Source organism: Meleagris gallopavo, chromosome 15 (assembly GCF_905368555.1).
Source record: "Meleagris gallopavo chromosome 15, MGAL_WU_HG_1.1, whole genome shotgun sequence".
NCBI lineage: Eukaryota > Metazoa > Chordata > Aves > Galliformes > Phasianidae > Meleagris > Meleagris gallopavo.
In genome coordinates this window covers 2,050,460-2,302,686 of record NC_139418.1, presented here as the reverse complement: position 1 = coordinate 2,302,686, position 252,227 = coordinate 2,050,460, and the positions used below count along the sequence as shown (strand labels likewise).

The 252,227-nt window shown below is 47.5% G+C and overlaps 3 protein-coding genes across 6 annotated transcripts; 1 reads left to right on the top strand and 2 right to left on the bottom strand.

Moving 5' to 3' along the window:
• Positions 1-43,573: 43,573 nt before the first annotated feature.
• Positions 43,574-150,258, top strand: CTNNA1 (catenin alpha 1). Its single transcript, XM_085236865.1, has 18 exons — positions 43,574-43,715; positions 57,528-57,634; positions 59,849-60,044; positions 66,991-67,157; positions 67,892-68,011; positions 70,075-70,341; positions 72,966-73,169; positions 107,930-108,010; positions 108,794-108,946; positions 121,968-122,060; positions 131,375-131,531; positions 136,723-136,923; positions 137,966-138,117; positions 140,729-140,839; positions 142,575-142,756; positions 143,519-143,624; positions 147,209-147,343; positions 149,312-150,258. The coding sequence occupies exons 2-18, from the start codon at positions 57,530-57,532 to the stop codon at positions 149,597-149,599; spliced, it is 2,718 nt and encodes a 905-aa protein (XP_085092991.1). The 5' UTR covers positions 43,574-43,715; positions 57,528-57,529; the 3' UTR covers positions 149,600-150,258.
• Positions 96,808-100,669, bottom strand: LRRTM2 (leucine rich repeat transmembrane neuronal 2). Its single transcript, XM_085236866.1, has one exon. It carries the CDS (start codon positions 99,655-99,657, stop codon positions 98,146-98,148), a length of 1,512 nt encoding a protein of 503 aa, XP_085092992.1. The 5' UTR covers positions 99,658-100,669; the 3' UTR covers positions 96,808-98,145.
• Positions 150,259-153,027: 2,769 nt separating the features above from the next.
• On the bottom strand, positions 153,028-243,063 carry SIL1 (SIL1 nucleotide exchange factor). 4 transcript variants are annotated; one of them, XM_085236867.1, is made up of 11 exons: positions 242,931-243,063; positions 239,929-240,048; positions 221,269-221,383; positions 217,911-218,046; positions 193,335-193,455; positions 191,640-191,736; positions 189,256-189,447; positions 184,674-184,795; positions 157,205-157,301; positions 155,034-155,198; positions 153,028-153,472 (listed from the first exon to the last, which is right to left on the bottom strand). In XM_085236867.1, the coding sequence occupies exons 3-11, from the start codon at positions 221,371-221,373 to the stop codon at positions 153,122-153,124; spliced, it is 1,386 nt and encodes a 461-aa protein (XP_085092993.1). In that variant the 5' UTR covers positions 221,374-221,383; positions 239,929-240,048; positions 242,931-243,063; the 3' UTR covers positions 153,028-153,121. The 4 variants fall into 4 exon arrangements, with proteins under 4 accessions (XP_085092993.1, XP_085092994.1, XP_085092995.1 ...); XM_085236868.1 differs by lacking the exon at positions 242,931-243,063 and adding an exon at positions 241,049-241,334; XM_085236869.1 differs by lacking the exon at positions 239,929-240,048 and having other exon boundaries at positions 242,931-242,953.
• Between the last annotated feature and the right edge of the window lie 9,164 nt (positions 243,064-252,227).

Below are 252,227 nucleotides of genomic sequence, written 5' to 3'. Positions count from 1 at the left end.
GAGCATCCATAACCATGGCATGGGCAATACTGCCCCAGCCCTCTGCTCCCATTCCTTGCCACCCCAACATGCTGGAGAGGAGCAGTCCCTTCCCCCCTGACACAGCGGATGGATCTTCAGGTCTGATCTAACTCTTCCCGCATGACTTGAGGGATCCTGAGCATCTGGAGCAGATCTGGACCCTCAGCCCTTCATAACTGAATAACATAAGCCCCAAAGGCTGGCTGTTCAGTAGGGCTGAGGGCGTGCCAGCCTGGGGCAGTGTGATCCCAATGGCAAAAGGAGAGCTCCAGCACACTCCTGGGCAGGGGACTCCTCAGAAAGGGATTTTCCATCTCCATTTCCACGTGAGACAACCAGATGGAAGCTGTTCCTGATCCAGCAGCAAATCGCCACCAATCACTTCCTGGCACCACCAGCACACTTCAGCCTCCAACATCTCCTTGCTGGGCTCTGTTCAGGCATCTTCAGGGCTCCCAGATGCCACCCTGGTCTCCAAGTACCCCTTGCTCTGCCTCCAGCCCCTTCAAAACCCTCCAAAACCCATCATTAGAAGCCCCTCTCCCTTCTCTGCCACAGTGCGAGGAGTCACTTTCCCTCCAGATGGCTCTAAAGGTTAACAAGGAATTTATTCAGAGTTACATACAAATCAGATTGTCTTTTTTTCTATGAGGGAACAAAAACAACCACATAATTTCAAACCCACACAGGCAGCGCAGCCTTCCAAGGTGGCTCAGTTGCCATAGACGACCACAGGCAGCCGAGCTGTCACGCCAAGCCTGGTGCACGGTGGTGCTTGGCGTGACACGGGGGTGAGCTGTGCTTCCGTCCCCCGGCCCGGCAACGCACGGCAGGGATGAGCTGGCTGCACTGCCTGGGTGGGAGCCAGTCCTGCTGGGCCGTGGCCAGTGGAGACACGTGGCCCAACTGGATTCTGATTCATGGAACAGGATGGATTTTTCTGTGGGATGCTGATAAGGGGTGGTGGCCAACCCTAATGGGCCACGATCACTGGAGACACGTGGCCCAACTGGCTTCTGATTCATGGTACAGGATGGATTCTTTTGTGAGATGCTGATAAATGGAGGAAGTAAGAATTTGGGGCAGAACCTCAGAGCTGGCCCAAACATCACCAGCTCTACTACATAGCATGATGTTTGTGCCTGAGCTCCTTGGGACCAGGGCCACCAATCACTTTCAGTTGAGTCTACAAATCACCCAGCCCATCCCTAGGCTCCAAGAGGGAGTGAAGGGGTAAAAGCAAAGGAGCGCAGTATATGTTGTTCTTCAAGGCTGACACTAACAGAGTACTTGCTGATGTGCAGTCCATTTCAGATACAAGTGTGGTGGGAACAGAGATGTTGGTGTTGAAAGCTGCCAGAAGAAACACTGCACAAGAGCTACAAAAACAGCCTGCACTGAAACCTTGGGCACACAGCCAACAGCAATAATATGAGTAGCCCTCAGGAGCAGTTTGCAGCAAGACCAGCCCGGGGAGGAGTGCTTCAGGAGGTCTGGAAGCACAGCCCTCAGTGGCAATGGGACCAACTAGGGCTTTCCCAGCTGTGATGCACGACCTGCCCATCAGGCAGCACTTCCCAGGTACCTGGATGCTGTGTCATGAATTGTACCTAGGCATGGAGCCAGCTGAGCAACCTGCCATGAGATTTCCAGAGCCTGGAGGCACCAGCCCTTGGGGTCATCCCTGTGTAGCAGTAGTTCAGCCCTCACCTCACAGCTCCTACCTCCAGCCTCATAACCCTCCCCCAAAACTGCAGTTAAATAAATTCACCACCAGGTTCCTAGCAATTCCTCTGGGCTTATTGTGGGGATAAAGTATCATAGAAGTGAAAAGTATTATAGAATTGCTCAAGCTGGAAAAGACCCTGGAGATCATAGAGTCCAACCGCAACTGCAACCTAACCATACTACCCTATAAAAGGTGAACAGAGAAGGCTTGATTCGGGTTTACAGAAAAATCATGCTCTCAGCTCTGCAAGGGCACCTGGTACACTTAAGAGAAGCCCTTCTAGAAATAATGAGCACTGCCACTCCTGACACGCAGCCTTATTGATCAAGAGAAGCTGATGCCTAGGCTGCTTCAACAGAAGACCCTTCTCCAGCCCTACCACACAGATGCCAGTCTGAGAGATGGATGCTCCCCAGTGTCAGACCCAAGTGAACCCTCTGAACAGCTGCTGTGCTCACCGGGACATTTTAATGCTGTTTGATGGAATCTGGATCATGCTTTTGGGTATCATCACTGTACTGTTAAATCCTGCAGTAGAATGGGGGAGAACAGGAGGGAGAGCTGAAGCAGAAGCTATAGTTAGTTATTATCAATAATAAGAGAAAGCGACACACATGCCACATTAGGAATATGCTCATAAAATGTGTTCCTGGGCTATACATCCACAACATGTGTGGCTTCTTTTTTAGCACTGATGTGCAGCATAATCCAAAATCTGGCACCGTGTTTTTTTTTCCCCCAAGCCTGTCCTGTTACCCAAATTGCTTTGGCTTAAAACATTAGTTCCTTTGGGCGTCTGTTATTCGCAGACCTCACGATGCCAACTGAACAGCTTCCAGGAGCTCTGATGTCTCTCTTTTTATTTTATTTTATTTTTTTTTTCAATGCTGTGAATCACTTTATTCCATCCACCTTCTGGAACAATTCCCCAGGGAGCATTGATTTTGTGTAGCATCTGCTTGAGCAGGAAAACCACGGCTGCTCCTCTGGGGAACACACTCAGCCTGATGGGCAGCATGGACCGTCCATCCCATTCCCCAATAAACCACAGGGGCACGACGAGTCAGTCCATGGGTTGTGCCCATCCCAGGGGTTGGATGAGGGCCATTGGTCCTATGGTAATGCTGTGCCTCAATCCTGTCTTACTGCTGGGCATCCTCAGCAGAGCACGCCAGCTTTGTGTCTGCAATGGCCAAGGACACGATGGTAACCGTGCCCGTGACTGGGGGTTGGAGCTCAATGATCTTTAAGATCCCTTCCAACCTAAGTGATTCAATGATAAAACATGGCCTGAGGATATCTGCCAACTTTCACAGCTCTGCTCAGCCCCAGCCCATCACGAACATCCCCTCCATTCCCAGTGCTAACAGTCCCCCATCACTGGGACTTCCCCGAGCCCATCCCTGCCTTGCCCACAGGAAGCACAGCAGAGCAGCCTCCCTTGCCCCTCTTCTATGGGTCACATACCAGCCCCATCTCCCCAAAACGTCTCCACGTGCAGTCTCAGGAGCAGGAGAGAGAGTGAAATGACAGCTTTGTTGATGGTTCCAAATTATTTAGGATATTAAGGACAGGGGCTGACTGTGAGGGATTGCAGGAGGACCTTATGCTGAGTGAGCGGCCAAGAAAGTGACAGGAGAAATTCAGTGTGGATAAATAGTGATGCACATGGGAAGAAACATTCCCAAGTTCAGAAAGAAAATGATGGGCTCTGAGCTGACTATTAACTCTCAGGAACAAGATCTTGGGGTTATAATAGATAGTTTTTGGAAAAAAACATTGGCTCATTTCTCAGCAGAGATAGAAAAAAAAAATAATAAAAGCTTTTGAATGTTAGGGATTACTCAGAGAAGAACAGAGAGCAAAACAAAAAAAAAAAATACATATATAAAAAAAAATCACGATACCACTGTACAAATCCCCCGTGCACCTACACTGCACAGGGGAAAAGGATGAGCAGAGCTGGGGATGCTTCCATGGAGTGGGAGGGATGGAGGGGATGCTGGATGGGGCTCGGGCAGTGGGTGCAGGCAAGGGCAATCCGCTCCCCCCAGGGTTTCTGCCACCCCCTCCCTGTGCTGGGATGGAGCTGATGGCACCCATGGGTGGTGCATGGCCCTGCAGCGTGGGTGCTGGCGGCGGGCGGGAGCGGCTTGGCAGAGCGGCAAGGGGTGGGTGCCAAAAAACAAGAAATAAAAATAAAGGAGGAAGATCTATCTTCACCTTCTGTTCTTGTAATTCTTCTGCGCTGGCAAATGGGGTGGGAGGAGGAAAGGGAGAGAAGGCAGAGAATCCTGCCCACTGGTGATGGCTGTGCCTCTGGGAGGGAAAAATGAGTGCTCTTGGAGCCCTGCTCCTACACCTGCTGCTCCGATGGCCCACGCAGCCCCTGCCCTCTGCTTGCTGTGCTCTCATTGAACACAGATCCCTTTTGCAGAGGGAGCAACAAATGGACCTTGCACGTCGGTATGGACAAACAGGCCTCTGCAGGTCCTGGCTCGTCTCCTGTCGGGTTGGGCTGTTCCAATAGGAGCTGAGTGAACGAGAGCACCATCCCCTCGCATAGACATCAGTGCCCGAAGTCAGCACTCTTTGCTCCCTTTCTCCTTCTGCCTTTTGTTTGTTTCTCTGCTGTGATGGAGATGGGATCACGAATGAGGCGCTGTGAGCTGAGCTGAATGTGTTACTTAATGAACAGTATGAAATATTAAACTGCACCCGACACGAAGCATGGTGAATGCTGTATGAAATAATATATTGCACTTGGGTAGGGCCGCAGATAATCAAAAATAATGAATGAATTTAGAGTCGGGACACACAAAGCTTAGAGAAGTTAAGTTTGGTTCATCATGAACCTGAATTATATGTGACTGCTGTTCAGGGCAGGTTTTTCTACTGCATTTTCTCCTGTTGTGAATGACATTATTGTATTTTTCCATTTAACATAAATCCATTTTTCGGAAGGCTGCTCCCACCCGAATGGCATTGGCAGATCCCATTAATCACGGTGCTCTCAATCACTCAGAATTATTTAGAGTCTCTTCTGCATGTCTCTGGCTCTTTCCCCATTTCTGATTAATCTTAAACTAAACCAACTAAATAAATAAAGCTGCAAGGATCCGAAAAGCATCCTTCTGAAGATCTTATTTAAGAGGGAAACATCTTGACAGCCTGGGAACCGATCCCAAGCAGGGAAATTCCTTCTCCTGGGGGATTTCGGGAGAAGGAAGGTGTTCTGGGTGTAAAGCAGGGGGCCATATGGCCCCGTGGACAGGAGTGCTCTGCATCTCAGCCTTCTCCTTTTGAGGACACTTCCTCTCAGACATGGCCCATCTGGTTTGGCCCTGGACCTCTCCGGTGCCCACAGGAGCCGGGCTGTATCCCCATGGGGCGCAGAGGGTCCATGCTGGGGCTGCACCGTGGGGCTGCATGCCAGGGATGGGTGCCAAACTGGGGTGAACCACTTCCTGGACTGCCTGAACAGCAGCGATGGCAAAAAGATGATGGATATAAGAGCCCGTGTTTTGGCACATTCTGGGCACTAAGCAGACAGATGCAGAGCCAGAGTCAGCCTGATGCCTCCTGGCACAAGCCTGCCTGGAAACAGGGGTTCTGTTCCCAGCACTGTGGCCAGGGGACAATGCTGAAGATGAGCACAGTGTTCCCTTTGTCCCCAATCACTGACAGGGTTCCCAGGATGCTCAATGCAGCACCCCATGGAAATGGACCTCCCATATTTGGGACATCAGGGCTAAAACAAAGGAATGGTGTCTGGCAGGATTGCAAACCCTGCTGCAAACACACGTAGGATGAATCCCCCCCTGCTGCATGCCCTGTCCAAGGATGCAGTATCCCTTTGTTATTATTGTCCTGATTTTGGGCTTGGACAGATGATGTTCTTCATGGTGCTGGTATGATGCAGTATTTTGGCTTTGGGAGAAAAACAGTGTTGATAACACAGCGATGTCTGGGACGCAGGGGTGCCCCATCCACTCCAAACCATGTCTGCAACCTGGGGAAGGGGGTGACAGCATCACGCTGAGCTCCCAGCCAAGCTGGGGAGGAAGGGAATTTTTTTGCTGGGAGAAATAAAGGCTGCTAATAAATAATAGAGGGCAGCGTTATTACTTTTTTATCTCACAAAGTCAGACCAGCTTATGAAACCGAGAGCAGAGCAGCATGCTAATAGGTGAGGCTGAGTGGGATCAAGTTCTGTCTGCTGGAGGCAGCATGGAGGTGGAGGCCCAGCGTGGGTGCTCTGCTCTGTGTCCTGAGATGGAGCGATGCAGCTGCAGGGAGCCCTGCTGCCCCATTCCAGGAGGGATTGCAGGCATTGGAGCACTGTCAGCCTCAGAGTGATTTCGCCTCCTTCCTTTATGAGCATTAATGCACACAGTCACTGTTTTTCCAATTATGAGATTTTACCAGAGATCAATAAGCAAGATGATTTCTCGATCCTAACACCTCCATCACTCTGCTGCACAGCCCACCTGGAGGCTCTCCTTCAACCCCCAGTGGATGGCTCCCATCTCAGCTCCGCTCAGCTGTTTGCTGATAGGTAGGGCTGCATTGACTCCTGAGCAAGAGATGGGGATAACCATGACGTGTAGTTGGATTTTGAGGTGATTTTCTACGAAGTTCTGCAGGAATTTGTTATGTTGGACTCCTTACAAGCTCCTCATGTGCACAGAATCACAGAAGCATTAAGGTTGGAGAAGACCACTAAGATCACCAAGTCCAACCATCAGCCCATCTCCACCATGGCCACTAAGCACATCCCTACAGACAGCAGTGCTGCAGGTGGGCTCTCTGTGAAAGCCAGGCTTCGCCCCTTGCTCAGTCAGAAGCAAACAGTACGGTGGAATGATGAGGGCAGGGGCAAACCATGAGCATGGCAAAGTCTATACATAGTGCTGGCACTGCTGCCAGGGTCTGGAGGTGCTGAGCTCACCCCAGCACATGGGGAGTGCTGTGTATGCGGGCTGGGATTGGGGCTTGCAGAGAGAGAAGAGGTTGGGCTGATTGCAACCAACCCGGAGTGAATCAATGAGTGGAGGAGTGGAAACAAGGAGATGGAATTACACGGCAGTGCTGCATAAAGGCTCTGATGTGGACTCCAGCAATTAATTCACGTGGGGCTGAGCCTGGGCTCAAGGAAGAGTGGCAGGTGGGGGCAGGAGGGGGCAGCAGCAGTGGGTGGGGGTGGCATGGAGCCGTGTTTAGGACTGGGTTATGAGAACAGGCTCATCGGGGTGTGGGAGAGCACATGGGAGGAAGTCCCCAGCTGGAAGTCTGTTGAAGGCAAGGGAGAACTGAGTGAGGAGCTTGCACCCAGCTGAACTTCCTGCACATCTAGGTCACAATGGGCTTGGCTGGCAGGGACCTGGGAATCAGCAGCTCTATGTCCCATAGCATGGCAGTGGGATGGTGAACCTTCAGGCTCTGCAGGTTCGTCATCTTCTGCAGCAGACCTGTAGCAACTGATCCCATTTGCTCCTCCTCACCTTGCTCCCCTAATCCTGATCTCCGGTTCTTCAAGTGCTCTGACTCTGGGTGGCTCCTGCTCCACATGGCACAGGAATGAAGCCTGCCTGCTTCTGGGAGCTGAGACAGGAACAGCACAGATCGTGCTGGTGGCCGAGATGTGTGAGCTTTGCACACACAAAGCTGTCATGGTGACAGTGAACCTGGGGCAAACCCAGAGCTGATGGAGAGCCCCGTGGAACCAGGCAGCCTTTGTGCTCTAGTCCGGCTCTGAGCACAGGGGTGTGCTCCCGGGACCCAGTAAGCTGAAGCAATCTTCTCCTGCAGCTTTTCTATTTGATCATCTGAGATCTGTGGGAGTCTTCACTTCATAATCCATCTATCTTGTGACCCTCTGGAAGCCTGACAACTATTTCATGCTCGGATGGCTCCTTGCTCATCTTTGGCCGTGCACGAAGAGCGTGTCCTGACTGGCACAGGAGCAGCTCGTATTTCCATCACACCGAGACAGTGATTAAGTGCCCTCGGCTGAGTGCAAGGCGACCTGGGCTGGCGTTGTTCTGCAGGCACTGGGAGAACTGGGAGCACGGCCAGGGGAGCAGCGGCGGGGATTGGAGGGGATGGCCATGCAATGGCTGGGATGCAACGAGCAGGAGCATCCCCATCCCATCCCGTCTCATCTCCGTCCCATCTTATCCTCACCCCTATCCCATCCCCATCCCATCGCTGTCTCTGTCCCATCCCCACCCGTTCCAGCGCAGCACACAGAGCTGCAGTAGTGCTCCAGGGGCTCAGCTGAGCTCGGCAAGCACAGAGCGTTGGCACGCAGCATGGCCCTGCCTCCTGGCCACAAATAAAAAGCACTAATAGAAAAGTGGTACAAAGGGAGCCGGGCTCTCGGGACTGGGCTTGAAGTGAGAGCAGTAAATCGGAGGATAAAACGGCTGCAGCAGCTGCTGGCCGGCCCATATTTCACTGGTTAGAGTTGCAGTAAAGAGGAAATGTGGTTTTTTTTCACATTTCAAGCTATCATCGCTAAACCTTGCATATGTAAAGAGCAAACACCTTTTAAATCCTCATGGGCTCCTCAGGAGATTGAATGCTTTTAGTATTCTCCCCTCCTCCCAAGCACAGTGGAAATTAAGAGCAGAAATAAAACGCTCAAAAATAAACCGTATTTCAGCATTGCCACAGATTTCAAGCCAGTCTGTTGGTTGCTGGGAACAGAGTTAGAGTTTCTGAGCCCTTTCTGTGCTGCCCTTGTCCAGCCTGGATAACCCTTGCAGCAGTGGCTGCAGATGGAGCCCTGCCAGAGAAAATATACCAGGGGTTGTAAGGAGGATGGATGCACAGCTGCTGCATGGGGTGCTGGGAGGGGTTAGCTGTATTGCCAGCACATACTGCTAATAGCCCCAGCCTGGGCTCTCCAACGAGAGCAGCGAGCAGGTGTAGCCGAAGTTGCCAGGGAGGCACCCACTGGCCTCCAGCCTCTGGTTTCATGGCACCAGGAGAACAGCAGCATCACTCCGCCTGTTGGGTACCATTAGGAGCAGTGGTTCTCATTGGGTGCTACAGGGAACAGGACCCCGGTGAGCCCCCACTCCTGGGCACCGCAGCCCCAGGGACCCCATGAGTGGCTTCTCCAACAGCAGGGCTTCCATGCTGCCTGGTGCCCATGTGCAGCCGGGAGCTCTTCCACTAGAGATGTCCTGGTGCAGAGGACAGAGAGGTGACCTCGAGGCTCCTCCCAGCTCACACCCGACCTTGCCCCGCTCCCTCCCGACGCAGCAGCTCGCCCAAGGACGCCGGTGCTGCCCCAGAGGAGCCGTTTCCCCAGGACGCCGCAGCATCACGTTGGCTTCCCACCGCCGTCTGGTAGGGCTATGAAATATGATACAAGATTTAGATTTATCAGCGCGGACAGATTGGCCTCTTTCACTGTGCCTATAAAAGCTCTGAATGATGCCATCCATCAGCGGGTGGACGGGGCCGGCTCTGACCAAGGACCGGGCAATTCTGCATCGCTGGGGCCAAGTGCCAATTCCTTAAGTAATCCCAGGTTTCATTAAGGAGGCAGCCGGGGGAGGGAGCTGCTTTGCATTTTTTTTCTTGAAGTCAGCGGCAGGACACTTACAAATGACTGTAGAATTGATGACGGGTGAGTCGTTAAAATTAATAATGGCCATAATTAGGAATATTCCAGAAGAAAACCACGGGAAAAATGGTCCATGGAAGGATATTTTCTATAGCCATATTTTAAAAATGAAGTAAAAATTTGCAGCTGCTTTATTAATTTAAATAATAAGATATGGCTTTCTCTAGCATAGCTTGAGAGGGTTTCTAATGGAGAGGGGCTGCTAGATGAGGCATCGCAAGGAAATCAAACAGCCTCATAAATAAATGAGTTTTCTCTTTTGCAGGGCATAACCGAGCTCATTCTCACAGCGCCCACAGAGCGTCACATCACGGGGAGGGAGCTGCCGAGGGCTGCGGTGGCTGCTGCTGCATCCCGAGGACAGCGGGCACCCTGCATGCCCTGTGCCCTCCGGTTCTTCCTCCCCTCTCCCTGCTGCTCCTCCTCCTCGGTGTGCATGCATTGGGTGACGTCTGTGTTTCTGGCAGCCCTGTGCCGGGAGCCCTCCGTGCTCGGCCTCTTGGCCCCAATGGGCTGGGCGCACGCTCGTTAGCGCAGCGTTAATTTTAGGTTTGGTGGCAATTAAGAAGCATTGTGTTATCCTTCCTGTGCTAAAGCAGGCTGTCAAAATCTTTGGGTAAAACAGCAGTTAAATGAGGTGCTGACAGAGAGTTACAATAAGGAAAGACAATGGCATCATTATACTGGGATTTATCTTCCCGAGACAGGATTGTCCTCATTATTCAGGAGCGTGTACCCAAAAGCCACTAATAAGGCTCCCTCCCAGGACGGAGATAAATCCTCAACCTCTGGCAGAGCTGTGAATGTAAATGTTCTGCTCTTCTCTGAGAGCCCTTTGGTGTTCTGCACTGCCAGGTGGCCTTGCTTGGCCATGCAGGTGGTCCTGGGGACCACTACAGATGGAGAAGAAAACATGAGGGCAGAGGGGTCCTGGCACTGTGGGTGCCCAAAGCCATGGGCAGCCTGAGCTGGGAGTTACATCCCTGCCCCACAGGGACAAGGGAAGAGGGGCCTGTGGGGCAGCGATGGTACAGGCAGGTCCTGTCCTCAGCAGAGGACTGCAGGGAGCAGGGGGTTCAACTCTGCTCCTTAATTCTTTGTGGTTTAATTAAATGGCATCGACTGGAGAAACGCCTTCCCATTCTTCACGTAGAAAAATCCATGCTTCCAAAATAAGCAGGACACATTATTTTCTGTTATAAAATAAGAAGGTAGTTACTACATCCAATCCATATTTGGGAGGTGCTGTGCTGTTTTAACTTCTGCTTTTCCCTTCATGCTGCTCCAAAAGAAGCCAACAAATCCAGGCATAAGCGTTGGGATTTGACACGGATTTGCAAGGAGGAGAGAGCTGCGAGTCAGGGCCATCCCGACACTGGGAGCCAAACACAGAGAACAGAATCATGGAATCATTGAGGTTGGAAACGACCTTCTGCCTACCAGGTCCATCAGCATCCGACCACCTGGGCAGAGGGCTGACACATCACCGTGCATGGAAAGCAGCCGCCATCTCTGTTTCCTCTGCCCAAGGATGGGGCAGTTTTTAAAAGGAGAAAAAAAAAAAAAGATGTATTTCCTGGCACCTTTGCGATGAGTGCTGTGAAGGATTCGTGGGAAGCACGAAGGGCAGCATGAAGAGATGGACTGGGGGCTGGCGTTCAGGAGATTGCTCTCATTGACTGAGCCCACAGCACCCGGCACTGATGGAGGAGCTTCCTTGGATCTCCTGCACGGAGCCATTTTTCTGTGCTTTGCAGACACGGTGCATGCAGTGATGTGGTCCCCAGGCCATGTCCCCACTGTGTCCTCCGGGCTGACTGCAGCAGGGGCTGAGCAAATCCTCGCCTCTTTGGCCTACATGAGATTTCAACTCTGAGCTTTGCATAGCCCAGAACTCCCCCAGTCACACAAACCCGAGGTTAATTTATCCAAAATCAGGAGCACACAGCCTCCAGATGCCAGCGGTTTTTGGCACAATGCACTCCTCCACACCGCTCCTATTTAACCAAACCATTTCATCTCTGCTGGTTTCTGTTTCACCACTCAGCAGCAAAACACCTTTAAATGTTGTGTGATTCCTATTTGGAGCTGGGAGAGGAGGGTGGGCACTGGGAGTGTTGCACCCACAAGACCAAACTCAGCAAAACGAGGTCTCGTTCCATTGTCACACATCTTACCAAGATTGACTCCGCTATTTGGGATTCCTGGAGGATTTACTGGGGATAAAATCCCCTACTAGCAGAATGCTGACAGTTAACAATGAAAAACAATGTCAAGCAGGTGCAGCTCTCCAGCACCAGCACTGGGGGGGTCACAGCCCCTCGCATCTTCTGCCAGGAGGATGCTTTGTGCTGGGGCAGCTCCAAATGCACAGGACAGCCCCACAGCAGAGAGACAAATTGCAGCTCAGTGCCACACAGCTGCTGTGCGTGCGTTGTGCTGTGCCCTGGGCAGCTCTGCCACAGCTCCAGCTGCACCCAGCACAGTGCTGGGCACAGATGAGCACCACAGGGCTCGGGGATGCTGCCCCAGCTGGGACATGCCCGGGAGCCACACTCGGGGTCCCACGTTTCACTGCACTGCTCTGAGCCATGGCAGCATCAGGAGATGAATTACACGGAATTATAATTGCATTACCCTCGCCTGCTCCGGGCAAAATGCAAAAGGTCATCTTCCCTCCCCTCGCCGCTGATCTCCAATATGTTAGGGCACTTACAGACACTGGCGTGACATTTCCAGCAGGGCCGGGCGCCATGCCGTGCAGGCACTGGCACAGCAGTGCTCCCTGCATGGACACAGAGTGCACCGCATCCCAGTCAGAGCTGGAGGGGCCCGGCTGGGAGCAGAGCACGGACCCGGAGCCGCATGGGATGGCTGCTCACCCCTCCATCCCTCAGACATCCTGTGGGCTTCTCAGCTCTCCCAAGTTGAGGGCCCATTTCTCTCTTTTGCAGCAATTCTCTCCAACTCCAACAGCTCTGGGTACAGGTAAATAAACACAGGGGGCTTCTGCACAGAAGGGAAAGCAGAGAAACCTCCCCAGGTTCATGCCCCTTGAGAGGGAAGCAGGGCAGGGACAAGAGGGGCTGATGGGATGGAGGCCTCGGGAGCCCCAGTGGTCCATGATCCCTCATTCAGAGAGGAATGTGGATGCCTGGGAGAAGGTCTCCCTGTTGAGCACTGCTATTTACTCAGAGGCTGCCCAAGGAGCCGGAAAGCAAAGCGTGTGACTGCTGTGGACGAGGACAGCTGATCCCCTGCCTGGAGGCTCAGAGATGTTCCCAGCTCCTGGGAGCTCGGTGTGGGCATGGGACAGCCCCCCCATGGCATGCAGCGCTTCGCTGGAACCTTGTGTCTTGAGGGGTGAGGGACTCAGGCATCCCCAGGGCTGCCACCAGTGGGGAGCTGACAGATGGGCATTCCTGCCTGGAGTGGCAAACGCAAGCTACAGTGATCCCCCTGCACAGCTGGGCTCTGGGCTGGGCTCTTACATTGGGGGTGTCCATAACGTTCCATGAGTGGCATCGCAAGAGCATCCCACCACCACCATACCCTGTGATCCACTACGTAAGAGCATCCTATCACCATGATGCTCCATGCACATCTCCATAAGACCATCCTACCACCATAACGCTCAACGCACACCTTCCCAAGAACATCCCACCACAATGCTCCATGCACAGCTCCATAAGACCATCCTACCACCATAATGCTCAATCCACAGCTTCATGAAAGCATCCCACCGCCACGCACAGCTCCACAGGAGCACCTTGCCAGCCTCCTCTTGCCTTTGGTGCTCATCACGTCCTGGGAAGCACACTTTGACCCCATGGCCGTGCTGCAGTCCTGAGCAGCTTGGTGGCCTCATCATCCTGGGACCAGGAGGCTGCTGTGCTGATCGATTTTTATCTGTTTGTCTCCTCCAGCAGCTCACGGTTCGCTGTTGCAGCTCTCTTTAATAATCAGTAATAGGTTTTTCTCCTCTAAAAGCTCTTGGTTTTCTATGCACTAACAGTATCAGGTGTTCTCCGCTGTAGGTACACCGAGATAAAGATTTCAGGGTCCTCTGAGCCATGGTGCAGACCTTCCCACAACGGTAATGGTGATATTTCCATTCAGTAATGTATTTATATCTTCCCAGTGAGGTCAATAACAGAGTATCCCTTGAGCTGAGAAAAACGATGAGCGATGTCTGGTAATTACAGAGACCATAAGGCAACAGTGAATCTAATTTTGACATTAAAAATCACGACAAGCACCTCCATTTCCTCTTTTATTTGCTGGTTTGGGTGGCGAGGTCCTCGGCAACGCGAGGTGGGGATGTCTGTACGCAGGGCACGTTTGGGGGCTGCTGGAATCTAAAGCAATTAACCGCTTTTGCCTCTATCAGTTTCCTGGCATAGAGCCTGACCTTGAATACGATTCATCTTCCTCATTTGTGTTAGATGTTTGCAAGTCATCTTGCTTTGGGCAATGTAGGCTGCAGTGGGGATTGAAACGTCTGATATTAGCATCCTTCGCTCTTCCTTAGCTCCGAGCCAGCCGGAGCGCTTTCACAAAGCATGGTTTACCGCCGCGCACCGCAAACAAGCGGCGGAAGATGAATGGCATCAAACAACTCTCCAATGAGGTACATTTTGCATTTCAAACACCGCCACTCCAAGTGCCCAGCTGTCTTTGCCAGAGGAATGGATGGAATTTTTTTTATTTATTTATTCTCATTTCATACCAATAACATCGCTCAGACTTCGTGTGTTTAGAAACCCCATGTTTTTCGGTGGCAGTCAGGCTGCTCAAACCCGAGTCTGCTCTGGCTGAGTTTGCAGGCTCCCCCCTTCCTGCCCCGTGTTGGGAGAGCTGGGTTAATGCCTCCTGAAGCATTTGAGATGAAGGCACCGGGATTTGCTTCCAAGGTTATAAGATACTTTTCCCTAGATGTCAGAGGAGATGAAATGCGGCTTTTGGAACAACGCAGACTTACAGAAGTTGAGGATGGAAGAACCTGAGGGTCGGCCCTGCCTCAGTAACTGAGTTCCATCCCTCCAGAGAGATTTCTCCAAACTCTTCGTATACCCTTTCAATGGTCATGCACCAGCACGGGCTGCCCAGCAGTGGAGTCACCATCCCCAGCAGTATTCAAGAAGTGCATCCACATGGCACTGAGGGACATGCCCAGTGGGCACGGTGGGGATGGTCTGGAGGTTGAACTCACTGGTCTTAGAGGTCTTTCCAACATTTATGATTCTGTGACTCAATGGCAGAGCCCCCACAGCAGAGCACCCAGCCCAAGCTGTCCTTCCTGCCAGGCCATGAGAAGTCTCCTTCTCTACAACTGCAGCACTTATTCCCATCTCAACCCTCTGCAGACATAGCAGTGAATATTCCATCATTCGGATCGTTAGGGAAAACACTGACTCCTATTAGACCAAGGGCAGATTCCTGCAGAAAGTCGCTCAATCCATCCTTTCGCTTGACAGCAAATCATTGATCCCTCCTCTGGTTTCCAGCTGTGTGCTGCTCCATCCTACTCCTGTTCAGCTCCCCACAGCCTGGCTGGAGTGCCAGGATCGTATACCGCAGCTGGCAATGCTGCAAACAGCTAAAGGATGATTGTCCTGACATTTTTTATGGCAAATATAGTTCTTTTTAATAGGCATTTTTTTCATAATTGCATCTCTTCCCCCACAGGATTTACTGCGAATCAGGAATCCCATGTAAACAGAGAAGCAAACGGTGATTAATTGCACTTGGGCTGTTTAAAGGTGTGATGCGGGTAAAGCAGCAGCAGCTAAACATAGAAAAGAAAAAAAAAAGGAAGGACAACAAGATACCCAGGCTGCTTTCCAAAGAGAAGACCATGAGAGCTGCAGCCCCGGATGTAGGGCATATCATGGATGTGGGTTCTCACACCCCCAGCTCTGAGCAGAAGGCTCAGGTTCCATGCAGCAGCTGTCTGCATTGCACCAAGCACTGACAGTGCTCTGCTGGAGCCTGGCCGGGGTGGAAGGAGTGCAGAGGACTCTGCTGGGGGGTGATTGCAGCAGAGCGGGACTGGCTGCATCTCTTCCTTCACGTCCCCAGTGCTGCTGAGAGCAGCGGGCACAGCAGGCACCATCTCACCCACACTTCCGCTTACAAATCAATAACCCATTTTTCTACTCAGCAGAGCCATTTGTCACCGACACGATGACAAATGCCCTGCTCCTCCAGCAGCACTGCACCAACCACCACCACATGGGCAGAGCAGGCTGGGACCCTGCTCAGTGCCAGCTCACCCTTTGGGTCAACACGGGGTTCCCCTTGGATTTTCAGCACAGCTCATGCCAAAGGTGCTTTGGGTTTGGTTGATGAGCTCTGCTTCTTTCTGTTTTCCGGCAGCTGCTTTGCCTTTCTGCCTTTACCCATTGAGATGCTCCATCCCGCAGGGCATGGGAAGCATGCTGAGCACAGGGCTGGAGCTTCAGAACTCCGGATTTCAGCCACTCAATCCAAGCAAGAGCATTATGCTAGGATGGGGAATTTCTCCCTCCAATAAATAAATACATGAAGGAAAAACTGCTGCCAGTAGAACTGCTCATGATGTTATAAATGAAAATGGATTTGGGGACGCTGGGTTTTCTGCACAAGACAGACTTTTAGACCATTAAGCTGGAGACATCCATTACTTTCCTTTCAACGCACTGTGCTAAACAGGACCTGTGCATCTCAGAGCCCCAGAAGGCTGCACAGTGGTGTTTGCAAGTTATAAGGACACAGGTCTAACCCCAAAGCAGCTCTGGTGAATGCATGAGGGTGTCTGGATGGGGATGAGCCAGCAGTGGGCTCAGGGCAGGGCTGAGAGATGCCGTCCACATTGCATAGAGGTGTGATAGCTGCCATCATCAATAACGAGCAGTGCTGGTAATAGCAGCTGGATGCTGATTGCATTTTGTGCATGGAAAAGTGGCATTCATTGCTGCCAGCCTGGGGCCACCACCTTCAGTACCAGCTGCCACTGCCTGGGGACACGCACAGCGCTGCTGAGCTGAAACACTCCATGCAGGGCTGATGCACTGGTATTCATGGGGGAAGAGTTGGCATTGCTGCTGGCAAATGTACCTAGCAAAAAGAGAGGGATCAGTGAGAGGGAGTGAGGAGGAGAGCCATCCGTCATCCAGAGCCCAGGAGGGATGTGGGGACGGAGCTCAGTGGGTGGGAACAGGAGAGTGCTGAGCCACTTGTATTTCCGATGATTAACATTTCAGGAACAAGACCACATCATGTAAAAAAGCATCCAATCTTAAAATCTCTTAATTGCACAGAGAGTGGTTTGAGATGCCCTCCCCTTCATCCCCCAGGCCCTACACCAAAGGCACCTCTCCACCCCAAACCCGCTGAGAGGACCTGCATGGATGCAGGCATTTCCCCAGTCCATACTGAAGCTGAAGATGACCCAGGGGCTGGGTTTTGGTTGAATTGTATGGGGAAATTGCTATACCATTCTCTCACTACACACAGACTCTGCTGGTGAACACTGCAGCCCAAATTACTCCAAGTTCCTTTCCCAGCATGATCCCAGGCTGGATGCAGTGGGAAGCAACAAGGTGATCCCCAATCTCTACCCAGGAGCCATGCAGGGTTCCAGCAGGGTGGGCTGCTTGTGCTCTCTCCATCCCTGCACTCCTCAGTGCATTGAGCTCAGCACCATTTCGTGTCAAGCACCAGCATCACCTTGACTCATCTCCCAGCACAGCCATGGCAGGCTGCTTTTTGGGATGCTTCCTGTTGCTTACCACCAGCTCCTCGTTTCCATGACAATGGCTCAGGTAGCAGATGACAGCACTAGTGCATCCCAACCCCTGGTGGTGCTGAGCATTCCCACTGCAGGGATACTGTGGTACTGAGTATAGAAAGCCCCCCACTGCCATGGGCTCCCCCCCAACCACTGCCACCCACACCCTGAGCCAGGTGTTCTCCACAGAGCAGCAATCTGGAGTTGGCACAGAGGGCTCTGTCCCCAGAAGTCATCCCTACATGTGGCTGAGGTCCTGTTGGTGGTGTATGGATGGGAAGCATTACCACAGTGCCAGTACAAACACCCCAGCCCATAGCTGTGCTTCAGACCTGCACTGAGCCGTGGCTGGCAGCAGACCCTCAGACAGTGAAGGAGAGGGGACTTCAAGCAGATATCAGGGGAAATTTTTTCCACTTGAAAAGGTGCTGAGATCCCAACACAGACTGCCCAGAGAAGCTGTAGGCTTCCCATCCCTGAAAGTACTCAAGGATAGGCTGGATGGGACCTTGGACAACCTAATCTGGTGCCTAATTTAATGGTTAGAACCCCTCTCCACCCCTGTGGCAAGGGGATGAAAATAGATCACCTTTGATATCCCCCCCAGCCCATGCCATTCTGTGATTCTACAATGCCAGATCTGCAGGGCAGGGAGCTGAGCAGGAATGGACACAGCAGATCCCCCAGTCCGTGCTACCCCTGCATACATGCATAAAACATGCTGCTGAGCGTGACATCCCCACGACCAGCATGAAGACGTTGTAGTATTTTGTGTTCCTTCCTACCCCAGCCTGGATCCAGAGGTGGCACCCAGCAAACGTGTCCAACGCTGCAATCACGTACCCAGCACCCTCCAGAGTACTGCAGGATGGAACCAGATGGACCCACATACACACCTATTGCAATGATGGGATTGAATGCAATGGGAAAAAGCAAAGGCTGTACCAGAGGATACATTTCAGCATATTGCCTGCTGCTGTACACCCCAGGAAGGTCCGTGCAAACACTGGCATAGTATTTTCCAGGCTGATCTCAGCCTGATCACTGCTGTGAGCAACACCTTGTAGGATCCCTACATTTGCATCCCAACGAGGCATCTATTTCATCTCCAGACATTGTGGGTTTTCCGGCATATTTATGAGTCCTCTGTCTCATTAATCAGATGAGTATTCATGGGACTTCCCTTTCATGCTGGAATATCTGAGGACAAAGCCTTTCTTTATATATCCTATGCCAAAGAACCTTCCTCAGGAGTCCACTGGATGAAGGGTTTTCACCTTTAAAAATTCTTAATAGAGTTTTCCCAGCAATATGTCATATTTTAGAAAAAAGCCAACTTCTCCATGGCACGCCTAAGGTTCATCTCTTTTATTACCTTGACAAGATAACATTCAGTGCCTCTCAATGCCTCCTTTCTTCCACAGCCCACGTCACACTCACGCCGCTGAGCAGCGATCTGTCATGGTAACAGCCTTACAGGAGAACCCTTTTACAAAAAATAAAAAATAAAAAATCAGAACACAGCACAAAAGGTTGCCCTGTGGCATCCAGCAGGGGAAAGCAGAGCAAGGAGCACGGCTTGGTGCCACCAGGGCTGTGCTGATGGGGTGGGCAGTAGGGTGCCTCGCATCACCCCAGTACTCAGGCTGAGCAAGGTTTGGGCACCTGCACATGGTTTGCCAGGAGATTTAGGCACAACTTCCCCTCCCCACTGCCTTATGGAGGGCAGAGCCTTGCCACATGTAAGCCCACGTGCCCTTCCTGGGGCCCACCTGCACCAATAGCCACAAGGACCAGGCTGGCTCCCACACTGCTCCTTTCCATTAGAGCACTCCTTGGTAATTGCTTTTCATTAATTTTTTTCAGGGGTCTTTTTAGCACTGTATCTAAATCAATATTGTAATTAAAACAAAAAATATTTCAAGGAAAGCTGCAGAGCAGTAAAAACAGGGAAGCAATTACAAGAAACCTTCGAGCATCAGCACCGAAAAGGAAATAAAGGAATAAAAGCTTTCAAGCCCCCATCTGGACCATTTACAGAAAAATCTCTGTGCAGCAAATGGCCTTTCAAAGCATTCCCCCCGGCCGGCCCGCAGCCTGTGCTCCGTGCTGTTTTGTTGTGAGCCGGGCTGAAGCGCAGTGGAATTATTCCTCCTGGGCCCCTGCCCTCGGTTTCTCTTCCAGCTGGAAGGGGCCCGGCGGCAGCGCCGTGTGCAGGGATGGGCACGTAGCATCTACACTGCTCCATCACCACCCGTGCGGGGTTTGGCTGCTCCCCACTGGGTGTGGGGCAGCCTCACTTCTCCTTGCACCGTGCCCATGCGAGGGGTGAGGAACGCAGCGCGGCTCTGCCCAATTATCCGTCAGGCAAAGGGAGAGCAAGCACACAGGAAACAGATGGGGTTGGTGATGGCTCGAGAAGTCAATCTGTTTGTCTACTAATTATTTAATGTACGAGACAATTTCAATACTTAACCCTCTTGATCCCAAGAGTTGCCTCTCTGCTCTGTATGGGCGGCAGGCAGCACGCTCCTCATTAGCATTTAGCACGGCAGCGCCGGATTAGCTGGCATTGAGGTTCTGAATAAAAAATGTACGGGAGTCAGACAGCTTATTCATCATCCACGAGGAAGATGTCAGGTTTGGGTATCCTGGCCATTATCATAATTGCCAGCAATATTCATCCGCAAATGCACATCCAGCAATGCTAGCCTCTGCCCTCCTGCCCTGCATCCCTGCCCCACTGCTCACCTACCAACATCCCCGTGCCGCTGGCTCAGACCCCATCCCACTCTGCAAGGTGCATTCAGTGCCAGCTTCACTCTGCACAAGTGCTGAGAAGTCCCGGCTCATTCTGGGACTTCTGGAACACCCAACCCCCTCAGCCCCTCCTCCAGTAGCAAAACTCACCTAGAAAGGGAATTTCCGGGGCACGAATCCACCATTCCCTGCCTCTCCTCCAGTGACTTGCACTGATGCAACTGAAGCAATAGAAAGGTTCTTTTCTGTCCTCTCCCCACACCTCCTGCTGTTACATCCCTCCCCCCTCCCCATCTCGCTGCTCTGGAGGGCTGCAGTTGGCCATGGGGACAGCCAGCTCAGCCAGGCCCCTTCCCTTTGCCCCCTTCCCTCTGGTCCAACAGAGCACATCACAAAGATACATCAGAGCACTGATTTGCAGCAAGCAAGTGTCCTGCCATACCTGATTCATGCGCTCACATTACTTCCATCCCCTGCTGCTCACACAGAGCTGAGCACAGGGCTACAGCAGGCTGTGAGCCAACACCAGCACAACGCCTGGCCCCACCAAACCCCTCAGTGCCACATCTCCACAGCTCTTGAACACCTCCAGGGATGGTGAACCCACCATCTCCCTGAGCAGCTGTGTCACTGCATCTCCACTTTCAGAGAAGAAAAGTTTCCTAATACCCAACCTGAACCTCCCTGACACCCCTTGAGGCCATCACCTCTCATTCTATCTCTGTTACTTGGGAGCAGAGGCAGACCCCCCTCACCACAACCTCCTTCCAGGCAGTGATAAGATCTCCCCTGAGCTCCTCTCCTCCAAGCTGATCAATCCCTCTTCCAGAGGAGCAAAGCACAGAGATTGCACCATGAACACCTCCAGCACTTCCTGAGCCCAGTTCTCAGCGTCGAGACTTTCAGTACTTGGCCAGGGAATATTTCTCAGTGTCCCCAAGAGCCTCCCGTGGTGCCAAGACACAGCAGTGCCTTGGAAGCCAGAGATGGGAGCCAACAGCTTTGGTACATCTCCCAAAGGCTGGAGCTCCACGTCCTTGCAGCCCATACTCCTCAGGGCACAGAGCTGCTGTGTTCCACGTCTTTCTTCACTGTGAGAGAGGTGAGGTGCTGGAACAGCTGCCCAGAGAGGCTGTGGATGCCTCTTCCCTGGAGGTGTTCAAGGCCAGGTTGGATGAGGCCCTGGGCAGCCTGGGCTGGTATTAAATGTGGAGGTTGGTGGCCCTGCCTGTGGGGTTGGAGATTCATCATCCTTGAGGTCCCTTCCAACCTGGGCCATTCTGTGATCTTCAGATAACCAAAGCCAAATAACAAAGTGAAATCCAAAGAGTTAATGAGCCCAGCGCTGCACTGCAAAAAGAAAAAAGCAGTCCCTCAACAGGCCTGTTCCAAATAATAATTCAAGTTCTTTAGAAAGCAGGTCAGCAGCGCTGAGTAATAAGTTCATTATAATCTAATAAAGTTCATTAGTCCTTGAAAAGTCTAAAATGCAAAAGCAATATTACCGACGGAATCGCCCTCTGGCGGGATCATTTCTGGGTGGGAAAAAAAGGATTTGAGATAAAAGGAAATAAAAATAGGCAGCAAAAATTGGAAATAGGAGAAGGCATCACTGGGAGAACTGCAGATACCTCCAGCACACCAGGAGCTGGCAATGAAAGCACCAGGCTGCAAGTAGAGGGAAACAGTGTTAATTGTGGGACAGCAGTGCAAGGGAGAGCAAGCCAGAATGTTTGGAGAAGGAAAACCTCTGCACAGGGGATAAGAGAATCCTTTAACATAGTGCCAGCAAGCACTGGGTTGAGACAGGGGAGGCAGCAGCATGCTGTGCTGTGTGGGATCTGCAGGGCAGTGAGGGGATAGCAGGGCCAGCAGCTGCCCCAGTGCTGCACAGGTTCTTGTCTTCAGCCTCAGGAAATGGCATCAGGCCCCAAGAAGAACAGCAGCAGTTTCTGTAGCATATATTGACTCATTTTTTTCCCTTTCTGCCCCTCAAAAGACAGTTTCTGCTATCCTTACTGCCATCCAGACGGCAGCCAAACAAGGCTGTAAAAGCTCTTTGCCTAAGAGGAGCAGGGATAAGGAGTAGTGTTAAAGTAAACACTTCACTTGATACTTCATTCTTAAGGTTTCTAAATTGGTTTTCCTTCTTTCCCTGTACCTCCAATAAGAGGCCACATGCCACACAAGCTTCTCATCAGTGTGACTGTGGTCTCATTCCCACCTACAGCACAGAGGATGCTCTGTGGGACAAAGCAAAGCAGGAGATAACACCCAGAGCTGTCAGTGCATTGCTCAAATACACACAGAGCCCCATGCAGCCAGTGAGAAGTGTGCTGTAATTAGAGTCTGCAGTGATCAATGCTTTTGGGGCATGTTTTTGCTCTGTGCCCTGCGGAGCCAGGAGTGCTCAGCCATGGGGGTGGTTCCTCACCCAAGGGTCATTTGTCTCCAGCAGCCACAGAGGGCAAAAACATAGATCTGAAGGAAGAGCACAACCATTTGGTCAAACTACAGGAGAACATATTGGGAAAAAGCTCAAGATAACGACCTTAAAGATTGATTCTTCTAACCAGCATTGTGATGGGTTGCAAATTAAAGCCAGAGGGATGGGAGTGAGGCTGCAATTATCAGAATATTGTGAAGCTGGGAGAAAATTTGAAATATCAGAGCAACACTTAATTAGAAATAGCATTCCAGATTCTGATTCTGGTGACATTATGTGAATTCTGGATCATTCCAGTACAAAAGGTTGTATCCACTCAGCGGCAGCCCAATGCCCCCAGACAAAGGGCCAGGCCCAGGTGCTGCCCTCACAGCCAGGGTCCCACAGCCATGGGACACCAGCAGCCCACAGCAAAAGGGGTTTCTCTAAGCTGGGTACTCTGACTTCATATCTCCTCTCCAAACTGGAGAGCTGTGGCCAAGCCTACCCTGGGATCACTGCTGGTCCTGTCACCGCAGGTATGGGTGCAGGAGCAGATATCACGTGCCATCACAAGAGGCATTTACTACCTTGTTCAGTAATTCAGGACACAAGAAAACTCACACCAAAATGCTCATTCTGCCTCACCTCCTGCAGAGATGCCGCGCAGATGACTGCCACACAAAGGCTCAGCACTGGGTCAGCCACGGCTGTGGGTTTGGGACACCAATCAGCGGCTCTCAGAGCAGCAAGGAGTCACCGTCTGAGCACAGACAGTGCCTGAATCATTCTCCCCAAAGTTTGTTATGAGGTCAGAATCATGCTTTGGACCTGCTTCCACACAGTGTTTTATGTTTCGCAAGCGCTGCATAGGATTAGCTGGTTAATTAATACTTAGCATTATCCTCACAGATGGAGAGAGCTTCGAAGAACTTAAGGTAAAATATTTTAGCAATACAGATTTGTGCCAACCTAAATTTACACTCCTAAGTATAATGAGATTAGTAACAGGAAGAAAAACAAAATGGGAGTAATAAAACAGAGATGGTTTTATGCACACACCGGTAACTGCCTTTAAAGGTGCCTCTTCCACACTCAGTGCTCTGAAGTTTCAGCTCAGCCTTTCGTGCTCATGGCAGCAGCTCTGCAAGGGACAGGGGCAAAGCACAGCCCATGCAGGGCATACCCAGGTTGGACAGGTGTCCCTAAAAAGGGATCCAGGACAGGCCAGCAAATGTTCGACATTGAAGTACTTCCTCATCCATCTTTTCAACTGTTTGCCATATTTAAACTTTTAAAACTTTTTTTTTTTTTTTGATAGAGATCAGATTTTGGGGGTTGCTTCAAATAGAAAATAATCAGGTTTGCACACAGAGTAGTAAAAAAAAAAAAAACCAGCATAAATTCAGAGACAAATCCAACTCAGGCTGGCTTTGCTTTGGGGTAGGATAGGGATCTCCAGTGCTCCTTCCAGTCTGAGCCTTCCAGTGTTCCCGGTGGATTATTTTAAGACATTTAGGTAGTTGGTAAAAAATGCCATCTCCAAAATGTCTTTTTTGACTACAGTTGGACATTCAGAGTGAGACAGCATTTCAACTGAAAAATGGCACTCAGCTCAGATGAGCTCTAACTCCACACGCTCCAGCTCAGCTGGGACTGAGAAGGGATCCAATCAATCCTTATCAAGAGACAGGGGTCAAGTGGTTGGCACCAGGCTCTTTCCAGCGGTACCAAGTGACAGGACAGGATTAGGGTCTGGCCAAGCTCTGAGACTTTTTTCCAGGCATACATGGGCTGCTCTGGTTTCAGGGCACTTCCAGCCCTCATGGCTCTGTCTCCCAGCCCCAATCACCTATACCTGCAGAGCAGTATGGAGCTCCAGCACCAAGCCTCCCACCCGCAGCAGCATTGTTCCCCAGCTGCACAAGTCATCACTGCTTCCACACTGCACCTGGCTCCCAACTTTACATCAGGATTTATCAATATCTCTTACATTGTCTTCCCCAAAGCTACCCCCATTCTCCAGTGGGCAAGGCAATGCCACAATGACAGTACCACAGCCCAGCTGCTGCCCTCCCATGAGGAGTTATGCTCAGGTGGGCATGGAGCTAGAGTGGCTTACAGGGTAAGCTCTGTAGTTTACTCTGGATGGAGGAAGGGATACACTTTTATTGGTTGAGACACGGCTCCAAGTATAGCCTGCAAGGATCTCACCTGGAGTTTGGGTGGCTGAGTTTGCATTACTACTGCATAATGTTATTATGGGAGGCTTTGAGTGCTGGCAATCTGGCAAGAGCAAAAAGATCTCTGGGGAAAAATACTGTACTGGGAAGTTAGGATAACCAGGGCAGCACAAGGCTGGAATCCCACTCTGCAGCCTGGGAGAGGAGTGACCAGCCCCTCTCCGCACAGCCTCTGGGCAGCATGCAGGTCCTGGCTTTATCCCAGACCCCAGGGAAAAGCAGCTCCTTTAAGCCTAATCCAGGGAGACAGCTCCATGTCAGGTGGGCACCACTTTCCCAGGGGCTTTCCAGCAAAAAGCTGCTCATGCTTTCATCCTGGAGGAGGGAAGATGCTGCTTTGAGTCAACACTCCCCACAGCCTCCCCAGCTGTGCAGGGTTATCATCTCCCTTACACCTTAAAATAGACCACAGAACTTGCCTCACTCACTTTGTGTGGAGAGAGCAATAATTAGAACAAAGCAGGGCCTGAACTTAGCACTGATGGGAACTTCATTGGGGGAGAGCACATTGGCAGGAAAATCAATCTGCCATGAAAAGGGAAAAGAAAATCAAGCCATGAGGCTGGAGCACCTTCGATCAGCCTTCCAGCACACCTCTTCAAATGAAGGGCACCAAGCAGCTCAGACTGAGCCTCAGTCTGCTTTGTAAAACAAAATCTGCTCTAAATAAGACATTTTCAGGAATGGCATCAGCATGGAGAACAGCTGCAGCCCATGTGGGAGGAGCTCAGCACCATCCCCAGCCAATGGGCCCATCCTGCTCCAGGTGTCCCCATGTCCCCACGCTTGCTCACAGCCCCAGCGCAGACAGGCACATGTGGAAAGTGCCCCCAGGGTACAGAAACAAAGTACAGCAAGCTCTATATTTAGCCTTCTGCTTATGGAAATACAGCACTTGGTTTCATAATGGACCACATAGGCTGGAATGTATTTGGAGAAGGCAGGAGCCACCCCAGCTCTCCAACCCTCCTCAACAGCAGCGCTCCTGGACCTCGCTCCTTCCAACCAGCCCTCAGCATCCTCAGGGAATTACACAGTGTTATTAAACAACCTTGTTCCGACCTGGCTTCTCTGCTCCAAGTCAGCAGCACCCACACACAGATGTCATTTTAACAACTTATCACGCTCTGGCTCAACAGTGCCTCCATCACAGCTCCCACACCCCCCACTCCACCCCGCATCCCAGCCCCACAGGCTGCAAACTGTGCTCCCCATCTAAAATTCAATTAAAGTAAGCATCCTTTTGCTGTTACCTGGCCAGAAAGTGTTACAATGCATTACACACCACACGCAGGCAGAGGCACAGCAATCCCCATCAAGAGGGAGAGTCTCCCTGGACATTTGCTCTAAGTGATACCAGTTTACAGGAGCTTTCAAGTCAGCATTTAGCTTAAACCCAGAGTATTACTTAAGCCATGGCTAAGCAGTACTGCTTGGCCCTGAGGCCCAAAGAGGTCCCCAGGAGACAGAGCTGATGGGCACAGCATCCTCCAAGCTCAGCCCCAGGGAACAGGCAGCACCAGCTCCTGCCCCCAGCACACAGCGCTGCTCTGGGCTCCTGCTTCCACAAAAACAATAAGTTTAATTTGAAGGGGCATAATTCTTAATTTATGTGTTGTCATGAGCAAAGACAGCAGAAGTAGGTCATTTCATTATCTGCTGCCAGAGCGTTTCGCCAAGGAGCCAACGCATAAAGCTAAACAAAATCATCACCCAAGGTTCTGGAATTGTTTGGAAAAAAATATTACAGTTATTTTTCTCCTTGCTTGATTTGCACATCTTGGATTGCAGAGCATATTTAGCTAGGCTTTATAGCGTGCATTTATTGTGACTGCCATATTCGATAATGCTGCCTATAGTCAAAGAGCAATCTTTCATGGATACAGTGTCTCAATTTATAATTCAGTATCACAGCTTTGAGAACTCACACGATAAGTCAGCCAACAACAAAAAGCCCCAAATGCCTCCATGCAAATAAAGGTGTCAGGATGAGCAAACACCTCCCCAGGACGGTGCCACCTCCTGCCTCTCTCCATGCAGCTGCAGAAAGACTCAAGGACAGAGCCCAGCGTGTAGGGGATGCACCTATTAAGGTCTGGGGAGGTGCTGCTGGGGACGTTAGGTTGGCACCTCCTACAGTGAGCCCTCACAGGGGCTCAGTGCAATACAAGACATCTCCTCACCTCTGAGAGCACCCAGCAGAACCCGGCCAGCCGAAGTCCCCACCAGCACTCAGGTTTTCCTCAACGCAGGAGAAGGTGGGAGATGAAGCAAGAAAGCTTCCCATGAGCTTTGGGGCAGACACAGCTCTGTCCGAGACAGCAACAAGGAACCCAAAGCCACCCATCACCTCCCAGTCCCCTACCCAAAAGCAGGAGCACCTCTGAAAACCAACCACCCGCTGCAGCCAGTGTTTACCTGCCCCCAGAGCTGCTTTCTGCTCTCCTGGCTCACTGACTGCTGCCCAGGCACAACAGGAGGCATTAACTCCTTCTCCTTCTGGGTGCTGTCAGCAAGCCCTGACATTATCACAGTACTAGGGGCTGTTAGCACTGTTACAGAGCTCAGCCTTATGGTTTGGTGCCCAGGACAGAGACAACACTAATGGAACTACCCTGCAGGGCAGCCCAGACCCTACTGACCAGCCCTCAGCAATCAGCTCAAATTGAAAAGGGTGGGAAAGGATGAGCTGGAGCTTATATAGAGCTGGGGGTCCCAGGTGAGGCTGCTCAGGGCAATTAGAATCAACAGCACAGCCATGATATGGCACCTGTTTTCTGGTTTAGAGCAATCTTTACGATGCGTGTGTCCTATCTCTGCGGGCGCTGCTGGGTGGGAAGGGGGCTGAGGGCTTCTGCGTGGGGTGGAGGAGCTTTGGGTGCAGCTATGATCCTAACTCAGGCAGCCTGCTGCCAGGTCCCAAGCCACGCTGAGCACTGCACTTTTTTTCTGGCAGACAGACCCACTGTAGAAGGTAAGGCTGAACAGATTTCCTTTTGCTTGCTGACTTATGCAATGGATTTGCTGAAGAGTGAGGGAGCAAAGGTGGGGAATGTCTTTATCTGCTAATGATTCTGTGAATTATACATGCTTAGTATTCATGCATTTGAAGAAGAGGCAAACACAGCCGTTTTCTGTGGGATGACCTTTACCAGCAGCCAATACATTTACATTTAATTTAGAATTACAATTATTAGGTCAACTTGGGAGCAAGTGGAACTTACATTTATTGAGAGGAGAAGAAAAATTGGTCTTTCTGCTTTCATCCAGTTAAATGCTGCTTTTTTCTTGAAACACACTCAAAGTCAACCTCTAGCAGTGTCCCACATGCATTTTGACTGGCTGAAGCCCTGCCCAGTGGAGCTGCCAGCTCTATGCAGCATCACTGGAACCAACAGCTGGCTTTGGCACCACCAGGAGCCCATCGGAACGCTTTCTGTCCTGTGTGCTGCACGGAGCCACAGCAAGGACTGTATGGCCATACTTATAATGAGGGTGGGATCACCCAGGAATGGGCAGGTGTGAGCGAATGAGGGAAGGGGAAGATTGCTTGGTGTCCCTTCTGCAAAAGTCCCTTCTTTTTTTTCCCACCCTCCTTTCCCACTCCTGGCCTACTAACATTGAGAAGCTGGGGATTTTCTAACTCTGGCCCTGGAGTGATCCCGTGGGATGAGGAAGGAGCTTGGGTTGGACTGAACACCTAACCCATCCCATAATACTCAACGAGGACCGGTGGCATCAGCCCAAGTTGGTGATGCCCATCAGGGGACACCTATCTCAGGAGAAGCCCTCATCCTTCCCATCTCTATCACTCTCAAGCAGAAGGGCACCGCTTGTCCTGGGATGCCCCTCACTGGGGGCCTTTTGATCCAAAACAGCTTCTTATGGAATGATAGGATTGTTTGAGCTGGAAGGGACCTTTAAGAGTCACCCATTCCAACTCACCTGCAATGGACAGGGACACCTACAGCTCAGTCAGGATACTCAGAGCCCCATCCAGCCTGACCCTGAGAGTCTCCAGGTGACCTTGAACATCTCCAGGACTCAGGTCGGCATGGGTGAAGCCACTGGAGTCTTCCCACCACCCCAGTATTCCCAGAAGCCCTATCGGAGCACCCAGCCAGCCTCATCCCTTTTGTAGTTGCAAGGAAGTTCATCTGGAGTTCATCAGGGCAACCTCTGTGCTGGGTTTTGGCTGTAATAATTCATGAATGCTGCTTCTTGACCGGGTTATGGCAATGGCTGCTGTGCATTGAGCAGTGCCAGTAGTGGGGCAGCACAATGGGAGGTGGTACCATCCCAGGGGGCTCATGGCCACACGTCCCACCTGATGGCTTCAGCTGGGGCAAGCCATCCAGCCATCCGCCTGCAAAACATCAGGACCCTGGGGTGGGCTCATGACAAGAGCCCATCAATATTGCAGCACCCTGCAATCCCCAGCATGCAGGTGGAAGAATTAATTGCGTTTCAGCTGATGTTTAACGCATATAAAAGATGCAAAGCCTGCCTCTTGTATTCACTCCCAAGCTCTGCATCGTGCCGGTGGGATCTGTTGCACTGTAGTTGGGTAATCACAAAGCAGCATGTGCGTCAACAAGCAATTTCTCATTGAAAGCACCACGGGTGGGAGTGCAGGAGCTTCGCCTCCTGATGTGCTGCGTAGCACAGCTCAGCCCAGCACTCGGGGGCTTTCCCAAACCCTGCAGATGTTTATGGAGTTCAACAGGCTGAAAGCAATGTCCTATCCTGGTGGGGTGAGGCAGCCAGCCCCAAAACACACAGCACAGCCTTACAGGAGTGTGGTACTGCTCTGCTCCTTGTGCTGTCAGAAGTGCAGTGTGGAAATTAAGTCTGTGGTGTGGTTGAAATGGTAAAGAGCTCTTCTCTTAAGAAAAAAAAAAATATATATATATATATATATATTTATATTCCTATGGATGGGTACTCAGCTATCCCATTCCATCCTATGCTATATGTATGGATTTGGATGGATGGATGAGATTGGTACCCAGTTATCACGCTCTGTCCTACCCTACGTGCATGTGGATGGATGGCAGTAGTACCCTGCTACCGTGTTCTGTCCTATTCTATGTGTGGATGGCTGGATGGGATTGGTACCCAGCTGCTCTCTGGTTGCACAGAAGCCCCCAGCCGTGGGGATGTGCTGAAGTACAGGCTGGGGCTGGCCAAGGATCACCCAGAGGGCCATATCCCCCCGTGGGGCCATCTCCTTTCACCCTGGCACAGTGGAAACAGCCACGGCTGTGTGAGAGGTGATCAAAGCCCCATCAGGAGAAGGGGTAAGGGGCTGCTGTTTAACCAGCCTGCCTGGAAAAGATTATTCCTTTACTTTGGAATTTTGTCTTAAAACCCATCACTGTGCTGGGAAGGTTACTGAAGATATTTGACAATAATAAATGCATTAAAAATCCGGCTTTACTCCTGAGATTGTCTCATAAGTTCTGAGCATCCCCAGCATGACGAATGTTGCCCCGCAGACCCCACATTGCTAGCAGAAGAAGCCTATTTTCATATTTAGAGAGCAACCCAGTTGCATTAACCCTTGTGCACCATGGTGCTCCCAGTGTCCCTCCATCCTCGTGGGTGCTCGGTGCACAGTGCCAGTGTAGCCCAAGGATGTCCCCAAGGGGTTCATCCCAGACCCAGGGGGTTTCTACATAATTGAGTGGCCCTGGCCAGGATCACCTTGTTTTGGGAGCTCTCTGGGGGAAGTGATGTCCTCCACATGGAGCCTACACGCAGCAGAACAGGGGGCAGCAGGGGCTGTTGCACTGGGATTGGTCACAGTGTCATACAATAACGTTGTTTTTTGGGGGCTGGAGGAGAGCAGGAGGCCATTTCCACGCCTTGGGACCCATGAGGTATCACTGCTCCCAGTGTGGGCGCATCTTCCAGCAGGGATGCCAAAAGCTTGGGCTTTGCTTTGGTCTCAGGCCAGCCCTTCACGGCTGCTTGCCTCACAGTGCCTCAGCTGAGCGGGGCGAAGGAACAGAGCTGCCCCGGCCCCTGGTAACTCTCAGAGGTCGGGTGCTGGCCCAGGTGGGCAGTGATGTGAATACATTTATTTTCCTGAGTTTGCAGTGGAATTTTTCAGCCCTTTCCCAGAAGAGACCTCATCTCTGCTTCAAAAAGACAATTTACAGCCAAGAAACAATTCACCTCACCTTTGGGCTTGACTTTTCCCTCCTGCTCAGTCCGGCGAGCATCCTGGGTGACTTCATGGCATCTCCATGACTAATGCACTGCTGAGGATACAGCACGTAGCACTGCGAGGGCAGCGGCTGCATGAGCTCTTCCCTCTTAGCCCAATGGATTTCCCCTTCCTACCTGGAGACCATGAGCTTGCTGGCAATCTACGTTAATGCTTTTGTCCTGCCTTTAGTCTGATAGCTGCACAGCAGATTAAGCAAAGCCAATCAAATTCCAGTTACTAAGGGTAGAGTGAGGATGTGTTCTTACTCCTTCACTGTAAGCACAGGGCTCTTGGTAGAGGTTGAGAATCATGGAATCATCAAGGTTGGAAACAACCTTCCACATCCCCAAGGCCAGCCACCACCTCCCTGCTGGGTCCTGTCACCACTCTTCAGTGCCACAGCCCTGAAACAGCCCAGGGATGGGGGCCCTATTCCCAAGCTGCCATGCAAGGCCATCTTTTCAAAGGTATTTCCCAAAAATACCCACTGTAAGCACATGGAGGGGCTTACTGGGGCAGTGTTGGGGATCCCCATGGCTTTGGGACCCAAAGGGGCCGAGGTGCAGACAGAGAGGCCAGGGGCTCTGGGGCTGCCATGGTGTTTGCTTTCCTTTGGATCCCTTACTGAGTTGTCTCTTGCAATGCTTGCAGCAGTGAAATCTGCCACAGGCGCGTTAAGGATTCTCCATGCAAAACTGCTAAGCTGAAGCCTCATTACTATCCTGCACAGTGATTATCTCTACTTGATGAAGTCTCGTATTTGTCCAATTTCAGATTGAAACCTTCCTCTTTTCAATTTGAGCTTAATTCATTTCTTGACTCCTGGTTACAGTGCAAGATATCACAAATGCTCCCGGCCTCTGCTGGCTCTGATTTATATCGTTAAGAATCATTTACTCGCAATTAAAACGAGCCTTCGGGGCTTTCACAAACAAGCTGGATTAGCTAACAGCAAAACATTTGCTTTTCATAAACAGTGACTGAGGGCTATGAAACGGGCTGTGAGGGGAGGGACCGGAGGGGAAAATCTAGCTTTCCCCATCCCTCATATCCTGAGCACGGGGACACACTGCGGTCAGGGAAGGAGCATCTCTGGGCATCCCTGCTCCCTCCCCTTCCTCCTGCATAGAGAGGAAGGAACTAGGGGGATATGGGGTGCTCCCTGCATGTTCCCACTCCACTGTCCCATCACTCAGCCCTCAGACTGCTCCAGACATATCCACAGGTGCAGCTCTGGGGATGTGGGACCCAACCACCGTGGAGATGTCACCCAGTGGCATGTTCTTAATGAAGATAATTAACAGTAGGATCGTGTAATTGGCAAAGCCTCCTGCTCTTGGCTGCTCTGCTGCAGCTGCTACTGACAAAACTCCATACCCAGAGCATCACTACGGTCCTCTGAACATGTGAACTTAGCCAAACACTGAAGATTTAGGATTCAGTGCCCCAAATCCCAGCATCAGTAGACAGCAGAGTTGGCGTTTCAGTGAACACAGCTGCTCCCAGAGCAGGGTCTGCAACAGGCTCCAAAAATAGTGGAGTGTAAACATACACAGAAACAATGCTGACCTGTTTGCAGAAGGTTCTGTCTGTGCTGAAAACTGCAGAGAATCTGCAATGGGATGCATTTCTGGAGGGAAATGCTTCTGCTTTGGCCAAAGCCAGTGGTGCAGTGCTGCTCCCCGTACCCTCCCTGCTGCTGCTCCTGTGAGTCCTTTGAGCATTTTTAGCAAAAAGCGTGGTCCTGTGCTTCCCAAAGGTCTGTTCGGGGAGCTGCTCCCTGACACACGTGGGAGCGGCATTTCCCTGGTGCATGAACACACCAAAACGTGCAGCTGCACTAAGGGACATTGCCCACAGACTACTGGGCAAAGCTCACCTGTGCCACCAGCACAGTGCCTCCACGTCTCATTACAAAAGCAATTAAGCTCATTCTCTCCCTTGGCTACTGAAGCTGGGAGACACTGTGAGGTTTTTACCTATGGTGTGCTGTTGGGAGACCTTTGTTGTTTCTAAATACATTGCTTCCATAATTTCTTTAAATGCAAAAATGGATTGCTGTTGGCACAGAGGTTGTGATGCTCAGCCATGAGTGCAGGTGCCCTGTGATGAGGGCAGACCCAGCAATGCCCTGTTGCCAGCACTGCCCAGCAGCAGGAGCACCGGGATCAGATCCACACCTGGAGGCCACCAGGTTGCAGCTCAAGCCTCTTCCGGGCTTTGGTACAGAAGCCTCAAAACCTGTGTCACAGGCAGTCATGTCTTCTTTAATTAAGAAGATGGAGGGTGCTGAGAAGCTGCTGGGAGCACAACAGTGCTGCTCTCCCTCCGAACTGCAGAGCTGCAGGGGAGCACAGCAGGGAAGGACCACTGCCTGCCCTCCTGCTATAGGGATGAGCCACGTGAGCCTGCTGCTGTGGTGCCACAGGGTGCAGGGCAGGGACACAAGGGGCCCTGAGGTTCTCTTGCTTGGGGACCTGAGTGCTGTGGCTTCTCGTGCAATTGATTTGTGGCTTCTCACAGAGCCTGGGGCTTTGCTGGTGTGGTTTAGCAGTGTTTTCCCAAGGGCTGCAGCCCAAGCAGTGAAATGCTAGATTTGCAATGATATTTTATGTTGTAAACAGTAATAAATCATAAAAGGCTTTTTTTTTCCCCTGGGAAAATGCTTCAGCTGCTGGTACAGAGGGCTCCTGAGTGAATATCTGTGGCTGTGCCTCCCTCCATCTGCCAGGAGGGATGGGAGGTCCTCCAGCCAGACCCTGACTGCCAGTTTGCCCCCAAAGCCTGGATTAGGCAGCCTGCACTTGCAGGCCGTATGCAAAATTTGTGTAGTTTTCTATAAATTTGGGTGCCCCAGTGCGGCAGCCCATCCCTCGCTGCACCCAGAGGTGGGAGGTGGTTTAGGGCGTGATTAAGGGTCATTGCCACTGCAAGAGAGGAGCTGAAGGTTTGGGAACTGGGGCTGCAATAAAGCCCTGTTCTCAGTACTGACAAAACTTTTCTTCTCCTCTGTGAGTCAAATCCTTTCTGGGAGGTTTGTGCTGGGTGAGATGGGGCTGAAGGCAGCCAAGGTGTGAGGGAAAGTCCTTGGGGTACTGGGGATGTGCACAGGTCTCCTCCTTGCCCACAGGCAACCACAGCTAACAGCTCCTGATATCACGGGTGGCTCAGTGATGACTTAAAAAGGCTCAAAGCATTAAAAATTCCCCAAAGGAGAATGGCTGCACGAGAAGAGGATGTAATCTCTGCTAATAGAGCTCCTGCATTGGTTACTGGGACAGGGGACCCAGGGGTCCCCACCCACCTGCAGTCCATGTGATTTCCACACCCTGGAGCCCTACAAGTGGGGTCTCCTTGGAAGTGAAGCCGCTGTGAGCTTCACTGCAGCGAGCTGCATTCAGAGATAGCTGCTGCCTCGGCAGGAGCTCTGAGCAGGACACCCCTACCCTCCAGTCATCTGCTGTGTCTTCCTCCGCTGACATGCAGTATTTATTTGGTGACTGGATAATTTGAACCTATGGAGTTATTAATTATGACCTTAATCTGATCATTGCTTTGTTCCATTTTTAATTAGCTTAGTCAAACCAAAGTCATTTCGCTTGGTAATATACTTGCTTAAGTGCACGTCTGATTGCATATCCTTTTTATATCCATTTGAAGCGTGCGGGACTGGCTCGCTCCATCAGACTGCAGCCTGGGGCACGAACTCCCAGCAAACCTTAGGGAACGGAGAGCAGAATTTTGCAGGCAGTGTTCTGCTCCTGAGCAGCTCACAGTGCCTGGATAACAGGGGAGAAAGTGGGAATTTGGATCTCTGTGCCATCGGGAGCTGGCCTCTATATTCAGCATGAACCAAGTGCAAGAAAAGCACTGCTTCATCTGAATGTGAGGTTTGGGGGAGCACAAACCCAGATGTTTCAGCAGGAGCTACGTTGCTGCTGCTGGGCACAGAGAACTCTGCTTATGCCTATTCCCGGTTCTCAGTTGGTGGAGCATTGCAAGCAGATGGAGGAATTGAAGTTATCTTCTCTCAAGGACTTTAGTGATGCTCATGGGTAGTTTTATCTCAGTATTTTGGAAGGAGAATGAAGCTGTGAGCAGAGAGCATGGGCTGGGCAGCCTTAACTGCTTCAGATCTGCCAGCATGGATGTCCCCAGCTGCACAGGACAGCTGGGTTGGAGGTTTATGGCTTTGATGCTGACATCTGATGGCTCATTTATGATCCTGAGGATGAGATTTCCTTAATCAGGGATCTTTCTGCATTCCCAGCTTTTCTGGGCTACATGAGGCAATCCAGTGCCCTTGGTTCCCCTGGAAGAAGTGGATGCTGCTGCTGCGTGGAAGTGCTGGTGCTGGAAGGCTGTTTTGCCCCATTTCTTCTACCCAAGTGCATCAGCAGCCCTTATACATCCTTTTGTGACTGGCTTGGCAGCCAAGTATCGCAGTGCGAGACCGGCACCTGCACAGGTTTGCTGGAATCATGCTATAATTGTGCCTTCTGCCTTTTTCTGACAGCAGAGGTGCTGGGATCGTTAGGCACGAGAACACTAATGAAACAGAACCAGTCCCTGCCATGTTTTCCACTTTCTCCCACTTTATTGCCTAATTCACAGCAGGGCAGTTCCACGTCCATTCTCTTGGGATTGAATTTAAGCAGAACTGCACTTAATCACCTGTCTCATTAATCCCTAATATTCTGTGTGCAGACCTTGCTAACAGAGCTGTGCAGGAAGGCGGTGCTGAACTGGTAAGGAATTAAACAGCTTTACCCTAATTAGAGCCAAACCAGCAGTTCCACGGCTGCCAAGGGCTGAAACCCAGGCTGTGCTGGAAGATGTGGCCCAGCATCTCCCAGTGGCCCAAGTGTCAGAAGAATGGACCAACATGGAGCTGGAGCAAGGCAGTGCTCCCTGCAGATGGAGACCACGTTCATGCCAATGTTTGCAGTGGGCAGTTCTCATCCTGAACGTGGGTGTCTCCACAAGGTGGTCACAACCATTTCCATACTATCTGAAGTGAGATTTCCCCTGGAGTTGCACTTCTTTCCCTGGAAGATGCAGTGGTGGGGCCAATCCCTACTCACTGCTGCACATCTCCATCTTCCCCATGCCTGCCAGCCCCAGGATGCAGCAGGAGGGATGTGGCTGCAGAGGGAGCTGGGAGCATCGCCATGGTTACAGGCACTCTACTCCTCTTTGATTCTTATTTTTTTTTTAACCACTGCTCAGATTGAAGCACTGCAAAGCAACTGAGTAAAAGGTGCTGAGGTTTCAGATTCCTCCCCCCAAGAAGTCCACATAGCTCAAGATGGAGACTGGTGGGAGAGGAGCTCTGGTTGGTAGTTCATTTCTTCTGTCCTAAATCAGTCAAGCAGAAGTGCACTGTTTGGCTCGAAACCATGTTGTTCTCCCCATATTCCTTGGAGGAACCTCCCACATACTCCCTCCTGAAATCTCCAAACCATCCCTTTGATACAATGTCTGTGTGGCTACAAAACTTGTCACCCCTCCCTGATTTACCCAATTAAACCTGCATTTAAGGAATCACCCTTCCCCCCCACTTGATCTCAGTTAGGAGGCACACCTCAGGTGGTGATGGTTGGGGTTGGACTGTGAGTGAACTGCTCTGCTTTGGATGCCCTGCACTGGAGCATTGCTCCTTACTCCTCACTCCCACTGAGACCCCACTGCTCTGCTCTGGCAGAACGAATGCGGCTGGCTGGGGTTTCCCCCAGGGTTTCAGCTATAAATGGTTGAGCACTCTACAACTCCATTTCTGCCACGAGGCTCTAGAATGGCTTTGGATGTGATGCATAGATGCCTTACCAAGCAACAAGAGGTGGGTTTGTGCTGCTCCAGCTTCTCCTGCAGAGAGGAGAAATGTCCCTGAGCTTGAGGACACACGAAGTCCCAAAGCCTGGCAGTGGCACCTGGGGATTTGCTGCTCCAGATACAACGTGGCACCATTCTGACATCAGCAGAAATATGCTAACATTGCCAATGCTTTCCTGGAAAGACCCAGAAGTAAGCAGTGCTGGGGGCATACACTGTCCTCCTTTGCTTTAGTGATGTACGTTTCTGGAGAGCTGGAAATGGTTGTGCAGAGGTAAGGGGATGCCCCCACAAGACACCAGCGAATCCAGCAGGATGCTTCCCAAGTCAGTGCTACTTCTTTCTCTTCTGCATTAGAGGAAAGCAGATGAGCAGATAAATGTACTGAGCGTGATGCTCATTCTCTTTCTACAATACCCCAGCAGGTGGGAACCCCACCAGCATTTTCTCTGGTTAAGAACTATCCTGGTGATATTATGAAATATTTATTCCTTTCTTAGGAAACTAGGAAGACAACAGGACAAAGCTGCCCCATCCTTTCTGTACCCCAGGGCACAGACACAGAGCACGGCCAGCTGCCCACGCAGAGATGAGAGATGAGAGGAGATGCGATTTTTTTTCCCCGATGACTTCCCTCCTGTGATCTTAGCCTCTATTTGTAACAGCAGCAGATCCATGTCCTCAGACAAAATCTGCTTTTCAAGCGATGATGTCCCTTTTCATAACAAATGCTGCCAGCTCCTAGAAGTGATAGCTCACCGTCGGCGAGAGGACACTGGGATGCTCTCCGAGATGCCGTGTCGAATAGATCTTCCACTGTACTGCAACAAATCAAATTTAGGGAGAAAGAATTTGAAAACAAATTACCAGTGAGATATTTCAAGCTGACAGCAATTTGGAGCAACTTAGGTCTGTCTGGTAAGGACTGTATTCCTTTTATTTTTCTGTCAATAGCATCTACCTTACAGGATTGTTTTCTCAATGATAATTCTCTTCTCTGAAACAGAAATGCCTCAGTACACTTAAGTTGATAACTCCCCGTTTGATCACATTTTGGTGGCAATACCTGTCACTGATGACAGCATATCTCCCTTTGGAGGAAGATCTGATGTGTGGCAGCGGGATTTCCAGCTCAGGGAGGAGAGAGACCTTTGGATTCCCTCCGGAGATTTTCAAGACCCATCTGGATAAATTCCCCTGCAGCCTACATAGTGGACCTGTTTGGCAAGGAGCTTGCTAGGTAACTTCCAGATGTCCCTTCCAACCCCTATGGTTCTGTGATTCTGTAATTCAGGCATTAGGAATGGCTGGACACAAGCTTGGGCTTTGCCCACCTCATGGTCAGCAGTTGGCATGATGATCTTCAAGGTCTTTCCCAATCTAAACAACTCCGTGATTCTTCGTGTTTGAGAATAGCACTAATCTGCTCTGTTCCCTGCAACACCATAAAGGCAATTTGTACCTATTTCTGTCTGCACCAACAACCCACTGCCACCGTGTGCAGCCCCGTGTGAGTGAGCAGGGTGCTTTAATCACGGAGGGAGGCACGTCAGCAGCTCCATCAGCAAGCAGAGAGGACGGGTGGTGAGGAATGTGGCGGGGTGGAAGGGAATGCGGCAGTGCTGACATGCCCCGAGCAGCACAGACATAAAAGGAGTGCACTACTCTGTAATTTGCCTGCAATTTCTCCTCGGGAAGCAATGAAATTTTACGACTAGCCCTGTCCATGCCCGTGTATTTCTTGCAGAAAGAGGCAGATAAAAATAGGCTGGAACTGCAGCGAGAAAAAGAGAATGTTGACATCCCTTTGAAATCTCTTTGTAGCCAACAGATGCCAGCTCACTTTGGCCAAGCACTTAGCTGGGGGGTGTTGGGGGGGGGGCTGAGCAAGGGTTAGGTCAGCCTGTGCAAGGCTGGCTCATTGGCACAAACCTCTCTGCCTGGAGAAGTGGGCCAAGAAGAACGGAGCGTTCAGCCTTGCGTCCAGCATGTGGGAATAAGGTGCTCATCGGGAAGGAGGGAAGACTTGAGCCAACAGTGTTGGTTATCTTGGGGTCCTCTCACACTCTAAATGAAAATCACACAGTACTCGTATTGCCCTGCTTCCCACCAGGATAAAGAAAGCAGTCTACAATGCTTATTTATTCAAGTGGTGCCTTAGAAGCTAAAATCTTCTATTCTCCATGGATATGAAATGCTCAGTGATATAACAGAGGCTCTATTTGAAATTAAGAATTCTCTCCCCATGCCCTTGGCTGAGCTTTGCTGCCCTGCACAGTCCCACCTCTCTGGGAACCACATTTCCGCGGTGCTGCGTGCTCTCTTAAGTCCTCACACCGTTTTAGGATCTTCCCAGACGGAAAGTGCTATAGAAATGTAAAACTTTATTAATTAAAGGCTGAAATAGATGCAGTGTGTGGAGGTCAGTGACTCATACAGTAGGATTCTCAGGCTTCTGCTATGCATTGCCTCGGGGCATTTTTTTGAATGTTCCCTTCTCTGGGGCTACAGCAGTTTATTACACAAAGGCTGTGTGAACGGGAGGTGAATGCAAACTGCTCGGGCTGCACTGCTGGCAAAGCAGCAGCAGTTGAGCCCAGTTCATGCTGAGCCTTTTGGGACAGCACGGTCTCTCTCTATTGTTTTCTGCCTGTTCCAGGATTCCCGTACCATAGGAGAGGGCATAGGGGCTGCTGGCCCCGTGCTGGCGGTCATGTTGGCATTATGGATTGCTTTCTCTTTCCACAGGCCCCGGGAGCACTTGGCAGCGAGGAGGAGGCAATGCTGCCATTCAGATCCAGCCACTTGCTAAGAATGAATCCCAGCATGTTTCAAGTAGAACGCTTCTCTCAGAGAGTGGGCAGTGATGGTGAATGAAATGGTTGTGAGCCCTGGAGCAGTGAGGGGAAAACGGGCACAGTGACTGTAGCCCCAACTGATGCACACTGTGCCAACCCTGGGGCACAGCAGAGCCCAGCGGGGCAGCAGTCCCATTCCTGGGCAGAAAGCAGTGCCAGTGTGGGAAGCAGAGCAGAGCCCTGTGTGGGGGCAGATGGGCTGGCAAATCCATTCTCCTCCTGACTCAGCTCTGTTTAATTGAGGCCGCTGCTTTACCACGCACAGCTTGAATGGTGTGGCAGCTATCCCACCAAAAGCAGCACCTCCCAGTGCTTCCACTCTGCTAACACAGTCCTGAGGCATCCATGGCCCCAGGACATTGAGATGAGCTTCCTGGCTGTGCAGATTCCTAACTGGATCCTGTGAGCTTCCTATGCAGTTCTGTGTCAGAGCCCTGAGGAGGATCAGTGATGTCTCCCAGCAGCATGGAAACGCTGAGACTGATTCTGGGGTCCCTCAGGACCTGGTGCCATGACATGCATGAGATGGCATTTGTGCCAGACCTTCAGTTCGGTCTCACAGTACTGTGTTGCTGGCTTCATTAGAGCCACCCAAGAGGATGTTGCTCATCCAGGCATGAGGTCCCTGCCCTGCCCCATGCTGTTAGACCAAGGATAGGCAGACATGACAAGGCTCTGCATTACAAGGCTTCTCTGTGGCTGTCCTTGTTGGGCTGTAACGTCACCCTGCTGCACCAAGCCTATATCCCCAGCTGTGTGGACCTTGAGATTCTTTTACACTTGTCTTTTATTTTTACTCTTGCCACTGACCGTTCAGTCTCTTCTGCAACACCTTCCACTCAATGCTTCTTTATATCTTCCCATCTTTTCTTCCTTGCTGCCTTCATCTCCTGCCCTCTCCCATTCTCTCGATTCCCCTGTTACCACCTCTGGCCCCTGCAGTCCCATTTCCACATCCTTTGCTTTTGCTTCAATGCTGACTTCTCAGAAATAACAAAACTGAAATGCTCCTATCAAAACCCACAAAGATCAAACGTACACTTCGAAGCAGGCATGAATGTATGCATGGAGCAACTATTTTACTTTCAGCAATGTTGTCACAGAAACAGAAAATCCGATTCCAGCTAAAGCACGTCACTTGGCCCCCTGTCAGCTGTGACTAGCAGGCAGCACAGGTACACCAGGTGCCGTGTAAACAAGATCCTTGCTTAGCACGCAAATCCACCCCAGGATACAGCAGGGAAAGGGCAGCTGCTGCTGTGGCTACACCCACACGGGTATCCTTAGGCAGCAGTAGGCAGCGACTGCCTCGTGCACACCTCTGACTAACGCAGGTACTCTGCCAGCAGTGCGCAATCTCCAGCCACAGTTTGCTGTGACGTGCTGCACCCTGAGTTTCCCTAATAGAGGCAAGATCGAAAGCAGTTGATTGTTTTGTGCTGAGCAACCTACCAGCAATACTGCTGCTGCACCCTCTCCCCTGTGCCTGCTTCTCCCCCTGGTTTACGTTTGCTTTTTAGCTGGTGAAAAGGGTTGAAAACAAAACAAAACACTACAAGAAAATGGAATTACAAAACCATAAACACTGTTAAAAGGGAGATTCAGGGGCAAGCAGAAAACTTCTGACTCATTTCAGAAAATGGATTGGATTTCAACTGCTGGCACAGCCTGATGCTGTCTCAGTGACATGTGCTGGATGGGAAGTGCTAGCTATAGTTCCTGGGTGCCTGTCCAAACAACACCCTGCGTTTTAGTCTTGCTGACAGAGCCTGCCACCGTGTTCCGAGAGAGCTGTTAATTAAGAGGCAAAGTCCAATCTCAACCTGGCTGGCTCTATTTTTACATGATTTTGTTTTTGTTTCCTGCGTCTTTTCACTTGATTCACAAGCCATCAGAGCTGCCAGCTGATTGCTTGCATTTTTGCTTTGCTTTTCAGCAGCGTGGCACAGAACGTGTGATTCTCTACCATGCCAGGCCTTCTACCCTTGGGTTTGTAGTTTTAAAAGAGGTTGTTTTTTTTTTTTTTAATCTGACATTTTGTCCTGAAAGGATGTGAGACGTGCAAAACCAGTGAATGTGGAAGCCACCACAGGAGGCCAAGACACAATATTAAAAGGAGTAATGAAAGAAAGCAAGCTATTGAAGTGTAAACTCAATTTTACTGTGAGTACGCTGCAGATCAGAAATGAGTAGTTTGGATCCCTGTTGCAACCGACACCAAAATATAATGGCTTGGTACAAACAGGAAACAGAGAGAGCTTAGAAATCTGCTTTCTCTGTCTTTCTAGAGGAGACAATTTGTTAAGACATCAAACATCCTGCGTCATCTTAATAAATAGCATCTCTATAATAATAGGTCTTGCTTTCTTTCGATTAACTTTGCTCACAAGGTTGGACTCTTGATCTCTGTTTTCTTCCCGGTTTGGAAAACAATGGCGTTGTTTTTATTTCCCTGCCTTGGATCCCTTTCTTGGGTTAAATCCGCAGGAAGGAAAAATGCAATTTGAATCGCTGCAGGACACCGCCTGCCTTCCTGTAGCAGCGGCCGGTAGGAGCATGGTGAAAATAGGAAGTGCGGTCCTGGTAATGTCTGGGCCCAGAGAAAAAACAGAGTTGGGAGCCATGGTGTGAACCACAGCATGCTCTGCAGTGACATGGGCTGGAGGTTGGCACCCCAGGAATCTGCATGGGCTGAATTGCACTGCTTGGATGTAAGTTCCCTGAGGGCTGCCCTTTTGATTAGTATCAAAGGATGGAGCAAATAGATTCAGGTATCTCGGAAATGCTGGCAAATGAGTCATGAAATGTATTAAATTGATTCATTTGTTTTTACAATCCAGTACGAGCGCAAGTTCTGTAGAGATATTTGAATTAAAAGTCATGTCAAAACAAACTATGAAAAATACCAGTGATTTGGTGCAGGGTAAACGTGGTCACTGGCACTCTCCAAAGACTTTGAAATACATTTCTCCTTGGAGACATTTCTCCTCATCAACAAATCTACCTCCATTGACTAACGCTCAGCTCCTAAAAGCTCCCTAAGAGCAGGGGCTGCTGCCACCAAGCAGCAAGCACGGCTTAGGAAATCCCATCTGCAGCATCACAGCTCACACAGCTCCATTCCCTTCTCTGGACACTCTCCAGGGCGTCAGTGTCTTTCCTGCAGCGAGGGGCCCAAACCTGAACACAGTGCTCAAGGTGCAGCCTCACCAGTGCTATGTACAGTGGGAGCGTTGAGGTACAGCATTAAGTTTCCAAATGAAAACAACTCCCAGGAGGAATGGAGCTGTTTTCTTTGAGATCATCCACTGGTTTTCCAACAAGCTTGCTACCTCTGCATCCTGCAGTAGCCCAGGAAGTTGAAGGCTGCTTCAGACTCCTGCAGACTCTCACAGCCAAGCATATGATGTGTGTTTTCACTTGTTAAAATTAGACATCAAAAGACTAACTACGAATCCATAATGTCTCAGTCAGGAGCCACAGCACCAACATGGGGCATCCCAGGTTTGACTTTGGGGGCCTACAAAAACTCTTCTAACAGAAGTGAGGAGCAGCTGAGGGCTCTGGGCTGTCCAGCCTGGAGCAGAGGAGGCTCTGGAGAAGCTCTGTAGGAGCACTCAGAGTTGTAAGTGACAGGATGCAGGGAGATAGCAGCACATTGCACAAGGGGGAGTTTAATTCAGGTATCAGGAAGGAATTCTTCATAGAAAGAATGATAAAGCAGCCGAGCAGGCTGATGGGGACGAGGCCGCATCCCGCAGGCACTGAGATGCGGATGTGGTGCTTGGGGACTGCAGTAGTGCTGCTGGGGCTGGGCTGGGTGCTCCTGAAGGTTTTTCCCAAGTGAAAGCACGCTGCGATCTCACTCTGTTCGGTCAGTAACCGGACAATTTTTTGCTCCCGCGAGAGGTTCTGACTGGAAATGTCGGTCCTGCCCCAAGCGTGAGGTGTGAGGGGCGACGCCCGGGCGCTGCAGCACGGCCCGGCCGGCCTGCAGGGCCGAGGCGAGACGGGCGGCACCCCCAGGCCGGGCCATCACCTGGCCGCGGGGCGGCGCGGCGGGCGGTGCCGGGAACAGCGGCCGGGCGGGGCGGGAGCGGCGGCGGGAGGCGGCCGGAAGAGCCCACTTCCTCCGCGGGACGGGAGCGGGTGCGGCTGAGACAAAGCGGCCGGGGGTCGGAGCGGATCGTGCGGCGCGGCGGGGCTCCCTCTGCCCTTCTCCGGTAACTCTCGGCGCTCTTCCCTCGCGGTTCTCCCGCACGGAAACTTTTGGCGGCGGGACGGGACGGGCGCGGCGGCCGGAGCTGAGGCCCCGGGTCGGGAGCGGGGCCGTGGGGCTGCGGGCGGGGCCGAGGCAGCGCGGCTTCTGGGAGCGGCCGTGGGCCGGGGTCGGTCGGTCGGTCCGTCCGTCGCGTTTCGGTGATCTCGGAGGAGAGCGGGCGGGGCCCGGCGAAGTCCGGGCAAGTTTCGGTGTCTGTACGGAGTTCGCCGAGAGACTTCGCCCGGCGCGGGGCGGTCCCCGAAGGCTCGGGCTGCCCGCGTGGCTCCTCGGGGCCGCTCCGCTTCTGTCCCTCCGCTTCGGGAGCGGCCGGCCTCTCTCCGGGCGCGGTGCCGCCCCGCCGCTCCGCTTCGCCCTGCCGCCGTTGGGCGCCGCCCCCGCGTGCGGGCGGACGAGCCGGCGGTGCGGCCCGCTGCTCTGCGCTCGCCCTCAGCCGGACGGCGATGTCTGCTTCTGCCTGAGCTGTCGATCCGTGACCCCCGTGCCCCGCCGCGGTTCGCGCTCCTTGTTTGCCTTAGGAGTGCCCGCGGCCTCGTTCCAGCGCCCGGCCTGCCCGCCCGTGGCATGGCTGCGGTGATTGGGTTCAGCTGCTCTTTCCCCTCATCCCCGCTTTCTTTTTTTTCTCTCTTTTTTTTTTTTTTTCCCCCCCTTTTATTTTCTTGGGACGGGGCTGAACGACCAGAGCCGTTCCTGGAGCTGCAGTTGCTTCCTGCGTTTTTCCTGCATGGGGGGAGGAGGAGGTGGGAAGGCCCTGCTGGCTGCGCCCATTCCCGTGCACAGCACTGGGTGAGGCTTCACTTCACAGGCTGCCCAGCTCAGCCCTTGGGCCGGGCCGATGGGAGGTCGTTTTGTGTTTAAATGGTGTGAAAGCCAGCTTGCCTCATGGAACGCCTGGTCTTCGGGTTTGGTTTGGTTTGTCTTTGGGTGCTGAGCGCTTGGTAGCACTTGTTTCTCCTTCCTGACCTGAAACTTCTCCTTTGGAAAGGGTGTTATTTTATGTTGAGTCATTAACTGTTTTTTATTCAGAGGAACAGTTTTTAAAGGAAATGTCTTAGTCTGTTCCTCCTCTGAAAAGTCGATGATTTAGTTCGTGTTTTTTTTGTTTTTTTTTTTTTTCTTTTTGAAGGCTTTGCCCTAACCTTTTCTGTAATAAACAACAAGCCTTTAGCTTTTTTCAGCCAGCTCTAATAATAGGCCTCTGCACTGGAGATTAAAAGTTTACCCAAGGTGGCAGGGCTGAGCGCAGCGGGCGGAGATTAGAAATCCTGCACCCAAACCGATGACTTAAAATACTGTAGCAAATATTTATGCCTCCATAAATTCTCAAGCTTTGTGTAACATCAGCATTTCCAGTGTCTGACATGTGTAATGGCAAACACTAATATACAGCTGCTTCACAGGGTGTCCGTGGGTCTGATAAAGTTAACTGAAAGATGTAATAGAAAAACAATTTGTGTGTTTTCAGCGGCATGAATATCTTCCTCCCGCAGCTGTGAGATGGAGAAACTGATCTTGCAAAAGAATCTTCATAAATATAAGTGTTTATGAGCTGGAAATAGACTTCAGTAGGATGTCAGACTTGCATTGAAGTTGCACCTACTGTTAGGACTTGATTTCTAAATTTCTTTTCTTACGAAGAGAGTTTGTTAGGCTCATGGAAATACTTAATGGCATGGCCGATGGACTCGTCATGGATGGTTATTAAGGTTGGTATTGTGTGAGAAGGTACAAGGCCATGGGCCTCTCTGAAAAGACTCAATGTATGGTATCTGGTTTGGTTTTACTGGCATCTTTTGTCTTTGGACACCAGAGGAAACATGGCGAATAAAAGAGGACTGATTATTATGTTGCCCGCACAATGCCATATTGAGACAAAGTCATCTGACACAAAGCTGAGTGCCCATTGTTGTTCTCTTCTGAAGTGCCTTAACTGGAAATCACTCAAAGTCTTGCATTGTAGAACATAAATGTGTATAACCTTGAGGATTTGAGTTCTTTATTACTTCTGGGAATCCACCCCAACTTAGCTGTATAGCTAATCTGGAGTAGCTCTGCTCAGTATGTAGCTCGTGCATTGGTTAAACAGAGTTACAGCTTTACAGGAAGTGCAGATATTGATGATTACTACTTTTAGCTTCATTTGACTTTAATCCAGCTGTGAGACTGGAAAGAAAAACTGCAACAGCACCTTTGTTGGAGGAACCCAACTGAGAAGAGAAGCACTGGGAGTGACCTGTGGTGCCACAAGGCAGCAGTGCAGGCAGAGCCCAGTGCAGTGATGTTGTGCCTCGTGGAAGTAAAGGAACTGCAGGAGGAATGCAGCTGTAAGTTGGGTCCTTGTCCTGAGTAACTGAGACTCTTCATCTCCCATTCAGGGTGAGAATGGGTGTTGACTCTGTTTTTATGTGTGTAATGGGTTACTATAGACTCTCCTATTAGCAAATCTGATATTTGAATGTGATTCATGATTCTACCTTGACTGTTCTATTTAAAGAGCCAGCTACCTTTTATCTGGCATGATTACATATTTTTGTTAGTCAATCTCAGCTGTACAACATAAAACATCTGCTAGTCCTTTCATGGATGTTTATAAACAGCTCTGGTAGAATCAGAGAGGAGTAACCTTTTTTTCTACACTTCATGAAGCAGTAGAAATTATTCAGTGTGCCAACCTAAGCTACCACAGTTTGCAAATAGAAATTCTCTGCAGTCTCTTGACATTCCCTTACTTCTGTTAGAATTCTGGTTTGTAAGGCAGCTACGTGAATAGTCATATTTGCTCATCCACATATCTCTTGAAAGGCTTTCTTTGCATTCAGGCATCTAGGAATGGGGAAAGCAAGCGTGGGGTCAGGTACAGCTAAGGGGAATGGTTTACCAAGGCAGAGTGCAACAGTAGCAAGAGCACAAACCAAACTGGATGCCAAACAGTGCCCTAGTACATCTGTTTCAGTACAGTAAATGACAAGAAGTGCACATACATTATAATCAAAGAGTGAGGTAAAATCCTTTATGTTCCCAAGGGATGAGCAAACAAACTGGAGCCCAGCAGTGGTGTGCCAGGTAGGATTTCAGCGCCCACAGCAAGATACAACCCTCAATGTGTACTTCTTTCCTAACAGCTTCCAGTTTTCAAAGCTATGTGCTGTTGCAGAACAGAGCTGTGCGTCACATGTGTGCTTCAGAAGGCTTTCTGGCCAGTGTGGGGCTGATGGCAGGGAGTGGATGGGATGTTGGTGTAAGCTGGGATAGGAGATGCTGTGAGCACATTGGTGCACTCTGGTCTGGAGTGGCCTTGAGCAGTTATTTTGGGAAAAGGAGACTGAAATTACAGGGCTTGTGGAGAGCTGATGAAGCCTCAGGAAAATAAGATTCGACTTTTTTTTTTTTTTTTCTGGATATTGTCTGAAGGAAATGAGGAGAGTTTGGGTCAGGCGCTTCTGATGCGCTTCTGTCCTTGCTGCTGTGCAGCACAAGATCAACAGGACATTTAGGGAAATACCTAACTTGCATCTTTTAATTGATAAAGAAGTCAATAAGAAGTAATGCTGCCATGAACTTGACCTTGATGGCTTTTTTTTTTTTTTTTTTTTAATCCCTCAACTTTCCTTGGCCTTTCACACCCACTCAAAGATTCAGAGAGTTTTCATTTATTCACTGCTTTGTTCTGGGCCCTTTCATGGGTGATATCTCCACAGCTCTCAGGGAGGATTCTTTGAGCGTTATCTTTCTAGATAATATAACCTCAGCCCAGGAGATCCACTTAAATAAAATGGTCTGCACTAAACTTTACTTAATCAAAAGGGTCAGTTTAATGTTTTATGTAAACAGGACTGAGCTGTATGCTTATAAAATAATATTTAACCTGAGTAACACCAGGCGAGTTAGTATTCATCTTTGCAAAGTGCTCTTGAGATGAAGCTATAGAGAGGCTTTTTATTATTATTATTGACTAGAATGATAATTATATTAAGAGACAGCTTTGAAATATCAGGGAGCAGAATTGGTTGTGTGCTGGTGGAGGTGCAGGATGGTGCGAGCAGGTATTTCTTCTACATGAATGTAGCTGATGGATGCATACAGGCTGTCCATTCTGTACCCACTTTAAAGTGTGTCCATGGAGTGCCTTGTAAAACTAAGTTCCTTTGGCATGACTTGGAGGCCTAAGGGGAATTGTGGCTCAGTGTCAAAGAGTTGCCAAAGATGTTGGATAATTCATGGAATAACACTTGGTGATGGTGGTGGAAATGTCCGTACGTACAAGTTCTGTGCAGGCTTTGCATGCAGTTTGTGTTGTGAAATGGAGTTCGTGTCAACAATGCCTGATGCCCGGGTGCTGGAGTCTAAGCATATTAAAGCTTAAATTATTTTATTTAAAGGATGAGAAGCCAGAGTAATGGACTGGAAGTGGTGAGTGGGGAGTTTGATGGGGTTTTCTTGGGATAGCTGGGAAGTCATTGACCTGCAGTCCTGTCTCCAAGCCCCTTGTTGGGGGAGGGCCTGGGTCCTGCTGCTGCCATCAGCTTCGTGCTGATTGCCTGGTCCTTGTCTGATGTCCAGCATTAAGATCCTCTTCCTGGCCTTCACCAAGCTGCCTCGTAGCAGTAGGAGAAGAGGATAAGGCAGGAGCTCAAGGGCCGTTGCCTCTGCTTGTCACTCCATGAGCAGTACTGCTCTGGTTTTATCAGTATTCCATCACTTGCACCAGTTGATGCATTTATGGAGCAATAGATGCTCTTGGGTAGTGGCTGGTATCTTCTGGTTTCCTATTTATAATTCTGGACTCTGACCTATTTTTATTGTCCCCACAATCACTTGGCTCCCTTCTGTCTTTTTTCTCCCCCCTCCCCCAAAGTCTATAAAATTATCCCCAAAGGGAAAGAAAGCAACAGGCAAGCAATAAAAGAAGGAAAAAAAGAAAATAGCAGTATTTTCAATAAGCTCAATTTGATGACTTATTTTCCTTTAAATTCCCAAACCCGACTGGGAGTTCAGAAGGCTTCATACAAAGGAAGAACATGACTTTTTTCTTTTTCCAAGGCAGTAAAAAGCCACGATGTGGTTTGGGTCTATGAAAATGGGTTGATTTCTATATGAAGCTGGGCTTCGTGTAAAAATCATGTAGAAAGTGGAAGTGCTACTTCCACTTTTTGTGATGTGTTTATTTCCAACCAAAAGAATTTCCTAACTAGCCTTAAGTGTCCTGAAAGCAGGCATGCAGGGCTCCTAGGAAAATGGCTCAGGTGTTATTTGTCGCTCCATGGCACTTGCACTGCTGTCAGGAGTGCTTCAAATACTCCAGTTTTGTACTGAAACAGAGAAGAGTGTGGTGTGACTCTTTTTGCCCTCCTTCTCTAGCTGGGGTTAGTCTGTCCTCGATCAGATTCTGAGGTGGGTTTTTTTTTTTGTTTTTTTTTTTTTTTTTTACTCAGTAAATCACTGTCACCAATTTGTTTTGTTCCTCTCTGCGCCCTTCAGGAGAAGCCGTGCAGCTCCCACTGGTTGGTCCCTCCTGCGTGCTGACCTCAGCTTTGTTCCCCATTGGTGCACAGAGGAGAAGGTGTTTGTTTGAGCATCCTCCCTTACCTATTCCTCCGGGTAATTGCAGTCATTTAAGACACTTAACTCATCCAAACAACACTTGTGCGTTACCTTCCTGCTCAGTCTTCATCGTGGGCTTTGCTCTCGTGTTGTTTTTTGATTCCTTAGCTAGTGTGTGTTGGTGGGGCTGCAGGCTGAGTTGTGTGGAGGCGCGTGGTGATGGTGCAGCTCTTCCTCTTAGCAGCGCCTGGTTTGTAGTGAAGAGATCTCGTGATGCACGTGGCACTTCTCAGTGCTGCTCTGAGCCCTATCACCTATGGTTTGTTATTCCTTTTTGTTTTTTTAACTTACTGCTTTGTCATACTTCTTAGATGAGTGTTCCTGAATGAAAGTGAAAGGCTAGAAAAGGAAATCTAAGTGACTTTTTTTTTTTTTTTTTTTTGAAACTCCAGAAAACACCTTCCTTTTGGGGACTCATCGAGCTCTTGTTATTCATTGCTGTAGTGGATGCTATTCTTCCGCTGCTTTTTAGTTTGTGCAAACTACCGAAAAAACCTTTTTCTCACTCTTGTAATACCATAGTGAGGGTTTTTTTTTTTTGCTGTTTAGTCTTTAGTTGCTTCTACACTGCTCGTGCAATTGAGAAGGAGTATCACATTTAGTTTCTCGATACATGCTGACCATTTTGTCCATGTTCAAGCAAATCCTTGTCTACCAAACCTCTAATTAGAGAAGCCTCATTTCTCATTTTTCAGAATATGTCAGCTCAAACAGCTCCAATATTTGTGTACTTCTCCTTTCTACTGTTAATGAGGGTCTGGCTTTGGAGGCTGGGGTCAGCAGAAAGCATCAAGGGGAGTCGCATAACAGCCTATCACTTTGGGAACGAGATGCTGGTTTGAGTGGGGTCAGGTTCTGCTTATTTCCAACCCCGTAGCTTAAACTGCACTTTCTATTGCAGATTGAGTGCTGAAGATCAGGGGGGAAAAAAAAAAAAAAAAAACAGGTTTTCTTTGCTTTTTATTACCAGCAATCAGTTTTTTGGTTTTTTTTTTTTTTTGCAAGCTGCACAATAATTGATTTTGCAGAACTGGCAAATTTTTGTGCCAGTTGATAAAGTAGGCTGATTTATTACAAGCCCTTTTTGAAAAAGACTTGTGAGAATTAATTTGTTGAAAGGTTACCCTCCTTTTTGTTTATATGCACTCATTGTAACATCAGTTGGTGGCTGGATCCTGGGAGGGGTTTGCAGAGCCAGGCTCAGTAGCCACAGCCCAGCTGTTGCCTCTCCAGTTAGTGCGAGTCCCAAGGCTCTGACACGTGCTTTGGGGTGCTGTGAGTGGCAGGAAGATCTCCTGTGTGTTCCTGATGGTTCTGGAGAAGAGATGTGAGCCTTGAGGGTGGGAAGAAGTGGTGATAGCTTCCTGCTCAGGACATGCTGTCTGACTTTGAAAGTCTGCATCTAGAATGTTAAAATTATTCTTAGCAAAAGGATTTCCTGTGTAACTAAGGAAAAGTGTATGTATGTTGTAAAGCAGCGTCTGATACATCATCGGTTTTCTTTCTATGTAGTTAGAATCCTGTGTGAGTTTTGGAAATGAGAAGCCATGCAGAAATAAATGGGAAGCTCGTTGGGCCATACGATGATATCCATCTGGACAGTTAAACAGGCGTAAGCACAAGTTTGGTTCTTGCATCCTTTTAGGATCTCATCCATGACTTGAAGCCTTAATGTGGCATGAATAAAGCAGTAATTGCCCATGCTTGCTGTGATCTGGCTTCCCGTACACCTCCCTTCCAGCTCCTTTGAGGCAAAATAGTCATGCCAAAATAGAACAACCAAAGTCTGCTGATGCAACCGAAGGCAAGACGCTGTTGTTAACAGTGGCTTCTCCCAAATAATGGCTCCTATAGAGCTGTTGCTGTGGTCCCATGAACACTGCGGTGAAGCTGCTTGCAGAGTGTGAGCCTTATGTCCTTAATGACAGCTAGACCAAAACTTTTAAATGGAAGTGGATTACTTCAGTCCATGGTGCAGCAGCAGTTCTGAAGCTGCTGGGAACAAGCACTCATTGCTTGGGCAAGTTTGTTGTGTGTGAGCCTGGTGACGTATAGGGAAGTGTGTGCTTTCCTGTGTCAGTGCATGGCGTAGGAAGAGCTCTGCAACTTGTGAGGGGCTCGTGGGGGTCGATGCTGGCTTGGCTAACAAGGCAGGAGATAGCTCTTAGTTCTCTTCGTTGGGGTGTTACGAGAGTTGTTACTTTGCCTAGAGATGCTGGCTTAGATTGCACTTGTTAAGGTATAAAGGTTTATTAAACAAATAGCTGAGTTAGAGAAGTGTTTATCTGTCAGTGGCTGTGCAGTGCCCTCTGATTGGCAGCTCCAGGTCCTTCTGCATAACCTCTTCCACAGCAGCAATAGGAATATACACAAGCAGGTGGGAGCTGGGTCTGAGTGGTGCTGCTGAGCAGTAGGCTTATCCCAAGCTGCATTTGTCCTCTCACTTGGCTGGTTACCGTGGCCTGTGCTGAAACTTGTAGTGAAGTTGAATACACTCAAGTGATGGGAATATTTTAGGGATTAAAGAATATAGTCAGTGCAACATCTGTAGTTTGTATTTGAAATCCTAGTTCTAGGACTTTGTGTGGAGATTAAAACTTCATTGCTTTTACGGTGGAGAATGAGATTTGGTAGCTGAGGAGAAGGAATTTAATGTTGAAGGTTATGTTAGATGATGTGTGTATACTTGGCTTTCAGTGAAAACAGTTTAAATCAAAACCACTCAAATCCTCCTTGAAAAGAATCGTGTATGCCAAATGTCCCTGACCAGCACCATTCTTCCATGGAGAGGAGCACCGTGGTTGTGGCAGGAGGCTGGGAAGGGAAAGAGGAAAGAATGGAATCGCTTTTTCTGAATACTTAAACTACATTAAAAACAGTTCATAAAAACAGTTCCTGAAGCCCCTTCATGGGAGCTGGGCTCAGCATGTAGCATGCCTTAACCTCCTTCATACCAAGATGTTTACAAGGCCGACATTTACAGTGGATGTTAGGTACCGGAGTTCTACAGGTCTGTGTCTGTTGTGTTTTGTGTCCTCCAGCAGGGGTAGAAGATTCCTGCTTATTGTCAGCTGGGTTAGGTACTCAGATAACAAAGCAAACAGACAAAAACCAGAATTTCTTTGAGGGTAGAGAAATGTGGTTTGCTGTCTGGCTGGAAGATGCAGTAGGATCATTGTCACGAATCCCCTCCTTATTCCATGCTCATGCTTGGATGATGGAATAAGGGATATTCTCTTTACACTGCACAGAATAAGCAAGGGCAGCCTGCAAGCGCAGGAGAAGACAGGGTTGTAATTCAGCATGACTGACTACATAGCAAAATATGAAAGGAAGAAATAAATTGCAAAATACTGTTCTCGTGTATTACTGCGCCTGGGCAAAGTGTGTTGCACAAAATGGGAACGAGTGGCTGGGTAGCACAGACAGCTAAAATGGAGAATGTCCTCCCAGGTATAAACCAAGGATTGTGTTTTAAATGGTCTTGTATAATGTTCTTTTGCTTTTTTGTACAGCGTAGGGCACAAATCCAGCATGTGGTGCTGCTTGGCCTGGCTGTGCCCCCTGCTGTGTTCCTGGGGCCACGCTTTGAACATCGCCTTCCTTAAGAGAACAGTGAGGATCCTTCAGGAAAGTCTTGTGTTGGGGTGATTAAAATTTGAAAATGTGGAGAAGAAAAATCCTCGCTTGGTGTAGGAAGCACGAAGTGCTGGGGCTTACGTTGTAGGAGAGGAGGCCAGCGGTTAGATCTGCTGCTTCACAGCCAAAAGGTTGGCTCTGGTGCACAGCTCAGGAAGCTGAGATTGAGTACAGAGCAGGTCGGGCGTGCTCGCTTAGTGCTGTGTGGGATGGAGCCAGCATTGCCATCAGGTGTGTGTGGGAGCAGAGCCTGGGAAAACAGGACTGGGAGCACTGGGCCCTGTTTGCTGCTGTAGGGCTGCCAGTGCACAGAGCTCGCTGTGGGAACGCTGATCTGTGGGCTGCAGAGCCCTGGGTGCCTTTGGGACAATGCTGCAAGGAAGCCACAGGGCTGCATTCTCTCCCTTGCCTGAGTTTAGAAGTTGTTTGCATGCCGAGATGCTAGAATTAAGCATCTGAAGGTATTCTTAAAACCTGGAATTACCAGTTTTTCAAAAACTGAAAGCCACAACTAAAGATCATACAAAAGAGCACCGTATGCTTATTGCCTGCAGCACGTTCGTGGCCTGCCAGCTTTTTTAGTGTGAGGTGCAGACGCAGCCTCACAGCTTGAGCAGCAACCTTCTGCCAGGGCATCCATGCTTCTGCAGGGCATAGCACACTCCTATCCCTGCTGCCACAATCCTGTCCTCTGCCCAGCACCGTAGCAGCCCCTCCGGCTGGAACAGCAAGCAGGTGAGGCGACTCTGGAGGTGCCAGGTTACCCTGAGACTTTGGGCTCACTGCATCAAGTGGGTGCAAGAGTTGGTGCCAGTTGGAGGCAGATTGGTGGCAGGGAAAGGAGCAGTAGTACTGCAGTAAGCTTGCTTAAAGTAGTTGGAAGTGTAGTGGGAAGCTGTTCTTAAGCTTCAACTGTTGATTGATTTGAGGAAGCAGGGGGTAAGGCATCCAGGGAGGGCTCCAGCCAAGGTACTTGTTAGCTGGAAGCTAAAGCTTCTGGAAGCAACGTGAAGCTTTGGAAATGGCTTCTTTAGACTTATCATCTTCTTCTACCCATTGTGGCCTTGCACACCTGCTCAAACCGCATAAGATACATCACTCTAGCAGGCGTGCAACTGAAGTGAGCACCATGCTGGCCATGTAACAACCTGAAGAGCTGACACTTACCCTGCTGGGCTGTGAGTGTGGAAAATATTGTGACTTCATTTATCTGGAGGTGGGATCTGCTGGAAAGGCATTCCTGCTCTCTGCTTCTCTTGGAGCTCTGTCTTCAGTGTCCCCCGGCACAACTCAGCAGCAACATCCAGCCTTGCTGTGCCCACTGTACATCGGTGCCAGGGTGCCAGCCATGTGCCTTGCTGCTCTGCTTGCAGCAGTACTTGTGGCAGCACAGTGAGCCAGATGGGCAGCACATCCCGCCCTGCAGAAATGAGTTTCTTTCCCTCCAGCCAAATCAGCTCTTCCCCATCTGGTTAATCGCTCAGCCGTGGGAAAAGCTGTGCCAGCACCAAGGGAGTGGGATGTGAAGATGGGAGTGAGCTCCTGGAGGGGTGTGGGAGGATGAATGCTGGTTCCCAAGCAGATTCCCTGCTGCTTTTGGAACCACGGGCTGGGTGAACGCAGCTTCTTGTGCGCCGGTGTCTTCCTATATATTCCAACGCTTCAGATTCAGTGTTGCTTCCTCTCTTTTGCTGCATGCTGCTCTGTCCTTGAGCCCTGCAGTATGAGCTGATCAGGGTAAGCACGTGGTGTGCCATCCCTTCCTGTAGCCCCTGGGCTGTCCCAGCCCTGCAGCAGCTATGCTGGCTGTGGGGGGATCCGTCTGCATTAAATGCTACAGTTTCTGCAGTCGTCATGGGAATCATTGAGTGTGCTCACAGAGCAGTTAAGCACTCTGCTATGCTATGCTTTGTTGACAAGATATTAACGTAGTTGAATCCGTGAGGTAAAAGGTTGTGCAGTCACAGGAGGAAGCGCTGAGCATCAAATCTTTCTGCTCGTGGGTGCAGCCCTCCTTTCACCTGGCCTGGCAGTTGTACCTTTGTGCCCTAAAACTACCCCGCTCACATGTGCATTTGGAAGCCTTTATTGTATTCTTCATGAGTATTAAAGATACTGTATTTACTGCAGTGTACAAATGATATCCAAGCTGTTGCTGCCAAACAATGTATTTGGTATCAAGCCATGTTTTAAAGATAAACTCCAATAAAGTTCATACTAAGTGGTTTTATGGACCATTACTTTGGGCCAATTCGTGAGCCGTCATACTAACGTATTTGCAGATGAATTGCCTTCATTACCCTACTAATACAATTAATGTATCTTCTTGCTGTTACCTCCTGTACTGTGCTTTGTTTCTGTAAGAGGCATAGCAGCATTAAATATATAGAAACGACTTTTACCTGGAAACCTAATGGGCTTTCCAGAGACCTGGGCATGTATCTCAGGAACCATAAAGGCTTTCAGCGTATTTTTCTTGGCTAGGCAGCATTCACATTCACCTAATTGGGGGGAATAAAACAGCGCAGTTCCTTGTTTGGGGCAAGAGGATGCATGGTGGGGAGGCAAAGAGGAGCTTCTGTGCCCACTTTCACAGCATATCAGCTGACAATTTATGTTTGTGGAGGGCAGAGCGTGTGTTCTTGCTGAGCCTGGGGAGCAGGGTGCCTACATGGCACTGGGCTCTTGGGCTCTAGCCTGGCAGCTCACCGCTCACCCAATGCCAGCATCAGCACAGCAGGGCTCTGCCATAGTCCAGGGCAGAGCTGGGCCAGCAGAATGGGCAGTGCAGGGAGGACAGGAGGTACTTGTGAGGTACTGCCTGCTGCTGAGCGTTGGGGTGAGGAGAGGAGGCAGCCACCCTCCTGCAGCTCGATGTGCCCCCGCTGCTGTGCTTGGAGCCCTTCATCTGCCCCTCTCAGTGCTTTGATTTAAAGCTAGCAGAAATATTACGTGTGCTCTCTGTTCCCTTTTTCTAAGCTTTCAACCTATAAAGCTTTCTTTCCAGCAGTGTAGGCACTTGGAGCATGGGAGGGGATGGAGATATCTGTGTAGGTTAGGTGACCATTCCTGCTCTGCACCTTGCAGAGTTGTACTCCAGCACGTCCTTACGTGGAGGTGTTTCAGTCTTGCATCGGGTATTTAGTTGCTCGTACTGCTGTGGTGTAAGGCAGCCTGTGGCAGGGGAGCAGGCCAGTGCTGGGGCTGCAGCCAGGTGCTGCTTAGCCCAACTTCCCCACCTGCTTTCTGAGCTTCTCAAGTGCTAGGGAATTTATTTGGTAATGAGAAATAACCATTTGTGTCTGCTGTTTCTGCGTGTGTAACTGTCAGCATTGCTACGAAGCTGTTAGTTCTTGGTGTGTGTTGTAAACATCGCTGGGTACCAAAATTAGTGCTTTGCCTCCTGCTTCTTAAACATAGTAGGACATCGTGCTTGCCTGGCAGCCCAGGGACATCTGGTGCTGTCAGAGCAGTCTGTCTTCTGAGATGCTGTGCAGACGATGTCCTGTCCAGGGTGAGATTTAAAAATATCGGCTAACAAGCGTTTAAAACAACTCCAACAGCAAGTGCTTGGGAGGAGAGGGGAGAGGAGGCTTTGTAAATTACTTATTCTTCCCAACCTCCCTAAAGTTACGAAACTACATTAAGCCCAATTTTGTATTTCGAGGACTGAAAATCTTTTAAATGAAATTCGGTGTGTGATTTTCAGGATGGCTTGCAGTGCTGTCTCGTGGCGTTAACCCAGCGATTCGTTTGGAGTTGCTATTCCAGCAACTTCACTGAACTCCTGTAATCATTTCTGCTGTTCCATTGGGATGTTGGTTTAGAAGAGTAATGGAAAGGAAAGGCTTTGAAGAGCTCTCTTCATGCAAATCTGTTTTTTTCCCCTCCTATGTAAATGTGAAGGGAAAGTGCAGTAGATCTCTAAGCTGTTAAATATGAACCAACTGAGTTCTCTGGCTCTGTAAGGTTCTTTTGCTTTTGTACTTGAGAAGCTGTGTTGGATGAGCGGGTTGAGCTGGCCCAGCTCCGTGCTACCTGAGGTGCTCAGGGTTTCTGCTGGGTGAGCTGCAGCTGTTCTGCAGCTGGAATGCTTCCATCTGTTGTCCCACTGCCTGGGCTGGGTGTGCAAGGCAGCAGACCTGGGGCAGAAGCTATCGGTGTGGCCTCGTGCCAGTGCCCCTCATACCTGTGAGGCTCTTTGCACTGCTTGGAGACCACACAGCCGTACTTGTCTTGTCATCGTTCTGTTGAAATATTGGGACTTTGGGGTGCTTTGTTGTTGTTCTCAGTTTCTTTCTAACCAAAGCATAAGGGTGTAAGGCCAACGTGCTTCATAATCAGCCATTTAAAAAAAAAAAAGTTGAACCAAACTAATATTTCCATACACAATGTAAACTTATTTACACAGGATGGCTGTGCTGCGCATTTAATAGTCTGCTTTTATTCTGTTTTTCAAATAAATTCTGATGGAATTAATGAGAACCAACTTATTCATAGAGCACTTTTCTTCTAGAAATGACGGCTGTTACTGCAGGCAACGTGAACTTCAGATGGGACCCCAAAAGCCTGGAGATCAGAACGCTGGCGGTCGAGAGGCTGCTGGAGCCTCTTGTTACACAGGTAAAGGAGAAAAAAGGTGTGGGGAGCTGCCTTCCTGGGGATGATTACCTGTTTTGATGTGCCACTTCAATCAAGTAACTCAGAGCTTCTAGAAGAACACTGCAAACCCAGGGAAGGGGTAGAAGGCAGAAATCATTGCTTTGTTTTATTCGAGCAGTTACTGTGCTCAGCTCTGTGCGTGATCAGATGCAGCATTTCAATTGGCAGAAGCTGATATGCTGTTTCTCACCTCTATTTTGAGTGGTACGTTGCTAATTTGTTGTGTGTTTATGAAGCTGTGTTGCTGAGGAATGACAAAAGCCCCTTACAGTGAAGCCCTTAGTGCTTGCTAAAAGGAAGATCTCCTACGTTTTCTTTGAGATTCTGAAGGGAGCCCTAAATATAGGTAGAGAGAATCAGATAAATGCTGAAATTCCTGATGGATTAGTTTATTAATTTCAAAGCAATGAGGCGACACTTTCCTACTCTGTGTGAAGGGGTGCTTGCAAACTGTCTGTAGCAGCCTCCTGTTGTGTATCAGTTACCAGCCCCTCCTAACGGGGTCCCACTTAAGAAATGTGCTTTCATGGCATTTGTTACTGTTTCAGTGTATCAGTTACAATATATGCTTTTTTTTTTTAATTTCTGCCTACGCTTCACACTGGGTTTGTGAATTAAAGCTTATGCATGGTGTATGCTGCTCAGTAAAATGCATGGGAAAATATAGGAAGACTACAGTGAGTCTTGTGAATGTGATCTGCATCTGTTGGGCGTTTTAGAAGTTCTTAGGAAATAATCTTTCTCTTCCAGACCTAGTAGGGTACACTGGAGAGATTTCACTTACGTTTCTAGTATTATTTTCCTGAGCAGTAGGATTTTTCAAGCAACAGTATGAATTTGACACAACTTGAGCAAAGCATGAACTGAAGGGATGAAGTTATGTTTCCCATGTGTATGTCCCTTTATTTGCCGTGCTGCAGTCCTTGCTTTTGAAAGAATTTGCCATTCATTCCCTCTGGGTGCACATCTGGGCTGTAGGGTGTTTGCTGTATAGCTCTGAAGCTGGAGTTACTGATGGAGTCTTTCCTTATCAGAAGTAGTCCTGATTTGGAAAACTTCACCCAGCAAAGGACCTTTTTGGCCAACTTCATTGTCTGTAAGTTATTCCTAAAGTGGCTCAGCAGGCAGTACTGACAATTCCAAATTTTGTGAATGATGAGACTGGCAAAACATGGAGAAGAAAGTTGAGGAAATTGCCTTGCTGCAACTAGCTTTTTATTTGTAGTACATGATGAATTGAGACTACCAGATCCGAATGCTTTCCATTAAAAAGAGCAGCAATGCTCCCAGCAGATGGCTTTACCTCTCTGAATCAACGCGAACCAACCTACTGAGAAGATGGATTCAGCTCAGAGGACCTTCGTGTCAGCAGTCCTTGGGCTTTCCAGAACATTAATTTTTTTAGCATTGTAATTTAATGTCCTTTTGAAATAGCTTTATGTGAATTTTGCTAGACTTTAGAAGGGGAGGGGAAGAAGTGAGGGGAAGAAAAAAATGAAAAATGTACGTGGGTTTTGTGTGGGTTTTGTGACATTTATATGTATGGGGTTGAAGGGGATAAATCTTGATCCTAAGCTAATGGAGAACCTGGTCATCTGACCAGAGAGGACTCTTGATACTAAAGCCTTACTGAGAGAAACTTGAAACATTCATTGATTACAGGAGGATTGTGAACATCTGATTTGAGTACTTTTGCTTTGCACCCAATTGTTTGGCCGTAGTATTCTCTGGTTTTGATTGAAAAGCTACTGCATTGCTAGATTTCTGAAGATCATGGCTTCAGCCTTGTTTTGAGTCTTTTTATGTCTGGAAAGCTATCCCAATCTATCCTCTAGTTGCTTCCTTTGTGTGTGATGCCAAATAGCTCTGGTCTGTTTTTGAGATTGCAGTTTATCAAAGATACAAATAGAAATCAATTCTTAAAATTTTCAGGTCTGCTGATGCTTCTGAAAAATCTCTGAGCAGTTTAGCTGAATTTATAAAGCTCATCTAATGAACCAAAAAGCCTGGTAATGTTTAAAGAGAAGTGAAAAACGCTTGTTTGCAAATCTACCCTTTGGAGCTGACAGTAGAGCAAGTATTACAAATACGGTGTTTAAAAAAGTTACACGTGCATGACCTTGCTGTCAGGCTGATAAACTTCTAATTTTTTTTCCCTTTCATTCATACCTTCAGGTTACAACATTGGTTAACACCAGTAACAAGGGCCCCTCTAATAAAAAGCGAGGGCGCTCTAAGAAGGCCCATGTTTTGGCTGCCTCAGTTGAACAAGCAACAGAGAATTTCTTGGACAAAGGAGACAAAATTGCGAAAGAGAGCCAGTTCCTCAAGGAGGAGCTGGTGGCAGCTGTGGAAGATGTTCGCAAACAAGGTAAGAGCTTCTGGAGGTAGATTTTTTCATAGCAAATAGAACTGTTTCCATTTCTCTTTGCTGTTGTTTCTAATGATTTTACTTCTCTACTTGTGGATTATCAACTTGTCTAGCTGACTTCCTCTGGTAAAAACATTAACTGGGCAGATCTGGAAATCAAATGTACCAAGTAGAGATTCAGAGGAGAGATGAAGGCTGAGGCTTTGAAGAATGTAAAAGAAACAAACAAAACAAACAGACAAACAAAAAAAACCCACTTCAACTTAGGCAGAAAAGTAACCTTCCTCCTTGTAAACCACCGCCTATAAATGTTATGAAATCACATCTCAAATACTTGTCAATAACTTCTGCAAAATTTGGATGTGCTTAAAACAGCACTGGAGGAGGAAGAACTGAATATTGACTTAGAACTGGATGTCTTGAATATGCAAAAGGTAAACAGTGACAAACAGAATGCAAGGACCTTGATTAAATATTCCAGACTTCCTCCCCCACATCTAGTGTTGATTTTTATCATTTTCCTTGTTGCTTTTCTTGCAGGTCTTTTCAAAGAAAGCCTATGGAGCTGCTTACTCTAAAATATGCACTCGTAAATGTTGCTGCTCATAAATCATTTATTGTTCTTCCAGTCATGAGCCTTTTCTATGCTTCAGTGAAACCCAGTCAACTGGTATTAATGGTGGTTGCTGCTGCTGCTGCAAAAAAAACCTCATTGGCATTAATTACTTGTTTGTAGCTGAAATTGCACAGTGATGAAATATTAGTTGAAAATGGTTTCAGTTCTGGATGTGTCTGGTTGACAGACCAAAGAAAGATCCATGTAAGAAGGCTGCAGTGTAAGGGGCTAATTGAGTTGGTTTAACTTAACAACAACAAACAGCAAAAGAGATCCTTTTGTCCTGAAAGCTTTTAATTCTTTGGTGCTTGCTTGATTGCTGCTCCATCTGGGGAGTTGGAGTTCATCTGTAATGTCTTCACATCACTCATAGTGATGTTGGTGTGCAAGGGGGTTGTACTTAGTTCTTGGGAATGTGAGATTGCATTATCTGAATTTGTGCTTGGATATTGCCGTGAGAAGCTGGTAGGAAAAACTGATGCAAGAGGCTTCAGTATGAGTCTTTTGCTCCTTTCTTGTTTGAGATGAGGCAAACCTGATGCCCAAACTTCCCTGCTCTACTGCTGTTCGGCAGAGGAGGTAGAGTTCAGAGCTGAGAGATGCTGGAGAAAAAAATACTTCTACCATAGTGTCGTTTTGCTTCTTCATTTCATGCTACCTGTGGCTTGCATGAAGCTTGATGCACAGGGAAAACATTTTGAGAAGCTGTGTGGATGATGAGCATTAGACCTAAAGATGCAACTGAATACAACTGCTGCCCACAGCAGTTCGTGGGGATGCAGTCATCGCGTGGCTGAGCTGGGGCACACTGTGGGGCTGAGGCCTGTGTCCCTGGCGTGGGGCAGTGCCTGGGCAGCCAGAGCAGAGCAACTCGTCAGAAGGAAATAGAACCTTAGAGGTAATCAGAAGCAAACGGTGGAAAATGAGATGCGACAGAGTGTGGAAGTGAGGGTTATTTTATGGGTTATTGTTGCCCTGCCCGGGGGTCTGTGTTGGGAGGGTTGCGCTTTGGTAGTGCTAATGAGAGGAGATACAAACTTGCAGAGCACAATTATATACAGTCTCTGCACTTCAGAAGAGCTGCCAGTGGTGTGGTGGGCCGGTGGAGTTCAGAACTGGAGAAATGAGAGAGGAGCAAATAGCCCAGGCCTGCCGGTGCTCAAGGCAGTTGGCTAATGCCTGTAGTGAGAGGCTCCAGCTTGTGGGCAACCCTGAAGCAGTCAGGAAGCTGGGCTTGCTGATCTTTGTAGGTGCTTCCCAATTGAGCTAACCTGTTCTAAAACATCTGCTTAGCAAACCTTTCGGGTGCTGGTGCATTTGTGTGCCATTTGCAATGGGAGGCAAAAAGCAGAGAGGACAGTCTGGATGCCTGGGTCAGCAGCGGGGCGATAGCAAAGCGGCTGTGTCTGTGGAGGCAGCAGTAGGATTATAGATGTGTAGCCCATATATCTTCAGCAGAAGACAGGAAAATAGAATTAATAGTGCCTCTATTTGGAATAGGGAGAGGTTTAGATACCATAATTAAAAGAGATGAATGAATCTGGACAGAGGTTATGAAGATGATTAGAACAATAGATAACTTGTCTCATCAGAGAAAATTAAAATTTTTTTTTTAGCCTAGCAAGAAGATTGAGGGGGTACATGATTTTAGTGAGCAGACTTGTTCACAGAATCTATTTGTTGGGGGTAAAAACAAAGAAGTGGAAAGAGCTATTTAGAATGAAGGATAGCATGGCTACATACTAAATCAATATAAGTGGATCACTTCAAAGTCTTCCTGATTTTAGAATGGAAGAATGAATTACAACTTGCTTAAAATATTAAACAGCTTCACAGAATATCCCAAAGTGAGATTTCTGACCATGTAAGGCTATGGACTTCTGACTTCTTTTAAAGCAGTGAAACTTCTTAAAGGAAAAATGCTAGTGGAAACAAAACTGCAGTGTTTTTTCCTGCTGTGGCTTTAGAAAAACTGTAGCAGTGAGAAAATGTCTGATGTGAACTCTGATTTCAGCACCCCTGTGGTATGTGTGACTCTGATTTTTGCCATTACAACTTTGCTGGGTAATAGAAGGGGTCATAACTGCCTTGCCTGTTCTCATTTCCCCTTCTGCAAGCTCCTGCTCTGTGCTTCTTGTTGTTACAGGGGTTTGCCCTCTTTGGAGAACCGAGGGCTGGTGCAGGTTGAAGTGGCAGCTGTTGGAGCTGTTATGAAACCAACAGGGATTTATCCAGATGCGTGGTGCTAAGGCGGGCTGTGAGCTCCGAGGTCAAGAAGGGAGCTTCTCTTGGGTTGTGCTGACCAGGCTATTCCTGTTCTCCTCCCGTGCTGGCCGTGGTTTGCTGCCTCTGTGTATCAGTGTGTTAGCCTACACTGCGGAGCCTCGCGCTATGTTCTTACTGTTGCATGTCTTCCAGTGGTGGTTTTACATTAAAGACCAGATATTAAAGCTTAAAATTAGAAAGCGTAAAGCTGTGTGTAGGGTTTGAGGTAAGAGAATGGATAATCTTTGTAATCCTGGGGGGTTTTGATTGTTCCATGGTTGCACCGCAGAGCAGTGGACAGACTGTTCAACGTGGTTACTCTCAGCCCTGTGCTTGAGTGAAGCTTTCTTCAAAACTGAATGGGGGGGTTGAGGAATTATGAAAGCGTAAGAAAGGTGTTTTTTTTAATCTGTACTTCGCATGAGATGCATAGCTTAAGGGTTTCAAAAGAACAGAAGGAAGCCAGCTGCACAAATAGCATCGTTAAACACTGAATTCTTCTTGGAAAACTCAACTTTACAAGTCTGTTGTGACCAATTAGCTTAATTTCTTGAAAGACTGTGGAGTTCTTGCTTGTTCTCCTGCAAGAAAAACATTTTTGGAGAGTGCCTCTTGTATTGAAGTAATTCCCCAGCCCAAGACTGGAGACCCTTGAAAAGCTGTAAGTGAAGGGAGCTCTGAGACAGCTCTTGGCAGGCTGCAGGTGAGTGTTACATGTGGCATATGGATTTAACTGAAGATACAATTTGAGGAATTAACAATTTTTTGTTTCTCTAAGCATCAATTCCCCATATTCATGTGGCAAAAGGAAATAATCTGAAATCTGGGCTGTAATAAGGAATCAATGAGTGTCTGCTGGAGTGCATTTGAGACCGTGTCCTTCATAGCAGGAAGCCAGGGCAGCCCACTGCGCCCCTGTGGAGGACAGTGAAGGCAGCAGCAGTGGAAGGGAGGACTCACTACACAGAGTAACGTGGCGTTCAGGCTCTGGCTTTATCTTCACCGTCATTTGGCAGGGAATTTGGCTCTGCAGAGATGAATTGGTGCTGTGCATAGACAGAGGTATGGCATGGGTGAGAGCATTGAGCAGCAGAATCACAGGATGGGAGCACCAATGGCTATCCAGGCAAAAGCACACCGGTGTCTGCCAGGTGTGTGGGATGACTGAAATGCTGGGGAAGAGTATGCAGGAAAGGACACGCTGATGGCATGCCTTGTATTTCTGGTACTGAGAGGGAAGCAGCCTGGAGACAGGCTTTAATCTGCAGGGTGCTGAAGGGCACAAGGTGATGAGCGTGAATTTGTAGCTTGAAGGGAAAAAAAAAGTCAATGCCTGTGTGTCCCCTAAATGCACATAGGTCTCCCTTGCCTCAGCCCTGCCTGCCTCCTCTGCTCTGCTCAGCCAGGGCTCGCACAGACCGAGCCTCTTCTGTCATGGTCATCTGCAGCATGCTGCTGGGAGGATTAATAGTGCTGTCTGAAAGTGCTGTCAGAGCCTGTGGGCATGGTGGGAATGAGAGTAGAAAATGGGTAATTTTCTTTTGATGGACTAAAATCTTAATATTTCTGAAATGGGCTTTGTTCCATTAGATTTAATTGAATTCTTAGTATTTTATTGACAAGATCATATGTGGCTACCATTGCCTCTTCTTTCCTTGGTTCTTTTATTATCTTTCCCTTATAGTATCTAGTGAAAAATCTGAGGTGATATTGGAAAAACAGATTACTCCTATATCAGCTGTATAATCTGAGTTGCAGTCTGACACTTCTGTGGTGTATATCTTTAACTCTTAAATCCCATTTTCAAGCTTGCATTCTTACCTCTGGCTCAGATTTGATGCAATAGAATCTTCTGATTTTCAAACTTGAACTCCTGATGTACACCACGTGCAGCAGCAGTGCAGAGGCCGGGGCAGGGTTCCTTCCTGTGCTTTGGATCTGGTTCCAGTAACCACACCTCCTGAGGCTTCTGTAGCAGAAGTCTGGAAGTTAGCTTTCTTTAATTTGCAGGGAAAAAAAAATAAAAATGCAATGGTTTTTAAATTTAATCTTCCATTAATTTGGTGAAGCCAGTTATCTTCTGACACTCTGACAAGCTGTTTGAAACTTACTAAATCTTTAAAATCTCTCATTAAAGTAAAAAGGGAGAACGTTTCATTTCAGGACTAGCATGTAAGGTGATGATTTAAGCGACGGATGGAAGATTATCTTATTTTTAGCCTCATTTAGTGAGTTCTGAGGTTTGAGTGAACTGAGTGGCCACCTCCAAGTTGTTTTGAATAAGAAATTGGTAAAAACAATGTTTTCTTTCTTTGGAGGGACTGGGGAGAGGAAGAAAGTGAGAATTTTACATACAATTGAGGGAGGGAATATGCCAGAACCAAACTCATGACAAATATATCTTAAATCCTGAGGTTGTTCATACATGTTATTTTTTTTTTTTACTTGTGGTAAAATGAATTTCACTATTATTTGTCTCTTCTAGGATAAATAGTAATGTCAGCTACATAATTTCATAATCTCATGGCTCGTTGTTTTCTAGCGCTGGAGGAATATTGTCCTTCACCCGTGTGAAAAACTATGGCTCTTAATGCTTGTTAAAGTAATGACTCAGCCCTCAAAAAGTTGGGTAGGAGATAGTTGTAGATTGATGCTTATAGCTGGTCTGTACATGCACAGCAGGTTTGTCATATGTCACAGTGCTGAAGTAGTGCATTTTTTATCTTAAAATGTTGTATGCCATTCTTGGAAGTAGTGTTTAAGATGATGGAAGGATGTTGCACAGGAGGGAGCATCTGAACAGAACGGAGTGTCTGCGTGTGGTTGCTCGGACAGGCTGGCGGCTGTGCTGGAAACTCTTCCAGGGCAAGTGTGTGATGGTTTACTTCAAGTTCTCTGCTCGTAGGTGATTTTTGAGTTGTTAAAGTGTGCCTCCCATCAGGACGGTGCCCCCTGACTGCTTGGCCATGGGAGTAGGTTATGGGCAGGGTCATGCCACAGCATCACCATGGGATTTGGGTGCAGATCTCTCCCAGTGCTGTTTGGTGGTGGGGACGCTGGGAAGCTCTCCCTTCTGAAGCATTATTTGAAGTTCTTCTCTCATCTGCGAGAAATGTGCTGTTTGTGTTCTGGCACTTGGCCAGACAGACATTTCTCAAACAGGTTTGGGAAGCCTCTGGCACAGCAGTCAGCCACTAAACAGTTAGTATGCTTTTCTGGTCATCTCTGATTGCCCACGAATCTTTGGCCTTGAGCACCCAGTGTTTTCTAAACTCTAACCTAGCTGTTCTCCGAATGTTTCCAAAATGCAAGGAGGTCAAATAGCAATAATGTGGATTCCAAACCTGATTGCTGTGCAGGAATTGAGCTGGTAGGAACAAAATGCTACCCTTGAAAGTAGGGGGGAAAAAAAAGGCTGGTTTTATTCCTCTGAATATATGCAGCAATTACTGTTCTGGCTTCTGGATGAATTTTTCTAGCTGTTTAAAGCAGCTTTTGCTTTCATAGTTATCCTGTTGCACTGTTACTATCTGAAATCCAAATTCTCTCCTGCAGCAGATGCAGCCCCACAGGCTATGAAATGCTGGAGCGTGTCAGGAAGCAGAGCCTTGCCCTGCCTGCAGACTGTGGCGCAGCCGGCCAGGTCCTGGCTCCCAGTTGTTTACAGCCCCACGAGCTGTGGCACTTCTCTCTGTGCTCACAGGGTGTTCTGCTACCTTCTGCTTGAAAGCAGAGTTTCCTCTTAACGAAGGTGCTGTCATCTGTGGAGTAACCATACACTGCGGTTCTGCATGTAACGGCAGTGCCACTTGTATTTGCCTCTCCTGAGGACTCCGGTACACCGAAGCACCTGCATAATTTGAAAGAGGGATCAAAGTGTGACTTCCAAACCCTTCCTCCCTCCTGCACCACTCCTTCAGTTCTATGATGACCATGCTTGGAGACAGCAGAAATACTGGCTGTACTTAAGCAAATGCTTTTTGTTGCCACAGCCCAGGCTGTCTCTCCCAGGAACGCCCTGAAAGAAATGCTGTGACAGTAATGTGAGGCCTTCTCCTCTTGCAGGTGACCTGATGAAGAGTGCCTCGGGGGAGTTTGCTGATGACCCCTGCTCCTCGGTGAAGCGCGGCAACATGGTGCGAGCGGCGCGTGCCCTGCTCTCTGCAGTGACTCGGCTGCTCATTCTGGCAGACATGGCAGATGTCTACAAGCTGTTGGTTCAACTGAAAGTAGTAAGTGCAGGCCTGAGCTGTGCCTGGTGTGCCACGCTGAGCCTGGATGTCTCATTCGCAGTGACTTGCCTCTGGAGCACTGAGGGTTGGGAGACTTTTTCTCGTAGCGTGCAACTGATGAGTGTAAAAACAACCAGCAGACATTGTCAGTAGCTTTTGATGCTGTGTCGCACTTCGTTCTCAACTTTTAGTGTTGAGACTAATGCACCGTGGTCTGTGAATTGCTGAGGATTTGATAATCCAATCTTTTAATCATAAAGAAATAACTTGGTTTTCTTATTGACTTCTACTCTCTTGTAGCTAGCAGGTATAACTAGCTATTAGTACAGAAAAGTAGCTTCAGTGGATTAAGTAAAAATGAATATGATTAAATGTATTTGCAAGTAGGAGGTGGGTGGTTTGTGTGGAAGTTGAGATGCAGTGAGCCTCAATATTGGGTTGACTTCATCTGGGGTTTGAGGTTCTGTCCTTGGCAGCCACAGCTCCAATGGGGCCCTGGTCTCTTCCAGTTATGCGTTCTTGGCTGTCCTGGTAGCTAATGACTATGAAAGAGTACCTGAGCTTGAGGTGTAGTTAGCCTTGACATGTCTCTCTTCTAAAAAAAAAAAAAAAAAAAAAAAAAAAAAAAAAAGAGAGGAAAATCACTTTGTCTGCTTTGAAACATATTCTAAATAGTCTTGTAAACTGTGAACTGTATTACTTGGGGAAAAAATGAAATATATGTATTCTTTTAGGTAGAAGAAGGTATCTTGAAATTAAGGAATGCTGGCACCGAGCAGGATCTGGGTATCCAATACAAAGCCCTCAAGCCAGAAGTGGACAAACTTAACATAATGGCAGCCAAAAGACAGCAGGTATAGTGATGGCAGTTCTTACTTCTGTATGCTGTTTCTTATTCTTTATCAAAATAAGAAAATGAGGCAGCCTTGCTGCTCTGAGAGGCTACCTATTGCTTCTACTAATTTTTTTACTTTTTGTTTGTTTTGGAATACTTTGTCTTGCACTCGGTGACGTTTAGGAAACCGAATGGCACTTGCCTGGTAAGCAGAAAATCTGCTCAGCTGTAAAACACCGCTTCTGACTGAAGTGCCCATGCTAGCATTTGTTTATGTTAATGCTTTAGTATCTTTGTGAAATGCTGCTTCTATAGAATTGCACTGGTGCATGTCAGGGCATCCCATTTTGAAGCAGTGCAGGTAGGGGAAGGAAAGAGGGTTGGGATGTGACTTAGTGCTTGGTGCTCTCACCACAAGACCACGCTGTCTTTGTGGCTCACATCGACGCACTGTCATGGCTAGGGGTAGAATTACAACTCTTTTCAAGGCAGTGATGCACCACACCAAGGCTAGTCTTGAAGTCCCCATTTGAGAAAGGTTTTAAGGTCCCGTGCTTTGTGTATGTTCTGTATCTGCATAGCTAGCGCTGAGCCTCAATTGCATGCAGAACATGTTTTTGTACAACGTGACTGTTGTGACTCATTCCTATGTAAGGTAAGTCTTAAGAGAAAGGTGTAGGCACTGATTTATCTGAAATAGCGTAGTTTTTGTAGACTGTATTTTCTTGTTCTGCTGATCTATACAAACCCAGACTGTTTATGACTTCTAACGCTACTTGTTTTCTTGCATGGATTTATCTTTGAAAATAAACTGGGAACAGTTTTAAATGGATTGCTGGTTGCTTATGTATCTGGAATCTGATTGTGGTAAATGGGGATGGGGTTGTGATGGCAATACAATAAATGTCCTTAAACTGCTTTGTGATGGATTGTTTTACACTATGGGAAGTGGTTGTGTTAAATCTGTAAATCTGAAAGCCTGTTGGAGTGCCCTCGCTGCTTAGTGTGTGTCTTACAGAGGTCGTGTATTACTCATTCATTTTTAAGAGTCTGTCAGATTATTTATTTTTTTCTGCTGGTAAAGCAGCCCACTTCTTCATTTTCATCACCTCTCTGTAAGACTTAAGAGGTAACTTTAAAGTGTTTGTGCTGCTAATAATTGCGTTACTTCTTCCTTTTTATAAACTCTGCTGCTTGTGCAGGACTCAGAAGCTCTCTCCATTCATAGTACTTAGATTCCAAAGCAGAGATGATGATGCTTTAAAGAATTGCAGCATTGAGTATTTGTGAAAGGACCTATGGGTTTGCTCAATCCTCAATCTTAAATTAGTAATAATTGTAGTCATTGGCTTAATTTTCTCCATTTGGAGATGAACAAGACGTTGAGTGATATTCTTGTTCTTCTGAAATGAAGTGTGTGAGTCTCTTGAGGGGAGAGAACTCCATCCTCTAGGTGTGATTAAAGGAAACACACTGGTTCTGAATATTGGAGTTAAATTTAAGATCTGACTTCTTAGATGCAAAATTCATGACGTGGTTCCTGTGGTTGAACTGCTCCATGCAGAGCAACCACGTAAATTTCTCACAGAATCTCTCTGTGCTAGTTGCACACACTCATTGGATTAATTACTCCTGAAACAGAGCCAGAAGACTAATGTCAGTGATTGTCAGAGATTACCTCTCTTTTTTCTTCCTCTAGTTAAATGATGCTTCTCACTTACCTCTTGGCATCTTAAAGCACGTATGGAAAAGTGAGGTCACAGCTTCTGAGTTCCCTGATGTAGCAGTGTTGTCTGCGTTCGGAGTGCTGGTCCTTTTCTGTGGCAAGGAGCAAACGTGTCTTGGATTTTGAAATGTGGAACTGTGAATTGCCCTATAATACTACTTTTATTTGAGTTTTTATGGAGCTCTTGTGTTCTAAGATTAGTTGAGCTATTAATAATAGGAAATGGGGAAAGGTTGAATTAGACTTGAACATGCCAAGCAAAGAATCTGCCCGTCTCTTGAAGATGCAGGAAGGCAGTATATGGATTATGTGCGGGGACTGTTTTCAATTGCTTCTTTCTTCAATTTTCCTAACAGGAATTGAAAGATGTGGGTCACCGTGATCAGATGGCGGCAGCCAGAGGAATCCTGCAGAAGAACGTTCCTATTCTCTACACTGCATCTCAGGCCTGCCTGCAGCACCCTGATGTGGCTGCGTACAAAGCGAACCGGGACTTGATCTACAAACAACTTCAGCAGGCAGTCACGGGCATCTCAAACGCAGCTCAAGCAACTGCATCAGATGATGCTGCCCAGCAGCAGGGTGGAGGTGGAGAGCTGGCTTATGCTCTGAACAATTTTGATGTAAGTTCTGAACCTGTACGTAAAAAGTGGCAACTCCAAGTATTGTGTTTGCTTACGTCATTTATAAGCAACATCTTTTGTTTGTTACCCGAAAAAATAGTTTTCTACTGAAATACTGCAAGTCCCAGGTGAAGCAGGCTTTTATTTTTTCAAAATTGGCTCTTTCAAAACTAGGATTGATAAAATATAGAAAGGAGAAATGCAGTTCTTGATGATTGAAGGCTGTCAAGTTAAACTAGCTCAGAAATAGCTGTTAGCCTACTGCTATGTTAGATGTAAGCCCTTGGTTTATTTGAAATTGATTGTTTCATAATATATTTATGTAAGTTATTCTTGTGGGTGACAAAAATGACTTATTAGAAGTGAATAATGTATTTGGAATTGCCCAAAACTACCTATTGAGAAGAACATAGAGTGGGAAGTTTAATGTGATATCTAGTTGGGAACGAAGTCACTTTAAACCAGTGTGTTGTACTGATCTGTCATTTTCTTTATCTTGTGTTGTGTAAGTTACCAAGGATAGCCATATGCTTTTACTGAGAATACTTTCCTTCTGAAGCCAGTATTTTGTGTCTACTGCTGATCCAGTCTGAGAATTTTAAACACCTTCGAAGTAGCTTCCCTCTAAAACTTTTTTTAATATCACAAGACTGTCAGTCACAAAATTCTTAGTACATTTTTGCCAAATATTGTTCACCTTTTCCTCTTTTGCTCTTGCCACCCCGCTTCTCTATGTTACTTTCTTCCATATTTCTTAACCTCTTTTAACATCTCCCTAAAGGATGAAATACTATTTGAGGTTTTCCCTGTACTGAATATGAAGCCTTTCTCTGTCATCTCTTGGGTTACAAGAGGACATCGTGGTTATCTTGATCTTTGTGACAGATTTCAGTTTTAAATCTATCTCAAATTCTGTCAGTTGTACGTTCAGTTACATATGTTTGAAGAACGTGCATTGGGTTAACACCCAAAGGATCACAGGTTTGATCAGATCTGTAGGATGGAAAGGCAGTTCTAGTACCAGCACACAATGCTGAGGACTTGCTCTGGTACATAGAATTGAAAAACATGTCAGTTCCAATTTGTATATTGGCTAATCTCGCTCCAGCCATTTAATATGATTTGTGCTGCGTGCTCATATTTTCCTAGGAGCTCTCTAATATATGGTCAGAGACTTATTGAGTGCTTCAGCTTGCATTGAGCTTCTGAACTTTAGTTTCACGTATTGCAGCTCACTAACAGCACCAGGGCTTGCTCAGCAGGCCAGCCTGAATAGGCATTGTGTGCAATGGCTTTGTCTGCTCGGCCTTGCCAAAAGAGACAGACAAAACAAATGTGCCCAGGTTCTCTGCAGATGTTATCCCTGCACTTCATTTCCTGTTAACATGTCAGTGTTATTGTGCTTTTGTTACAGAGGTTTTGCACGTCCCTCCCAAATGCTTCAGTGTTTCTGCTGTGATGGTAAAATATTAAATGACTACCAGAAGATAACAAGATAGTGATTATCTCTCGTTCATGTGGTGTAATTTTGGGGTCGTAGCATACCAGCACTGTATTACCTGAATAGCTAGAATTTTCAGGAAAAATGGGAATATTAGAAGAACGTGTGCTGTGTCTAAACCTGCTGTGAATTCTGTGGTTACTCAGCTGGGAGACTAATTGTGCTGACATTAATGTTGAAATTAGCTGGCATACAAACTGACTGTAGAAAACCCCCATTGCAAAAAGCTTTAGGGCTTCTTTCGTGATGAGTTAGCAACAGCTTTCCATCCTGCCCCTTAACTAGGAGAAAACCTATGCAAACCCTAAACAAATCAGTAAATCTTGAAATGGTCATAGTATTTTCCTTAAACTGCAGAACCTGTTTCAGTAAGCCACCTGGAAGTAATCACAAGGTGGTGTATGCTACACTACTTCTTCCTGGTGAGCACTGGATCACGATGTTGGCCCTTGAAAAGCAGATACATCTGCTTATTTAAGTATTGCTTATTTAGCCTCAGGTTTCTCAATACGAGCTGTGCTTACTAATCATCCTTCAAAATGAAGCTGTGATAGACTTCTGCCATGAAGAAATCAATTTATATGCTATTCTAGTCATTTGTTGTTTTACATGAATTTGAAAACACTGTTGTTTACCTGTTATAATTGCATACTAGTAAAGGAAGGAGGACTTGATAAACTAGGACAGCAGAGTACTGTACATAGGGCTAATTTTGGACATTTGTTTTTCTTGGGGATTTTTTTGTTCATGATGAGGTAATTATATCTGACAAGTTTAAATAGTGAAGGCATGTCCGGATTGACACGTAGTTAAGAAGAGTTCTGTGCTTTGAACTTTATTAATGCTGGCACACTTGATTTTTGCCATTCATATAATGAGACTTCTTGTGGCTGAGTTGGGTTTAGCTGTCAGAGCAGCACAAGAAATGACTAGCAATCTAATGTGCTGGGGAACCTGTTAGTAATTTTACTAAACTACTCAAGGAAATCACTCTCAGTGCCAAAATTCTGTTTGCTTTTTATGCCCGATCAGGGAGTTGCTGTAAACGTTCGTCTTTTTGATGAGCTAACAGTAACTTACTGCTCAGTCTGACTGCTAAGTTCTGAAACCTTTATTTTACCAGAAACAAATTATTGTGGATCCATCGACCTTCAGTGAGGAACGTTTTAGGCCTTCTCTGGAAGAACGCCTGGAGAGCATCATTAGTGGAGCAGCCCTGATGGCTGATTCATCCTGCACACGTGATGACCGACGGGAACGTATAGTTGCAGAGTGTAATGCGGTGCGACAGGCCTTGCAGGATCTACTTTCAGAATACATGGGGAATGTGAGTATCTTCTGTTCTGTTTGTTTATTTAGTTTCTGTGTTTTTTAACTCCGTGTGATTATCCAAAAGGGGGGATGAAAGCTGCAGGTCTGAAAGCTGGTCTACTCCGTCCTCAAATAGGACAGGAACATTAACCAGGAGTCCTGAAAGGTTTGTCAGAAGGCCAGCCTGGAGGCTGAATCAAGTGCATTTAAATCATCTGTGATACTTACCTTAAGATTGATCTCTGCTCTTCGGAAATGGTTATCATAGCATTAACCCTCAGTACTGTTTTTGGTTATAACTCTTACATATTGGTTTGTATAGAAATCCTGTGGAATTAGCCTGTCTTCCCCACCATATCAGTTTGCATAAGGTAACTCAGCCTATGGAAAATAGGCTAAGTTTGAAGCTTCCAAATTTTAAATGTGTGAACTGAAGTAATAGATTTTTCATGATCAAGTTAATTTGCTGTTGCTACTCCATTTAATCAGAAAGGATGTACAAAGATAAAACTGAATACTTAGTAAGAAATCCTGGGAACAGTTTGGTATGAATGTTGGAGTGAGCATCTAGCATTTATACATTACACTGTGTGTAAGCACAAAGTATTTGAAGCTTGAGTGTTTCTGCAGTTAGAAGTGTTATGTCATGAAGATGAGCTGCTGAGTTTGAAGGCAACATGATATAATATCAGATGCTGCCTCTTTCTTGGCTTGAGGGATTTTAATCTGAGCAGCTTTAGCAGTGTTGAGGGTTGAGCTTGAGATATCATAAGATTTAAACAATGTCAAGTGTCTAAACTTAAATACTCTTAAAAGAGAATTGGTTTCAGATGAAAAGTTGTGGAAAATACAGCGATGAAATGGCTTGTAATGTCGTGGCAAGTAAAATTGGCTGAAGTAGCCATAATGGGCTGAGGTGAAGCCTGATTTACACTTCAGGTAAAATCGTTCAAAGGTATTTTCTTTTGATAGTAGAATTCATTTAGCAGTGCTGCAGAGTTGTGTGTTGCCTTTGAGTCTGCTGTTTCTTGGTGGAAGGTACGTCAGCATGAGGTAGTGGTGCTCTGAAGCCTGCATGTACAAGTGAGGGTGCTTGGAGAGCAGAGGCATGCAGTGAGTTGTAGAGAGGGAAAGTAAAGTGAGTTTCTGTTTGCCAGTGGAAAACAAGGGCAAAGTAATTGAACAAAACTAAAAGACAAGTCCTGTATAGCTGGCAGGCTGAGCTAGGTACTTCATGTAGTCTGTCTTAATTGCTTGTGAAAGTAACTTGTGCTCAGCACTGGCATTGTATGGAGCTTGAGACTGCAGCAGGGAAGCCAACCACTATGTTGTGCCATTTAAAACTCCTTTTGGAGCAGGGTGTTTTATTAGTACATGATGCATCTGGAACAATCCCTCGAACAAATGTGCTGCTGGATTGGATGCAGGCCTATCAGCACAACAGAATGAAGCATTCACCAAATGCAAATGAAAAATATGGAGGAGGTAATGCTCAGTCTTGTGCAAAGAAGATTCTGTGCATCTCTCTCATTGATAGTTGGTCAATACCTGTGTCAGATTCTAGAGCTTTGACTTCCTTGAGCCCAAAAGCCTATCTTGCTCCTCTGGCTGTGTACTGCTGTCTCCGATATGCAAGTTAAAGTAATCATGCCGAGTTTGAAAGACTGTATTCCCTATGTTATCTCTTTTAACACATTGTGAAATTAGTGGAGCATACTGAATTTTTTCAAAGTCACTGCTATGTTATGATTGTAGACAGTGTAGTTGGGAAAATGAGATTAGAAATTCAGTGAAATGGAGTGGAAAAAGCAATAGATAAATTATGGTGAAAATGTGGGATGATGTGTAAAAATCCATACTGAGGGCAGGAAAAAAAATCAGAATGATGAAGCTGAAGAATGAATAGTACTGGGGAGCTAAACAGTGAAAAAGCCATGGCTCATCTACAGAAAGAGCAGGGATGTGCTACTTGCAGTCACGGCAGAGCATGTGTGTTGGAGGTACCCACAGCACAGTACCCAGCCATCTCCTGTTGTGCTTTTCTCCCATCTCCCTTTGAAGATGGGGATGAATCAGGAATTAAATCTGTTAATTGCACTACTTGCAGTGCATCGTAAATCTCGTTTGAGTGGAAGAATAAGAACTATTTATTGGCCAAGTGTAAAAATTCAAAGACAGGATTGAATGAGGAATATGCTGAAAAGGTTGAAGCACAAGAATGTCTTCAGGCAGATTCCCTTTTAGTTTTAATGCCTTCTGTTTTAGTGGCTTCTTCTAGCTTCTGGGTTTTCTTTCAGATCTTTGGTAATAAAAAGGCTTTTTCCATAGGTAGTTTATAACTCAGGGTTTAGTGTTTTTGGACCCTTGGTTTAACTGTCTCCTTGGGCCTGTCCCCAAGGGTCTGTAAGTCTGCAAGCATTGCTGGCTGTGCTATGATGTGCGGCAGAAGCTTCTGTTCAAATACAATTTTCAGTAATAAAGAAACTGAATCATAGAAGCCCTTGACCCCTGCATTTGCTGGCATGGTGATGAAACCTGTGATTACATCATTAAAAGAAGGGCAAGAGTTGCTTGTTCAGTAGTTCATTATAAAAGTTATATCTTCTTTACTTGGATTGGTGTGCATTTTATTCCCTTTTCCATCTGACTGTTTTCAAAACAGAATAGCCCAAACTGGTCCAACTGAATTTACATCAAGGCCAGTCTCCTTTCTTGACAGCAGTCAATAGCAGATACCTACAAGAAAGATGACAGTAACAAGGGAGGTATGTAGTTTTCCTTGCCCAAAATAGCTCCCAGATAGTAGCGGGCTGTAGCTCAGGTAGTTCCAGAGCTAGCATTGCTGGCTGTGATTAATAGCTCTTGATGGACTGTCCTCCAATGAATGTGCTTGTTTTTCTGAACCTTTATAAACTTTCAGCATCCAGAAGCTGAGAACTCCTCGGTAAAGAAAATGATTTTGCATTAAGAGACATCTTTTTGTTTGAAGCAGAGAAACTGTTTCATTTCAGAGAAGGCCATGAGCAGCTATCCCTCCCTCACCCTTCTCTGTGCCGCGTGGTTCAGAGCTGTGCCATCTCTGCCGGGATGAAGTGTCCTACTTTCATTAGTTGCTTCCCAAGTCAAAGGCTTTGACACCACCTCTCAGCTTGGGCTGTCCTCATTACTAACCAGCGTGGTGCAGGAGAATGGGATTTGAAGGGGGAATGAGGACTTGATGCCCTTCCTTATGCATTTTGCAGAACTTCCATCAGCTGGCTGTAGCCAAGTCCTGGGGGCGAGGTGCTGCTCTGCAGTTGGTGTCTCCTTGCTGAACCATTCAGAGGTTCTGAGAGAAGAACTACAGTGTGACAATGATCAGGAGATGTTTCAAGAGCATACTTTTGAGTGAAAATGTTAGTGTAGGTGCGTTTCTCAATATCCTATTGTGGCTGGTCTGGGTCTTCAGTTCTCTTTAGGATTTGGAGACCAGAACTGCATCTGGTCCATTTGGTATGTTGGAGATTCAGACATGCTGTTGATTTGCAGAGTCATAAACACTCTAGTACAGTGTTGTAATGTTTTTGGTTTTTTTTCTGTTTTAGTCCTGTCCTAATAATGTCTAATATTTGATCTGCTTTTGATAGCTTACTGAACACTGAGTTGATATCATGATGAAACTGCTACATGAAAATCTAGCTTCTGAGTCATAGGGACTGTCTGTTTTTGTGAATGTAAAGTCAGATGGTCTTGTGCATCACTTAATGCCTCTTGTCTCTTGAACTTCATCTGCAGTTTTATTAGCTGATTTCTTGATTTATATCCTAAAAATGCCAACTGTTCATCCCTTAATTGTAGCATTCAATTTTTCAGTGATTTTTTTTTTTTTTCTCTTCGTCTTCCATTTTCCCCCAAGGAGATCTGACTTCCATTATGGCTTTTGCTTATTTCAGCCTCATGACTCCTAATAGGAAATAGTTTCCTTTTTTAAACTAGCACTGCAGATCCCTCCTGGATTCAAATAGCAAACATGAATATCTGAGTGTGATTTTTTTTTTCTTTTTTCTTTTTTTCTTTTTTAACTTTGAGTAAGCTTTATTCTTATTGCTAATGCTGAATGGCACAGCAAAAGTGAGAAGGCTTAACAAAATTCGTTATTGATTCTGACTAGCGCTGAAAAGCAGAGTAGTCCAAGGTCTTGGATGGGAGTTCAACTGCCTTGAATGCAATAAATTACCCACCTTAGTCATGGCTGAACTTGTAATATAAATATCGATGGCAGGAGTCAGATCTGTGTGTGATGTTGCATTTAGGCATTCATAGTGTGTATTTTATTAATTAAATGGGGAAAAAAGTTCAAAGCATATATGAGTTTAGTTGGATGATGATACCAGTCTTTGAGAGAGGAGGACAGAACAAAGCACCTACCTGAATGTTGTTCAACATCAGCGTTACACCAATGAAGAAGATAATAAGAAAGCTAGGATTTAGGTTCAGGAGTGAGCACAAAAGACTTTTTTTTAATTGTATCTGAAGTTGTTGTTATAACTTCATAATTTTATGTGGATAAATGTTGACTGACTCTGGTTTACTCCCCGAAGAAAAAATACATGAAGCTGGATATTTCTGGACAGTACCACCAATTTATCCTTTGCACTAGCAGATGGTGTGGTACCTTCCCTAAATTGCAGAGAGCAGGTACAATGCTTGTTTCTGCTTTACTGTACTGTACAGGTTATTCTCCCTTATATTTATATGCGTGGCTTTCATTGCAAGCTATATTATCTAGAGTAGTTGAAGTGAATTCATTAGAAAAGAACAGGGAGCTAATTAGAGCTGAAATATTTCTGCATCTTTAAGAAGCAGGTACACAGAGTGGAGAAGTAGCAATATCCAGAAACATCCACAGACTCAAAGTTGTGATACTATGCTCAGTGCTGGAACTCTCCCTGGGCATTATTAGTGTAGAGCATGGACAGCTTGACTTCATCTTAGTGACTGTGTTAAATACAAGAGATGTAGGAGGTCATGGCTTCTGAGGTTGGGGTTTCACAGGTTAGAACAGAGTGCAGGATGTCAGCTGGAAGCTGAACCAGAAGCTTTCAGTCTGAGCTGTTTGACTACTATGCTGAACTTGCAAAAGATCCAATCTGCTGTACTTGGCTGGTTGACATGGAAGACTGAAAATAAGGACTTCCTTCAGCTTTAGATGTTCCATTTTTCTTGTTTGGCTTTATGGAATGTGGACAGTTGGGTTTCTTTCCATGAACACTGCTTTTGAGCCATTAGGCAGTAGTGATTGGAAGTGTCCAGAACTGTGCAGAGAAGTCTCATTTTTGAAACATATTCTGTACCCCACTGATTTCTCATGCTTCTAACTACCCTTTCAGATGCACACAAGTAACAGACTTGTACTCACATAAACTTTGTCAGAAGCTCTAGTTTGGCTAGCATGGAATGTAAACCCAGAGCCCCATTGTGTACAACATGCTCTTGTACAATAAAATCCCTTGTTACTACATTTGGAAACGATAAATCGTGTTACATAAAGTAGCTTGACAGGTCCTATTTCAATGGGAATTTTAATGCTTTCATATTATCATTCTGACTGTGTCCTTGGCTGTCTGGATTGCATTAGAGGTGCTTGGCAGCAAATGGAGAAAAACCATTTGGGGCCAGCTTCAGAGCATGCATTCCAGGCACAGATTATTTCAGCTGATTTTTCCAGTTTCCGTGCTCTGCTTGGCCTCAAGACCCATAGCAGGGTGTGATGGAGGGGGAGAAGTGGGGAGGTGTTGTATTTCTTTAATAATACATTTCCAACAGTTGCAAAGCACATCTTGAAGGTAAGCGAAGCAGTTGATCTGCAGACTGCGTGCTGCCTAGAGTGCCTTGGCTCTCAGGATACCTGACGTAGATATCACCGCTTCTGGTTTTAGACTTGGTGGTCTCATGTCTTGCTGAATGCTTGTTTTGGACTTCGTGTTTAGTGTGCTTAGGGAAATGTGCTGCTCCAAACAAGTATGCTTGTTCTCCTGATTGTCATTCCATCGGTTTGCTTTTCTTTCCTAAGGCTTCTTTGAACACCTCTGGTGCTTGAAAGTGAATGGGCAAGAGATATCTAGCTCATATCTTCAGTGTGTTTGGGGAGAAGTGATTTTGTCTTCAGAACTACCTGTGAAGGATATTTCTACCACTGACACATGAGACTTTTAGAATGGAGATGCTTTTATTATGAGTTTGCCCATTAATAATATTGACATGTCTATTTCCCGTTTGGAAAGGAGTACACGTGTATTTGCACGTGACTGTTAAACTTAGGTTCAGTTTACTTGTGTATTTGGAAGGGCTCTTGCACAGCCCTTTTAATGAAAGCAGCTGTATCTGTGGAAATGTGTATGTGAATGAAAATGGCAGACTGATCCATATTCATGATAGATGCTGATAAAAAAAAAAAAATCTGCCTTGAGATAATCTACCCTTTCTTTTTAATATTGTTTCTGTCAGTTTAAGATGGTTGAATGCTGAAGTGATGGACAAGGCTTGAAAGCCTCTGGATTTTCCCTTCACGGACTTTGCTGTTCAGCAGAGATGTGTGCTATTCTCTGGGCACTAATTTTCATAGATGTTATCAGATTGACAACCGTGCCGCTTTAAGAAAATAAATACATTTCTGAAGTGATACTGTTTTTAAGTTGGCAATGCTTACAGGGTGATATAAAGTAAATCAGTGAGCACGATGAGTCTGGTGAGAATTTCAGGTGGTGTTCATTAGCTCGTTGTTTCTGAGCCCCAAAAAAGAGCTTCCAGGTTGCTTCCCCTTTGTCCTGGCTTGGGACTTGGCGCAGACTGTGCCATCAGGGGAGGTTCTGGGAGCTCTCCTGAGGTGGCAATATCAGGGCTGTTGAAAGAAAAGGAAGAATTTACGAGTTCTGAATGCTTTTTTAAGGCCCAAGGCAGCCTTTGCACTGAGCAGTGAAAATGTGTTTCTTAAAGAAGAGCACGGTTGTCATAATTACCTTCAGGGAAGTACACCCCTAGGGAAGCTCAGCAAAGCTCAAGTGGCACCTGAGGCCTTGTTCCAGAACGGGCTCAGCAGCCTGTTGGCATCACTGCTCTCCTCCACGTACTGTGTGCAGTCTCTGCTACAAGACATCTGGTGCCAACAAGCAGCAAAACCTTTCAAACTGGAATGTTTTGACAGCATTTGGGATTCAGTCGAAATTGCATTACGTAGCTGCAATCCACTTGCAGTCCTCATGCACTTTTCAGTGTTTTTATTGTAGATCCTTAACACACATTAAAAAAAAAAAAAAAAAGGCTGCTGCCCTTCAAGAGAAGCAAAATCCTGAAGCAGAACTGAAGTGCTGTCTGGAGTCGTGCACGTACTCGTGTGGCTGTGATGGCTCTGTCTTACCTGCTCCCTGCTGTCCTGCCCAGCCCTCACCTTTCCTGCTAGGCATGCTTTCTCCAGTGTTAACAAGTCTAATATTTTCTAATACTGTACAATACAGTTCCTTCTTAATTATTGTGATAGCCTTGAGAATGGGTGGAAAGAAGACTTGAAATGAGGGGTGCCTGCTTGTTTGTGATGTGGCACTCGGCAGTGTTTTGCCTCTACTGAGGCATAAATGTGCATGAATTCTACTTCAAAGTTTTGTTTTTAGTCTGTTTCAGAATTCTGCTTAGTATAAAAATATTTGAACTTTATCTATGTCAGATAATGTATTTAGTCAGTTTGTTCAGTACTACTTGAGTACTCCCTCAAAATCGGAGAGAACAGATAGAGCAGAGCATGTAAGATTGTGCGGTGACTGCTGATCTGTGGATAAACAGCCTCCTAGCCTCCAGCAGGATCATGCTCTCAGTGAGCAGAAGTATTACACACACAACTGGGCTTTTTAATTTCCCTCTTGCTGGATGAAAGGGGCGATGGAATTATTGCAAAGCTGGGATACTCTGGTATTTTGTGCACTGGAACAAAATACTTGTCTCAATTCCTTGATTTCCTCGATTTCCCTTGATCTGAATAAAACTCTGCATTAAGTTCTGTCTTTCTCCCACCTTCTGAATCTCATCATGTAGAAGAGGGCAGTCGCTGTGTATACACATGGTGCTCTGCTGTCTGCTATCCAGTGGTATGAATAATGAGTTAAGCTCTCTTTCCTTTTTTTCTCCTATCTCTTTACTTTCTTACAGACAGCTATAGAAGCAGAATAGATCTTCACTGGAGTTGCTCTTCTAGGTGTAGGGTTTAACACCTAGACCACGCTCTTTGCTTAGCGTGTTTTATCCTGTTCAAACAAGCTGATGTTCTGTAATGCTCATAATGTCTCCCGGAGCTTTACAGCTACTTTGTCCCGGAAAGTCAACTGAATCAATACAGAATAATTAGCATTTGTGGCTTATCCAAGTAGTGGCAACCCTCTTGAATGTAAATAGAGGCAGAAGAGTGACTTAATCCTCCTCTAGTGTGAGGAAAGGATGAGGGTTAAGCTGTATCTTGAAATAGAGGAGAAAAACTCATCTTGCCTTTGGTTTGCCCAGGGCCGTGTTCCTTCAGCAGGAGAAACAGGAGTTAGAGGCAGATGGGAAGAGGAGCAGCAAAGGAGGGACAGCTCGTATGTGCCAAGGGTTCAAACCTTTCTGCTCAACTCTGGTGGTTATTCACTCAGAAAGCCAGGCAGACAGGTTTATCATTGCTGAATTGCTAGTCTGAAAGTGTAGTCTGAAAGGGAGGTTTCTTCAGCATAGCAGTAGCAAAGCCGTGGGCTGTCAGGCCAAGAACTTTCTTGCAGAGGTGTGCTAAAAGTACATTTTTCTCATTGCCGATTAGAAAACAAAACCAGCAGACGTTTCCCTAGGGATCAAGCCGTAAGGGGCAAAGTAGGACGTCTGCAGAATTTGCATTGGTCAGTGGAAAGGCAGTGCCATCCACTGCAGCTCGTTTCACAAGTAGCTGTGCCTTTAATGGTCTGAGCGTGTTTTTCTTTATCCTCTGTGTTTCGGGCTGAGCTTAAATGTTGCGTGAGGTGCAGCCATTTGTGGATTATTGACTCATCCTGCATATATGTTAACCTTTCACTGTCAAGAAAAATGCTTTTGCCATTCATAGGGTGCTCTGCTGCTTCCATATGTGGCCAGAAAAAATAAAATAGCTTCTCAGCTCCAACTCTTTTCTGCATGCCTGAGGTGCTGTCATCTGTGTTTAACTGAATATGCTAACTTGAATTGACATTATCAGTTACTTTATAAAACCTGTGGAAAGAGCTTGAAAAATGAAACCTGATAGTACTTAGACAAATAAAAAGGTTTCTGAAAGCAGAAGGTTCTCTTCTGTGTCTCTGACTCTGTACGTGTGATGTCTCAAGAGCTCAGCATCTCTGGAGCAAAGGAAGCTCAGGAGACATGGGGGTGTGCAGTGCAGTAATTTGGAGAGCTGGGCTGCGGTTCCTGTGGATGCAGACAAGTTTGTCTTTGCTGTTTGCAGACTGGCTTATTAGTTCGGGCAGGAAAGGTGTTCTGGCAACAGGCAGGTGTCCCTGGAGGGACTTTCTTTGTCCTTTCTGCTTTCTGCTTGCTCCAGATTTTCATTCGTGCTTACCTTTCATCTGCCAGGCTTCTGTAGAATGCATTTTGGTCTCCTATTTAAAAGATGGGCTCCTTGAAAAATAAAATAGATGTACTTTTTATTGCCTTTGTGCTAAATTGATTGAATTTTGGGCTACAATTTCCACCTACAAGTGGGGCAGGCACCTTCTTTCAATGCCAAATTTAAGATTTTACAATGCAGAGCAGCTGTACGTAGAAGAAGCTTAGGGGAGGCAAAGCATTTAATATCTTGATGTGCAAAACTTGGAATAATTCTGGTTAATGCATGTTAAATACATTGGTGTTCTATTGATGCATGGCTATTGTTGTGTCATATTTACATTTCTTTGAGAGGAATATGAAAGAATGCTGGTGATCCTGAAGCATTTTGTGTGACTTCCTGGGGACATGCCTCATTTATGTGCCTGAGCCTTATCTATATTTCAAAGCTGATTTTCATACCATTTCTGTTGATGGGTTTCAGGTTTACTCCAGAAGATGTTCATTAGCAACACTGGTTTACGATGCTTTAAAAAAATATGTATATATCCTTTTTTTTTTTTATTTTCCACTAGCAAGAAAACCCAGAGCTTGTTCATAGCACATTCACAGTCCTCTGTCTAATAGCAGGAGGTCATGACAGATGGTTCTCTTCTCAGAGCTTCCCAGCAGTGAGTGTCAGTGATGGCCCAAGCCTTAATATCTCCATTTACTTGGTAGTTTTCAACTTTATACCATGCATTGCTTCCAAGGGTATGTTAATTTTATTCAAAACATCTTCAGTAGGAGTCACCACGTGCTGCCAGACCCCAGCCATTGCCTCTGCTGCTGTGGAGGCTGAGCAGCTGATTGTGTTAAATTGCCCAGATGGCTTCTGTGTCTGGTTTGAATTCCTTCATTTCTGTTTTTAAAAGATTTGCCTGTCGACCTTCTCCACTGTATTGAAACATGTAGGGAGAGAGTTCCTGAGCCTCTGGCCAGACCCGGAATGCTTCTGTTCCTCTGGTAACCTTAAGGCTTATTTGCTCATCCCCACAGCAACTTTGAACCTTTACTTTGAGGACAACTTTAGAAGAATTGTCATTATTGAGTCATTTCAGGGGAAGAAGGTGACAGGAGAGCTCTGATGTCAAGTAAAAAATAAGGCTGCAGCTCTATCATTTGATACTGTTCCCCTTAAATGCCAAATTGTGAATTTCCTTAGAGGCAGAATGAGTTTTTGGGCACTTCTCCAGGAGTCAAGGAATCCCAATTCTAGAGGTCAGTGGACTGCAAAAAGCAAGAAAATGAGAAGTTAATGCAGAAATAAGTGGAATGAGGTTTAGGTTGGGAAGAGAAAAGTTGAAAGCTTTTCTGTCTTGCACCTGAGCAGTTGACCCTTTTGGAGCTAATGGCTTGCGAGTTGGTCACATTTCTTCTTCTGCGATGATATTTTAAATCGGGTCTGTAATTAAGATTTGTGAAGACCCTGCCTTCCTCAAAGTGGATGTTCTTGTGCTGCTGAGTTGTAAGAGCCAGTCCAAGGCAAGGTAGTAATGAAGCAGCCAATCTTCATGTCCTGGTATTCCTGCATGCTGAAATCTCCTCTAAACTTTTATCTCCAGCCCGTTCTGTGGAGCTGTGAGAACATCTACTGTTATTAGGGAACATATTCACTTACCTGCTCCCCAAAACTAAGAGTACTCTCAGCTGGAATTTTGGAAACCTTTTTGAGAGGACAAGGCAGGCAGCTTGTATTGCTTCAGAGCATTTCTGGTGTCATTTCTAGTAGATGGATTAAATTTTTTTAATGCACTCTAGAGCCTTCCTCTATGGCTTTTGGTTATATGCACTGCATCAGAAGTGAGTAATACCTATAGGAAAGCAGCCGTTTCAGTGCCAGGCTGTAGTGAACTGTATATTCAGTTAAAGCTTTTTTCTCAGTGTAAAAGATTGATCTTTTACACTGATCTGTTTTTTCAGATCATTATCTACTGAAGCACATTCAGTTTTCCTGTTTTTCTGCACCAGATTGTACACTTGTATACATGAGTTCTGTTTGTTTTGAATAGTTGCTTCTTTATCATCTATCTCATGCTAATTTAAATCGTGTCTAGTGGTTTCTTTGCAAGTAGCAGTTGGTAAAATAAGCATGCAAGGTACCTCCTCATCCCATGTTTCTCTGCCTTGCTTCCTGCCCTTTTTCTGAGCTCCTCCTTAGATGATGCCACAGTACCGCCTCAGCTTGCTGCCTTTCCTGACTGGTTTATTTCCTTTGACATCTGCTTTCTTTTGAAGAAGGGCAGCTACTTTGTATGTGTCAGCCTAGTGCTGGAATTTTAAATACTTTAATGCATTCTCATTATCTGCAAGGGTGGCTGTCTAATTAGTTAGCTTAGTAAATAATGGCTTGATAGTGTCTCTGGAAAGTTATGCATGCCACAGTTTTAATGCCTTTCTAATCCTGGCCAGTTCCTTGGTGAGTCACTTGCATGGGGTAAGAGGGGGAGGTAGAAGTAAGGGTGCTGGCTTTCTTGAACTCAAACCAGTATTGTCAACCCGTGGTCAGTAAGGTTGTTCTCGCTTCCAGCAATTTTGTCTTCTGTGGGGGGAAGTGAAGTTATCAAGATCTGTGTGTGGGAGGGAGAGGAGATGCTAGGCTCCGGCGTGTTGGTGCTGGGAAGGCTGGAGGTGCTTGTTAGCTCGTCCCTCTGCAGTTAGTCAGCTTTGATGCTATTTCCAGTGATTTTAATGCCTTTTGCTTCCTGTCGAAGGCAACTTCAGATTTAGTATTTCACTGCTATATTGCAGGGTAGATTTGCTGAATCCTTTTCTACAGGAAATACTTAAAAATCTGTCACAAACTAAAGCTATTTATATTTCTAATAATGAATAAAGGTTACATTAATTCTAGCTTTGAATGTCTTATGACTTTATGGGCAGGATTGTTTCATTATCTATTTCTCTGAGCTGTCTTGCCAGGAGTTAGGTGGCTTTATTCCCAGATTTATAATGCATTCTCTTCCTCTTGGAAAGGGCATATGCTGTCTTGGCTCACTCTTTTTAATTTGAGTCTTGCAGGGGTCTGTGTTGTTCCAATTTTAGTTGTTCTATTTCTAAAGCCTTTCACATGCATGTAAAATATGATAAAAACTAAAATATTTCAAGGCTTTTACAATGACTTTGGGTGTAAGCTTCAGACTGCTTTTCATCTTTTCGGATATATCTATTAGTTCATTTAATCTACAAAGGAAAAACTTGAGATATTTTTTAGATTAGGTTAGTAATTAACATAAAAATGAAAGGTTTAGCCAGTAAGAAGAGACTCTGGTAGCATCTTACTTGCCAGCCCCAGCAGTTGTCTCGTGGCTCCCACAGAAGGTTTGTTACTCGAGGCATTCTCCCCTCCATCCTTCCACGCTGGTCTAACCAGCAAAGTGGTGAGTGAGATGAATTGACCCACGTCCAAGCTGAACTAGTTGTCATTCAACAAAACAGCATTAGAGGAAACAGCTCTAAGTACTGGCAAAATCCCACGCTGCCCTCCTGGGGCTGGGCTGCTGTCATTGTGGAGTGACTTAGGCTAGGCCAGGTGGGGAGATGTGTGGAGCCGTGCCAGGCTGCAAACACTGGAGGTCTGGCAGGATGCTGGGCCTGCTGTGAAATCACCTCCGTGCACCTGGAGTCATGGAGAGTGGAGCTTAGGCACTCCTCCCTCCTGAGGGCTGCGTGTGAACTGGTGGGGCAGTGCAGGGACAGGGCTGGGGAGGGGTTCCCTGTGTGAAGGTTGGGGAGGAACCTGCCAGATTGCACCAGTTCTGAGTGAGATCCTTTTGGCATGGCTGTCAGAGCTCACCTAGGTAACGTATTTGAGGCCATGAATCCCAACCTTGCAATCTCATTAAACATTCCAGGTGTGTTTGCCTTGTTAATGCTGGGTCTCTTGCTTTTGAGGTTTTCCAAACTCTGCCCCTGTCTCAGTTCTGCTTCTGAATCACAACTTCATCTAAACTAGGAGAACTTGGTTTTAGAGTGTGGCATGTTGCCAAGCTTGATTTTCCTGTTGAGCTTTTATGGAAGCAAAGTTCTATGTTGTAGCAGGTTGATTTTCTTGGTATCCTGTGTGACTAAATATTTTTGTCTTGCTGGTGGAAATGTGTTGCGGAGATACAGAGCCTGTATGTACCTGACTGTGAAACCCAGGCTGCTAACTTCTTTAGATGTAGGAATAAGTCTCAAGAGAAGGCTGGGATCTCCATTACCTGGTAGAGCTCTCTCACAAAGGTTTCATACCAGTTTAATTTCTCCTCTTTCCCAGGCCAGACATCTCTCTTCCATCCATCCCCTCACCAAGATCACTGGTGAAAGCAATGGTAAAAAAATTACTTTGAGCACCCTCAATATCATTTATTCCCTCGAGAAATAAATGCATCAGTAGCACTGCACAGCGATTCTAAAGCTTTGATTTCACCTTTGCTTATAAGAGCACTTCCTCTTATTACTCTCCTGTGAAGGTATTTGAATGAAGATGGTAGTTACCACTGCATCTGGAGGACAGGCAGGGTTTGCATGTGTGTATGTATACAGGTTAGTTATTTACTGACTGGATTCCTGCGTGAGCTGGCGATGAAACTTCCCACTCCATGTGAAGTGATGGACTGCTAACAGAGTCCGGTGTTCCCAGCATTGCCCTGGATTGACAGCTCTGCAGTGAGGTGAGGCTCATGCATTACAAATGGATTTTGGCCTGGAGTGATCTTGAAGGTCTTGGTCAGCTGCCATTAAAGATAAAAGATGGGAAATTTGGAAGCTGAGTTAACTTGTGAGTTCTCCTGATTTTCCCTTTCCTCTTAGGGAACAGACTATGTAAGACTATGTAAAATCACAAATTACAGCTCTCAGATGAGGAAGTAAAATTTTTCAGAGTATTTTGTATTAATGAAAAGCCTACAAATATGTTACTAATTTGAATTATGTTTCAAAGTCAAGAGGAATGCTTTTGATAAAAGATAATGAATGGTAAAATAGGCCTTTCCCAAAGTATTTCATTAATTTCTTTTAACTTGTCAAAGCAGAAATCAATCTGTGTAATGTCCTTACACGAAGCTGTTTCAATAATCACAAAAGTCCTATTTTCTGCTCAGAATGCTTTTTTGAGTCAGATCACAGAAACCTATTGTTGTTCTTTATCACATTGTGCCTTGTCTCTGAGCAACCTTTGTCGACTATGTGGTCTTGTTACCAAGTCCTAATTCTTTCAGTAGTTTAAAATATGTTTTGCATAAGCAAGTGTAGGAAACTCTATATAAAAATAACTCAAAAAAAAAAAAAAAAAAAAAAGAAAGCATAGTTTAATAGTTTATTCACTGAAAACAGTGTACAGCAACTCAGCCACACTTAGCCTGCAGCTGGTAATAGATAGAAAGCTTAGAGAAATGTGACTGTGAAGTAAGCACACGATTTTACAGCCACTGGTTAGGGTAACATGGTATGGCTGAATCTGAGAGATAATTTTAAATGATTATTTAATACGGTAGAGGAGACTGGTAACATAGCATCTGTGCTTTGTGCCCTCTTGAAAGTGAACTGCCGTGTTTCTGCCCTTAGAGATTTAAATTTTGATATCTAAATCTGATGTCCAGTGAGTAACCTCGGGGCACTTGTATGTGCTTGTATCAGGTGGGCCTGCTTTGTCATATCTCTGTCACACTTTGCATACATGTACGGAATTTTAGAGGCATGAGTGGTTGGGTTGTTTTGTTACCTACATAAACTCGTCTGTTGTGCATGGCTTCCTTGTTTCACTGATGTCTAGTGGTCAGGAAACACGGACCCACGTTGTGGTCTCGTGGTTACAGTGCAGGCTGCGCTCGGTGGCATTACAGTGAGCAGAAGAAATGTGCCACATTGTAGTTCAGTTTGCATAGACAACTGAAACGGTGCTTTGCTGATGATCTCTTACTAATTTTCCTGATGAAGATTACAGTTTTTGAATGAATGGAGGGGAATATTAGGTGTTTGAAAGTTTCTCTTTTGATGATGCAGCTTTACTTGGGCTTATTCAAATGATGGAGTACCCACTGAGAAGAGGAAAGCAGTCAGCAATCTAATAGCACTGGTTCATCTGAATGTGGTATAAAACTTCTTCATGTGTCTCTGGACACTCTCATTGGCATGCTTTGTCAAATTAATTGTTGGCCATGGACAGTTGTAGATATGAAGGGGTAATATCCCAGAAATTTATCTGTGTGGAGCACTGGAGTAGTTCTGTGCTTTGTCAGCGCTTTCATTTGTCTTCATTGTTTTACGGGGTGCTGTCAGACAGCTGTTAGCTGTTAGATCCATGGAGGATCCCGGTGTCCTGCTGCTGTGTCACAGTGAGGCACCGAGCAGCTCCAGCAGTGTGGGAGCCCCTCTGATCTGCTGGTCAGGCACAGGAGCTGAGCTCTGAATTCAGTCCTTAAGCGCTTCTCCCATTTGGAGCTTGAAGAAAAGTTCCAGATCCTCCAAGTTTCAGATTTGTCAACAAATACCTCAATTGCCAATGGATCTGAAACTTGGAGTAGCTGAGGCATCGCAGCTTGTTTGGCAGTGTTTGAAGGTATGTCAGTTGCGTGGTCTGTGCATATCTGGAATGCCCTACTCCTGGTTTTGCTGCTGTGGGCTGTGTGGGTGCTGAGTTATTTTAGCGATCGGCAGCAGGTGTCCCTCAGCTGAAGGAATGACGAGTTTTAGCTGGTCTAAAGCAGAGAGCTGCTCTCTGCTTACAGTCTGACAGCAACACCTGGCAGAAGTTCAGAACAGGGAGAACACAGCATGCTGCTTCGTGCTGCTGGTGAAGAAGGGCAGACATCACATCCGTGCAAGTTACCACTGCAGACTGGTAATTTGTTGAAGCCACATTATTTTTTTTTTGCTCAGGACTGTGATGTTGTGTTAGCAAGCTTTGGCAGGTACCATATCTGTGTATTTTTGTCCTGTAGTGCAACCTAATCAAATGGCTAAGCTTTCAGTTTCTGGTTTCTTAGCATTGGATGCTAATTGCAGGAAAAAAGCATTTATCGTGGAGTCAGCACTCCCTTATTTCCAGGTTTCACAGGTGCCGTGGTGCTGATAGATGTCCCAGAGCTGAACTGATTGTCTATGCAGAAGAATATCAGCTGGTAGTGGTTTTCTCTTCCTGCCTACCCGTGGCTGTTGAGTTCCTGAGGGTCTGAACCCCACAGATGTGCTGTTGATATCCATAGAGCTCCCAGTTATTGTTAAGAGCTGCCAAACCGGTGACCTGTGCTGTGTCCCAGTTGGTTCTTTTTTCAGGATTACCTGGGGAGATTAAGAAGGAATTCCGTGTCTTTGCTGAAGCGTCTTTTTCTATCCAGAGGACAATACAGATGGAGCTTTCTCTGCCCTGTGTATGAGCATTGTGGTTAGGCACCAGGCCTTTTCCCCTGTCCCCAGCTGGGCACATGCTGAGCTGCCTGCTTGCTGAATGACCCTCTCTGGTTGGGTGGGTTCAGCCCCGTGTGTGCAGAGCTGGGACTGCCAGCAGTGCTGCTGGGGATGTGCTCACCGGTGAGGAATGCACAGGTATTTTCCTGTTGCAAGCCATTGTGTGGTGTCTTTAGTGGTGGAGGCTTATTTATAGTCTGTGTCCTTATCCCTTTCCCCATTTCCTTGCTGTTAACAGATTATATCATTATCAGCTGTGGTATGAGCTCTATTAGTATTAGAGTTTTTCTTCCCTGAAAGATTAAAAACTTCAGATGGCATCAGGGTTGAAGCAGTTTGTTTGAGGGCAGGAAATGATAGTCCTGGTTAACTGGCACATGGCTTCAGAGGCAGAGGGTCTGGGCATGTGATGGATCATTTAGGAGCTGAAGAGGAGAGAGCCAATACCTCATAATAAAAGTACTTACCGTAGGGCTGAGCTGGATTCCACATCCATGCTCTTCTCTGTATTTTTAGCTCTTTGCACTCATGTAAGTAATGTTGCTTTTGCAGTAAGCTTTCCTGCAGTGTTTTGTACACTTGGTGAAGGATATTTCAGGATTTCTGTAGCTGTACTGTTGGGAAGCATCTTGGAAGGACCTTTCTACTTGAAATGCATTTCCTGTATCTAGTGCTGTTCTTTAATCTCATGCGGTCTCACAAAACTCGTTCTACCTATTAAATATGCAGTAAAGCTGTTCTGTTTGGTACAAGACTGTATGTTTAAACAGCAGAAGTCCTCGTTGCTCTTGTATTTTAAAATTAAAAATTCAGCTGCAACACTACCTCCAGATTTGGAGCCATTAGAATGGATTTTTCAGATTTATTCTCCTGATTATAGTACAGAAAATTAATTGCTTTTGACGGTAAAGAATTATGACCCATTCATTATTTAAGAACCTTCTTGATGGATGAACCATTTCTACTTCCAGACTTTTTGTGAAGTGAGGCTGCATTTTAAACTGATATAAGCATAATACACCCATATCAAAGGATGGATGCACTGCATCCTTTCTAGGGGGTTAATAATTGGGGAAAAAAGAATGAAAGCACTTAGTGCCTCACTTGTCTGAGTGTTTAGCATACAAGTAGTAGAGCCTGCTGGGAGAAACAGGAGTAACTTGCTTGAACTGCATTTAAAATAACAATATTTTTAAAAGGAGGATTTAAAATCCTAGTTTGTCTGTGTGTGTTCCATACTGGAGAAAAGACCTTGCACCTACTGCAGGGGGGTGGCCTGGCTCTCCCATCCGCGCACCACTCAGCTCCTCGCTGTTGGCACTGCTGCTTCAGAAGTTCTCACATGATTTCTGTGTGTGTTTAAGCCTTTGGTCTCATCCACTGAACAGATGAAGGAACAAAAGAAGAAACAGGTTTTTAAAACTTTGTCAATTAAAAACAGCAGATCTGTAATGATGGTTTGGTTACCTTTGAGCCTGGAAATGTTTGCTGAATGCCCTCAGCAGCCAAACCTCTTCAGTCATTCATCGTAGAAGTAAATATGGAACTTTGTGAATGAAACATGTCCAGTCATTTTTCTCTGTTTTATGAGATAATTTTTATGAGCATGTGGTTCTGATGTCAAAGATGGCAGGTAAAGTTTTAATACATTGTAAAGCAAATGTTTTCCTAGCATCTAATAGTAATCAAACTGCTGACAAGTTGCTTTAATGAAGTATCTTTCTTTATAAACATATAACTATAAAGATTAACTTCAGGGTTCCCGGGGTGTGTGACCTACTGCAGGGAGTTCTATCCCTTAAACAGCATAAAACCACAGACCTGGAGGGAGGGAGGAGGGGAAAAGGGGGGAAAGGGTGTCCGAGCTTCCCTGTTGTGCTTCAGTTCTCCTCTTGGGCTGTGTTCTTGAGTCTTCATTTTTTCACAGTTGCTTTAACACAGCCTACATTTAAAAGCTAGCTGCTAGTGATGCTGACAGTTTCTTATTGCTGATTGATTTCAGAGGTTTTGCATAGAATTATCAGAGTACCATTTTTTTCTCCTATGTGTCTTACCTTTCCTTGCGAAAACAACAGCTTTTGCATTTTTAGAGAGATGCTTTTTATCTTAAAATCAATCTCTTTGAAAGTTTAAGAAAATACATCGATCCTGTGCTGCTTTGAAGTATGAGAAGGACTGAGGAGCCACTGACTTCTAAAAGCCATGAGAACTTGAGTTAGCCAAACTTAGTGCACGAAAGGAGAAAGCAGCTCAGGCTCAGATACCGAAGTGACTTTAGCTGGCAGTTCCAGTGCATGTAATCATCTTGGAACATCCTGAAATGTGTTCTTTCTCTCAGCTGTTGTATCGAGTCTTTTGGGTTGTGCCCATGAACTTGTCACTTGTCTAAATGAGACTGTCCTGGTGTTGTTGAAGCACCATGACTTGGAACACAGTGTTACAGTGGCCTCTGTAAAGGATGCTTGTACGGGGCTGTATCTCTCTGTCACTTCCTAGGCTGTAATAATTCAAAGCCAGGGAGATGTGCTGTGGTTTGACACTTCTGCATGGTGTGGTTCCTGCTGCTGGAGGGGACGGGCTCCTGCTGGCACTGACGCTGCCAGCAGCTCTGCCAGGTGGCCCAGGGCTGTGCCCATAGGGACCGGCCCGAAGCTGGCTCGGGATGCTGTTGGTGTGCTCTTAGACCCCAGTGGATGTAGACAGTTGGACACTCTGCTTGAAAAAGGAGGGGAAAAAAAAAAAGAGGCAAATCCAGTTTTACAGTATACACAATTTTAATAACAAAATTTTTCTGTACACTGCACTTCTTTTTATTCCATTACTTACACCCTCCCCCCATCAGGAACTGGCTCTTTAACTATAATTTCAATACAGTGCACTGGGGGCTCTCCACCTCGTTGCTGAGCTGGTAGAATAGTTCACTCGCTAATGTCTCATGGGGGTGAGAAGCAAAACAGGGTGCTGTTTTTGTTTTGACTTTAGGGTTTGTTTTAACAAATGAGTGGCTGAGGGCTGGCAGGTTTGTGCGTACATCACAGGTGCATGAGCCGTGTGGTGTTCTGTCCTTAAAATGCATGAGTTTTGCCCTGTCTGAGGTTGGCTATATCCATCAAAGCTGCTGTCACCTCTCCCTGAATACTCTCAGAAAAGATTTTTGTTCAAGGTGTGAAATGCTACATTTCCAGGTGACTAAAATGATCTCCAAGCATCCCATTAGCACCATGGCTTAAAAAGGAAAATCTGTCCCCACTTCCAGTGCATGGGACTCTGTGCAGTGCAGAAGGGCATAGGAGGAAGGATCTGTTTCTGTGCAGCTGCCTTCAGCTTCTGCTGCTGTTTCTTTCCTTTCTTTTTTTGTTCTTTTTACTGGAGGAGAAGTTCTGTGTTCCTTTCTGAACTTCCTAATTTTTATGTAAAGCTTAAGATGAAATTCAGCTTTCTCAGAAGACTTCATAGGTCTGAACAGATGGATTTTAATAGCTGTGCAGCTCACAAAATTAAATCAACTTTATTTTCATTAAAGTAGTACAGAAATTAACTTAGGCACATTAAAAACCAAGAATGTAGTGCAGACTTCTGATTAAAGCCACTGGATGTTTCTGGTTTACATGTCAGCAATAGACTGCAGCCTTTGAAGGGGCATACAGGCTGCGAGCTCAGATGCTGGGCTTTGCGTGCAGGCTGGGCTTATCTCTGAAAAATCACATAACTTCTGCAGCAAAACAAAACCCAACATTGATTCAGCAGCATTAATTATGTTTCGTTCTGATGGAAGTGGGAGCTCTGCTGGCAGAGGAGCGCTCCCTTCGGAGTCTCAGCGCTAACCCGTTTTACTCTCGATCAAGTAATTCTTGGTTGTGTGCATTTAAACGATGATCTAATGCAGAGCGACTAACAAGAGGGGAGCTGAAAGCATTAATTCAGACCTGTTCCAACACGATGACTCAAATGGAGCTTGTGCTGCCTGGTTTGCATTTCGCTTGCACGAGGGTGGGGAATGGAAGCGGAGGCAATCAGGGAGGCTGGGGGATGTCTTTGGGTGGCACAAGGATCCTGGAGCAATGGAACAAATTTCCATTTCTAAATGACCCTGAAGGTTTGTGTGATGCTGTACCTAGAGGTGGTGAGGCACCTCTGTCATTTACCGTAGAATCACAGAGTGGTTGGTTTGGAAGCGACCTTGCAGCCCCCTCAGTCCTTGCTGTGCCCCCCACCAGCTCAGGCTACCCAGGGCCCCATCCATGGCCTTGGACACCTCCAGGGATGGGGCAACCACACATCTGGGCAGCAGTGCCAGGGCATCACTGCCCTCTGGGTGAAGAATTTCCCCCTAATTGAGTATCTGCAGAAACCAAGGCTGTGCAGTAGGGTTGATAGTCTCAGAGAAGAATTTAACAACCTCTTCATCAGTCAGTGCTCATCCTGAAAAACACTTAACTTAAGCCAAATCATCCTGCTTTGTCTTCCATAAACAAAATAAATCAGACTGCTGACTAAGGCAATTATTATAATCCTCTCTTTGTTTGGAAGAGTCACAAGCCATTGAGAATGGAAGACAGTAACTTTAAAACAACCAAAAAGGATTAACAACCTCTCACGGTGCCCTTGTGTAGGGCGATGGCTGTGCCTGCAGTTTGCTGTCCCTCCCAAGGGAATTCAAGTTGACTTTGCTGCTCGTGTTTGACATTCTGCGGGTTTTATTGTACCCGTTACCCTAAAGGTGATGTTCATGGAACTGCTTTGCTCACGCCTGGAACCTGGCAACAAATGGTTTAGGAAATGGCAGGTATAAACCACAGCTTCTGGGAGAGTAGCTGTGTGTTGGAGTGTAAATGTGAGTGGGGCTGAGGGAGGCAGCATGGGTGGGCTCCCTGCCCCCCAACCAGCAGAACCTGCGGGACCAGCAAAACTGGGCTGATGGGTGGGAGGAGAGAAGTGGAGCACCCAGCTGGGGCATCAGTCTGTACTCTTCTGGGGGAAAATTACAAGCTGTTAGAGACAGAGGGGCTTCTGGGCACTGGAAAGACACTGCCATGGGAGGAACCTCATGCTGCAGTCAGGAAATCATAGAAAGATTTGGGTTGGAAGGGACCTTTAAAGATCATTGTGCTTCAACCTCTCTGCCATGGACAGGGTAGCCAACCCCTAGATTAGGCTGCCCAGGGTCCCATCCAACCTGGCTCCGTGCCTTGTGAACTCCCAGCTCTGGGCTGGCTGCACATGGGGCAGGAAGGTGGGATTCTGTCCTGCAAACACAGCTTGGACATTGGTGTTCAGTGCTGCCATCTGATGGGTGGTAGTGATGCACTAAGATTAATGATGTGGGCACTGGAAGTTGAGTCATGAGAACTTTGTCTCTGCTGATGCCTCCATGGAAACCACTGCTGCTCCCTGGTACCCTTGGTGCAGGCATGGGGTCAGCCAACACAGTAAGGGTGGCACAGAAGGGTGGGCTGCTGCACGTGCTCTGCCAAGTCCAGCAGGAACCTGGGGCTGAGGGAAGAGCCCTGGGCACCGATTGCTGGGAAGTCAGCCACACACCTACAGTCAGCCATACACCTAGGTTTTGTATTGGCTTAGGGCTGAATCACGTGGGTTGTAATCATAGGAATCGTAGAACCATGAATCGTAGAATGGCTTGGGTTGGAAGGGACCTCAGAGATCATCTAGTTCCAACCTCCTGCCACAGGCAGGGTTGCTGATCACTGAACCTGATACCATACCAGTCTGCCCTGGGCTTCAACCAAGCAGGCCCTGGGCACCTCCAGGGATGGGGCATCCACAGCTCCTCTGGGCAGCCTGTGCCAGGGCCTTGCCATACTCTCATTCACTCCCTGTCCACCTGCCTCGCAGGATTTATTATATTCAGTTAAAGGCAATAAAAGCAGAAAAAGCAACAGTTGATTTCCTAGAATGGATGCAGATTGGCTTGTCGTATTATAAACAGTTAAGGGGGTTCAAAGAGAACTTCATGGAAAACCATAGTCTTCTCTGAACCTCTTCTACTAAAGTACAAAGTCGTAGGAAGTACACAAAATATTTGTTTCATAATAAGGGCACCGTAAAAGTAAAATGATGCAAATTAATATCTTCAAAACCAGTAATTGAAAAAATCTTTATGTAAAATCTGAACAGAAGTCACACTTATCTTGCTATAGTTGCCTCGGACGAATTCATTTCACAATAAAACATCAAACTTGTATAATTGCACCCTAAATACCTCACTAAGTGGTAATACAGATATATAAAAGCAGAGTGAAATAGCGAACAGATTTTTATGCAGTGATTTTTCTGTTCAGAAAGTTTGCAGAATAGTTTAGTACAACACAATTAGCATACTGTAATTACTGATTCGTTCAAGGTATGTTGACACTGTGAGGAATTTCTCTTCATCCGTGTTTGCTGGTAATTGTTTAACACTGCAGCATTGGACACAACACATTTTTTAGTTATACATACATGTATATATATATTAAAAAAAATGCCATCCCTCTGGTCCTTTTAACTTTGGTTAGAACGTTTACAATATTTGAGCAGTTGACTTAAAAATAATGTAATCCTTTGCAGACCCCCCCACCCTCCCCCATGGCATCTCAGTACCACTGTCACTGCATAGATCTGCAAATATTTACATATCATTTCATAATATAGTATAAATAGCAATATGATACCTCTGGTTAAAGAAATCAAATTACTCCTGAAGAATGAGGTGCGTGTGTGTGTGTATATATATATTTATATAAGAATTTTTTAATGGCATACTAGTTTAGATTCTGTCCCATATTGAGTAAGAAACAAAACATTTTTTTGTGAACTATTCTATAAACTAATCATTATCCTAATGTATAGGAAGGTACGCAGCTTTGAGCTGGTAATTACCTTGAATTTTGGAAGAGGAGGACAAGTGAGAGCTTATATTACAGGGGCTAATTCTGTCTCCAGAGAAACCGTGGAGTTAGTGCATGAAAATAGCTCCCAGCAAGAGGAAGCCTGGGGGGGTGAGGGGGGGAACAACAAAGAGAGGTTTCTTCCTTCCTTCTCTCTTTCTTAACCTCCGGTTGATATTTACTTTTAATTAAGAAAAACTTGTGTTAAGGGTATTTACACATGAAAAGGTGTGGAAGTGCTGTTTGTTCGTAGGCGTAAGTCATTAGCCCGAATGCATGAAAAGCATTATCAAGGCAAAGCAGAGAGCTGGTCGGATTTGAACGCCTGTAACATTTAGATCATCGTACCAACCTTCCTAATTAAGCACCACTAGGTACTCTGCAAGTGCCTGGAGAGCCATCCTGGTTAATTGGTGGTCGTGTGAACTGCTCCTGCCTGCGTTTGCTGCGAGCTCGAGCAAGGTATGTGTAAGCAAGCCAGACTGTGAGCATGGAGGTAGGAAAACTGCCTTAAAAATTAATTTGCCAGTCCCCAGTGCATCTAAATCCCCACCTGAACCTTAGTCACTTTTTTTTTTTTTTCCCTCTCCCCTTTTTACTCGAGTGGAAATGATCAGAGGAGGAAAGCCTTCCTCCAGCGTGCCTCTGAATTGAGCAGAGCCAGCTGGGATGTTTGGCATCGCACAGCTGCGGGGGAACAAATGCAGTGTATGTTCCTCTGCAGGTCTCTGTGCAGACATCCTCCCTCCTTCCACCCGGGCTGATTTTACTGGGGAAAGTGGAGTATGGAGACTTGGGTATAAATGGTACACACAGTCAGAGAGTTACATAACATGGAACATTTTACATAGTTTGAGGTGAGCATCTCTTTAGACTTTTAAACACTAGGAGTGCAAGTTTAATGTGATCATTGCTTCTTTAACACTGAAAATATTATGGATTTATTTAAAAAAAAGAAACTTAAAAATACTGCACCACTCCATAGACAATGCTTCCATTGAGTAGCTTGGAAAATTAGGCTTTACGTCAACATTTGTAAAAATTAGAATCTGCTGTAGGTCCCCTACAATTTTAAAATAGGTTACTTATCTGGTTTAATTTTAAGTATTATACTTCACATTCTTTATATGGCAGCTGCTGACACTTGCATTGTCCGTAGCCGTTAATGATGATGAAGGGTCCTTCGTGGGTGGGTTCGTACTCATTGTACGGTCCTTGGTCTGACATATTTGCCATATGTAGCCGCGTTTGGGATCGGAGCTGCCTGTGGTTTTGAATCATTGAGCACTGCCTAATTCTTCTTAATGTGGGAGGGCAGCATTTCCTGGAGATGAACACTATAAAAATGATAAAAAAGAAAGAAAACAATAAAGCCATTGTCCCTGTAATTACCCTCTGAGTGAAGATGGCATTGTTTGGCTCGGGGAAGGGTTCCTCGGTGGTGACGACCATGCCTGCCGTGGTGGGGATTTCTTTGTCTCCCATATGGAAATGAGAGGAGCTGATTCCTTTCGTGTACTCGGTGGTGGGAGCGTCCGTCGGTGCCGCGGACGGGGCGGCTGTCGATGCGTTCCAGCAGAGCTGGAAGCCGTGCACGGCGTCCAGGATGTCCTCTCCCTGGGCGTGGTCGGGGCCGTGGCAGAGGATGGGATGCTCCCAGCGGCCCCGGAAGGTTCCCAGCCAGGCGGCCAGCGCGCAGATCCGGGCGCTGCATTCCCACAGATTGCCCGAGAGCCCCACGGTGCTGAGCGACGGCAGCGAGCGCAGGATCTTGGAGTCCAGCGTGCTGAGCTTGTTGTTATCCAGGAGGAGGGTTTTAAGGTTAGGCATAGTTTCAAAAACTGTTAGGTCGATGGCTTTGATCTCGTTTCCAGTCAAATCGAGCTTTTCTAAGGTGCCCCAGGTCCACTCCATCCCACACGTCAAGTTGCTAATTTTGTTCCACTGCAAGAAGAGAGTGTGCAGGCTGCTCAGCCGGAGGAAATGAGCAAAATTAATCTTTGTCAGCTGGTTGTGCTCTAGGTGCAGCTCCCTCAGCTTGATTAATCCCGCAAAGCCATTGCGAGCCAAACTTCGCAAGCGGTTTGTGCTCAGATCCAGGAACTCCAGGCTACGGCAGTCCCAGAACAGGCGGACGGGGATCGTCCGCAGGGAGTTGGAGCGCAGATGCAAGGTCTGCAGCTTGCGGAGGCCGTAGAGCAGCTCGGGGTGCAGAGAGGACAACTGATTAAAAGAGAGGTCCAAATTCTGCAGGTTAAGCAGCTGGCTAAAAGTGGTGTTTGGCAAATGAAAGATTTTGTTGGAACTTAAGACTAATTCCTTAAGTTTATACAGTCCTTGAAAAGAATCTTCTCTGACTGTTGCAATTTGATTATGATCTAAGTGAAGCCAAGTAAGTTGACTGAAGCTCGCAAATTGATCCCTTTCAAGTTCAGTAATAAAATTGTGCCTCAGTGACAAACCTAGAGAGCCCTTTTCAGTGGTGTTTGGCACTGAGTGAAACCCCTGAGAGTCACAGTAAAAGAGTAGCTTCTCACAGCGACATTTTGGTGGACAAGCCATGCCCAAGGCAGGCAGCATTTTTAAAACCATGCTCATTGCATATAGTGCTGCCAGCATACGAGCCCCTAATGGCCACTTGAAATGTAAGCCTGCAGAATATAATTTAGGAAAACAACAAGATAGGATATCCTTATCAGTATACTTTGAACATCACGGTGGAAGATTTCACTGCAGATAACATTTCCATGCATTTCCGAAAAGCTTATTCTAAATGCAAGAAACAACTTAGTACTACACACAGAATACCAGCTATTACACTTAGGATGAGTCTTTATCGGCATTACGGAGGGTTACAGCGTCACAATCAGAACACATTTCTCTCACAAGGTTCACCCCAGCAAAGCGTGCTGTAGCACCTCGCCGCTGCCTTAACACACAGCCATCATTCATTAGACAAGGGAGAGAGAAAGGCACACACTTACCCATTCTTTTGAGTACATTGGAGGTTGCATTCAGTCGTAGTTTGAGACTCAACACGGTGAGTCTGTGAAAGGCTCTAACGCAAGATAGCCTGTGAATAATTTACTGGTTTAGGGTCCTTTGATATTAGTGCAAAATTGAATCCACCGTGCTCTCTTAGAGTATTCCTTTTGAAAGCGCCGGCGTGATCTCCTCTGACAGGTCTGCAGTTTTCAAGTCGATGCTTAATAGAAGTTTTCTTCCTCGGCGGCTGCTCGGCTGTTTAATCGAAGCTCACGTTTTCTTTTTCCGCAGCTGTGGGTTCCTTTAGTCCTAACTTGTTGATGGCAGATGGGTGGCTTATTGCTGAGAGAAGCTCCTGGAGTAGCATGAGTGCATTTACTGAAAAGCTTTTCAGGGAAGCGGCACAAGAATGGGTTTGCTTATGCGCTGCGACCACGCAGGGCTGTATATAGGCTGACGTCACCTGGTGACGTTCCTTTTGTTTGGGTTTTCCAGAAGCTTTGCTGTTTTAAAGCATTGTGCTGCATACTGCGATCGTGTTTGAGACCACTGATCGAGGAGGGGGAAAAAAAAAATCAGCTGTTAGAGCCCTTGGTCCCAGCGATGCGAGGAGCCGGAGAGCCGCGCACCGCCCCGCTCCCCCCTGCATTCCTGCTGGCTGCGTTCACTGTGGGCAGCGCAGAGCTGCAGCTGGAGCCTCGCTGCTGCCGGCTGCCTGTGCAACCCGGCTGCACTGGGGATGCTCGGGGATGTGAAGTGTGCCCGACTTGGACTGAGGGCGCCGATTAGCAGCGCTTTGCAGGGAGGTGGGGCAGCTCGAGGTCCCTGCGGGAGCAGGGGCAGAGGGGAGTGCTTTTGGGACAGGAGTGCTGTTGGGCATGCAGTGGAGTCCCTGCGGTGAGAAATGTGTTTGGAGTGCTGGGAAATTTCTGGAAAAAAAGCAAAGCTTACCTTAGAGCACAGGAAAAAAAATTAATTGGAATCTAGCTTGACAGCTTGCAGTTATGAAATGAAGAAATCCATCTTTTTTTTTCTTTCCTCACAAACCCTGGCTTTTGTATCACTTATTGCTGCATACCAAAGTGTAGGAGAGTAAGTCGCGTTTACAGCTGGCTTTCCCTGCAGCTCACAGCCCTTGATCAAGGGCCGGGACCCACGGTGACGGCGGGACCTGCAGCCAGCATGCTCAGTCCTGAGCTGGGCCGTGGTGCCGGCAGCCCTGCAGGGCCACAGCCTGGTCCAAGGCTGTATGCTGGGACATCACAGCTCCTGCTGTCCAGAGCAGACTGTCCTATGGGACTTCGTTGTCACCTTGAGACACGCGGCAGCAGCACAGCACGAGGTGCTTGGCGGTGCTTGCCCTGTGGCAGTGATGACCTCGGGACAGGGCTGAGCTGAGAATAGCAAATTCCCCATGCTAACGGGGAGGGAGACTAATTGTGTCAGAGGAGGTCTGAGACGGCAGTGGTCATTTAGCTTCGTTATTAAACTTTAGCTCCTTATTTAAGTTCAGCCTTGCTGGTTTCTGCCTGTTTTTCTTTCTTTGTCCTACAGTGCAGCTGTGCCCCTGGCTGCAGTGCTGGACCTGTGGGTATTCCCACAGGGGAGGTGTTAAATGAAATGGAGGGATGGAGAGCACAAAGCACAAAGAAAAGCAAAAGCCCACAAAACAGAAAAATAAGTAACGTAGCTATTTTTAATGTTAAACCAAGCAGTGCTAGGTGAGTGTGTTAAATTGTTCTGTCACCGTAAATATTCCAGCATTTGCTCTAGACTGAAAGGAACACGTGTAAAGAAATGACACGGACCTATTCCAAGAGTTTTTCCATAGTTAATATTCACCGTGCAAGAAGTACGCAGCCAAAATCCAGCCTGAGCTGCCCGTTGCCTTGGGGGAGTACAGCAGCAACGTGCCTGTAGCTGTGCTTCTCAGCGCTCATCTGGTGCACTGTCCTGACCCCAGCGCTGATCTGAATGTTAATAGCACATAAATACGATAACACAATCTTTTAAGGAATGTTCCTAAGGTGTCATTTAAGAAAATTGAAAAAGCTCCGAGATGAAGAATTACTACCCTGCTGTGCCACTCTTTCCATTATTACCGAGTGGCCAAATTTGGGTACCTTTTAGAAGGGTTCTGCTTTTTCGCATCCATGCCTGTTGGTAGGTTCCTCCCACGTGATGGTTGTGTAATCTGGCACGGCGTTGGGAGTTGCTGCTTGCACATGGCAAGCTGCTGCCTTGCTGAAGCTCTTGGTTCTCTGTCCTGTAACCAAACAAGGGCTGTTTAGCACCTAGCCAGTGAGTTTCCTGTTTGGGAAACAGTGAATGTGAGCTTTACGGGTGCTTTTCTCAGCATAAACCTGTTTTTGTGCGTGCTTGTTGTGAGGCAACAGCTATTATTGAAGGCACACCTCCGATTCCTTTTAAACCTGAAACTGCTGATATTCTCCTTGTGCTTTGGGAACGGTCTGGGGTGCCGAGGTGCAGTAGGCTGAGAATAGACTCCAGCTGCCTGCTTAATTCTCACCATTGCATTTCTTCGGAGACTGCAAACTTGCTTGCACAGACTAGTGCCATCTGGAGCCTCCTGCCAGAACAGGCGCTCTGGGGTAGCATCTGCACCTCTAAAACCTGGGGGAAAAGAGGAAATATGGCTTTCTTGAGCATAAGTGCTCTAGGACCAAAGAACCCTCTCCCTTACCTGGCTTGTGCAGCAGCAGAGCTGGTCTTCCTGTTAAAACATGCACTCAAAGCAGAGCTGCACCCCGAGGCCAGCATTGTCATTTAGTTAGGCTGACATCTGGTGGAAGCCTTCCTGGTGCATTAAGTCCCACAAACAGCCTAATGGCACTTGATGCTGACGTGGGCTGGGCAACCTCTTTGTGCTTCTGGTGTGGAGAACGAAAGCGTGGGTGCTGCAGGCACTTGGGATTTGCACCTGTGCACACAGCTCCTGTCTGTGTGGAGATGGGCAAGGTGGTTGTTCCTGAACTTCAGCGTGTTGGGAGTTATGGGAGTATCAGATGCTGCTTTTTTGCCTTCTTGCTGTGCAGATAAGGCAGAGGAGGCTAGCACAGGCTGGGGTGTCACATGGGTTAGGTTGCTGCTGTACCAACGGACATGCTGTGCAACCCCTATATTTCAGTGCTTAGCTGTGCCTATAGGAGATTTCTTACACTCATGTCTGTAACAAGTCAGGATGTTACTGTCTCCTCAAACATCAGATATCAGATAGGTAAACACTGCTGAAGTTTGTGCATCGTGCTCCATCATCTGCCCTTCATGGTTGCAGCGTTATAGGCTGGATGACTGTGAAGAGGAGAGGGACCTGGGGGTGCTGGTTGATCCTCGGCTGAACATGAGCCGACAGTGTGCCCAGGTGGCTGTGAGGGCCAATGGCATCCTGGCCTGCATTAGAAATAGCGTGGCCAGCAGGGAGGTGATCATGCCTCTGTACTCATCACTGGTGAGGCCGCACCTCAAGTAATGTGTTCAGTTTTGGGCCCCTCACTACAAAAAAGACATTGAGGCCCTGGTACGTGTCCAGAGAAGGGCAACGAAACTGGTGAGGGGTCTGGAGCACAAATCTTATGAGGAGCGGCTGAGGGAGTTGGGGTTGTTCGGTCTGGAGAAGAGGAGGCTCAGGGGAGACCTCACTGCACTCTACAACTGCCTGAAGGGAGGCTGTGATGAGGAGGGGTTTGGCCTCTTCTCCCAGGCAACGAACAGGACCCGAAGAAATGGCCGCAAGTTGTACCAGAGGTGATTTGGGTTAGACATGAGGAAGAACTTTTTCTCTCAGAGAGTGGCCAGGCACTGAATGGCTGCCCAGGGAGGTGGTGGAGTCACCGTCCCTGGCAGCATTCAAGAGGCGTCTGGATGAGGAGCTGCGAGATCTGTTTTAGTGCTTGTGGTAGCAGTGGTGATGGGAGGACGGTTGGACTGGATGATCTTGCAGGTCCAACCTTGTGATTCTATGATTCTGTGGTCCGGAATCAGCACTGTTGTACCTGGAATTTGTTTGCAGCTCTGCTCTCTTGGTAATACAGCAGTACGGGCGGCCATCCTTTGCAGACATACAATTAGGCGAGGTGTCAAGGTGAGAATTAAGCATGTGACAAACTTGAATCTGAGCACTACATCTTTATGCCTCGCCATGAAGCACCGCTCAACAGCCCTGCACTGATGTATGGCTTCCCCCGTCCACCCCGAGGACAGAATGCCAAGCACCCATTTGTCACTTACTCAATCACCAGCATTAAGCACAGCACTGCTCCTTCCTTTGGTTAGAAGACAATTCAAAGATTACCTGAAGCAGAAATCCCTCTGCAAATGACCTTTTTTTTTTTTTTTTTAATAGAGGGACTGCTGCAGGGTGGAGAATGCTATTCCTCAATAGCTCTCTGATCTTAGGTGAAACACTGAGATTAATAAGGGAAGTTTTTGTTGTGGAGCTATAAAAGCATGGCTGTATAACTACATTGTAATATGTGCACTGCTGATTCTGGTTGCTTCCAGATAGCATTTGTTTACTGCCAGCACCGTGCTGTACATTTTCACATTTATGAGTTAGTTGCGGTTGGATTTTAACATCGGTAGCTGCAGGAAGAGCTTGGTTTGGTTTTGTTTCTGAGTCAGATGGCAGGCCTACAAAGGGAATGCTTTGTGGACCGAGACAGTGATTCCACTTTGCCTCTCTATATACAAATCCTCTTTCTCTGCTTTAAGCTATTGGAAAAAAAAAAAAGTGAAGTTGGCTGTGAGATCTGGAAGAGCAAGGATGCGACAGTGACTGCTTGTGCTGCCTTCCAAGCAAAGCAGCACCGATAGTGGAAGAACAAAAATTCCAAGGGTTGGGGGAGACGTGTAATTTCTAACACCAGTTCTGGCCCTTTTTAATGAAGATCTTAAATATGTTTGCTCTGTGTCTGAATGTATTATCCGTGATACTGGGCAGAGCAGTAGTATCATAATGCAAAATGACTGATGCAGTCAATATGACCCTGTTAAATCTGTTGAATCTATCAGCTGCTTCCTCTGCCACCGGCTGCGGAGCCTGTGATTCCCTTGGACATAGCTGCTTTCCATGCTGAATTCCTAAAATCCCACTAGCAGTCTGAATATTCAGGATTCACTATTCTTAGTCCTAATCCCATATGCAGAAGCTGATCACTGGGATGCATTCTTCTGCTCTGTTGTTAGTTGGCTTTTCCATGGGAGTTTGGACTGGAAACAAGGGCTGTTTTTTAATAGGAAGAGTAATTGGTTACTGGAGCAAATTATCCAGAGGTGGTGAGCCTTTAAAATGTGGTGAGTTTTTAAAATGTGATTTATTACTTTAGAGACTGGTTCGATTGGGAGTTGTTAAGCTGTACGATAGGGCCAGTGGGTAAAATTCATGGGACTTGGGCAAGGGGATTGATGTCGTCCTTGATGGTGTTTAACACTTCGTGATAATGTCGAGATTAGAGCAGCCTACGTCCCATAAACTGTCTGTGCTTGGACTTTGCAGGGTGTAATTGGCCCCACAGTTGTGCATTATGGTAAATTTTATGCAAAAAAAGTCAACTCACTTCATAGTGGCAAAACGTGACATCGTCATCTTTGGCCCAGGACCTGGGTTACAATTGGCTGTGGGAATTGCAGGTGGGAATGGTAAGAGGTTCCCTTTCTGCAGCTGCAAAAGTGCAGATGTGCCTCCTCACATTGCAGCAGCCCCAGCCATAGTGAAGGTGCTGGGTTAGCAGCTGAGGCACGAAGGTGGTAAACTGCTGCAACTCAATTAGTGGGGTGTTTATGTTGCAACTTTCCAAGGGAAATGCTCTTAATACTTTCTGACAAGCTTTTGTACTAAAATTTCAGAACACCAACAAGATGGAAATAAACAGGAGCTGCTTTGCTCATATCTAATGGGTTTAGATTATACAGCTATTTCTGTGTTAGTACATAGTGTGACTTAATAGGAACAGATCAGCAGTATGAAATCAGAGCTGCTTACCCTCTAATGTACACATTGAATGCTTTTCAGTGCATTTTACGTAGGGCTGCCTGTGGTCAGATCTCATGAGCTGAACAGCCATTGGTGGAAACCATCCCTGGGTTTCCTTGCATCCAAAAAGGACCTGTGCCCAGGGTTGCTCCGTGCTGTGAAACCGAGCATGGCAAAGTGCAAGTGATTGGTGGATTCACATCAGTGCCACGCTCCTGGTAGGTGGTTAACGTAAGGGTGCCTGGGGAGCAGGAAAAGGGCACTTCTTGGAACAGCAGAATGGTCAGCTTCCTGTGTATTAGATGTCGTGTACCTTCCAGAGATACTGGAACAATGCTGAGGTGGATGGGGGAGTGCTCTAGGCTCATTGGCACAGTCCCACTGCAGGAGGTACAGTGGTACGGTAACGTGAGCAATTGCAGGTTTGTGTCTCAGCAGGCACAGGGGGTGCCAGGAGTCCACTGCCTGCATTGCCCTGCCTGCCGGAGGGGCTGCAGGACAGCTTCCAGCCCAGCTGCCTGCCAGCTTTGTGCCTGACCAGCTGGGGAGCAGCTCAATAAAGGCAGCGTTCGTTTTCACCTTATTTAGAGGTTTCTGGTTTCATTTTGAAGTGTGGAGATCGGCCCAGCATCAAATCTGCTGGAGCTGTGGTGTGGTGGAACAAGCTTCTGGGCTTATTTCAGCTGGTTTCGGTTACCATTTGTGATGAGAGCCAATGACTGGATTAGGGGAGTGACAAATCTTCAAAAGTCCAATGAATTATAATTACTTGACAACATCCGAATCTTCCCCCTGGTTTTATTCAGTTTTTATTCCTGCTGTAGAGTGGACTTTGTGATTTCAATCCAAGGCTGCCTGTGTGAGTGTTTCAAACCAGCCTGGCATCTGCAGAACGATAATTGGCGTAGCCTCGCTTTAGTGCTGTAAAATGGGTTTTGCTGTTTTTTGTTGTGTTGGTTTTTTGTTTTTTTTTCTCCACAGGATAATTATATTGATCGTGGCTTAGAAGTTCAGAAATTGGTTTGTGGTTGCATGAAGCTTACTGCACATAACTCTCAGAGAAGCTCTATTGTACAGAAAAACCCTCCCTGTGAGACTGTAAGACCAGCGCTGTCTTATCTGGCACTCCCAATTTGATACAAATTCAGATATTTTCAGCCCACTGTCTGCTTAGGAAGAGGGAAGCTGCCACTGCATCTTGGCCCCTTTCCCTCTTTTTAACAATGGTGCTAATGTGAAACTTGCTGGATCAAACTCGGCGGAATCCAGGTCCCAGCAGGCAAGCCTGGATGCTTATTTGATGTTGGGACTTCATCCCTGACAAACGTTTTATAAGGATTTTACCTTTAATATAATTGATTTTTGGCTTACAATTGACTTCTGAAGAACAACCTTCTGTGCTAGGGAGGCGTGGAGCTGCACAGGGAGCACTGCTGTACTGCACCACCCGGTGCCTCCGTCTGCCATGGGAGGTGGTGGGGTGCCGTCCATCTCCCTTGGTCCTAAAAGGTTGAGGATTGAGGCAGGCAGAGCTGCTGGGGACTGGAGATTCACGGCAAGCTGTGTGGTTGTCGACAGAGCTGTCAGAGAAGAGAAATCTAAACTTAGCTGTTTAAATACAGTCTCTGGCTGATGAGGAGCAAAAAGCAGCCTAGATGTAGGAAAGCATCCATTTCTCCAGAAAGGAAGCTGAAGAGTGTTAAAGGATGCAGCCTTATGTTGTCAGATGCTCCTGAACTGCTTGAGCCTGCCAGGAAGAATAATGCTTGGGCAAGGAGGTGGAGACTCTGCTTCTAACTTGAATAATCACTTAAAAGTAATAATAAAGGAGCTGACAGTCTTCTCGAAATAAATCATACTGTTTTTACTTGGACACCTGAATGCCTGTTTACCTCTTTGTCTCTTGTTTTTCAGGCTGGACGCAAGGAAAGAAGTGATGCACTGAATTCTGCCATTGATAAAATGACCAAAAAGACCAGAGACTTGCGCAGACAGGTAATTGCTACGTGAGGTTAATACCTGGTGGGACAAACAAATGCACCTTTGCATGTCTTCTCTCCTGGAAGTATTTCATCTGTTGATTTGGCTCCAGTTGGTAGAGAGCTTTCCTGCTTGGGAGGTAGAGGGAATGAAAGCAGTGCCCTGTTAATAAGTGTAAGGTGGAAACACAGCCCCATTAAGTGTGTGATAAAGGTGCTGGATTCTTAGCTGCCCTGATGGCAACAGGGATTATAAAAACCCTAAAATTTTATGAGATTTAAACATAATCACTTGTGTTTTAAAATTCTGTTGGTTTTCATCTCAGAGTATATTTTCTATGAGAACTGTAAAGTAACACCAATCTTTTATCTGTTTGTTTTTCTATTTTTATGGCAGTATATTCCCTTTTTGAAGTAAATATGAATGTGGATGAAGCTTATTTTAAAGCGTTTTTATTCTAGTAGAGAAATTAAAGAAGTTAAATCGGCATGTTATTTTATCAGCTGTGGGAGAGTGGCAAATTTACTCAGACAAAACCAATATGAGTTGCTAAATCAATATTTGTGGCCAAACTGGTGACTTGCACTTACATAACTAATCCAGTTTTTAAGGAGATTTAATTTAAATTGAAGCAAAAAGTGTATAGGCAAGACTTAGTGCAGAGAAAGCCTTGGTCACACAAAGGAAAAAGGATCAACGACAAAAGTACTTAAGCTTTACATATTAATACAGTGAAAGGAAAATAGCAGAAGAATGCTAGTGAAAAATAACTCTTTTATTCTTTTATTTTTATTTTAGCTCCGCAAAGCTGTGATGGACCATGTATCAGACTCTTTTCTGGAAACAAATGTTCCACTTTTAGTATTGATTGAAGCTGCCAAGAATGGGAACGAGAAAGAAGTTAAGGAATATGCCCAGGTTTTCCGTGAGCATGCCAATAAATTGATTGAGGTAAGATGGTGCAAATTAAAATGAAATTAGTGCTCCTTAAATTAAGTCAAGACTAGGCAAAACACACTTTTCAATTCTGTTGAAACAAATAGCAATTTTTAAAAATAAATTTGCTTTTTAATGTTCTTTTAATGAATTTAAATGCAAGGTAATATTTAAATAGTTCAAAATGTAAGCTTGCCAAAAAGCAGCTGCTGTTACATAGCCCATGTAGTTCTGTTATACTGTTACCTTCATTTGCTTTGTTAATTGGAGATGGTCAAAGATATGGTGTAAGGAAGACAGTGGCACGACTTTCCTTCTGTCTTCCTTGTCCTGCCACTTGAATCCGAGTCCTTTTTTTATTTTCTGGCAAATACTGGTGCCTGTGAACAGGCCTTTTAAGTAGAGATGTATAGAATGAGGACCTGTTTGCATGTCTGCAAAGAGCAAGCAGTGGACATATACAACATTTCAGCCACAACAAATTTAATCCCCTCCACCTTTCCCTAATAAAAATCCCAGTGGCTGTTGAACACACATAACTGCAAGCATTAGAACTAATCTGTGGGAACATTAACTTGCATGAGCCTGACCTGCCTTAACTAAAATGCATTGAAGTTCATTAGTCTACCATAATTGATAATAGTGAATGCAGCAGGTACGTGCATTTACAGTAAGAAAAGTGAGTTCGTGCTTTGTATCTATAAGTACATTTTGGACACCTTGTGCTTTTTTGCCATTATTTTCACAATAGTTTTGTGTGTGTTCATGCTAAATGCCAAGGATCAAACATACATCTGTAGTATTTGTTGAAGAAATATGCCAACAGGAATAAACCTCAAAAACTCTTCCCAGAAACCATCAGAAGCTGCTCAGCGTATTTCTGCTTAGCGTCTCTGCTATTGACCTGTCTCTTAGGATCATAAAGAATAGTTTCACACAACTTGACATATCTAAATTACTCAAGAACTTAAGAACTTAACTTTGACTGTTATTAGTAAACATATTTTCTGACTCTTGATGACTGGTTTGGTTTTCTTTGCCTCTTTTTGAAGCGTTATGGGCTGTGAGCAGAGGCTGTGGGGCTGTCCCATAGTGCATCAGGATGGTCTGTTGTTTGGAGTTGCTTTGAAGTTATCAGTTCTTCACTCTTGGTCTGCCGTGGCTCTGTGTAAATGCCGTCCTCATGTAACTTTGAAGTTGTTTTATTCTAAATAGCAGGTACCTAGTGCTGTTTAGTGATTTGACAAAGCAGCAGATGGAGAAAAATGCAGTGCTGAGGCAGCAGGATTTGGCCATCCCGTGTCAAGTGGTGGCAGTGCTTGTAAGTGAGTTTTAAAGCCTCCCTTCTTATACTGTAAACCTAATTTGCAGTGTAAGAAATTATTTTAAGGGCTTGTTTGCAGGAGCAGGTGGCAAGCATAGCAGTAGAAGCATCTCTGTCCTAGATGCACCTCTCCAAGGGACACAGAGGGTCCACACGAGGAGTTTATTGGCACCTTTAGTGAAGATGCCCTGCCACATCTGTCCCTTGCTAGGTGAGCCCTCACCCCCTACTCCCTCACACTGCGTGTGGCTTCTGAAAAGCAGTGGGAGCTGTAGGCACTGGCATGCAAGAATGGCTTTTACTGACCCGACCTTGTGTGCAAAATGCCAAACTGCAAATGAATTTTACAGAACCTCTGTTGAACCACCCAGTCTGCCTTTCAAGAAGGGCTATTCCCATGGAAGTATGCATTAAACAGTATTTCTGGCTGGCATCAAAAGGTTCTGCTAAAATTATATGCTGCTGAAACAACTTTTTGAAAGCTTGTTTATTGCTTCTGCTGTCTAAAATGCAGCTGTAGCTATAGGAGTAGCATGATCTAGATGACTTACAAGCCTCTTCCATGAATGTAGATGGATTACTACATATGCCTAGCTTAGAAGGGGTAGAGTACTCCTGGAGAGCACCTGTCTCCAGGGGACACAGAGCTGCTGCAGAGTCATCTGTGATGTCAAATTCACTGTAAAGGAAGGCAGGTCAGGGAGGGCTGTGCTTACCATGCCTCTGCTGGATCAGAGAGGGATGTTTGCAAGCTCCCACGTGATTCTGCTGGTGGGCAGAAAAACTCCACTGCAGATATCCAGAGAAACAATAAAGACTGTGTAAGAACAGAAGAGAAGATGTTCCACTTGGTGAGATTAGAAGTGATTGCTTCCACCTGCTTTCAGTGGGAGATAAGTGTGCTGGGGAGTTTATCATAACTACCCTCAGAAATGCTGCTGAACGCCTCGAGACATCAAATGTGACAAAACAGCTGCAGTGCAGAGCAGTGGTGTTGTGCATCGCGCTGTGACTGACAGGCTCCTGTGCCTTAGGTGTAGAACAGAACATGCCCTTCCCTTTAACGCTGAGCTGAGAGGAGAAATGCACGTCAGAGACCTGTCCTGCAGGACAGAACTCGGAGGATTCCTAGCTGAGCTAAGAAGTTCTGCAGCTTGGGTGTAGTGCTCAGGGCAGATCTCTGCTCTGTGACATGGAGGAGCTGGTGCTGCCTTCCTGTAAGCAAAAAGCACTGGAGAGGACTGTGATTTTGTGTTCATGGGCCCTCCATGTAGCTACAAAGCTATCCAAGCAGGTGAGTTGTGTATTTGTTTTAACAGTGTTCCCTTCTTGGCAGTGGACCACTGCCTAGCTTGCCATTCTGAGGTCCAGGCAGCCAAATTCAGCCAGAGTAGCGCAGAGATCTGGTTTGCCTGCTGGGCCTGCATTGTCTAGATAAACCAAACCAGAAAGTTGTCCCAGAGGGCTTCCATTTGATTTGTGCTTTCATAGTGAAATACTAGCCCTTTATCCTGCTTGTCGAAAACCAAGAAAGGGTAAAATAATAAGATTAGATTTGTTTCACTTTCATGATGTATTTCAAAGGTAGCTTTCAAAATCTCTGCACTAACAGCCCATTACCCACCAGTACTCATCCCGAGTTTAACTCAGGGATGGAGAAGCCAATTTAAGCACAGCAGAGAAGAAAAACAGAAGGAGCTTCAGGAATCAATACAAGAGAGAGTTAAATTTACTCATGGACTATGAAAGTCTTCCTAATACACGGATTGTAAAGCACGTGCTTGTGTTCTGGTGGGTTTTACGCTGATGGATAAAGAAACCTTGGCTCTCAAACCTGTAACTGCTCTTGAGGAAAGATGTGGCATCCTTAGAATTAATGTTTCTTCTTAGAAACAAGGCTGTCCTGAAACTCGAGGCTTGTTTTTCAGTGTTGTCACTTAGCACCATGCTGCCTTCGCTCACCTGGGCTTTGAAGTGTGCTTATGTGTGAGCTGCCTGTGTGCTGCGAGCTGCAGCCACTGTAATGGCACTTGGGCTATTCTCTGAAAAATGAGAGAGCCATAAATGTCAGAGAAGAAACATTCTGCTACACTATTGAATGCTCTAGAAAAATAAAAAATTAGGCTGTTGATTTGTCACCGCACTGTGTAATTTCAATTTAGAAGTTTTCTGAACCCTTAAGAAAATAGGTATTGAAAAGACAGATGAGGACAGAGTGCAGGTAAAAGCTTGCAATAACTGCCTGCTTGCTAAAGGACGTTTCTGAAAAGGAGTTTGTAGTTACTTAAAAATAGCAAATAACCTTGTGCGGGAGCGAGTCTGGTACCCCTGTGTCAGATGTTTCTCCTGACTCAAATTTTATTTTCAAATCTTCCTCTGAGAAACTTTGATAAGAGCAGGGAGGTGAAAGCTCTCAATGATATTTCATAAGCATCAATTTTTTCCCAATTACCTCAATTTATCTGAAAAGACGACGCTGTGCCTTTTTTAATGCGTTGGGTTTTATCTTGCATACAGAGATGACTTTCGCATCTCCAGTGAAAACCCATGAACAGATGCAGACTGCAAATTTATTTGCTTGGAAAGAATCACATTTGGGCACTTAACTCCGTAAGCTATCCGTAGCCTCTCACACTGACATTTTCCCCTTCTGTCGCCCTCGCTGTCTCTCCCTGTGTTCTGAAATAATTCTTCAGACCTCAGTCTAAAAATACGGCTGTCCAAAAGCACGCCTGTAACATCTTTATTACAGTTTGCCCTGATTTCCTCATACTTACAGCCTGTGTATTCTTGAGGGAGCCTAACAGCTGCAAGGTTTGTTTTTTTGTTGTTTTTTTTTTTCCTTCATGTGAAATGGGTGACACATAGCTTGGGCTAAAATAGTAGCTAGCATTTGGCCACCTCAAGGACTTGACGTAGCAAAGGTAAACTTATGAAACTAGAAGCTTTGGAGAGGGGGGTGGGCTGGATTTGCTCCTTCTTTAAATGCTCTTTCGTCACGTTGGCCATCAGAGGTGCGTAGCAGCACTGCAGGACAGATGGATGTTGGGGGCACAGCGCACCGACAAGCCCAGCCCTTGGCACCAGGTTAAATGCTGACTTGAAATGCTCTTCTGAATCTTTGGGTATATTAATCTCTCAAAACATGGCATTTGCAAGGCTAGAGTCGTTATCAGTCATTACCATGGTATCTGAGCACCTATTTTTCCTGTTCAGTGAGCTAACTTACAGGGAGGAAGAAAATCTGCAAACTGAAGTTTGTCATCTTCCTGCTTTTATTTTGAAGATAAGTGTGTGTTACAAGGGAAATGTCCTTGTGCTATGGTCTGGAGAGAAGAGGCAGACTTAGTCCAACTGAAGAGTAATTTCCCTTTTTAAGATGCATAGCAAAATATCTCTTCCAAAGAACAAGCACGTTCTCTGTAATTTGTCTGTGGATAACCTTGGCAGCAATTTAAAACAAATGTCTTCAGCAAAAGACCAGTGTAACTCTAATATGCCCTCTAAAATCTGACACTGTTCAAGAACCAATGAACTTTCCTTGCAAGTTCATTTGATTAGTCAACTAATTCATAAATCAATTAAGTTCTACTCATAAAACATGCTTTCCTTGTACGCATTCCTAATCACTAATGTAGGAAAGCCTTAGCAAAAAAAAAAAAGTTCTTTCATTTTCCAGCAAAACTGCATGCACAAATTTAATCCAGCATACATAAACAAAATCAAGTGACCTTTTAATAGGGTGACTTTTGTTCTTGTAAGGTTTCTTTGAGGCCAGTGTTTAATGCTACACCACGTTATGTATGGCAGGGTGTGAAGAATGGTGGCAGAGATCAAAAAGCCAGCAGAAACTAAAAATCTGGTAGGAAGAAGAATAAGACTTGAGCATAATCTATCTAGATTTGACTACAGGTGCACACAGAGCGAGGTAACTGAACTGTAAAAATAGTGGGAGGGATGAAGTGGTTGAAGATGAGTTCGAATGCTCACGTATTGGGATGGGCGTTGGAGTTTTTGGACATTCTCCTGTTGAAAAGCATCCAGGTTGGCTGTTGCTCCCTGCTGAGGAGGCATTTCTACTGTGCCTTTTCCACAGGGACAGCCATTATTACTATTTGTGGGATTGCTGAGAGTGTGGGGCTTCGGCTTGGAACACTTGGACCAATGGAAGTGCCAAGGGTGTCGAAGTTAGAGGTGAGCGAGGTTAGGGCTTGGAAAATTGTGTTTAATTCTGCCATCCTAGAAACAATCCCATATATTTTTTGTTCCTTCCTCTGTTGGAAACAGCAGGGGAAATCTGTGAAATGTCAGGAAATGTAAGTGCTGTTGGGTATATGTGTTGTTGATGTAGTGTGGTGAAGAGCTCTGGAGTCCTGGGCTGCTTTCTTTTCAGATACTTCAGTCTTGATATTTTTTTTTACAGCATCTTTAGGTAGCTTTTTTGGGTACAGCATTTATAGATGTGACATAGATGTTTTAATTCCTAACATATTAACAGCCTTAATGCAACACTGGATTTTCATCATCTCATTTGTTAGCACCATTGGACTGTTATTCACCCAGAGCCATTGAGGATTGCCTGCAGTCTGTGTAGAGCTCATTCCTCTTACTGTTTTGTTACCTTCTTCAGGAGCATAATGTACTTATAATTCCCATTAAACTTGTCATGAACAGTTGGCTGAATCACCACAAACTGGTTTAAACAGCTAGTAATAGGTATCAGGTCAGAAACCTTTGGTCGTAACACAACGTGCTGAGCGATAAGGAAATGTTATAGCAAAGAACTCTTAAGCTCCAGTTCAATAGAGACTTTTTTGGATATTCAGACACTGAGTAGCACTGTTTGAAACACTTTTATTTTGAAGAAAAACATTAATGTTGCTAAGAGACATCTAAGATGAGGATTTGCTTTACAAGTTATTACTTAAGATCAGCTCTAGACTACATACCAGTAGTGATATTTCTGCCATGGTAGCTCTGACTGGCTTGTGTAACTAATGTGTTCTGTGCCTGTAACAACATTTTATCACTTTAGCTTGTTTGTCTGAGGAGGGGATGGTTCCTGTGCCAATAGTTGCATCTGCTGCTCCAGCTGCATCTCCGAGGGGCACGGTGCCCATGTCGGACACTGCTGCTCCTTCAGCAGCTCTGCTCTCTAGGTCAGGTCAGTAGAAAGGGTAATCTACCAAGCTGGGAATAAAGGTACACTGTGCTGTTAGCAAATTCCTACTGGGTGTCTTATGCTATACACCCCTTTCCCCTCTTTGTTTGCAAAGCCTTCCCGTTGGTGAGAGCAGCACTCTTCCTTCTGCACTTGCTGCTCAGCAAACAGAGCCTGTTCAGTTTGTCATGATGCAAATCCCACAGTGTGAAAAGTTGTCTTTCTCTCTGCAACTTCAACAACATGAAGTGGGCTGTTGGGCAAAGATGTTTTCTTGGGGTGTGGAAAGTGCTTGCCAGTGTTGAACAGAGCTGTTGTAGGGTAGCTGCAGACAGAGGCAGTTGTGGACAACTCATCTGGGTTGAGAGTCAGATGTGATGCTCTGATCCTTAATGAGATCTGTGTATGCTCAGACAGCTTACAGGGTGCTAGTTGTGAGGTTTCATCCCAAAAGAAAGGTTGCCCTGAAAATCAGAAGGTGCTGCTTCACAGATATGTGCAGCAGGAAGTTCACAACATGCAGTCTGTGGTCCCCCTCCTCTTCCTGCTGCTTGAAATTAAAAAATAAAAGAATAAAAGAGAAACAACAATAAAAACAAATCTCCATTTCTCATCATCTAAAAACTTTTGAAGAAAAAAATGAAAACATTTTGCTTCACAGTTATTGTTTCTATGTAGGTTAAATTTCCCACGATGTGTTTAACACAGAACTTGAAGTTGCTCTTGTCTCCTGCTGGAAGGTAACCGTGAGCTTACAGGAGCACTAGGAATAGCTGTTATCTCCATTTCAGCCCAACGTTCCTCGCTGTGCATTACGTCAGGAGTTTTTCTGTGTATTCGACTTGTTTTATTAAAGACTTTCGCTATTTTAAGCCAATACACTGGGATTGCGTTGCCCAAGAAGCCCTTGCAGGTACCTGCCGCAGACCTGCAGGCACTTGGCCACTACTTCAGTCGCACAGAATCACGGAGCAACTGACAGCATGACTCCTGCTGACCTGCTGCACGGTCCCTGCGGGCCTGCACCAACGTCCTCCCTCCACCCCCCCCCACTTGGAGGTGGTTTCACCACTCTGCACAGTTCCTAATCGGCCGTGCCTGCAAAACTGGGGCGCTGGTAGCACGACAGAGAGAAGGCAGACCTCTGCCTCATAGGACTGGACCTTGAAATGCTTGTGTTCAACCTGAGTGGTGGGGTGTGTGGGTGAATTAATGCATGTCGGGGCTTTCTGAATAATAAAACCCTTTTTTTTTTTCCAAAGAGAAGGGTGGACTCTAATTGACACCTGTCTTCTGAAAGTCCTCAGTCACCACTTCCTTTTGGCAGCTGTTTCTGCAGATGAATGGATTCCTTGGGCCTTGGCCATTGCCAAGTGAATCTGGGCAGTTTTTTAATATGGGCGACGAGGAAATTATATTTGTTGTAGCTGAAGTTTTTGAGAATCTGTCCTCAAGGGGGAAATATTCAGTGATATTCAGTGACTGCTGCTTGTCCTTTTTTTTTTTTTTTTTCTTATTCATTTTAAATGGGGCAATTTTGGCTGCTAAAGGCAGGAGTTTGCGTTCCCAGAGAAACTGTAATATGAAAACAAACCAAAAAAAAAAGGGAACAAAAAGCTGAAATTTTGGAGTTTAATCAGAAACGAAAATACTAAGAACACTTCTGAGAAGCGTTGTTTGCGTGCTACTGAAACTCCTGAATTACCTGTGTGTGAGTATGGGTTTTGTCTTATTTTTGCACAGGGGTTTGTGAGCATCAGTTGAGAGGATGCTGGTTATTGTCCAACTGCAGCGTTGAGTTTTTCAATAGGAACGCTGAAAACTCTTACCTCTGGAATGCTGGTTTTGCACCCGGGGTTTCAAAGCAAGAGTAGTCAGGCTCTTAAACTCAATTAGTGCTTGTTTGTTCCGTGCGTGGAGAGACAATCCTGATTTGTAACGGTGCCATGTGGCAGAGGCGGGCTCTGACAGTTTCAAATAAATTATGTAACAACAAACTCATTACTGAGCCTTCTTTGGATCGCACCGTTGCTGCGTGGTTGCATCCAGCACCCACTTAAGTGTGCTTTGTGTGTTTGGCTTTCTGGAGAGGCTGCCCTACAAATACGGCCCGTAGGTAAGGAGCAGGAGTGTGGTGGTTATGCTTTGAAGTCAGCCCAGGTGCACTGAACAGAAACGTTCACGTAAACTTTCAGCATCAGCCTTCAAAATCCTTGAAAAAAGGCAGGTTGGATGTGTTAGGGATTATAGTTCGTTTTCTCTCTCCTGTGTTTTTTGTCTTCTATTGAAAAAGCAATTTGTTAAGGCTTTACTAAACAGTCCTGTATAAAGTAACCCCACTCCTTAAGCTAGGATGTCCAGTGCAGAAGACACTTTAACAGCTGCAAAGCCGTGGCCGTATTTCTCGATGGCTTGCAGCAGTGCAATATAAGAAGTTCATGCTGACCCCACACTGGTGTTGCTGAGGCTGCTGGAGGCTCAGCTCCTGAGTTGTCATAGGAACAAATTTTAAGCGAAAGGAATAAATAATGAATTTCAGGTGAAAAAGGTGAGCGCTGCCTAATGTCAGAGAAAGCAATTGTCTGGAACATCCGACAACACAAACGTGGGCTGGCAAATTGTTGCTAATGGAGGAAAAAAATTACTATAAAAATATCAAGACTCTTCCTGATTAAAAATAGTAAATTCTGAAGAAAAATAGCTAGAACTGTGACAGATGGTATCGTTTTCCCCTATTCTTTTAATTTGGAAACGCACCTTGTTGCTGATAGCTTGTTTCCAGTTGACCCTTTGCACGGGGGTGGTTAACTGGCTTCTCCTCAAAAGGTGTCATTCCATCTCAGTGTCATCTCTGAGAAAAACTGATCTGAGTTCCAGCACAGGTTGGTTGCAGCAGCTCGGGGTTCTGCATGGCAGAGGTTTGTTAGCTGGGGCTGCAGGCGCAGTGGCAGCGTGGCTGTGCCCTGCGCATCGCGCTGCTGCTTCACGTGCCTCTTGCTGAGGTGGGTTGAAGCTCATCCCTGCTGCCTTCCAGGATCCACAAAGCAGGGTCTGGGAGGTGGCTGCGCGCTCTGGCAACTACCGGAGCCTTGAAGTTGCATCAAAAAGATGCTTTTAATTCGGTCTAGTTGTGCTGCAAGCAGTATCCAAGCACCTTGTCTTGCTTTCCAGCCTGCCTATGTGTTTTTTAAATTCTTTCAAGAAATTGGCCATTATGACCGATTACATTATTTGCAATTTTTTGTCTCCTTTGATGCCTGTGCCAGCAGTGCTTATGTAAAGGGGCTTGATGATATTGAATGGTAAGAATGAACAAATGCAGCGGGAATTCAATTGCTATTTTGCTCTCAAGCACAAGTGTTCTTTCTAAATCAAATCTGACCACTTACTATGTCAGTCAGCTATGTTGTTGGCGAGACGGGAAAACTATTTCATTTCCATTTGATTTGAAGGGAGCTTCTGTTTGCTTGAGGTGCTCCGTTTTATTTGAAAGGTTTAGAAATGAATATGATCTCCAAACGCTCTGCATGCTTTAGAACAAATTTAGTCACTTTTGATCTTCATCTTGGCTACAGAACCCTGTGCGTTATGTGCACGTATGGCCAGGAGCTCCTTCTCCTCCCCCTGTCAGGGAGCTTGAAGTTCTTTGCCAGGTACCAGGCAGGAGTTAGCAGTGAGCTGTGCTTTCAGACACTTCACAGTTCAGTTTCCTAATCATCCAGGCGCCCAGTGCAGCCGCTGTGTGCCATCCCACAATTTGTGCCATGGAGCACTGGCCCGTTAATGACAGTTTGAAATACGTAATTGTAATGTCATTTACAGCTTGATTAATGAGTTGACACAGCACTTGTAAATTTGGGATCTGGGGAGTTTTGTGAGTTGTTGCAACAGACCGAGTGTGTCTGCGCAGTAAGCATTGCATTGCTGTGGGTTTGGGGTTTGACCCACTGCGCTCTAAACTCATCGTGACATTCTTGCTTTAGATTTGATGTTCAGCACAGTTTGCTGGGAAGTTTGTCTGCTAATCTGGCAGAGGAGCTAATCTGCCAAAGCAAATAGCTTGCTCTGGGACTAACGCGCTGAAATGAAGTGTTCGGATTTGGAGGCGCAGAAGTAGGATGGAATGTGGCAGCCAGCAACTGGATTGTCTTCAACTGCCAAGGAAGCTCAGTCACGGAAGCACACACACTTCTTTCATAAAGGTTGGCAGTCCCTGTCGGGCCGTTTCTAAAGAAGAATTGCCATCAGTGAGGTATTCAGAAGAAAAATGACTGTACAAAAATGACTGTGCAAAAAAGCAAAATTGCATAGCACCATGGTGGGGACACTCAATTACCAACTTCTTTGCCTCTCTGTATTCAGACAGAGCGAGGATTCTCTGTGCTTGATTCATCACACTTGGCTTGAGAGAGAGCACAACATCTCCAGATAGCGGAGAGGCTGATTCTGCAGTGCCTCAATGTAGCTTTTATCCAGCCCCATCTCAATAGGGCTTTGTGTTCTTCTCACTTCTAGAAACCATAACTGCTGCTGGGGAGGCAGAAATGACGTCGAAATCTGGACCGTAAGAAGTATTGGCAAACTGGTATTTCTCAAAAATATGAGCCGTGCTTAAAACAACAGCAAAACCTTTATTTGACTTCTAAATCATGACATCTTACTGTCCTTTTATTTTTGAGCCTCTAAACTAAAGCATAATACACCACAGCTCACTGCAAGCTGGCGATTTAAGATGCAGCAGATCTAAAACAAACCAACCCTCTGTTCAAAGGAAAGCTCCTTCCTGGCAAGGTGTCACTGAGGGTGCCCTGTTGGTGGCCGTGCCACGCAGGGTGACAGAACCTCTGCTGAGCTGGGAGCACACAGCACAGCCCTGCAGGGAGGCCTCACCTTTTGGTGTGGGGCCTCATCTCTGCGGGCTGTGGCAGAAGAGAAAGTGGAGAAGTTCAGCAGCGGTACTGCAGAAAGCTGGCACAGTTCTGTACGGCGTGTGTTGACGCCGCGTAGTCTTCCTTTCAACTTGGGTTTGTTTTTGTCCAAATATATGCTGCAGCATCTGTTTACTCAGCCGTGCCGTGCTGGAAGCACACCTCTCCTCCTGACAGCTGACGGCTTTACATCCTTTGTAACTCGATTTGGATCTGGGGGAAGGAAGATGTGTGCTTTGTGATGGGAACTTGCTGCGGTCCCAAAATTAATAATGGAATTGATGAAACACTCCACTCAAGTCTGTTGGCGTGTGGTTGATGGTTTGTGGGACAGTAATGTATTCTGTGTGGGAACATCTGCTGTAAAGGGAACGGCTTGGGGAGGGGGAAAGCATGTGATACAGCTGCCAGAACTACTTCAGAGTGACTTGTGTACGAGTGCACGGGATGGTTTAACTAAGGGGAGGATGGAGTTTCCCCATTTTGTAGAGGAAAGTCAGTGTAGAAACCTGGTTTGTGGTGCTGCTGCGTATCTGCTGGTTCACAGTGGTGCTTTACAACACCTAACTGGGGTTTTGCAGGTTGCTCTGCCTCTGGAATGACAGTACTCAGTGTTCGTCTCAGTTCACTCCATACTATTTTTACAGCTCTGTGTTCAAATGGCTCAGAATAACATGCTTGTCACTCACCTGTCAGCTGCAAAATGTAACTTACTTCAGACTTCCTTCCCCTGAGAGTAGCTCCAATAGGAGGAATATCTTCAATTACCAAAAAAGTCTGTGCTGTCCCCGTCCTGTGTACTCCTAAGAGGCAGTTGGTAACAGGAGGTCCTCTGGTTCAGAGTGGCCTACTTAAGAGTGCTGCTGTGCAGCAGGTCAAGGTCTGGGAGAAAAGTTTTAGCATCGCGATGCTGGTCCAATTTTGGGGAAGTGGGGATGGGTCTTCAGTGTCATCCGTACCAGCATGTGGCTTTATTTGGTGAATTCCAGCACGAACAGAGGGCTGGGTTCTGCCTGTTGGATCCTGCAGCCCTTGACTCAGTGGGAAGTGCATCAGGATCCAGTGTGCCGTCGCTGAGGTCTGCTTCGTACAGCATCAGCAGAACAGAGGGAGCTGTGCAGCACCTCTGCACTTCTTGCATATGTGAATTGCTCGGTAAGCCCGTCTCCAAGTGTTTCTGGGTTCACATTAAGCTAGATGTACAAAGCTTGTAGTGTCCCTACAAGCATCAGAACGTTTAATCCTCACGTGTGTTGAAGCTGAATTGTTGTTTTTCAAATTGTTTGATTGCTGCTGTCTCACTCACTGAGTTGGAATGGGCCTTTCAGCTTTGGCTTCACGTGCTGCCAGTGATGCTCTCATCTGATTTACTGTCAAGAGAACTTCACCAAGTGGGTGGAGACACCGAGCTGTCTGTCCTCTGAGTAGTCATTCAATTTTATCATCCAATATTTTGCGACTGGAGACAGAACAAATGTCATTAGTGATTTCAGAATTCATTAGAACTGAATCATGGTGAACACTTTGCATTTTGTGACATGTCACTGGTCACAAAGCTCCTTGTAGAAGAAAATAAAAATCACTTGCTAACAGTTCTTTGTTTTTTTCCCCATTCTGACACAGGTTGCCAACTTGGCCTGTTCCATCTCAAACAACGAGGAAGGTGTGAAATTGGTTCGCATGTCAGCCAGCCAGCTTGAAGCCCTTTGTCCCCAGGTAATGAAGCACATAAGAACCTGCACCTTGCCTGGGTAACTTGGCGAGTGGTTCTGATATCTTACGCCTGCTTATAGACTTGTCTGCAGGTCTTGACATTTTCCTTAGTGCCTATAGAGAATTAAGTGCATCATGACTTACATACTTAAAGCAACACAAGAGAAAGTAATTAGATGAGTGATAAAGATGAATCTTGCAGTTCTTTACATAGTAGCTGTAAGTCCCTCTTGCTGGGAATTCTTGTAACCTGTGAGACAGGTTTACTGTTTACTGTGGACGTTCATGTTGCAGAAGATGTGTTATCAAGTCACTGCCTCTGCTCGTGTGCGTGTGCTATGATTATTTTTTTTTTTTTTTTACATAAGTAGAATATAAATACACCAATAAATCTTCCTGATAGACCACAATCAGTAAAAGCTGGCTATGCAAGAGGAGTTTCAACCTGTCTGAGACTGTTCTTTAATTAATAACTTCTTAACGACAACAAGGAAATTAGGTTTATATGAGAGCCAGGCTATGCTCTTTCATTTTGATGCTCCAGTTGTTGGCATTTAAAATATCAAGAAACGAATGAACTTTGAGGGCTGTAGAGTGCTGTCAGTTCTTGTGGTTACATCTTGTAAAGCATCAGGAAGTTCAGGTCTAAAACACACAAATATGCTGCTGTTGGTAACTAGGTACTGATGGAAAATACGTCCTCAAAAGTGGCCATAGGGCACTGTGTGAAAATAAGGTATGTTGTCATCTCAGGATTACTTGGAATTTGTTCCCTTTTTTCCATATGTATATGGAAACAGAAGGGACCTGTGCAGATCTATAAGTTCTTTGAAATCGTGTTTGTTTCAATCTCTTCTTTTCTTTCTTTGCCTGGCCAACAAGTTCCTATTTAAATAAGTCTACACCTTTGTAAGATGAGCATCATGACAGCCAAGTTCATCGTGAAATAATAAACTACAGCCAGTGGTCACAAAACCGTGGTCGCAAATACCGAGGTGCAGCTGCTAACCTTTGTGTTCAGGGATTGCAGATGATCCATTTGGTGTGGCTGGGAGCTGTGGTGAAATGGACAGGGAGGGCTGGAACTGATGCATTTTGGCTTTATGTAAGTTCCACATCTGAGCTTCCAAGCCTGCAGTTCTGATGCTCTGCTGTGCGATCTGCCTGAGTTTTAGGGCAGTCAGGGGATTAGCAAATAACACCATAGATGTTCATACGGCTTGTGAGAGTGCTTTTATGTTACACTGTGTTCTCTGGCTGATGCTTTAATGCTCCGAGAGTATTTGAACATGTGAATCCTGAGAGATATTTAGGGACACTTACTTAAACTGTTCTACAAACGGCATCTGCTTTCTCCTAACAGTTCAGAAGTTGCTCTCATGGCAGTCTGTGCAGAGCAGCACGCTGCTGTCCTCATCGGCTGCCACTGAACCCCCCAGATAATCCCCAGATGCCTCCAGATGCACAGAGCAGCGCAGCGAGGTGCTGCTTTTTAGAGGCAATTACAGGCTTATTTTGCAGCTTATTTCTGACAAGATGCACAGTTTATTCTTGGATATTGTTAGGTGACAAACATGCAAATTAGGCATAAAATACAAATTTACTCCGATATTATCTGCTTTTTTTTCTTTTTTTTTTTTTTTTTTGCTTAGATGGTATTTTTCCAGAAAGATGCTGGATTCAGAGTGAGTCAAGTCAATCAGTAATTATAATACACTCTGAAACTCAAGTGAATATATCAATATCACAAGGAAATATAATGTATGAAATTTAATTCAAGGCATTGCTGTGGTGGAAAGGATGAAACTGAAATTTAATGCACTTGATTAAGTCCCCAGGTAACTTCTTAAATAGCTTAGCAATGCAGAGGCCATTCTGGGAGTAGGGAACTCCTGGTTAAAGAACGATTTCTGCAGAAATCAATCTGTAGAGTTAATTATAAAAGCAGTATCTCAGGTAGAGCAGTTAGTTGGTCCCTTGTGATAACTTGCCTTCTTCAGCTGCCAGCTGAAGCCAGGATGGTGCAGCTCTTCAGACAAATAAGGCTTGGAAGCTTTGTTGGTGTGGACAAGAAACCATTCACTGCCCACATCACCAGAGGACTCAGGCATTACAGGTTTGAAATTTAAGTATTACAGCAAGGAGAAGGCGTGGAAAATTGTTCGTCTGAGAAGTCACTACAACAGCATGCTGTTGTACAACAACGCTGGGGCTGTGTGGTTGGGTTGCTTTTCCTCCAGAGAAGTCATTTGAGTCACATCAGCCTTGCTGTTTGCTGAGTGCTCAGCCAATTAACGCAGAAGGCAAAGCTGGAGACTAAATCTAGCATTGAAACTCTGCTTTGTGGCCCAGGAAGAACCGCTGGGAAGTGCTGTGTGCTCTGTAGCAGCCAGCTGGGTCACTGCTGCGGGGCTGGGCTCCTAGAGCTGAAATCTCACCGCGTTAGGGGCGCTGTGCTTTCCTGTGGAGCCAGGCAGGACTTGGAAGCCTGCCTGCATTCTTTTGGTTGAGGGCATGTGTTGCTGAAATTCTGCTTGTCGAAGCACAAGGATTTCTTCCAGCTTTGCACAGGGGCTACCTGTGTTCCTGCATCTTTGTGCCTCCCTAGGTGGTAAGGGAAAGGGGCAAGTCTGCCGTGTGTTGGGATGAGGGAACAAAAGTCCTCGATCGTTGCAGCTAAGTGTTTAGAAAATAAAACGCTTAACGTCTCTTTCTGAATGGAAATGGAAGAGTACTGCTGTGAAATACTTGAAATAGTTGCTTGTGCTCCCATTTCCCTAGCAAAGCGCTGGGGAAGTTTTCTTTGCCTTCTTGCTAAGCACAGATCTTGCCAATTGTAAATTAGTGAAAGATTTTGTTTATTCTCAACTCAAAAACCTGGATCCTTGCTTGTAACTTTGGCTTCTGAGTTCTGTTTCCAAGAAGCACTTACTTTGAGAGCCTGCGAAAGCTGTTTTGTAACAGCATTTTGAATTTAAGATGTCTAAGAAGAGAGCTTAACCATAGCAAGCTTTCTGATCGTACAAGCTGTAGGTGTTGAGGAGGCAACAGTGAAAATGCCCCAGCATGGCTCATGAAAGGAAAGAGCATTGCTGCAGCCTTTTGATGTGACAGTCTGCTGCCACTTGCAGCTGCATTTACCAGCGATTTGTTGACTTTCTCGTTCCTTAAAGCCTTTAAAGTTCGTCTGTAGATCTATAGTGACATTGTAGTCAGAATTTTAGAAACTAATTACAGAATAGAACTTCCATAGATTGGGTGCTTGCTTCCACCAGTACGTCCTGGAGCCCATCGCCCCGAGACCGAGCGCCCTAAGGAGCAGCCCACAGGTGCAGGATGGACCTGCAGCTGCAGGAGCTGCTCTCCCATCCATAAGCAGCAGGGTTTGCTCTGAGCACCACCGGTTGCCTTTCGCGGGCGACAGGCCGTGTCGGCACCCATCCTTTCCCTGCTCGCTCCGTGCCTGCTGTGGCACAGCCAGCATTTAGCAGAGCTCGCCCACCCTGCGCAGTCAATGAGTGTCACTGATTAAACAGGCTTCAGAGGAGTCTTGGATTAGATTACATCTTTTATAAAAATAAATTGGCTCTTCTTGTATTAATGTCTTCTTTTAATGACTGCTGTTCCACATCCATACATTCCAATTTTGAAATGCTTGAAAAGCAATTTGCAGCTTATAGATTTCTGATGAGGCAGGTGGTTACGTATGCTGGTCACACCTGCTGCCACACAAACAAAATGCAGAAGTGCAGGGAGTCCCATGCAGAGCTTCCAGGTTGCACGAAGACTGCTGTGTGAAAGTTAACACTGAAGTTGCAGCTCTGTGTCACGAAGGCTTACAGTGAAGAACCAGCACAGGACAGGAGTGGCCAGCAGAGAAACGACGTCAGAAACGATGTCAGAGCAGCTACTGATTCACATGGAAAGAATCAGAGACAGGAGAAGGATTCGGTTCTGGGCTGAGAGGTGGGCAAGGACTGTGTGTTTTCTTCACGGGCACAGTATGGGCTGTGGAATGCAGTAGCAGAACAGCTTCCAGAAATGCCACTGTTCCCTGGAACCCCCAAACTTTCATTGCTTCAAGTCAGGGAAATGCTGTACAGGGCCACGCAAACGGGCATGGCTCAAAATTCCTGCACCTTCTGCATGGGCTGCTGTTACCATGTGAGCCCTCAGCTACAAAAATGCTTCTGTTATGTGGAGGAAGTTGATAGGATAATTATCCATATACAGCATATGTATAGAAAATCACTTGGATGGCAGCATAAGCTGCTGGGAAGAGTTGTGTTGCTCCAGAAAAGTCTGTGTCAGCGCCCATGGCTTTGTAGCAACAGGAGGAAGTAGAGACTCCTCTGCAGAGACTCCTGAAGCAAATCCCAAAAAGGCAAGGAGAGTGGTCTAAGTACCTCTTATATACTGGAACAAAGAAGTGGAAGTCAGAAGTCAACTTCTATGATTCTGTCTGTGATTCTGTGATTCTCCTCTGGTGCATCAGCCTCTGTCCACCTACTGGTCACTGCCATTACAGCTGGAGATCGTGCAAAGCAATCTCTGCGTGTTTTGCTTGCAGGCATTTCAGCTCATCAGTCTGCAGAGTGCTTTTTGCTGTATAGAAGTACATAGAGGGCTGGCACACAGGCATGTGAATGCAAACCTGGGGCTGGATGTAAGTGGAAGTGACTTAAATGTCCTGCTTATGAACTGTGCTCCTGCTTGTAGCAAAATGGAACTGGGAGCAGAGGAGCAGACATGAAGATGGAGATAATTTGGGGATCTAGGATATGGAAAATGAAGTTAGGAGCAGGTTCTTATAAACTGCTAGTAAGCAGGCTGTGTTTTCTTTAATGCACAAAAACACTGGTGTGAAAATCCACCTAAGCCAGGGGCATCCTGCTGGGCTCAGCCGGGGGCAGCTTGGGAGGCACAGGGCAGGAATCTTTTTGGTGATCATTTGGGAGCTGTGAGCTGAGAACTGTGCTCCCTGTGCTCTTGTTGTGCTTCCCAGCCAGCCCTGGGGGTCAGAGCAGCAGCAGAGGGCATGGCAGCACTGCATGGCCTCTGTCTGTGGGGTGACAGCAAGAAAACAGAGCAAGTGAGGGGTGATGTGATGCGTGGTGCAGTCCTGGCTTGGGCAGCTTCAACAAGAGCCTGCTTCCCCCAGCCTTGTTCCTAAATCACTTCTCCTGGGGCCTCTTACCCTTTATTTCGAAACTAAACAAAACACACACACAAAAAAAAACAAAACAAAAAAAATACCAACATGAAAACAACCCAAACCAAGAGTTAACCCCAAATATTTGGGCTGTAAAAATGTGTTTAGTGAGGAGAGGGGAGGTGTGTGGGTGCTCCTTGGTGAGGCACAGCAGCATCCTAAAGCCAATGCCACAGGAAACAGGGCAAAATGCAACCAGCTGCAGAAGGAGCAGCATCCTACAAAGAGCAAAAGGCCCTTATGAAAAAGATTGAGGCGAAAATGACATAAAATTAATGCTTGTAGCCACTCAACTTGTTATGCAGCTCATGGGTGTTGTGTGCATTGAGATAATCTTAAGGTACAATAGGTAAGAATTGCAAAGCAAATCAAATAAGTAATTTTCTTCTCCCGTGTGAACTTTCTTCCTTCAGCCCTGCCAGCCAAGTGTTCAGAATGGCTCTTTGTAGGAAAAACAAATGTGCAGGAGCTTTCTCCTAGCTTCTGTGTCAGTCTTCCAGATGCAGGGCCAGAAAGTTTTTCAGTCTTTAATCTCTATTTTCAATAGGGAAATAAGCGAAACAAACAAACAGGCCAAAAAGCAGATTGTTCCCACGAGGCTGTGAGATGCAGATTGAGACATCAGTTGCAAGGCTTTGGATCCCCAGCCTCCCCTGTGTCAGGGCAGGGCTGCCAAGGCCTGGTTGCAGCTGCAGGCACAGGAGAGCTGCTCCAGGAACTGCTGGAACCACGGCGCTGAGCTGGGCTGACTGGAGCATTGCAATTGCTGTGTGAAACAAAGCATCGATAAAAATAGTGGGTTTTCTTGCCATGCTTCATTTCCTTCTGGATAGTCTCAAATGTCCCTGTTTGATTCTTTTCTTTGTACAACTTCAGTGAGTCATTGTGATCACAGTGCTCTGGCGGAATTTTGAGAAGCTCTGAAATACAGAATATTTCCCTGCATTGCCAAGTGTTTTACATGGAAGCAGCTACATTTCAGGTAGTCTTGCCATATTCTGCCTATTTTTGGACTATATGTGTCCTTCCTACAAGTTATTTGTATTGTAAATGATTTCATACAGTTAAATGCCCAGTGTTTCGTGTTTTTATGCAGGAATAATTGTGTACTTCAATCAATCCCTTCACCCTTACTCCAAAATGTTTGGTTTAGATAATGAAGGAATTGCAGTGCCCACCACCCCCAGCATACATAGACACAGAAGATCCCATATTTCTGTCCTTCTGCTAAATCTGTCCAAGCATCTGTTAGAAAATAAATCAGTTGCTCTGGAGTGGATACCAGACATCATGTAAGAGTGTATTTACCTGGAAAGTTGGGGGTTTTTTTTAGGATTTTATCAGTAATCCCTGGGATATTGCCCCAGCCAGATGATGGCCGGAATAAATTGTCGATGTAAATCTTAAGCTTTGCATGTTTGATAGAGTGAAGGGTCTGATTCCCCTGGCTGAAACTGGATGTTGTGACCACTGTGCAGATGGAGATCCAGATGCTAAATGTGTACGAGTGGATTTATGACTGTGAGATAGAGTATGTGCTATGAAACAGGACTCTGGGGTGCATCAGCTCTCTTGAATTTCCTCCTGAGCGCGCGTGCAGGCGTGCACACCTTTATGAGGTTGTCTGTACTGAGCTGTAGTTCTGGCTCTAGCTCTGCAGAGCTCCCCAGCAGCCTTTGATTTCCCCATCTCTGCATCATCCACATGCTGGCTGCTTTCTAAACGCAAGGCAGGTCTGTTTGTAAGGAAGATCTCACCTGCTAATTTTGCTTGGTAGATTTGTTAAGATGCCTTTGAGGTGACTGTTCCTTTTTGCTGGTGTAACTACAAAACAAGGATCCTATTCCAGATGGGTGAGTGGCCTGCCTGAAGGATAATGGTGCAGCTTGTGCCTCCTGCATTTGAATTTGGTGGCAGTGCCTTGTTTGAGCTCTTTGAGTACTTGCTGAGCCCTCTGTCTATGACAGCTCTTCCATTAGATATGAAGAGCTGCTTAATGTGGGCATCTGGGGTTAGGCATGTGCTGCTGACAAAGATTAATGGTTCAGCCAGCTGCTGCTGTCCAGACATACATCACACAGGCACGCAGGCCATATGCTCCATCAGCAGAGAGCTGACCTGTCTGAGTGCTTAAAGTATGTTTTCATACCTGGTGTTAGCCAGGGTGGCTGGGAGAGGGGAGGAGAAAGCATCCTGAGCCCTGGCATTGCTGTCTTGTGTCTCTGTAGCAGTGGTTGTTAGCAGGATTAAAATTCAGAGCAGATTTGTGGAGCATTGCCTGTTTTCCCCATTTTGTTTGTGTGCTGCTCATCATTTTGCATTCATCTTCATAAGACTTTGGATGTCTAGATTGTCACTGATAGGTGGATAATGGGTTACATAAATGAGGCTGAGGCAAGAAATGGCAATGGCCAGACTTAAGAGCCGGGCTCCGTGACCAGAAAATGGGCTTCCCTTTCTAAAAGCTCTGATTGATTTTAAGTTCTGAACTTAATTTCCGTGCGTGTCACAAGGCTTTTTACAGAGCTCCCAGGGCTGGAGAGCCACGGTCCCATGGACAGATTGAAGCACTCAGAGCAGCCTGCGCCCCACGGCTCCCCAAAGGGACTCCTGTTCCTGCAGCTGCTTGCACGGGCAGCACAAATTCCAGGTTTTATTTTGAGGCAGGGGGAACAGCAGAGGACTGAAGCGTTGCTCAGGAAGGACAGGGGCAGTGCTGTCATTGCCAGGAGTCAGAGGTGTGTTTCAGCCCAGCAGCTCTCCTGACCAGACTGTGGTTTGTGCCAGGTTGTTTGTTTTTTTATGTTTGCACACTTGTTACATCAAGCTCACTTATAGATGTGACCAAAATTCCCAGCCTCCATCGGCAGCTGCAGTGTGGCAGCCTGCAGAGCAGGACAGCCTGGCTCAGGCACTGTTCATTCCTAGCATCCCCTGGGTGAATCAGCCTCCTTCTCCTGATTCATTCGACGCCATCATGATATCTTTAACATCATCATCATTTCCACGTTTAGTGAGTTATATCTTCTTTTAAATGCTTTGTGACACTTTCAAATGAAGCAGGTAGAAAATGTCGATTTTGGAAAAGCAGGAACATCTGGTGCTTACATGTTTTGTTCAACAACTTTGTGAAATTAATGCAGTCCTAAAGCAGAGAAGAAAAATTACACGTTGAACTTACGAGTTAATTAGCTCTAACACTCTAGCTTGAAAACAAGATTAGAATTGTCATGTTGGTCTGACTGGAGGTTTTCCCGTGCCTGGCACATCTCCAGGTCATTTTGCTAACACACACAGCAGCCAGCGCGGGTGCTGGAAGAGGAGCAGGCTCTGTGGCTGCTTCCTTCCCACACCTGGAGAGGCTTTTTTTGACATTTAACTGACCAAGGAGTTGGCACAGCATAGGTTCGTTACCGAGCAGTGGTGTAACACTTCTGCTTGGCAAAGCAGTAGGATTAGAAGGAATTACAGTCTAACAGAGAGCTTGAAAAAAACGTGCTGGGGTGTTTGGGAGGAGCAGCAGGGAAGCACCAAATACGCTCTCCTCCTCTTTCCTGCCTAATCCAGCTCTTCCAGAGCCGTCACAGAAGCCTTAAGCTATTGTAACAATTACTGGTGAGGTACAGACTAAAATTTGAAGGAAAAGAAGATAAATACAAAATATGTATTGAATTCTGTATTTGTGTATTGTTCCTGCTTCAAACTGTCAACTTAATCCGTTTGGACCTTTTTTCTCAGATTCTGGTGAGTAGCTTAGGAAATGCAGCCTCCAGTGAACCAACATCATCGTGTCTGAATATTTACCAACATCAGCTGTGCTCAGAAAGGTGCTGGGCCTTTTTAGCATGAGCTGTTAGAGAAAGGTGCAGCTGGCTGGTGTGAATACCTGCCAGGTGTCCTTGAGTGTAATAACTGACCATAATAAATGTGGGAGCACATATGAGTTGGGTGTGAAAGCATCAGAATAAACACTTTCGTGTTTAAACATCAAGTTCCTGAAAACTTACTAAACTTGCTTTGTTTGCTGCTGAGATCATTGGATAAACATACAGAACCTACTTGTTTAGTTAGGAGCGCGCTCTAAAAATCCAGAGGTGTTTTGCAGGTCATCAACGCTGCCCTGGCCCTGGCTGCAAAACCACAAAGCAAGCTGGCCCAGGAGAACATGGAGCTCTTCAAAGAGCAGTGGGAGAAGCAAGTCCGCGTGCTGACTGATGCCGTCGATGACATCACCTCCATCGATGACTTCCTGGCTGTGTCAGGTAACGGGGAGGGGTCTGAGAAACAGACTCCTCACTGAGCTTATTTCTGGAAACCAGTGGTATCCACACGTTCTGGAGTCTTTAGTTTTTGGAAGGAGTGGTGTCGGTATACTTCACCTGGCAAGCGCTGTCTTCAGCTGAGTGTGATGTAAAAATAGAGCAGGAGATCTTGGCACAAGGAGAAAAGGTATTTTTCCAAGTGTGAAAGCAGCAATAGTTTAGTTAGCAGGTACTCTAGAAACTTGTCATTGCTCTTACAGAGTAAGCATGCATAAATGTATGTATTTACATGTCAGCAGACAGATCGGCTTAAATATAGCAAGAGACGCTTTGAATCTGGATTTGGAATTGCTAGTGAGCTTCCCATAGATTGCCATGTAGCTCTGGGAGACAAACCTCACTGCTAATGGCGGTGAAACAGAAAATGTGAGTGTGCAGGCCACGAACTGGCAGAAAGCAGAATCCCTCCTTTCACCTCGGACTGCTCTTACCTCATTAAAAATTAATATCCAGCTATAATCGTACAAGTTAATTAAAACTGTTCATATAGAAGACATTCTGTGAATATTTTTAATCACATCAGTTTTACTAATGTTTTTAAGGAAGATCAGATACTTATCACAATACATTAATAATTCCATTTGTCACAGTGCTTGCCAAGATAACCTGTTTTATCAGCATCAGATGATAAAGACCTGCTAGTAGCTGCTGTGACCTAGAAATAATAGGGGCATTTTTATTTTCACGTCCTCTAATTCCACTTGAGTCAGAGGACACAGAGCTATAACACATGAATTGTGGCTGCACTAGCTTTCACAAATTGCCACTACAAACCCAGGGCCTAATTTTCCTGGTGCAAACAGACTGGAGCATCTCCAGTGACCTAGAAAGCCAAGTCGTAAAGCGATATTTCACGGGAGGATGTGTGGGATCGGAAGCACCGAGCCAACGCATCGAGGAAGTGCAGGTGAAAATACAGATAACAAAGAGTTATCAGTGTTATGGTGTGTGTTTTATGCCCTGGGTTCTGAATAAAAGCTTTCTGTGCGATGAGTTAGCAGAAGCTTACTCGGCAATTGAACGTCCTCGTTCTCTTTATCTTTCTGCGTCTTCTTCGTTGCAGCAGCAGCTGAAATTGCACAGCTGTGAGGAGCCTATTTCTGGGGAAATATATTTAGAGAGAATTGTGTGCTGAAGTTCACGGCTCCATTTGGAGTTTGTCCACGAGCGTACAAAACATTTTAAAGAGAAAAAGCCGTTATTCTGTGGAACTGCGGCCCGCTTAAAGCCGCCCGGCTGTGTTTTGCCTACCGGTGGGGCTGAGACCAGCAGGGCCGAGTGGTCTCCTTCCTTGTGCAGCCCCCTCGCTGAGACGGGTACTTCTGAGGGGCAGGTCGTGGTGCTGCCTGCTGCTGAACGGCTCTGAAGAGCTGCAGGGCCTTGGCAGTGGGCGGGGGGATTTCGTCCTGGGGCGGCGACTGGCTGACTCAGGAGGCTGCTCCCCTGCCCTGTGCGCGATGCCGTGGAAATGCCACACTTAGTGACTACTTCAGATGCTCGAGTGCCTTCAGCAATTGTTTGTATTTGCTGCGTTATTAGAGAGGTGTTTGAAAAATATTAAAGCAATAAATATTGCTTCGAGTATTATTTGTTTGAACTTTGATAAATGCTTTCCATATAAATGCCACTGCTGCAGTTCTCTGCTAAAAGTCGAAACGTGTCTTTGGATAAAATGGTGATGGCTGTGATTTATGCCAGGTTTCCTTTGGGGTTATTGGGATCTTTGAGCATGGTGGGGTTTATATAGATTGCTAACTGGGATGTAAGCAAAATAAAAAAGTGTTCTGGCAGTCTGTGTGTTTGTGTGCAGCGTCACATTCCTGCAGTGCCCAGCATAAAACTCATGCTTTGTTGATCAATTTATGCTAGAGTTGTTATAATTAAGAAAAGGTTTGATGAGAGAGACATTCATTTTAGATGATAGCGGATTGTTGTGCAGGAATGAGGACACCTAACTGTGCAGTGTTGAGGTTGGCCTTCAAAGAGCACAGCATGAGAAAGGCTCTGCTAGGATGGACAACGGCCTGGCAGTGGCTAATTGTTAGGGCCTAGGAAATTAGTGACAGGAGACTCCTAAAGACTAAGGATCCTCCCTAAACGCTCCCAGCCATGAGTGTTTGCAGTCCAGGGAGCGCCAGCAACTGAGGTGATACCTTCTGAACAGTTCTTGACAGGTTTTTCTCTTTAAGCTCGTGTTAGTTGCTCTTTCAGCCATTATCACCCCTTGACATCTCCAGCATCTTGTGCAGAACTCACAGCCTTAGCTGTGCTCCGTGTGAAGAGCCTCCTTATTTTTGACACATCACCTATTTGCTCCAGTCGATGCCCCCAGTTGTAGAAGATAGGAAGAGTTTTTTCACTCCTTGCTGTGTGTAAGTGTACAGACCTCTGTGCTGTGCCCCCTCGGTCATCTCCTTGACTGCAGTGCCTGTTCATTATTCCTCCTTTCAGAGCTCTTCAGTGCCTCCTGTGATTCCTGTCCTCTGATGAGTCCCATCTCTAGCACTCTGCCTGTGGTTCCGACTGATTCTGTCCTTCAGTTGCTGGTAGCACGGTGTAAAAAATCAAATCCAGTATTCTGAAGTCACCTGGTTCTCCTTCAGAACCCTCTTAAAAACCATTCCATATCCTGCCTCCTGTTCTGGTGCAGATGGAGGTTTGAGCTGGAGATTGCCCATCGTGATGGAGCTGTTTCTTAAGAGCCTCTAGATGAAGACTTGTGGTCACACTGATTGCCCTTATTACAAAATGAATACTGTGTTTTTAAGTGTATGAACATGCAAGTGTTTGTTCTGTAACCACGTCCTGGCACTGTGGCTTCACCTGGTTTCTCCAATGTCCCTTGTCAAGGAAAGGTCCAGCACGGAGATGGCTCTGAGACCGTCCATGGGAACGTGGTAGAAAGGCAGAATTACGTCCACAACTTAAACTTGGGGAACTTGCTTTTATATTTTGGTCCTCCTTTAGCCCCCAGCACCCCCATAGCAGCCTTGTTAAGGTATTCAGAAAAGGCATTCCTGCCCCCTTTGATGGGAGCTGGAAGGTGCGTTGTGGTGCTGGAATGAGAGCTGGCAGTCACACTGTTTGAATTCTCTTAGCTTTTCACAGTTCTTTGAATGTCCTTGTTTGCTCTAAAAATATTTTCTACTAGAAAAACATGGCCTGTCCTCTTACCTTCTCTTACCTTGTCACCAAACCACACCATTTTCCCTGTACATACTTCAGTAGGACGAGATCCCTTTGCTGCTGCCCATATTCCGTTCTGTGTTACCTTCTGTTGCTATGAGATTTTTCTCCTGCTCAGCAGCACCAAGGCTGATGTAGGACAGCTCTGTAACCTCCCTGAAGGTAGTTGTGCTGAAGCCGTGTGTCAGCATTTCCCTGCCCTGCACCTTGGCCTCAGCAGATGGCATTCAGCACCAGACACCCGTGGTCTGTGCGCCTGTAGGACAGGTAGAAGTGTGTGCCTGTACCAGCACTGAGCAGTGTCACATCTCATCTCTTGTCATCCAGCTGCAGAGCAGGAGCAGAGCGGATGCCTCTGACAGTCCTGCACTTCCCCGCAGCCCTTGCAGGCTTCCCCTCACATCCTTCTGGCCACTTTGCATCTGCAGAAGGCATTAAGTGGTCGGCAGCATTTAAACATCCGTCCTCGTCTCGCCCATGCCCTTTATTAAAGCCCATATCATCTGAAGAGGCTTTTAAATGATCTGTGGCTTACTTTATTCTTTCAGGAACTCAAGCAATAAACATCGTGTTATTTGGCCTGACACTGATGCTTTTCTCTTCGCCTTTGTAACTTGCAGGGCTGTCTGTCTCTTGCTTTAATTCTGAGCCTGTGCGTGCTCCTTGCCAGGGCTGTTGCAGCACGGCTGCCTGCTCACTGAATTGTCAAATCACTAACAAACCTGCACTTTCCTCTTGTAGGGCCACATCCTGCCCTCAGCTGAACTTGCTCGGGCTGAGTTCCTTCGGAGGTATTTCACAAGTGCACTGTTTGTCCGGGTTGCTTACACAGGTCTCACAGTATTGCACCTGGCTCTGCTAATTTTATGTAAATTGGGCAGAGCTCTTCCAGCAGCAGCCCTTCCAGCCAGTTCATACGAATCCTCTCTCAGCTCCATGTGCTGCTCATCTCTCCCCAGCTCGTGCAAAAACAGGTCTGCTACCACCTGGGCAGGGAGTAGAAGCTCCTTTGGTAGCAGTGTCGTGTGATTAAGGCAGCAGAAGGTAATGCTGGAAATGATTTAAGGGACAAAGCAGGGATGCTTCCAAGGAGGTATCTGACGAAGCAGCACAAACGTTGGATTGCAGTGTCAAATCGTTGCTCCTGATGTATTAAAGAAGTGTCTGACAGAGTTTGTAAGAGCAGAGTTTGTAAGTTCTGGGTAGGTGTGTGATGAGCACCCAAACCTCTCCAGGCATTTTCAGAAATCTCTTCAGGGTTTTTACTCATTTGGAACCTCTCGAGCTTGATGAGCGAAGGAAAACATGTCTATTAGAATGTATTTTCTTAAAGCAAATTACAAAAGGAGCTTTTATGGCTTTATTTTCTGTTTTCTTATGAGGCAGTGAGTACTCCACTGCTGGAACACTTTTGGCATAAATCACTGCATGTGCTGCCTGTCTTAATGCGTGCAGAGGACTGACAACCACAACTAGTGTGACACCCTCCCATGGTGTGTGTTGGTTGTAGGAGAACTCTAGTAGGAAGCCAGGAAAGTGCACCCAGTGCCCCCATCTGTCAGGGCGTTAGTGGGTGAGGTGTGGCTGGGCCACCTACCTGTAATGACAGCGGGAGTGGCTTGCAGGTATTTGGAACAAGGGCTGGGGCATGGGAAGAAACGAGTTTAGGGAAGCTCCAGCTGAAGCCAGCTTTTGTGTTGGCAAAATTGAGTACAGAGAGGGGACAGGAGGTTTGGATGCCTCCGGATGAACGGACCGATGGTTCCTGTGACAACTGGTTTGGACAGACAGCTGTTTGCTGGTTGTAGCAAGCTTAAAAATTAATGCTTTACAGCATCTAGCTGGAGGTTTTTTAGAGCAGGTCACACGCTGAGAAATTGTAATGCTGATGTACACGACAGAAAAGAAGATATTACCGTCTAAATCCTCCTTCTTTTACCACCAGAGAACCATATTTTAGAAGATGTAAACAAATGTGTCATTGCTCTCCAAGAAAAAGATGTTGATGGTTTAGACCGCACAGCTGGTGCAATTCGAGGACGTGCTGCTCGAGTCATTCATGTTGTCACCTCTGAAATGGATAACTACGAACCTGGAGTCTACACTGAGAAGGTGCTGGAAGCGACGAAGCTGTTGTCCAACACAGGTAAGGCAGCTCTTCCAGGACCCCGGGTTCACGTTGCTTCCAAGTGGGTGGGCAGACGGAGAGCAGTGTGCCTATGAAATCTATTAAACACTCCATTTACATACTGTAATGAAAATTAGTGGGAGTTATTTGCAGAGCTGTTGCAAAATGAGAAAAGTAATTTTGCTTTGTTGACTGGCTTAAAACTCAGCAGCACAAAAGGTCTCCCTGGCTGTGCTGGCTGTCAGCCTGAGCTGAGCCAAGTGGAAGTGCCAGGGAATGAGTCCCAGACAGCGAGTCAGGGCTTGTGGGCACGCCGGGCATCTTGCAGCTGTACCACGATCTGGAAGGGTTTCTGCTGCATCGCCCCAGCAGAATGAGGGTGCATTTTTGTATAGCCTGTAAAAGAAGCACTGCAGGTCCTAGTCCCCCATCCCATAGAGTAAACGTGGGTGTTGCTGTGAACAGGCTGGTAACATCCATCTAGGGTAAGAAATGGTTCTGGGTGCTTCAACGAGTGCTATGCCAAGGATCAGTTGCTGTTTTTGTTTTAATTACAACTTTGATGAAGAATCACGGGTGGCACTGAGGAGCCAAACAGACTCAGATGGCTCTGTGATGTTCTTCCTGCGGCGGCGGTGAGTCACTGAGGCACAGAGGTGCACGCTGCCCTGCTCAGTGCCTTGTCAGCCCCAGCCTCGTGATGGTAATGTGCCCCACGGTGATGTGTCTCTGTCTGGAGGAAATGTTAAACAAGTGCTTGATGTTGTATCCCATAGACTGTATCTGCTTCCCCAGGACTTTTCTTTTTGAGCACTACGAGGGTGGGATAAACTTTTCACTGTGTGTGGGGGAAGAAAACAAGTAGCAGCAGAATAAACACAAAATGCAGCAGATATGATAGGACTGAAGCAACGGTATTGGTGTTCACTTGTAGGACGTGTTTCGAGTTTAAAGGGAACTATTGCACACTTTCCAGCAACAGTTAGCAGCACACGCTCACCTACGAGGGTATCTGTGTTACTGGGTTGGAAATGACAGCTCTTCTGTGCTCTTAATACAGTTATGCCACGGTTTACTGAGCAAGTAGAAGCTGCCGTGGAAGCACTGAGTTCAGACCCTGCTCAGCCAATGGATGAAAATGAATTTATTGATGCTTCGCGACTGGTGTACGATGGAATCCGAGATATCCGGAAAGCTGTACTGATGATCAGAGTGAGTGTCACTTACCTAAGCTGCTTTCAGTCTCTGCTCACTTTCCCCCAGTCACTGAGCAAACACGCATCAGTTTTATTCAGAGCAGACAGCGTAAGATTTTCATTTAGCTCATGTTAACATCCTCAGTCTTAAAAAGTGCTAATCACTCTGTGGAGTACTTCAGAAGTGCGTGTTGACTCAGATTCATTAAACAGATCTGAGCATCAATGATAGCCTTGAGTGGTGATGCTAAATACCCTTCACGCATCTTTTATAGAATCATGTTAATGCCTCGTTTATTAATGTGCTAAATCAGTGACCTTTGATTTAACAATTGCGAGTGAATTCCTACTGTAGATGCCTTTTCATGGTTTAAGAGCCTCAAAGTAAAGCTTAATGTTTCTTTCTTAAGTAAATTTTGAGAATTAATGCTAGTTAGCTGAAAATGGGTTTAGAAGAGCTCAGTCTGTAGTTCTCTCCAGGTTTCTATAGCTTGTATTCATTAATTGGCTAACCTCGTTAAAAAGAGACCAGTTCACAGAACCTGGGGGCAGCAGTGAAGGGGCAGAGGAGCTGCTGCAGTTGTTTGGAGGGACGCAGAGCACAGCTCTGGGCAGATCTCTAGAGCAGCAGCATGGTGAAGAGTGGCAGGAGCCAGACACAGACACAGCAAACAGAAGTGTGGAGGTTTTATTCCTCGTTTGCTTTTTCCCTGTGCCCCCCGACTCCAAACTAAATGCCTCGCAGATGAACTCTCCTTGTCTTTCACAGTGATAACCAGTGCAGATGCATCTCAGTAAATTGACAACGCACAGCCCCACAACGTATGTGATTACAGTAACCACTGCAGTACTGTCTTCCATATTTGCTGCTTAAAGCAAAGAATCAGATAGGAAATCAGAAGGAAAGCTGACAGCCACATATGTGCTCTCCTTATAATTCTCTTGTATTTACGCTCGGGATTTATAGAGAGCCAACGCTGTATGAAGATATCAGTGCTTTCCTGCTCCGCAGACGAGCTAATTGGATTCACCCCCTGCTAGAGTCCTTGTTATTCAGGACATGGGAGCAGGGCTGCCAATTGCACGTCGGCAGTAATTAGCAGAGCTGGCAGTGCCAGGGCTGCTGACATTTCCCCCTGTGGCTGATGTCAGGGTGCCAGTCGCTGGCGGCAGCACTCTGCTGACACATTGACGACCTGTAGAAAAAGTCAAGGTGTTGTTATTTGTTGTCCAGAGGGCTGTAAGGTGTAGAATGCACTTAGATAAAAGAAGATGCCAGAACCCCACTTCGGCAGGCCGTGGGCTCTGGCTGAGCGCAGGCACGGCAGCAGGATGCTGCACAGCATGGCTGGGGCAGCACGCTGGCTGACCTGAGCTCTGGGGCTTGCTGCTTGGAAACCAGAAGGAAAAGTCATTTCATTACCTGACTTTTGTGCTTCTGCAGCCTGTTTTCAGAAGTAAAATCTCACTCTGTCTGTAGTTATTGAAACAAAGCTCTTTGCTCCCTGGTCCCCTGGCAACCTCCTGTCAGCCCCAGAAGAGTCTTTGCCCCCTGGCTGTGGGATGGACAGGAAGAGAAGGGGCTCTGGCATTGCCAGCATCTTCCTAAAGATGTGGCAGAACGGACTGGGGGGGATTTTCACCCTTTTCTTAAAATACTGATACACCGACGTACTCAGCAGTGTAAGTCCCTGCTCAGTCCTTAAGGGCACGGGCAGCAGCTGGGGCCAAAATACGTCTCAGTTGTCAGCATGCTCAGCCACCTCTGCTTTTTTGCACCTCTTCTGCACAAGTGTTTATATTTTAAGTGTATTACAAGATGTCTGCGTCAGTATCAGGAAACAAGTTTATGAAATTGAGCATGGGAAGGAAACCTGAAGAGCAAGGACTTCGTTTGCATTTTGTCTATTGATCCCAATTCGTGGCATTGATCAGTGAAGTTCTTTGTTGATCCAGCTCTGCAGAATTACCATCAAGCTCTTAGCAGAGATGCATGCAGTATTTTAACAAACACGCTGTTTGAACTGATAAGCTTTATAAAAATGTTGCCAGCCATAGACTGGCAGTAGCAAAAATAAATTCTAGGCAAGCGGGAAGTAGGTCAGCTGGGTTTAGCCTACAGCATAAAAGCTGGCCCTGACTAGCTAAAAATTTTAAGTTTCTCCTGAGGGATAAGAATAAATTTCGATACATTTTGTCTGTTGTTAATTCAGTCGATGCTTTGATTCATAATTGTGCTACAGACGTCCGTGGTTGTGAATCAGGGCTTAAAGTTGTATGTAATTTTAGCTTCAGAATGTCAAGCGAAGCTTTTACATTTATCAAAGTTGCAAAAGGTGATGTTCGTTTTGGAAAGACTTCTTCTGTATTTCAGCTCCTCTGTGCATTTGTGTCCTCTGACAAATCTCAGATGTTCAGTGACTGCTCAGTAATTTGGGGGATTTCTACCGTGTTTAACGTGAGCACTCAGCTGTGCGTTCCACGCGCCGGCCTGATGCGCCTTCCTGCTCAGAACATTGAGTAATTCTTACCTTTGTTTATTTCCATTCTCACAAACACAGCGTTCTCTTTGATTTTAGAGCCATTCAAACTGCTGTCTGACTCTTGGTGCACTTCTCTCCCCTCAGACCCCCGAGGAGTTGGATGATTCCGACTTCGAGACGGAGGATTTCGATGTCCGAAGCAGAACAAGCATTCAGACAGAAGATGACCAACTCATTGCTGGACAAAGTGCCAGGGTAAGGAAGAAATCTGTGTGTCAGCAGGGCCTGTCCTGCTTTCAAGAAGCAGTTCAGCTCGTATTGAAGATCCAGGTTAAATTTTGGTGGAAATGTTAGATCAGAAAGCAGCCCTTCTGTTTCCAGTTTCCTTTGGAAAAGGAGTTCAAGTGAGATGCAGCAGTGTTGGCGTGACGGATGTCACAAACACTTGTGTTTCGTTGTAGACGTTCTGAAAGATCAGAATGCTTCTCATACTGATGAGCTGCTCCAGAGAATCACACAGAATCACAGAATGGCCAGGGTCAGAAGGGACCTCAAGGATCACGAATCTCCAACCCCCTGCCACATGCGGGGCCACCAACCTCCACATTTAATACCAGTCCAGGCTGCCCAGGGCCCCATGCAACCTGGCCTTGAACACCTCCAGGGATGGATGGGGCATCCACAGCCTCTCTAGGCAGCTGTTCCAGCACCTCACCACTCTCATAGTGAAGAACTTTCCCCTGACATCCAACCTAAAGCAGACGTTGTAGGCACTGCCCTTTAGTTAGGCAAGGAGTGTCTGCAGTAAGATACAGGACAAGTAATTCTGCTGTGTGGCTGTTAGTTACAACAGGCAAATACTGACTGTGTGGGCATGAAACTTTGCAGTTCAGGCATTTTTTACAAAGGTCTTCTTATGCATACGTTTGGCCACCGGGCCTTTAATCAAGACGATGTTGAAAGCAGCTGGAAAATGAAGTAATTTAAACTAAGTGAATTTCCTATGACTGTTAAAAATGAAAGCACTGATACGTAATGCATAATCATTAACAGGTGATAGCTTAAAATTGGTACATGGAAGGAAAAGCAGGCCTTACCTTTGTTTTTGCTTGACGTGTTCCCTTCTGGATCAATAACAATTTATCCTCTTGGGAAAGTGCCACAAAAGATTTTTCGGAAGGCTCTTTTTGTCCACAACCAGACAGGAGTGGTGAGGCCTTATTTATCAAACTGCCACACTGGCTTTGGAGCCGTGCAAACCCCGAGTGCTTTTGTGCTCTCCCTCCTCGGGCTGCACCCCATTGCGCACCCCTGCCCTCCTTCTATTTCCATGCAGACATTTCTCATTCACCTTTCAGCACGGTGCTGCCAGATGCATTTCACCCTAAAGCTCCTTTTCACCTGCTGCTGGAGGCACCAATGCTCCCAGTATTTATGAAGGCAGAGGCACTGAGGCTCATACAGGCTGTAAACCTATGCTAGTAGATTTTATGCAGGAGTAAGCACATATTCTTTATTTCCACTTGCATTTTTCTCAGCATTCATGTTTCAAAACAGCATTTTTTGCCTGATCCATAATACTTCCTTTGTGCATTACAACACTGAAAGATACCCAAGCAGATCCTCCTTCCAAAACTCTTACATTTAGAGAAGAGGCAAGTCCCTCCTCGCCGTGCTGCTGTTCTGATGGATGGTAACATGAGGCAAACATGGTTGGATTCACACAGTTTTGCCATGCAAACGTCTGTGCTTTGGATGTCAGCTTGTCTGTCCAGGCATTTTTTCTTCTTTAGTGCTGGTAGTAATTCATACAGCATAAACTTTGTGTTCAAAATGGAAGGAAATCATTTTGGAAATCCTCCAGGTAGAGGATTGCTATTAAAGTTTTATCCCCTATCAACATAACTTAAATTGGTTATCAGTGAAATGTTCCACAAGGCCTTCTGCACCGTGGCTGGAGGAGGCTCTGTGAGAAAGCTCTCTCTTTCAGGCTATCATGGCACAGCTCCCTCAAGAGCAAAAGGCCAAGATTGCTGAGCAGGTAGCGAGCTTCCAGGAAGAAAAGAGCAAATTGGATGCTGAAGTATCAAAATGGGATGACAGCGGTAATGATATAATTGTTCTGGCAAAACAAATGTGTATGATTATGATGGAAATGACAGACTTCACCAGGTGAGTCTTTTTAATTTGTGCACACAACACCTCTCAGAACTGCCTGAGATGGGGATCCTTTTTAGCAGTCTGGCTTCTTGTAATTTCCTTTAAATGTTAACCCGTTAAAGCCTGGGAATTAACCTGGGAGAGGTGTTACTGTGCAGTGACTGGGGTGGTAATAACTGTTCAGATTGATCTATAGATGCATGCAGTTACTGCCTGACTTTCTTTCTTCCTTAAGGGTGATTTGGTCCCAAAGAGTATATATGTGTTTATAGATATATGCAACTATACATATATAGAGTTGTTCAGTTCTTTACAACATTAAGTTCTATGGGCTTCTTGATATTGCTGTGCTGCAAAAATAGTTCCTCACACAGTTATTTGCAAAAGAAAGAGTGGTTTTTTGATGGCTTTTGAAATGCATTTACTAGACTTCATACAACACTATTTTTTAAACTTGATGTTGCGTTCCATGCAAATTACAAATCTGTCTTCTAAAATGTTATCTCTCATCATAATTAGTTTGCTTGAAACAGTAAAGTTTTAAGATGTTTTTATTCCTGCATTTAATCTGAACGTGGGGAGAGGCTGCGGGGGGGATCTGCCTGGGAGGTGCATGAAGAGGCAGTAATGGCTGCACCTGTGACCTGCCTGCTTGTGCAGCCTCATTTGTGCTGAGGGCTGTACTTCCACTGGAATAAGCAATAGGAAGTGCAGTATCCTGTTCAGTCTTCTGTTCTTCTGATGCTAGGAGGTACGATCCATTCTGTTTTACAGAGGTAAAGGTCCACTGAAAAATACATCAGATGTGATTAGTGCGGCCAAGAAGATTGCAGAGGCTGGCTCAAGGATGGACAAGCTGGGACGCACTATTGCTGACCACGTAAGTCACAGTTCATTTTCATAACCCTCCAGCACAAATGAGCAACAGGAGATCTTTCGTACTGCAGACGTGATGAATGCTACAATCTGTGGTTACTTGTGAGGTCTGGGTATGTTTCTGAACTGAATTTCCAGAGTTGCGTGGTAGTCTTCTCCTGCTTGCTGCTCTCCTGCCACCCTCAGCAGTGTAAGCAGCTGGACACGTCCAGCCATGAGACCTGCAGCTCCCTGGCTTCAACGAAGCACCTGCAATCTGACAGCCCTGCTCTGTGCCACGCAGCAGCCAGGCCAGTGCCTCTAACTGAGCAGGGCTGGAACAGTTCCTGTTGTTTTCATCATGCTGGGCTGCCCAACACTTTCCAAAGCAATGACGAGGCTGTGTAGGCAAAACTGTAATTACTGCACGTGGCCTGTTTGCACAACCTGTAATATTATTTCTGAGGCAGCTTTTTAATATTGAACGATTTTCAAATGCCCCATAGATGAATGGTGGCCTCACCATTCTTGTCAGATCTGCCAGCATTATTCCTTCTGTCCAGCCAGAGCTGATGGAGATGTGGAGCCAGGAATGCTGGGTGCTCTGCATCATCCCAGGCTGAGGTGCAGGTGCTGTGCTCTGTGTGCTACAGTATTTGGAAAGAATTCTGTAGGGCTGAGCGTGGCCAGCTCAGGGTTTATGCAACGCATTCTGTGCCACTGCAGAGCTGGGTTGGGCCAAGCAGAAACACCTTTGGTCTCAGTCCACACCCAAATTGCAGACATAGTAATGCTCTGCCTTTAGAAGATGCCCTGAAAGGCAAGTGGGTTAGGTCTGAGATCATGACTGCTATGAACTGTGTTTTGTGCAGCTGTTGCTTGCTTTTCAGTCTTGCTCTGAACATAATTGATAATTCCAGGCTTCTAATGAAGCCGTCTTACTCTGGAATTAAATCTTTGTAATGCAGATCTCTATTAAGTGTTGCATCAAGAGGACTTGGTGCTCACCTCAGTGTATTAATGGTGCAGTGAAAAACCTTTGATGAGGAGCAAAAGTGGGAAAGTGTTGTTTAAAATGGGGCTCCTTGCTGTAGCACTCTGCCAGCTGTATTTCTGGGGATCAGGTGCCATTGCTGCCTTAGGGAAATGAGGCGAGGAGCAGTTTGTGTTGGAGACCTCGGGGGATCTTAGGCTGAAAGTTCACAATGCTGCTTTTTCTAGTTCATGTGCTTTACACAAACCTGGTGTATGGGTTTCTGCACCGAGCAGTGCTGAAAGAGAGGAGGAAGGCTAAATGGCTGCTTTTAGTAGGCATCAAGTCGGTGAAAATGTAAAAGATGAAGCACAGGTCAGGAGATAAAAGGAGCAGGAAAGCACAGTTAGTCATTTTGACAGGAATATGGCTTTTTTGTGACTCCACACCCTGCTAATACTTCCACCTTACATATTTCATTAGATATGCTTACATGCTCTGTAGAAGCTCGCAGTAATGTAGACATACCTGACAGAGACAGAGGACTGCGTGCAGCTGCTCTGCTGGAGCACGAATGCCTTCCTGTGTCACACGTGGCTGTGAGCAGGCAGAGCTGTCCTCGTGTCCTGCAGGCCACGTGGCAGTGGTGAATCACAGCCCTGGTGTGAGCATGTTGGGGCTCCCAGCTCCTGCTGCCAGCCAGCTTTACAACACAGTGCCTTCGGAACCATAAAAGCTGCTATCCCAGCTATTTCGTGTCTGCTGGGAAGCATCTAGCCATCAGCCCATCAGCAGATTTCCCCAGAGGTATTCCATCCTTCACTCAGAGTAGCAGCCTGCTTGTTTTGAATGGGAGAATGTAAAGGAGTTATGAGTACAACACAACCGAAAACGATTTGCAGCAAGACAGCGATTCTCCGCTTTTTGTTTTTTTTTTAATGTTGAAATACTTAGAAAGGGAAAACCCATCGCCTTGTGGTGCTGTGTGTAGCGATGGGAGGCTGCCCAGAGCCACATCCAGCCTGGCCTTGAATGCTGTCTTTTATCTTGGGTAATATCTCTTTGCAGACATCGTTGGTTTTTGAACTGAATTCTCCACTCTGCTCATAGAATTAGTGCACACAGTGTAGGCTGTGGGTTTCCCAGTCATGTCATATTGATGTCTGCTATTGAATAATATCTCCTGTCCCATTTTTTACTTCCCCACTGCTGTTTGGTTGCCTCCTGCCACCACAGGTAAGCATGCAGCAGGCTCTTTATAATTCCCACCCATACAGCACCCTGAGCTGTGCACAACCCCCTGCCACAGCGCAGCGTGCATGTGTCAGCACTCAGCCTTAGCTGAGCTGCTCGGGAGATGGAGAGCATTTCCCAAATGCTAATGGCAGGGTTTCATTAGCTCTTTGGCCCACAGTGTTTGTGGGCTTTCTCTGAAACATCTTGCACTGCTGGCTGGTATTGATTCACTTAAGAAAATAACCAGCAGACCTCACTTCTTTGTTATTCAGTTTTCACTTCGCTGATGGAAACCAGGAGGGAGCTGCAGGTGCCTCATTCTGTCCTTAGCTTGGCTGGGGAGCACGAAGGCGACTGCTGCCACCCAGACCACAGAATCACAGGGCATCACAGGGGTGTCACAGGTATCTCCATGCTCAGCTGCTCCAGGACTCTTCCTTCACAAAAAAGGTGCTCCAGGCCCTGATGCTCTTTGCAGCCCTCCGCTGGGCTCTGTCCAGAAGATGTGTGCAATTTGAGATCCCTGCTGGCAGGCAGGCTCAGAGAGCTGGGCTTCTCCTTTCTTTGGCAAGCAAGATAGGCCATGAGGCAGTAGGCAGTAGGCAGTAAGCCCGACTGCCAGCAAGGCTTTAAGCAGCAAATTGCCACCACATCCAAAGTTATTTTTACAAGCCTACCATCTCTGTGGTGAATCTTCATTAGACGGAGCCTTGTAGCACATCGGCGTTGGAGTGGGCAGTGCTGCTCCGACCTCTTGCGATGCTGTGTCCCCATCAGGCTGGGATGGCACTGCAGCTGCTTGCTGTGCAGAGGTGGTGCTGGGCAGTGCTGGGCAGTGATGTGGGGCATTGGAGGGCGTTTGGGTTCCCTGTGGGAACCTGTGGGGTGCTGGAAAATGCAAAGCTGAACAAGTTACTTCCATGGAATGGCTGAGTGCTTCAGCAAGCACTTGAGAAATTGTATTTTGTGCCAGGTGAGGGATATCACTTCCACACTGCTGCAGTGTGGGAACAGCTGTCAGGAAAATACCTGTTCTGTGGGATATGATCAGGTAACTGTTGGGTTTATCGTCTGCTAGCTCATGGTGCTTATGGGGCTGGGTTAGTAGCAGCTACCTGGAATCTGCAGCCCTTGCTGCTGCTTCTGTCCAGCACAGAGGGAAGGATGTGGGAGCCAGCTCAGCAGCTCGCAGGAGCCGGGTGCCTTCCTTATCTTCCTGGGCAGCTCGGGTTCCCACTGCCCTATTTGCTGCTTGTAGGGTTTGTGTGTGTTTAGCCATGTATTGAATGGCTGACTGAAGAAAGCCGAAGCTCAGAACTACAGCAGTATGCAGCAGTCAGAATGGCTGAGCTGCAGCTCTCCCATCCCCACGCCAACCTTTGCTGTGTCTCTCTCTGCAGTGCCCAGACTCGGCTTGCAAGCAGGACCTGCTGGCCTACCTGCAGCGCATCGCTCTGTACTGCCACCAGCTCAACATCTGCAGCAAAGTGAAGGCCGAAGTGCAGAACCTCGGAGGGGAACTCGTCGTGTCTGGGGTACGTAGGGGTGTGGCTCTGCATGGTTCTTTCCCCAGGGGTAGCAACTGCTCATTAATGTTTGAAAGGAGAAAGATTATAGAAGGAGAGAGGAATGCTTCTCTTTTCCACACTCAGCAGTGTTTGAGGACAGGTTCGCGTTACCTCCATGCAATCTGCCATTGTTCCAGATGGTATTTCACTATCAGGAAGGTTAAATCACTTCAGTCAGCACAGCTGAACCCACCCGTGTATCTGCAGAGTCCTGGAGCACGTGGAGCCTGTAATGCCCCCAGAGCTGCTAACATTTCTGAGCAGCCGTGCCCTGAGCAGTGCAGGGATCTCATGAGCTCTGAACTCTGTCCTGGGCTGCCCTGCTGCCCTGCAGCCATTGCGTAGCGTGCAGTTGTTTCACTGCCCTTCCTGAAAAACTTCCTCCTAAGAGAGAGCTGAGGTGGCTCTCTGCGAGGGGGAGAGCAGAATGCACTTTGCCCTGGTTGGTTATGTGTTACCTGCAGTGCTTTTGCCCATCCACCACCTGGGATGGGGATGAGGATGGGATGGAGATGAGGATGAGGATGGGATGGGATGGGATGGGATGGGATGGGATGGGATGGGATGGGATGGGATGGGATGGGATGGGATGGGATGGATGTTTGGTGCCACGCAGCTCTGCTGCATGATGCGCTGCTCTCTGGGAGGCTGAAGGCATTGTGCTGTCAGAGGAGTGGATGTGTCATAACACAGTAATGTGGACTCCAGGGTTTTACTGCCATTATTCAGCTTCTTTAGAATTTACATACCCTCCTGCCATAAATTAGTTATGTGAGCAGGCATCTGCCATCTAATCTGCCGCTTTATTTGCTCTCCTTCAATCTGCCCATGGGGCTGAGTGATGCTGGGGCTGTGTTCAGCTCTGTCAGGTTACAGGGGAAGGCCTTGAGTCTGCAAGGGAATTCCATCAGCGCCGACGTCCTCCCCAACCTGAGGCAGCAAATATTTTGTGAAGGCAGAGCTGCAGCCCAGGCAGCTGGTACTGCACCCCGAGCAATCTGAGAACTCCTTTAGAGCAGCACCTCCTTGCTTTCAGTGCAATGGATGGGATTCCTCCCGCTGTGAAGAGCCATGGAAGTAGTGGCAGGCAGTGCAGTGGTGGCAGTGCGATGGCTGGGGCAGGGGAGGGCAATGCTTTGCTGTGTGGCACAGCTCAGATTGCCACCACGGTACGCGGCGTGCAGTCCTCCAAGTCCTGCTCACACAGTTTGCTGCTGGGCACTTTTTGCTTGGATTTTCCCCAAGATCTTCCTAGGTGTATACATGCTGCAATTTAGATGCAGAGAGGCAGCTGAGCTCTCATCCTGCTGAGGATCGTTGGTATTTATGAGCAGCAGGTCCTGGTCCTGTGTGTGTGGATGGGATGAACCAGCCATGCACAAAGCCCACGGTGCAGTCAGCCCCGCTTTGCCCGCACACACCTCAGCCCTCACCTCCTGCAGTGTGGCTCTTCATCAGCCACACACTACAGCTTCCAAAACCACGTCGTCTTGTTCTCATTTTTGAGCTCCTGTCAGCAGGAACCACCTCGCACAGGGCTCCAGGCCTGGCTGAAGATAACACTGCGTTCCTCCCTTTGTAACATAACTTTATATTCTCGGGTGATTTAAATGTTTATTATCAGTAATTAAGATACTACCGTGATTTTAATTTCATTAGAGAATAAGCTGCTTTTAAAGCTTAGTCATAAAAGCAAACAGCGGAACACGAATCCCTTTGGCTGCCGTGAGCATGGAGCAGGGTGCAGGCGTGGAGCTCTTTGCTCCGCGCTGTCAGCAGGGGAACATCGCCGTCAGGTGGGGTGCAGATTTTGAGGAAAACCACACGGAGGAAAAACACGCGGTTGTAGTGTGGTTCCAGCACAGAGCCCTGCAGCACCGCTACGGAGCTGCTCGGGCACTTTCCCCTCGAGTAACTGCGCCGTTCCTCCGGCAGGTGGACAGTGCCATGTCCCTCATCCAGGCGGCCAAGAACCTGATGAATGCCGTGGTGCAGACGGTGAAGGCGTCCTACGTGGCGTCCACCAAGTACCAGAAGTCGCAGGGCATGGCCTCGCTCAACCTCCCCGCCGTGTCCTGGAAGATGAAGGCTCCGGAGAAGAAGCCCCTGGTCAAGAGGGAGAAGCAGGACGAGACCCAGACCAAAATCAAGCGGGCGTCCCAGAAGAAGCACGTCAGCCCGGTGCAGGCGCTCAGCGAGTTCAAGGCGATGGAGAGCATTTAGAGGGCTCTGTGTCGGTTGGTTGTTCCTTTAGGCCACTACTGCTACTTCCAGAACTCTACTTTTAATATTCTAAGGATTCTCAGAAGTTTACTACTCCTCAAAATGTATTTACTTAATATAATTTTGATAACTTTGTTTAGATCGTGTGGGGAAATACTCAAATTACAAATCCTATCAGTATAGCTCCAGCCTGCGAGAGTGTGTTAATTTAGATTGCTTTTAGATTCCAGGGGTGTATTTCTAGCTGGAAATTATTTTGTATAATCTCGCTTTAAATGAAATATTCTATAACCAAAGAGGTTTCACAATAACACTAACAGTTAATGCTGATAGCCGAATCGTTCTGCTTGGAGACTGCTGTTTTGCCTTGTGATCAGGAGGGAAAAATTAGGTCTTTTCACCCCAAAAAGAAGTTTTAAAAACAGATTATTGTATGTATGTGTATTCCTGCTGGGAGTGGAGAGCCAGTGAGCTCCGTGTGCTGAAAGGAGCATGAGAACACAGCTGGGCAGGGCTCCCTGTGCCGTGCTTCCCATCCCTGTGCTCCCGTGGCTGCTGGGGCACGGCTGCTGGCTTCTGTGTGACATCAGAGTGCTAATGCCTGCTTACAGACCGCTGATGTTGTTGCTGCAGGACACAATAAAGTCGCTTTTCCCACCCGTGCGTGGTGCTGTGCGTGGTGTCGGTAGCACTTCCTCCCCACATGCACACAGTCAGCACTGTGCCCATTTCCCAGCACAGCCGTGTGCACCCAGCAGCTCTCGTTGGCTGCGCTGCGACCAGGTGATGTACCTACAGGCATCATTTCACTCTTATTTACATGCTACGACTGTCAGTGTGTTTTACTCCTACCAACAAGGTCCCGCATTCCCCAGAAGGCTGTGAGCAGTTCGGGGGCCGGGGTTTGGTGCGCTGTGTGTGCAGTGCTGTGACTGGAGTGGAGAGCCGCTCACTGGCAGCTGTTATGCTCTAATTCCATTTACCTTGATCACAATTTACTCTATCAAGCTTACTGCTGTCGGGTTACCCAACCGCTGATCAGGATTAGGAGTTACTGCAGTAACGTTGCCCGTTTTGCTCCCAAGTGCTGCAGCCTCCAAGGACAGGTGACAGTGCACTGCTGTGTCACTGCTGTCCGCAGCTCTGCTGCCCCACAAACACCCGAGGGTTAACACTGTGTGTCTGTCCCATGCCTGGTTACTGTCTGCTTTCACACAGCGTGACTTTTCTTTTCCCTGGTATTAATGTAATTGCCTGAAAGGTTCTATTCCTCGTGCTGTTCAGTGGCTGTCATCAAACACACCACTCCTCCAGAACCCCATGTATTAACATTACGAAAATAAATCACAACAAATGGACATTCAGATGCATCCAGGTTTTGTGTAAATGCAAATTCATGTTGTGCTGTGACTTTTGGGAGCACCCCTGGCCTTCAGGAGCCACCAGGGTGTCCAGGCAGGCTGCATTCAGCACAGGAGCAGCACCGTAACTATATTAGAGCCAATTGAAAAGAATTACAGTAATTACTGCTTGATGTAATTAAGCTCTGGGGAAGGACTTGTGCAGTTTGTCTCATCTGCAGTGCTGGAGGGAAGGCTCTTCCTCTGGCAGCAGCGTGTGAGCACAGCTCACAGCAGTGCTAAGAAGTGCATATGGGATGTTCCGGCAGCGCTGCCCTGCTCAGGGACACCACACAGCTGTTTGTTCCCTCTGTGGATGGAGCAGTGCAGCAGGAGCTCCCATGCACCCAAAGGAGCAGCTCCTCCCTCACAGGGCCCCCAGTGCTCAGCATACACAGCTGTGATGCAGCGCTGCGCTGCCCGCTGTGCTGCTCCGGGGCTCCCATTTGTTGGTGCTCACAGATACTGATGGGATAAGTGGCTGCCCAGTCACGGGGTGGTGGGAAAAGCCATGAGCCTGGGCTGGGGCTCAGCCTCCAGCCTGAGCCTGCAGGCAGAGTCCTTGGGTCCAGGGCTGGGTTCTGGCTGCTGGGCACAGGGACTGTCCGCATTATCTCAGCAGCATCTTCCCTGAGCATCAGAGTGCTTTTTGGTAAGCAATTCCAGGAACGTTTTCCATTATTTTTTTTGCTTTTAGGACGTTCTTCCTCCCCTGCGCTGCTCTGGCAGTAGGATGGAAATGCTCTCAGCTGTACTTCTCCATGAGCCGCTCACCCCATGGCTCTGGGTGGTGCACATCTGTACAGCCATGCATCTGGGCCCCAGGTGGGGTGTCTGTGGGACACAACAGACCAGGGGGGAAAGCAAAAAGGCAAAGCCCGGCAGAACCGCATTCCCTGCAATGAGCCCCCGCTGAGGGCAGGGACACCACTGGTGACTGCTGTGGGGTTCCATGGGCACAGCTGTCCCTACTGCCGCCCTGAGGTGGCCCCGACTCTATGGCACGGGGAGGGCACTGCTGCATACACTGTAGTCTCTAGGACCATGAGGGCTGTAGAGCCAGGATGCTTGAGTCCAATTTAGCACTGCATGGGGCCCAGCACTGCCCCAGTACTGAGATCTGCCCCCCAGCAGCGACTGCCATCGGATGGTATTTACTTTTAACCCTACAGCAATCCCAGCCTGAAGCAGGCAGCTGGGAACAAAAACAAAAATAATTTTGAAGCCCAGGAAGGCAGCCAAATCAAAACCCGAAGAGAGTATGTAAAAAAACAAAACACCAAATCAATACTTGCAATTAGTGCTGCTTCCACAGTGATGATGGCCAACCGACCACAGCCACAGCCAGACATACCTCAGCTCCAGTGGGTGAGGGCTGGCACAGCCCAGCTGCAGGCAGCTCTGCAGTGAGCTCACGGGCAATGCCACAGGGCTGCATACAAAACCAGCAGCCTTCCCTTATTGGTTTTAATTTGTTTTTCTGCAATGCTGTTGGTAACATCAGCACCTCCAGCCCTGGGTCACACTGTTGCCCTGCAGCAGGAATGGCACTGACTGGAATACCTGCAGCTGCCAGAGAGCAATGCTGGGATGGAGCACAGAAACAAGAAGTGGTCACAGCCTGCTCCAGAAAGCAGCTCCGCACTGCAACATGCCTGCAGCAGGACAGCACACGAGCAGGATTTGGGAGTTTGCATCTTCCTTACCTGAGGCCTTGGGCCCTACACACCACTCTCTCTGCAGCCCACCTCCAAGGGCAAGAGGAACGCAGGCAGGCAGCAAAAGGTTCTGCACAGGGTAGGGCATACTTCACTACCCCACTCTCTCCTGTGATGGAAGGAATGGACCCAGGGCTGCAGAGGGCATCTGCTCAGGTCCTTGTCTGGAGGACAGCAGCAGTGTGAGCTGGAACCGCCCCGTCCCTCCAGGGCACAGACCTTTATTTTCCAGAGATGCTCAATGCTAAGGACGTGTACCCCTGCACTTCCATCCCATAACAAACTGCTGGCACATTCCCACTGGGGGGACTTCCTTAGCTCAGCCATTTATTCAAAGTGCACTTACACAGCACAGGTGACCACCGCACATCACACCGTTATCCTGACCCATCCCAGCTCCGGCCTCAGCCCAGCTCCTGCAGGATGCTGTTCACAGAGCCCAGCAGCTCCTGGAAGTACCCATCCCCATCGCCGTCCCTGCGCTCGGCAGCTGCCAGCTCCTCGTACTCACTGCGCAGCAGCCCCAGCGTGGCACTGAGGGCCGTGTCCCCGCGGAAGCGCTCCCTGCAGAACTCCATCAGCACAGCCACCGCCTTCAGTACCTTCTCACGTGCGTCGTGCTCTGGCAAAGCCAGCAGCCCTGGCACTGCCACACACCAGTCCTGTTCCAGCACTGCCGGCACCAGCTGCACCCGCCGGTACTGCTGCACCTTCTCCTCTGCTTGGTCGCTGTGCTGAGAGTCCTCCAGCAGCATCTGTGGGAGAGCAGGGGGCAGGTGATGACCTGTAGCAGGGAGCTGCTGCCCACAGGTGACAACACTGCATGGTGCACAATGCAGCTCCTGCCGTGCAAGGGGACGCGCGATGCATGCTGCTGCACATGCAGCTCAGCGCCAGGGATCTCAGCATCCCATGGCAGAGGGAGGTGAAGGAGGATTCAGGCTTCTGTGGGGCCAAGGAGCAGAAACTCAGAGCCAGAGGAGCAGGGGGAGAGGCGTGAGAGGCACGGGACAGTCCTGACCCCGGGGCCAGTCGGCTCCCCAAGGATGTCTGTGGTGCCTCCCCAAGCCTTCCTTCTGCTACCCCCAGGGCAGCTGCTCCATCACAGCACTCTGCGCCACTGAACTGCTGGGCATAGAGACAAGGAGGAATGATACCACCACAACCCTAGTTCCCAGGAGTGGAGTGGTACTGCTGAATGCCCATTTGTACTTTGGCTTTCAGGATTCGGGGTGAAAAAAGAGAAGACAAATGTCATTCAGATGCTGCTTTGTACTTCAGTGCAGAGCTGGCACTCACAGGGGCTGGTGTTACTGTATGATTTTAGAAGCACACTTCCACCCAGGCAACCCCAAACCTGCTGGCCACCATCTAGCCCAGTCCTACTCCCCCCCAGGTTCCAGCATGTTCCTGCTTCCCCTGCAGGCTCTGGAAGGGGGTGTGCCTGGAGGGCTGCAAGCAGGAACAGCCACGTGTGGGCACAAACCTGAGGCTCTGCAGGGCCTGTGGACCTCCTCCAGCCAGAGGAAAGCTGGGGTGGTGTGAGGTACACACAGGTAGGCAGGAGGAGCCAGGCCCACGGACCCTTCCACTGTGTGCAAAGGGACAGGGCAGCACAGTGTTACAATCAGGAAGGTCAATGCAGTAGAAGGGCAATATAGGAGTGCAGTAGCAAAGGGACTAGTGTGAACGAATAGTGTTACAAAGGAAAGGTGCTCACCCATTTCTGAAAATCCAGGTTCACAAGGAAAACTCCACAAAGGAGGGATCTCCAACCAGAGATCCTTCCCCAGTGGCAATCAGCCCTTAAATGAGGTGTGAGAGGTGCAGCCAGGCTCCCTTCCAGTCGCACAGCTGAATTGCCTTCACCTGTGCTCCCAGGGCCCACCGGGTCCTTTCCCCAGGTGCTCAATCAGTGGTTCAGGCTGGGACTCAGCATTTCCCATACAGGGTGTCAGAGCCCACACCTGCTGGGATCTCAGACCCATCAAAATAATGTGCACCTTCACAAAATCCCGTGGAAAACAACTGTTTCAGAACACAGCCGTTCCTCTGCGGTGCCTGGGCATTAAAGCAGTGATAATCTGCAGGGCAAATTGGCTATAAACAGAGTGAAAGTGGATTTAATTCCCGTTCTCTGGAGTAAGAGAGACACAAACTAAATAACAAATGGGGGCAAGGAAAGGCAGCGTTTAAACTGACAGCAGTAATCCACGGTATGTGAAAATAAAGCTGCAGGAGCTGCAGCTCCAGCAGAGGAGCTGGGAGGGACTCTTCCCCTAGAGATGCCCTGTCCCACTGCTCCACACCCCTCACCTTCTCCACGAAGAGGTCATAGAGCAACGTCACAGCACGGACACACAGGGCTGAGGTCCCCGGCTGTCTGAAGAGCCCACGCAGCACCTGGAGGCCTCCCAGCTTGAGGAACTGCTGCTGGGCATAGGGGAAGTGCCTCAGCAGCGAGGAGAGAGCGAAGAGTGCCTGCGGGAGAGCGGTGTGTCATCTGGGGAGCAGGGCTGTAATGCTGCAGCACAGAGGGGTGTGGGCAGCCCCCCGCAGCTCCCATGCAGCCCATTGGGTTGCCCAGCAGAGCATCCCAAACCTCTCCAACCCCACCCACCCCAACCCTTGGGTGATGCCCACCTGAACTCCATCCCCAAGCATCACTGCAGGAGTTGGTGACCCACAGAGACCCATAGCCAGCACCTGCACTGTCCCAGAGCATCAATCCATGCAGTTCCCTCTCTCTGCTCTCAGCACAGAGCCTGGCCATGGGCAGAGATGCCCAAAGAGGACAAAGCAGGGCTGAAGGTGATCTGGACACCAGGGAGCATCATCTCTCTTGCTTCATGAAGGCAGAGGACCAGTCCAGGAGCAGTGTCACACACAGTGTGAGTGTGGCAGCAGCACACATATGCTCACTTCTAACAGACGTCCGTAAGAGACGGGTTGGCGTGGCAGGGGGCAAGCAGGGATCAACAGACCCATTCTGATGACTGCTCCCAAGCACAGTGCTGGGCTGACACCACCCTCAGGCAGAACTGTGGGGCCGTGGGGGCCTCTCATGGATCCAGCAGCACCGGCGCCCCGCACCACGGCGAGCCTCGTGCCCTGCACTGCGGACAGATCCAAGCTGACAGCCATTGCTTCCCCGACCCCATTTGTTACTATTTTACATCCCTGGAGTTGCCTCCGGTAAATCAGTGATGTTTCTGTCTCCTTTTTTCCATAGGCCAAAGGACCAAGGAATGAAGAAATGCACTTCTGGCCTCACGGCTGCACAGCGCTGTGAGCACCGGTGCGGAAACCTGCAGTCTGGGCACAACCCATCATGGGCACCTGGCCTGGGGAGCTGGGGGCAGTGTGGGCACATGAACTGGCTGCAGAAATTTAGAGTTTTGTCCTCCTGGAAAAGGGCCTCAGCTTTGCCCTTGGAAGCTCCACAATGCCACCCAGAAACACAGATGGCACTGAGCTCATCCTTCTCCACTCTCCTCCAGCTGCTGCCAGCGGGACGCGTTTGTGTTTGCTGGAAGGAATGGGTCCATACCCACCAAGGGTTCGGAAGGTGCTGGTGAGGTCTCTGCATCCCAGCCATGCTTCCCATCCCAGAGTGAGCTGCAGGTTGGTCCCTGAGCACTCTGAGGAGTTTCAGTGCAGCAGCTCCCTGTGGGCACTGCTCCAACCCAGCAGAGAAGGTGCAGCCAAACAGATGGGGACTGCCCAGCCCCTCCCAAGGTTTTGCCATAGACCAGAGAGGAACATTTTTGTGGAAGCTCCTTGTTAAAACTCATGCAGCACTACACTGTTTGCCAATGATGAACAAAAGAGCTGTGAGTTGCCTTGCCCCATCAAATTCCATCTTGCAGAAGGTCACCATGTTAAGCAGTGGGGCTGGATGTTCAGGAGACGACAGAAAATGTTGTGGCCAACAAACAGTGGTGGCATCAGATGCCAAAGCGAGGGTAATTAGATCTCACGCTCTGGAGAGCACGGCGAGGAGGCAGCGAGGGATCCCCCAGCCCAACGGACAGCACTGCACATTTGGCTGGGGGCTCTCTGAGCTGCTCACCACGCTGCGAAGCCTCCGCTGCCGGCCGCTGCCAGAGGCAGGGCGCAGGGTAGGCTCTGGCAATTAGCTCCTTCCAAATGTCAGCTCCCGTGCTTGCTGCCCTCTGAGCTTGCTGCCGGTTGCAGGCATCCCCGCCTCTCCCCCCAGCAGAGCTGCAGCATCCAGCCTGTCCCCCAAGGCGGGGATGTGCACCCCTGTGTGCAATGAGGGTGAGACCACAGCGCTGGCACCAACCGATCAGGGCTACTGAGCTGTGACCTGGCCACCAGCACCATGCTGGAGGGCACGGGGTCATCAGATGCCCCCAGAATGGATGCAGCACAGGTCTCAAGGTTGCATGAGCAACTATAAGGTGTGATACCCTATAAGGAGCTGCATCCCAAATGGCTTCCAGAGGTGATCCCTGCCTGCTCACCTTCTTCTTGACAGCCTGAGGTTGTTCTGTAGCCACAATGACCAGCAGCTTCTGCAGCGCTCCTCCTTCAATCGCTTCTATCTGGACTTTGGGGTTGCTGCAGAAAAAACACACAAAGGCGTGTCACACACAGGGGGCCGAGGGGATGGCAGTGCAGATGGGGACAGGCCTGCTGGGCCACTCGTGCTGCCCTGCTGTGTGCCCACGTCCTGCCCATCTGCCCCCAGCAAGGAGCCCTCCCTCGCCCCTGCCTTGCAGCTATTGCTCCATTAATCCTCCAGCTCCGCTCTGCCTCTGCTCCTTAACGGCCTCTGTCCTGGCATCGCCTCCCCCTCGCTGTTGTCCCGCTGATTTACGCCACACTCCCCTGCTGCTGCGTGCCCACGCTGCAGCACCAGCCCTGCCCCAGCTTCACCTGGAGGAAAGACCCGCCGTCCCCAGGGCCTCTGAACCAGACCGTGCCTGTCTGTCCACCCACACATCTCTCATCGAGTGCTTCTCAAGGACTAGAGGAGGCTGAGTGCATCCCTCTGGTTGGAAAAATGGGGCTGAAACGGCAGGGCTGGGTGTGAACAGCTGTCCCAGCACAGACCCCACTTGCAGCACAGCCTGGGGCTGCAGCTGGGTGCAGCTGGCTCTCTTTGGCAGTGCTCAGTCAGAACATGGCACCCTGGGAGTCCCACACTCATCCCAGGTCTCATCAGCTCTGAGGGAGAGCTCCAGTACTTCAGCCTCTGCTCGGCTTTGAAGCAGCAATTGCACCACATTACACAGAGGTCAGCATCCCTGCTACAGCAAACACCCTCAGTTCTCACTGCTGCAGAAAGCTGCGGAACAGCCAGCGCTGAGAATCATACAAGAAATGAGACAGAGGCAGACAGGGTCATAAAAAAAAAACAAAAACAGAGGATAAATGGACTTGGGTAGGGAGTAGCCTCTGGTGGCTTGCTATCAGCTCACAAAAACCCAGCAAAACCCTCAGCTCAGTGTATTGCCCCCAGGCACAAGCAGCTCCAGCCCAGGGCAGCTCCACCACTACCGCTCCCAGCTCCAGCTGCACCCACAGTGAGCACACGCACAGGGGCTGCCCACAGCATCCCAGCGCCGCTCCAGCCTCAGCCACTTCTCCCACTTCCCCAGGGCAAAGATGGAAGAGCACGATGGCAGGACAGGTGAACATCAGCTCTCGGAGCAGTCAGGGCTGGGCTGCAGACGTGTCCAACACAGCCAGCACACAGAGGTGCCGAGTGGGACACGAACCCCCAGGCAGCAAGAGGGAAGGGAGAGCTCCCCCAGAGAGGTGGGTGAATCCTGCATCGCCCTTCTGCCCAGGTGAATTCAAGGCAGACATATTCAGGGCTTGTGACTGGGCTCCTGTGGGAGTCCAGAGACACAGAACCCAGACAGGCTGTGCTGCAAGCCAGGCAGCAGGAGGAAGGTTTTTTCCAGCTCTGTTTCCAGCAGTGACAGCTTTGGTCTCTACCTCTGTGTGTGTACAGCTGGGCTGTGTTTGCTTCTGCTCTGAGCTCTCCTGCTGAAATGGAGATGCAGGGGTTCAGGTTCTGCCTGGCATCTCATCCACAGCGCTGTCAGGCACTGCAGCTCCATTAGTGGTGAGGATGAGAAGGAGAATGCTGCACTTCCAGACTCCAAGGAGGAGCTGGCAACACTGACACTCAGAAATACAGTTTCTGATCCTAAAACTCCCTCCAACCTCACATTAATGTTACTCCAGGCAAGGGGGGGCAGGGTGGGTGTGGAGCGAGCTTGCAGGCAGGCACATTCTGGAGCACGGTGCACAGAAAGGAGCTCTCAGACTGCAGAGCTCTTCGTGCCATTCAAAGAAAACTGGGATCTTGAAGTTCTTTGTCACATCTATCTAAAATAAATAATAAAAAACTCCACAGCAAGGGATGTAACGGAAAAACCGCTATGCCTTTTAATGCTTGGCTGGTCACCCGGAGTATTAGATCTAATTAAAATCTCTGAACCATGGAGTTTTTGCCAAAGAGTACCTCTGGAGGTTAGGAAGCCTTCCTGGATGCTAGGTGTGCTGCTCACTTCTCAGTGTTTCTGTTGTTTAATGTCTCCACCATCAATTGTCCACTAACAAAAAGCTCATTTGAGGGTTTTGAAAATTCAGCACAGATCTGTACAAATTACACTGTCAAGCCCAGGGAAAAGCAGCCTGAACAAAATAAATACAATGAGACAGACTGTGGATTGCTATCATAGAAAATTCAACCTGTGCTAATCTGTCACTAGATAAGGGGATGCTGGCATCAGCAGCAGAACGGGCTGAAATGAAGCTGGGAGAGTGGGGCAGAGCCTGCACACAGCCTGCACACAGCCTGCTATGAGCAGCCCTGGTTGCATGGGGAGGGCAGAGGTGTGGGTGCAGATGAGACCACGCAGCCTCAGGGGTGGGTGAGGGTCAGCCAAGTGCTGCACTCAGGCTCCAGCAGCTTCCCATCAGAAGTGATGGACAGGGGCACCAGATCTTCTTGGTGAAGATCCCAGCTGCCAGACCTTCTTCTCCAGGGCCTCTGGTCTCCTTCTCTTCTCTGCACCTTAAAATCCCAACCCAGGCCAACTCTCCAAGCTCTTGCAGCAAGCTCTGCAGACAGGCAGTGACTGGGGCCACCTGCACTGCCCCGCACACTGCTGCAGTGAGGATGCATGGTTTTAGCCACAAGACAAACAATATTTATGCCTCCCACTGCTGCCTCCTCCCCAGGCTCCTGAAGCTGTACCTTTGCATAGCACCAACTTAATGCACCATTTTATCAGTCCAGCACATTTTTGCTCTTTTGGAGGAGGGTGACTGTGCCCTTTGGCTGAGAAGGGGAAAACAAAAGCAGGGAGAGAAAGCGATAAGAAAACCTCTGAGCCTGCCTGCTGCAGAAGGAAATACTCCATTTTCTGCCGGTTTATATTTCACTATGCCAGAGTTATAACTTCCCACGAGGGGCCAGAAATTATTACAGCTGAGGCCTGTTTGCCAAAACACCACAAGCCTCAGAAAGAAAAATTAATACAAGCGAGTGCAGGCTTGCTGTGATCAGTGGTGCTGCAGCTTAGAACGGGCAGGAAAGCTGAAACAAAGCTGGCACAGAGCTGGGGCTGAGCAGTCCTGCCCTGGGCAGGCACCGAAGGCCTCCCAGGCACCTTCCTACAGCCATCGGGTCGGGCTGCTTGCCCCAAGCAGTCTTTTTCCTCCCACTAAAGCATCCTGTGGCAGCAGCAAGGCTGTAGGACAGGGATGGCCAGCCGGAGGGCCCACCAGTGAGCAGCACGGATGTGCTCCAGTGCAGCTGTCTGCAGGCTGGGGGACTGCAAATCCTGCCCGTTTTGCTAAAGAACAGACATGGAGAGTGCTCCCTGTTGAGGAATACCCTTACACTGTCACCTTGCAGAGCCCGATCTTGGGACGACCCAAGGCACACATGCCCAAATTTGAAAGTCTTTTTCAAGTTTTTCCAGACTGCACATTGGAAGGGCGTGGGAAGACTGAAAAGCAGCAGCGCAGCCCTGAGGCAACAGCGGCTCTCCAGTTAGACAGGAGCTTGCAATACAGCAGCAAAATTAGATTTAAATTAAAAAAAAAAAACAGAAAAGTCAAGTGGCGTGGAGGGGCTTGGGGACTTGGAAGCACAGAGCAGGGCAGGCAGGCAGGCAAACGCCCTCATCTCTACTGCTCTGGCAAGGACACGCACAGAATATTTATTTCTTGACCTGCTTATTGCCAAAGCAGTGTACGAACCACACAAGGCATAAACGAGACCCTAGTAGGAAGGACTGTCTCCTCGCCCTGAGCGTCTGCTGGAGCCAGGCACGGCGAGGTGCTGACGGTGGGCAGTGGAGCAGGGGCTGGGCACATCCCCAAGCACAGGCCTGGATGGGAGCGTGGTGCGATGCTGGAGAGGGACGATCATCGCCAGGCTGGGCAGCACTTAATGGGCCTCTTGTTTCTTCAGAACCAGCGGACTGTGGTACCGTGTGGGAAATCAAAGCCAAGGATCAAAGCCTGTGAAGCAGCCTAAAAAATTTAGTACAGTCTATTTAGCTTGTGCTGGAAGCCGAGGATCAGAAGCAGGCAGGGAAGTGGTGCGGCTTCGCTCTGATAGCCAAGAGCACAACAGCACCCAGCACTCTGCTCACAGGACACTGGGGCTGCCTTATACACAGCCCTGGGCTGCGAGCCGTGCCTTCAGAGCTCTGCACCCGGCTGGGAATTTGCAGGGTGATGGAAAAAGTAATCTCTGAGAGCACTGGAAACACAACACAATACAAGCAGCGTCACAGCAATAAGGTCAGCAACTTGTCCCTGAGAGGCTGCTGGGTTTGGAGCTCCTGTAGGAATCATAATGTTACAATTACTGACCAATAGCAGATACAGAAACAAAACTGTCCACTGCAATGTCAGTGCTAAAAGGTTTGACTGGGATTCAGTACTTTTGGAGCCTCGCCCGCAGCTGTAAATCTGTGGCTCTGAATAAGAACAGAAAGGAGATGCTGGGTGATCAAGTGCTTGCTAGTACTTGTGCAGCTGAATTTCAAATTACAGCTTTAAGGAAAGAAAGCTTAAAAACGCTCCAAGTGAGAGGTGCTGTATGCAAAGAGCAAGGCTCCCCGTTGCATTCAAAGCACTGGCTGCAGCGTGAAATATTCCCATGGGAAACACCCGTGTCATAGCTGCAATGGGCTCCGCTACCAAAACGATGCCCACTAGAAGTGGGAATGGCCCAGCCGTGCACCCCTGAAGCTCTTCCAGACACGTAGCACAGCTCTGCTCCTTGCCTGCTGCACGTGGCAACCTGCCACTGTTCCGCGCCGCAGCTTCCCAGGTGTGCGCAACCTGGCTGCATCTCCTTCTGAATTTTCTATCTGAGGAGATCTGAGACACCTCAATGCAAATAATGGTGCAGCCCCCCCACCCTGCAGACCAGCCACCCGGCCCCGCTGCGGGATGCCAGCCCAGCAGGCTGCCTCTGCTGCAGCACAAAGCAAATGATGCTGACGCGCAGAGGGGAGCGAATCTCTCACAAAAATACATATTTAGCACAGAGGCTTTCCGTTGCTGTGGAGTCTCACGCTATGGAGAAAGAGATGGGACATCTGAAGGCACAGTGTGAGATTGCTGGGCAGTAAGATCGCCCCGAGCCCAGCGAGGCCACCTGCTCAGAGCTGGAGGGGGTAGGAACACGCAGCCCAGAGCCCACCCCAGTCTACACACAGCACACCTGCCCCAGAAAGCCTGCTTTCTGAGCATCAGCCCCAAACCGGGCCCATCAGAAAGGCCTTCAGTGCTATGACCCAAGGAGACTCAAAAGCACCCAGCCAAATGGAGCCCTAAGAAGTTGTGCCGATCAAAATACAGCGGAGAAGAGAAGTGGGGTGAGGGGGGAAAACTTGACAAAAGGAAAACTAGGTTTCAGTCGGCAACACAATACAACAATTTCGTATGAAAGATGTGAAGCATAAAAGAGATGTTAGATGTTCAAAAGCACAGAATATAGGAGAGACATAAAAAAAAAAAACCCTGAGAAGATGAAAATCTCCACTTCAATGCAATGCTGCCTTCTCACTTTCTACCAAGCCAGGCGCTCATCGCGGTAGCGGGGGAGCAGCAGCATCCCTGCGAGAGCAACGTGTCTCAACGTGACATAATGGATTACATAGATGCAAGCGTGGTTTTTAATGAGCAATTAGGTTATTGAGTATTTGTTGCTAAGAGGAGAAAAGAACTGCAGAGAATAAGTTGGAGCTGAGAGCGTGATTGTGGGGTTTTGATGGGCTAATGTGATACTTAAACCAAGGGAGCGTGATTCATGCCACAAAGGCAGAAATAGCACAGAAGTGCCTGGCAAAAGCTAGGGACCTTGGCTTGCTTTCTGTGTCCCAGATATCAGCCAGAGGTGCCTGGGCTCATTAGGAGCCCTGCAGTGTCCCTGCTCAAGGCAGGATGGCCATCAAGTCCCATTTTCAGAAAAGGCCACCGTACCCAGAGCTGCCTGGGGACAGTGATGTTGGGTTGAACTGGGGAGGGCTCTGCTCTCAGATACGCTCTGGAAATGCAACCACCCAACTTGGGCTCTTTCAGTGAGCTGAGAAGCCAGAACCAAGGACCTCCAGCTCGAGGCAGAGCTGCTTCACGTGGTGCTCCCAGGATGGAGAGCCCCATGTGCCCAAGTGCTGGCCTCACAGAGGAGCCCAGAGCAGGTAGAGACAGGCAAGGGTGATGTTTTGGAACAGGAAACAATTAGGCAAGCTGCAGTGCCATTACGTAGCATAACAGATGGATAATTAGATTTATACAAAGAGCTGTAAAACCAAGTCATTAACTAAAAAGATGGCACAGTGAATCGGAAAGCCCCCGGGATGCAGCAGACCAGGTACAGGGAGCGGGCAGTGGAGCCAGAGCTCAGCACTTGTTGGGGTCACCACGAAGTGAAGAATGGCCCAAGGCAACTGTTCCAGAGAGGAGCAGTGAGAGCAGAGGAACCATGCCGGCAGCATGGCAGAGCTGCAGCAAAGCAGTAAAACCCCTCTTGCTCCTCACCTCGCCGTGCAGCAGAGTAGAAAAGTGAATACCAGGTCTGGACAATAAAATCTTAGGTGCTGTAATAAAATCAGCTGCGGCAGGTTGTTCTGCTAAACGCTCACAAACAGTAAGATGACGGGCTGTATTTATATCTGTGGGTATAAAAAGAACAGCTGGAGATGTCACGCAGCAGCAGGGCACAGGGCAGGACAGTCACACTTCGGCCCTGGGAGCGCCCCAGACAGCCTTGAGCTGCTCTGCTCTGCAGGATGCTGCTCACACGAGGTCCCACTGATACCAGTGCACACCAAGCCTCAGGTGCAAGCTCAGCTTCCAGGAGTTTAATCACAACCCCACAAACGATTTATGATGAAAAGCTTTCAGGTTCTCGGGGGCTATCAACTTCACGCTGTCAGCACAGAGCTGGAGGTGAAGCAGCACGGCAGACGTTTGCCCAGCTTGCCTGTCCTCCTGATGGTGAGGGATGGGCTGGGCTGCCTGCTGCAGAGTGCTCTGTGATTTAAGGGCAGCCTGGGGGACTCAGGCCCCATCCGCAGCCATCGGGGACGGCACCTGCTCCCTCGCAGAGCCGTGCTGGATTGCTGATCCCTGGCGAGTTACTGATGCCCCAGGTAGGGACGAGCGGGTGCTTTGCGGTGCGTGGAGAAGGACAGCACAGGAACTCCCTCAGTGCTCAATCACCCGCTCTGCTTTGAGGCGTAAATCAACCTTAGGGCTGTATATGCCATCGTCTGAAACAATATGCAATTCTGAAAGGCTGTTATTGCACCATAGGTCAAATCTATCTCATCGCCTAAGGATGGGTTTTGTTTCATCAGAGGCCGCACTAATAAAGAGCGAGTGTTTTTCTATGAGGGCAGAACTCATTTATTTCTATGTAATTTTAGCCATAGCCAACAAGAATTGTGTTGATTTCTTTTCAAAACCACAACACAGCAAGGAACAAGAACAATATTGCAAGATTAATGCTGCGTCCTTGAGTTCCTCCAGCGCTTTTCATCAGAGCCACTTCAAAGCCCTCCCTGATTTACGGACAGGGAAACCCGAGCACAACTGCAAGTGGTGGCAGCAGCTCCTGCCTATGGGCCCACGACGGGCACTGCCTCCGGGCACCTCCAAACCTCTGCTGGCCGACGGGGTGGCAAGCACAGGACACCCAGAAGCTCCTATGTGGCTCCCTGCTGCTGCTAAGGCCCCCGGAGCGAACTCTTCTGCAGCAGCACCCCGAAAGAGCTGCAACATCGCACCGCATGCCTTGAGTTATGCTGTGAGTTCCTCCAAGAGTTAAACAAAACCCATCTGCACACCTTAGGTAAAACAAAACTCTGCAAAAACACCACCAGAGCACCACAAGGACAAAGCCTCGGTGCCGGCTGCCAGATCCCAGCACTCCATTTGTGTTCTTGAGAGGCAGCGAGCGCCCGGAGAACGCATCACACCAATAATCCTGGGAGACGTTACGAGGCGGCTTGAGGCTAAGGTCTCTGATTGTTATTCTATTTATCTGTTTGCTTCCTCGTTTGAGCTGGTTTTTCTTTAAGACAAGTGCTAATAATAAAAAAAGCGTTTGTTCCCGCTGGGACGGCCGGAGGAGCGCGCGGCACTGAGCAGCTCTTCCACGAGACACAAAGCAAAGTGTGAGAACAGCACTCGGCTCTTCCCTCCCAGCAGTACCTCCGAGCAGCACTGTCCTGTTTTAACCCCGCCATCTGCTTCTCCACTCCCTGCGTTCCTCTGCTAACCGCAGAACACCAAGTATTACATCAAGTAGATCCTTCCATCCTCCCCAGCCCGTTTTGCCTCCTGAGCGTCCCCACGTGTCAGAAGGGGCTGCTCCCAAACCAAAGGCCCATCCCATCACTTCCAAGCCTTCCTGCAACCTCTCCCACTCAATCCAAGTGCAGGAGGAAGTGCTGGATGGCAGGGAGAACGGCACCCGGTGCAGTTGTCATGTTTCCAACTTTGGCTGTTCCCGGTCCCGTGGGGTTTAACAGAGTGCTATTAGAATAATTTTAAAGTGGAAAACGAGATTTGTTTCACTGAGTCATAATTCAAAGCTGAGACTCTGCTCCATTTACAAAAGCAAATCACCAGCTCGCAAATGCCAAGCACAGAGAATTTCAGCTCCAAAAGAGAAGCCTGGGGAACACTTCCAGCGGGGAAAGCGGAGATAGAACTAAAAGCTGCATTTGCAAATCTCTGTTTTTTATTTTTTATAAACACCGAGTGTGACCTGAGGAATACCAGGATTCCTGGATAAATCTCCTGGGCTAACGCTCAGCCAGTTGACTTGCGTGCATTAACAGAGGGCAGAGTCAGGGCTAGGCGAGGTCCTTCCACGCTGGCAGGGAGCGGGCTCTGCGATGCTGCAGGGCCCTTGGGCTCCTGAAGCCAGTTCCTGGGTGGGAAGCCCTCGAGGAAAAGCTGGGAGTCACAGAAAGCACCAGTAATGCTTTCTGCCTTCTGATTCATCCCTCCTCCAACACCCACACGCTACGGCAGAGGAGGCTGGAACTGCTACATTTAGGATGACATTTAAAATCAAGGTTGTACTGCTGATGGTCATTAAAAATCCAGCAGCATTTTTCAGAAACAAGTGGGTACTCACACTGGCGTCCCTGCCAAATATCAGCACAGCGGTGATTTTTCTAGTAGCTTCAGTTCAAAGATAGAGGAAAATTGCACCCACATATAATTCACTGTTATTATTGCTGTTGTTTTTTAAACAGTCACTATGCACCTTTATATTTTCCAAATGTAAAATAAGACAGAAACATTTCCCCAACCTTTCTAAGTGTTGGATTCATTTCACCTAACATTAGACACCTAAAATTAAGATACCGAGTTTCAACGTGCTGCCTGGGCTCCCTTGGTGGCATGTTCCAATCTGTGTCTGTACATCCCTGGAGAAGCAAACTGTATTTCCAAAGAGCCCGCCCAGGCTCATTCAGAAAGGTGAGTCTGCAGTCAAAAGCTTTACATTCGCTGTAATGAGATCTGTCTATTTGTTTTTAAGTTACTGAGGAGTTCAGTCACTGGAAGTGAGCAGAAATGGTGACTGGCCCCACAGCAGACGGTCTCAGGCCCATCTTATGGGGATGATCCATCTCCGGGAGCTGTCGTTCTGCTGGCTGGAGATGCAGCCTGCACTGAGCTCAGCACACTCACATAGGAAGGTTGAAGCTAAGCACCGTGGATCCCACTGTCTGAGAAGGGCCATGAGAAACAACTAGGAACCAAGCTTCCAAGGACTTTAAATGACCAAGCCAGCTAAAAGAATACGTTAATCAATCCATGAATATGCATACATAAGAAACAAAGCCACAGCAGGTACCACAGCTGAACTGATTGCTCAGAAAGGGCTGGAGCAGGAGGCAAAGCACTTTCAGAAGGGAACACTCTGCATAAAAGATGCAGTGGAATAAGACACTTATGCAAGAGGGCAATTTCAACAGTGTGTCCTACATCAGTGGGATGGAGAGAAGGGACACCTCAACGCAGAAAGCCAACATACCAATTAAGTTTTCATGACCTTAAAGGCAAAAACTAAAAGCTCTCCTTGCTCCAGTGGAGGAGGGAGCCAACAGGCAGACTTGGCATGGAAAAGCCTGGAAGATCTTGAGATGAATACGGTAACAGAGAGCAGTTACAGGAGTGCCAGAGGTGTGTTCTCCAGGACAGGAGGTAAGGGCTGAATCCCTGAGGCAGAAAAAGCTCTCAGATCTGATGAGATGCCTGGATTCAGAAACAGTTTAAATAAGAGGGAAAGAGGAAGAGGAGTTCCACTTATTCAGCACTCCAGAACTATGGAAAGACACATGCTGTGATGGTTGCTTCCACCATCCGATGTCACTGGGAGGGGATGGGAAGGTGACACAGGAGTTCACACACGTGCTGTGAAGGCACATTAGGAGAATATACTTGTAGCTATTGCCGGGGCATAAAGCCCCAGTTGATCAAAGCCTAGTAAACAAATCTGGGTTTGCATTTCCATCTGTCCTTTGTAGGTCACAGGAGGAGAGGAGAGCAGCTGCCCTGCAGTGCACTCACAGCCACGGTGCGTGCCCAGCTCTGCCTGCCTGTAGGGCTGGGGGAGGCAGCACCGACCTGCAGGAGTTGCACATACTTGATTGAAACCACTTTGGGAACTGATAGTTCTCCCCCAGTGCCTCCTGCACAGACAGACCTCCCTGGGGCAGTGTTGGAGGCACAGGGGCTGGGGAGGACGTCCCATACCAGCATCATCAGCTCAGCATGACACAGTCACATCAATGCCAGCCTGGGTACACAGGGGAGGCTGCCCCGACCTCAAGCTGTGCACACAAACCCAGAGAGGTAAGGAGCCTCCTGCACTGCACTAATGACTAACAACGTGAGTGCATCACCCTCCCTGGCCATCCTCTGAACTATGAAGCCTGGCCTCCTTCCCAAGCAGAGCTGCTGCTGCTTCCTGCAGCCAACATCCCTTACGGCTGCTGCTGAAGCCATCAGCAGCCACACACCTCCCGCAGCTCCCGCCCTCACTCTGCTCCCCCAGCACCAAGGGCAGCATCCCTCCATCAGCCCCGGGAGGACCCGCACGGCTCCACACTGTGCTGTGCCATGCTGGCTGGGTAACCCAGAGCTGCTGGTACCCGGTGGTACTGGCACAGCAGGATGGGATGTCCCACCCAGCCGTGGAGGCAAGCCAACACACCGACCCTGCTGTTCCCCCCTCCCACCCATCGTGCAAAAGCAAGGAAAAAAATCTCAACTTGATCTCAATTGATCGATGTGATATTCAGCAGTGGGTCTCAGCTGTCCTTCACCCTCAGGAGGGATCCCTTGACAGCCAGAGAGAAGCCAATTACCACATTGGGAAATAGCACTTTGCTTTTAAGTCTGTCTTGCAGAACCTCTGTTTAACTCAAATTCCTTCTTTTCGTATGCTTTCTCCGTAACTTCCCCAATTCCAGCACAAATCTTCCAGTGTGTTCACCATGGGATAAATCTAGGCAAGCTCCATCCCCAAACATGGCTCTGTGTCCATGTCCTTCATACTGTGCAGAGACATTACGTGTCATGTAATGCCTGTGACAATCTGGGACCCTCATTTGTGCCAAAGGACCTCCACGTTCCATGGCACAAATCTGAGGATGTACAGCTAACTGGGGACGCATTTCTTGTTCTTCAAATGTAGGCCACAAAGCCACTTTAGTTCTGCTTTTGCTTGTAAATCAGAGGCTTACATATGTAATTGGCCTAAACCGTAAGAGCAAACAACAGCAGTGGTAACACAGTGCCAGCAATTATTCATGCCTATAATAAATGCCTGTAAAATTCAAAGCCAGCCTTTAAAAACCTGGCTCCTAAATGCACGTACAAAAAAGACAAAAAGCTCATTTGTGGGGCACGGCCAGTGGAGATTTTCATCTCTGGGGAGAGGCTGAGGGGGTAAGGTTTTTTTTTTTTCTTTAGAATTAGAATCCTTTAGAAACACTGCTCATATCTATGCTTTGGTCATGGGTTATTTTGGCTCAATTTCAGAGTTCTGGAGCGAACCCAGCAACGTGCACAGAGGACGCGTCTGCCCTCCGTATTAACAGAGATCACTGGGAAGGAGCACAGCTGATCCCATCCCTCAGCACAGGGAGTCTGCCATCGTATGCCCATCATTGTGCTGAGCCAGCTGCCGGCCCGCAGATGCGGTGCCATTGGCTGCAGATGACATACAACCCCAGCCCAGCACTGCTGGCCAGCAACCACGCGGTGCTGTGCTGCCAGAGCAGGCATGCTGACCTGGTGTCACAGGCGGGTCCCTGAGTTAATGATGGCATTCCTGCTGATAAATCACCCATTCGTGCTGAGCCAACAGCACCCGCCTCACTCTGTGCTCCTCCACCAGCAGCAGGGCAGGCACTGAGGGAGTGAAAGTTGAAAGCTGTTAACAGATCGCTCCTTTTCACCCACGTATTTCTCACTTGCGAGATGAGAGCAAGCCCTATAAAATACTCTGCTGGAAAGCAGTATCGTTCCCTGCTGGCAAAGACCCACTGGCAACAGGAATCTGCCCGCTGGGTGATCCTCCCGAGCCCAGGACAACAGGCTGCTGAGATCCCACCGACTCTAGTGATGGAATCATAGAACATCCCGAGCTGGAAGAGACCCATAAGGACCATCACGTCCAACACTTCAGCAATTAGCAAGGCTGAGAGGTGTTAAGGGGCAAGCTGGGTGAGGATGCTGTGTGAGGGCTGGAGCAGACGCGCAGCGATGTCCCAGGTGTCCTCCCGGATCACTGCTTGGTGGCACACGTCACCTGTCACGCAGTCCTACAGACGTCCTTCCACGCACATCCCACTGGCCGAGGGCTGGAGGATCCAGCAGCTCTGCTGGCCTCAGGCTCCTGCAGCCTCGTGCCAACACCTTGCCCCCAGAACCAGCAGACCGCTCCCCTCCAGCACCAACCTGCAGCCCAACAGCTCAGGGGCCGGGGCCTTCACCTTGCTTTGGGCTTCTGGGGACAGAAGGGCTGAGCTCCTGATGGGCTTCCTTAAACACGAATCCTGTTTCATACCTTCCTTTAGCAGCTCAATTTTTTTCCCTGCTTCAAGCAGTATCTGAGCATGAATGGGAAGAGCCCTGTAAGGGCTGCTGTCCCTCTCTCTACTGTGTAAAGCTTCCCCCTTCAGAAATTTTCTGTAACTACCGACTTTTAGTACCTTCTGAAGGCAACCACATTCATCATAGCTCAGAAGGGACCTTTTGGCCTAATCCTCACTAGAAAAACTGCCAAAATGATCCTCCCATCACACAATTAACAGTGACAGAGACTTTACGATACTGGGCTATGCGGTGCTGCTATGACAACAGGAACGGGAGCCTTGTTAAGGGTCTCATCTAGAGGGATAACGAGCAATCAGGGCTCACAGAGAAGACAGAAATCAGTGAGAGCTGTTGGTATTGCAATATTTCCCAGCTCAGGCTGGGTACTTGGTGAGGCTGGAAGGTTGACTCGCATTGTTACGGCGTAGCCGCTGAGTACAACTTCTGAGGACAGGCAGATTCCTGGGGAGTACGGATGAATATTCATGAAGGAATTCAGTTTGGGAGAGGAAATGAATCAAGTGTGACAAATGCTGCCTATTAGGAAAAGAGGGTGGTGTCTATTTTTAGTGGAGTTAAGCAAACATTAAAGCTCACTCTCTAAGAACTCCAAATAATACCACTTGCTGGCTCTGCCTCCCCATCGCCAGGGAAGAATTTAGCAGCACAGCCAAAACCTGCTCGCCTGAACAGAAGTTTTCTGATTTAGCCCCCGTATGTGTTTTATAAAAATACAAGTTTTAATCTTCGATCTGCATAGGAAGACGTGACAGCTTCCACCAGGGTTTTTTTCCCCCCCTCCAGCATCAGAAGGCTCGAAGGAACCTTTTTAAGACGGAAGAAAACGCTGCATTCAAATCTCCGAAAAGAGCACTCACGCGGAGCTGTAATCACTTCAGATGCACAGAATTATCAGGAGGAGAAAATTCATCTCACTTAGAATCAAGACCCAATTTGAGGCAGAAAGGAAGAGGCTTGGTTTGCCACCGTGCCAAGCACTCAGACTTTTCACTGAAGTCAAAGAAGCTCCAGCTGCTCGGAGCCATTGAAAATCATGCCCAGAATCTCTAGTGAAACTTATTTGCAGAGATGACAGCAGGCTGATAAGGATGTTGACTATTCCAAATAGGCACACATTATTTTATATTTTTAGAGATACTTAGCCCAGCTATTATTATTATTAAGCAGAGGTGGAGTATTTACTGCCTCCTTCTCTGAAATCTGTGAAAATGCTGCCTTTCAGCAGGCTCTTCTTTTCTTCCCTTTAATATTAGACTTTCCTCTTACTTTTCAGACTTGGAGAATGTTCAATTAGATAAGACAACAGAAAGAGAATACTGCCCGATAAAAATAACATGGTTCCCACAATGAAATTTGAAAGGCTTTGATCTCATAACCTAAGTTGCTCCCAACCTGAGCTTAAGACCAGAACATCTGGAGAGGTCTTTTCAGCGCTGTCCCACCAGTGAGCACTCAGAAGATGCCCTGGGCAAGAGGACAGCACAAAGCAGGGGCAAGGGCCCAGGCTCAGGTCCCATGCTGTTAGCTCAGCTGGGTCCCACACCATGCACCAGGCAGGCAATGACCAACTCTCCCAAGTCAAAATGCCTCATTTCTTACCGACTCCTCCAGCTCCAACACCACGTGGCATTTGTCACATCATTTCATCACAGTCTTAAAGATGGCTCACAAAGAAGCAGCTCCGAAATTTACTTGTTGTGCACTTGTACCTGATACAGAACCACAGAAACACCAAGGTTGGAAAAGACCTACAAGATCATCCCGTCCCAACCACACCTGCCTGCAGCACTTGCTGCCACCACACACGAAGAGCAGCACCCACCAGTCACCTTCCACAGCCTGCTGCCTTCTCATCACTTCCTTGCCTGGGAAGGACAAGAGAACTTTTTCAGAAGAAATGCAGGACCTCATGCAATTGAGTCCTCTTGAAACTCAAAGAAGTGACTCAGTTGATCGAGGTACTTTCCTTACCTTAATTTTGCTGCCTAGCAACGAAGGGAGGATCTATGGGAAGGTGGTTAATGCTGAATCTACCCAGAATGAAAGCAGTCTGTGGAGTCCAAATGAAAGCTCGTAGATTTGGGCTGGACAAGCTTTTGAGAGAAGGGTTATTTGCATCCTAGGGAACCAGAAACAAACAGAAAGATGCAGTCTTACCCAGGGCAGCCAGGCGCTGGGACCTCTGTTCACCATGCACACAAATGGTGTGAAGCACATCTGTGACTCTGGGACAGGAGGCTGTGCCTCCTCCTGAGGTTCCCTTCCTGGCCTCTCCTGATTGACCATCCCTGTATTTCCTCTGGCTTTCAGATAACGAGTTCCCCTTTCAGGAGGGAATGCACCATCACTGATGAAGCACAGCTCGTGCCCAGCTGCACTGAGGCAAACCACATCCCCAGGACAGAGCACACAGATGGGTCCCCATGAAACCAGTGGCTGGCACACAGAGCTCACCATACATTGTCCCCTTGGAGCATTACAGTCTCTTACTGGTAAAGTTGGGTCTGCTGCCCTTTAGAAAACCCAGCTCTGTCCCTCGCTGTGGCCGGCCCTCAGCAACTGTTGCCATGGTTATTACATTTGAGTGCTTTTTATCAAGATGCTGCAACCACTGAATTGTCTCTAGCAAGAGTTATTTAGGAATAACTAGTTAGTGAGTAGGAATAATGGGTTTAAACTGCCCACAGAAGCCAGCGATCCCAATTATTTTTGCTTTGATCTCGCCTTCTTTCTGGTCTCTGCCAGGTTCAAGTTTAAAGAGTGGGTTAGAGAAAGCAGCAAAGACTGAGTGCTTCCTGAAGGGAAACACACTCATCTCTGCCAGGAGATTAAAGGTCTCTCTTTATAGAAAGCCTCTGCTTTTCAATCAATCAGAAATAGGCTATAATAAGGCACAGCAATAAACCAAGAAACATATATCCTCATCTGCCAGGTTGGGTGGAGAAATGAGATGCACTTCCCAGTTCCATCACCTTAACTGTTAATCAAGATATGGTGGGCAAAGCCCCAGGCCCCTCACCAGTAGTGGGGAGCAGTGATGCCCCAGCTCTGTGCCCAGCCATGTGCTCCCACTGCAAACCGCCAGGCACGGAGCTGAGGGTGGGCACGAGCCCACAGCACTGCTGGGTGCTGGCACCTGGTGCTGAGCTGTGCTTCAGACCCACTTTCAAGATCACAAAGTGAACGAACAAAGCCTGCTCCAGGCTTTTTGTTTAGCTCTAACCAAAAGCTCTGAAATAAGTCTGGGTAGCAATGGAGTTGGTTCCCCCCTGCAGACCAGGTCCCACAGCACAGCCCATCAGGCATTTAATGACACAAATGCCTTTTGCTGCTCTGTGTTACCTTGGCACAGAATTGGGTAGGGAGGTGCATCCTATAGGGCCTGCAGAACCCTGCACAGCTGCACACTGGGACCCTCCACAGCAATCCAACTCCAGCTTCATTCACACACGTGAGTGTAAGCACAGGACAAACACACAGATGTGAGCCGAGCACATCTCACCTGGGGACAGCCAACGACCCTTGCTGTGCCATGCAGGCTCTCAGCAGAGCAGTAGCACCACGTGTCAGAAAGATGTGCATGCAGGGGCAACCAGAGGGCTGCCTGAGTTGGCTGGAGCACTGAAGCCAGAGCCACCAGGCCCTGCCACGCTGCTCCTGCGGGCTCAGGTCACCTGGCTGTGCTGACAGGCTGTTGGAGGAGTGCTGCAGCCCACCATGCAGCTCTGCCTACAGCCCCGTGCAGCAACACCCACGGGAGATGATCTCTTCTCCTGCAAACAGGCTCCACTTTCATAACAGCAACAGGCTGAAGATAAATAACTGCACTTCTGTGACGTGATGCCCGAGGAGATCTCGACTCAGCCTTTTCTGAGGTACCAAAAGAGACAGAAAAAGACTTCACTTATTCGAGCTAAAGCAGCTGGATTTAAAGAAATTAAATTTGTCGGTTCATTAGTGTGCAACATAGAAACGAAAAATGCATTTCTAATTCCTGATCCACTAATCCACAATCCACTGATCTGCAATCCCCAACGTCCCCAAGGAAAAAAAGGAAAATCCACAGCAGTTCCTACTGTTTCTCTGAGGCTTCTTGGCCATGGCCTGCAGAGAAAGCTCACATCATGCACCATTCCTCCCTTTACAAAATACACTGTGGCATGTTTCCTGCTGTGCTTAGAGGGTGTCATGAATAACAAAACCTCAATTGCACTTGTCAGAATAAATGAACTATGGATGTTTTGTGAGGTGCCAGGCTAAATGCTCCACCTGTTTGCTCAACTTCCTATTGATTGGCAATTTCAGCTCATTTGCAGCAGCCCTCCCCCTCGTTAGGACAATTAGTGAGGTCCTATTTGCATTCTTAACCTAGAAGCACTGCAGGAGAGCATGCTAGGAGCTGGGAAAGACTGCCCTGGATGGCCAGAAGTGATGTTCTGTCCCTCTGCTCCCTTCTTCTCAGCTGATGTGCATCCGAGGAAGCCACTCCTCATCCATCTCTCTGCCCACTGTACACACACTAAACCACAACTGTTGTGGGCAACATCAACTTTCTACACTAAATCCTTCATTAAATTACCATAAAACTCTCTGCCTCGTTTAACTGGTCAGGGTGGAGGCATCCAAAATCCTCTTCGGTGAGCGTGCCCCGTGCCAGCACAACCCACAGTCCCGTGCAAAGGGACAGCTGCAAGGCATGGGGTGGGAAACGAGGCCGTGTCCTGGGTGCCAGCACTGTGCTCAGCTTTCCCCTCAGTACCCTCTTGGGCAGGCACAACCCTGTATGCTGCCCTGTTCTGGCCTTTGCAAAGCAACTCTGCCTTCACTCGCTGCTTCCCCCCATCGCTGAGGCTGCTGAGAGCTCACTGCCCATGCTTGGCAGTTTGAGCCTATGGCTGATTTGCATGGGGAGGCCTCGATCCCATTAGATGAGGCTGAGATGTCCTTTCTGCAACACTTTCTTTCTCCTTTCCAGCAGCTAGGTGAGAAAAGCTCTAAAAGTGTGTGAATCCGGAAACATCTGCTAATGCCAACACCAGCCCAGACAATACCACCCTGTATTTCCTTATTGCTCCCTTTCAGGGGCAGATGAACCCTCCACATCTCAAAAGCAAGGATGCCCTCAGCACACAGGAGCCACACTCCGCCTCTGCACCTCCACGCTCCCAAGTTTGTTGGAACACCTCCAAAGCCTTCCCCTTCTGCTCTCCATCACCACAGCCACACAAGAGCCATCAATGAAAGCACAGCTGTGGGAAGCTCGGGACCAGAAATAGCAGCTTGTTACCAAGGCACGTCATCGCGCACCAGGGACCCCGTTACACCCTTTGGTTCTTCCACCCTCGTTGGCACAGCTCTAGCAGCTCTCGGGCCCTTTTCCAGGAGCAGCATGCAGCAGCAGCCATGTCAGATCACTTGGAGGGGGACAAGGTGGGATGGAGCCCACTGAGAGACACCAGGGGTGGTTGTCACACGGGGATCCTCACCCACTGACCTGGTCTCAGGACCCTGACTGGGCAGGACCAAGCTCTGGTTCCCCGCAACTCTTGAAGGATTCACTTAATCACAATGCCGAGCCCATTTTGGGCTCCATCTGTCTTTATTCCTTCGGGGACTGATAATGCTGCACTGTGTGTTTTCACACACTAGCTGAACTGAAATTAAGACAGATTTCAATATGAAGTGCCTGAGAAGAAAAAGCATCTTTCAGAAAGAAAATTTCAGGGTAGTTACCATTCTCAGCTTGGAAAATGATCCTCTCAAATAAGAAGAGCGGCAAGATATTAATTCGGAAAACATCACAGGTGAATTCCTGCTTAGTGAGAAACATGCAAACACACCAATAGCCTGCTTACGGGCTCTCGTGACAAGAGGAGGGATGGAAGGCAAGGCAGCCTGCTTCCAACGGGAGGCAAGGAGCTTGCAGAGGGAGATCAGAGGGCTCACGTGTGCAGCAGCCGACCGGCGGATTGCAGTCGGCCTCCTGCTGCACCAGGCATGCACCAGAATCCAGAAACCCTTTTAAATTCTGTCACATCGACAAAAATAGATAAAACAACAAGAACCCTTGCATCTCATCACACATGGCAGTTTTTAGCTGCCTAAGGCTGGGGAATCTCATCTGCATTTCACTGTATTGTCACCACCTTGAGCTTTTTGTTCCTACCTCCGCTGAATCCAGCCACAGGTGTGTTCTGACCACACAGACTGCACATCCACATTAATAAGGCAATTCCTATGTTGATCTAGTGGTTTATACAAAGCAGCAGCCCTCATTATTGATCTCAGCAGATGGAGTCAAGGATGAATGGCCTCCCCACAGCCACGGCGGTGCCCACCAGCACCGCATTCACTCATTTCTCTCCCAAGGAAAGAGGTGATCCTGCGTCTGTGACAGGCAAGACATAAGCATGGATGCTCAATGCACAGGGCAATAAACAGAATCAAACATCTGGGCAGGAATAACTGAGCTGTGAACATGGGGAGAAGGCGGTGAGATGGACGGGAGCTCCGCCATGACCCACGTGTCCCATGGGCTCCTACTAACACCATCCAAATGTCAGAGGAGTTCCTTCTCTTTCCCATTACTTATTTTGAGGGCATTCTGAAAATTCAAGAAGGAGAGACAGTCTGGAAAGGATGGTTGCAAGACATTATCTGATGCATTCCATGAGAGATTCAAGAGACAACGCTAGTTAGAAGTGCGAGGAGTGAGGTGTGCTCAGGGACAGCCGGGCACTCGTGACGGAGGCGATCCTCTGATGGCTGCCTTCTGGAAGTGGCTGCACTACCTCAAAAACTCATTAAATGCCACAGAAAGGACAAGTGACGTACAGAGAAGCAAATTAGTTTTCAAATCTATTCAGATCTCGCACAGGGGTGTCAAGGGGCTGGGACTCGTAGGGCAGTGGCAGTGTTAACGTCTCTCAAATGCTGGTGATGGCTTCAAGCTGTCCCCCATAAGATTGAGGGGCTGAGAGCTCTGCCCAGCTTCCCAGACAGCCCAGCCAGTCAGCCCTTCCAAACCACACGAGGCAGCTCCAGGGCCTCCGATGGACATTTTCTTTTAAGCAGAAATAGGATCATCTAAAATAGAGATCAAAACCCAGCTCACGAGAAGATGCAGAACGTCAGCACCTGAGGGAAGAAACAAGCAGTCAACAGTGATGATGAGTTTCTTCAGAAAAAGATAATTTCCAGTAAGCTGTTGTTTTTTCTCTTGGCAGAACATTACCCTATGCAAACACGTGGAGAGCCTTGAAGGGGCTGAGGTTGGAAGCAATCTGGTGGAAGACCCGAGGAACTGTCTTTGTGGATGAATAACCAACTGTTTCAATGAATCGGAAGGCACATGAGCAGACAGAGGAGGAAAACTTTATCAAAATGCAGAAACTGGAAAACAGGCAGGCTGGAAGATGCCAGCCTAGGAACGAGGTCACACACTGAGCCTTGGTGGCTTCTCAGCCAGGGCCAGCCCTAATGCTGTGAAAGCCTGCAGCTGCTGGCCGGATCCCCGCAAGAACTGCAAGCAGGTCCCCAAGTCCCCTGCGAAAGCCCGATTCTGCCTTCACCACTCACACTGCAAACCAAACCTGGACAGATCTGCCTTTGCATGCTGGTGGCGTAGAGCCTCCTGCCAGCAATTAAATCCAACAAAAGCTGCAATCAGGAAAAGGGTAGGAGGGTGCACACAGCAGGACCTGCGAGGAAGGGGATGGGATCCAGATCTTCCGATACATGCTCAAACAACTGACGTAATCGTTGGGTCAGTTCTGTCCACCCCAAACCCTACTCAGTGCAGGTACATAATTGAGGCTAGATCCTGCATTTCCTGCTCTCATTGTTCGTCTTCCTTCCATTTTTTTGTTTCTTTGTTCTATTCAAAGCACTTTCTCAACCTCTCTTCTAAAAACACATTAACGAGGGGCTGTTACAGCCTCTTGCACAATGTGATTAAAGAGTAGACACACATGCCTCTTCTCTGTGGAGCTTTTTGCACCTATTACTTGGAGGGAATGCAGGAGCATGCAATGTGGAAAAGTCACTGCAGGTCAGGAAAATAATGTAATAATGTAGGTGTGATGTAGGAAAATCTTTGAAGCTTGTGAAGCCATTAACTGAGCGCGGAGGCTGTAGTAGAAAGGATAAACAGAGAGCATGGATGATGAATAAATAGTGGCTGCAGTGACAAAGGAATACATGTTGTGTCCAGTGATGAAACACTGGCTTGTGCAGAAAGTGGTTAGGTAACCAGTCTGAATGCATATTTTAAATGTAAACCACAATAACTCAACTACTTTAGCAGAGAGCACGCCTCACACATTTACTAAATGAGAGAAGACAGAAGCAGCATGTTTTACGTAAGGCAGGACCTGGCTGTGACGAGTTCTTTCCGCAGGTTGTGTCACTGCTTCCTGCTGAGGGCTGCCCAACGCTGAGCCCTGTGAGCTGTGCCTTCAGGGCAGGCCTTCCCCAGGCTATGCATGGCTCTGGAGCCTCACCTCCTGGCGAGGGATGTGGGGATGGGATGACGTGCATCGCCCAGGCTGAGCCCCGGTGCAGTGAGCAAAAGCACCTGGGACTGAGGAAACTCCAGTCCTGCCCAAGTCTAGAAAGGGCAAAGCTGAGTGATGCTGGGAGGTAAGCTGCAGGTTTTCTCACTGTTGGAGCATGAGCTAAGGCTGATCACTTTGATTTTAGCCATCAGCAACTGAACTCACCCTTCTGAGCCTCCTTCCTCCTCTCTCCTCTCCTTCCAGTACTGCAACCCAACCCATACCCTTGGATGTGGTAAATATCTGAAAACTCCCTACTTATAACAGAAGTGAAAACGTCCTCAGCCTTGAAAACAATCCCTCTGGGGTAGCCTGAGATGTCCTAGATGTCCAGCTGAGCCTCTGCTGCTGCACCCAGCCAGCTTCCAGAAACCAGCATGTAGGCAGCATTTAACCAGCATTTAACCTATCAAAGCATTCAGGAAAATGAAAACAGAAGCAAACCTTTGATTCTAGATTTTTCTCCTGGGGCCTGCTCTCCCCGTCTTCCTGAGAGGACAAGGATGGCAGTTTACTATTTAATTGTTAATTACACTTTCTTGTTACATTTTAGACACTGAAAAATGTTTAGGGATTGATTCTTCCACATAATTAACCATAATGATGAAACACAGTTTTATACCACGCTGCAGTTTTTGTTAAGGTTATTTATAATGGGGAAAGGCTAAATAGGTTGAGTTCATTATCGCTGCTGAAAAAATTGATGTGACCCAATCAAATTAATTTGAAATTAAGTGCAGTGAGGCTGCTAACTCTACATGAGTCAGGAGTTCAAATAAAAATAGAAGAGAATCTACAAAGCAAGAAATTACCATTGGGCAGAGAGTCGAGCGAGAATTACTGTGTCTGAGAGGTGGCAAGCACACGAAGTTGTCAAACGAGGCCACTGAAGCAAACAGTGAAAATGAATAAAGAGAGGGGGAAAGATTGTAGGGTGTAAAAAGAGAAGCCGGAGGAGGAAGGGACAAACATGAAGATGGATTTGAAATAAATGGGTAGGGACAGTGCTTGTTAAGCTAACTACATGTATTTTGCCGCCTGGAGAGTCTTATGTCCTGATGAGACAGAACTGAAGCAAGGTCGTTAATTTCACTTTTCCTGAGTTTTATTGCTTAACACTGGACCTAAATATCAAACAGCAGTGAGCACCAACCAGTTCCACGGCGAGGTCAAACTGAACTTCGAACCATTAAATCTGGTGGGAACATTTTCCTCTGACAAAGACACCCTGGAAGGAGCCAGCACTCCTCTGACACAACACAGCAGCCGTGCGCTGCAGAACAGCACCTCCCAATACAAGCCAGCAGGGATGGCGGGCAGCATTCCCCCAGCCCTGCCCACAAAGAAAAGATGAAAAAGCAGAAAGCAAACTGAAAACAGCTGCATATCGTGGTGCTGAGCAATACACGTGTACCTGAGCAAGCTTGAAACACACCCTGGGGCTGGGAGGGGGAACAGTGGCTGCTGGGATATTTGTGATGCACACGGTTGTACTTTAAGGGATTAATAATCTCAAACTAAATGGGTAAGAGAAGCAGTGGGCTGACATGAGGCATCCCTAGGAACCTTAGGGGCTGTTACAAGACAATGCTCAGTCTACCAGCTGTGATGAGTTTGCTCCCAAGACTTCACCAAGCCGAAGCCAGGAACAGCAAGATCCTGGCAGCTCTGGGCTTACTGAAAGGTCTCCCAGCCTAAGAAGCTGAGATCGGACTGCCAGCATCCTGCCAGGACTGCCCAGCAAACACAGGCTCAGAGGACTGCTTTGACACCCTGTCTGTAGCCATGCAGCTTTAGCAGTCCTGGCTCCCACGTGGTTCATTCTTCACTTTCTGCCCTCACTGCCTCTCCCCACGAAATACCAACTGCTTCTCTTTGCCTCACAGGTTGCATGGCTTAGCTTCTCTCCATCCTCACCTCTAATTCACCCCTAAGCATATGGGGAGCATTTGGGATAAAGCTTCAAGAATGCATCTGACATAAATTATTGTTCCCCTTTTAAACGGATTACAAAAATCCTTTTATTACAAAATATTAAAATGTTCAAATTATTGGTGTGGAAAAACGTTTCCTGGTGGTAAAGTTTTTAAAAATTGAGGTTTTAATCACAAACATAATCCTTCCTGGCTAACATTTCCAGCCTTGTGAAACATCTAGATACAAATTGCAGAGGCTTGGCTGCGCTGGGAACAAAGGAAGATGCTGCCTGTAAATAGCTTAGAGGACATCAGAAGACACTTCTCTCATCAGCAATCTTTTTAGCTTAATATAGCTCCTCTTTGCATAAAACATTGACATTTTTGCAATGTTTGGACCCAGTGGTGCAAATGCTGACTGCCACCCGAAGATGCTGAGCGTACCTTCAGAAATATGCAAGAACGTTTTACAGACAGTAGTTTCACTTGCCTCCAAAATGCCGTATCTTAATATTTCATACTTTATATATATTTAAATGTTAGTACCACTGGATAAACGCTAACGTGCTTTTATGCTAATGCAATCACTGAAAATCCAGATAATGTTGTGTATTGGCATATTCTGTTAGTGAATTATGGATACCTAAATGTACAATCCCACATGCCTCGCAATTATTTTTGTTAGCGCATTTAACTTTTATTTGCAATCAGAGCACTTGAGGATTGTTCAAATGAAGTTTACTTTTGTAAACTGCTGAATGGAAAAACATTTTGTTAAAGGTTTAAGAACAGTGAGACTGTGATGAGGTTGCAGAGTTGCAATAAGGGCAGCGCTCAGAGAGCTCTGCCAGATGGAACCATGTTTGATTTGGTCACAAACGCGGCGATTAAACCCCAAGTGTCAGAAATGAAGGACGTATAAGAGAAAAACGAGATGAAACTTTGATTTCTTTCATATCAGATCACCCTCTTCCAAGAGGGAGGCTCACAAACAGAGGCAGATGGATACCTGGAAGACAGCACGCGCTCCAGCAACATCCAGGCAAGCAGACTGTGAGTCCTTGCTCTGGGAGCCAGACTCCTCTGTGCCAAGGTTGCTTTTCAAGCAAGGAGCAGAAATCTTGAATTGCCCCTGCTGTGCCCTCTGCTTCCTCCTTCCTTTGCTGATTCAGTGTCTTGCACGGGTACACGGCCCAGGGCTCCAGTTGCTGATACCTGAAAACCATTTTCTTCCAACTGGGTTTTCAGCTCTGAGCCAGAACTCAGCTGGACTGCAGGCAGGCAGCTCTGGTGACAGCCTGAGGCAGCACTGCCACCCATCCTACAGCAGCAATCCACAGTGAAACCACGACCAAAGCACGGGGAGAAATCTCCAACTCCTGCTCACCCTGCAGAAGGTCACTCAGCAGTGAGAAAGTTCCAAGTCTGGAGACAGAAATCAGGGTTTTGGTTTTAGACTGTGAGCTTGGGAAATCACTGGACTCCGTATGAGAGCACAGCTGCTGTCCGTGGAGCAGAGCAAGACCAGGGTGATGCACCTGGCTGCTCCATCCCTCACCAGCTTCACACCCGTACCTACCTGAACAAAGAGACAAAAAATGCCTGAAGAAAACCCGAATATTCTTTTTTTTTTTACAACTTCTGGCTCTGACTCAGACTGGTCTGAGACTGCTCAGAGCCCTGTGTTTTTTTCAGGCATAACACAACTTTGCCTATTCACAATCGCACAGGTAAAGCTCCCTCCTCCAGGTTCAGCTACAGAAGGAGCTCCAGCTATCCCAGGCTGGCTGAGGAGCTGCCTACAATCACAATCCGATTTTTGGGTAAAGGTTTGCTTAGCTTGAAATCCCTGTCCTGAGCCAAGCTAGCTGCTCTGGAAGGTGACCAAGCAGCCGCCAGGTGCTTGTGAGCAGCAGACTGCTGCCTCTTCGGTGCCCAGACATCCAGCACAGGACTTGGTAACAGAACCTGAGCACAGCTCACAGCCCCACAGCCCAGCATGCTGCACCTCCAGGCACTTCAAGAAAATTCCTACAGCCTGACTGAGGCCATTAGGAACAACTCTGAGAGAAAGAAATAAATAACAACCCCTTCGAAGAACAAAACACAACCAAAAATGCTTGGCATTAAGTACTTGAAATGCCCCTGGCAGCTAAAACAGAGCACAGAGTAACCTGAGAAAATGTATGAACAAACAAATTAAGCAGCTAGCACAAAGCAGATGAGTTGGCATGTAGGTGTCTACTGAGAAAGCTTAAGCACAGCACAGTAAGGAGAAAAAAGCAAACTCAAAACCCAGGCATAATATTTCTTCACATTTTGGAACTGAGCTCTCAGACAATGCTTCATCTGAACCACTAAAAATTACCATCTGTCAGAATATCCTTTAAAGAAAAAAGGCTTAAAAGTTTCCAAAGTTATATTTTCACATTGTCACATTACAAAAGCACACTTTCTGTCCAAAGAAAGGCATTTCCAATTGAGGAACACTAAGCAAAGCATTACTTTCATCAGCCACTGCTACATGCTCATATCATCAGACAATTAATTTCTCGAGTCCTGATAATGTCACATTAGCTAAGTCAGGACTTAATAGTCCCTTTTTATTTTGTAGGTTTTCTTTAAATGTTTCCAGAGCCCCTGCATGACTTTCTCTTTATGAAACATAATTAAACATCCACATGCCATTAAAGATCCTAAGGAAAAGATTATAACGTTGTTTCAAATATTAATGCATGCTGGCATAGGAAGAGCAGGTCTGCATTTCTGAAGTGAAGGAATGAATCTTATTGTGATCAGCGAGTCAAAGCTCTGCTTCGAACCACGAGCTGGATCACTGTAAATCTGGTGTAAATCAGGGCACCTGCTGCTGTCACTGAAGCCACATTACTTTACACATGCTGTAGACCAATTACATTGTATATAAGATTGCAAAAGAAATGTGGATCTGTAGACTATATATTAGAGTAAGCGATAAATAATTTATAATAGTGGAGAAAGTGATCGTATTTCCAGGCATAAAAATAGGCAGATACAATAGCCCTGACTTTCAATCTTCACTCTGAGCTTCTGACCTTGAAGTTTAGGTCCATCCAATGCATTTCTGAAGTCTCAGATGAATGCACAACACATACGTGCACAGGACAAAGCCCAGAGAGCCATCAAACAAAGTGCCAACACAACTCCTTCTGCCCACGTGGCATGCCTGAGTGACACAGATTCCCAGCTGGCACCAGGCAGCCTGGGCAGCTCCTTTGGGCAGTAGCCATCCTGTAGTGAATCACAAGCATCCTCCAGATCAATCTGTAACCCTGTGCCTAATTGAAACCCCTTAGGTTACGCCTGTAGGTCAGAGGCATGCGTACCCTGGGCTAAAAACCTTCAGAGACCATGAGAATTGCTATGTTTCTGAAATCAGCATCTCACTGTCCTTAAGCAGCCTAGGAGCAAGGAATAGGAGGGAGAAAGGAGTTCTCTGAGCAATCATAACTGCATCATCCTTGAAATCTTCCCTCTCAAAAGGCTGCTAAGGGGAAAGGAGGAGAGGCAGTACTATTCCCCTTGGATTGTGCAAAAATGAGGAGCTCAGTAAAAAAAAGAGATCCGTTTCCATGCTGAATTACTTCTGGCTAAGTCTAATGAGCAGGGTGAGGATGCACTGAAGAGAAGCCTGGGGAAAGCGAAGGGCTGCAAGGAAAGGGCTGGGCAGGGGAAGAGGAAAGTTGGGCGTCGCAGGAGGAAAAAAGTTGCCAGCTCTGACTATGGAAAATAAACCAGAAGGCCGAGGACAAGCACCTGGCACACCTGGTCGGGGGGGCAGAGCTCACCTGGAGAGTGCAGCTCCCAGCACAAAGGCAGCGTGCTCCTTCAGGACGGCCTCTGTGCTGTTCAGGCCCTCGATCACCAGCCGCAGTCCGCCCATGGACAGGAAATCCTTCGCGTTGTCCACCTGGGAGAGAGCAGATCCCTGTCAAAGGAACGGCCACAGGCCTCGAGACCCAATTCAGCAGTTCTTCAGGAGCTCCTTGCTTCAGAAAGAGCATCATCTCCCCGTCCCTCCCCATCTCCTCAGCTCTGAGCTTTAAAAGCAATTCTAAATTAACAGAGCAATCGTGGCGGGTGTTTCATACAATGCTGCCGGTGAGCAATGGACGTCATGTGTCTGTGACAGGTGGCTATTATCCGATGCAGAAGGCATTTCTGACACTTGGATTAGCTATCCAAACTTCCCTCAGCACGTGCTTTGGGAGCGCGGGAAACCTGGCCACGTCAGAAGAAAAAATTCCCCGCTCGCTCCCCTGAGCGGCCATTACTGGAACCCAGGGAATCATCTGTTTTGCAAACGCAATTAATTAATTAATGCTCTAATTGTAGCACCAGGAGTTACAAATGTCTAAGAGCCTAGCAGCAGCTGCATGGCTGTTCCAGGCGTTTCTCGTGACCGCGATCAAAACTTCCATGCAGACGTGAACAGCAAGCAGGCAGTCCCTGTTTGGGAGCGCCAGCAAGGAGCTTTTCCCTGGGGCAGCCCATACAATGATTTTTCTAAATCCGACAATATTGGACTAAGTGCCACGAGGGAAAAGTTTAAACGTTAGTGGGAATTCCTCCAGGAAATTCATCAGTCTCTGACTTGAAGGAGACGTGGGGCAAACCAGACAAAAATCACAGCGGACATCTGTTCTTGGGGAGAAAATTAAAAAAGGGCTCCGGGTGGTTTGCAAACAAAAGTCAGAGAAACAGAGCCAAGAGCTTCCAGTACAAAATTCAGTCCAAAGTCAAATCGATGCATTTTGGTTTTAAAGGCTTTTTTTGCAGCTTAAAAGGAAATGTCTGACAAATTTGCCGAATCGCTTGTGCAAAAAACTTCTTTTGTGAAAGACACAAAGACCACAGCGTCACGTTGGTGGATGCAAACAGAACATAAAAATTAGAATAACTGCACCAAATGACCTTCTCATCTCAGTGAGAGCGCTGAGCTGACGGAACAGGACAGAACAAACACTGCGCACCGCTTCCATGTTCCCTCTTAGCTGACAGTTCCTTCGTGCTTTGCTTTATTTTTATCTTGACCATGTGCCTTCACCAAAATTGGCCATACGTCAGACGCTTCAGGTACCCAAAAGGATGAATAAACCATTTAGCTTTACGTCCTACAAGCCTCTGCAGGCACAAACTGGGGAGCTATAGCTCGTCCGTTCTCCCCACTTGGACAATAGCTGCCAATTGCTGTCCAGCTGCAAAGCTGCCAACAGAAAGCCCATCTCTGTGGGTTTGCTGCAGCTCATTCAGGACTTGCAGCAGCTGTTTGATCCTTTCAGATCTGACTTTTAACTGGCCCTACAGGCTGGATCTGCCAGTCCTCTTACTTTTCTGCAGGACCATCTTTGTCTACAAAGAAACCTATACAGCAACCTAAATTCACTCACTGGCGGGGGCTTTGATGGCTCCAACTGTAAGAACTTGGAGGCCGTTTTAAGGCCAGAATTGGACACTGCCTTCTGCTCAGGAGGAACAGACTCGCTAGGCAACAACGGGCCAGAAAGTTTGCATCCAGCAGCAGCTGGGATAAATCCAACTATTGTGGTAACCTCACTGAGAGCAGAGTCCTGCGGGGCAGCTCTCCTGCCAGCCACAGAGCTCTGCCACAGCGTACTAATTGTGCTGCAAAGCTTATTTTGAAGATGCATTCCTTTCTCAGCACCATCCTTTTTTTCTCTGGAGTATCTCGTGAGAGCTCCTTCCTCACCACTGAGAAAAGGAACGCCAAAAACCACAACAGAAGTCCCAAACCCCACAGCTCGGAGGCGCTGACCTCTCTGGGGAGCGGAGGCTGCTGAGAGGCACTTTGCCTGCACCTCGCTTCAGTCCACCGAAAACAGCACGAAGAAAGGCAAAGATCAAGAGAGCTCTTGACTAAAGTACACAGGCAAGGATGGAGAGGAGAGGGATGGGAGAAAAACAAATATGACAGCAGTTACTCAGGGAACGCCTTCAAATTGGAAGAGAAAGAAACTGGGGAGAGGAGATGAGAGAAAAAACGTTGGAGAATAAGAGCGAGGAAAAGCTATATGTCAACCATCTGCAATGGAGAGGAAATTAGCAACGAGAAATGGTGTAGCATGTCAGAGGAGGGGAAAGAGAAAGATAAGGAGAGTAAATAATTGAGAGAAAGCCTGCAAAGCATGGAGCCGGGCTTGGCTCCACACACTGCTGTGCAAGCACCGTGAACTCTGTTTATAAATGAGTTATGCTCTGGCCTCTTCACATTTGCATTTGGTTTTTATGCATCACAGATAACCTAGCAAGCCAATCCTTCCTCCAAGATGGGCTCCCAAACATGCCAACTTGAATCCTGACTGATGAGAAGCAAAGCACAGCTGGCAACCCAAACCTCAGCAAGTACGGAGCCCTTGGGCCGGCACTCGGGACAAGGAACTCAGCCCCTGCCTGCAGTTCTCCTCATGGTGAGTCGGGCCCAGGACGCCCAGGACCACGCTGTGGAGCAGGATGTGATCCTTAGCTCGCAGTGCTGCCCAACAGGCGCTCTGGGAGATGAGCAGTCAGCATAGCAGCAGCAGGTCGCCCCGGTCTCTGCGCAGTGCCCCAGGCTGGCTGCCCCAGGCCTCCAGCAGCACAGCTCTGCAGAGGGCTCCCGGCCGTGGGTCAGCACGCTGGAATGCGGCGCAGGCAGATCTGGCTGCTGTTCAGTAATTACATTAAGCCAGTGCTGCTCAAGTCAGTACCAAGCGGAGATAATGTCCTGGATGCATTCGAGTCGCTGGAAGAAGAAAGGGAAGGAAAAGCCACGCTGGCTTACGGACAAGTCATATTTCTTATCAGCTTCCTGCCTGATGAGAAGGTGCTGCCCAGCCATCTGCCCCAGCAGCGCAGGCACAGAGCGGCGTTGTGGTCGATGCACAAAGGAGCCCTCTGTGCTCCGTGCCAGCTTCCCTGCCATTTCCCCTGTCTGACCCATTTGATGCTGGATGCGGTTCCCTTTGATGCTCTGGTCAGCCCCTGGCCTGGCAGCGGAGATCATTTCCCTGCCGCTCTTGATGGTCTGAAATCATTCACTCCAAGCAGGCAGGATTTTCTGCTGGAATAATCCAGAACACGATGCTGAAAAGCAAAGCATCCCAGTGTGTTTGGGGACTGCTTCTTAGCATGCTGGCCTGATGCTCTGGCACCCTTAACCACAAGAATTAGCCCGAGTATAAATAAATACAAAGCTCTGAGGGCGCCCATTGTTCACACTTTTTCTCTGAGTCAGACAGATGCCGTCAGTGAAACAAAGGCACTGAGAACAAGCAGCAAGGAAGCCTCTGCGTGTGCATGACAGAGATTTAATGTAGAAATACAAGACAAAGAGCCCTGGAAATAACACTTCTATTAGATGGAGCATGGGACTCCATCCTCAGCAGCTCATTCCTTCAGTTAACTTTAAAAAAAAAAGTGCTTATTTTTAAATAAATGCCATTGCAGTTTAAGGTGTTGCACTGCTACCTCTCAAGAGTTTGTATTCACCCTCAGAAATGATGAAGTCACTGAGAGCGACTGCTCTCCCAGTCTGCTCCAGTTCTCCCAGTTGTCAGGCAGGGAGAAGCCCACCCTCCCCACAAGGCTGTGCACAGCCTCAATGCTTGGACACGCAGCGGCCAACCACAAAGGAGGAGTGTGATATGCCCACAGCCTGCAGCAAACCAAAGCTGAAAACGTGTGAGCTTAAAGCACACAAAGAGAGATCTGAGGGGGAAAAAGAAAATGTGAGCGCAAATTGAAGAAGACAGATTTCAGGAGATATTCAGCCTCACACACAGTTAATTAGCATGGCTCAGCTGATGCTCAGCAACTGGCCGTTTGCCTGAGCCTTCAGTCATTTTTGCCACCAGCCCAGCTCTGAGAGAGGCTCTGCAGGCCATTCCTTACTCATGCCAAGACAAAACACAGGCTTTGGGTGTCTCTCATCTTCCTTCATTTTCTATCAGCTGGTGTAAGGGCACCTACCTGCAGCCACAGCCACATCCCATGGTAGGAGCGAGAAAATACTACTGCTTTCTTCTAGCAGCCACCACTATACCCACCCACAAAATTGCAGATAAACCCATTTTCACAACATTAACACATATATAAAGAAAGAAAAAGAGGACAGGAAAAAAAGCTCGAGAACAGAGAACAAATCAAGCAACACTAACCCCTAGGAAACTGCTTGCTATTGTTACGAGTGCTGATTTATTCAAACTCGGATAAAAAATAAGCCTGCAGTAGCCCTCCACTATCTGTTATTGTCCCAGGATTATGCTAATTAAGGAATTTATATTACCTGATACTGATAAGAAAAATAAAACCGCATTTATGATACCTTAGTCCCTGGATTTTACATGGTAGATACAAATGTGTTTTTGTTACCTGGTGAACATAATATTCAAGATCATAAAGCGCTGCTACTTTTTCATCCAGCGTGGAAGCAGAGCTGTTAAACTTGCTGATCAGTTTATCCATGATTTCATAATCCGTCTCCATCTTCACGTTCAGCTTTTCAAACTCTTCCTTCAGTTGCTCTATGGGACGGAACTTCTTCCTTACTTCTTCCTCGTGGGCCTTGAAAGCAGGAGAAAACCAAAGAAGGCAGATGATAAAGTTTAGCAAGCAAACCCAACCCAGATGTCCAGGGGGAACCCCGCTGACTTGGATTACCACAGTGTGGTAGGGGAGGGTACCCTGGGAGAGGGAATGCCTGCAGAGCGGATCTGGGCAGCTGGTTCTGCAGCCTGATGTGCTGCCCTGCCTCACTGCAGGTCCCACCACACACAGGTCTCTGTCTGTGGACAGCACAGGGCAGCCTGGAACCCAGAGGCTCACACAGCAACACTGCACCACGCAGCACTTATCCAACCTAGTGCAGCCCAAGCAGAGCAGACTGTTATCTGTAAAATGCCAGCACACATTCCCCAAGCAGCTTAGCCTGCACCTGTACACCTTTTCTACACCTTGTGAACCTTTCAAAACATCACTGAACACAGAGCCAACAAGCACTGCTGGTCTTCATTCGCCTGTATGGGGATGTTCTCAAGACCTGACTGCCCACAGCCCTGGGCAGGCTCCCCTGACGTCGCAGCTGGCCATGCTGAGCAGTACATTGCACAAAGGGAAGGCAGCTGAAGCAGTGTGCCACGGGGCTCGTTCTAGGACAGTTACCATTTTGCATCATTGCTTGTACAAACAGCACCCAGAGGGCTTTGAGGAACCAAGAGCAATGGAAGGGTGTGTGGTAGGGAAGGAGAAGGCTCGAACAGAGATCTGAGCCCAGAGAGCTGCAGCACTGGTGACAGTGGGACAGGAGGGGCAAAGCTGCTGCTGCACACAAGGACACAGAAAGCAGAGGGGACATTGAAGGTGGGCTGCCCAGGAGCTAGAGAAAGCAAGAAAGCAAGAAACAGAGATAGAGGTAAAAGCAATCTAACGATGTACAATCTGCACTAATGATTGCCAGCCTAATCACTGTAGGAACTGCACAGACACAGAGAATGCTACCCCAACTCCAAGCACACAAAAGAAATTGCTTTTGCCATAGCATATACAGGAGCATGCTTGGTGTAACTCAATTTACTTTGACACAGTTACTTCAAGGATGAATTTGCTCCCTGCAGGAGAGATTTTCAATGGAGTACTTTAGGTCCATTAGATATAGCTGGTTTTAGCCCAGTTGCTGGGACAATAGCTATTCTAACAGGTTTTTCTAAAATATGGCTTATTTTCACATAATAGAGTGTCACTAATTTTTGCATTTAAATGACACTCATTTCAAGAAGTCCTGCTATCAGTAATGCTGGCTGCTGCATAAATAATTTTACAGTAAACAAAACACTGCCCTGATGGCAGATGGAGGAGAAAACATTTTCTGGACTCAAAGACTATTGCCTTGATTCCCACCTCGATTTTCCTTCAACTTCAAGGCAGCAGGAGGAGCTAAGGCTTAAGGAAATACTTGTAAGCAGAAAAGGAAAAAAAGGCTTTGATTAATGTGATGGATCATATATAATCCACCCATGTCATGCCAGTGGCTGCTCCTGTCCTAGGAACAGCTCCAAGCAGGACACACATTCAGTTCGACTTCAGATTGTCTCCTCTCTGTAACCAAACAGGAAGTTTACAGCTTCTGTAAGCAAACTTCAGCCTGTGGTTCAGCACAGCCATCTGGCTTATGCCACCCATGCATGAGATTGAAATCTTAAGCCCTAAGATCCCTTCCAGATCCAAGCGTTCAGAGGATGCTACATCCAGTGGTTGGTCACCACCACTGAATTCAAAACAGAAGGGACTGAGCTGTACTTTCTGTACTTCCTCATTCTGATAACAAACAATATGTAACTTCCTTTACAAACATCACCACACTGAGATTCATTCCACTTTGGGGGTTTGCAGACATCTTTGTGAACTAAGTGCTGTTGAACAAATGAATCAAAACAATGGATAAAAATACAATGCAAACAATGGCAAGGAAATGAGTACATGGGTTCACGTAAGTGTTTGCAAGTAATGTTTCTGTATTATTAATTCAGGTCTAATCACAATAGTACCCAAACAGAAAACTCTCAGGGCTCAGTCATCTTACTGACTGCATCTGCTCTGGGTTCCCAACAAAGATCTCACAATTTCACATCAGCAGTGGCACACCAAGAATGACAGCAAGAAATGTGGTGGCTGATTTTAACCATCATATTTCCAAGAGATGCTCCATAGGGCATTTGCATCAGCATACTGTGCTTTGCTTTAGAAACAACTGTCCTTACCATTCTTTCTGCCTTCTCACTTTCCTTCATTTTAGCCAACGCCTTTTTGAGCTCTTGGGATGTGAATGAATTTGTGTCAATATCCATCGTGTTCAGCCTTGCAGAAGAAACAACAACAAAAAAAAGCATTATACAAGTGAATAATTTTAACTGTAGTATCTTCACCATAATATATCAGCAGAGGAAAATACCAGGGGAAAAAGAGCTAGGAGCACTAGATTACATGTATCTCACTTAAAACTGGAAAAACGCCACACTCGACAAAAGATTAGTCCCAGTGCTGTATTCTGTGTGTGGTTTGCTGACACCTCACCCTGACAATCACAAAAGGCTTTAGAATCTGTGTGCTGACCTAAAAATCTCAAGTCCTAACACAGTAAATACTGCTAATTAATATATGCTTCTGCTTTCATGTAGGAATACAGAAAAACAGAAAATGTTTCAGAATTAAAAAAAAGATAAAAAAGGACCCCTGTGTCACCAGAAGATCACTAAGAACTTGGAAGCTTTAACATGGAGATCTACAGTCGAAGTTATGTTCTTCATCACACAACGTTCCATGAACGGTAAGTCCAATCAGAAGTTCCTCAGAAATGTTAAAAAACAAAGAAACAAAAACGACACTGCGTTACTCTTTACATGGACCTCATCGGTTCAGGGAACTTATCTGAGCCATAAACACCTGCACAGGAAAAAAGGAAAGTCAGTCGTTGAGGCATCAAGAAGCTTGTGAGCTTCTTTGTACTCCAAACTAGGGAAGTGCCATTTGCAATGGTGAATGCAATGGCAAACCCCTCTGCTTCAGGGAAGCAAGTTCCCCTTAGTAACTGAACCTGACTTTATTAAAGGAAAAGGGAAAAGTCAGCATGAGAGAAACTTTGGACATCAGTCTGGGCACAGGGAAAGCTGTGTGATCTAAGGAGCCCATCAGCAATAGCTCGTGTAAACAAACCATGCTGGGCTCAGGTCAACACAAATGAAGCCCTACAGCTGCTCTGATGCTTTAAGGTAAGACTTCAAAGGACTAAATGTAATCCAGAGATGCCACGCTGCAAATGTAGTGTTAGCATAGTAGAATGACCAAAGAAAAGACCTCTGAGATCATTCAGTCCAACCACATCACCAGTAGTTCCCACTGAACCCTCGTCCCTCAGAACAACACTGAAATGTTTCTTGAACACCTCCAGGGACAGAGACCCCACCACCTCCCCGGGCAGCCTGTGCCAGTGCATGGCCACTCTTTTGGAGAAGTATTTCCTAACGTCCAACCTGAACCTCCACTGGTGCGACATGAGGCCATTCCCTCTAGTCCTATTGCTGTTACAGGGGAGAAGAGGCTCACCACAGCTCACCACAACCTCCTTTCGGCAGCTGCAGAGAGCAGTAAACATCTCCCCTGAGCCTCCTCTTTTCCAGACTAACAATCCCAGCTCCCTCAGCCACTCCTCATCGTGGCAGAGAAAGCCACCAAGACGTGTCTGCATATCCACACTCAGCACTTCTACCCACCTTCCAAAGGAAACACAAAGGATGGGGGCCACTTTTCAGCACTGCTGAACCCTTAAACCAACAATTAGGTTTCCAGCAGAGACAGCAATTGAGTGTACCAGGGATCCTGGCTGCTAATAAAAGACATGAAACCACAGTTCATCTAGATCTGTGCAGCAAGAAGACAGGAGCTTTGTGTCACTGTACCTTTTTCTTCTTTTCTCTCCTCTTGTGTCACTTTTCCCACTTTCACTGTCTGGAAGCCTGGCTTCTCTCTCTCCTGTCTGCAGATTTAACCGAACGTGTGACCCTGCAGGAACAGCTTGACCTATAAACAAAAGTGAGGTTATTTTAGGCCACGTGCACTAATGCAAGTTTGTATACAAAGGGCTGAAGTCAAATGCTCCTGCTCCAAAGAGGCACACAGAAACTCCCATCCTGCACTGCAGAGACAGCAAGTTGCTCAGTGCTGAGCACTCAACCCTCCTGCAACAGCCTTGTGACTGCAGAAATGCCACACTGACCTTACATGCCAGTTCCTAAGCAAGCATTAAAAACCTACATCAGGAGTGAATTCTGAGACTGTTTGGAGAAAGGGGAATAGACTGCTGAATAAAACGCAGCTGCCAAAATGAAATCAAAGCACACATCTGAGTACAGCCTGGTGCACTGAATATCAAGTGTACCGATGTGAGGTTGTGCTGGTTTGGAAATATTGTATTAAAAGGAATAACTGATCACTGCTACCTGCCAACAAAAATACACGGAATACATTAAGCTTTGCTTTTAAATGCACAAAAGATGGGAAATTCAGAGTACTTTTCTTGGTCACGATTCAGCACAATCACGATGGCCAACTGTCGCACAGGGATGGAGAGAGAGCAATGTTTGGTTGCTTCCTCTTCATTTTGTTCCCTCTCCATTTAATGGAAGAAGTTTGCCTGCTTAAGAAAGCAGGATCACAGCTAAAGGAACATGGAGATCTCAGCTGCACATACCCAGAAGCACACAAACAGACATACAGCTGCTCACTGGCTTCTCTACATGGATTTCTTCCTTGTCTTTCCTTTGTTTCCTAAGATGATGTCTAGAATAAAACAACTCAGCATGTAGGAGACAGGTAGTGTCTCCTATCAAAGGGAAGTGAAGACAAGGATAATTATTTTGTACAATAAATGCATGTTCTCATACATAAAATCCTCTAATCTAGGGAATCAACAGATTGATCCTGCCTATTGAAGACCAAAGAGACATTTCACTGATCAAAGGATGCAGCGCTTCCCACTTAAGACTGCAACGTTTGTCACAATTCAGACAAAAACATTTCAAAGCCTAAAGCCATGCAGCAGGTACAAACACACACAAAACCCAGAGAAATCCAGTTTGGAGGATTTCTGAGTGCATTTCTGATTTCTCTTTCTGAGTGCATTCCTCTCTACCACATCCTTCGGACGTTGCCTTGGTTTGATACACAAAGGGATTGATGTGATTATCTGTGCTAACTGTGTGAGCCCAGGCCATTTGGCCTCCCCTGCACACAGCCCACAGGAGAGCCTTGCAGCCCAACCACTCACTGCTCCTTGACTTGTTATACAGGGGAGCCTCTGCCAAGAGAGGAGCACTTGTCCACTTCCCAGAGGTCAGCTGTGCAGAAATGTGCTGTGATAGCTGAGTGTTCCCCATGCAGCCGGGCTGTGATGGCTGGCAAGGAGCTTCTAAGGGCTGCTCCTCCTCTGCGTTTCAAGAGGCATCGAGGCAGGGGACTGCTGGCAAGAGAAAGATGTATTAAATGGCATTACGGTTGAATGTGCAGGATGCCTTCCTCCTCCAAGGACCCGACCACCACTTAGCCAGGGAGACAGCGAGGGAAAAGCCGAGTCTTTCCCACCAGCAGGTGAGGAGCTCTCCTCGCCAGGTCAAAAAGCACTCGGGCAGCCCAGGCTGCAACCACAGCACCTGCTCAAGTAGCCCTGATTTGTCAAATGCAGCCAGAAATAAATGTCCCTCTTACAACAGTACAGTCTATTCTGGCTTTCATGTTGCTGGTGCATCTGGCCACATTAGCTCGCGCTGTTGCCAGGGGAGAGGAACAAGGCTGACGGCCTTTACTTAAAGGAAACATAAAAAGGCAAAGCAATGGAGCAGCCTCCAGTAGGGCTGCCTGGCTCCCATGTGACCAGTCCTCCCAGTTTCTATTTTGAGCGAGCAGTAAATAAAAGAGAATCTGAACCCCAACGTGCACGAGCTCACAAACCCAGCACGACTGAATTAAGGACGATGCCATCAGAGAAGACACAAACCTCTCCACTTCTGCTTCTTCCCTCTGTCCTAAACGAGATTTGACTAAGGCTGTCCAAAGCCCAGAGCAGAAATCTCAGCTCTGATGTATTTAAACGGCGTTTATTGCTGCAGGAATTTCTTCTTGCCACTGTGCACAGCAGCACAGGTTCATGCAACAGCAGGACAAACATATTGCCTTATTAAATAAACCAAGAAAGACAACTCTGCTTTCAGTAAAAAGATCTGTGCAGTCACTTAAAATATTCCAGATGTTTGAGGCAGGGTGAGGGCTGCAGCCTTGTTTCGTTTGGGATATTTCTGAGGATTATTCACAAAGCATGTTTCAGGGTGGGCTGACTGCAACAATGTGATTAAAACTGCTGATGTAAATGAGCAAGCTGGAAACCCCGCACGTTAATCTCATTTCAGCGTCTAGCTCCTAGACATTTCCCTCAAAAATAGTTGATTCTCTTTGATTCCTATAATTTGATACCATTCAACAAGCAGCAGCACGCACCAGAGCCGTACGTATGTAAGCAATTACACAGCTTAACGTTCTGTTGATACAGAATCATATTCTTAATAGCTTTTTTTTTTTTCCTAGAGGAATTCATTTTTACTTATTGCTTGTATTAAGTTGCATTTGGGAACCAAAGCTCAATTAAAAATAGTAACAACAATTTTATATATAAGTGATTTTCTGCCCTTTTTTTCCTCCTTGATGCCTCTGAAAAAGAAAAGCTTACCCAACCAGGTGTGTGCCACACACTCACACACAGAACCACGCTGTTCCTCACCTTCCAGCCATCTCACATTCCTCCAGCTCTACCCCTTGTCCCATCCCATGCCTGCTTCCCCACGCAGGGAAGGAAGGCTTTCCAGGTAATCAACACCTCCACTTGGATTCACCCAACAGTGAGCAGCTGCTCACACTGCAAACACCCCGCTCTGGACGTGCAGAAAAGGCCAGAACTGCTGAGGGAGGAACCGAGCCAACTGTCCCCCCCACATCCCATCCGTGTCCTGCACACCTCACACAAAGCCCAGCTCATGGCTCGGGTCTGCTCCGCTTGTCCAAGGACCACCAATGCAGAGAAGCCCCTGCGGCCTTGTATCAATGAGTGCCAGGCAGGAGCTGGGTGCCAACATGCTGGGACCCCGAGCTCTTAGCGACCCACCAGCATTCGTCATACACGGATGTGCCCTGTCTGTCTTGAAAGTTGCTTAAAGTGACACCGAGGAAAGATTTAATTTATAGCCCTACTCTTTTAATCTTGGTCAGCCAGATTTTTTCAGACATCCGTTTATTTCTCCTTATAATATATTAGATGGAGTAACCACACTGGAGTCAGCTTCAAGACAGCAACTCACTCTCAGGGGTTCTGCTGACATTTATAAACTGATCTTATTTCTCTTGTGTGTTTTATGTTATCAGCTAAACCTGTCGGCTTAAATTATTGCCTTGTAACCAAATCACAGTTATCTATTATTCTGTTATGTGTATGTTTCTGAAGCTCTGTACCTATATCAAGTTCTGCAGGGGCTGAAAACAAGACTATAAGCAAATAAACAAATGGAAAACATAACACACTTCCATTGCATACGCTGCTAGGGGAGGAATGAGGCACGGTATATGCAGAGTAACTGAAAGCAGAGGGCTGCTGTGCAGGAGATCTGTCACATAACAAGACACAGGTAAGCTCATCACTCTGTTCCCAGACATGAAGGATGAAATGCCAACTGCATGTCCTCACTGGGCAAAAAAGGTGCAATCCTGCCCAGCACCTTTCCAGTGCACAGCTCCGTATAGGGCTGGCCATGGCTGGCCTCTGGTTTTGCACCTCTGCACAGGGACAAGGCAACAACAATAAGCAGGCATGACAAATAACAGGGGAAGTTCTGCAGCACATGTATACAAATAAACCCCACAGAGCAATCTGTAACCTGTCTCTGAGTTTCCCCACCTCCTCCAGAGCAGTGCTCCATGGACCTGCCCAGCAGCAGCAGCTCCGCTCCATTCCTGCAGCAGGCAGCTGCTATAGGATGGCTTCTGAAGGCAGGAGCAGGACACTCAGCATCCTAAGCAGCCCCTGGCCCTGCTCCTCCCTTCTGCCTGCTCTCTTCCCAAGTAAGTATCCTCATTTACCACTGGAAAAAAAAAAAAAAAAAAAGAGAGAGAGAAAGAGTGTATATGAAAACAAACCACCAAGTCAGTGACTGGCTCCGCAGTTCTTAAAAATCACCTCGGTGTCTCAGAGACTGCCACATAGCATCTACCTTTCTTTGCTCTTTGTTTCTTTCAGTGCAGAGAAGTGAGGGGATGGGACTTTCTGATATAGGCAACAAAAGAATCCACAAATCGATGCCTGAAAGTTCCCAGCAAAGCAAACCGACTCTGCTGCAATTTTGAAAATAATAAGGCTGCACAAGGCTGGCAGAGCATCCCTGAGAAGTTATCTGATAATCCTACATCCCCTCCTTTAAAAATAATGATTAAAAAGCACAAGGAGACAAATCCTCAGAAGCAGAACAGCTCTTCTCCACTGTGGTCCAGGAGCCACCAGCACTATGGCAGACATGGAGGAGATGCTGGGGAATTCTGGAGGCCTCTGAAGCTCTGAAGTGCTGGAAACAGCCAGCAGCAAGCAGCACCAGGATCAGCCCCTGGGCACTGACCAGCCCCACTGCAGCTCAGGGCAGAAACAACCACAGCCTCTTTGGTGCAGAGGAAAGGGGACAGAGCCCAGGCAGCAGTTGGGGTCAGCTCTCCCAGGCAATGCAATGACAACGTCCAGCACCTCCCAGCTGCGTGTCCCACTGCGTGTTCTGCCTGCTGAGCAGGTGGGGTTTCACACCAGCAGCCCTGTGAGCACGGTGCTGTCAGCCTGGGAAGCAGGCTGAGTGCTCTGCTCAAAGAAAAGCAGAGGAAGCCTTACTCTGGAGTGGTTTGGAGCACACTTCAGCTCCAGACTCACTGGTTAGCAGTGGTGAGCAGGGAGGCAGCCTGGGCTTTCTTAAGGCTGAGTCATAGCACTCCTTGGGCTGCTTGTTATTTCAAAACAGAACATTTTTACATACAAAAGGAAAAGAAGATGTGTAGCAGGCACAGGTCAAGAAGAGATGGATTACTGATGGGAAGAGAAAGCACAGAGCCTGAATCTCATTTTGCTATTTTCTGCCCTTCACTCTTTCTGCTTGCGGCCTTTTACATTAGTTTGCTGTCCAGCACTCACAGGTTCTCCCAGTTCAGTGCCACCTGAAAAGGAAATTAATACAATACAGGTCACCTCCTGGGGGGGGAGGGTTCAGCAACATCAGCCCCCAGCTCCCCAAAGCTCTCCACAGAAGCCATCCCAGGCATCTTCCACTGCCCCTCATTTGCAGCACAGGCAGTGAGGAAGCTCCTGCTCCAGCTCTCACGCTCACCTTTAAGCGTGAGCTTCTGTGATGTTGGACCAAACGCTCTATGCAGGTACCACAGCCACTGTGTGTGCATTTCTTATTTCCAGTAATTCTGCTCTTCTGGGAAGTGGCAGCCTCTTGAAGCCTTTGTGAAGCCCTGTCCTACTCACTGCCCATCCTTCCATGACTCTCAGCTCTGCGCAGTCAGTGACAGCAGGGGCTCTAGTACCTGCTGTAATTAAATAGAGAGAAAACTCCCTTTTATAATTACTGCACGCCTACAATGCTCACAACCTATTTCTTTAACAAGTGCTTGTGGCATCTGCAGGAGTCGCATCCCTTCCAGGGCTGCCTGGATGGCTGCTGGGCTGCCTCTGTCTGCAAACGTCAAGTCCTCACAGAGTCAAGCTGCTCTTATCACCATTATTTTGTATTATTACTGCACCTGGGAGACCTCAGTATGAACAAAGAACCTGCTGTGCAAAGTACCTACAAGGACATAGAGACATCACTTGCCGGGATTACAGAGGAAACCCCAAGAGAAAAGCTTTGTCCTTACGGCATGTGCGAGCAGCAAACACAAACCGTTTCTCACAACCATTGCTATGAGCTCACACTGCTGCAGAATAAGGTTACAAAACTCACAAGTCTCAGATATTCAGCCTCTTCTTACTAAAGATGAATAAAACTAACTTGCTAAATTCTTCCAAATTGGGCAAACGTAGGATCCATACAGTGTCCTGGGCATCGATACCCCACAGACTGCTGGAAGTGGGGCACTGCATCCCTTCACCAGCTCTCAGCACCAACTCATACCACATCTTCCAGGAATGGCTGAAACTGGTGAATTATCAAGAGGCTGAAGAAACAGTTAAAAAAGAATTAAAAAAAAAATACACCAAACCACCACCATCAACAACAACAGCAAAAAACCAACAAGGATGTTTCACATAAAAGACTTAGTTGGCTCATTTATCTGACAAATCCTTTCTATAATACTCCAAGCTACACTAATAAACACCCTGCTATTCATCCTGTCAAAATGGTGATGTCTAAATACAAAATCTTCTCCAGCACTGATTTTGTTCCACTCCGAGCAGGGACAGAGCCATCTGAATCTGTTCCCAGATCAATTCCCAGCGCTGTTGCTGGCAGCAAAGCCACCCCCAGGAAACCCCCAGAACTCCACTGACACATCCCAAAGCTCCACCATCCCTGCTCCTGCCCAGGCATCCTTTTGTGTCCCAAAGGCAAAACCTTGCTCTCTGCTCAACCTGAGTCACACTCCTCAGGGTACAGAAAAAAAAGCCTTTTTCTATTGCAGTTTCTCATTTAGTGAGTCAGAATTCACTTACTGGTGCTTACTGGGATACTGCCTTCCTATGGCTGATGCCACAGAGTGCACTGCACGGATTTGGAGTGCTCAGGGCTCCATAAAGCCAAGGTTACGGGGGGATAAGTGCCCACAGCAAACCCTGGGAGAATCTTTCTCGCATCATATGATTTTAATGTCAACAGCTTGCTTGCTGCAGTAATGATGATGTCTTTAAACACCATCCGTCAGGCCTACCGCTCAAACGCACGTTTATTTGGAAAAGGCTGCAAAGCTCCTCCTTTGTTTCGGTGCAGAGGGGTCTTCTCTGTAATTTGTTTCCCTCACCACATATAATGAAAATGTTTTTAAAACTTCTTCAGAATCCAATCCCTCCCTCTGTGAATCAATCTGCAGCTAAAGGAGAACAAAGGCTCGCAAGGAAGGTGCTTTCCAACAGGTAATACTTGGTCAGACGTGTGAAAGCATCAGTTACATTTGGACACTCGGCTGGACCGCTGCTTATGACTGCCAATTTAAGCTGAGCCAGCGCTCTCCCACCGCACCAGTATTTGTGCTCTCTGAATTGTAAGCACGCGCCGAGGGTTGGGTTATTCAGGCCCGCTGTGCCCCGCAAGCACTGGGCTGCGGCTCCTGCCAAACCCACCTGCTGCCTTGGCCAGGAGAGCAAAATGAGCCAGCTGCCAGCCCAAAATCCCATCAAAACTCAAACACCTTGCAGCAGGAGTTAGTGCAGAGGACAAGAGCTGGCAGGCAGGCGTGGGGCAGGGAACGGCGCGTCTGCCGCTCCATGGGATGCTCAGATAGAGAGCGATGGCAGCGAGGGCGGATGCTAGCGAGGAAGGCTCTCGGTAAGGAGTGCTGGGAGTGCTCAGGGAGGACATATGGTGCCTCTCTGATGGGAGGCACTGCTGTAGCATCTGTTGATGTATCTGCCGCTGCCAACACGGAAAAGCTTCGAATGGCAAAGAGCTCCTTGCAACAAGTGCTTCTGCCCTTCCACCTCCCTTTCTGCAAAGGATTCTCTGGTTTGCACTACGACAGCAGATAATACACCAGGAAGGAAAAAAAAAGCAATAGCATGAAGGAAGCATGCTGGCAAAAACATATGGTCTCACTTCATAAGCAAAACCTTATCCCCAGCTTTGAGGCAGCCATTTCTTACGAACTACCCCACACCCCTGGATGCAGCATGATGCAGGTGGCTTAGCAATTCAATACAAAGGACTTAATTTATTTTCTGTACTCATATCAGGCTCGATTCCATGAACTGCAGCAGTATGGAGAGCAGCTTGCTCCAAAGCTCTGGGCAGCAAAAAGAAAGCAGGGATCGGAGGTCCCAGCCACACTGGGCTCATTTTGGCTCTCCAGCTCCATGTGCTGACCTGTGTCTCACCGTGTCGCCAAGTCAACATCAAGCAGACCTGTTATTTACAAAAGCCAGTCATAAACCCTCGCCAGCTCACTGTTATTTATTCCTAAACTACTTCATAATGTCACTGCAACCTGTTAAATAACTGTCATCCCACAGGTGTATCTGTTATACTTGGAAACCCATCTGGGATACTGCACACTTGTCTACATTCAGAGAAAGCAGAACGTAGGCAGAGGAGGACAATGGGGATGACCAGGAGAACTGAGAATCTACAGAAGGAAGAAAGATATTTTTCCTGCCTAATTTAGGAATCTGGTAGATACTTTTTTCTGAGTCAGGCAACATCGGCTTCTTTACTGTGAAAAACATTAGCACCTCCAAAACATCATCAGCCATGGTTGCCTTCATTATCTGTCCTAGAGAGGGAGAAGTCACTCAAAGAGCTTCTCTTTCTCTCTCCAGAGAGCACCGAGATGACCACACACAGAAAACTGCCCTGAAACAACCTGGTAATGCATGGAAAGGAGCAGTTACTCTCTTAAAATCATACAACTGTTTGGAAGGGACCTTTAAAGGTCATCTAGTCCAACTCCCCTGCAATGAACAGAGACACCTCCAGCTAACCAGGTTGCTCAGAGCCTCATCCAGCCTGACTTTGAGTGTATCCAGGGACAGAGCATCCACCCCATCTCTGAGCAGATGACGCTGTGCACCTCAGACAAGGTGTGAGTCATGGTATATTGACAGCACCTCATGGGCCTCTCACATGAACTCCACAGCTTGCTGCAGCACAGCCAACACACTACACGACAAGCAGGGCTGTGGCCAAGCAGATCACTGGCACCCACTCTTGGGAGGAATAATCCGGGGGGACCAGCACCGGTGTGAGAAGCAGGGGCCTGAGCTAGGCCATGCTGAATCTGTGATATGAAATGACAAGCTGAAGTCTGAGACTCAAGGAGAGAAGCAGGGGCAAAGACAAGCCAATAAAAGAAACCCACCATGTTTTCCAAGGGAAGGCTGGGAAGCTTGAGCAGGGGTCTTCGTGACCAGCTTTAAGTGGCGTCTGTTCCTGCGCTCACCTTCTGTGCAAACAAAGCACTCAAAGCTGAAACTGAAAAGACAGACACAAACCACAGAGGAAAAATCCTCCCTCTGCATGGCTCCAGCTATCCCTGGGAGCGTTTCAGGACGTGCTGTACTGCTGGCAGAGCGCACTGCTTAATGCCTGGGATTGCATCTCCACGAGATGTGTGTCAGCTGGCCCACCTCACACTGCACGGTGTGGTCACAGTACAGCACAGCACTGCTTCCACCCGGCCTACAGCATCCACCAGAGCCAAGAGAGCGCAGGTCTGCAGACAGTTGGACAACATTTCCCCTGTTAAGTGCTGGAAGGTGCCTGATCCGAAGTGCCTGGCTGTGACGAGCAGAACATATCGAGTGCAACGTCTGCCAGCTCTGCTGCCAAGCCATAGTGAGAATGAATTTGAATAATAAAAGCTGGAATAAGAAGATGCCTTGGAGAGCGTGTTGGTATAGTGCTTTCCTAAGCTTCAATTTAAAGCCTCATTTCTACAGCTAATGCAGTCGTAAGGGACATTAGCCTAATTTTTGTCAAGAGAACTTGTCAACACTGCAGTATTTAAGACAGGCACTAAGGACTTGTTTTATCTCACAGATAGATCACTGAGAAAGAAAGTAGCTGTGCCATGCTTGATTCACAGCAAAATAAATAGACATTCTTCCTGGGCCTCACTGGGAGATGCTGGGTTTTGTGGGGGGTTTAAACAACGCGCACATCAGCGGCCTCACACCTCGGCCAGTGTGCAGTGCACCCCTGCAGCAGGAATCAGGTCCAAACCCACGAGAGATTAGGTATGGGAACCCACAGGAACGTACTTTAAACACCCAAAGACATAAAAGTCCTGTCCTTTCACTTCTATATACGTTATGTAAAACACGTCCTGAAGGGTCTACTGATGGTGCTCATTGCTGTAATCACAGACAGCTAGCAGACTGTAACTTCAGGGCTAGCGGTAGAGAATTGGCTTTGTCTCCTCAGCTGCTCAAGAAGGAAGTTAGAATGGAAATTGCCTGGCCTGATTTTGGGAGATGCTCCGTGAGTCAGCAGAAAGAGAAGAAGGGGGGCCATAACCTGTATCTTCAGAGGAAAAAAAACATTTGCACGATCCTGCTCCCATCATACCCCTGCTGATATCTTTGGCATCTGTCACAATGCAGCCGCTCAGTGATAAAAACTGCAAGAGCCTTAATATATTCTAGTAAGCCAGCCCTGGAACACGCTCCTTTTGTCTGAGCAAGGCTGCTCCCACTCCAACAGACACTGTCCCTGCAAGCTGCCCTTGACATCCTGGCCTGTGCCTTTCCCCTTCCGCACCAAACAGGAGCTTTCTGAAATAGTTAACATGCTCACACAAGCTCACAGCTTCATGCTTTCCATCCACCAGCCTCTGAGCTGCGTTTGCAACAAGTCCGAGATAATAATGTTGGGGCCAAGGCAAAAACGCTCATGTGAGACCTGCAGCTTCCTCAGTGCAAAGACAAAATGCCCTTTCATTCGCAGGAGTGTGATCTGGGGCTGCAGGCTGACAGGCAGGACAGCTCTGCTCTGCTACAGATTCTGTGCTCGCAGAAGAGCTAAATCATTACGATGGCCAGAAACATCCCCTGGGAAGGAAATCCTCTCAAAGATAAATCAATAACCCAGTGTAATTTTAGCATGCAGCCAGGAGAATTTACATTGCCAGGAAGGTTGAGAGCTCTGTCACAGAGATGGAGCTGCAGCAGAGCTGAGTGTCCTGCAGCGCTTCCCCAGGTGAGAACCCAGGCTCAGGGTGCTGGGCACAGCACAGGAGCTCTGCAAGCAGCCTGGACTCCAGCGTGCTAGCACTGCTGTGGTCCCAGAAGGACACAGCAGTAGGCAATGATGTGGCACAGCTAAAGTTCCCTGTAAGGAACCTACCTGCATCCCAGCTGCCCTCCTCCATAGCCACGGCACAGCCGGCAGATGCTCTTGGGTCTCAGGGATAAAAGCACACAAACACAAAGCAGGATGTAAAAAACACAGAGCACAGGGGAAGCATCACAGCCACTGCCTTTATCCCCTGGCTGGGGGTTACAGGGGCTCCTACCAGCAAGAGCATCTGCAAAATAAGGCCAGACAGTGATGCGCTGCAGAACATGCTGTGATTAATGAGACTGCAATTTACGTAATTATATTAATGCAAAGTACACTTGGACCAATAAGTTCAAGGCAACTAATGACACTTTACAGTGTGGTTCAACACCAAGCAGTAACTCTGGTGAAAAGAGGAGGGGGAAAAAAAAAAAAAAAAAAAAAAAAAAGGACCCTAATTATTCAGTAGTTCTTCTCCTTGCAGATTCTCAGGGTCAGCTTGGAGGAGAAGGTGGCCTGAATTATATTTTCGTTTCCAGAACATCAACAGAATCGTTAAGTAAGTTCCAGCAGCAAGGTCGAAGCCTGCCTGTAGTTATGCATGCTGGCCCCTCCTGCCTGCCAGCTCCAGCACACCGTCATCACCAGGAAGGTGTCAGGCTGACGGTGTCCTCTGTGAGCAGCTCTGAAACACAAGCACCCTGTGATGTCCCTCTGGAGATGTGGCCGCTGCGCCACTGCCATCTTTTTCCTCTGGCTCCCAGCACAGAGGGATAAATTACAACTAATTCCTCAGAAGCTAAAACTGGTCTCTGTGAAGTGCAGGACTTGAACCTTACTGAAGATAAGCTTGATGAGCAAACACTCCAGTCTACTCAGCAGCAATTTACTGCATACCTGTGCCACCTACATACTGCACATCTCTGTAACCAAAGCACCAGGCAGACATGCAGCTGAAGCACTGAGGTCCTGGGACATCCACAAGTGCCTGGGGAGCTCTGGAGCAGGACCGCTCAGCATCCTGCTTCGTTGAGGTTACACGAACATGTGCCATTCCACCTGCTCTCCTTCAGCCCCATCAGGCTCTCCCAACAGATATGCCCACACCCTCTACGTGCTCACACATCCTAGGTGCCTCTGTCTGCAAATCTGGTTCCGCAGGAGCTCCAGATGTGCCCGTGTTTCCATGCTATTTCAGCAAGTCTTGGACTTTGCACCTCTAAAACACCAAGGGCTGTCAGCAGAGCTGATCCAAAGGATTCACACCAGCATTGATCCAAAGAGCTGGAGATGCAGTCTCATCATCCCAAACCCAAGTGTTACATTCTTTAGGCTCCCACAATGCACAACATTACGCTGCCCAAGAAGCAACAGCAGAACAATTCTGTAATGGCAACACAAGACCACACAAACACACCTCCATGCTCAGCACAAAACCAAACCCAATGGCAAAACCTGAGGCAGATGGTGACGTTCAGAGGTGCAGTGTTCCAACACTGCACTCATGTGCTACCAGCAGGTAAAGCTCTCCAGCCAGCTACCAGGCTCAGCAGCATCATGAAACCTGCAAAAAGCCAACTCAGAGATGACTGGGAAGACATGTATAAAGTAATCACACGGCAATTTGTGTGCACCCAAATGTCCTGCAACAAAATTAGAAATCAATAGCAAGAAGCAGGAACCCTCAACCACACAGTAAAATATAAAGAACACTTGTAACATTGATTTTTTTTTTTAAGTGTCTATGAGAAGACAGTTGCAAAGGAGTCTGAGAAAGCAAAGCAAAATGCCTGAGTTGAAGCCCTTTTTCTTAAAAAGACATTAATAATGGATTTTCAATGCAAGAAGAAAAACTGAAACCCACACCAAATTCTCCTGGTAATAACAGCTTTCTGCAAAGCCCAGCTATTAACGTAACAGGGACGTCCATCAATCAAGCACACAGAAAGTACTTCGAGAGCTAAAAAAGGAGCAAGCAAACATCTGCTTTTGGCAACTTAAATTTTGTCCTTAAATGCAAGGAACATAATAAATTATCACAAAGTTTAAATTGAACTCATTTTTTTCCACCCTGGACAGCTAAGTGCTGAGCACAGGGGTAAAGGTACATAAACACAGCGCTGCTGTGATTTGTGCCTGACAGAAAACGGGAGAAATAGGCATGATTTCATCTGTAGACTGAGCAACACTTGAAAAAAACCTTTGCTGTTCTCAACACCAACACAATGAGCTCCCAACGAGTGGCAACACCCACAGCGAGGTGACAGCAAGCGACTCTGAGCTAGCAGCTTCAGCTACTGCCTCTTTGTACTTGAGGAAGTTCCTAGGAACTCTTCTCCACTTCCAGACATCCTAAACCTGTCCAAGACTCTGTTTACGTGCTGAAACAATATCAAGGTGGGATGAAAAGGCACCCAGGCTCGCTCCAAGATGACAGTCACATCCCTCCTCATTTCAGCTCTTTTCCAGTTCCTGCACAGTCCCCACATGAAGCTGCAGGCATTAAGACAGAAATGCTGGCACCAAAGGCCTCCCTGCTCAGATCTCGCAGCGCTCCATGTTTCAGGCCCATCCTCCCAGACAAGCACTGCCTGACTGGGGCGTCAGCAGCAATCCTAACAGCTGCTGGATTGACACCGAAAAAATACAGTTGGAAAAGAAAGTAACTGAGGTGCTCCTGTGCCTCTGATACTTTCTTTCTTTAAACACCACCAGGTCAAAACAAGCAGGGGAGCTAATGAGCAGAATTTACTGATTCAACTAGAAGGAGCTGCAGGAATCACTGCAACTAAGTCTTAATGTATTCTGAAGAGTGACACTATAAAGTGATGTTATAGAAATCCGTATTTACCATCTCCCCATGCTTTCTGTATCCAAGGTGCTGTGTTACACTTAATAACAGTATTTCTCCCCAGCTGCCAGTGTTGCAAATCCTGCCTGACACCTGACAAGCGAATGGTTGGGGTTAACTTGTCCCCCCAGCACGCACGTCTCCACTCAGTACAAAGAGTTGGTAGGGTGCAAAGGGATAAACTATAAAAACAGCAGTGCCCAGATGACACATAGGTGAGTACAGACCACTTTCTCATGTGCTGGCTCCACTGTGATAACCATAATGCAGCAAAGTGTCCTTTTCCCCCTCCTTCACAGGCAGGACCAATGCAGAGAACAGCAGCTGTCGTAGGGAGATGCCTACAGCTTTGTGTGAGGGTCCTCAGCTCCACTACCTCTGAGATGTGCCTCTCAGTGACTTCACATCCAGCTTTTAGATCTTGAACACAATGTCCTCAATGTGGTCTTCACGGAGAGTCTTGTTTTATCTGTTTGCGTAGCGTTCTTCAGGCTGAGAGAAAAATCACCTCTGCACCCAGGCAGCGCCTTGGGTTGTGGATGGATGCTTGAGAAAAGAAGATGCTATCATCCAGCTGCTGTCTGCATCACCTGTGCTGCAGAGCCGCCAAAACAAATCAGGTAAAACCATCTCTAGTCCAACTCAAGTTAAAAAGAAAACAAACACCCACAAAACCACACCATAAATCAGACTATCAAGTATAGAAGAGACTGAACAGTGGAAACAGACAGTGTTTGACCTAACCTGAGGACTTGTGCTGTAGCAAACAAAGGGGAGTGCACACACTGGCTCCCTGCAGAGCAGTTGTATTAACACCTTTCACAGACACAGCTGGACTTGGAATAGCCTCGGCTCTTCCTCCTCCCCTCCTGCCAGCAAACACGGGCTTTCCACAGGCAGGGTGAGGTAAGAGCCATCCTCTGGCTGCAGCCTCGCTCCGCTCACGTTGCAGTTCAGGCTCATTCCACTCCAGAATGCAAGCCAAAGTTTTGGAAAAGAGTAGTTGAGGAGAACAAAGTAAGTAGGAAGATGATAAAATGGGGCTTAGGATGAGAAAAGCAAAAAGCCTCTTGCCTCAACTTTCAGCCTAGACCCTGGCCCCATGGGGCACCTTCAGTCTATGATTCAGGCAGCTGGCTCCAGCCCTGCTCAGATCCACATCTCCCAGGTATTGTCTGAGCCATAACTTCACCTCACAGGGTCTCACCAACTCTTCTCGTGTTTGTTCCATGCAGGTTTCAGCCCACGTTTCAGGAAGGAACAACCAGCATCACCATCAGGATTTGCAGCTCTCTGTGAAGCCCACCTGAAATCTTCTGTGGTAAGAAGGTACTGTCCTACAGTCACGTGCTGGTGGAGGCTGCAAGGTTGCCCAGCCCTAGCCCTGTTCAAGCAGGAACACATCAACTAGGCTGCCCAGAACTGCATCCAATTGAGTTTTGAGCATCCCCAGGGATGGAGAATACATGACCTCTGCAGACAACCTGCTGCAGCATTCAATAACCTCGCAGTAAATCAATTTTTCCCATATTTTAACATAATATCTTCTATTTCCTTCCACTTGTTCTCCTGTCCCTGGGCACTGTTGACAAGAGGACAAGGCTCACCTCCTCCATCCTCTAGCAGCTCCTCACACAGTCCAGGAGCCTGTTGGCTACCTTTGCCTCAAGGACGCTTTGCTGGTTCACGTTCAACCCCGTGCCCTCCAGAACTCCAGGTCTCTTGCTGTCAAGCTGCCTGCCAGCTGGCCACCAACCTGCACTGGAGCAGGGGGCAGAGATTCCTTACAGCCCACTTCTCCATCCTCAAAAGGGCTGTCCCTTTTTTTTAGCACCTTATTACAGCTCTCATTACTGAAGATACCAAATTTCTGCACATTAGCACCTGCAGAACAGTGAGGTAATTAGCAGGCACCCGGTTAGCACATTAAGTGATCATATAATAGATGAAGAGCAGGTGGGCTTTGTTTCAAATAAGCAGAGCAGATTATATCAAAAGGTAAATGCATCTTAAAATACGGTCTTGAAGATATTTTAAGAGGTGCTTTTGGAAATACCACCAGACAGAAATAGAAAGGCTTCACGTGGGCTGTGTGACAAATTCTAAAAATAAAAGCTGGTCTGGGGTTAGAATGTAAATTGTTGGTTAGATCTATTTATTCACACCCTGCAGTGATGGCACAGACACACAGCCTAATGTTTTTTTCTTTTACTTTGCAGGATCATAGGCACATTCCTGTTATTGCCATTGCTGCTTCCACGGTCTTTACAACCCTGGGAGATCTCCAGCAGAAGAACAGAAGAAATACCAAGTGACAGACTGCATACATTAGCTCAGGATTCAGATAACATCCTGTTGCAAGTGAATGACCTGAGCAAAACTTCCTGCAGTCTGAAGGAATAGGCAGAAAATCAGGACAGAGAAAAAAGCATCTCTGAATTGAAGGAAGGTATTTTGAATCAGAGACGCTATCTCTGATTAGAATTTCCAACACCACCACGCTTACTCCCTCCAAAATGTAAATACGTAATAAAAAATTAAACTTGAATTCAGTTTTATGAGAGATCTTGCAATAAATGGGAATTAGTTCTACAAAACGTCAAAACAGACCCAAGGAGATTACATTTCTCTCCAAGCTTGTGCTGCTGGAGCAGAGCTGGAAAACACAGATATATATACATTTTCAACTCTCAATCTTCCTCGAGATGCTAAAGGAAGCTGTTTCAGTAAAGCAGACATTGGTTTCAGCATGCATTCAAAGAAGAACAAATGCAAAACAAGCTTCCAGACCACAAGAAACATCAAATACCCTTTTTAATTTATACCCCAGACAAATTCCTTGCAGATTCTGAAATGAAGAGAGGGCAGAGAGCAAACAAAACACATTGCCAAATGTGTTGGCGATGACAGCATGATGGATATTTAGCCTTTCCCTCGGAAGAGGAAGGTGCTTTCAAGCAACAATGGAGGAGGCAGAGCACCTGGCTCAGGGAAGGGTTTGTGGAAAGAGAATCTGCTGCTACTGTGACCCTATCTAAATGTATGGAAATGTTAAAAAGAATGGCTGCAGCCACATCTGAGTGAGAGCACTGACTGGAGCCAGGAACTGTGAAGGAGCAGGGTGAGTGTGCACTGCAGGAACCACTTCCCCACCCAGCAGACATCTTTGTGCTCACTACTTAAAATCAGCTTTTATAAATATCAGTGAGGTCTTTGTGCTCATACAGGAAGGAACGACCAGAGCAGGATCATAGAAGACATATTTTCTTCCTAATTATGAAAAAGATCATGTGAACTTGTCAAACACACAGCTGGGACCCAAACCACATCTGTGTCTTCGGAAAGGGGTTCAGGAATGATCATTCTGGTCACACGAGAGGGAAGATGCTCAGACAGGAAATACAGGATTACTGAGGCTGGATACATTCTCAACATGCTCTCCAGAAGGGAAAACACTTTTCTTCTAAAGCACTGTTACAAGCTTGAAATAAATAGGCAGGCTGTTAGATAAAGACAGTGATAAAAATAGATCTGTTATTAAATACCTCTTCTTTAATGAGGTTCATCCTTCTAAACAGCCACAGGAAGGTTATTAACGTTATTACAGAAAATACAGCATGCTTGCACATTAAAACTAGACTAAGACATTTCTCATCCTCAGCACACACTGAAGTATCTCTGGAGCTCACAAGTTCACAGCATCCCTGGCTTGGATGAGAAAAGATGAGAGGAATGAGAGATTTGCCTGGGAGGAGATCCCCACAAATGTAAATATAACCATGTGAATAATTCCTACTGCCTACATCCATCACCACACAGCTGATATACCTTCTCCTTTAACTAATGCTATGTTTATAATGCCAGCCAGAGTATCATCAAAGCTAACTCTGAAAATACTTTGAAAAAAATGGAGCCTAGTTTCCTATGGTTGCACAAGAAAAGCCACTTGACTCTACGACACCTCCATCACTCACACTGCAACTGCTCCAAACTAACCACTGCGGGGGAATGGGCTCACACAACAGCCTGCAGGAGTCACCAACTTGTCTCATGTGAAAACACATCAGTACGTACTTTTTTCAACTCTGTCCAGTATCTGAACTATCGGCTGTGCTAGAGAAACTGTGAAACTTTTATCTGCACTTGGAGGAAAAAAAAAAAAAGGGCTCCCAATTCATTTCTCTGAACCTGACACCATCACAGACGTGCTGCTGAGAATAATGGCTGCAGAACTTCTCAGGTCACAGAGACACAGGTGAGAAACATGGGGAAAATCCTCCGAGCTGGGTCAGTGCCTGGGGGGAAATACAGACCCACAGCCCCATGGATACACCTGTCAAACAAGAGAAGCAGAACATTCACTTAAATGAGAGTTGTTTTTTTTTTTAATGTGCTTGTTCAGTTACTGGTCTGTAAAGTTCTGTCATTTGCTATGGCTTCCCACTTCAGAGTGTGAAAGAAAACGGCTCTGCACCTCAGCTGTCTCCAGGAGAAAGTCATCCTGATGCCCTAGCACACACTAATGTGGTTGTTTCAAGGGTGTTTCAGTAACATGGGACAACGGCGACCACATTCCCAGCAATGACTTTTTATGCGAGGAGATAGTGATAGGACAAGGGGGAACAGCTTTAAACTAAAAGAGGAGAGATTTCTGGTAGATGTTAGGGAGAAATTCTTTTACTCAGAGGGCAGTGAAGCCCTGGCACTGCTGCCCAGAGAGCTGTGGAGCTCCATCCCTGGAGGTGCCCAAGGCCATGGATGCAGCCCTGGGTAGCCTGAGCTGGTGGTGGGCACCCAGCCCATGGCAGAGGATGAGGGGGCTGTAAGAGCCCTCCCAACCCAACCATTCTATCACTCTGTGATCACCACATTGGCAGCCACAACAGCACCTTAACAGCATGTTGAAAAATGCTTTTATAGACAGTATTTCCAAGTTCAAAGAGCTAGCATCCTTCAAACACTACCTACTTGAACACAGGTTTCACAGACTTCCCATCAACACACTTTGTGAGCATCTGCAGCAATAAGAACTCGCTTGGTTTTACACCTCAGCACTCCACTGCACGGAGCTTCAGTCCTAGCATCTCTGCCAGAAAAGACTTCCAGCACAAGGAAGACTCCTAAGGAAGACAGTGCTAAGGAGATCATCCATCCTGTAACATGAGAGTGAGAAGTCACAGAAACCACATGAGGATGGAGAAGCCAAAAGAAGAGAGTACGGAGGAATTCAATAAGAAACAGGACAGCAGGCGTGAGATACTTCTAAGATGCCAAGAGCAGGAGGTGAGATGGATAAAAAGGCAGAGGGAGCTGCTAGTGGTCATAACTCTAACTCCAGGCTCTGAATATTCACAGTTGCTCTCAGAACTGCTTGGTCTTTCCTACTGGCCAGAGCAGATGGTAACAACTCTATAGTTGCGATTTTTTCCCTTCTCCACATCAGTTATAAATGTTGATTTTTGTTTATTTTAAAGAACTGGGAAAAAAGCATTTCATCCAGTAAAAATGAGGTTTATGCATGTCAGGCTTTGCTAAAACAAGCATACCCCTGCAGCTTACTGACTTTTCCCCAGCCCTTTCTCACCAGGGCTGACACAGACATTTCAGAGACCTGCCCACAACTTCTTGAGACAGGTCTGGGTCACCCCAAAGCCAAAGATTTGGACAGATTCATTAATTCAGCAAAGCAATTAGCAGGACTCAGGCAGCCTGGTGAGCAGTACAAGCAAGATATCCAGCCAGACACCGCCTCCTGACACCCAGCCAGGCTGTGGGGAGGTCTGGCACGGGACTCCTGAGCTGGAGGGGTCCCTTTGGACAGGAAGAAGAGTGACAGAGACTGGCAGGGCACTTGGCAGCTCTGCGTGCATATACCTGCTCCTGTCATCACCTTCTCCTCCCAGCTTTAATAAGCTCTGCCCAGCTTCCAGTAGTGCTGGCTCATTTGGATGCTGAGTTCTCTTGAAAGACAGACTAGCAACAAAGCTGGACTGAGTTATTCCCCATCCTCAGTCTTCCTTTTTCTAACAGCATCTCAGCAAGTCTTTCAAAGCAACTTCTGAACTTACTTCCCCAGTGCGAATGTTTTCTTTGAGAACCATGTTTCCGTATGCATAAAACTTTGTTTGTGCAGCAAATGACACACAGGAAGACCTGGGACAAATTTGAGCAGCAAAGATAGCTACTGACAGAGAAAGCAGCCCGAGGACCTTTGGAAGCTGCAGCCGTGGATATTTAAATGCTAAGTGATGTATCATCAGCTCCCCGCTGAACTTAAGATGGTTTCATCTTCACAGAGGCAGCAACAACAGCATGCTCACATCAACTTCTCTCTTGCAGTTTGATCAACAGCAGCAGTCATGGCTCCTTATTTTTTAACTGCAATATAATTAGGCACTTAGGAAAATGACTCTGCACAGTACAGATGCTACAGAGTAGCGGCAGGTAGCAGCGTGGAGCTCTGCGAGTCAGAAGTTTAACAACAGCTGAAGGTCCAAGGCCAGCCCAGCTCCTGCAGCATATGCTCCATCAGTGTAGATACAAACACCTGTCTTCCAAACCTGACAGAGATCCAGTGCTGCTGCACGTCAGCCACAAGCACGAGATTTTGCTCTGTTACTCTGAACCAAAGGAAGGCTGCCCGTGGCCCATCACTGGCTGCTCTCAAATGGAAAGCATGCAAGGCAGACCGTAAATATTTTCATTTTTGGGGCAGACAAGACTCCCATTTGATCCATCTGCATTTGGAGACTGGACACATTAATTCACAACTTTAAACTGACAGGCCAGAAAGCTGCCAGCTAGTTCCTGCCATGCTGAGGAATGCAGAAGTGCTGCTGTCACTGAACTGGACAGAGCCCATCTGCAGCTGCACCATGGCTCCCCACCTCGCCAGTCACTGCTATGGCAAAGGCAGTTAATCCTTTTTCCTTCCTATTTAATAGCTGCCTTTTCTGCTTCTTCAAAGAATTACACAGCTGTCTAGAAACTCAGCAGAGAGAAACAGCCAAAGAAAAAGGTTGGCTAAGAACAAAAACCTGAGTGGTAGTGAATGCAAGAAGGAAACAGAAAAGCAGCAAACCACTGAAACCAGCCCAGAAAGATCTCAGCTCTGCTCCACACCGTCCTGGAGCCAGGGGCAGCTTCTGGAAGTACAGGGCACAGCATTACACACATCCACTCCCTTGCTCTGCCCCAGGCACTTCCATTTGCCATGGCCAAGATGAGATGCTGGACTGGACAAGCCTTTGGTATAAACCAGCATGGCCACTCAAAGTTGCACATTAGGTTTCCTGGCATTTAGGGTATCTAACAAAGTGATTCTTTGTACAGAGTTTGCCATTACATTCTTTTGCAGCAATGCCTTCCCTGAGGAGCAACTTCTGATGCTAATGTCAAGTGGAAAAACTGCTGGTTGGTGATGTGATTAGATAATCAGAGCAACCCAATTTTCAACCATCAGAAGGAATAGCTCTTTAACAAAGAAGAAGGAAACAGGGTGCCCAAATGACAAAAACAGGTAATGCTTTGTAAATGAAGTATTAATGTGCTTTAGAATGTTGTGCTGAGGCCACATGGAAACACGGTATACAAGTGCATTTATTTACACACAAGAGCCCAAAAAACTGATTTGTTTGATACAGAAGAGCAGAACGGCCATGACTATAATAATACCAAGGGCAGACTCGTCATCATGGCCACCCACACAAACACAAGAAATGGTCCCCACTTCTTTGACAAGAACCCCATCCAAATGCTTCCAGTCGTCTCTGACATCCCAAAGACTAAGGATCAGGTTTGGGTTACACCAATCAACAAAGAAGGCCTTGAAAAGCAATAGGGTGCTCCTGCATGCTGACAGACTCGCCTCCATGCACTTGGAAGAGCTCAGTATGAGAAACAAAAGCAGGTCACTCCTGCTAGGTTTCCCCAGAGAGCTTTGAATTCATAAAGGTACTATTATCTGGTAAAAGTGCAGTTAGAACAGAAAAAAAAATTAGAAGCATTTCAAAAATAAAATTCTGCTCTGTGATGGACTTGAGATGGGAAACGATGCAATCAGCAGTGTGAACACTCATTCCAAGAACACTGCAACGCCACTCATTAAAACTCAAGCAGCCTGCAAGTTCTGACAGATGCAAACCACAAACAGAGAGAAAATCCCTGCAGACATCTTCATCATTTCCTTAGGTGATACCAAAAAAACACGTGGAGGAGCCGGGAGACTTTTGAAGGCGCACGTATCCTTTGTGCCTCGCCCAGCAGTGCCTGGTGTATTATTTAGTACCATGTGCAAAAGCAGCAATGCCTAACAAATGCACTAAAGGACTTGGTGAAGTTTCACCAACCTTCTGCAGCTCGTCAGCTGCCCGGCCTGCTGGCAGAGGAGACAGCTGATCTCCCAGCTTCCCGATTGCAGGAGGCAGAGCTCTTCGGGTAACTGTCTCTCTGTGTTTGCATCCAGCTACCTCCAGCAGCTTGAAGCGTGCACAAAGCACAAGGTAGAACTTGATCAAAACCCAGCTCACATTTTAGGCAGCGAGGGAACAACTGTACAAAGCAGCATTACATATACACTAACAATTGAATTTCGTGGAGAGATTTGACAGGTTACAGGTTGATGACACTGCTGCAGTCTCGGTGGAAATGTGGTTTGACGCAATTAGCAAAAAGGAACAAGAAAAGCAGCAGAATAAAACCGACAATACACGTATAAAATTTGAGCAACCGTGGGACCGGACACGAGCATAAAAACCCTGCACTGAGCTCAGAACAGGAACGAGATGAAAAAGGAACGTGACAGGGGCAACGGGACCCCGATCTCCCTTCTACTATTTAAAATTGAAGATCCAGAGTGTGAGTGACACTTGCTCCTCTGGAAAAGAAGGACACAGTTTGTTACACGGATACCAATAGAAGGCAGCAGGAGGTCATCCCAGAGCCGGGCAGAGGACAGCAGACTCGGAGTGTTTGGCTGCAGCCTCCCCTGGGCAGTGCTGAGCACACAGCAGTTGGAGCAGCCAGCAGGGCACGCAGCTACGGGCACAGGAATCACATCAGGAAACAAGTGAATGTGCGGAGCTGCTGGACTGGTCACACTGCCAACCTGCATCCCTCTGTGGAGCGAGCGGAACACACGTACTAACAACACCACGAGCCACACGGCCACCACAAGATTTCACTTCAGCCAAACCTGCAGCAGACAAAAAATAGGCTGGCAGGAGACTGGCAGACAAGACTCCTTTTATCCTGTTGTTTCTGACCAAAGCCTGCACACATACCTGTAATGAGAATCTGTCATGAGCAGGCCACCATTTAAGCCTTTTTACAACAGTAATTGAAATTCTTTCCCTACAGCTGACAAGTGCTCTGCTTCCATAAGTCCTATTCTGCACATACCTAATGTGGAATTTCTACAAAAATAAAATGGAACAAAACACCCAAGCAATGGAGAAGGTACTTCTCAACAAAAACGGCAATGACATTTATAATAACTGCAAGAATATCCATATTCTGCTTCAGCAAGGGTGGTAGGGATCTGCCAGTCTGCATACTGAGCAGGGACACCACATGCCTTCCATACATAATGGTACAGAAATGAAATCTAAGCGTACAGTGCAGCTTTGAGAAATTTAGGGGTTTTTGCTAGACATTTCTGTTATAGAAAGACTTGCATTTGAAAGGTTATCTTGCTCTAACTGGCCGAAATTTCAAGATAAATGGGTCCCATATTTATTCTTTCAATAATAATACTGAACGCTGAATAGAGTTCTTAGAAATTCAGAGCACTTCATAAAAATTAATTACTACTTAGTCCATCCTTCTGAGGTGCGATGGCATCACACCTGTGCATACATGAGGACACCAGTGCACAAGTGGATTAAACACCTTGGCCAAAACCACAGAGTTTACTTACTGATCATCCTAATTACCAAAGTGTGTGCACTTGTGCATTTCCACGTGTTTAAATGGGTTTGTCCTCTGCAAAGCCTTGCCCAGAGCACAGGGTTTTGCAGTGAAGCAGCCTGCTCGGTTGGTGCCTTCTCATATACGTTGTCCCATAAATGTCTAATAAAAGACACCAACTCAAAAAAACGGAAGAGATTTCTTTTGTGGGATGCATGGGTTAAGATTTGAGGAATAAAAGCTGTGGTTCATTCAGCTAAGGAACAGAAATCCCATTGTTAAGAAGCTGTGTAGTGTTACAGTGACAATTCTTAATCAGACTGCCACCGAGCAGCGTTTCATCAGCCCACACTGAGTGCAGCAGACCTGAGCTACTGCGTGCCAACAAATGCTATAAAATCTGAGTCTTGACAAGCACACAAAGAGAGAAAGGGCTTTGGAGCTAGTGACCGAGACACGTCACCACCTACAATGTGACTGGCAGCCCGCTCGACCTGCTCTGCTGAACTGAAAGCACTTTAGCAGCCACTCTTGTTGCCAGCCGGTTTGGTGATGGTGGCTTTTCTCTGTATTGGGTCACTGGGTCCGTTCCTCTTCATCTGAACAGCAGCAAAAGAATACATTGTCATGGGAACAAATAGGTATTTTTAGTTTTTCTGCAAGGCTGCTGTCGGTGGTGTCAGATGAGGTTTCAGAGGGACACTACAATTAGTTACCTGGACGCACAGCTTGCCACTGACGTGTCGGGTAAAACACTTCCAGGTCCTCGGGATCAGCATCATCATCTGTTATTGGCTCTTTCCCGCTGTCATCTTTTATGTCGCTCTCTTCTATTTTTGTAAGGGCAAATTCCTTTTGGACAGAAGAGATTCAGCTCATTAGCAATCGCATCTGGGTAATTCAGTGCCGGCTGAGAATACCAAATTTTTCCCTCGCCAGCAGATTTTTTTTTTGACATCCAAGATTCTTTCCACATGGTTAAATTTAGATTTAAAGTATATTAAAGGTTAAACATGCATAACTAGCATGACATTTGTGCTGAACAAAGCAACGCAGCTTATTTCCTATTCCAGTGCAGGCTGCAGGCTTAAAACAAGCTTCTGCAGAGCCTCACCTATCTTATGGCTGGAGCCACGAGCCCTGACTATTATTAGGCTTGTGTAACGTTGTCGGACCCTGTTTTCCCTTGCCTAAAAATATGTCAAACTTCAAACTTTTTCAGCTGAAATTTTCCACACTACTGGAACGCCTCAAGATTTATTTTTTTTTTTTCCCTTAAATGCACTTATTTCAGGCTTGGAGAAGATTTCAACCAAAATAGTTCAGCTATTTCCAAAATAGGACACATGAAAACACACCGACCGGCCCGCGCGATGAAGACACAAGCATCCTCCTCTTTGCACACACCAGTGCCCTACAAGCCCTTTCAGACAGTAAGGCAGTGCTCTACACACCACTCACCTTGCAACTGCTGCATGTGGACACAGAGGTGTGGTAGAGCAGTTAGCAGGAGAGGCATGGCATTGTACAAAGGGAAAAACAGGGATGAAAAGCAGGAAAAAAAATCCTTGCCCCCTAGGGAAAGCTCAGTATTCACTGCAAGGTCTCCCTAGGGAGCTGGTGGGAGTCACCACAAACCTCAAAGGACAAAATTATTCAGAGTGCACAGCAAGCAACAGCCTCGTACTATCTCACAGCAGACTATTAAGTGCTTGGGAAGCTGGGTTTTGCTATTCTGGTTTTCACAGGAACAGATAACCCAGTCCAGGCTAATCATCCAGATAGCTCTGTTTCCATTGCAGGGAGCATTATCTGCTTCTGATATTGCCAAGAATGACACCACAGAATAATTTCAAATAACCAGTCCATAGGGAAAGACGATTCCTAATTGTTGGCAATTAGAATAAGAGTTACAGCCAGCTCACTTCATGAAGCGTTGTGATATTAAATCTTACAATATTTTCACAGAGGGGAAAGAAAAAACACAAGATAATTAAGAAGTTAACTGGAAGTTTCAGGCCATGTTCTGCCTTCACTCCTTTCACTCCTTGGAAAAAAGTGTGTATGTTTACTGGCAGAATCTGGAAGCTTTGCATATAAATATCTGTTATCTAGCTGAGGAGAGTATTTCTGAGCAAGAGAAACAGCAGCCTGAGCAAAACACATCCAATTAGCCATGATAGTGGTAACACATTAGAATGGTTGACAAATCTATAGAATGTTTTCATTTTGCCTGTCAAAAGGGATTGAAACTTCAGAAATCCACTGGAAAAACAGAGCTAAACTCCTGCTTTCGCTCAGTGCATTAAAGGCTTGAAATTGTTAAGATTATGACAAATGGTTAAAGCTCAGTAACAATCATAAACATAAAAAGCCAGATTCTACCGATGAAAATCAATGTTAACATTTTCTGAGCCCAGACTCAACAGGACTGAAATAAATGAGTGAGTGCAGTTATTACTTAGCTTATTTGCACTGCTATATTATTATCCAAGAGGGACTTACCCATCCAGTCCATTGTAAATTTGCTGACAGGCCTCTGACTGTTCTATCTGTTGGAACACTTAATGGAGATGGCTGATGTTTACGGCCTCTGCTCAAGAGAAAGGCCCTGGTCTAAATGTTCTACATGGGTAGAAGGACGTGTCTTGGCCTGTTCAAATGTAACTGTCATAGTTTGGCCCCAAATTGCTTTGCAATACCCTGTATGTCATCAACATCTCCAGAGTGGTGAAAAAAGGCAGCACCACACATTTATGCAGTGACAAGCCACATCATTATGCAGAATCCTTTTTGGTTTGTTTTCACAATTTAAACAGTATGAAGATGTTGAGGAAACGGAAATTTCCTTAAAGGTAAAAAATCCTCCTTCCTTTGATCACTTTCAATCCACTACAATAAGCTGAGGACACTCAGCAGGGACAGCTGAGACAACCTGCAGCTTGTTCTCAGGGATGCAGCCACCACAGAGCCAATGCAAAGGGAGCACAGGAAAAGGGGATCTGAGAGGTAACCACCTACTGAGCTGATGGGACACGTGGTCTTCCACGTCAGGCTGCCTGCCAGCTCAGGTGGCACTGGGTGGCTGTCCCAACACTTGTTCCCCAGCTTTTTACTGCAGCTGAGCTGACTCCACCTCCAGCCTCCTCCCTGCCCTCTCTGCCACGAAGACAAATTATCACACCGGTACCTGACTCCACACGGATCCTAGGCCTTCAGAGCACATACTTTAATCTGCCCCTCACATATGTTCCAGTTAATAGCACAGCCCACACAACCAACAGACCAGCAAGCTGCGACACATTAGGCAGGAGCGAGCATCCAGGGACATGGGAGGCCAGTAATCCCCTATGTGGGTGTTGCTGCAGAAATCAATTTTAAGCCATAGCATAAATTAAGCTAAATAAAAACCCACACACAAAATCAAACATCCAAACAAACAAAACTCCACTCTGCACTGCTACAGTGTCCTTCATACAAGCACCTGGAGGAAACTTTCCAGATTTGATCTGGCAGGGCTGGGCACCTGGGCTCAGAAGCAAAAAGGGGGTAACTCTGCACACCTAGCCAAGTGCAAAGGGCAGACAGCTTCCACCTACTGCAGCCACAGCTTCAAAGTACCACAAGTAGCAAAATGTGAGCAAGTGAGACATGTGGACCCAAGAGGGTGCTCTTCTAAACCTGATCACTTGCAGTGACTCAACAGAGGCACAGCTAGCAGAATAACTGAGGCCATCTCCTCTTGCCACTAGTCCACATCATTAGCTCTGGCTCTTGGCACGGAGGAATATGCGACAGCCCCAACTAGAAAAAGTGACACCTAGCAAACGAGAGCTGCCCAAGAGCACAGCTCCCTTTGTGAACCCTTTTAGCTGACATTACAGTGGAATTCCTGAGGCCAAGGCAAAGTTTTCAGAAAGAAGCCCTTCTAAATTTTTTTTATTGATCAGCTATTGAGGAGGGAAGCAGTGACTGCTGTCAGACTCCGTGTGACATTACAGCATGACCAAGGGAGGTGTGACCCCACCAGAGAGGCTGAACAACCCTCTGCAAAGCTGGCACCCACACACTTACGGGAACTCTCTCGCTTCGGCTTGACCAGAAAAACCCTGCAGAAAGCAGTAGGAGCAGCAGGTTGACTTTGGCAACAGTGCAGGGGAGACCGGTCCAGTGAGACATTGCCACTCACCTGCAAAGCAAAGGAAAACAAAACCAAGAACACTTTAGAACAAATTCTCACAGGTTTCAGTGTTTTTTACACAATATTTTTCACACAGCACAGGTTCAGGACTGCGAGGTGGCAGGACACACCAGATCTAGGTGCTAGCTCACGGATCTCATCCACAGGGACACGAAAGCACAGGGTGCCGACTTTGCTGCTAATGGAGTTTATGGCAGGTAATGACAAAGCACTCTGCACTGACCCTGCAGGGGCTCACGTCTCCTGGAAAATATGAAGAGACTGCCGGGAAAAACAGAATTTGGTTGTGGTCCTGCTACAGTTTGTTTACAACATTTTACGGAGATGAACAAGATTTACTCAGCAGTTCCTGCAGCACGAGGCTTCCCCTGCCTGCCTTCGTGCTGGCCTTCCCACTCCGTGCACCAGGCTGGCTCTGCTCGTGCTGCAGAGGGACACGGCACCCACACAGCAAGCACATGGGCTCTGGGCAGAAGCAGGCCAGCAGCCAGCCTGGTCTGGAGCTGCAGGTTTATTTACCCATTAAAGGTACAACCACGCTCGCAGTGTGCAGCTCAGCCCGCCTGTCCTCGCGCTGGGTGGGGAGGGGAGCAGGCTGCCAGCATGCAGGCTGGAGAAGTATTTCCTTTGATTGGCTCTAAATTTACACGCTGCTAAATTAAACTAAATGAGGTCTTTTGAAAGAAGATGGGACTGATTAGTTCCGTTCAAACACTCCTTCATTACTCATCCCTCCATCAAGCCCGCTCCTACTCCTATCCAGGTTTTAAAGAATTTCCTCCCATACACGCAGTCCTAAATATCTTTCTCCCTCTGTTGTCCATCAGGATGGCAAACAGCATCACAGTTTTTCTCTCCTCGTGCAACCACCTTCTACTTCCACAAAATCAAAAATAAGCTTTAAACAGAGCTGCCAGGACCAAATCTATCAGCTCTTTCCTCAGCCAAACTTTCCCTGATGCCAGCGAGGCTTGCACCTGAATTGGCACCTGCACGAGCCTGGGCCCACGAAAGCTCCTGCTCCGTTCCACCTGGCCTGATGCACATGGGAAGCCTGGATGCTGGGGAACCACAGGTGCACCTGACACCAGCTCCTGCCAAAGGAGAAGGACAAGGAACAGCAGCTTCTATCTTGGAAGCTCACCAGCGCTCAGTGGAATTATTTTTTTTAATGTTCTTCCCCACCTATGAACTTGTGTAATTGCTTTTGGAGTCAGTGTAGCCCAACATCTTTCTTTGATAGTCTCCTCATTTCTAACAAGGCAAAGAATCACACCAAGGAAGGTGGCAAAGTCAACCTGTGGCCAAAATCCACACTTCTCACTTAGGATGCTGCCAAATGCAACATAGCTACAACTAAAACCCACAGAACTACTTGTAGGCTCAAAATCCATCAGCTCTCAGCAAGTGTATGTGCCCTTCCAGCCAATGCCACACTCAGGCCCTCAGACTGACAAAGACAAAAGGTTCCCCCCCTACTCACATGCTGATTTTTACATAGGAAACATGTTGTTCTCCTAATATTAGTGGCAAAAAAAAAAAAAAAAAAGTGGCAAAGGTGGGATAATGAAAAATTGATGTATCCTGAACATTTCACCTGCAAGTGTGGAAACAAAAAGAGAAAAGAAGAAAAAGAAATTCAACAAAGCAGTGGTTGAAAGAAAATGCACACTCCCATATAAATAGAGCTCACGTGTACCGAGGAGGCTGGTAGCAAATGACAGCACAGCCTCTTTAAAGCCTACAACCTCATGCTTGCCTGGAACACGACACCTGCACAACAATCAGCAGTCTGCCTCGGTCCCAGGTAGGCAGGAGGAGCTAACGTGAAACCTGGGGGTTTGAAGCTCCTGGAGAGAAGCCCAAGCTCACGCCTCGTTGTAAGGCAGACGTAAGCAGACGGTGTGAGAGAACTTCCAAATGGGGTATTACATACATACAAAGCATTTTTGGACACAGCCCTGCAGCTGGCAAAGCAGAAGGAATGGTAACTGTGACCCCACCTGCACAGAGAGCGCTGGCCCTGATTTACAGATGTCATTTTGGGATGCAGCAGCACCCACATACAGCTGTGGTCCATCAGTTATCAGTTCTATCCCAGCTGTAGGATGCCCACCCCTGCCAATTCCCCTGGCAAGGAGCAGGGCCTTATTTTTACAATCTTCCTCTTCTTGTGGTTGAAAATCATGTAATTGGGGAAGAGCAAAGGGTCATCCTCAAAGAGGTGCCAGCTCCTGGCAGCATCCCCTTGTAACAGCAGGCAGTGAGCCCTGCGCAGAGCTCGGCACCAGCTTTGCAGCACAGAGCAGTTGTGCCCCACGGCTCCAGAAAGGCTCCCTGCACCAGTGGCTGCAGAAACCCTAACATCCCCACTGCCTTCTCTGCTCCAAGAGATATTTTACTCATTTCACTCGCTAGCTGCACATCAGTAAGTGCTGCACAGCCCCGCAAATGCAGTTGCTGTAGTCATAGGTGACAGTTCAAAGGAAGTCAGTAACAGGAACATATTTCATTAATGCCTTCTGCTGCTGGGAATGCACCACTCTTTCATGTCCTAACTCAAAGCGTGTACTGCGCACACTGTGTCACTTCAATAAATCTATCCAAAGCCTCATCTGAATTCTGATCAGCTGCTTCATAAGAGCACACAAACATCTCCGAGAGCTCCCCAGCTCGTGCTCTGTTTTATGGCCAAGAGGAAGCAATAACAATAAGCTAATCCTTGTCCTCATCTAGGGATCAAGGGTGCAGCATGGGAATTGTAAGCCTGACAAAACAGTGTGAAAATTTACTAGTTTCAGGCTCGGTACCTGTGCAGTCAGCCTTCATTGAGACGGCCAGTGATAAGGATATGGACCCCAGCGCTTCGTGTCTACAAGCAGAAATTTATATAAAGTTCCTCTTGCTGAGCAGAAGGCAGCAGGGAGAGTGATCAGACCATGAAAGGCACCAAGGAATACATCCCAGAAACCCTTCAGCTGAACTGGTGACACACGCTAAGCACCCAGCACTTAGGTTCGAGCCAAAGTTTGACTGCCAGTAATAAACAGTTCAGAAAATTGCTTTAAAGACAGCTGTGTAAATTGGGATGCTGGACTGAGGGGATGCACTCAGGACAGCAGATGCTGCAGTGCCACGTCACAAGATCCTTGTTCAAACACAGCATTGTTTCAATGACACTGCATCCGTGGCCAAGGCCAGTGTGACATGCGAGGTGATGTGGAACCACAACAGAGAAAGAAAAGGAAATTCAGCTGATCCAACCTAAAATTTTCTTTCTTTGAGCAATAGGGTTCCCAGATCCACAGTGAGCACCCATTTCTGTTGATTTGCTGAAGAGTGGAGGAGCAGAGAGACGTCTCAGAAGCAGCCCAGGGTTAGCAGTGCCTCCTCTTCTGACAAGCTGTGCAGCTGCATGGACAGGAGGAAGAGGAAGGTTTTATCTGAAATCCAGCTTTAATGAATGAAAGGAGACGTCTGTGGACAACCAGAGCGACCACAACACATGTTTTGCCACTGCTGCATATGTGGCAGGACGCTCCTTTCCTCAGCTCTGCCATGGAGCAAAGGGATGCTCCTGTAAGGTGCACGCAAAGCCAATCAACAATTCACACTAAGAAATCTGTGATTTATCACATCCTGCTCCTTAAAGGTATCAACAGACTGCTCACAGGTGACACAGTTGTGCTGACCGACTCAGTCGCTTATGAATGGTCTGGGTAAGGTCCTCCTCAGTGGCACAGGTAAGCTATTCACCAGTCAACAGCCTGCTACTCATGGACCAGCAGCCTTCAGGAACACACTGCTGCTCTCACATCAGCCAGGAAGAGCAGCTCCCAGCTCGGAGAGCTCCTGCTGGCTGGTCCAGGGGTGCTGCCTGGCAGAGAAGTCTGATGTCATCAGACAGAACATGAGAGATCAACAGCATCCTCGACTGTGGCTCATCAGTGGGTGAAATTAATCATAAAAGTACCATCCCTTGTCAATTTGACAAGTGTACTTATCCTCTGCTTCAGTATGCTCATGTTTAAACTGTTTGTGTTTCATTTAGTTGCTCACGTTCGAATTGTTCACATTTTGCTTATTGTGCTCACGTTTAAATCATTTATACTTTGCTTAGAAATAGATGCTTCTGTAGTTAAGTTCCACTGCTCCAGTAAAATCACTGAGCATTTGGTTTGCTGTCACTTTGTTGTCAGGTATCCAGAGAACGCTGTTGTCCTCTCACAGTGCACTTCTCCCTTTGCTTCAATCCGATGGGCACAGCCCTCACCTCCAAACAGACACGTGGGGTCGTTCTGCAAATAGAGCCATTCTCTTGTGACCAGGATAAGACAGAGCAGCCTACAAACACCTGTGTCTTGGTGGACACAGGCCCAAGTGATTGTGTATCTGCTTAACAGATCACAGTTCTGAAGCTCCACCTCAGCTCTCCACCCTCTGACACTGCATTGCAGCCTCTGGCATCAAGCACGGGATTTCTTGGATATCACCAGGTGGGAGCCACAAGGAAACAATCTGCCTGTATTAAAAACCCGGAGGCTCTTATAAGAGAGAAAAGGCACTGTCTTTCCAAATGTGCCTACTTGCCAGTGGCAACCTGCAGTGTGTTCCAGCATGGAGGACTCAGTGGGAAGATGCCAGCCAAAGAGCAAGAAGCTGAATGAACCTCAAGGAGCAACTAACCCTCATTCCCTGTCTTTGCAAGATGGCTGCTGGAATTTGCACAAAACGTCCCTTGCGGGAACATGCCCAAAGCTTTTTTGTCAGACAGGTCCCGAGCAGCAGTACTCCCAAAAGGAAGCAGGAGTAAAGCTTCCTTCTACATAAAGCCAAGGTTATAATGTCAAGAATCTCATCCCAGTGAGACACTGTGACGTCCCCAGCTCCATGCAGAGCCCCATCGCTCTGACAGCCACCAGCCCCTGCCCGAGGGACGACCTCAGCACAGTGCCTCACACACAGCTAACAGGACAGCATGCACAGCCTGTCTGCAAACACCTCACCCCACGCCAGATTTCAGGATGGAATGAAGTTGCGTACAGATAGTCCTATTGATATCACTTAATAAACCACTTCTAAAACATTTATTCTTCTTGCTTGCTCCTCATCACTTACTCCTACCAGGACTGTGCTGTGGTGTGTTGAAAGCACTCCTACGCAACGAAGAGGTAGTGGGAACACCTTGCCATATCTGCAGCCTACAGAGAGCCCACACAGCAAGGAGGCTGTGCTTCTAGGTTTACACAAATAAGTAACAAGAGGGACTCTGCTGCTCGGGCACAGATTGCCCTGGGACAGCAAGTCCTGCTCTTCAGTGGGTCCGAATCTGGACGACTACATGGAGAGAAACGTAAAAATCAGCCATGAGGTCACTTGGGTAACTTCTCTCTGGATGGACCTCGCAGGGAAATTCAAGTCCCAGATGCTTGGCTGAAACCTCCCTTCTCCGTGGAATCTGGCAAGGACAGAACCAACCCAGGACACAAGAGATCTCTGGGCACAGGTCTGCAGAGTGTGGGACTTGGACAGATGATGGCAGGGCAGCCAAGAGACCAGAGAGCTCCACCACGCTCTGTCCCACACCGTGCCCCAGAAGGGCTGGCTGCCAGGCTGCTGCAGACACCCCAAAGAAGCTCTCCACTTCATCCTGCACCATCCCACAAGCAAAGTTGTACAGGGAAGACAAGGGCAACCATAGTAGAAATGTGTGCTTACACAGCCTGGCACCTACTGTTGCATCATGCAATCTTTACAGCCACTATTAATAATTTACAACAATAAATATGAATAGCCCCTGCAGGCCTAGCCTTCAGCTAACATTAGCAGTCAACCCCTCTAACAGCTGCAATACCACCTAACACTGCTCTGCCCTACACCGACGTAACTGAGAGCAGAGAGGGAATCTCTCCAGCACTGCAGGCACCCAGGCTCAGAGCAGAGAGGTCTGTAAGGCATCAGTCCTCCTGAGCCAGCATTGCCTGGGACAGCCAAGGAGGCGAAAGAAATCTCCAGTTTACCTTCTGTAAGAACTGCTCCTCCAGGCCTGCATCCTGAGGAATGAGCATCCCCCCCAGCCAAAGCTTCCTCACCATACATAAAACCTCCTCACTATCTCATTTTTCATCCAAGATGTCACATTACTTCCTGCTACTATATTTACTCCAATCATACCATATGCACAGATAAAGTCTGCTCTGCTCTGTCTGCGACCACAGCACCAGTGTGAGACCCACCACCACGTGCAGTACTGATGCCCAGCACATGGTGATGCTGAGGATGACAGGGAGGAGTGCTGAAGCAAGCGATGGAAGCTGCTGCTCAGCTCCATCATCCTGATGATCCCAGCAGACACATCTGCAACACTGACAGCCCTAACCAGGAGCATTCTTTGAAACCTAATTAGTTACTTAAATAGCACTGTCTATACAAATGGCATACAGCTTAACACTGAACATCATTTAGTCTATTTATTAAATTTACTTCATAAATTCATTCAGAAACTTCAGCATTCACAGAAAATGCAGCTCTCTAGAGGGCAAGGGCATAGCTTCGTTCTCTGGATGCCTGAAGCCCAAGCAGGGCTGTGATATGCCCTGTGCCAGCCCACAGCTCATTAACAGCAACTACAGAGGGTCTGGCCTGCTGCACAGCGCATTGTGGAGCGTGCAGAACCAGAACACACCTCAGAGATCAGAGAACTGAATTTATCATTTATTATTGATAAATAACAAATGTATTCAACGTTACGACAGCTCTGCGCCTGCCTGCACACACGCCTGACATTCTCGCTCAGCACTGTCAGGGCTAAAGCTTGAATCAGAGCACAGGAGCACACATTTCTACCAGCTTAGGATTTGTCCACAGAGAGGAGAAGCACAGAAGATCTTTGGGACAAACATCTTCCTGAAGATGAATGCAGGAGGAGCTGGAGCTCACACTGCACAGCCTGTGCTCCAACCTGCTGCATTGCTGACCGCTGCCCGTGCCAAAACCCTCTGCCAAACGTGTCACAACAAACAGCATCCCTCTGCCTCGCCTTTCCCCATCCTCCCAAACATCAGTCAGAAATGCCTCTCCTGCCTGTGCCTGTTCCCTTCTCCTGTTCCTTGCTGCAGTTCCCCACGCACTGCTCAAGATGAAGTGGTTTTTCCATCCTAGTTGTACCTATCATTTCCACCAGCTCCTACTTGCCTCAGCTCAGACTAACCACCCCAAAGAGAGCTCATGTTGGAGAACTGGGGCTCTTTCCAACATGAAGAAAACAGCACTAGGCAGCTCTCACGGCTCGGGCAATCCCAGCCTGTCTGGGAACAGCCTTTTGTGCTTTCCACATTCACTCTCACAGCTCTCACATTGAGTAATAATCCCCTATCCCTCTCCAGATATTGGCTTCTCAATAAAGAGACTCAGTTAAAAGATAAAAAATTAGAAATGAGCAATGCTAATATCACAAGAGCATGTGCCAGCCTGCACACTGATGCTGCTACCCCTGCACTGCCAGCCCTGGTGCAGTTGGTACAGAAGCCACCCGCATGATGGTTCCCACACTCCCACGGAGGCATTTCCCACCTAGATTAAATAACAAGCCTTGCTCCCCAAACACAAGAGCTCTCACTCTGAAGCGAAAGCAGGAGAATGGCCAGTCAGCAGCAGGTAGCACTTGTTAAGCAATTTTTTTATTTTTTTATTTTTTTGAAGGAAAAAAATTAAAATTGCAAAGAGCTGCAAAGACTGCAAATGTAAAACTAAAGGCATAGACAGGGGAAGCTAAAAGAGAAGGTAATTCCTCCCCGTTCCGGTACTCCATCACCTGCCACCTCCACTTTGGGGATGTTCTTTGCCTTCCTGTCTGTGAGGTGCCTACAGACAGACAGGTGCTGACACCACTACGAGGATCAGGATGCTCTGCTCTCTGCTGGTTCCTGGGCACTGTTTGAAGCATAATAAAAAAAATCAGGGAAGATGGAAGGAAACTGCCTGCACACAATGCACCGTCAACTGCAAAAAGTCCACAACTTAAAAATACTTTTCTTCTCTGATCTCTTGTCAGATGGAGCTATTTTAGGTGTTTCTTACAGCGATGCATGGAAAAAACAGATCGAAATACGACAGTGCAGCATCCTTTTAATTATAGCTATCAGTGCCTCACAGCTGTCACAGCCCCTCCAGCTCTTCTTCCAGAAAACACTTGGAGCAATCGCTTGGGTGCCGCAGAATCGCCCCGACCCAGCACACCCACGGCACCCCATGAGGCAGATGCAGACTGAGTGCTCAGTGATCAGCAGTTTTACAGATCCCCTGGGGGACCCACTGCGTTACCAGACAGCTCTCACCATCCACACAGCTCTGACCTTCCCATGCAGTCTTGCTTTTCGCCTTATCAGCCTCCTCTATGCAGAGCTTTGATCCACCGAGTGACTCCAGGCTCAGAGACCTTCTTTCCTTTTGCTGTCCAGACATGAAGGACGCTGAGTTCGGGTTCCTGAACACCTGTGCTTCAGACAGGTGGGCTTTGATGCTGTACCAAGAGCTGGTCTCTGCAATTCCTCCGGTCTCTTCAAACACCAGCAGAGTCCATGGCTTGCGATCTGTGCAAAAGAGTGTTTTTCCTGAGGAAGGGGAAGGAAAGCCACGAAAGTGCTCGTCTCCATCTTGTCACTGCAGAACACGCTGTATTGATGCTTCAAAGAGCTCCTCAATCTTAAATCCTTATGACACGGTGACAAATCAGGGAATCTGCCTCTGTATGGCTCACAAATCCCAGCAGGTGTTGTGAGACAGCAGTGCAGCAAACACCTTGGCCACCATGAGGTCACTGTGCTCTCAGGGCTGCCGGGTACGGCTGGGTCCGTGTGGATGCTCTCCGTAGGAAGGTTCCAGCACACACTGCAATGGCCACAAGAGCTGCGAGTCTAGGATGCAGCTGTGCAGAACACAGGCACAGAAAGGCCCTCAGCAAGGAGCACATCTCCAGGTCCCTGCACACACCTGGGGGAAAGGAAGGGGAGGGACAGCAGCCTGTGCCTAAAGCACAGTTCTGAAGAAAGGAGCGCGCGCAGCAACTTCCTCCTCTGACAGGGAACATTCTGAGCAGCTTCCTCTCCATCCTGGTGGTGCCGCACACTCATCTTGCTCTACCACTCAGGGAAACAGGCAATCCATGGCAGGACATGTTTGTACAGAGGGGGCTTCTCCCACTAAGACCACAGATTGCTGGCAACGTTTATCACGAGATGGACAAAACACTCTGCACGGCTTTTACATTAGCTGAAATTCTAAATGAAGCTGCCATGTGAACCAAGGCTGCTTCAGTGCTGGCCTCTGCAGTGACTCCCAGTGACCACAGATGGCACATGCCAAGACAAGCTTTGGCAGACTGATCCAGAGCGTGAGAAATCTCAGTACAACCAGAACCTGGCAGGGGTGGCTATTCACAAGGATAAGGGTTTGCAGCATCAGGGTCAGACAGCTCGCTTTGTCTAGGGCAAGGACCCTGCCATTTGTGCATTAAGCAGTTCCAACATTTATTCTACTTTACAGGAAGAAATAATTACAGTGGCCTCCAGTCTCCAACTGTTTGAGACCGTATTTAAAGAGCAAAAAGCAACCAAAGCAAACAGCATCTGTACAAAAATCTCCGAATTGGCTTTTAGTGCCCAGACAAAAGAGGGTCATCTGAGGAACCGCTTCCCTCATTGTCCTTTCTAATTTCTATTTCATAACAACAGCCGGGCACTGCGGGAAAAGCGCTGCAGGAGGCAAAACACTGCTTGGGTGGCTGAGCAGTCCGACCTCCGGCCTCAACCCAGCACTGCAGGTGTGTCACAACTGCCCACAGACCCACCTGCTCTGCTGCTTCTCTCTTTGCAGAGCTGAAAGCACTGAGCCAGTCCTGATTGGGCTCCATTGGACATGGAGGTGCCAGAGGAACTCACACACACACACACACACAAACACACAAACACACAAACACACACACACACAGCTCTCTCACAGGCATTTCTAGCAAGGATAACTCTCCTGGTAATCAAGCAGAGAGTCCTGTCTCGGAGGAGATTTACAGAGGGTTTTTTTCTCTTGAAAGCAATAATAGATGGACAACAAGAAAGAGACAAAATTAATGCACAGAGTAATTATGCCCCAGGTTGCAAATAAGAGTGATTCCTCACCCTGAGACAAGTCTGGAAAACAAGATTAAAATGCTTAGGGGACATATTCTTGAAACAGCAGGTAATAGAAGAGATAAAATGTATTTACAGTATCTCACAGGGGACGTGTACTTTTTAGGTAACATTACTAGATAGTAATTCTGCTGAGGAGAGTAATATTCCACTCCTCATTACGGAGTTAAAAGGGTGCCCAAAAGAAAAGCAACTTAACAAAGCATCCCTAATGGCAACTGGGTCCAGTTCCAGAAAGGCAGGCTTTGCCCAAAGTGCAACCAGAAACACAAAGAGCATCTGCAGGAACACTCAGTCTATAAGCAACATTAATAATCTATGCAAATAGCACAATTTAACAACAAGCAAAAAGAAGGCTGGGATGGGAAGCAGACTACAAAAGCTCTCCTGTGACGATGCTGTCTAGGAGGGCAGACGTGCCTTGCCCCACTTCCCCAGTGCCCACAGAACCAAGGCTGCCAGCTAACAAACTGCGCCTCAAGTGCCCACCAGCAGAAACAATTTGTCATGTGTCACATCAAATCAACTCTTATGAGACCACTGTACTCCCTGAAGCAGACGGCTGCCAAACTCCAAAAGAAAAATCCAAAAGAAAAACCCTTGGGTTTCCAAAAGAAAAAGCACTTGGGTCTAGTGCTGGCCAGTTCTAGACCCAAGTGCTCACAAAGACCAGAACACTTTTTGTTTTTAAAACACATCAGCACAAGGCAATCTGTTCCTGCACAGCACCTCCTCTGTGAGGCAGACACCAGTAGTATCCATTACTAAAAAGAACGTGGATTTTAAATCATCACTCTGGGCTGAAGCTCCTTATAACACAGAGACTTCATGTTCCTCATCCAGCAGCACAACATTTCACTCATCCCAGGGAATCATTATGAAGGCTAATGTTGGTAGACAAGCCTCAGTAACGTGAAGTGCTGCCAGCCTGCAGTGAGTTATCATCCATCTGAGCAAGCGCTGCTCCTTCCCAGCCAGCCTCACACTCTCCCCCTCCTTCACTTCAGCTTCTTTCCTCCATCCCTCATTCCTCCTCAGCTCCTTCCCATCCAGGGCACGTTTTCTCCTCTCCTACCCTTCTCCTGCTCACCCTGCAACCACAACACAGGTCCCCAGAGAGTACACCAGTGCCTTTTAGAGAGGGTGATACTGCAATGACAAAGCCAAAACACGCTTGGAAACCTTCTAAGCATGAGTAGGGATTTCAGTTCCTCTTCCCTGGCCAAACCTTAAAGTGAGAAGCACTACCCTGCCCACTTGGCTGCTCACCAAGGGTCAGCATCACTTTGTTCCTGTTCTAGAACCCTTTTTTGGGTGAATTCCCAAACACTACCTGTACCCTGGCCTCAACCGAGGCCTCACAGCACAGCCCCTGCAGGTCCCATTCTGCTGCACAACCCTGCACGCTCCACTGAAGCCCAGGCCCTGGCTCCCCCATGTTGCCTCTGCCACAGGGATCAGTCCCACAGACTTGCCCTTCTTTGCTTCTGCCTGCAGTATTTTTGCCACACCATTTCCCACATTCAACTAGCAGGTGCCAAAATGGCACAAGAGGTCCCACTCCATTCCCAGCTCAGCAGCTCCATCCCTGAGCTCTGCGAGGACACACTGCTGAGCTCCCACTTCAGTCAGCAAAGGCTGTTCAGGACCCAGGGCCAGCCAGCACAGCCTCAGCATGGCTACAGCAGCCCTACAGAAATCCAAACCACCCATCCGCCCCTGCAAACACCTTGAGAGCTGTAAGAGGGCAAATTTCCCAGCCCAGGACTCATCTGCCAGCTCCAGAAGTTCCACGCCCACAGGCTTCAAGTGCTGTTACCCATCTGAGACCAATCACAGACAAAAATCTCTCCTGCTGCAGGAGATGAACACTGGCCCCAGAAAAGTCTGTCTGCAGGAGGCCTGAGGTGGACAGAAAGCTTTATAACCCACAAAGGAGGCTGGTTTATTTCAAAGTGAGAGCGAATGGGAGAAAGGTAAGAGATCTAAAGGAAAGATGAGAGAAGTAGGAGACACTGCCTCCAGTCACCAGAAAGCAGTGTCTGTCCCAAAATCCTACAACAGAGCCTTGACTGACACTACACATAAACAAAAAAAAAAAATAAAATAAAAAAAAAAAATCAGAAAAGAACAAACTGGCAAGCCTAGAGCAAAGAACATGGGAAATACAAGGCAGGCAGGCACAGGGCATTCCCCTTGGTATTGGGAGCACCAGCACAAACCTCAGCAGCTATTTTTCTACAGAATTTATTTAAAGAGCATCTGATGTTTCATGACAAGTCACATCTAGACGCTGTTTGATGTATACTGGGATTTCTCTCCAGCCACAGGGACTGGCATCAAGTGCAGGACTTGCCCTCGCCCAGCACAAGCACAGCCAGCTGGCACGTGCAGAGAAGAACTGTGAAGTGCTCACTTCCAGCAAGCAGCAGAACACGCAGACTACTGCCGTAACACTGCAAGTGTTACACCAAAATATCCTGGAGGAGGTGGTTAGCAGACGCAAGGCTGTCATTCCCAGTGATGCTCTGCAGGCAGCTACAGCTGCAAAGATGCAGAGCCAGGCTCCTGCCATCTCCCTCAGACTTCACACACTCTGCTTTCCAACAAGCACAGGACACGGACCTCCCTCAGCGTGCACCTACCCAGCTGAGATGTTCGAGCAGCAGGCAAAGCTCCAGGTGGCAATCCGTAGCACAGCTCCAACTCCCAGCTCTGAACAGAGGGCAGGAGGTCCTCCTCTGAGAAGTTTACATAATTTCAGCATTCTGACTTGAGCGGATTTCAGAGAAATCAAACGGACACAGTGCTGAGGAGTTCCAGGGCACCCGCACTGATTTTCTCAGCAAGTTCTGATTATGTTTCTAAACAACGGAAAATTTTCTGAACAATAAAGAGAACAAAAACCACACAAGCCACCAGAAAACCAGCGAGGACTCAAAGCTGCTTCAGACAGCAATCTCACTCTCTCCCAAAGGGATGCTCTGCAAAAACCCAAACAAAGGAACTCATTTACAACATCACCATGAATTGCTTTACCCCTACAGAACTTGTAAAAGTGCCACACTTGTGAGTGCCATTACGATTTCCAGCAGCCTCCTGCTGACTTTCAACAGACTTTGCAAGCTTCTCTGCACACATTTTGCACTTGATTACTCCGTGCTCATCGGAAGAAAAGGAAAGCAGTGCACTAAAGCAAAGCCACTTGCTTATTCCTGATGTGGATGCAACAATGTGAACTCAACAACCTCACTGCCACCGCAGACAAGCACCTCCACTGAGGGACCACAAGCCTCGCACCTCACTCTTCAGCTTCTAACCCTGACAAGGACACATTGCTACAAGCCATCACGCATTAAAGCAACAGCAGCATATTCAAAACTTTCTAAGCTCAGAGCTTCCAGAAGAATCTAACTCACTCAAGACTGCTGCTGGAAATTTCACATGGTGTAACAGGGTCGATGTGGTGGGCAGGAAGAGATCAAGAAAAATAAGACTTGGAAAAAAGCTCCCCAAAAGTAACCACGCTACAGTAGAGATGGTGAGCTGGCCAAGAGCATTTGAAGGGCTGTGCATTTCCACTGCCGCGGTCTCAGGAATGAAAACGAAGTGAATTCATGTTGTATGCGTACTGTCCACTATTTGTTATTGTCTAGCCATTGATGCTTACTTGAAAAATAAAATTTAATTAAACCCCACAGTACAGCTTAGCCTGCTTTTGAAATATGCCTGCATTAGTGGATCATTACACTAAATGAAATACAGCTTCATATCATATCTTTCAAGTAGCGTCCTAAAACATTTACAAATTAAATAATACTCTTGCAGAGAGAAATTGAGACACAATGTTTAGCAAGGGCAAAGAGATGTTTACAGATGAAAACTGAAATGAGGTGTGGAGGCAATGAGGCAGAGAGGAGCCGGAGGGCGCCTCCAGACCTTGCTGGGAAGGTTCTCCACGTACCAGAAGCCACGCAAAGCAAGCATATGCCAGCACCAGGCGAGCAGAAAGGGCAGCATCCCCAAGCCCCCAGGAAGCCAGCAGAAGCTCATCCAGCACTTGGTGTGTGTGCTGGCACAGTTGGACAAGCCCAGAGGTGCCTGTGCTCTTTTGCATTCAGGAGAGACCCAGCACCAGCACTGCAAGGAGCAGGGAAGCCGAGGAGGGAGGAGGCCAACGGCAACAGCAGTGGAAAGGGAAGAAAGGTGTTTTCCCACAAGCTCTTGTCACACAAGTTGATAAACATGAAGTCAGAGTGCCAAATATGCATGAAAATAGTGGTAAAGAAATAGAAGCTCAACTTGAGAATGTTTAACTCAGCTGTGAAGATCAAATCGTGCACATAGGCTTAATAAAGGGTCCCTTACATCTCTGCCACAAGCAGCCAGCTGTTGTTTCCTAGCAGTACAGTGAGGCCTCTGCTGGTGCTTTCCCATCTCTGGAGGACACATGAGGCCTGCTCACTCTTCCTCCTAGGCTTCTGGTGCCCATAGGAGGCGAATCCACACAGCCCTCGTCCTGAGAAGGATGCCCATTTTCATCAAATATGGGCTAATTCTGCACCTCTGAGAGCTCCTTGGTGGCCTGAAACTGGCCAGTGCTGAAAAACACACCAGGAGGGAGTGAGAGGAATGGCAGAGAGGAGGTCAGTGCCCCCATGTGTCCTTCAGAAACCAGGCCAGAGGATTCAGACCAATGAAGATACCAACTCTCAACAAACTGAAAAAAGGGATGTAGAAAAGCACTCTTGTGGCAGACAGCACAAGATATACTGTGCTAACATTTACATGGAGCAAAAAAAAAAAAAAGAGAAAAAAAAAGGGAGCTTTGGTTTCTTAGGGTGAAAGCACAGACAGGTTAATGAGTCAGCGTCAGTCAGAGGAGCAATGTCTGATGTTGAGAGAAGCAAAGCAGCAAGTGAATATTGCATGAGCATTACAGCTCAGGCTTGAGGAGATCCGAGATTTGTCTTTTCCTTAATAGCATCTGGGGCAACGCCAACTGTTCTTAGACAAACTATTTACTCTGAGAAATAATTTTCTTTAAACAAGGGTAGCCCAAGACTGCATCCTCTTTCACGCAAGTCTGGGAAAGGCTGCACCCTGCAGCTCCCATCTCCATGGCAATACACCAGCTCACACACAGAAGGAGCCGATGGCAGTACAAATCTCAGCACGAAGGCAAACCTTCCCCAAGAAAAGACCGGGGGTGGCAGAGCCCTCTCCAGTGCCAGCCCATGAGAACGTTGGGCTGAAGGAGCCTAGTGTGCGAGATGCTCACTTTTGTGAGAAGGAGAGCATGCCAGCCTGTAAGAAAGAGAAAAGAAAACCTTGTGAGGGCACATCTGGATCTGTCCTTTTACAGTAAGATGACAGAAGACTCACAGCTGCTGCTCTTGCTGGGGATCAACAACCAACAGTTGAATTCCCAGTGGTCCTGCTGACTTATCAGCATGCTGAATATCTTATTTAGAGGCAAAAAGTTCAGCCTGCCATATAACCATGAAAGCTGTCAACTTTCCAGCCTATCCTGGGCTTCCTCTGTGGGATCCTTCCCCACGAATCATGGACTCCTCTCCAACATCACTCTGCAAAATTAAAACGAGCAGCTGTGGCAAGAAGCAATTCATTATGCATTGAGCTCCTAAGACACACAGCACAAAGCAAGGATGGGCAAAAACCATCTAAGTGTATGAAGAAACAGTCCAGGATCCTTCCTAAAAGAAACATACAGCAGGGGAGGTGAATCAGGAGTTGCACAGAAGAACTGGTGCACAAAGCATCCCTCCTGCACAGAGGACAGAGTCTCTGCTATGGCCCACACAGCCCCAAGCTGCCAGAGGCAAAGTAGCACCAAACCTGCCAACAACACGGCTGTCCCCTACCTGCAGCTGTGCCCCTTCCCTTCCCTCATCAGCAGGGAGTGAACACTCATGCACAATCACCTGCACTCCTCCCAGCCCCCCTTTCCTAACAGCAGTCAGCACAAAAGCTGCATGGCAGCACCAAGGCAAGCTGGGTCTGGCTTTGTGCTTCTCAGACTGAGTCAAAGCCTCCCTGACACTTAAAAGCAGCACAACCAGCTTGCATAAAAGATGAAGGCTGCTGAGCCTCCCCCAGCCTTCCCAAGGCGAGATCAATCTGTGTGCACTGCAATCATCAGACAGCAGGAACGCAAGGCTAGACTGCAGCACAAGGTTAAAAATGACCAGGCTTCCCATCCACAGCTATTTCAAGAAACCTGCTCATCTACTGCTCACCAGCCCTGTTCTCCATCTCTGACTATAATGAGAACAAAGTTCTAACATTTAAAGCAGAGCATGTTGCTATTCTTATTTGTTTGAGGAAAGGAAAGGCATGGGGTGTCTGATAGGGAGGAGGGGGTGCAGCCCAAACATCTGCAGAAGTGCCCATTTTCTCCTTAAACATTTCATTTGCACTAATTTCCACGTCTGCCTCTCTCAAAAGCCATGCCAGGTAATTAGAATCATTATAACTATTATTAGACTGTAATATTATTATAGCATTTTTGCTACTCTTGACATCTGTTGGCTGATACATTTAACTGGTACATAAGAAATAATTGCACATAGATTTCTTGCAAATGAGCATCAACACAGAAGACATAAAAATGTTCTATGTCGAAAAAGTTAATTTTGTGAAAGCATGCTTGAAATAAAAAATTCTAAAATTAACAGTTAAACCCTTAAAAACTCTCATTAAAGCAACTGTTTTGGTTTTAAATAGGCAGCTGCTTAAAAAAAAAAAAAAAGGCTTTTCCTTAGGGACATAAAGATATACACCTGGCTTGGTATCTCTTTCAGATCAACATAAGTATGCACCTTCTTCCCACCTATTCCAGTGACCCCCAGGTTTTTATAATACCCACCCATCTTCCTCTTCCCCCTCTGCAGCAGGCCTTCGAGTTATTTGGCAGAGATTCTGACTGTGCAGAGAACCAGCGTAAGCAGGTCTCTTATCCACTGACAATCCTACAGAATTATCAGTAAACCCACATTCAGGACAAAACATAGCTTCTTGCATCACAGGAAGCCCAGAGGGCTTTACAACCTGGACTCAGGTTACCATTTATCAACCACTGAAATTTAGCTGTACCCAGTGTGGAACACAACCTTTTCACAGCTGCAGCACAGCCTCCCTGAGAGAAGTGAGGGAAACTGCAGCAGAAATTGCAGGAATGCTGTAGGTAAGCTGAATTTTCCTCCCTGGGACTATAATTTGGTCAGAGCACTGACATCAGTCGTGGAGCAGTAAAGGAGAACAGGGCACAGCTCCTCTGTTAGGCTGATGATGGCCTCGAAGCACTGGGGGAGGTAACAACGATGGCCTAGTACCTCCAGCTACAAGCCTTGAGCGGCAGAGTAGGTGAGACACAGAGGAACTGGCTTTGAATTTGCTGGGGCCAAGTTTCACCTCCAGCTACACAGATGTGCACAGAAAGATGGTAAGTGGATGGAAGTACACTTCTGAAGAGGATCAGCCTCTTAATCTTCAAAAAGCTGAAGACAGCAGCTCACTATTGACCAAATTCAGGAAGCTGGAGCCAGCCCTGTTTGGACAGTGACATTCTCTCTAGTTAAATGGATTTCAATGGTTAAAGCAATACCTCTTCCTTAAGCATAGTTCATACTGAGAAGATGACAAGCAAAGCTCTACTGGTATCCTGCAACTGCTCCCACAGGAAGACACCATTCAGGAATAAAAAAGTCATTATAATTAATTAACCTGCAGCGAGCCAGTTTTATTTCAGGGTTGAGTAACCACATGAGGAACTTTCTTAGAACTGCACGAGAAGAAAAATGTATTTTACATACAGACAAGCCTAACTTTCACTATGGACAGATTTACAAAGAAAATACAGCAACGCACTTTAGACACAAATTTCCTAAAATGCATCCCTCTGCAACCAAAGTAGAGAGGTTTCTACGCTTTGTGTGCTGCTGATCCAAGGGAGCTCATCTCAGGAGCTGGCCATTTCCTCCTGTCCATGCAGGAGGTGCCACTGGGCACAAAGACTGCACTTGGTCCCTGGAAGGAACACCTACTCCTTGCTGTCAGCAGAGGAGCTGGGCTGGGGAACTGAGGATTGCTCTGGGACAGGCTAGGTTAGTGCTATCGAGAAGTTTGACTTGCAAAACACAGCACTTTCAGAAATGGCACAATTACCGCTCTAGAGAACGGCCCACCACATCTCCAGCCAGCACACAGCAGTTATAGCAGTCTTTTCCCACATCCATCACTTTTAGGGAACTCAGAAGAATTCCGGCTAGGTGAGCCCACCTCCATGAGGCAGAGTGCTGGACAGAGAAGGACAACAAAGTGACTCACCCACGCATGCACCCCAGGGGTAGCTATCAATGATTCCTTGTTGCAAGGGAAGAAAATGTCACGGAGTGGCACTCGGAGTTTTGTCCAGGTTTGATTCTATTCATCCTTTTCATTCATGGCCTGCACAATGAAAGAGAAAGTACTTTTATAAAAGCTGAAAGGGTGCCCAGCAGTTAAGAGCTTGAAGCACTCTAGAGGTCATGATTGGAATTGATAAACTTGGAGGAAAGTTCCAAAAATACCCATGGATCAATAAAAAGAAAAGCAGTAAAAACAAAGCAAAGAACTACCCTTGAAAACAGCAAAAACAGAGATCAGATACACAAATACAGCATGAGGGAAAACTCCAGACAGAGGTAACCTAAAGAAAATCAGGGACTAGACTGAAAATGCAATGTGTCGATGTTGTGGCACCACAGCTCCAAGTGCAAAGAGCTAGAAATCAGTCTCAGATTTAACTGCATAACATTCATAATTCTCTAAGACCAGAAATAGAATTACTAAGTGCAGCTAAGCAGGGGAGAGTAGAGCAGGAAGACCACACTGGATGTTGGTATCACCCTTAGAAAGTCATAAACTACCAGGGCTGGGCCACAACAGGAGCAGTCAGTGGTACAACATGTGCAGCCTGAAGGAAGCTGTTGAAGGGTTTTCCCCATCCCTGCTGCCCTCCAGACTTGTTATCAGCTCTCAGCACCAACAGTTGCTTACAAGGACAATAATCAGTTTGGTCTGCCTGTTTGCTGAAGGCAAGACACAGAGCAGGCTGCCAAGGAGAGTCGGGCAGCAGCAGCAGCACATCACAGCTCACCTTGACTGCGAGGGCGCAGGACCCACAGCTGGGGATATGGAAGCCACTATGACACCTGGTTTGGGCCTTGCTCTGAGCATCTCTTGCTGGCCTCAAGACAGGGGTATAGACAAGGTGGCTTTTCCAGCCCCATATTTTATTTTAGCATCTTCCATCTGGCCACTCCTACACCACTACAGTAGTGACATTTAAGAGCTAAATTAACAGCCTTCTCTTCCCAAAAATACAATAGAGCTGCTCACACTGCTGAAAGGGCACCCACACAGCAACACACAGCACAAGCACAGCCTTACCCATTCCAATTCATACCTTTGTTACCTTTCATAAATGAGGCTCTCCAGCTCAACTTGCCACCAAGCCAACCTGTGCCACAGGCTGCGGCCTTTCAGGGTCCTCAACTAGTTCAGCTCAGCTCCCTGTCACTCCAAAGGAATCAGCAGCAATCACTACCAAAAGCACCACAAGGATCTAAGGGCTCACTGTGTCAAGGTACTTCACAGAGCAGCTGTGCCCCTGCAGCTGCTGGTACACACTCACAGCTGCACCCAACTCAGCACAGCCCTGACCCAGGTCTCTGCCAGCAATCCAGCAATGGGGAAAATCTACAAGTCATTCGCAGAATTGGAACGTAACTGCAGGGAACATTTAAGATTCCACAGTAACTCAAAGAGGACATTTTTTTCTTGAACCAGAGCTTTGGGAGCACGCTGCCTCACGAACCGCAGTCAGAAGATTTGACAAAGCCTTTAACCCACGCTGTCTCTTTCCACATGGCTGTTTCCCAGAGGATCCCGTGTTGTGGCATTACACATCTCAGGCGCCAAGAATATCTGTGTGTTAATAATAAATAATAACCAGCTTTATAGGGAGCTTATCAACAAAGTGCTCAACAAATCTTAATTAAAGCTGATTCATCTACTCCAGTAGCAAAAGTTAAATATTATTTCTCAGAGGGGAAACCTGAGCGGTAACAGAGCTGAGGTGGGTTATGAAAGCCACAGTCAGTAGCAGAGAGGATCAGCACACAGAAGGGCTGACTGCTATCTCTAAATTTATTGCAATAACCCACTGCCTTGCATACTCTCAAGGTAGAGTTGATACGTTTCAGTCACATCTGCAGAGCTTGATCATGCCAGTATTTTATCAGTCCTCCACATCCTTGCAAGGTAAGAACAGAGAGAGGAAGGGCTCAAGTGGCCACGGAAAGGTTGTGAAGCATTTTGTTGCTCACACTAAGTTCTCAACAGTGAGAAAGGAGATGGCAGTGGCAGAACCAAACCAGCTTCCTCCAGGGCATGGGGACTGCTCTGCAGGCCAAGGGCAGTGCTGAAGACTCAGCAGGAATTGCCTGTTTCCAGCTAATTTACGTAATAGGAAAATATTTGTGTCAAGTCTGCAAACATACAGCCGTGCAGAAGGAGCCTGCAGACACCATTCTTACCTCCGTCAGTTGCACTCCTACAGCAGAGTGCTTGGCAGAGGTCTCTGGGACAATATTTAGGGTGCTTCCACCACAGCATCGCCTTGCAGGTGGCTCAGAACGCAAGCCAGCCTGGCCATTGTAAAGGTTGAAGAAAAAGAAAGCATGAAGCCCAGCCCTTGCCAGCATTACCCCCAGAGCAGAGATGAACCCACAACGAGCAGGAGGGCTGCAGCAGTGCTGGGGCAGATGACAGAGCACCGCCTGCTCCTCGCACACTGCTTAACCACAGCTGGGTGATTAAACTGATTTAACTGCCTGCTCCCGGGCCGGCTGTAAGGCAGGCCCAGCCATGACAGCTCGTCACACACGGCTGAAGCTGAGCGGCAGCGCCCCAAGCAGTGCGCGCACAGAGCCCCGCACGAACGGCCCGTGTAATTTCCACGCAAGTGCAGATCCTCAAGCCAGCCCGCAGCTCGCTGTGCTCGGAACGAAACCTTCCGAACGGAGCCCGCGTGCACGGACAGCGGAACTCCGCCGCCATGAGGGGACGAGGGCTGCGGCCGCAACCCAGCTCTCCCAGAGCTCTCTCGCGTGGCTTTTTTTCGGCTGCTTCTACAAAACGGGAGGCCGGGAGGCCGCCTTCCTCCGTCACGCTCCTTTATAGAACCGCAGAGCCGGCACTCATGGCCTCAGAACGGAATGAATCCACACCCGGGACAACTGAACCCCACGGGACAGCTATCACAGACCCTGCGCCCCCCCACTCACCGCTCCGCACTGCGCACGCTCCGCCAGGCCGAGGGCGGGAACGTGGCTGAGGGGCGGCTGCGCTGTGGAGATTCCGGTTTCCGCCCTCCGTTTGTGGCCGGTGCGAGCGTTCTGCTTCCAGTGGTGTTTTTCACTCCTGTTAAAGTCATATAAGCAGTAGGAGTCAGGGAGAGAGGCAGATTTACTCCTTGATCATCACTTCCATGTGGCATGGCTGGGGGATGCAGCACTACCCGAGGGCCCGTGCATCCCCACTCCTCACAGGAGAAAAGGGCCAAAAGAGCGCTGCAAGAGTTCCCCCGGGGCTGCTGGTTTCAGCGAGTGGCTGGAACCTCTGTCCTCCTCCTGTGCTAGGTGGTCAGAGAAAGTGACGGCCAAGCATCCATGACCTGCTCTGTCCCTTGTGCTCCTCATCCATGTTGAGGTAGATGGCAAGGGAGAATGAAGGGTGTTAATCTCAGGCTCAGCACCTGGCATCCCCTATAGGAAAGCAGGAGGTCACTGAGGGCACAGTGTAATGGAGGAGAGAGCAGCAAGCTGTGCCCATCAGCAGCTAGCTTCACCCATGGGTGTTGTTACCCCTCAGCCATCAGCAGTGCTGAGAGCTCTGGCAGGCACAGCACCAAATGCTGCTACAGGTGAGAATTCAGTCCTCCTCTCTCACACCTCATGTGTTCTGTGTGCCTCCAGGAGCAAGTGATTGATTGTAGGAAAGTCTCGGCGTTAGTTCAAAGTAAATGAAATGTTTTCAATCTTTCCAGGTCGGATATAAACACCTCAGATTCAGAATCGAAGCCCACTAAGCCTATCTAAAATGCCTCACAGATTTATTGGGCTTCAGTGCCGTGATTTTTCAGGTACGTGATGAGTTTTTTTTTGCCAGGTGTGTGATTTTTGGCAAGGCACAGCTGATGCCTGAATGCACAGAGCTGAAGCACCAGATGCTGCAGCCCTTTTCCCCCATCCCCTGCTCCACCAAGCAGTGCTGCCTCCAGCTCTGGGCAGGACCTGACCCCTCTGGGCTGAAGCCCTCCCGCAGACTCTGGCTGGGAGTCCCAGAACCAGGGATAAGCCAGAGTGACAGCAGGGGCATCTCCTCTCCAGAGGGATGGTGGGTTGCAAACTGCTTTGGCTGCTGACCCTTTTTCTAGAGACTGCTAGGAACACCCTGCCCTGATGTGGAGGTGTGACACGGGGTTCATCCATCACTCCAGCACAGCCCAAGGGAATGCTGTGCTCCATCCTCGGGCAGCAAAGAACCTTGGCTGCAGGTTGTAATTGCTCTGTTGCAGATAGTAGATAAAAAATAAGATTCAGGCAGCGGGTGTTGGAGGAGCACCAGCAGGAGTTACAGAGTTTCTTTGCGTAAGCTCCACCTCAGGTCTCCTGTTTATTGGGGTTTTATTGGAAATCTTTCGCAGCATTGAGGATGAAGTCCTCCTCCTTCCCTGAAAGACAGATCTGGCACAAAACATGAATCCCAACATCCCCCAGCTTTCAGGGAACGGAGAGCTGCAGTGACTGCTGCCTTGGGGGTGACTGAGCTGAGCTGGACTGTGGGCCTGGCCCCTATGGGAGGAGCTGAGCCATGATGGTAGAGCAGAATTGAACCCTCTGTGGCATGCCCATGGCTGCTGCAGACCCACAGCCTCTTCTGGGTGCTTGGGAGCTGCTGTGAAAGGTGGGAGCCTGTGCCATTGATCTCAGTGGGAACAGCATCAGATGCCAGCCCCAGGCAGCCTGCAAAGTCTCACTCAGATGCTTGGTCCAGAGAGAAGTGTGCTGCATCCGCGGGCAATACCAGCCTAATCCCCTCCTCTGAAATCACTCACACATCAAAGAGATTTTAAAAACACGCTCTGCATGCATTATCTTTTGCATTTCAAGACTGAGTTCTTCAACAATGCCTGTTTGATCTGATGGGATAGAGAGTTCTTCCAAAAGATGGTTGTGAGAGAATAATTTGGAGCTGGGAATAATTTTTTATCAATGTACTTAAAGGCAATCACAGCGCTAGGAGGGAGGCCTAATTGTGGAGTTGTGTAATTAGCTTTTATGTCACTGCAATTATTCTGTTGGCTACATATAAAGAACATGGCAAAATGCGACACTTAATTTTAAATCGGGACTTGATTCTCTTTTAGTAGGTAATTGATGTTGATCACATCACTTAGCAGTGACTATAAAATGCACTGTTTAGATTGTAAAAGGATGGAGAAAAGGACTAAGCAGATAGGTAATTGATGGATCACGGGCTGCACTGGTGGGAGGCAGCATTAATCCATCAGACTTCAGCTGTATCTGGACACTGTTACTGGCCCAAAGCGCTAACGAACACAGAGCCACTGCTCCCTACAGCCCGAAGCATCGCACACTGCAGTGAGCAGCCACTCTGCCCCCAGATGCTGGTGTCAGCTGATGAATTTGCACTTAATGCAATTGATTCCTTGTGTTTAAACACTTTCTTCTAAAGGCAGGCTTTGTTTTCTGCTGCTCAGCTTCAAGCGCATGTTCGGGATTTTGCTCCAGTGAATCAAATAAAAGACAAGCTGAATCGGTAAAAGTTTTCCTTACCTTTGCCACTGACCATAATGTCTTGATTTCTGCAAGTAGTTTCACTGATGGGGTGAGGGCAGGCACGATGCTCTCACACTGTGCTGGAGCAGAGCCAGCAGGCACAGCTTTGGGGCTGTCCCACAACTGGGGCTGGAGGCGAGGACAGTGCTGAGGGACAAAGGTAACTGGGGTCAGCTGGTCACAAATTCCTTCAGTGGAAGGCATGTGGGTTTTTTACTCAGGACTGCTGTGTGCTCTGCTGAAGCCACTCTCCTATTGACTCCTATTGTATTTCCAAAAAGCAGTCCAGGAGGGTTTTGTATTACTTTTTTTTTTTTCTAAAACAAAGCCAAGATCATAAACTGCACCATGCGCTCACCAGAAGCACGGTGCCCAGGGAGCAATGAGCACACAGAACATACAAGGAGGGATAATGGCTGTGGAGTAATGGCTTGGTGTTTGGGCAAGATTTCATGCTCAGCCTGTGTGGAGCTCAGCACTCGCAGCTGTTTCCCAAACTGACACATGGGTAGAGGTGTTGGGGTGTCCTGGCACCGCAGACAAGCAGTTGCCAGGGCTGAGGCTGGAGAAGAGAACCATGCAGCATGAAATGATGAAATGTGTTGTCCTCCTGGACAATGAGCAAACTCAGCAGGATGAAGACATCTTCCGTTAAATTTCCAGATGTCAGGTCTGGGCTTTGCATTCTACACTTGCACCAAAATAGGTGCATTTGTTGTCCCAAACACTGTTCCTCTCTAACCTTTCCTCCCTTCCTTCCCCTCATCCTCTTGTTTCTTGCTGTGGCTCCTAAATAAGTAAATAAGTAAATAAAAATTAAATTCAGGCTCCACCAGTGTAATTGTGTAAAGAACTGCAGCTCTGGCACAGTGCTCCTTTGCCTCCCAGAGCTCTGGTAATAGCCATGGCCAGTTAGTTTCCACACTGAGATGATGAAATGCAACTTTACAACACAGGTAGTGAGTTGTGACCCAGCCTGAGTGCAGTGCAGCCTATTTCTGTAGTGCAGATGTATCTGGAAAGGACAGACTTGAGCGGATTGCATCACAGCTGCAGGGGTGCTCCGCATCCTTTTGAAATGCTCTTTCTCACCCATGTTGTATATTTTATTCCTCTTTTTCCCCTCCCCTGGGCACAATGTTCCCACATGCCTGAGTCTCCTTCTTCCTTCTGTCTTACACTGGAGCTGAGGCCAATGTTGCCTCCCAGAGCTGCCAATTAGGGATTTTGGAGGCTACATCTCTGCTCTCACTGCTGGGACCCGGCAGCTTCTGCAGGACCAGTTCTGCCATTCCAGCATCACCCTCTTCAAATCACTGATAATCAGCCAAGCCCTGCCTGCAGTCTCCAATCCCCACCAGCCCAAGTGCTATTCTGCTTGCCATCAAAAAAAATCCATCTTGCCTGCAGCTGGTGGGTGAATGGGGCTTTGCTGTCAATCGCTTGGAGGCTCTGGAGTGGTAAATGGGACATGATGAGCTGAGAGACCATCCCTGCTCTTGGGGAAGCTGTGCCAGCAGGGCCAGTGCTGGAGATGAAGCATGAAGGTTTGCGGGCGAGCTGATGCAGAGCCCGGGGCTGCGATCCCAGCAAGTGTCAGCCTGTGACACCGCTTCTCCCACTCGGGTGCATCTGTGGGACGGCTCAGCCCTGTGGCTGCAGCAGGGCCCGGGTTATTCCCAGAGCCCCACGGCTGTAGACGACCCCAGCATTCCACCACAAGTTGTGGCAATGTCATTCATCTCAACAGGGCGGTTTGTTACACACAGGCTTTCCACTGGACTTCTGGGATTCCCTCACTTGCTTCCATTTTATATTGGGTTTTGATTAAATTAGATAAAGCTGCAAAGGCGATCAATTCAAAGCCCATTTCCTATGGAGTCACACATGATTTATAAGCAGAAGGGAGAATAAAGCATGGAACAAGAGCAAAGGGACCTGGGTGTTGCATAACAGGTGCAAAGGAATCACAAAGTTTTTATGGCTGCCAGCTCTACGCAATAGGTCTGGGGCTGCAGGTTGCAGCTTGGCTGCATCAGTGTCCCCATGGCCATGCCCAGCGCTGCTACCTCCTCATCCCCACAGCTGGACATCTCTGGGCCACAGCACACACTGGTTTGGGAGTTAACACTAGAACAATTAATAAAACGCTTCCCATTAGGTGAAAACAAGGAGACTTTAAACTTTGGTGGTGCTGCATGCTTAAGGGAGAGAACTGTTATGAGAAGTTATCCGCTGTACAAATGGACTTAAAATGATCACTTCTCACCAACACCTAGTGCTGGATGCTCTGAAGTGGTCCAGCCAGCGTTTGCGACTCCTTTCCATCACATTGCATGCAAGGGACCCCAATGCTTGTCACCTGGGGATATTTACTTTGTGTCAGTACCTGCATTCTGCTGCTGCTCAGTGGATGGTTTTTCACGCTGTCAAATTTTAGTTACAAGTGGTTACCAGACCCCACACTGTGCTTCAATAGCACTGTCTAACAAAAGAGCACCTGGGAAGCCCATCAGTTGTGCCAGGCAGTTCCTGGGAGCCCATATGGTGCCATGTAAAAGCAAATCAGTGCAGCCCCTGAGACTGCTCACAAGGGCTGAGTTAAGGTGATGCAGCTGCTTAATATCTCAGTTTAGGATTTCAGAAGTTTGGCTCCCTCTGGGCTAAGTGACAAGGGGGAAACCGCACCATCAGGTGTCCTTTGCTTGTACCTGAGCTTCAAGGGAGTATTTACTGGCACCTTGGAAGCAAACAGCCCCATGAATCAGCAGCAAGACCAACAGTGGATTTTTAGGGCCCCAGCTCCAACAAGGCTTTGGGAAAACAGCCGGGATGTCCACAGTGGAGAGAAGGCAACAGTGAAGCAAGGACCTGTTTTCCCAATTCGTCCTGGCTGCAGCCTGCCAGCAGCGTGGCAGGGGAAATGAAGATGTTATCGAGCAGCAGCACGCAGCAGTAATTGAAAGCCTTTTTGCTGCTGGAAACCCTCAAGGCTGCCAGTCTCTCGTCTGAGCTGCCACTTGCAGATATTTTTTCATTTCCTCTCTCTTTTGCCTCAACTTTCCATTGAGTGTGCCGACACCTCATCATGCATCCTGAATCACAATGTTAAATATGTAAATACAGAGGTATTTACCCCCTCTCCTGGGTTGTTTTGTATATAAATTTGCCCTGCTCGCAGCCTTCTTGTCTCTGCAAGTGCTGTGAGAAGTGAGCTCTGCCTGGGGCTTGGCAGGATGAAGCTTTGAGGAAACCAGTGCAAAAGAACATCCAGCATCACTCTGGCTTTGCTGGAGGATGCTGACAGCCAAATCTCTGGGTCTTCATAGAGAAAATATCAGCAAAAGGGATGGAGCAAGCCAGGCTGCTCCCCTGCCTCCCCCCAGTGCCTTCTTGCCCCCTCCCCCCCCCACAAGGATTTTGGTGCTGGTGCAGATGGGTAAAAGCAACAGCTGAAGAGCTAAAAATGTGAAGTATGAAGAAAGGCTTTAATTTTCACAAAATCTCTTAATCCATTAATCACAGTGAGACTGCTGTATGGAAACCTCCCTCTCGTTTAATACCGCCTAAAGATCATCAAGATAGTAATGACTGTTTTGCGGGGGAGGAGGAGGAGTGAGGTGGGACAGGCTGAAGGTGTGGGCTTGTCTCCAAGGAGAGGAGATCAGCCCTTACCAGCATTGAGCCAAGCACATGGAGCTGCTGCAGAAGCTGGGCAAATCCACTTGGGCATCCAAAACAGCTTATAAGAGTTTTAGGAGCAGTCTCGAGTGTCCCCTCTCCCACTCCACCACTATGCCTTTCCCCCTCCATGCTGTTCCTTCTCTTGCCCTCAGAAGGTTCCAGGATGCAAAAACTATCCTAGACACAGAGAGAAGCATCACCAACTGATGCCCCAGCCCTGTACCGAGGGGAAATGGCCCTGGACACCTTTGGGATGCCTTTGCTGCCGACTGGATCCGCAGTCTTCCTTCATTCTTTCATCCTTTCATTTCACACAGCACCAATGGGAATCAAAAGCAGCACAACAGCAGAGTGGGGATGAACACAGCCGTGAACTCCCAAACGGGCACAATGCTCAGGCTCTGCTTCCTTTGAGAGGGCTTTTGCGGGGGCTCCAACCGTAAGAAGCTTCAGTCAGCCCCCAAAAGCCACTGAGTCTCTGCAGTGCCTTTCTGTTGGGCACTGGGGCCCTCGTCAGTAACTGAAGGGACTTTTCGTTCTTCTGCCGCCTACCACTGGATTTCAGCGTTAACATAACAGCAAGGGGTGAGAGACCCCAGTAAATCCTCAGGACAGTAGGATTAACACAGTGGAAATGTTGTTTTATTGCTTTGCTGATCTTCAAATAAGGAGAGGAGAAAGGGGAGAGGAAAGAGAGAGCCAAACCCCGCAGAACGTGGAGGAGGAGAGCCCCTGAAATAAAGGCAATGCTGTAATCCCCACTCCAGGGCTGCCCTTTGCATTTGGGTTTTAACAAAGCACTGCTCATGTTAACTGTAACACACCTTCCCCTTGCAAAGAAACCTTTGCAGCTGACAGCTGTTGGGCTGTCTTCTCTGCAATGTCACTGGCACTAACCTCTGTTGGAGGAATACCAACTGCAGAGGGAACTCAGGATTCATGTGTGTTACAAGTTTAATAATGTCTCCATCCACCAAAACCACCTTCCAGCCCAGGTCCCCCTGTCCAGAAACAACCAAGGTATATTTCCATGAGAAAGGATGGCAGGTGAAAAAAGATTTGCTTTCATGAGTTGTGTGGCATGTTGTAGGGGCTGCAGAGCACCTTGGACCCATGGTTCTCCCTCTGGGGCTCGGCAGGTGGGAAGCTAGTAAGCACCAGCAGTCACCAGTTCCCCATGCAGCAAAACATGCAGTGCTGGTTCCCTTGGCTTGTGTCCCATGATGGAGGCTGATTTTCTAAAATGTGGAAACCCTTTTATGTATTATGAATGTAAATTGCAGTAAATATGTATATCAAAAAAGAGGAGAGCAGGGAAATGAAGTCCCTCGGAGCAGGTATACCACTTTCACCTCTTCATGCCTTCTCCCCGCTTCTTCAAGTGCATTCACACGACACAAACCCTACCCTGCACCCTGATCCAAACAGGGGGGCACCACCGCTGGGGGCAATTTGCAGAGTGGCCCATTCTTTGTCTTAGATGCCACCAAGCTGCTCTTGCAAGGACACAGCCTTCAATTCATCCTAGGTTCAGCTTTCCTCAGGCTCAGCACATTCTGCATTAGCTCCATGTGCTCCACCTTACCAGCAGTGCCAGCTTCAGACCCAGAAGCCAGTCAGACCAGTCGAGGTTCCCCTCCTTCCCACGATGGTTGCACAGACCTCAGACTGTCCTGACTGTGATGGGGAGCAGAACACCTACAAATCAGAGTGCTTTCCTGAAGCTGTTAGCCTGCTTTCCTCACGGGAAGAAGACAGGAGGAATTAGTATGCAGCATCTTCCTCAGGAAATCAATGTGATTTCAACTCACTGTGAAGTTCCCTGACTGTGTTAGACATGCTGCACTGGTAAAAACTAATTCTCGGAGGAGAAAGAGTGGAAGAAAAAGAAAGAAAAACGCCTTTAGACAAGGCTAAAATATTGCAGAGGGCTACATCTTGCCAGTGCTAGGGCTGGCTGAGAGGGTTGTGCAGTTATTCCAGCTACTTATCATACAGCTAAGAATCACTCATGATTGTAAATTCTAATTAAAGCTTTTTGGGAAAAAAAAAATAAAATAAAATTCAAGAGTGTCCTTTAAAAAAAAAGAAAAAAGATATTTCAGCTAAATTAAAAATTCAGGTTTTTTAAAAAAGGGAAAATGTTGAAAAATTTGAAACAACCCATTTCAGCACTTTGGGGATGAAAAGGGATATATTTTGTGTTGTGAAATGCATCATCGATTCAAATGTGTTTTATCTTACAGTCTGAATAACAAAAATAGTTTTCAAACCAAAGCAAAATGGTATTTTTAGGTTTTCTCTTTAAAAAAAGCCTAACTGGAGGTTTCTGTCCTAATTAAGAATGATTTTTTTTCTTTTTTAAAGAAATTGAGTAATTTATTTCCAGCTAACTCCAGTCTAAAATACTTGTTCCTTTCTTGGCTCTCCCCTCCCATGTTTACCAGGCGTACAACCTGAGCATCCGCAGTGCTTCCATCACCCTGCTCCAGGTACAGCACTGCCAGAACTCCCCTGGGATTTGAGTCAGGCTTGGTAAAACCTTACAGAATCAAACCAGCATCAGCAAAATGGCTATCAGAGCGTCTGGGTTTCAGTGTCTTAGTACAAGCTGGAATGATTTCAGAATCTGTGTAGCCACTGTTTTTTTGACATAGAAGGCTGAGATGCAGAACAGCCCAACACCCACCTCCGCGGGATCAGCACATCCCTTCTGCTGTGCCAAGGAGGTGTTTTAGGATCTGTTAGATGAAAGGCACTGAGTAACAAAGAGGTGACAGTATGCAATGTATCTTCTGGATGAGAGCATGGGAGGGAAAGAGAGAAGAGAAAAATAGGGTTAAATGGGTTTTGGGAAAAGAAGGGGGACAGCAGGGGAGGGCGCTCAGCCAGAGGGGAGCTCAGAGAGGGGAGTGCAGGGGAGGGGAAGGGAGCACAGCATCTGCAGAGCTCTGCCAGAGACCAAAGGGAAAAAAGAAATTGCTCTGCAGTTAAATGAGAACCAAGGGAAAACTGCACAGATGCCTGAGTCGCCTG

Excerpts from the sequence above, each read along its gene's own strand:
- CTNNA1 (XM_085236865.1), top strand. The coding sequence starts at position 57,530 with ATGACGGCTGTTACTGCAGGCAACGTGAACTTCAGATGGGACCCCAAA. Across the intron at positions 70,342-72,965 it reads ATGCTCTGAACAATTTTGAT|AAACAAATTATTGTGGATCC; the intron begins GTAAGTTCTGAA and ends TTATTTTACCAG. Across the intron at positions 73,170-107,929 it reads TTTCAGAATACATGGGGAAT|GCTGGACGCAAGGAAAGAAG; the intron begins GTGAGTATCTTC and ends CTTGTTTTTCAG.
- LRRTM2 (XM_085236866.1), bottom strand. The coding sequence starts at position 99,657 with ATGCTGGCAGCACTATATGCAATGAGCATGGTTTTAAAAATGCTGCCT.
- SIL1 (XM_085236867.1), bottom strand. The coding sequence starts at position 221,373 with ATGTCTCACTGGACCGGTCTCCCCTGCACTGTTGCCAAAGTCAACCTG. Across the intron at positions 193,456-217,910 it reads GTGGCAAGCTGTGCGTCCAG|GTCAAGCTGTTCCTGCAGGG; the intron begins GTAACTAATTGT and ends TTTTGTTTATAG. Across the intron at positions 184,796-189,255 it reads TTGAATATTATGTTCACCAG|GTGGACAACGCGAAGGATTT; the intron begins GTAACAAAAACA and ends GCTCTCTCCCAG.